General features: G+C 43.1%; 5 protein-coding genes and 1 long non-coding RNA gene across 26 annotated transcripts; 5 read left to right on the top strand and 1 right to left on the bottom strand.

Annotated features, from left to right (window-relative positions):
- The first annotated feature begins 14,240 nt into the window (after window positions 1-14,240).
- LOC100021077 (zinc finger protein OZF-like) lies at window positions 14,241-31,875 on the top strand. Its single transcript, XM_016432958.2, has 6 exons — window positions 14,241-15,419; window positions 16,653-16,884; window positions 17,683-17,788; window positions 24,315-24,441; window positions 28,312-28,407; window positions 29,258-31,875. Exons 3-6 carry the CDS (start codon window positions 17,756-17,758, stop codon window positions 30,499-30,501), a joined length of 1,500 nt encoding a protein of 499 aa, XP_016288444.1. The 5' UTR covers window positions 14,241-15,419; window positions 16,653-16,884; window positions 17,683-17,755; the 3' UTR covers window positions 30,502-31,875.
- A 19,550-nt stretch (window positions 31,876-51,425) lies between these two features.
- On the top strand, window positions 51,426-118,030 carry LOC107648884 (zinc finger protein 260-like). Of its 12 annotated transcripts, none has more exons than XM_056820350.1 (5): window positions 51,426-51,554; window positions 52,364-52,468; window positions 60,870-60,996; window positions 112,401-112,496; window positions 113,355-118,030. In XM_056820350.1, exons 2-5 carry the CDS (start codon window positions 52,436-52,438, stop codon window positions 115,517-115,519), a joined length of 2,421 nt encoding a protein of 806 aa, XP_056676328.1. In that variant the 5' UTR covers window positions 51,426-51,554; window positions 52,364-52,435; the 3' UTR covers window positions 115,520-118,030. The 12 variants fall into 12 exon arrangements, with proteins under 12 accessions (XP_056676328.1, XP_056676327.1, XP_056676331.1 ...); XM_056820349.1 differs by lacking the exon at window positions 51,426-51,554 and adding an exon at window positions 51,734-51,903; XM_056820353.1 differs by lacking the exon at window positions 51,426-51,554 and adding an exon at window positions 51,735-51,903 and having other exon boundaries at window positions 60,567-60,996.
- Window positions 118,031-140,017: 21,987 nt separating this feature from the next.
- On the top strand, window positions 140,018-164,123 carry LOC100020901 (zinc finger protein 883-like). 3 transcript variants are annotated; one of them, XM_056820345.1, is made up of 6 exons: window positions 140,018-140,180; window positions 140,906-141,034; window positions 151,123-151,315; window positions 151,427-151,553; window positions 156,685-156,780; window positions 157,642-164,123. In XM_056820345.1, exons 4-6 carry the CDS (start codon window positions 151,520-151,522, stop codon window positions 159,396-159,398), a joined length of 1,887 nt encoding a protein of 628 aa, XP_056676323.1. In that variant the 5' UTR covers window positions 140,018-140,180; window positions 140,906-141,034; window positions 151,123-151,315; window positions 151,427-151,519; the 3' UTR covers window positions 159,399-164,123. The 3 variants fall into 3 exon arrangements, with proteins under 3 accessions (XP_056676323.1, XP_056676321.1, XP_056676322.1); XM_056820343.1 differs by lacking the exon at window positions 151,123-151,315; XM_056820344.1 differs by lacking the exons at window positions 140,018-140,180; window positions 151,123-151,315 and having other exon boundaries at window positions 140,213-141,034.
- A 3,627-nt stretch (window positions 164,124-167,750) lies between these two features.
- On the bottom strand, window positions 167,751-256,384 carry LOC107652143 (zinc finger protein 260-like). Of its 5 annotated transcripts, none has more exons than XM_056820323.1 (5): window positions 256,250-256,382; window positions 181,901-182,025; window positions 177,435-177,561; window positions 173,450-173,545; window positions 167,751-172,619 (listed from the first exon to the last, which is right to left on the bottom strand). In XM_056820323.1, exons 2-5 carry the CDS (start codon window positions 181,931-181,933, stop codon window positions 170,869-170,871), a joined length of 2,007 nt encoding a protein of 668 aa, XP_056676301.1. In that variant the 5' UTR covers window positions 181,934-182,025; window positions 256,250-256,382; the 3' UTR covers window positions 167,751-170,868. The 5 variants fall into 5 exon arrangements, with proteins under 5 accessions (XP_056676301.1, XP_056676302.1, XP_056676298.1 ...); XM_056820324.1 differs by lacking the exon at window positions 256,250-256,382 and adding an exon at window positions 182,724-182,943; XM_056820320.1 differs by lacking the exons at window positions 167,751-172,619; window positions 173,450-173,545; window positions 177,435-177,561; window positions 181,901-182,025 and adding exons at window positions 225,901-234,957; window positions 236,560-236,655; window positions 239,861-239,987; window positions 255,581-255,686 and having other exon boundaries at window positions 256,250-256,384.
- LOC100619051 (zinc finger protein 420-like) lies at window positions 186,557-216,597 on the top strand. 4 transcript variants are annotated; one of them, XM_056820310.1, is made up of 5 exons: window positions 186,557-186,744; window positions 187,353-187,473; window positions 206,475-206,601; window positions 211,286-211,381; window positions 213,066-216,597. In XM_056820310.1, exons 2-5 carry the CDS (start codon window positions 187,441-187,443, stop codon window positions 215,747-215,749), a joined length of 2,940 nt encoding a protein of 979 aa, XP_056676288.1. In that variant the 5' UTR covers window positions 186,557-186,744; window positions 187,353-187,440; the 3' UTR covers window positions 215,750-216,597. The 4 variants fall into 4 exon arrangements, with proteins under 4 accessions (XP_056676288.1, XP_056676287.1, XP_056676289.1 ...); XM_056820309.1 differs by having other exon boundaries at window positions 186,557-186,800; XM_056820311.1 differs by lacking the exon at window positions 186,557-186,744 and adding an exon at window positions 186,782-186,800 and having other exon boundaries at window positions 187,353-205,343.
- On the top strand, window positions 256,012-257,157 carry LOC130457878 (uncharacterized). Its single transcript, XR_008917126.1, has 2 exons — window positions 256,012-256,488; window positions 256,823-257,157. It is a non-coding gene; the product is annotated as an uncharacterized LOC130457878 (long non-coding RNA).
- Window positions 257,158-275,726: the final 18,569 nt, after the last annotated feature.

Raw genomic sequence — 275,726 nt, 5'->3', positions numbered from 1 at the left:
TCAGGATGGGGCCTGGCACAGAGCAGGTGCCTAATAAGTGTCTATTGATTTGACTGACTGACTGAGCAGTCCATGGATCTCTGCTTCTCAGGACGTGTGGAGGAGGCAATAGGATGCCCCCTTCTGACACAAAATGAAACTGAGGCATGTTTAAATTAAAAATTACTAAAACTGTGGCCTGTAAAAATTAGTTACTCTGCTAGAAGTATTATATTTTTATGAGGTTTATTTAAGATTAGGAATAAAGAAAATACAAAATAAGAAATCACGTGTTTAGGTGGGCCGAGAGGACTATTGACAATAACTCCCATCTTGCCTGCTTGGTAGAGAGACCCGTGTGCTCCAAAGCGCAAGTAGAAAAAGAGAGGCCAGCCATAGGAGCAGACTCTTTTAATAATCTTTTGTTCAGGGCCCAGGTGAGAATTCAGGTGAGGTTACAATGCATCCTGGGAACCAGAGCAAGGATTTCTGGGTAATGGAGTCCGGGTTCAAATCTCCATTTTTACATTTCACCATGTGATCCATCATGAAAGCATAATCAATGTAAAGATTACAATAATTTGAGGATAAGAGGGGAAAAAAAACAAAACCAATAATTGCTGGACACACTGACAAAAAACCAGTTAAGTGGCTGTCCCCTTTACATGAAAGTATGCATACAAATAAATGTTCAATCAACCACACCCAAAGTTCATTCTTGATCTTCTTGGGCAGCTTGTGGTCTGGAGGCTTCTTCATGGTGTCTTCTCCAACAGTTCAGTTTCTGGATTCAGAGAGGTGGCATCTTTCTTTACCTAAAATTCTTCTCCAAAGGAATTTAAACTTTGAAATTTAAATAATAATATTTTTTACATTTCCCCATGTTGTGGGTGATTGAAAAATACAGGATCACGTAGAGATGCATAGCTGAGTTATGAGGTATATGAATCAATCGGTAAGAGAAATTAAAAAGACATCAGAAATATCCAAATAAAAAAGAAAAATGTCTGGATGAAAATATAGACTATCAAAGTCTTATGTGTAAAAATTCTAAGTAAAGGAAAAAAAATCCATAACAAGTCCTCGAATCAGGGCCCAATTAAAATGATCTAAACAATGATGCATTTAGCCAGTCAGTAGCCAGGACTACAGAAAGTTATGTAAAATTGGACTTGAACTCTGGACTTCAATCCCAACAATTCCTTGCTCCACTTCCCCAAAATGCTTTGTAAGCTCATGGAAATTCTCAGGTGGGCTGAGATCGAGAAGGTATTTAACCTGATTGCAAAAGCTTTTGTGGTCTCTTGGACTTCCGTTTTGGGGCAGACATGGCTCTTTTCATAATGTAGGTGAGGTTGTGTCTAGGCCTCACTGTGGTCTGGACACATGTTTTCTTATCCTGTATTTTCTTTAATCCTTAACTTTTAATAAACCTCTAAAAATATAATACTCCTTTTAGAGAGAAACTAATTTCTACCTGCCTCAGTCTCCCTTAAATTTTAATCTTTACAGTTACCACACTATGAAAGACAGAAAAAGGGACCAGATTATAGAAACCAAGGAGGAGCCAAGTTTGGGGATACTCATCCGTAAGTATCTTCAGAGTGAGTGTGGACACAAGGAAAGCCTATGTTGTAACAAATGTTAAACACAGTAACTTCGAAACTTCACACAGGTTCAAGACACTTGTATTGGCCTAGAAGTGCATCAATACATCCTAGATTGGCTTTTCTTTGGCCCTATGCAATGGCTTTTTTGTGTATATCTTGTCCTGGTGTCAGACAGAATTATTAAGCAAAGTCCCGTAATTTTTTTAAAACAATTAGTGGCATCATTTTTATAGTCTCAAGCTTTGTGGGGCATGCATTAGCAAATGTATCTTAAACTTATTTTACTGCAAAAAACTTATTTTATTGCAAAAAAGTTAAAGAAAATCTTAATGATGGTGACATGTACTTCAAATATAAAAAGGAGAGAAAAAATATAAAAAACATGAAATAATATATTGCACATGCAAGAAAAATAAAATAAAAGTGTTTTTAAAATTCAAAAATGTAGCTTAGAATCATTGACACACTGTGTCAGCTAAGAAAATATAAAATGCATGGCTTTCTCACCAAAAATGAGATCCCTTTCCTCTTCATATCTGGCCATGATCCACTGTGAATATGAGCAAATGAATTTTACAAGGTAACAGTATTTTTCATAAAGAACAGTAGTATAAATATGTGGTATCAATATCCCCAAAATTCTCAATAGCCCAATTAATTACAATAGCAAATAAACACACTATCATTTCACATAAGTTGCTGTATGGCATTTTTAAAAGCCTATGAACTGATGGATATTTGTCACAATTTTTACATATATAGCAAATCTTTCAACTTTGGCAATATATTTTTAAACAAAGTAAAACTCATTTTGGGTTTTGAACATCACCAAGAATATAGAGATCATTCTGGTGGAAGTTAAGTAGTGAGCTGAAGAGTTATAAATGAGAGGTTCTCCTTTTTTGGAGGCTTTTTAGGGGTACAAATGCCCTGAGATTAACTGCCCAATTTCCATGCACATGCAGGAAGGTTGGGGTTTAAATTGTATTTCACTCCAGCTACTAGAATGGGCCTTACACCTCATGTTAGGGGCAGACAAAAATAACCAGAGATTGTTAAAAAAGATTCTAAAAATTGTGTCTAAAAAACCCTTAAAATCAATTGAGATATTTAGCACAGTAATTTTTCCAAAGGTTGTTATAGCAATTTTTCTGATGAAGTCCATCTATTCTCTATGTGACAATTTACAAAGTCAAAAATACAAAAGCTGTTTTTATATGGGCTTACTCAATGTTTGTTCATTCAGTATGGTTATAGAGGAAAAGCAACAGAATTTAACAGTAGTTAAAAACTCAGTACATTAAAATGATTCAGTGTAACAGAATAATATGGAATGCAATAATATATGAACTTAAAATCACAAAGTTAAACCATAAACAAAGCAAACAGTAAAATGCAATAGAATACAGAGATTTTCATTGGAGTCTCAAATGCCTTAAAAATATAACTTCAAGTCTCTTTAAAGATCCTTGGTTTTTTTATCCTTTTAGATGCCTATTTGTAGGAAGGCAGAAGAGTGGAAAGGGGTAGGCAATGGGGGTTAAATGACCTGCCAGAGCCACACCGCCAGGAAGTGTCTGAGGCCAGATTTTAACCCAGGACCTCCTGTCTCTAGGCCTGGCTCTCAATACACTGAGCCCCTGAGCTGCTTCCCCATAGTGAGGGTGGGTTTTTGGAATCTCAAATTGGGCCAAAGAATTTCAGGGAGTTGAAATTCTCTCCTGACTCTCAGGTGAGCTAAGTAAAATAATCAATGCAGTCAAAAGATATCCTTTTAAAGCCATCCTTGTAAGTTCCTATTTGGAAAAACCTCTTCTCTCCCTTTCTACGATCCCTTGCCTCCCAGTCCACAGGCTAATTTTAGCCTAAGGGAAAATTACCTCCCCGTCTTTACCAGCTGGTAGAAATGAGTCCTGGGTGATGAGCAATCTGCTCTGAGGCTAGAGTTTGTTGGGCAGGCAGGTCACCAGGTGATCGAGATCTGGGTCAAACAGGGACCAGGTGATCGAGAGAAAGGCCAGGAGCAGCAGCCAGAGCAGGAGCAGGCAGCCAGGGTGGGCAGGTGAGCTGCAATCTGGGTCAAACAGCAAACTGGTCTGGAGCGGATGGCTGCAGGCAGGAATACATGCTGGTAGGCAGGGAGAAGCGGTCAACTGGGCCAAGCTGGGTGGGAGGGAAAGGCTCAAGAAAGTCCAAAGCAGAGTTTTCTAAGAAAGCATCATGGAGAAACGTGGCTTAAAAAAACAAACTAGGCACTTGCTATTAAAGGCTGATCAGAAGATTGCAGGTATGGTTATCCCTTTGTGGTTGCCAAACTGTAAATTTAAAATTACTAAAACTGTGGCTGGTAAAAATTAGTTACTCTGCTTGAAGTGTTATATTTTTATGAGATTTATTTAAGATTAGGAATAAAGAAAATATAAAATAAGAAAGCACATGTCTAGGTGGGCTGAGAGGCCCATTCACAATGGCTCACATCTTGCCTGCTAGGTAAAGAGCCGCATGTGCTCCGAAGCAGAAATAGGAAAAGAAAGGCCAGCTGTAGGCGGAGACTCTTTAAATAATCATTTGCTCAGGACCCAGGTGAGAATTCAGGTGAGGTTACAAAGCATCCTGGGAACCAGAGCAAGGACTTCTGGGGAATGGAGTCTGGGGTTCAAGTCTCCATTTTTACAGGCAGAGGGCACCAGCTGACAGACCAGGCACAGGCCTCACCTCCCAGGTTTCCCTCCTCCAGGGATCTCTCTGAACATTCTGTGGCTCCGTCTTCTTTGGGGGATGCTGGAGGGCTCCCCAAAGGAGGGGCCAACCCCTTCCCCAGGTAGAGGAATCTGGTGACTGGGGGGCTGCTGTCCTGGACTGGAACCCTCAAGATCTGGGCTCAAACATAGCCTCAGACACTGCCCAGTGTGGGGAGACTGGCCAAGGCCCTTCCCCAGCCTTTGCCTCAGTTTCCCCACTGTCGAATCCAGAGAATAAGAGTGTGAGCCTGGGGCTGTTGGGAAGATGGTCCAGAAAGGATCTGAGGGAAATAGAGCTGCTTCCTCTGGGTCTCCTGGCCCTCAGCCCCTCTCCCAGCCCACAAGGCCCAAAGATCCTTAAGAGGCTTTAGGGAGGCCCAGGAACCCCTTCGTGCCCTTTTTGGAAGCCACAGAAGGCAGAAGCAGCCACTGAGCCCAGGCTCGGAGACCTAATGGACAGTGGAGAGTCTGGGGATGTCTGTGTTTCTGTCTGCAGGGCTTCTGGGATCAGGCCTTTCAGGCCTGGCTGTCTCTTCTCAACCCCTTTGGGGCTTTCTGGGCAGAGATTGAGTGGCTTTGCCCTCTCCTCCTGCAGCTTATTGGACAGGGGAAGAAACTGAGGCAAGCAGGCTAAAGTGACTTCTGCAGGGTTCTGAAGGGGGAGATATCAGACCTCCCTGACTCCAGACCTTGAGCTCTAGCAGGCACTGAGGGGCTAAAGGCCATGGAAGGGCTTCTGTCCCTGGACAATTCTTCCTTTGCTGGCCTCAGGCCCTGGGGCTGCTGCTCTGAATTCCTCTCTGCTGTCTCTGGAGCTCAGGAAGAGAGAATACACAGGCCTGGACTGTGCATAGCCTACCCTCCCCTGGGATGGTTATATCTGGGATCCCCCAGGCCCTTCCTCCAGTCTCTCCTTTTTCCAGGCTTTGGTCCTGTCCACGCTGAGCTGGGAGGCAGCCCTAAAGGTAGGCCCAGAGGGCACTAATGGTGTATGTTGTTCTGTCTTTAACCCAGAACTGATGAGGATAAGATTCTAGTACTACCATCCTCCACCCTTTCCTCCCCTTCTCTCTGATACTTCTCCCATTCATGTCTCTTTTATATGTGATGATTGTTCAATGTACCTCTTCTTCCCCTATTTTACTGTTATTTTTAGCTCCATTTCATTATATTCAACTTGACCTTGAAGGTTTTCCCTAAAGAAGCTCTTTCAAACTCCCCAATGTAACTGCGAAAATGTGGGGTTTCAACACTGTGAATTGCCAAAACTGTAAAGATAATTTTTAGTGTCTTGATTTATGTTAAAAATTAAGTGGTCTCTATGGGAAAAATTCCCAAATATGCCAAATGGCCTGGGTCTGAGCCTTAAGAGAGACTAGTCAGTCTTTAATCACTCACCATAAAGTTGTCCCAAGCAAAACTCCACTCCTTCACTAAAATCCTCAACTCCTGAACTGAGTTCAGAGACCCAGTTCCTCCAACTAACTCCAAACTCCGACTAAGTTCAGAGAGACAGCTCCTCCAAACTAACTCCAAAACTCCCAGGTGAACTCCCTGAACTGAGTTCAGACAGCTCCCTTTAAAGAGAAATTTCTCTTATGTCACCTCCCCTAAATTTTCACATCTACCAATCACAGTAGACGTTATCCCCAGGACTGTCCATTCTTAGTTTACATATTCTTTTATCACCTTCTCTAATTAGATTATATCTTCTGAGTATTTCACATCTCTTTGCTAAGCTTAGCCTTTGTAAGTTGCTTGACCTTTTTACTGATTAATTTAACCTTTATAGGTACTTAGTACCCTTTTGTATTAGATCTAAAAATAGATCTAGCTTAAGGTTTTAGCTTCACTATAAGTATGAGTTGGGGACTTTTCATTGTTCATTAAGGAGTTTACAACTTTATCTTCCCCTAAGGCACTGTCTGAGCAGGGTGGAGTAATTTTAAAAGTTCTCACATTGTTACATTAGGGAAATTTGCTTAACCAAATCTTTTAAGGTACAGTTTGAGCAGTTTTAAGATTCACACCAAGTAATGATGTTATTTTAAGGGCTTATACATAAAGATTTCCTGTATTAGAAGAAAACAATTTGTCCTGTTGAATCCCTTTGAATTGCAATTTCATGTTCTTCTAGATCAAATTTTCTTCTGAGCTCTGAATTCTCCCCTATAATAATTGACCCTCATTTACTTCCTTAAATAAATATTTTCCCCTTGTGTAATTAACCTCAGCTTTTCTAGGTAAGTTATTTTTTGTTACAAACCTAGCTCCATTGTTCTTGAAAGTATTGTGTTCCAATACCTATCATTCTTTTAATGTTGAAATTGTTGTCTTATGTTTTCTTTCACTCCACAGTATTTAAACTGTTGTTTTCTTGTTCTTTGTAGTATTTTCTCCTTAACCTGGGGACTATGAAACTTAGCCATGATATCCCTGTCCATTTATTTTCTTCCTGGGGTTCTTTTTTTATTTTATTATTTTATTTTATTTTATTTTTTTATTTTTATTTAATTTTATTTTTTTGTTCACCAGTATTAAATTTAAAACTATATAAACAGAATACTTTATAATTATTTCTCAAAAAACAAATCTACCCACCCTAACTTGATCACTTTTAAGTTTAAAAAAATAGTCCTTATTTTTTTCCTGTAGGATAAGGAAAGATTACTATATCAGAGCCTATCTTCAAGTAATAAAGGGACACTGAAACAAGATCCTAAATCATCAAGGTCATTACCATATGGAAAACAAAATGTTGCCTTTAAAACAGAAAACTGTTAATGAAAATTAGCTCTCTCTCACTTTTACCTTTCCCAACCAAGAAAAAAACAAAATGTGTGTAACATGCAAACTGAAGCAAAACTCTGATTAGCCATGTACCAAAAATAAGGGGGAAGGGGGCCTAAATCTATATTCTGAGCTTACTGACCACTGCAGAACACTTAGTTTTGTTTTGTTTTTAAGGAAAAATATGCCCTTTAACCCTATTAGTATACTCTGATACACCCTTTTTATTTGACCAGTTTTGCTGCTTCTCCATTTTGCTGTTTTTACATTGTTGAGATCACTAAAAATAAGTGGGTTGTCGATTTCTTTTTATTATTGACTTCCTTGGGAATTTCTAGTATAAACAATTTGACAGTTTTACTGGACTGGTTCTAAATTTATTTTCAAGTTAGTTAGACCAATCCACAGTTTTTGTGTCTTTTGAAGTTGTTTTTCTTTAAAATGACCTTGTATAATGAACTTCTGGTCAAGATGGTGGCGTAGAAGCAGCGAAAGTTCAGACCTCGGAAACCCTTCCTTACCAATCGCAAACTGAGTGCTCCTAAGACACCGAAATTCAAGCTGAACAACAGGATAGACCTGGGGAACCCTCCTCCTGGACCTGGATCAAAAGGTACCGCACCCCAAAAGCCATAACCCTAGATCACTCGGATCTAAGGGGTAGGCAGAAGGAAGATCCCAGGACCCATCCCCCCCAACCCAGAGTGCTGAGCCCATGGCAGCAGCGGGAACCTCAGGGCTCTGAGGACTCACCTTGAAAGCAACCTGAGCAAGTCTCTGGGGCACCCAACACAGACGGCAGGGAAACATAGAGAGAAGGGGGAAGCCTGTAGCCCCCTGGATGGGTCCTTCCATCTGAGTCTCAAGGGAGGTCCCAGCTTTAGGGCACCAGCTGAACCCAATCCCATCAGGAGCCCTCAAAGCTACTGAAAGGACAGAAAACTCAGAGCCAGCAAAGGGGTTGCTCCAAAGAGCGTACCTTGAAAATAACCTGGGCCAGTCTCCAGGCATTCAACACAGATTGTGGAGGAGGTTTTTTTTGCTTCAGGGCTCATTCAGCCCAAAACAGGTGAACCTAATCCCATCAGGATCCCTCAGAGCCCAGGGAAGCCACGACCCCTCCCGCCTTAGAGAGCAGGATCTTCTGAAAAAACAGAAACCTAGAGGCCGAGTCAAGATGGCAGCCTAAAAGGAGAATAGACCTGGCAGCCTGGCCAGAGCTTTGGAGATCCTCCATATTTGCTCCAGCAGTCCAGGAAGTTTAAAACTCAGAGTAAACCCAGCCCAACTAAGCTGAACTCAATCCCATCAAAAGTCTCCAGAACACAGGGAAGCCCAGGCTCCCCACCCATCCTCATTGACTGCTGGACTTTAAGCCAATCAAAAGCCTCCAGAGGACAGGAAAGCTCAAACCCCCAACAACCCTCCCCCAGAGATTACACCAAGAGATCTTCTGTTAAAGCTCCAAGAGGGGAGACCGATAGAAGTCCCCAAAAAACAAAAAAATGAGAGGAACAAGAGCACAGACAAATACGGGGAGTAAAGAAGGGGTGAATTTGAACAAACAACAGAAAAAGAAGAAAGAAACTACAATAGACAGCTACTACTCAGCAAAGGGAACAGAGGGGGAGAGATCAGCAAACAATAAAGCAGAAATCCCAGAAAATTGGATACAGGCTGTGGAAGAACTCAAAACACAACTAAGAGAGGCTGAAGACAATTGGGAAAAAAACTTAAAAATTAAGATAAGTCATCTGGAAGCAGAGGCACTTGAACTAAAACAAGAAAATAATGTCCTGAAAGCCAAAATCATCCAGCTGGAAAATGAGGCAAAGGAGATGAAAGATGAGGCAAAGGAGATGAAAAACGAGATAAAGAGGATGAAAGATGATCTTCAAAGAAAATCAGACCAGAAGGAAAAAGACGACCAAAAAGCCAGAGATGAAATCCAATCTTTAAGAACCAGAATAAAACAACTAGAATCAAGTGACCTCACAAGGCAGCAGGACACTATAAAACAAAACCAAAAGAATGAAAAAATTGAGGAAAATGTGAAGCATCTCATTCACAAAACAGACGATTTAGAAAATCGTTCAAGAAGAGACAATTTAAGAATAATTGGACTACCAGAAGACCACGACAAAAGAAAAAGCCTGGACATAATATTTGAGGAAATTATCCAGGAAAACTCTCCCGAGATCCTAGAACAAGAGGGGGAAGTGGAGATTGAAAGAATCCACAGATCACCCCCTGTATTTAATCCCCAACTGACAACACCAAGAAATGTTATAGCCAAATTAAAAAACAATCAGATGAAAGAACAGATATTACAAGCTGCCAAGAAGAAGCTATTCAGATACAATGGAAACACGGTGAGGATAACACAGGATCTGTCTACATCCACACTGAAGGACCAAAAGGCATGGAATACGATATTCCGGAAAGCAAGGGAACTAGGTTTACAGCCAAGAATAAAATACCCATCAAAACTGACTATATTCTTACAGGGGAAAGTATGGTCATTTAATACAACAGAAGAGTTCCAAGCATTCATAAATAAAAGACCAGACCTGAACAGAAATTTTGAAGTCCAACCACAGAACTCAAGAGAATCATCAAAAGGTAATTAAAAAAGAGGGGAAAAACAACAACAACAAAAAAATTTTTAAGAGACTCAATAAGTTAAAATGATATGTATCCCTATAAGAAAAGAGGTCAATGGCAACTCTTAAAAACTGTTGCTATCACCTGAGCAACAAGAAGAACTACTCAGAGAGAACAGTGACAAACTGTATAGGATGAAAGGACAATAAATAGGTATATAGATATATGCATGCATAAATACATATACATGTGAATGTATATATATATACATGACTAAAGCTAAAAAAGAAAAGAGGTTATGACTAAAAAAATGGGAAAAGAAACAAATGGGGGTAAATTTATATGTCACAAAGAAGCTCATGGTGGGAGGGGGGAGAACATCGATACACTGGAAGGGTAAAGAGGTTGGAGATAGGAAATACTTAACTCTTACGTACTTTGAAACTGACCCAAAGAGGGAAGAACAATCCAACCCATTGGGGAAGAGAATAGACTTGCGCACTATAGGGGAGTAGAAGGGTAAAAAACAGTCTGGTGGGGAGGGAAGCAGTACAAGGGAGGGAGAGGGTGGGGGGGAATTTTCAAAAAGACTAGAGGGGAAAATAAGGGAGGGAATAAGAAGGGAGGGGGTAGAAAGGGAAGTACAAGGGGGACTGATTTAAAGTAAATCACTGGACTAAAAGGTAGAGCTGAAGAAGAAAGGTTAGAATTAGGGAAGGATATCAAAATGCCAGGGAGTCCACAAGTGACAGTCATATCTTTGAACGTGAATGGGATGAACTCACCCATAAAACGTAGACGAATAGCAGAATGGATTAGAATCCAAAACCCTACCATATGTTGTCTTGAAGAAACACACATGAGGTATAATCGAATGTAATGGGTTTCTCCATTAGTGGCTGTGTAATGTCCCTGAACAATCTGCAGGGATCTAGGAGAAAAACACTATCCATAAGCAGAGGAAAAACTGTGGGAGTAGAAACACCAAGGAAAAGCAACTGCCTGACTACAGCGGTTGAGGGGACATGAGAGAGGAGAGACTCTAAACGAACATTCTAATGCAAATATTAACAACATGGCAATGGGTTCGAATCAAGAACACATGCGATACCCAGTGGAATCACGCGTCGGCTGGGGGGTGTGGGGGGAAGAAAAGAAAATGATCTTTGTCTTTAATGAATAATGCTTGGAAATGATCAAATAAAATATTATAAATAAAAAAAAGAAAAAAGAAACACACATGAGGCGGGTAGACACCCACAAGGTCAAAATTAAAGGATGGAGTAAGACCTTCTGGGCCTCAACTGACAGAAAGAAGGCAGGAGTGGCAATCATGATATCTGATAAAGACAAAGCAAAAATAGACCTGATCAAAAGGGATAGGGAAGGTAATTGTATTTTGTTAAAAGGGACTTTAGATAATGAGGAAATATCACTAATCAACATGTATGCACCAAATAATATAGCACCCATATTTCTAATGGAGAAACTAAGAGAATTGAAGGAAGAAATAGACAGCAAAACCATACTAGTGGGAGACTTGAACCAACCATTATCAAATTTAGATAAATCAAATAAAAAAATAAGTAAGAAAGAGGTAAAAGAAGTGAATGAAATCTTAGAAAAATTAGAATTAATAGACATATGGAGAAAAATAAATAGGGATAAAAAGGAATACACCTTCTTCTCAGCACCACATGGCACATTCACAAAGATTGACCATACATTAGGTCACAGAAACATGGCACACAAATGCAGAAAAGCAGAAATAATAAATGCAGCCTTTTCAGATCACAAGGGAATAAAAATAATGATCAGTAATGGTACATGGAAAACCGAATCAAAAACGAATTGGAAATTAAACAATATGATACTCCAAAATCGTTTAGTTAGAGAAGAAATCATAGAAACAATTAATAATTTCATCAAGGAAAATGACAATGGCGAGACATCCTTTCAAACCTTTTGGGATGCAGCCAAAGCGGTAATCAGAGGTAAATTCATATCCCTGAGTGCATATATTAACAAACTAGGGAGAGCAGAGATTAATCAATTGGAAATACAAATAAAAAAACTCAAAAGCAATCAAATTAACCCCCCCCCCGGCAGAAAACCAAACTAGAAATCCCAAAAATTAAGGGAGAAATTAATAAAATCGAAAGTGATAGAACTATTGATTTAATAAATAAGACAAGAAGCTGGTACTTTGAAAAAAACAAACAAAAGAAACAAATTACTGGTCAATCTAATTAAAAAAAGGAAGAAAGAAAAGCAAATTAACAGCATCAAAGATGAAAAGGGGGACATCACCTCTGATGAAGAGGAAATTAAGGCAATCATTAAAAATTACTTTGCCCAATTATATGGCAATAAATACACCAATTTAGGTGATATGGATGAATATATACAAAAATACAAACTGCCTAGACTAACAGAAGAAGAAATAGAATTCTTAAATAATCCATTATCAGAAAATGAAATCCAACAGGCCATCAAAGAACTTCCTAAGAAAAAATCCCCAGGGCCTGATGGATTCACCAACGAATTCTATCAAACATTCAGAGAAGAGTTAATCCCAATACTATACAAACTATTTGACATAATTAGCAAAGAGGGAGTTCTACCAAACTCCTTTTATGACACAAACATGGTACTGATTCCAAAACCAGGCAGGTCAAAAACAGAGAAAGAAAACTATAGACCAATCTCCCTAATGAATATAGATGCAAAAATCTTAAATAGGATACTAGCAAAAAGACTCCAGCAAGTGATCAGAAGGGTCATCCACCATGATCAAGTAGGATTTATACCAGGGATGCAGGACTGATTCAATATTAGGAAAACCATCCACATAATTGACCACATCAACAAGCAAACCAACAAGAACCACATGATTATCTCAATAGATGCAGAAAAAGCCTTTGATAAAATATAACACCGATTCCTATTAAAAACACTAGAAAGCATAGGAATAGAAGGGTCGTTCCTAAAAATAATAAACAGTATATATCTAAAACCATCAGCTAATATCATCTGCAATGGGGATAAACTAGACGCATTCCCAATAAGATCAGGAGTGAAACAAGGATGCCCATTATCACCTCTACTATTTGACATTGTACTAGAAACACTAGCAGTAGCAATTAGAGAAGATAAAGGAATTGAAGGCATCAAAATAGGCAAGGAGGAGACCAAGTTATCATTCTTTGCAGATGACAGGATGGTCTACTTAAAGAATCCTAGAGATTCAAACAAAAAGCTAATTGAAATAATCAACAACTTTAGAAAAGTTGCAGGATACAAAATAAACCCACATAAATCATCAGCTTTTCTATATATCTCCAACACAGCTCAGCAGCAAGAACTAGAAAGAGAAATCCCATTCAAAATCACCTTAGACAAAATAAAATACCTAGGAATCTACCTCCCGAGACAAACACAGGAAACATCAAAACAATTTGGTACTGGCTAAGAGAAAGAAAGGAGGATCAGTGGAATAGCCTGGGGGCAAGTGACCTCAGCAAGACAGTATACGATAAACCCAAAGATCCCAGCTTTTGGGACAAAAATCCACTATTCGATAAAAACTGCTGGGGAAATTGGAAGACAGTGTGGGAGAGACTAGGAATTGATCAACACCTGACACCCTACACCAAAATAAATTCAAAATGGGTGAAAGACTTAAACATAAAGAAGGAAACTATAAGCAAATTGAGTAAACACAGAATAGTATACATGTCAGACCTTTGGGAGGGGAAAGACTTTAAGACCAAGCAAGACATAGAAAGAGTCACAAAATGTAAAATAAATAATTTCGACTACATCAAATTAAAAAGCTTTTGTACAAACAAAACCAATGTAACTAAAATCAGAAGGGAAACAACAAATTGGGGAAAAAATCTTCATAGAAACCTCTGACAAAGGTTTAATTACTCAAATTTATAAAGAGCTAAATCAATTGTACAAAAAATCAAGCCATTCTCTAATTGATAAATAGGCAAGGGACATGGATAGGCAGTTCTCAGATAAAGAAATCAAAACTATTAATAAGCACATGAAACATGTTCTAAATCTCTTATAATCAGAGAGATGGAAATCAAAACAACTCAGGTCTCACCTCACACCTAGCAGATTGGCTAACATAACAGCTATGGAAAGTAATGAATGCTGGTGGGGATGTGGCAAAGTAGGGACACTAATTCATTGCTGGTGGAGTTGTGAACTGATCCAACCATTCTGGAGGGCAATTTGGAACTATGCCCAAAGGGCGACAAAAGAATGTCTACCCTTTGATCCAGCCATAGCACTGCTGGGTTTGGACCCCAAAGAGATAATAAGGAAAAAGACTTGTACAAGAATATTCATAGCTGCGCTCTTTGTGGTGGCCAAAAACTGGAAAACGAGGGGATGCCCATCAATTGGGGAATGGCTGAACAAATTGTGGTATATGTTGGTGATGGAATACTATGATGGAATAATAAAGTGGAGGAGTTCCATGGAGACTGGAACAACCTCCAGGAAGTGATGCAGAGCGAGAGGAGCAGAACCAGGAGAACATTGTACACAGAGACAAACACACTGTGGTATAATCGAACGTAATGGACTTCTCCATTAGTGGTGGTGTAATGTCCCTGAACAATCTGCAGAGATCTAGGAGAAAAAACACTATCCATAAGCACAGGACAAACTGTGGGAGTAGAAACACCGAGGAAAAGCAATTGCCTGACTACAGCGGTTGAGGGGACATGACAGAAGAGAGACTCTAAATGAACACTCTAATGCAAATATTAACAACATGGCAATGGGTTCGAATCAAGAACACATGTGATACCCAGCAGCCATTGCCCAGGGAGCCACCCCCCAGACCAGGCTCCCCTACAACTGGAGATTGAGTCTACTGGAAAAGAAGCCTGTACCCTGATGCTCTGCAGCCAGATGAGAAGGACTTCACCAAGACTCAGAAGGCTCCAAACATGGCCAAGTGCCCTCTTTCCCCCTCTCACATTGTCCATCCAATGTCCCTCAGCACATGTCCACAGGCCAACTAGAGAACTTGGCCTTGCTCAGTTTTCTTTGGGCACCGTCTCCTCCTCCAGTGTTTCTTTGGCGCCCCTGGACGCGAGGTCCCTTCTGTAGAATTTAAAAATTAATATTCAATACTCCAAGTATTACATTTCATACTATTTATGTGTATTTAACTGAAAGCAAAAGGAAACTAAAAGGCTAGAAGAAAAGGGAGAGATCACCCAGCTTCTTGGGTAAGTCATCTGCCCTCAGTGTGCCTCAGTTTCCCCAGATGAAAAGACAGCAGACTTGAAGCTTCTGGGGCCCTTCTAGCTCTGAATCTATGATGGCAATGATGGAATGTTTATGTTTGATCATTTGCTCTTTCCATTTGACTGACCTCTTGCTCATCCTCCAAGCCACCTTCCTCCATCTCTAGGTCTCTGCACAGCCTGAGGTGATTCCTGAACACCTCCCTCCCCTCCATCTTCTTCTTCCCCAGCTACAGGAAGATTTCCCTGACGCCTCTCCTCCCCAGATTGTCCCCCTCTAAACCTACTCTGTATCCCCTGACTGCAGCATCCACAGCAATGAAGCATCTTGTCTCTGCCATAGGGTGGAAGCTCCTTGAGGACAGGCTCTTTCTTTCCCTTGTGTGACAGTCTTTCTGGCAAGGCTGGGGCTGAGGCGGGTAAGTAGGGACCCCTGGCAGGGGTTTTCTCCCCAGGCTGGGAGGAGGGAGCATTCATGTGGGCTCAGGAGCAGAGGCAGGATCCTTGGTAGGGATTCCATTGATCTCTTGGGGGAGGAGATGGTGTGTGTCAGTCTCCTGAGACAGGGACCTGTCTGTGTGTCTGTCTGGAACCCGTGCTTCTCTGGCAAGGCACAGAGGCAGGTGGGGGGCTGAGGGGCCCCAGGGAGCACCACTGTTGTCCTAAACTCCCCTACAATGGGAGGTAGGACATAGGAGGGCTCCAAGAGGGCTTCGATAGGACACTATGGTGGGGTCAGGCTCTCTGAACTCCTCCCCTCCTTCTATCATTCCCAACTTCCTGGTCCTTTCCTTAACCTAGAGATTAGCTTGGAGGATCCCAGGGGAAGCCGCTCTCCAATGTCCTGAAGATGTTCATCAGACTGAATTCTCCCCCTGCAGGTCCCTGGACAAGTCACTTTAGTCTGCTTGCCTCAGTTTCCTCCCCTGTCCAATGGGCTGCAGGAGGAGAGGGCAAAGCCGCCCTGCCTCTGCCCAGAAAGCTCCAAAAGGGGGGGAGAAGCAGCCAGGCCTGAGCAGTCTGAGCCTGCAGACAGACACACAGACACCCCCAGACTGTCCTCTGTCCATCAGGGCTCAGCGGCTGCTGCTGCCTTCTGTGGCCTCACAAAGGGCAGGAAGGAGTTCCTGGGGCTCCCCCAGGCCTCTGAAGGGTCTTTTGGGCCTTGTGGGCTGGGGGAGGTGCTGAAGGAGACCCTCTTCAGCTGGCCCAGAGTCCCAGGAGACCCCGAGGAAGCAGCTCTGTTTCCTCCCAGATCATCTCTAGGCCAGCTTCCTCACCGCCTCAGGCTCTTATTCTCTGCATGCCACAGTGGGGAAACTGAGGCAAAGGATGGGGAAGGGCCTTGGACAGGCTCCCCCATCTAGGCAGTGTCTGAGGCCATATTTGAGCCCAGATCTTGGAGGGTTTCAAGCAAGAGGGCCACCCCCAGTCACCTGATTTCTCCACCTGGGGAGAGGGTTGGCCTCTCCTTTGGGCAGCCTCTGGGGTCCCCCCAAACCACCTGCTCTATGCCAGGCCCCATGCTGAGGCAGCTTCTAGTGTAAGGAAGAAGCAGCTGGCAGAAGGAAGGAGACATGGGGGGAGGGGGAGCAGGCTGCAGCCCCCCACAGTGGGGAACAATTCCTTTATACCCCTCCCCCACCACCCAGGTGCGCAGGCAAGAGGACTCCATTTCCCAGAAGACCGCGGTAATATCATCATGAAAGTTTTGGTCTCCCCTGTAGAGGACTCCATTTCCCAGAATGCCGGTTCCCTGGCTTCTCCCTAGCCTTGGCTCCTCCCCACTGTGGCAGCCGCAGGGCATGCTGGGAACCTCACGTGGGCGTGCGCGGTCTCAGCTCTTGGAAAAGTCTCTGGTGATCTTCTTGGACCTTTGCCTAGGTAAGAGGGGGAGCGGAGGGAGTCATTGGCCGGGGCGGGCCGGGGCTCGCCCTCGCCCTGCTCTGGCAGCTGAGACTTTCTGCTCCGAACTCTTGGGGGGGGAGGGGCGGGGCGCGTGCCACGTGACAGGAGAGGCTGGACCGGAGCCCTGACCCTGTATAAATGCTTGTGGTGGGGGAGGGGCTGCATCCGTGTCTGTCCGTCATTTTAAAGGACCCCAGAAAGGGGACAATCACAGAAGTGCCGAACTCAGGCCGGAGCCCGGGCGGGGCTTTGTCCCTCCCCCGGAGAAGAGAAGGGGTCGCCAGCCCAGAGCCACGAGGCAGCTGGGGGAGGGGTGATGGAGCAGGGACAGGATGGGGGAGAGGCTGGCCCGGGCCCCTCCCCCAGCGGTACGTCCTCCTCAGAACCCGCTAAGGGAAGAAGCTGCCAACATGAAGCTGGTCAGTGGCCAGCGGGGGTCGGTGGTTCCTGTGCCCACATGCCAGGAAAAGAGCCCGATCCTGGGCACTGAGGAAATGCCAGCACGCTCTCCCCATCCCCACGTGATGCTTGTCTCCCCTCCAGGCCCCCCCATTCCCCAGTAACCCCTCCCTCCAGCATGCTCTCCCAGTGCAGTTTTTGAGTAGAATGAAGCCAGAGATGGTGGCAGAGGAGGACGGGAGGCTTCTTCCTGGGCAGTCCAAGGCCCTTCCCAGCCTGAGGCTCCCTGTGCCCCCCTGTGGGGGAGAGGCTGCCGTGAGGCCCAGGAAGGCCTGGGAGCTCCTCTGAGGCCTCCCTCTCTCTCCTCCCCCCCAGGTGCACACAGAGGAATTCTGCCACCCCCTGAAGGACCCCAGGGTGGCCCCGCAGAGAGCCCGCAGCCAGAGGAATGGCCCCCGGGACCCCGAGGCGCCCCTCCCAGGTGAGTGCAGCCCCTCCCAGCCTGGCTGGGATACACCAGAACTCAGAGCTGGGTCCCTGCCAGGCCTCCAGGCATGCCCTCAGTGCTTGTGCCCAGGGGAACCTCCAGGGTCTGCCCTGGCTCACCCTTTGTAGGTATCAGTTTACAGGGTCAGGTCACAAATATCAGATAAATACAGCCCAGGATCGGCCTTACGGGAATGAATTGAACCCTGGCCAGCCCTCTTCCAGGGCACAGACAGTGTGGAGGATGTTGGGCTCCCGTCTGAAGTGGGACACTTCACAAATGAGTTCAAACACCTAGAATTTCAATTATTGGAACCATAATTCATTAATAAAAGAGGGAACTAAAGAATCTTCCAGCTGGGGCAGAATTCCCTAATGGAAACTGCATCAGACTGACATTACAGGATAGCTTATATACTTTACAGGTTCTGATCTGAGGACAAACAGACTTTAATACAGGAATTTGAGATTGGAGACAAGAAGCCCATCCTGGGGTTGTGGTCTAAGGAGTGTTTATCTTTACTTAGTCAGATGTTAGTTCGCTGACCCTTCGATATCCCTGAGATTCCCAAGCTAAGCAGAAACCAGTTTGTCTGCATAAACAGCTGGGTCTGTTCTCTAAAAATACTGACGGGCTGATCTCTTTTTAATTTTTCCATCTTTGGTCTTTCTGGGGCTACTTCATTCCCTCCTTTTTCTGTTGGCGGGGGAGTCAAATCCTTGACTCATCAGACAGGAGAATGATATGATCTTCGGATTCTCCCAATACCAGGCAGAGTCCTCCCTGCTTAAAGAAAAGGAGGTCGAGTCCCCGTCTATTTTGGAGAATCATTTCTGCCAGAGAGGGCAGTGACTTCTCCAGGAAATTAATAGAAGTTTCTAATCCACCAAGGTCTGACTCAGGTTAGAGAGAGACTGGAAATTCTGGTTTCCCTGAATCAGGGTGGCAGTACTTAAGGCTGCAGGTCCCCCTATCTCTAGCCCTACTACGCTAGGGATGAGAATTGGCACTCTATGACTACGGCCCAATGTCTAACAAGGCCGGTCAGGTATTCACTGGTCTGCATTCCTTCAAAGTGCTCCCTACCTCCCTCCCCTGAATAATAGAAAACCTGGGGAATAATATGAACCAGGACGCAAATTACAGGGTTCCCTGAAGCATCCTTTGTTCTCGAGGTATGAGGAGCTAAATACAGCGTGAGACCTGAAGTACAGGAAAACCATGTTCCAGGCCAAATCCTATAATGACCTCTTGGCTCTGGCCGACTGGTGAGGGTTCCTTTTTGTCAGCTATTTGTTGTAATGTAAATTCTATTCCTGGGTCCTGGCCTCCCATGTCCAGCCTAGTAACCATCCTTTATCCTCTGGGTTTTTAATAGTCAAGGAAGGGGATTCCTGACACAATAGAATTCTCTCCCTGATTTGCATGAAGCATAGACAGGGGTTTCTGATAGAGAGTCCCCATTGGAGTTGCGCATGAAACTGTATGTGAGGGGTCTATCCACTTACTCCCAAGTAGGTTGCACAAATCAAAAAATTGGGGGGGCTAAAATTCACAATGTAATTTCCAATTTATGCCCAGGGTGTCAGCCAATTGCTGAGTCACCCTAGCTATAAAAGCAGGCCCATTATCTGACCCTATTCCCAGTGGGAGTCCAAACTTAGGAATGATCTCTGGATATATTTCTTATGGAATAATTTCTTAATTACCACTGAGGCAGTTTCATGTTTTGTTGGATACGCTTCTACCCAACCTGACCCATATTTCCCCGGGCTTGATTTCTGTACAGTCTACCTCCCACTGTTCTCCTGGCTCCAACCCTTTTCACCAGGTGCCCCTGGTTCCTTCGGTCCCCCCTTTTGATTAACCCACGCACATGTTTCACATCTTGAAGTGATGTCTTTGCAGATTCGGTGCATGATATGAAAGAAAAAGTCTCTGTTCAGCATAGTGTGGTGTCTGTCATGTATTCTCTTTGCTAGCTGTCTCCCTACTGCTTCTGGCAAGAGAGTCCTGCCATCTGGCAGGCCCAGCCATCCATAGGGGAGCCACACAGCCTCCAGGAGGGCCAGAATCTCGGCCCATTCTGGATATCTTTGCCACCAGCAGTGAGGAACCCCTCTTGGTATGGTGCCCCCTGCCGCTCTATTTCCTTTTTTCTCACTGTGGGAAGTTTGAGCTTGCAACTCTCCCCTTGTTACATAGAGACGAGACTATGACAAAGACAAAGATAAACAGTAACATACAATGCTGTGACAAACATACTTTGAAAGGAAAAAATAGGTGTTTTTAGGATCCATTCTTAAGAAAAAAATATTTACAGAGAGAAAATTCATTAAAACAGCATCTTAATCTGCATCTTAAACTCTTTTTGCCTCTTTCTTTGTTTCATTTAGCCACACAAAAACAACAAAGACTCAACAGAAGCCTATAGGACACAGTCTCACACACATTCATACACCTTTGAACCCGAAGGTTCCCCAGAAGTCACTGAAAGACGTCTCTTTAGTGACCTGACTTTGGGACTAAGCTGCGTCCAGCAACCCAACAGCCTCTACTGAATCTAGATTTACAGAACAGAACTCCATGGCCAACAGGACTCTAGGGCCCAAACAGAACTTCAAGACCAAACCTTCAAGCAGGCAGACTCCTAGAGTAAAACAGGCCATGGGGCAAAACAAAACAGAATTCTAGAGGAACAGAGCTAACTCACCAGAGGAGAACAGAACAGAACAGATGGTTCCAAAAACCAGCCTAAATTTTGGTCAAAATCTCAAATACCAGAACCAGGGGCGGGCTCTAGAGAGGACACCATTCACTTCCTCGGATTTCTGACCCAGTCCCTTGCGGGAGTTGGGGACTACATACTCTCCAAGTCCACACTCAGAAACACCCCCGAAGGGGATAAGGGTTCAAATCTCCTTCACAGGCCCTGGCTTACCAAAAGCTGAACCCCAGTGGCAGGCCTAGAGAACTCTTCCCCCAAGCAACCACACCCACACACTCTTACAGCAGCCCTCTCCAAAGTCCTTACCTCCTGGTCCCGGATCTCGCTTCGGGGCTCTAACTGAAGTGGGACACTTCACAAATGAGTTTAAACACCTAGAATTTCAATTATTGGAACCATTATTCATTAATAAAAGAGGGAAATAAAGAATCTACCAACTGGGGCAGAATTCCCTAATGGAAACTGCATCAGACTGACATTACAGGATAGCTTATATACTTTACAGGTTCTGATCTGACAACAAACAGACTTTAATACAGGAATTTGAGATTGGAGACAAGAAGCCCATCCTGGGGTTGTGGTCTAAGGAGTGTTTATCTTTACTTAGTCAGATGTTAGTTCGCTGACCCTTCGATATCCCTGAGATTCCCAAGCTAAGCAGAAACCAGTTTGTCTGCATAAACAGCGGGGTCTGTTCTCTAAAAATACTGACAGGGGCTGATCTCTTTTTAATTTTTCCATCTTTGGTCTTTTGGGGGCTACTTCACATCAATGGGCAGCAGATGCTCTGAGACACCAGCAGCCATGTAGGTTGGACTGAGCAGGGATGCTGTGGCTGTTGGTGGCCCAGAATAGCCTGCAGAGGTTCTGGCTCAGCACCCTTGATTAGCTTATTGATTAGGCATCAGAGTGATCCTTTGGGGGAGGGTAAAGGGAATGGTAGAGCTCAATAGAGAAATGATTCAGGTGCAGTTTAGGGAGGGATTTTAATCCAAGTTCCAAAGGGGGACTAAAGGGTTTAGACAGTCATTTAAGTATGTAGATAAGAGAGGAGTGAAGAAAGTTTTTTAGCAGTTTACTAGCCTATTTCTATTAATTGAGTAAAGAGTAGTTGGATGTAAAAGGTGTTGTTGTGATGAATTTATGGAACTTCAGTAAGAGCAGAGTTTAGATCAGAGAAAGGACTTTTCCACTGTTCTGCTGTCCCCTTTAAGAAAGAATAGATATCTGGCAGGGGTCACTGTAAGGGGCCTAGGATAGAAGATAGGCAGTTGGAATTTGTGGAGGAAGTCTCTCTTCACTTCAAGAGAGCTGGTGGCTGGGTCATTCTCTAACAGAAGGAAGATTTGTTTGTTCTTTGAGATAGTTGACTTTGAGATTTGAGATTCATACTGAGCTGAGAGAAAGTGTGTTTCCTGAGGATTTTCCCCTGTGAAGCACAGGGGGAAGGAAGAACAGTTGTTAATGGAGAGACAGTTTGACCATTGGAGTGAAGGGAGCAAAACCTGTGAGAGGCCTGCTGAAGGGAGAGAGAAACTGCTTTACCTTCTCTCTCAATATGATTCATGTTACTTTACAAATTTACCATCTCTTTACAGTTCATAATTTTAGCATAGTTTACTGAGAGGGAAGTTAAGTTTTAGTCAGTGAGTGTAGTTGAGTGGAGTGTCTACTTTGGTGGAGAAAGAAGAATCTCCTTGAGGAACCAGTTTTGGGGTTGTGTTATGACAAGGAAATCACTTTAAAAGACTGATATATATTAATTTAAGGTCGCCAAGGAATTCAGCTATGTAATTCCTAAATGAAAACTCAAGTTTGCAGTCAATCTTTTATGGAGTTTAATTACAATAGGAGGAAGAAAGGAATTAGAGATAGAGAGAGAGCAAAAAGGGAGAGAAAGGAATAGGGCTTAAATACCCCTTCTGTTTAGGCTGGGCCAAAAGGCCCAAGCCCTTAGATAGCTGGGGCAAAGAAAGGAGATCAGTCCCTATTACTCACGTGACCAAAATGGAGAAACAGTCTCAGGGGCCCCCACCTTCAGCTTCCTTCAGAGCAAGCTTCTCAGAGTACACTGCCACTCTCCGACCAACTCCTCAACCCACCTCGAGTCTTCAGACCCCCCTGATCTTTAAGGAAACCATCCAAGTTGCCTCCCCTCAGTTCTCACATCTACCAATCACTGTCCATCAATTTCCCTGTGCCAATGGAGGCTCTAGCTTAACCCAGGACTGCCCAGAGGCTTTGCACATGTCTGTTGAAGGTCATATTTTCAAATGATTAAATCTTTGCTCCTTTGCTACAGCCCTTTCTAAATCCTGTTAACCTGAGTAGGGTAGAGATTGGAATAATTAAATTTTGATCTAGGCTGCAGCCCTTACTCAATCCTGTTAGGACTGAATAGGGTGGAGATTGATTCCAAGTATCTCCATTGTATCAATTCTAAAATCAATCATGACTCAAAGAAATTCCTGTTCTATGCTTAAGCATAGGTCAAAGTCCTTTCCATTGTTCAGCAAAAGGTTTCTGTCCTAAAGTAATCTTAAGAAGGGAAGAGAAGGAACCTCCCATGCCAATAGGGTTCCCATTCCAATAGACTATCAGTAAGAAATTTTCCAAGTATGAAATATCCCAATGGTGAAATTTCCAACATTTATAAGTCTAAGGAATTTTGAGGTTTACAGTGTTATTTAGACAATTTTAGTTTTAGGGATTTATTGATTTCCTACCTTATTCCTTACTCCTGTTTCTACCTCCTGTTTTCCTTTTCTCCCTCTCCTCCATAATAAATTCTAGTTTTATTAGACTGCATCCGGCCTTCAATCTACCACCTGAAGCTAGCTTGGTCCTGACAGCTTTAGTTTAGTTATAACAGCTTTTAAATAATAGTTTAGTTATTAATACCACCAGCTATAATTTACCCATAACAGTGTGAATGTTTTAGTGCTCATAAGATAAAACAATTCCTGTGTTTTGAATCAATGAAGGATGTCAATATTTGATCTCTGAGGTCAGTATCAAATTAGGTAGGTCCAGTTATACCAGTGAATCCATAAGTTAAAATAATTTGTATCAAAAAATTTAGAAGTGGAACCCTTTAAAAGAATCATTTGACAAGTATAATTTTATTCTTAATAAATGAAACTATGATCATTACATGACATGACATTATTGAAACTTGTATAATAACAGCAATCCAGAGGGCATCTTATAAAATCTGATGGACAATTTGCAAATATAGGATCCTGATTTCATATTTAGAATCTGGAAATTGATTAAGTTCAACATAATTAAGATTTAAGATGTCACATTAAAACAACAAAAACACATTCTAATTTTCCTCATTGATCACTGGTAATATTTTCCTCCTAGAACACACAGTACATGCTACATTCTCAGAAAATCTTCAAAAAAATATTCTTACCAGATCAACTCTTGACTCTTGTGATGAGGAGGAGTTTCAGATCACCTTCTCTTTTTCTCCTCCACAGAATCTCATACTGCATTCATAGAGCACTTCCCATCTCTCTCATTCCAAGAGGGAAAAGCATTTCAGAGTAACAACACACTTCTCCAGGTTTTACTCTTCATGACATGATTCTCACTTCAGACACAAAATGCTTTTGTCAATATTCCATTGAGCTCTGAATGACAGGTCTGCATTGCTGACTGTCAGTCTTCAAGGTTAGGAGTTTAGGTAAATTCCCTTGTCTGCTTCAGTTTCCTTCAGTGCGTGGATGAGGGTTGTACCAGGCGAATTCTGAACTCTGAGTCTTGTGCCTTTTACTGGTTTAGGGGTCAATAACATTCAAAGATGTAGCTGTGGACTTCACCCAGGAAGAGTGGTGTCTACTGGACCATTTTCAGAAAGAACTGTACCTGGAGGTCATGCAGGAGAATGTGCAGAATCTACTCTCTGTGGGTAAGGACCATTTTCTTTGTTAACTCTGAATCTGGCATTAAGAGAATGTGTTTATTCTAAGCCAGATGTACAGGATTTTGAGCCTTTATCGATGATTAAAAAAGCAAAAGTGCTGATCTCTGCCCAGGGTTCTACTTGTGCCTGCTTTTCATTAAAAAAAAAAAAGTCTTTGAATTATGTGATTGGAAGCTGAGACATTCCTTTCTTATCCCTAAAATTGTTTCTCCTCTGTTTTGGATAGCTGCAGGTGAAAACGTAAACCAGTGTTACAGATTTCTATTCCTGAAACTAATCTCTGTGGTCATCTAGTCCAGCCCCTAATTCGACTTGAATACTGTGTGCAAATACTCTGTTTATAGCCAAGCAGCTTTTCCTCAAAGATGGAAATTGAAGGGAACACTCTACCTGCCAAGGCAACCTCTGCCCCTTTGGGCTGGGTCTGGTCTTTAAAAAAGATTTCTTGTTATTAAATATTAGAGAGGTGAAGCCAAGAAGGCAGCATAGCAGAAGCAAAAGCTGGACCTGCCCTGAGAATGGCAAAGCAACCTTAAAATGTGCTTTTTTAAATGACTAGAGTCACAGAACAAACCTGGGTAAGAGTGAGGTGACTCTCCTGAGGAAAACAACTTAATAGTCAGAAAGGGTGTGTTTTGAGGGATAAGGAGGGAACTGGAAATAAAACTGTACACAGAGGAGTGATATGAAGAGGGGGTTGGTCAGCAACACCCTGCCGTTTTCTTGGGTCCTAAAAGGGTCCCTCGAAGTTCTGCTGGGGTAAGCATGTGGAGAGGATCATAAGAAGAGCAGCTGAATTTATTAAATCTATTGTACAAAAAATCAAGCCATTCCCAAATCGATAAATGGGCAAGGAATAGGAATAGGCAATTTTTAGATAAAGAAATAAAAACTATTAATAACACATGAAAAGTGTTCTAAGTCTTTTATAATAAGTGAAATGCAAATCAAAACAATTCTGAAGTACCACTTCACGCCTAGGAGATTGGCTAACATGACAGCAATGGAAAGTAATGAATGCTGGAAGGGATGTGGCAAAACTGGGACATTAATCCATTGCTGGTGGAATTGTGAATTGAACCAGCCATTCTGGATGGCAATTTGGAACTCTGTCCAAAGGGTTTTAAAACACTACCTGCCCTTTCATCCAGCCATACCACTACTGGCTTTATACCTCAAACAGATAATAAGGAAAAAAGACCTGTACAAAAATACTTATAGCCATGCTTTTTGTACTGGTAAAAAATTAGAAAATTAGGGGGTGTCCTTCGATATGGAAATGACTAAACAAATTTTGGTATCTGTTGGTGATAGAATACTATTGTGCTGAAAGGAATAATGAACTGGAGGAATTCCATGGGAACTGGAATGACCTCCAGGAATTGATGCAGAGTGAAGGGAGTAGAACCAGGAGAACCTTATATGCAGAAACAGATACACTGTGGTCCAGTCAAATGTAATGGACTTCTCTACTAGCAGCAATGCAATAATCAGGACAATTCTGAGGGACTTATGAAAAAGAACACTATCCACATCCAGAGAAAGAACTGTGGGAGCAGAAACACAGAAGAAAAACAACTGCTTGACCACATGGATCCGATCGATGGGGATAAGATTGGGTTTGTAGAGTATAAAAGATCACCCTAGTGCAAATATCAATAATATGGAAGTAGGTATTGATCAAACACATGTGAAACCCAATGGAACTGCTTATTGGCTATGGGAGGGCGTGGGAGGAGGTTAGGGAAGGAACATGAATCATGGAACCATGGAAGATTTTTCTTAATCAATAAAAAATTAAAAAAAAAAAAAAGAGTGGCTGAATAAAAAGATCGCTGACACAGACAGTAACTCACAGCATCAATGGCAACTTTTTTGAGGGAGAGCATGATTCTTTTAGGAAACTGAGTTGTTACTATATTTAGCAACCAATCATACTGAGTGGTTACCCCAAACATACACATCCATATGGTTACAAGCAATGTTTACATGACAACAGATAACCAAGAGTATCCATGAGATACATGAACACAAACTCAAGGAGGTATCTCCTCTATTAGGGTCTCCAGGGATATGATAGACAAACCTAGAGGTTCCAGGGCAAGCTGTCCTAGGTTCATACCTAGGTCACTCAGGCTTATTCAGTGTATTCCTTTACCTAAGAGTCCAACAATTCAGGGGCATATCAGAGGAGTGCTGACAATCCATCTCCCAACCACTGCTCTAGGTTCTACACCTGTGCACAAGCTAAAATCCAGAGTCTGTTAACTTTCTTTAATCTGCATTATTAGACCCTCCTATGTCCAACCCTTGGAATACAAAGGCATAGAACAAGGCTATAGTAAGGCCCCAAAGTCACATGGCCAGTTCAAGCCTGTCATAAAGCCTGTAGCCCCAGGGCAAAGTAGGTCCCAGTTCTCTGAGCCCTGCAAGCCATCAGTAGTCTCTAGAGGTGAATAAATCAGCAGCTTTCAGAGTACCTAGCCTACAGGCCGTGGTACCACCTTGGAAGAAATGAAAGTGTCAGAAAGTGAGCTGAGAGGAGCAGCAAGGAAAAACTGAAATTTAAGAAAAAATGTTTTATTTGTAACTAATAAAATTGCTCTCCTTATCATAGTAGTTTGAAGAAGTTTCGGTAGACAAGAGGGTGTGATACTAAAGTGTTAAGGAAGATAGGCCAAAAAGAAAATCAAAGTATGAAAAAGAGGATACCATGTAGAGAAAAGAGAGAGAAGTAACATGGGGTAAATTATATGAAATAAAGAGGCCTAGGAAGAAAAATTTTTATAGTGGAGAGGACATTGAGAGGTGACAGGCAATCAACAAAACATTGTCATGGGGAATAACAGACTCATTTGTGTATAAAATCTTACTCTATAGAGCTGTAGAAGGAGTATAAGAAAGGTGGTGGAAGGAGGGGAATAGTATAAGGGAGGGGGAATAAGGGGAGTGATTAAAAGGCTCTATAGAGAAGTACGAGAAGAATCAAAAAGGTGGTTGTAGGGAGTTGAAATGGGGGAGGGATTAAAGGGGAGCTATGTGGACAGACAGTGAAAGGAGAAAGAATGGGATCAAAAGAGGAAAACAAAGGGGAATACAGAGATGGTCATCATAACTGCAGTCATAAAAGAGATGGACTCACGCATAAAACAGAAGTAGATAGCAGAGTATGGTAAAAATATGAATCCTATGAGATTTTTTTTTACAAGAAAAATATTGGGCATACACAAATAGATAAATATAGAGTAAGATAAGGGGCTTCTTGTTTCAAAAATGGCTCAGAGTCCATCATTCTGCCTAGTCTCACGAGTTTATTCTAATTCCTCTTTCATTCTTCCCTCAAATCTCAGACCAGATGATAGGAATGGAAAGGAAGGGAATAAGTATTTCAAAATACCTGCTCTTTTGTCCTCTACTTGGTAAATGAGTTCATAATTATCATTCATTTCACAACATCCCTGTGAGCTTGATAGTCTTCTTGTCTTGAATTTATAGTTGAGGCAAACTGAGGTAAAATTACTAGCCCAGGGGCACCCATGTACCATATCTTTGAGGCTGGATTAAATTTGCTTTTCTAACTCTCAAGTTCTGATCACTTACCCCTTCATTACCAGCTGCCTTTAATTTCTAGATAATGGAGTATGTGGACTGTGCCTTTCCTTCTTTTACCAGAGATAGAAGAGGTAAATTAAAGATGGAATTTTCTGATTACAGATGGTTTCCAAGATCTCTGCCCTCCTGCAGATGTCCTAACAGTGAATTAACAGAAACCATTCTGTAGGCCTTACCCTTTCCTTTAAGAGGACCATATTTTTATTTTTCTCTCCTGATCCCTTCCTTCTTTCTTATGCTCAGGGCTTCCAGTAACTAGAGAACATTTAATCTCCTGTTTTCAGCAAGGGAAAGCACCATGTCTCCTAGAGCAAAAGGGCCCAAGGAGCTCCTCTCCAGGTGAGTGAGTTGAAAGCAGGTGTATAAGGGCTGTTATCCCAAAAGACTTTTATCTGTTGTGGTGAAGAGAGTGCTACACTTTGGGGCCTACACACCAATGCTGAAGCATGGTGTTCATTTCCTGAGAAATGGATGTTAAACTCAGTATAGAGCATGAGACATAATTTATGTTAGATTTTAAAATAAGATGAATATTTAGTATGTTTGCACTTGAAGGCATACAATCTTTTTATCTGTAGAGGAAAGAAAACTTCTATTCCATTTTGAAAATGATTGCATATAAGTTAAAAAGTGAAGTTTTTCTTTTTAGCCTACAAAATTTTCCAAGAATAACCATGTGATAGTGTATCCAAAATGATGAGAAAAGAATATCTGGAATTCACAAAATTAAAAGAATAATGCATAAAAGACTTTTTAGAAAAGAAAACGCAATGGAGTAAGGTTGTCTAATACTTCAGTCCAATCATGCTCAGGCACAGGGTTTGAGTTATAGGCTAGCAGAAAGCAAGTTGGTCTGTCATTCCTCTATTCTTTACTCATTATATGAATTCCAATGTATGATGAGAATATTGGTCCTGCCAGTGTCATATATCCATTTTGAGATTTCATTGTTATTGTCTGTGAAGGTCTTTCTAAAATTATCCATCTTGCACAGATGACCAAATGGTGTATCCCTGGACTGGTACTACTTGTTTCACTTTAAAAACTCCTTTTTGCCTGGGGAAATAGAATAAAAATCAGTTTACTTTCTGCCATCAGAGGAAAGCACTTACATTTCTGAGTGTCTGTGTGTGTGTCTTCCTTCCTTCTGTGTTTATATTATTATTTGTTTTTTTTTTTCCATTGGTAGATTTTGAAGTGAAGGTGATGTGTACAAAGCTGAGCCTTTTTGTGGAAGGATCTGGCCCCCAAAGACCCATGAATGAGGGTCCTCCTGACTTCAGTTTGAGAGAAATCTATGATTCTACTATCAAAGTAAATAAAAATCCAAACAGTGACTGTGAAATTGAAACTGCAGCAAAATTCAGCCAATATTCAGTCCTAACTCAGTACATGAAATTGACCTTAGGAAATGACTTTTGTCAGGATAGCAAATATAGGAAATGGTTTCCCGAAGAAGTAGGATTTGTTCAGTCATCTGAAAAACCTGAAATGCCCATGTATCAAGGTTACGTAGGAGGAATGGCCTTTGGCTGGAGTTTAGACTCCATTAGACATCCAAAAAGTAAACCTGTGAAGATGGTTTCTGTGAATAATAAAGATGGGAAACATTTCAGTCAGAAATCTAAGCTTGCTACACATCAGAGGATCCACACTGGAGAGAAACCTCATGAATGTAAACATTGTGGAAGGGCTTTCGCAAAGAGGAGCAATCTTATTGCACATCACAGAATCCATACTGGAGAGAAACCTTATGAATGTCAACAGTGTGGAAAGGCTTTCACATGGAGGAGCAATCTTATTGCACATCATAGAATCCACACTGGAGAGAAACCTTTTGAATGTAAACAATGTGGAAAGGCTTTCACACAGAGGAGCACTCTAACTGAACATCAGGAGATCCACACTGGAGAGAAACATGAATGTAAACATTGTGGAAATGCTTTCGCAAAGAGGAGGTATCTTATTGCACATCAGAGGATCCACACTGGAGAGAAACCTTTTGAATGTCAACAATGTGGAAAGGCTTTTACACAGAGGAGCAGTCTTGCTACACATCAGAGAATCCACACTGGAGAGAAACCTTATGAATGTCAACACTGTGGAAAGGCTTTCAGACAGAAGGGTTTTCTTGTTCAACATGAGAGAATCCACACTGGAGAGAAACCTTATGAATGTCAACACTGTGGAAAGCATTTTGCATGTAGGGACCATCTTACTAAACATCATAGAATCCACACTGGAGAGAAACCTTATGTATGTAAACAATGTGGAAAGGCTTTCACACAGAGGAGCAACCTTATTGCGCATCAGAGCATCCACACTGGAGAGAAACATTATGAATGTCAATACTATGGAAAGGCTTTCTCACAGAGGCACAACCTTATTGCACATCAGAGCATCCACATTGGAGAGAAACCTTATGAATGTTAACACTGTGGAAAGGCTTTCTCACAGAGGTGCAACCTTATTGCACAACAGAGCATCCACACTGGAGAGAAACCTTATGAATGTTAACACTGTGGAAAGGCTTTCTCACAGAGGTGCAACCTTATTGCACATCTGAGCATCCACACTGGAGAGAAACCTTATAAACCTTATAAATGTAAACTGTGGAAAGGCTTTTACAGAGGTCTGTCTTGTTAAACATGAGAGAAACCACATTGGAGAGAAACTTTATGAATGTAAACACTGTGGAAAGGCTTTTTCATGTAGGGGATATCTTGCTAAGCATTAGAGCATCCATGCTGTAGAAAAAGGTTGTTAATGTAAAACAGTGTGTAAAGGCTTTCACTCTAAGGAGCAATATTGCCAAATATCCAACAGTCCATATTGGAGACAAACCTCATAAATGTAAACATGGAAAGACTTTTACATTGAAGGAATCTGTTTCCAGATATCAGACAATGCAGATGAGAGAGAAACCTTATTGTATAGAATAAAATCATTCTTTATTCCCCAGTATGTATTAATTAGCATTAGTAATCCTTGATTGGCAACTTCCTATAGAAAAGTTGTGAACGTCTGGTGACTGTCAGGAGGAAAATACTAACAGTATCCCCCTTCCCAGCATCTTTATATATATATACATATATTAATATCCACCTTCAATTCACTCTTATGTTGCTAAAATTTTCTCTTCTTAAAAATTCATATTCAGACTATGTAAAGGACATCATGGAATGGATTAGATCATGATGATAGAATGGAAGTAGGAAAAAAGCAATAGAGTGAAGAAGTCAGGAGACAGGGGTCAAGGGGCTCCCTGGGGTGCCCCTCTGGGAAGCCCAAATGAAATTAAAAGCCACACTTGGCTCCTGAGACTTGATGTGTAAGAGTTAGTGGGAGGGGAAAAGGTTGATAAACTGAGGCAAGAGCAGATTTTTCTCTTATGGTTTTGTTGCTTACTGGACTTTCCTGTGAGCATGCCTATGGGGCCCTAATGGCAGAGACAGAATAGCAAGCTAAATGGAGCAACCAGGAAAGTAACATATATTTCTCCTCTTTTCCCCTTTTTTCTGAGGCCCCAAGACATAAGGGGTGGCCATGAGACCACTGCATGCCAGCCACCCTGGCATCCCCAGTATAGGCTATACTCCCCAGTACTACCCCTGTCCCTGGGATACCCTGCTTCCTTCCTTAGGATCCCACAAGCCAGTGCACCACCACCTGCTGGCTTACAGTAAACATGTAGACAATTTAAAACAAAAATAAAATACTTAAATTTAACATAATTAAAATAAAAATAATGAAATTGGATAAAATCAAACAAGATAATAAATACAGAAAATTAATTTGGTACACCAATTCAGTAGTTCATTTCAGAATTTATTGCCTTGCATCGATTTTTTTTTCTTTTTTTAAAAACGCTTATCTTCCATATTGGAGTCAATACTGTGTATTGGCTCCAAGGCAGAAGAGTGGTAAGGGCTAGGCAATGGGTCAAGTGACTTGCCCAGGATCACACAGCTGGGAAGTTTCTGAGGCCAGATTTGAACCTAGGACCTCCCGTCTCTAGGCCTGGCTCTCAATCTACTGAGCTACCCAGCTGCCCCTGCATTGATTTCTTATTGAACCCTAATAACAATGCCTAGCTTTGTTCACATAAAATGAACTTGAAAATTGTGTCTATAACTTCTGGGCATAGGGAGGTGCTGAGGGAGACCCTCCCCAGCTGGCCCAGAGGCCCAGGAGACCTGGAGGAAGCACCTATGTTTCCCCACAGAACCTCTCTGGACCAGCTTCCTCACAGCCCTGGGGTCAGGCTCTTATTCTCTGGATTTCACAGTGGGGAAACTGAGGCAAGGGTTGGGGAAGAGCCTTGGCCAGGCTGTCACTGTTGAGCAGTGTCTGAGGCCACATTTGAGCCCAGATCTTGGGGTTCCAGACCAGGAGGACAGCCCCTGAGTCACCCCATTCCTCCACCTGGGGATGGGGTTGCCCCCTCCTTTGGGGAACCCCAGGGTCCTCCCAAAGCAGAAGGAGCAGCGGGATGATCAGTGAGATCTCTGGAGGAGGGGAACCTGGGAGGGGTGGGCCTTTGTCAGCACTGTCAGCTTCTGCCCTCTGCCTCAGTTTCCTTCTCTGTTAGAAGGGTGCATCCTAGAGCTACCTCCCCAGGCCCTGGAGAGCATAGATCCATGGATTGATCAATCAATCAATAGACACTTAATAGGCACCTGCTGTGTGCCAGGCTTCTGGTCTATAGAAGAAGCAGCAGGGCATGGGGGGAAGGGGAAATGGGGGTGGGGGTAGAAGGCTTCAGCTCCCCAGGGTGTGGAACAATTCCTATATACCCCTCCCCCACCAAACCTCTGAACCAAGGGGCCCAGGCAGCAGGACTCTATTTCCCAGAATGCTGGTTCCCTGACTCCTCCCTAGCTTTGGCTCTTCCCCATGAGGCAGCATCAGGGCATGCTGTGAAGCCTATGAGGACCATCTCAGCTCATGGAAGGTGTGCTACTGTGCTTTTTGGTTTGATTAGCCAAAACATAAGAATGAATGAGAAGAGTAAGAATGATATCTGCTGGCCACATTAAAAATGACTAGAAACAAGGAAAATATATAAAACTAAATTAAAATGAATGAGATAGCTAGTAAACAAATGTTTAATTTCTTAATGATATTTATTTAAAATTAGAATGTATATTTGTTGTTTTGAAATAACATTTAAATCTTAAAACATTTCCAGATTCGAAATTAGTAGTTTGGATTCTATATTTGCAAATTGTCCATGAGATTTCATAAGATGCCCTCTGACCATTGGAGTGAAGGGAGCAAAACCTGTGAGAGGCCTGCTGAAGGGAGAGAGAAACTGCTTTACCTTCTCTCTCAAGATGATTCATGTTACTTTACAAATTTACCATCTCTTTACAGTTCATAATTTTAGCATAGCTTACTGAGAGGGAAGTTAAGTTTTAGTCAGTGCGTGTAGTTGAGTGGAGTGTCTACTTTGGTAGTTTAGATGGTGGTAAGGTGGGGATTTTGAAAATGGCTAACCATCCATAGACACATGGTTTTTATTTTGTATCCTCTTTATTCCTTGATTTCTAATGATCAATTAATAAATCCCTTTAAAAATAATATTTTTATTAAAGATTAAATTTTAATTTTTATAGTAGGCAACCAGAAGGGATGAGAAAAAACTCAAAAAAAAATTTAAGGTAGCCTAATTTTTTTTTTAAACCCTTACTTTCCATCTTGGAGTCAATTGGCTCCAAGGCAGAAGAGTGGTAAGGGCTAGGCAATTGGGGTCAAGTGACTTGCCCAGGGTCACACAGCTGGGAAGTGTCTGAGGCCAGATTTGAACCTAGGACCTCCCATCTCTAGGCCTGGCTCTCAATCCACTGAGCTACCCAGCTGCCCCCTAGCCTAATTTTTTAAGACATGTTTCTCCTGCCAAGACTTTTTGCCCACCCCACCCACCGACCCAGAACTCAAACTGTTTGGAACTGCTGCCTTTTTCTTTTCCTACTTTTTGCCCAGCTGCTTTCTCTCTCTACTGGCTGGGTATTTTTAGCTGGGGGACTCTTGAGAGAAGAGATAAGCTGCTTCTCCTGATCAGAGGCTTGCTTTTACTCTTGCTCCTGCCTTCTGGGTTGTCCCAGCCATCCACTACTGACCTTCTCAACCCAGATCTCTTACTTGGCCCCCAGAACCCAGGCTGCTGGTAGCTGCCACTGTGTCTTCAGAATAACAAACCAACTGGTAAAAACTGGGATGTTCATTCGTAGGTAACAATTAGATTCCACATGGCAGGGGCCAGGGCCAGGGCCTGGAGGGGATGGGGTTGGGGGGCGGGGGGAGACTCTTCCAAACAGGAAGTTGATTATAAGCATGGCATATTCTATGAAAAAGTAGTGCATTATCTATTTCAAACAGCTTCCAGCTTTATGACGTTTTTTTATGAATGCATTGATCCTTTCACTTATCTTACCTGAGATTCAGGGAAGAAATGCATCTCTTTGCAACTCTGCCATTTGGGCCTGCCCAGTTTGAGATTCCTAAAGCCCATGTTCTCCCTTGCTATGGAAGATCCCACATTACTAACAAAAGGGATCTGAATGGATAGAAAAAATAACTTTAAAGAGTCTGGAGATGAACTTTTAAGCCTTTTCAGACTCCTTTTATTTTTTTTCTAATGAAAGTCTCTGTATTTTGTTGAATTTTGCTGATTGTTTTGTTTAAGATTTAATTTGGTTGGTTTTAAGTTCATATATTAATGTATTTAATACTATTCTGTTACACTGAATCATTTTAGTGTACTGGGTTTTAACTACTGTTATATTCTGTTACTTTTCCCCTATAACTATACTGAATAAATCTTATTGAATAAGCCCATATAAAAAACAGCTTTTTTTAAATTTTGGCTTTGTAAATTGTCACATAGAGGATGAATTGACTTCATCAAAGCTGGTTACAATTGTATAACAACCTTTGGAAAATTTAATGAGCTAAATACCTCACATTGATTTTAAGGGGTCTGTAGACATGTTTTTTAGATTTTTTTCTCAGCTCTGTTCATTTTGCCTGCCTCTTAGTTATCTGTAACAAGAGGTGAGGTCCATTTTAGTAGCTGAAGTGAAGTACAATTATAACCCCCACCTCCCAATGGAACATTACAGTCTCATACCAAAGGAGCTGGGAAGTTGATCCCAGGGCATGGTACACCTGGATGGCTCCCAAAAGAGGGGCATCTCTCATTTGTAACTTCTCAGCTCATTTTACCCTTTCACCAGAATTATCTCTACATTCATGATGATATTTTTAGACCCGATATAAACAGTTCAGAGGTTTCTAGACTCCTGTGCCACAGTTTTATAATGATGGCAGTAATTGATTTTTTTAAAAAATATCTCAGCCAATCTTGAAACATTGCTACATCTGAAAAACATGTGACAAGTATCCATTTTCTTTAAATATCATATAGGAGACTCATTTAAAATATGATAGTTGGTTTTGTTTGCTATTGTAATTAGATAGGCTATTATAACTTTGGGGATTTTGATTATTTATTTTTCCTTTTCTTAGAATTTTTACACATGAGATTTTGATAGTATATATTTCAACCAGAAATTATCTTTTAATTGGATTTTTGTTTGTTTTTTATTTCTCTTGCCAATTGATTCATACATCTCATAACTCAGCCATGCATTCCTAATTTATGCCTGTGTTTTTCAATACCCTCTTCAGGAGGGAATGTATAATTATTCTAAATTGCAGAATTTAAATTATTTTTAAGAGTAATTTTAGGTTAAGAAATATGCTACCTCTCCAAAGCCAGAAAGTGAACTGTTTGGAGAATGCATTATGAAGATACATCCACAGACCACAAGCTGCACCAGAAGATCCAGAGTGAGCTTTGGGATGTGGTGATTTGAACTCTGTGGGGTTGAATGCATTTGTCTTGTATTTATAGACTTATGCCAAAGGGGACTTCCCCCTAATTAGCTTTTTGTCAATGCATCTAGGAATCATTGGTTCCTCTTCTCTTATCCACAAATTATTGTAATTTCAAAGCTGGTACATTTACAAGACCCACTGGAGAGAGACTAGTCTTCCTCAGGTCTCACGGGGGTATGTATAAATGGAGATTTTGAACCTTTGACTTCATTCCCCAGAAGTCCTTAGTATTTCTCCAAATTCCCTATAATCTCTACTGTCTCCCATTGGCAAGATCACATTATTGGTATTTAACTGGCTGTAACTCCTACCACCCGCCTTTTGGCATGATGCAGCAATCATTGGTGATGGTGGTAAGGTGGGGATTCTGAAAATGGCTAATAATGCAGCAACCAATTCAGGGCCTTGTTAACTCTGTGGGTAGCATCCTGCTTCTTGGACTTGCAGGGTCATTTGTCTGTATACCATGGAGAGGGGGTCACACTGGAGGGTGAAGGTATGGCAGCTCAAGGGCTTGTCTGGCTGGAACCTCGGCTGATTCATTCAGGCAGGGACTACCAAGGCCAGGAAACCCCAGAACACAGTGGATGTGGGACAGCCAGGGCTGAACCTGGGGCTCCCACTGAGGACAACCAGTGATAGAACCCCTGGAGGCCTGTCAAAGACAGCTCTGAGTTCTGCTGGATTCCAGCCTGGGGGAGCTTGACCAGAGCTGGGGAGAGGCTGAACTCACCTGGGAGGGGGTCTTGGGGTAGGGATGGGGGCATTCCTCTGGATGCCCGCTGTCTGCTTGGGCAACACTGGTGTCCTTCAAGGGATCACAGCCCCAAGGAAGGGAAACTCACTCTTTAGAGCCTGTGGGGAAGGAAAGAGGGGAGGTCTCAGAGGGGCTCACAGGCCCTTCCCTGGCCTCAGGGGATACTCTCCCATCTAGGAGGAAACAAGGAACCTCAGGAAAGGGCTTTGGACTGGCCAGGCAGAAGCCTCCCCACCTCTGCCACCATCTTTGGCTTCATTCCATTAAAAAGCTGCACTGGGTGGATGGAGGGAAACTGCTGGGGGGAGGGATAGTTACTGGGGGATGGAGGGGGTTGGAGGGGGAGATGGACATCAGGTCCGAGTTGGGGTCAGGGAGAGTGCGCTGCATTTCTTCAGTGCCCAGGATCAGGGCCCTTCCCACAGCACGTGGATCCGGACAACCCCACCCCTGAGTAGGCTGCCCTTGGCTGCTTCTCCCCTTGGGTGGTTCTGATCCAGACAACTGTAAAAATGGAGACTTGAATCCAGGACTTCAATTCCCAGAAGTCCTTGCTCTACTTCCCCAGAATGCTTTGTAATCTCAATGAATTTTCACCTGGGCGGAGAGTGAGATGGAGTATTTAATCTGGTTGTAAAACGTTAGGCCTTTTTTCTTTTCTACTTCCATTTCGGAGCAGTCCCGTCTCTTTTCATAATGTAGGTGCAGTTGTCTAGGCCTCTCCAGCCTAGACACGTGCTTTCTTATTCTGTATTTCCTTTAATCCTGAATCTTTAATAAACCTCTAAAAATATAATACTCCTTGCAGAGAGAAACTAATTTCTACCCTGCCTCAGTTACCCAATTTTAAACTGTTACACGATCACCTGGGAGAAGAGCCTGGACCAGCCTCCCCACCCCCTCCCACATGCCCTGCCTCCTGGCTCCAGGGCTGAGGTCCCCCAGGGAGGGCAAAGCCCCGCCAAGGCTCCTGGTCCATGCTGAGCCTGGCTTTTCCATGTTTGTCCCTTTTCAAACAGGGAGCAGCCCCCTCCACCCCCCACCCCCAGCTCAGAGACTTCAGTCCATGTGGTCTTCCCACACTCCACCAGTTTTCATGCAGTCTCAGCTGCCAGAGCAGAGAGCCAGGGAGGCACCTGCGCACTGACTCCCTCCTCTCTCGCTCTTCCCCTCCAATGGTCCAGGAACCACAACTGTGAGCCTTCCAGGAGCTAAGACCACCTGGGTGGGATTCTCAGAATGCCTTTGGTGGTGCCATGACTGTGATCAGAACCCAGGAATTCTGGGAAATGGAGTCTTCCAGAGAGGAGGGCAAATCAGGACAGCGGCATTCTGGGAAATGGAGTCCTCTGGCCTGGGTCCCTGGGTTTAGAGGAGCTCCCCTGCAGCCCTACACAGCCTTGTCATTAGCCTGGGACACAGCAGGCAACTGATGGACGATCAATGCATCTATGCATCCCCTGGCCTGGGGAGGTGGCTGGAGGATCCCGGCACCCGCAGACACACACACTCTCCTCTCTGCCAACCACACTTTTACAGCCCAGCACACTGTTTTTAACTTTCTCCTGTTATTACTGTCTCTAAGTGCCTCTTTTTTAAAAATTAAGTTGATTCCTTTAGTTAATTTAGAATATTTTTCCATGGTTACATGATTCATGTTCTTTCCCTCCCCTCCTTCTACCCCCTTTCCAATAACCAATGAGCAATTCCGCTGTGTTTTACATGTCATTAATTAAGACCCATTTCCTTACCATTGATATTTGCGCTAGGGTGATGTAAACCTTAAAATTTCTTAGACTTATAAATGTTGGAAATTTCACCATTGGGAAATTTCATACTTGGAAAATTTCTTACTGATAGTCTATTGGAATGTGAACCCTATTGGGATGGGAGGTTCCTCCTCCTCCCTTCTTAAGATTACTTTAGGACAGAAACCTTTTTGCTGAACAATGGAAAGGGCTTTGACCTATGCTTAAGCATAGAACAGGAAGTTCTTTGAGTCATGATTGATTTTAGAATTGATACAATAGAGATACTTGGAATGACAGAACCAGGTCTTGGAATTTACATTCTCCACCCTACTCAGTCCTAACAGGATTTAGGAAGGGCTGCAGAAAAGGATCAAGATTTAATTATTTGAGAATATGACCTTCAACAGACATGTGCAAAGCCACAGACCTCTGGGCGGTCCTGGGTTAAGGTAGAGCCACCATTGGCACAGGGAAGACATGAACAGTGATTGGTAGATGTGAGAACTGAGGGGAGGGAACTTGGATGGTTTCCTTAAAGATAGCGGGGTCTGAGTACTAGAGGTGGTTGGTTGGAGAGGTTTTGCTCTGAGAGGTTGTGCTCTGAGAAGCTTGCTCTGAAGGAAGCTGGAGGTGGAGGCCCCTGAGACTGTTTCTCCATTTTGGTCACGTGAGTGATAGGGACTGATCCCTTTTCTTTGCCTCAGCTATCTAAGGGCTTGGGCCTTTTGGCCCAGCCTAAACAGAGGGGGTATTTAAGCCCTATTCCCTTCTCTCTCTCTCTCTCTCTCTCTAATACCTTTCTTCCTCCTGTTTGTAATTAAACTCCATAAAAGGTTGACTGCTGACTTGAGTTTTCATTTAGGAATTACATAGCTGAATTCCTTGGCGACCTTAAATTAATATATATCAGTCTTTTAAAGTGATTTCCTTGTCATAGTGATCATTGAGAGTCTACATCTCCAATCATGTCCCCCATTGACCCATGTGATCAGACAATTCTTTTTCTTCTGTTTCTACTCCCACAGTTCTTTCTCTGGATGTGGAGAATATCTTCTCATGATTCCCTCTGAATTGTTCTAGATCATTGCATTGCTATTAGTAGAGAAGTCCATAACTTTCTATTTTACCACAATGTATTCATCTTGTGAATAATGTTCTTCTGGTTCTGCTCCTTTCACTCTGTATCAATTCCTAGAGGTTGTTCCAGTTCACATGGAATTCCTCCAGCTCATTATTCCTTATTACAATAGTATTCCATCACCAATAGATACCACAATTTGTTCAGCCATTCCCCAATTGAAGGGCATCCTCTCATTTTCCAATTTTTTTGCCACCACAAAGAGAACAGCTATGAACATTTTGGTACAAGTCTTTTTCCTTATCTCTGTGGGATACAAACCCAGCAGTGGTATGGCTAGATCAAAGGGAAGACAGTTTTTTAGTGCCCTTCGGGCATAGTTAAAAATTACCAATCAGAATGGTTGGATCAATTCACAAATATACCAGCAAGGCATTAATGTCCCAATTTTGCTACATCCCCTCCAACATTCATCACTTTCCTTTGCTGTCATGTTAGCCAATCTGCTTGGTATGAGGTGGTACCTCAGAGGTGTTTTGATTTGTATTTCTCTGATTATAAGAGATTTAGGACACTTTTTCATGGGCTTCATTGATAGTTTTGATTTCCTTATCTGAAAATTGCCTATTCATGTCCCTTGCCCATTTATCAGTTGGGGAATGGCTTGGTTTTTTTTATACAACTGATTGAGCACTGAAAAAGAAATGTACCTCCAAAAGGAGATATGTTGGTAGGGAAGGACTCAGATGGATTGATGATGAAAAACCCAGCTAGGGCCCTTCCCAGAGCCAGTGAAGCAGAAAACCCTTGAGACTATTGGAAAACACAAGTTCATTTTGTTTATTAAGGTTAGGGAAATGATAGGTAATACCCAAAGGGTTCCTGTCTCTACAAAGCTCAATCTCCACCCATTTCCTATGCTCCTCTCATGAGGAAGCCCTTCTGATCTTCTTAAGCCCTTCTTATCAGCTCCCTTATCTTTCTAAACCCCCTAATCATCTGACTCTCTATACTAGGAATTCTAGACTTTTAATCAACTAAACTTAGTTGTCTCTAAAAGGGGCTAGTGAGAATGGACTCACAAGTCCAATGAATTCCTTCTCAAGCCTGGAGTTGGCTTCTTAGGTAAAAAACCCAAAAGTCCTAGATGTTAAAGCCTTTGGTTACCTTAGCCAAATTGTTCACAGCACTGCAGGGGAACCTCCTAGGTATCTTCCAAGCCCAAAGACCCTCCAAGTTTCTCCATGAAACTAGTCAAATTACAGGAGCTGATGGAGTAGATGTACTCCCTTCTAGCTCAGAGACAGGACAGTTGTGTAATGGCAGTTAACATCAGTTAACTCCAAAAACCCTCCTCTGCAATGCCTTCTTCTAGAATCTTTTCCAAGGGTTGGCTAAATTCTCCTTTCTCCCTTTTAGAGAGAACGCTAGCATTTTCCCTTATCCCTTATCTCTCTATCCTTACAGATCCTTATAAATTTGAGTAATTAGACCTACATCAGAGGTTTTTGTTAAAAACATTTTCCCCAATTTGTTCCTTCACTTCTAATTTTGGTTGCATTGGTTTTGTTTGTACAACCCCTTTTTAATGTAATGTAATGTAATCCAATCTGCTATTTGCCTACATTTTATGGGTGAGTTCATCCCATTTACGTTCAAAGTTATGATTGTCATTTGTGGATTCGCTGGCATTTTGATATCTTCCTCTAGTTCTGACCTTTCTTCTTTAGCTTTCTCCTTTTGAACCAGTGATTTACTTTAGGTCAGTCCCCCTAGTCCCCTCCCTTGAGATGCTTCCCTTTCTAGCCCCTCCCTTTTTATGCTCCCTTCCCCTCCCCCCTCTCCTTCCCTCCCTTTTTATACTCCCTCCCTCCTCCCCCTCCTTAATTTTCCTTTCTTTCTTGCCCTAATGGATAAGATAGAATTCAGGATCCCACTGGATCTAGATGTTCTTCCCTCTCAGATTTGATTTCACTGAGAGTAAGGTTTAAGTAATTCCACTTCATGCTCTCTTCCTCTCCTTCTCATATGAGAGTTCTTCCCCTCCCCTTCCCATGTGTATCTTTATATGGGAAAGATTATTCTATTGAGTTCCCCCCTATTTCTTGAAGTTAATCTTAGTATTATCGATGGTTCCCCTCTCCCTTTTCCTTTCTTTGCCCCCACTTTCCCCAAATCTTCTTAATGCCCCAATCTTTCCCTATGCATGTTTCTTCTAACTACTCTTATGATGCTACAATTTATGAGAGTTACACAAAACATTTTCCCCACATATTAATATATATAATTTGATGTAAATGTAGTCCTTATAGAAGAGATTTTGACTTAAAGAAAAAGATAAGATTTATCTCCTTTTCCCTTTCTTTCATATTTACCTTTTCATGTTTCTCTTGCTTTCTGTGCTTGGATATCGAACTTTCCACAGAGCTCTGGTCTTTTCTTAGCAAATGCTTGGAAATCTTCTATTTTGTTGAATGCCCATACTTTCCCCTGGAAGTATATAGTCAGTTTTGCTGGGTAGTTGATTCTTGGCTGGAGACCCAGATCTCTTGCCTTTCTAAATATCGTGTTCCATGCTTTGCGGTCTCTTAGTGTGTTAGCCGCTAAGTCGTGTGTGATCCTTATGGGAGCCCCCTTATATCTGAAGCTCCTCTTCTTGGCTTCTTGTAGGATTTTCTCCTTTTCTTGGAAGCTCCTGAATTTGGCAATTACATTCCTAGGGGTTGTCTTTTGGAGATTTAGTATAGAAGGTGTTCTATGAATCCTTTCTATTTCTATTTTGCCCCCTTGCTCCAGAACCTGGGGGCAATTTTCTTTTATAATCTCCTGTAGAATAATATCGAGTTTATTGTTTATCTCTGGTTTTTCTGGGAGACCGATAATTCGGAGGTTTTCTCTTCTCCCTCTGTTTTCGAGATCGGTGACCTCAGGAAGATATTTTATGTTTTCTTCTAATTCATTAATTTTTTGGGTTTGCTTTATTGATTCTTGCTGTTTTATCATCTCGCTTTCTTCGAGTTGCTTGATTCTGGTCGTTAGGGACTGGTTTTGCTTTTCAGCTTTGTCTGCCCTTCTATTGGATGCTTTGAGTTCTTTTTCCAATTGAGCAGTCTTATCTGTCAGATTTCTGATCTCTTTCTCCCATTTTTCTTTCCAGGTTTCCATCTTTTGGATAAGTTCCAGTTTGAGATCTTCCAGAGCTTTTTGATAGTTTCCATTTTGGGAGGCATGTTCTGATTTTTTTTTATTTCCTCCTCATTCTCCTCTTTTCCTTGGGTACTTCCACCATAAAAGTTTTCAATAGTCACTTTTTTTTCCTTTCTTCCTGGAGGCTTGATTTTGGGCCATGTGAGCCATCCCTTTGGTGGTTTTATTCCCCTTTCCTTTTTGGTCTGGGGTCTGGGTTATATGGGTGGTTTTTCTGTGAATTTAGGTTGCTTCAGACTAGTTCTTCCCAGCCTCCGAGGTTTCTTAGAGCTCTGGGTCCCTGATCACAGCCACACTGCCCAGGTGTTCAGCTCCGCCCAGATAATCAGCGCGTGGTCCGCCCCTGGTGTTTAGTTCCTCGGAGATGTTCAGCACAGCCACCCCAAGTACAGCTCCGCTGACCCCCGTGCTCAGCGTTCTCCAGTGAAACCACCCTGAGACATTTTTTCTTGGCAGTCCCCAGATCCCAAGGACCCTGGAGTGCCCCCCCCCAGACAGAGATGTTCCCCACTCACTCACTGTCCCGGTGAGTGCTCAGGTAGCTCACTCTGGTTTGGTGGGGGGAGGTGGGGTGGGGGAAGGGCAGATCAGTTCACTTTTCTGTGCAAGCTTTTCCTCCTTCTTATTATAGTGTGGAAATGTTCAAGCCCCATGTACCTCCGCCTCTGTGGGGTACTGGGAGTACTGGGAGTACTGGGGTGTCCTTCAGTTCCTCAAAAGGTGATTTTTATGCTCCTTTGATGTAGTCTATTTCGTTTGGTGCTGGGGAGAGGAAGCGTGTGGCGTCTAGATTGCAGCCATGATTACCTGGAAGTTAGTTTCCCTCTTTATATTTAAGTCATTCACCCATTCTGAATTTATCTTGGTGTAGGGTGTGAGATGTTGATCTAAACCTAATATCTCCCTTATTGTTTTCCAATTTTCCCAGTAGTTTTTGTCAAATAGTGGGTTTTTGTCCCCAAAGCTGGGATCTTTTTTGCACTATCTTGCTTAGATCATTTACCCCAAGCCTATTCCACTGATTCTCCCTACTGTCTCTTAACCAATACCATATTATTTGGATGACCACTGCTTTATAGTACAGTTTAAGAGGCTAGTACCTCCAGAAAATCCAGGAAAACAAGTCAGCCTTTTCACTCACCCATATGACAGTCCTAAGGGAAGATCCAAGAGCAGCCTGAGGTCCCAAGCCCGAGCTCCTCCAAGGCCAAGTTTAAAAGAAAAAAAACTGGTCACAGGAAGTTACCACCATTTTTATAGACATTTCTTTGAGTCACTTTCTGTGCCTTCCTTCCACATTTTCGTGGGCCAATTACAGCTTTTGCTTTGCTTCAGATTGCCTGGGGGAAGTCAGCCATTTTTGATTTGTCACTCACTAGAACATGTGGGTCATAGATCTGGTGGTTAAATCTAAAACATAGGCAGGAGAGAGTTAATCCCATCTTCCCAACTGGTCACATTATAAAGTTTAGCTATCACATGCCAGGGTGAGGTTGAGTACCAACAAGGAATACTGTCCAAAGGCTTCTAATTTCGTATAACATGAAATGTATAGCTCTTATACAGTCTAGAGTAACATAATTCATGACAGTACCTAGGAAATGTGCACATTTGGGTGTTCAGAAGACTAGGAATTTATTTCATTGGATCTGTTCTAGATTTCCTGTTCTGATAGATATGTTCCTTTTTACTATTTCCTTTTACTATCAGTTTTTCTCAATTTCAGTATCTAAAACACTTGAGTTTTCAATGTGTTCCTGATTCTTTATTGATAGTCTGTATCAATATAATTTTTTCTTTTTATAATTTTTCTATTTTTTTATTTTGATTGATAGGTATGGCAATGATTAAGTAAATTAATTGAGAATTATTATTTTTATTATATTAGCTCATCCTACCCATTTTTCTTTCTTTTAGATTTTGTAGAGTGTCAACTGACCACATTAAATGACCAGTTAATCAATTATTTTAAATGAAGAAATTATGCCTCTTGAGGATTCCAATCATTACACTGTCAGTTGTGACAAGGGAATCACTTTAAAAGACTGATATATATTAATTTAAGGTCGCCAAGGAATCAGCTATGTAATTCCTAAATGAAAACTCAGGTTTGCAGTCAATCTTTTATGGCGTTTAATTACAATAGGAGGAAGAAAGGAATTAGAGATAGAGAGAGAGAAAAAGGGAGAGAAAGGAATAGGGCTTAAATACCCCTTCTGTTTAGGCTGGGCCAAAAAGCCCAAGCCCTTAGATAGCTGGGGCAAAGAAAGGAGATCAGTCCCTATTACTCACGTGACCAAAATGGAGAAACAGTCTCAGAGGCCCCCACCTTCAGCTTCCTTCAGAGCAAGCTTCTCAGAGTACACTGCCACCACTCCGATCAACTCCTCAACCACCTCGAGTCTTCAGACCCCCCTGATCTTTAAGGAAAAACCCTCCAAGTTGCCTCCCCTCAGTTCTCACATCTACCAATCACTGTCCATCAATTTCCCTGTGCCAATGGAGGCTCTAGCTTAACCCAGGACCGCCCAGAGGCTTTGCACATGTCTGTTGAAGGTCATATTTTCAAATGATTAAATCTTTGCTCCTTTGCTACAGCCCTTTCTAAATCCTGTTAACCTGAGTAGGGTAGAGATTGGAATAATTAAATTTTGATCTAGGCTGCAGCCCTTACTCAATCCTGTTAGGACTGAATAGGGTGGAGATTGATTCCAAGTATCTCCATTGTATCAATTCTAAAATCAATCATGACTCAAAGAAATTCCTGTTCTATGCTTAAGCATAGGTCAAAGTCCTTTCCATTGTTCAGCAAAAGGTTTCTGTCCTAAAGTAATCTTAAGAAGGGAAGAGAAGGAACCTCCCATGCCAATGGGGTTCTCATTCCAATAGACTATCAGTAAGAAATTTTCCAAGTATGAAATATCCCAATGGTGAAATTTCCAACATTTATAAGTCTAAGGAATTTTGAGGTTTACAATCCCCCCTGATGATCATTGGGAGACTAGTCTCCCCATTGATCATTTAACATAATCATTTTGTAGTTCTACATTCACTTCTAACTAAAGATATACACAATATTCAATTTTCTAAGAGAAATTAGAATAGTGAGAGAGGAAATAGAAAAGAAAAGAAAGCAAAACCAATGTTTGCTAGGCGCATTGACAGAAAACCAAATTAGGGGCAGTCCCTTTTGGCATAAATGTGTATAGTTACAATAAATGTTCAATCAAAAGTTCAGTCCAATCAATCACATCCAACGTTCATTCTTGATCTTCTTGATGAAGTGTAGGTTTTCGGCATCTTTCTGCAACAGTTCATTCTCTGGATATAAAAGTTTCAAGCTTCTTTCTTGAAGATCTTTTCTCGAACAAAATCAAAATCTTTGAATTTTTTATAACAGTAAAATCTTAAACAAAAGTCTTGGATTTTTATAAAAATAAAATCTCAAACAAAAAAAAATCAAAAATTCTTAGATTTTAAATTAAAATACAATCCCCCCTGAAGTAAGTATTAAAAAAATATATCAAGTTTAGCTCAGAATGCAATGTTCAGTTATGGGGGTGTATGTGTCAATTATCAAAAGAATAGAAAAATAATCAAAAACATAAAAATTCAAAATAGGCCTTGTATAGGTCCAGTTTAAAGTAATTTCTATCCCACAAGTATGTAGGACAGAATGCAGTAATATTTCACTTAGCCATTTGTAGCCAAGACTACAGGAAGTTGCCATAATATAAGAAGAAAAGAATTAGAATTCTATTTTGATGGGGAAATGTCATTCCCTTGTCTGATTTTTTTTCCTTCAGAGATATAGGGAGCCAGCATGATAGTCAAGCTTTGTACTTGTTGAGTATTTCGAAAAGAGTGTAGATACAAGGAAGTCCTACGACTTAAACATAAGTTAAGCGTCGCAACCTCGAGTCTCACTTTAATATTTCTTGTGTGCTCTATTGGCACTATTCAGGTTTAGTCTGTGCTCCTTGTTTTTATCCCTTTTCCTGGAATCAGACACAAACATTAATCACAGTCCTATAATATTTTATCAATAAATGGCAGGTTCCCATAGTTTAAAGCTTTTAGGCATATATTGATATTATAGCAAGAGTATATATATTAACTTGTATTACTGCAGGGAAAAAATATTAATATTAATTATGTGTACCTTCAGTACAAAAAATGAGAAAAAAATCAAATATTCTGATAAAAAATAAAAGAAAAGAAATAAGAAAAAATAAGAAAAAATCAGTAAATCAATATATTCTTGAGAAAAAAAAACCAGCATCCATTTGTCTATGGATTATTATCTCCAATTCTGTGTCCAATTCCTAAAAAGGAATAAATGAAAGAAGGGCTACACCAGCCTAGGCCAGCATGAGCCTGCCTAGGCTGAAAACCCTAAGAGAGGGATCAGTCAGTCTTTTATCAACTTACCATAAGATCTCTGAGAGGGAGCCCCGAGAGAGACCCTTCAAGGCAGCTTTGGCCAGCTGCCTCCTCCAATTCAGCCTTTCCCAGCTGACTGTCCCCAGCTCTATCTGAGCTCCTATTTAAAGGGAATTTTCTCCTATGTCACCTCCCCTAAATTCTCATATCTACCAATCACAGTAGACGTTTTCCAAAGGACAGACCATTCTTAATTCACACCTAAGAAGGTTAAACTTTTGATTAAAAACCTCTGAGTAAGTTCTCTCCTCTTTGCTCCTTGTAAATTCACAAGTTGTCTGACCTTTATAGGTACTTAGCACCCTTTTGTATTAGATCTAAAAACAGGCACAGCTTAAGAACTTTTGCCTTACTATAAGCATGGATTTTAAGTACTTTTCATTGTTCAGCAAGGAGTTTACAATTTTATCTTCCCCTAAAGTATGCTTAAGTAGGGGTGGAGTAGAGGTCTCACATTCCTGATCTAAGTTCCTTCATTGTTTAAAATGGGGAATGGTCTTAACCCAACTTTATGAAGTAAGGTCTGAGAATTTTTTAAGGTTCACAGGATACAGTTCTAAGAATGTATAAAACAATCATTGTAAACTGATTAAAGCCACTGAATTAGTATCCTTAATAACTGCATATGTCATTTTGATGTTAGATGACTCATGAAAAATGTGAAGCACACTGAAAACTTTCACTTCCCATAGCAAAAAATAAAATGGAAATATGAAAAGCAAATAAAAGGTTGGTTCCTGCACAGGTGCTGGTCTTCTTGGGAAGGATCTCTGATAGAATGGAGGAAACCTCTAGGACTAAAAGGGTACTTATACTTAACATTTGCTTAGGTCTGCTGGCCCCACCTAAGCAGGGATCAGCAAGTACTTTAGGGACTATCTTAAATGAGTGAGGCTGGGACTTCCCTCAGGGTGAGCTCTCAGGGGAGTGGGGGGGGGGGCAAAACTGGGGTATTTAGATTTCAAGTTGACACCCTCCATCAGTCTCTGTAAAGAGGTGGTTCTAATTCATTGGCATGATTTCATGTGAAGAGAAATCAGACTCCTGGATTCTGTAGCCCTGTTAATTGTTTTTCTTCTAACTAATAGACCTGTGGGACAGACTGGATTAATTTGGGGGCAAAATAACTGGCTCTACTCTGTAGATGAGGTTTTTGGACCTTCCAGGGAGGTACTTTCTAATGGTCTAGCGGCTAGCCAATGAGTCACTTATAAGCAAATTGTTCCTCAGTTATGATCAGATCTTTCCATTACTGAAGGCTCCAAAGAGAGTTTCCCATCTGGGAGTCTGCATGGCCTCACGGATTAGCTTGTTGCAAATGAAGTCGGATGGGTGTCTGGTGGTCCTGTCCACCCTGCCCTTGTCATTGAAGTGCTCCAGCCTAGCTTAGAGAGAATCTTAAACTTTCCTTAATAATCTTGTAAAGTGTTGTGGGAATCCTCCAGGATTCTGCTCCTCTGAGAAGAAAAGAAAAAGCCACACCTTCTGGCCTACTTCCTGGTATCCTGTGATTTTCCAAAGAGCACCCATTGCCCTTTGATGGATTTTATTCAGCTCCCAGCTTGGGGCATTTTTGGATGGGTGGAGCCACTGAACAAGCTGTTGCAAGAACAGATGCTCTCACCTGGGAATTCCCTGGTAGCAGAGCTCCTGCACCTTCCTCCCATCCTCTTTCCCTCCCCTCAAACCACCCCCCCATCCTTGAGTTTGATAGAAGACATTAAAGATGATTATTAAGAATGAACTTGCTAAATTTCTGAGTGACCTTTTGTTGTTCCAGAGGACTCATTCTAAACCCCTGGAGCCCTAACAATCCCACCTCCCAGCCATTGCCCAGGGAGCCACCCCTCAGACCAGACTCCCCTACAATTGGAGATTGAGTCTACTGGAAAAGAAGCCTGTACCCCGACACTGCAGCCAGATGGGAAGGACTTCACCAAGTCTCAGAAGGCTCCAAACATGGCCAAGTGCCTTCTTTCCCTCTCTTACATTGTCCATCCAATGTTCCTCAACACATGTCCACAGGCCAGCTAGAGAACTTGGCCTTGCTCAGTTTTCTTTGGGCACCGTCTCCTCCTCCAGGGTTCCTTTGGCTCCCCTGGACGCGAGGTCCCTTCTGTAGAATTTAAAAATTAATATTCAATACTCCAAGTATTACATTTCATACTATTTATGTATATTTAACTAAAAGCAAAAGGAAACTAAAAGGCTAGAGGAAAAGGGAGAGATCACCCAGGCTCTTCGGCAAGTCATCTGCCCTCCGTGTGCCTCAGTTTCCCCAGATGAAAAAACAGCAGCTTGAAGCTTCTGGGGCCCTTCTAGCTCTGAATCTATGATGGTAATGATGGAATGTTTATGTTTGATCATTTGCTCTTTCCATTTGACTGACCTCTTGCTCATCCTCCAAGCCACCTTCCTCCATCTCTAGGTCTCTGCACAGCCTGAGGTGAATTCCTGAACACCTCCCCTCCATCTTTTTCTTCCCCGGCTACAGGAAGATTTCCCTGACGCCTCTCCTCCCCAGATTGTCCCCCTCTAAACCTACTCTGTATCCCCTGACTGCAGCATCCACAGCAATGAAGCATCTTGTCTCTGCCATAGGGTGGAAGCTCCTTGAGGACAGGCTCTTTCTTTCCCTTGTGTGACAGTCTTTCTGGCAAGGCTGGGGCTGAGGCGGGTAAGTAGGGACCCCTGGCAGGGGTTTTCTCCCCAGGCTGGGACGAGGGAGCGTTCATGTGGGCTCAGGAGCAGAGGCAGGATCCTTGGTAGGGATTCCATTGATCTCTTGGGGGAGGAGATGGTGTGTGTCAGTCTCCTGAGACAGGGACCTGTCTGTGTGTCTGTCTGGAACCCGTGCTTCTCTGGCAAGGCACAGAGGCAGGTGGGGGGCTGAGGGGGGCAGGGAGCAGCACTGTTGTCCTAAACTCCCCTACAATGGGAGGTAGGACATAGGAGGGCTCCAAGAGGGCTTCGATAGGACACTATGGTGGGGTCAGGCTCTCTGAACTCCTCCCCTCCTTCTATCATTCCCAACTTCCTGGTCCTTTGCTTAAATACTGAGTAGCTTAGAGGATCCCAGGGGAAGCCGCTCTCCAATGTCCTGAAGATGTTCATCAGACTGAGTTCTCCCCCTGCAGGTCCCTGGACAAGTCACTTTAGTCTGCTTGCCTCAGTTTCCTCCCCTGTCCAATGGGCTGCAGGAGGAGAGGGCAAAGCCGCCCTGCCTCTGCCCAGAAAGCCCCAAAAGGGGGGGAGAAGCAGCCAGGCCTGAGCAGTCTGAGCCTGCAGAAGACACACAGACACCCCCAGACTGTCCTCTGTCCATCAGGGCTCAGAACCTGCCTGAGCTCAGGTCTCAGGGGCTGCTGCTGCCTTCTGTGACCACAAAAAGGGCAGGAGGGGGTTCCTGGGCCTCCTCCAGGCCTCTGAAGGGTCTTTGGGCCTTGTGGCCAGGGTGAGGTGCTGAAGGAGACCCGCCTCAGCTGGCCCAGAGGCCCAGGAGACCCCGAGGAAGCTGCTGTTTCCCCCCAGATCCTCTCTGGACCAGCTTCCCCACAGCCACCGGCTCAGGCTCTTATTCTCTCGATGTCACAGTGGGGAAACTGAGGCAAAAGCTGGAGAAGGGCCTTGGCCAGGCTCCCCCATCTGGGCAGTGTCTGAGGCCATGTTTGAGCCCAGCTCTTACCGACTCTAAGCAAGAGGACAGCCTTCAAGTCACCTGATTCCTCCACCTAGGGATGGGGTTGGCCCCTCCTTTGGGGAGCATCTGGGGTCCCCCAAAGCAGGAGCAGCAGGATGTTCAGAGGGAACTTTGGAGAAGGGGAATCTGGGAGGTGGGGCCTGGGCCTGGGCTATCAGCTTCTGCCCTCTGCCTCAGTTTTCTTTTGTGTCAGAAGGGGGGATCCCAGTGCCACCTCCACAAGCCCTGAAGAGTGGAGATCCATGAACTGCTCAGTCAGTCAGTCAGTCAGTCAGGTCAGTAGACACTTATTAGGCACCTGCTCTGTGCCAAGCCCCATCCTGAGGCAGCTTCCAGTCTAAGGAAGAAGCAGCTGGCAGGACAGGAAGGGGAAATGGGGGGAGGGGGTAAAGGCTGCAGCCCCCAGGGTGGGGAACACCACACAGGTGCCGAGGCAGGAGGACTCCATTTCCCAGAAGGCCCCTGTCATGCCATCATGCAAGTTTTGGCCTCCCCTGTGGAGGACTCCATTTCCCAGAATGCCGGTTCCCTGACTTCTTCCTAGTCTTGGCTCCTCCCCACTGTGGCAGCCGCGGGGCATGTTGGGAACCTCGCGTGTGCTGTCTCAGCTCTAGAAAAAGTCTCCGGTGATCTTCGACCTTTGCCTAGGTGAGAGGGGGAGCGGAGGGAGTCATTGGTCGGGGGCGGGCCGGGGCTTCCTCCTCACCCTGCTCTGGCAGCTGAGACTTTCTGCTCCGAACTCCTTGGGGGGGCGGGGCGCGTGCGCACCTGTCAGGAGAGGCTGGACGGGAGCCCCAGCTCCGTGTAAATGCTTGCGTTGGGGGAGGGGCTGCCTCCGCGCCTGTCCATCATTTTAAAGGACCCCGGAAAAGGGACAAACGCAGAAGTGCCCGACTCAGGCCGGAGCCCGGGCGGGGCTTTGTCCCTCCCCGGGAGGAGAGAGAAGGGGTCGCCAGCCCAGACCCACGAGGCAACTGGGGGAGGGGTGGCGGTGCAGGTACAGGATGGGGGAGAGGCTGGCCCGGGCCCCTCCCCCAGGGGTACGTTCTCTTCAGAACCCACTAAGGGAAGAAGCTGCCAACATGAAGCTGGTCAGTGGCCAGCGGGGGTCGGTGGTTCCTGTGCCCACATGCCAGGAAAAGAGCCCGATCCTGGGCACTGAGGAAATGCCAGCACGCTCTCCCTCTCCCGCACCTGATGCCCGTCTCCTCTCCAGGCCCCCCCATTCCCCAGTAACCCCTCCCCCCAGCAGGCTCTCCCAGTGTACCCAGTGCAGTTTCTGAGTGGATTGAAGGCGGAGATGGTGGCAGAGGGGGAGGGGAGGCTTCTGCCTGGCCATTCCAAGGCCCTTCCCAGCCTGAGGCTCCCTGTTGCCCCCCTGTGGGGGAGAGTCTGCCCTGAGGCCGGGAAAGGCCTTTGGAGCCCCCTGAGCCCTTTCCCTTTCGCCTTCCCCCCAGGCTTTAAAGAGGAAGTCTGCCACCCCCTGAAGGACCCCAGGGTGGCCCCGCAGAGAACCTGCAGCCAGAGCAATGGCCCCCGGGACCCCGAGGCCCCCCTCCCAGGTGAGTACAGCCCCTCCCCGGGCTAGGCTGGGATCCAGCAGAACTCAACTGTCTTTGCCAGGCCTCCAGGGGCGCCGTCACTGCTTGTGCCCAGGGGAAGCTCCAGGGTCAGCCCTGGCTGCCCCCCATCCACTGTGCTCTGGGCTTTCCTGGCCTCCGGCGCCCCTGCCAGGATGAGCCGCCCAAGTTCCACCAGACAGGCCCAGGCGCTGCCATTCCTTCATCCTCCCCCCAGTGCGACATCTCTAGTTATCAGAATGCTCATAAGAGGAGCTTTTGGGTGCTTTCACTGACTTCAGGAGCCCTCACAGAAGCTGGTTGGGGAGGACAGAAAGCTGCCGGGACAGTGAAAACGTTCACAACAGGAGGCTCCTGGAGGGTGAGGAAGCTGCCCTGGGTCACAGTTTACAGGGTCGGGTCACAAATCTCAGATAAATACAGCCCAGAGGAGTGAAGAAAGTTTTTTAGCAGTTTACTAGCCTATTTCCAGTAATTGAGTAAACAGAGTAGTTGGATGTAAAAGGTGTTGTGATGAATTTATGGAGCTTCTGTAAGAGCAGAGTTTAGATCAGAGAGAGGATTTTCCCACTGTTCTGCTGTCCCCTTTAAGAAAGAGAACAAATATCTGGCAGGGGTCACTGTAAGGGGCCTTGGCTAGGAGATAGGCAGCTGGAAGTTGTGGAGGGAGTCTCTCTTACTTCACTTGAAGACAGCTGGTGGCTGGGTCATTCTCTAACAGAAGGAAGATTCCTTTGTTCTTTGAGATAGTTGACTTTGAGATTAGAGATTCATACTGAGCTGAGAGATAGTGTGTTTCCTGAGGATTTTTCCCTGTGAACCAGAGGATGAACGAGGAAGAACGGAGAGACACTTTGACCATTGGAGTGAAGGGAGCACAACCTGTGAGAGGCCTGCTGAAGGGAGAGAGAAACTGCTTCACCTTCTCTCTCAAGATGATTCATGTTACTTTAAGAGTTTATCATCTGTTTACGGTTCATCATTGTAGTATCACTTACTGAGAGGGAAGTTAAGTTTTAGTCAGTGTGTGTAGTTGAGTGGAGTGTCTACTTTGGTGGAGAAAGAAGAATCTCCTTGAGGAGCCAGTTTTGGGGTTGTGTTATTTAGACAATTTTAGTTTTAGGGATTTATTGATTTCCTTCCTTATTCCTTACTCCTGTTTCTACCTCTTGTTTTCCTTTTCTCTCTCTCCTCCATAATAAATTCTGGTTGTACTAGACTGCATCCGGCCTTCAATCTGCCACCTGAAACCAGCTTGACCCTGACAGCTTTAGTTTAGTTATAACAGCTTTTAAATAATAGTTTGGTTATTAATACCACCAGCTATTATTTACCCATGACAGTGTGAATGTTTTAGTGCTCATAAGATCAAACAATTCCTGTGTTTTGAAGCAATGAAGAGCATCAATATTTGATCTCTGAGGTCAGTATCAAATAAGGTAGGTCCAGTTGTACCAGTGAATCCTTAAGTTAAAATAATTTGTATCAAAAAATTTAGAAGCTGAACCCTTTAAAAGAATCATTTGACAAGTATAATTTTATACTTAATATTTACCCAAACTATGATCATTATGTGACTTGACATTATTGAAACTTGTCTAATAACAGCAATACAGAGGGCATCTTATAAAATCTGATGGACAATTTGCAAATATAGAATCCTGATTTCATATTTAGAATCTGGAAATTTGTTAAGTTTAACATAATTACGATTTGAAATGTTACTTCATTCTTTCCTTCTTTTAATTAGACTGACTAATACTTTGTCTATTTTATTTGTTTTTTCAAAGTACCAGCTTTTAGTCTTATTCATTAAGTCAATAGTTATTTGACATTCAATTTTTTTTTTAAACCCTTACCTTCCATCTTGGACTCAATACTGTGTATTGGCTCCAAGGCAGAAGAGTGGTAAGGGCTAGGCAATGGGGGTCAAGTGACTTGCCCAGGGTCACACAGCTGGGAAGTGTCTGAGGCCGGATTTGAACCTAGGACCTCCTGTCTCTAGGCCTGACTCTCAATCCACTGAGCTACCCAGCTGCCCCCTTGACATTCAATTTTATTAATTTCTCCTTTGATTTTTAGGATTTCTAATTTAGTCTTCATCTGAGTATTTTTAATTTGTTCTCTTTCTAAAAGTTTTTTAATTAGCATGCCCAATTCATTGACCTCTGCCCTTCTTAATTTGTTAATATATGAACTCAAGAATATAAATTTCCCTCTGAGTACTGCCTTAGCTGCATCCCATAGCTTTTGAAAGGATGTCTCATCATTGTCATTTTCTTCAGTGAAGTTATTGTTTCTATGATTTGTTCTTTAGCCAGTTTTTGGAGAATCATATTGTTTAATTTTCATTTAATTTTTGATTTATCTCTCCATGTGCTCTTACTAATTATTATTTTAATTGCATTGTGATCTGAGAAGTTTGCAATTATTATTTCTGCTCTTTTGCACTCGTTTGCAATGTTTTTATGCCCTAATACATGGTTTATTTTTCGCCACATGTCGACTAACTCTAATTTCTCTAAGATTTTATTCACTTCTCTTACCTCTATCTCATTTATTTTTTGGTTTGATTTATCTAGTTCAGATAGAGGAAGGTTCAGTTCTCCCGCTAGTATAATTTTTCTATCTATCTCATGCTTGAGATCCTCTAGTTTTTCCTTTAGAAATTTGGATGCTATGCCATTTGGCACATACCTGTTGAGTACAGATATTTCCTCATTGTCTATACTGCCTTTTATCAAGATATAATTACCTTCCCTATATCTTTTAACTAGATTTATTTTTGCTTTGGCTTTGTCAGATATCATGATTGCCACTCCTGCCTTCATTTTATCAGTTGATGCCCAATAGATTTGGCCCCACCCTCTTACTTTCACCCTATGCATATCTACTTTCCTCATGTGTGTTTCCTGTAGACAGCATATGGTAGGGTTTTGGTTTCTAATCCACTCTGCTATTCACTTGCATTTTATGGGTGAGTTTATTCCATTCACATTCAGAGTTATTATTACTAGCTGTGTTATTTCCCAGCATTTTGATTTCTACTCCTGGTCCTGCCTTTTCTTCTTTCACTATTTCCTTCTACAACATTGTTTGTTTTTAATGAGTCCCCCTAGTTCCCACCCTTATTTTACTTCCCTTTCTACCCCCCTCCCTTCTTATTCCCCCCTTTATTTTCCCCTGTGGTCTTTCTAAAATTACCCCCTCTTCCCCTCCCTCCCTTGTACTGCTTCCCTCCCTACCAGTCCGTTTGTTACCCTTCTACTCCCCTATAGGGAGTAAATCTATTCTCTGCCCCAATGGATTGGATTGTTTTTCCCTCTTTGGGTCAATTTCAAAGCAGGTAAGAGTTGAGTTTTTCCTATCTCAGACCTCTTTACCCTTTCAGTGTATTGATGTTCTCCCCCCTCCCACCATGTGCTGCTTTGTGATATATAAATTTACCCCCATTTGTTTCTTTTCCCATTTCTTTTAATATTAACCTATTTTTTAGTTCAAGTTATATATGTATGTATATACATACATATATATACATACACATGTGTATGTATTTCTGCATGCATATATCTATATATCTTGTCCTTTCATCCTATACAGTTTTTCACTGTTCCCTCTAAGTGTACTTCTTTTAGCTGCCCAGGTAATAACAGTTTAAAGAGTTACCAATGACCTCTTTTCTTATAGGGATACATATCATTTTAACTTTCTGAGTCTCTTAAAAAACAATTTGTCTGTGTTGTTTTGTTTTGGGTTTTTTCCCTCTTTTTTAAATAACCTTTTGATGATTCTCTTGAATTCTTTGCTTGGACATCAAATTTTCTGTTGAGGTCTGGTCTTTTCTTCACGAATTCTTGGAATTCTTCTAATTTGTTGAATGACCATAGTTTCTCCTGTAAGAATAGAGTCAGTTTTGCTGGGTAGTTGATTCTTGGTTGTAGACCTAGTTCCCTTACTTTCCAGAATATCATATTCCATGCCTTTTGGTTTTTCAGTGTGGATGCCACCAGATCCTGCATTATCCTCACTGTGGTTCCGTGGCATCTGAATGACTTCTTCTTGGCAGCTTGTAATATCTTTTCTTTGGTCTGATAGTTCTTGAATTTGGCTATAACATTCCTGGGTGTTGTCAGTTGGGTATTAAGTACAGGAGGTGATCTGTGGATTCTTTCAATCTCCACTTTTCCCTCTTGGTCTAGGATTTTGGGGCAGTTTTCTTTAATAATTTCCTGTAGTATGATGTCCAGGCTTTTTCTTTTGTCATGGTCCTCTGGTAGACCAATAATTCTTAAATTGTCTCTCCTGGAACGATTTTCTAAATCCTCTGTTTTGTGAATGAGATGCTTCATATTTTTCTCAAGTTTTTCATTCTTTTGGTTTTGTTTTATAGTGTCCTGCTGCCTTGTGAGGTCACTTAATTCTAGTTGTTGTATTCTGGTTCTTAAAGACTGGATTTAATCCTTGGCTTTTTGGTCATCCTTTTCGTTCTGGTCTGATTTTCTTTGGAGATCATCTTTCGTCCTCTTTACCTCGTATTTCATCTCCTTTGCCTCATTTTCCAGCTGGTTGATTTTGGCTTTCAAGACACTATTTTCTGTTTCCAGATGACTTATCTTGCTGTTAAAGTTGTCTTCGGCTTCTCAATTGTTTTGAATTGCATTTTGAGTTCTTCCAAAGCCTGTATCCAATTTGCTGGGATTTCCGATTTTTCTTTTGCTGCTCTCTCCCCTTCTGTTTCGTTCACTCTTTGCTCATTACCTGTACAGAAGCTGTCTATTGTATTTTCTTTCTTCTTTTTCTGTTGTTTCCTTGTATTTACCCCTTCTTTGCTCCCCATATTTGTCTGTGCTCTTGCTCCTCTCATTTTTTTTTTGTTTTGGGGCTTTCTGTCAGTCTCCCCTCTTGGAACTTTGTCAGATCTCTCAGTACAGTCTCTGGAGGAGGAATGTTGATTTCCTTGTCTTCTGGAGGCTTTTGATTGGATTAAGTTCAGATAGGTTGGGCTGTATGTGCTCTGAGGCCGAAAACTCCTGGAATGCTGGAGCCAAATGGAAGGGCTCAGCCGCCCGGTCTCTCTCCCTTTCTCTCCAGCTCTTCCCCACCTCCTGCATTCTATTCTCTGTAAAGATTAAAATTTGGAGGGAAACTGAGGCAGGTAGAAATTAGTTATCTCTGTAAGGAGTATTATATTTTTAGAGGTTTATTGAAGATTAAAATATAAAGAAAATACAAGTAAGAAAGGCATGTGTCTAGGCCCAGAGAGCCTATTCACGACCACTCACATCTTGCCTGTTAGGTGGAGAGCTGCGTGTGCTCTGAAGCAGAAGAAGGAAAAGAGGGCCTCAGTAGGCGGGGAACTCCTTTAAATAATAATTTGTGATCTCGCCCAGGTGGAAATTTCAGTGAGATTAGAGGGCATTCTGTGAGCTAGCAAGGACTCCTGGGGAATGGAGTCCAAAGTTCAAATCTCCATTCTTACATATCCTCCGTTTGAGCATTTGGGAAAAAGATTTTCCCCAAAGGGTCATGAAAACATAATGAAGTTAGGGATTACAATAATTTGAGGATAAGAGGGAAAAAAAAAACAGAATAAAACCAATAACTCTAGGACAAGATACACACAAAAGAGCCATTGCACAGGGCCAAAGAAAACCCAATCCAGGTCGGATTGATGCACTTCTAAGCCAATACTAAGGACTTGAACCTAGTATGAGACTTGGGGTTGTGACACTTGACATACATTAAGATGTAGGCCTTCCTTGTATCCACACTCTTCGTGAAAATGGCTACAGACAAGTACCAAAGGTTGGCTACCATCCTGGCTCCCTCCATCCTTGAGAATGAAGGTAAAATCAGACGAGGGAATGACACTTCGCTGTAAAAATAAGAATCTAGTCCTTTTTTCTCTCCTATAGTATGGCAACTTCCCGTAGCCTTGCCTGCAAATGGGGGTAAGTGAAATTTACTGCATTCTGTTCTACGGACTTGTGGGATTAGAAATAACTTAACTGGACCCTAATACAAGGGCCTGTGAAAAAATTTATTCTTGCCTTCTCAAAATTTTGTATACATAAATTTTTGATATTTTGATATTGATTTTGAATTCTCCTTTAATATAAATATATGTATATATAAAGAGTTCATGTTTTTTCCCTTAATTTTTTCCCTTTTTTCTTTTGTTTCTTGGTTTTTTAAATTTTGTTTTCATTTTTTATTTTGATTTCCTTTTGAATTAACTCGCACACCCCCACAACTAAACCTTGCATCCTCAGCAGGACTCGGTGTTTTTTCTTTTTTCAACACTTTCTTCAGGGGGGGGTTGTATTTTCATATAATCCAAGATTTAAATTTTGTTCGAGATAGATCTTCAGAGAAGAAGCTTGCTAACTGACTGAATCCAGAGAATGAACTGTTTGCAGAAAGATATCTAAACTCTTTCACTACAGGAAGATCCAGAATGAACCTTGGGGTGTTGTTGATTGAACATTTTTTTGAATGTACACTCTTATGCCAAAGGGGAATGCCCCCTAATTGGCTTTTGTCAATTAACCCAGCAAAACATTGGTTTACTGTCTTTCTCTCTCCTCTATTTCCCCTAATCTACAACTATTGTAGTTTTCCTCTTAGAGGATAAATTTTTATATACACTTTCAATTAGAATTTTTTGGGGTGTAGGATGCTTATGTTTAGTGATCAATTGGGGAGACTAGTCCTCCAATCATCATCGGGGGGGTTATGATTTTTAAATCTCCATCTTGCTTGGTCTAGCACCAAAATTTGTGCACACCCATGCTACACGGGCATGTGCTAGTCAATAACACATCAGAAATAACTTACTGCCCACCTGGGCTGTCCTAAGTCAATCTTGAGCCACCATTGGCACTTGTGAGGCACAGGAAATGAGGTAGGGAACAGCCTCTGGAATTCGCTCACTTCCTGGGGACAGGGCTAGGCGCCAGTTGGTGCTAGGAGCTTGAGTAGGGAGGAGGCCCGCAGACAGCTTTCCTTCAGATCACTCATGTGACCATCAGTCAAGGACTGATTCCCTTCTCTACCATGGCCTTCGGGCCTAAACTCACTCTGGCTCTGCCAGAAGGATGAGTAAACCTTTTTCCTCCTTTCTCCTTATCTCCCTCCCCTTTTTCCTACTCCCCTTGTGATTAAACCACCATAAACTCCATTCTGACTTGAGTATTTCATTTTAGGAATTTCATAGGTAAATTCCTTGGTGACCATAAATTAATATTATTACAACCTTTAAAGGTGATTTTCACTATAACAGCTCTGAGCCTGGCTGGAAGGTACATCCTCTAGACCTGTGCCTCTGCCTGGCCAGAGGTGCAGGAGGCCCTGCACTCTAGTGGACAGGGGTCCTGGCCTCCCTGAGTTCTGAGGACTCCGGATGGGATTAGGTTCAACTGGGTTGGTCTGGATGTGCCCTGAGGCAAAAACCTCCAGTGAGACTGGAGTCAAATAGAAGGACCCAGCCACTGGATCTTCTGGCTCTTCAATCTCTCTCTGGCTGCTTCCCTGCCACTTGTGTTGGTTGCTCTGAGCCTGATACAGCCCTGCTCACAAGATACACCGTCCAGACCAGCACTTTTGCCTGCCCAGAGGTTTCTGCTGAAACTGGAGTCTTAGGGCCCTAGGTGGGGGAGGGGCCCCGAGACCTTCCTTCTGCCTTCCCCTTAGACCTGAATGTTCTCGGATTCTGGCTTTTGGGGGGCATATCTTTTGAATTGAGTCCAGAAGGAGGGTTCCCCAGCTCTGTCCTGTGGTTAAGTTTGAATTTCAGTCCCCTAAGAGCATTCAGTTTGTGATCTGTAAGGAAGGGTTTTCAGAGGTCTGAACTTTTGCAGTTTCTAAGCTGCCATCTTGACTCCGCCCCCGAGATGTTACTTCAGAACAATAAAAACACATTGTAATTCTCCTCATTGATCACTGGTAATATTTTCTTCCTAGAATATACAGAAGGTGTTATCTTCTCAGAAACTCTTCAAGAATCTATTCTTACCAGATCAACTCTTGATTCCTTAATGAGGAGGAATTTCAGATCACTTTCTCTTTTTCTCCTCCACAGAATCTCATACTTCATCAGAGAGCACTTCCCATCTCTCTCATTCCAAGAGGGAAAAGTATTTCAGAGTAACAACACACTTCTCCAGGTTTTACTCTTCACAACATGATTCTCAGTTTAGACACAAAATGCTTTTGTCAATATTCCATTTGGCTCTGAATGACTGGTCTGCAGTTCTGACTGTCAGTCTTGAAGGTTAGAAGTTTAGGTGAATTCCCTTGTGTGCTTCAGTTTCCTTCATTGAGTGGATGAGGGTTGTACCAGATGAATTCTGAGCTCTAAATTTTGTGCCATTTACTGGTTTAGGGGTCAATAACATTCAAGGATGTGGCTTTAGACTTCACCCAGGAAGAGTGGTGTCTACTGGACCATTTTCAGAAAGAACTGTACCTGGAGGTCATGCTGGAGAACGTGCAGAATCTACTCTCTGTGGGTAAGGACCATTTTCTTTGTTAACTCTGAATCTGGCATTAAGAGAATGTCTTTATTCTAAGCCAGATGTGCAGGATTTTGAGCCTTTATCAATGATTAAAAAAGCAAAAGTGCTGATCTCTGCCCAGGGTTCTACTTGTGCCTGCTTTTCAATTAAAAAAAAAGAAAGAAAGAAAAAGTCTTTGAATTATGTGATGGGAAGCTGAGAGTTTCCTTTTTTACCCCTAAAATTGTTTCTCATCTGTTTTGGATAGCTTTAGGTGAAAACTGAAACTAGTGTTATAGATTTACATTTCTGAAACTAATCTCAGAAGTCATCTAGTCCAGCCCCTAAGTAGATTTGAATATTGTGTGCAAATGCTCTGTTTATACCCAAGCAGCTTTTCCTTAAAGATGGAAATTGAAGGGAACAATCTACTTGCCAAGGCAACCTCTTCCCCTTTGGGCTGGATCTGGTCTTTAGATAGAATTTCTTGTTATTAAATATTAGAGAGGTGAAGCCTAGAAGGCAGCATAGCAGAAGCAAAAGCTGGACCTGCCCTGAGAATGGCAAAGCAACCTTAAAATGTGCTTTTTTAAATGACTAGAGTCACAGAACAAACATGGGTAAGAGTGAGGTGACTCTCCTGAGGAAAACACCTTAAAAGTCAGAAAGGGTATGTTTTGAGAGATAAGGAGGAAACTGGAAGTAAACTGCACACAGAGGAGTGGTCTGAACAGGGGGTTGGTCAGCAACACCCTGCTGTTATCTGGCGTACTACAAGGTTCCTGCGAAGTCCCCTTGGGGTAAGGAGGTGGAGAGGATCATAAGAAAAACAGCCAAATTTCTAAGAAACTAAATCAATTGTACAAAATATCAAGCCATTCCCAAATCGATAAATGGACAAGGAACAGAAAATAGGCAATTTTCAGATAAAGAAATCAAAACAATTAATAGCCACATGAAAAGTGTTCTAAATCTCTTATAATTAGAGAAATGCAAATGAAAACAATTCTGAAGTACCACTTCCCGCCTAGCAGATTGGCTAACATGACAGCAATGGAAAGTAATGAATCCTGGAAGGGATGTGGTAAAATTGGGACATTAATCCAATGCTGGTGGAGTTGTGAATTGAACCAGCCATTCCAGATGGCAATTTGAAACTATGCCCAAAGGGCGATAAAAGACTGTCTGCCCTTTGATCTAGCCATACCACTGCTGAGTTTATACCTCAAAGAGATAATAAGAAAAAAAGACCTGTACAAAAATATTTATTACCACTTTTTGTGGTGGCAAAAAATTAGAAAATAAGAGGGTGTCCCTCCATTGGGGAATGGCTAAACAAATTTTGGTATCTGTTGGTGTTGAATACTATTGTGCTAAAAGCAATAATGAACTGGAGGAATTCCCTGGGAACTGGAATGACCTCCAGGCATTGATGCAGAATGAAAGGAGTAGAACCAGGAGAACCATATATACAGGTAATGGACTTCTCTACTAGCAGCAATGCAATGATCAGGACAATTCTGAGGGACTTATGAGAAAGAATGCTATCCACATCCAGAGAAAAAACTGTGGGAGAAGAAACACCGAAGAAAAACAACTGATTGACCACATGGATCGGATCGATGGGGATAAAATTGGGATTGTAGACTATAAATGATCACCCTAGTGCAGATATCAATAATATGGAAATAGGTCTTGATGAAACACATGTGAAACCCAATGGAACTGCTTCTGGCCTATGCAAGCCATCAGCAGTCTCTAGAGGTGAATAAATCAGCACCTTTCAGAGTACCTAGTCCATAGGCCATGGTACCACCTTGGAAGAAATGAAAGTAGCAGAAAACCAGAACTACAGCTGAGAGGGGCAGCAAGGAAAAGCTGAAGTTTGAAATAATGTTTATTTGTAACTATTAAAATTGTTCTCCTTATCATAGTAGATGGAAGAAGTATAGGTAGATTAGAGGGTGTGGTACTAAAGTCTTAAGGAAGATAGGCAAAAAAAAAAGTAAAGGATGAAAAAGAGAAGAAAAAAAAAAGAGAGAAGCAACATGGGGTAAAGTATATGAAATTAAGAGCCCTGGAAAGAAAAACATTCATAGTGGAGAGGACATTGAGAGTGGTGACCAGCAATCAGTCAAACATTCTCATGGGGAATAACAGATTCATTTGGGTATAGAATCTTATCTTCCTCTATAGAGCTGTAGAAGGAGAATAAGAAAGGAGGTGGAGGGAGGGGAATAATATAAGGGAGGGGGAATAGAGGGAGTGACTAAACGGCCCAATACAGAAGTAGGTGGAGAATAAAAAGGGTGTTGGTACAGAGGGGAAATGGGAGTGATTAAAGGGGTGCCATGTGGACAGATAGTGAAAGGAGAAAGTATAGGATCAAAATAGGAAAACAAAGGGGAATACAGAGATACTCATCATATCTGCAGTTATAAAAGAGATGGACTCACCTATGAAACAGAAGTAGGTAGCAGAGTATATAAAAATATAAATCCTATGAGATGTTTTTTACAAGAAACATTGGGCATACACAAGTAGATATATAGAGAGTAAGATAAGGGTATTCTTTGTTAATTTATTTTTAAATATAAAACTAGCTCAGAACCCCTCATTCTGCCTAGTCTCACGAGTTCATTCTTATTCCTCTTTCATTCTTCCCTCAAATCTCAGAACAGATGATAGGAATGGAAAGGAAAGTAATAAGCATTTCAAAATACCTACTCTTTGTCCTCTACTGGGGAGATGAATTCATAATTATCATTTATTTCACAACATTCATGTAAGTTTGATACTTTTCTTGTCTTGAATTTATAGTTGAGGCCAACTGAGGTAAAATTACTAGCCCAGGGGCACCCATGTACCATATCTTTGAGGCTGGATTAAATTTGCTTTTCTAACTTCCAAGTTCTAATCATTTACCCCTTCATTACCAGCTGCCTTTAATTTCTAGATAATGGAATATGTGGACTGTGCCTTTCCTTCTTTTACCAGAGGTAGAAGAGGTAAATTAAAGATGGAGTTTTCTGATTACAGATGGTTTCCAAGATCTCTGCCCTCCTGCAGATGTCCTAACAGTGAATTAACAGAAACCATTCTGTTGGCCTTACCCTTTCCTTTAAGAGGACCATATTTTTATTTTTCTCTCCTGATCCCTTCCTTCTTTCTTATGCCCAGGACTTCCAGTAACTAGAGAACATTTAATCTCCTGTTTTCAGCAAGGGAAAGCACCATGTCTGCTAGAGCAAAAGGGCCCAAGGAGCTCCTCTCCAGGTGAGTGAGTTGAAAGCAGGTGTATAAGGGCTGGTATCCAAAAAGACTTTTATCTGTTGTGGTGAAGGGAATACTACACTTTGGGGCCTACACACCAATGCTGAAGCATGGTGTTCATTTCCTGAGAAATAGATGTTAAACTCAGTATAGAGCATGTGACATAATTCATGTTAGATTTTAAAATAAGATAAATATTTAGTATGTTTGCACTTGAAGGTATACAATCTTTTTATCTGTAGAGAAAAGAAAACTTCTATTCCATTTTGAAAATGATTGCATGCGAGTTAAAAAGTGAAGTGTTTTTTTTAGCATACAAAATATACCAGGAATAACCATGTGATAGTGTATCCAAAATGATGAGAACAGAATATCTGGAAGCTTACCTGAGATTCACAAAATTATAAGAATAGTGTACAAATGACTTTTTAGAAAAGAAAAGGCAATGGAGAAAGACTGTGCAGTACTTCAGACCAAGCATGCTCAGGCACCCAGTTTGAGTTATAGGCTAGCTGCAAGAAAGTTGGTCAGGTCATTCCTCCATTCTTTCCTCATTTTATGAATTCCAAAGGATGTTGAGAATATAGGACCTGCCTGTGTCATGTATCCATTTTGAGATTTTATTGTTATTGTATGTGAAGGTCTTTCTAAAATTATCCATTTTGCACATATGGTATATAATATAATATAAATGGTCTATCCAAAGACTGGTGCTATTTGTTTCACTTTGAAAAAGCCTTTTTGCCTGGGGAAATAGAATAAAAATCAGTTTACTTTCTGCCGTCATAGGGAAGCACTTATATTTCTGTGTGTCTATGTGTGTGTGTCCTTCCTTCTGTGTTTATATCATTATTTGTTTTTTTCATTGGTAGATTTTGAAGTGAAGGTGATGTGTACAAATCTGAGCCTTTTTGTGGAAGGATCTGGCCCCCAAAGATGCATGAATAAGGGTCCTCATGACTTCATTTTGAGAGAAACCTGTGATTCTACTGTCAAAGAAAATAAAATTGAAAAGAGGCACTGTGAAATTGATGAAACTGCAGCGAAATTCAGCCAATATTCAGTCCTAACTCAGTACATGAAATTGAGTTCAGGAAATGATTGTTCTCAGGATAGCAAATATAGGAAATGGTTTCCTGAAGACGTAGGATTTATTCAGTCACCTGTGAAACATGAAATGCTTGTGTATCAAGGTAACACAGGAGGAATGGACTTTGGCTGCAGTTTAGACTCTATTAGACATCCAAAAATTAATCCTGTTGAGATGGTTTCTGTGAATAATAAAGGTGGGAGATGTTTCAGTCAGAAATTTAAGCTTGCTGCACATCAGAGAATCCACACTAGAGAGAAACCTCATGAATGTAAACATTGTGGAAGGGCTTTCACACAGAGGAGCAATCTTATTACACATCAGAAAATCCACACTGGAGAGAAACCTTTTAAATGTCAACAATGTGGAAAGGCTTTTACACAGAGAAGCAATCTCATTTCACATCAGAGCATCCACACTGGAGAGAAACCTTATGAATGTCAACAATGTGGAAAGGCTTTTACACAAAGGAGCAGTCTTGCTACACATCACAAAATCCACACTGGAGAGAAACCTTATGCATGTCTACACTGTGAAAAGGCTTTCACAAAGAGAAGCCATCTCATTAGACATCAGAGCATCCACACTGGAGAGAAACCTTATGAATGTCAACAATGTGGAAAGGCTTTTACACAGAGGAGCAGTCTTGCTACACATCAGAGAATCCACATTGGAGAGAAACCTTATGAATGTAAACACTGTGGAAAGGCTTTTATAGAAAAGGGATCTCTTGCTAAACATCAGAGCATCCACATTGGAGAGAAACCTTATAAATGTCAACAATGTGGAAAGGCTTTTACACAGAGGAGCAGTCTTGCTACACATCAGAGAAACCACACTGGAGAGAAACCTTATGTATGTCTATACTGTGAAAAGGCTTTCACAAAGAGAAGCCATCTCATTACACATCAGAGCATCCACACTGGAGAGAATCTTTATGAATGTCAACAATGTGGAAAGGCTTTTACACAGAGGAGCAGTCTTGCTACACATCAGAGAATCCACACTGGAGAGAAACCTTATGAATGTAAACACTGTGGAAAGGCTTTTATAGAAAAGGGATCTCTTGCTAAACATCAGAGCATCCATACTGGAGAGAAACCTTATGAATGTAAACACTGTGGAAAGGCTTTTACACACAGGAGCAATCTTGTTTCACATCAGAGAATTCACACTGGAGAGAAACCTTATGGGTGTCAACACTGTGGAAAGAATTTTACACAGAGGGGCCATCTTATTGCACATCAGAGAATCCACACTGGAGAGAAATCTTATGAATGTCAACACTGTGGAAAGACTTTCACACAGGAGACCTCTCTGACTACACATCAGTGTCCACACTTGAGAGAAACCTCCTAAACCTTATAAATGTAAACTGTGGAAAGGGTTTTACAGAGAGGGGCTATCTTGCTAAACATTAGAGAACCCACACTGGAGCAAAACTTTATGAATGTAAATACTGTGGAAAGACTTTTCCATGTAGGGGATCTCTTGCTAAGCATCATAGCATCCACGATGAAGAGAAACTTTATGAATGTAAAACCATAAAGACTTTCACACTAAGGAGCAATTTTGCCAGTCATCAGACAATCCACACTGGAGAGAAACTTTATAAATGTAAACGTGGAAAGACATGGAATCTCTTTCCAGATATCAGACAATCCAGATGGGAGAGAAACCTTATTGTATGGAATAAAAGCATGGTTTATTCTCCAACATGTATTAATTATTATTAGTAATCTTTGATTGGCAACTTCCTATAGAAAAGTTGTGAAAGTCTGGTGACTGTCAGAAAGGAGATACTAATCTCTCCTTATGAAGAGGAGAGAAATCCCCCTCCCCAGCGTCTTTTTATGTACATAAAAATACACCTTCAATTCACTCTTTATGTGGCTAAAACCTCTGTTTAAAAATTCAGATTCAGAATACGTGAAGGAAATCATGGAATGGATTGGGTCATGAGGATAGAATGGCAGGGGGAAAAAGGCAACAGAGTCAAGAAAACAGGAGACAGTGGTTAAGGTGGATATCCCTTGCACTGCACCCTGGAGTGCCCCTCTGGGAGGCCCAAATGAAATTGTGAAAGCCACACTTGGCTCCTGAGACTTGATGTGTTAGTGGGAGGAGAAAAAGTTTGATAAACCAAGGCAAGAGATTTTGCTTTTTTCTCTTATGGTTTTGTTGCTTACTGGACTTTCCTGTGAGCATTCCTATGGGGTCCTGATGGCAGAAACAGAAAGCCAGCTAAATGGAGCAACCAGGAAAATAACACATCTCTCCTCTTTTCCCCTTTTTTCTGAGGCCCCAAGACACAAGGGGCAGCCAGGAGACCACTGCTTGCCTGCTACCCTGGCATCCTCAGTATAGGCTATTCTCCCCAATATTGCCCCTGTTCCTGGGACAGCCTGCTTCCTTCCTTAGCACCCCACAAGCCAGTACACTACCACCTGCTGACTTAAAGTAAACATGCAGACAATTTAATAACAAATAAGGTAAAAATAAAATACTAAAACATAATTCAAATAAAAATTATAAAATTAGCTAAAATCAAACAAAATAAAGTAATAAATACACAAAATTAATTTGGCTCACCAATTTAGTAGTTCATCATTTCAGAATTTATTGCCTTACATTGATCTCCTATTGAACTGTAACACCAAAGTCTAGCTTTGTTGACTTTTAAAATAAATTGAAAGAAGTTGTGTCTACATTTTTTATTAGTTCTGTAAATGTTTTGGAATTCTTTAATTATTTGATTACATATATTTCACTGCTTGACCCTAGGCACAATACCACATACCTCCTATCGGGGCTATAGCCAACTTCCCTGTTCACCCTGCTACGTTAGGATTTCTCTTCCCCAGCCCCAGAAGCCATTGCCTGACCCCAAACAGAAGAAAGACTATGGATTTTTCGAAATTTGGGGCACAAAAATAGTAGCTTCTGAACTGATAATTAACTAATAATCCCCGATTATGATGAATATGACTGAAGAAATCCAGCTGAGTCTCCCAGAATTTGCCATTGTATAAACTACTATTTGATTTGGATGAACCAGGATTTCCCAGGGACCACTGGATGTCAGCAGGAAAACAGAGGCTGTATGAAGCCTGGACATGAAGTCTCCTACCTGGCCCCACTTTGGCTCTTTTCACATTAAAATTCTAAGAGAATTGAAACCAGCCATCTGCAGCAAGGATTCCAGAGAATATTCCAGCTTGTTGCTCTGATCGTCTCACCTTCGATGGTACAACCAAACTGATTACTACCAATAACCTCTCCATTAAATATGAAAAAATGAAGGGGGAAAAAAAAAGCCTGACCCACTTCACCTGCCATGATGCCACTCTTGATCCAGGCCAACCTGACTCCTTTGGCACCTCCCTCTAACATGCCCCTCTCATCTCCTAACCTGTCTTTGATACCATCTCTCTGTCTCCCATCACAGGCTAACTTGTGCCTTGCCTATCTTTCCCCTCCTCTTCTCCCTCAACACCTTCCTTCTCCTTTTCCCTCCACATGGTTTTTCTCCCTCTCCCTCCCCTGTCCAGCCCCTCCTCCCCCTGAAACTCACTACCTCTCCTCCCCCTTCCCCTGCCACACCCCAACATTGTGCTCAGTCTCCACCAAAACAATGAGCCATGCACTAGGAACCACAGACAAGTCCAATAGGGTCCTTTTCCCCCAGGGATGTTCTCATTTATTATAAATGAGATCATTAGTCAATATTAGATATCCTACACCTTATTCTCCACAAGATATTGAGAGATTCATTGAGAAAACTGCCTTTGTTGAGGCACCTATGGTGCTGTTTAAGAAGTTTGAAAATGTATTTAGCACATATAATACAAGTTGGGCAGATGTTACAAAATTGACTCATACTCTTTTTTAATGGAGGGGAAAGGAACATGGTCCTTTCCATTGTGAATAGATCCTAAGATCTTTCCCAATTCCATTAATTTTCCCATTTTTGTTTGACTAAAAAGTTGGCCAACTGAGTTAATTTGACATAACATCTTGATTTACCTGTTTGTTTTGTTTTCCATACCCTTACCTTCCATTTTAGAATCATTTCTAGGTAGTGGTTGCAAGAGAGAAGAATGATGATTAGACAATGGGATTTCAGTACTTTGCCCAGGATAACCGAACTAGGAAGTGTTTGAGGGCAGATTTGAACCCAGGACCTCCAACTTGTAAACCTGACTCAAACCCTGAGCCTCCTAACTGCCTTCCTAACACCCTGTTTCCATTCCAAAAATAAGGGGAACTAGTTGCCTCAGTACATTCTGAAACTTGTATTCGGAATTTCCAAGTAGTAAGAACTTTCTGTCTATCTCTCTGCCCCAACTCCTTAATCTCTCTATTTCTGTACTTTATCTCTCTTGTCTTTTTCTCTTTTTCTGCCTCTGATCTTCATCTTTCTCTGTCTCTTGACTTTATGTCTATCTTTCTCTCTCTCCCTCCTCCCTTCTCCAATGGGTTTTAGCCAGAGATCAAAATGTCTTAATTTAATCATAACTAGGCAGATAAGTACTCCAGAGAAGTCCTACCCACAGCCTTGGCTCCCTGAGACTGCAGTAGTCCCTAGTGTCCACATCTCTGAAGTCACTGGTGCAGGAAAGTCTCAGGAACCATCACTTCATTCACCACTTTCAGAACCTTTCTGCCACTCAACCTCCCCAGCCCAGTACTGGTTTGGGCTTCCTTTGCCCTCCTAGCCCTTTCTCTCTTTTCTCTATTTCAGCTCACAACTAAGAACAAACCACCTTCTTTCTGGTCCTGATGAGAGATGTCAGTCTCTGCCTTGAGCTCCCCCCTCCCCCAATCTCTTGACCAAAAACTTTTCCCACCCAAAGCTCCATGGATGCCACTCATCTCTGGAAGTTCAGCTGCTGAGCACAGGAAATGTCTTACTTTGGGATGGCTGTAACTGTGCTGTTTGTATTTTCCTTACCTCTGGCCTGGGTATGAGGAAAGATCTCCTCAATGATTTCTAGGCAGGAAAGGTCCAGACCCCTTCCCTATCCTCTCCTGTCTGCCCCCTCATTCCCTCCTCTCTCAGCCCTCCCAGACACAGTCACACAGGAAGTGGATGATCCTGGATCCCCTCTGATACCCTCTGCTGAGGGAGGAAAGGAGGTGGCTGGTGGTCCTGAAGGTCAGGCATTCCCCTCCCTGCTTTTTCCCATGTGGGATTCTTTCAGAGGCCCTGGGTTCAGATTCTGTCTCTGACACGGCTGTCTCTTCTGGGTCCTCAGTGTGTTCATCTATGAAACATAGGAGTCAGCCTGGGTGACATCCAGCATCCCTTCCAGGTGAAACTCCATGACCCCAGGTGATGGCTAGAGTCCCAACACACACGTCCCCATGTCCATGTGTGTTATATGTTTGGAAACCAGCATGATACAACAGGAATCAAGCCCACTGTGCTGGACCTCCTCTGTCCCTGGTTCAAATTCTGTCCCTGACACTAATTGCCCCAGTTGTGGTGGGCAGGATGCCCCTTCTGGGACCCTCACATGGGTCAAGCTAGTCTAGTTTAATAGTCTTTTATTCACATTTCATTTTTCTTATTCATCTAAAATGAGGTCTAAGCCCTGTTGCGCTATGAAGAGTGGGTGGGAAACCTTTGGGCTTTCATCTGAACCCCTGGAAGGGACACACAGATGGAATCAAGAAGATCTGAATTGGAATCGCCCGTGAGATGCTTGGTGGCTGTGTGACCCTTGTGAATTTCAAAAATTTCCATCTTGCTTGTTCTAGCACCAAAAATTGTGCATACCCACATTACACGGGCATGTGCTAGTCAATAACAAATCAGAAATAACTAACCGCCCACCTGGGCTGTCCTAAGCCAAACTTGAGCCACCATTGGCACTTGTGAGGCACAGGAAGTGATGGAGAGAGCAGCCTCTGGAATTCGCTCACTTCCTGTGGACAGGGCTAGACGGCAGTTCGTGCTAGAAGCTTGAGCAAGGTGGAGGCCCGCAGACAGCTTCCCTTCAGATCGGTCACGTGAGTCAAGGACTGTTTCCTTCTCTACCTTGGCCCTTTTGGGCCTAACTCCCTCTGGCTCCCTACCAGAGGTTGAGTAAACCCTTTCCCTTTTCTCCTCTCTACTTCTCTCCCTCTCCCTTTTCTTACTCCCATTATGATTAAACCACCATAAATTCCATTCTGACTTGAGTGTTTCATTTTAGGAATTTCATAAGTAAATTCCTTGGTGGCCACAGTTTTAATATAACAATCTTAAAGGGTGAAATTTTCACTACAATAATTGGCGACCATGAAGGGACCCGAACCTCAATAAATTTCCTGAATTTTCTTGCCTTTTCACCCCACTTCCTCCTCACTCAGTCAGTCCTTTTACCAGCTAACTCGGCTTAAAGATACAGCTGCCAGAACAGGTGAGTATAAAACACTTTTTCTCTCTTCTCTTTTCTCCTTAATTTAAATTGGAGTTAGCAGGTTTTTTTCATTTCCTCCTCCCTTTACTTTAAGGGGGTGGCTCAGTGGATTGAGAGCTAGGCCAGGCTTATCTAATCAACTGATTAGCATCGAGGAAACTCTGGAGAACGGAGCTCTTAGGAGCTCCTACCCCGCAACAAAAACAGCTGAGTACAGCTAGGGAACCAACTTAAAACCTATTTTCCTGTTTTCCTGGCCTTTCTAGTCTTAAAAATTTAAGTGGGCTATGCTCAAGGAAGATAGCACATGGTCTTAGCAGTTTTAGCCTGAGGGCTATAAATCTTGAAATCTCTCAGACTTGTGAATGTTAAAAATTTTCCCATCAGGGAATTCTTAATTGGAACAAATTCCCTATTGAGAAACATTCCCCATTTTGATGTGAGAACTCGCCAGGATCAGAAATGGGAGGACCTCTACTCCAACCGTACTTAAGACTGCTTTGGGGGGGGGGGGGGGAAACTCCTTGCTAAACAAAGAAAGTACTTGGATCCATGATTATGGTGGGGCAAGGAGTTCTTTGAGCCAGGCCTGTCAAGGCCAAGTCAGCTGAGATGGAGCTGGCCTGGTGTCACTAGAATCCTTGTTTAGGCAGACCTTGTGGTGAGTGTTAAAAGACTGACTGACTGATTCTCTCTCTTAAGACTCAGGTCTAGGCCATATTGGCTTGAGGCCCTTCATAATTATTCCTTTCCTACTCTTTCTCTCTTTCTCTAATTCCTCATTAATTAAAAATCTCTATAAAACCCAGTTGACTAGGGTATTTGAATAATTGGGAATATTTCCCTGGCGACCACCTTATATTTGATTTAAAAACCAAGACACTGTAGTGAAACATATTTTCTGTGGTCAAATTTACTCACCCTCCTTTATATCTATCACAATTTATATCTTCCACCATTTTAATCACTACAGTTTAAGACCTCAACCATTTTAAATCTCATAGGGCTAAAGAAGATTGCTAGGACCCTCCCATATATACACTTTGTAAAAGAAAGAATTTTAGCTCTACCCTTTTTTTACAGCCTATTCACTCCTAATCAGCCTTTTTTTTAAGGCTTTGTTTGGTTTTATCTACTTGTGACCCCTCCCAGAAGCTTAATAAGGAGAATTTGCAACAGAATAGGCCCTTGGGAGTAGACAGTAAAGGGAGCCACCTACTGACAAGAAGAAAAAAGTTACAGGCAACTTAGTAATTCACTTAACAAAAAATAATAAATAGAATAAAATAAAATAAATTTTAAAAATAATAATAAAATAAAAAAGAAGAAAAAAAATGTGGCTTCAACCAGTGCATGATTTGCTTCGAAAATGGCTTATAAATTCAATAACCAAGTCCACAGGATTCCTGGTAGGTGTTCCTGTAGCATGGTTTTTCTCAGAAACTATAAGCCTCTTGGTGACCCTTACATTCCTCTTCCTTGGGATCGTAATTGTTGTACTTGTAATATACCTAATCTCCTCTAAGAGAGAACACTCACTTGTTCCTTCTATTACTAAACAAATTAAGGAACATAATACTTTTATTAATCAACGATTGGTGGAACAGGATGAAAAATGGGGAGAGATAAAAATTTTCCTGCAAAACATTGAAAGGGAATTAAGAACATCTCGAAATAGGAGTGATTTATTTCTCCATTCCCCATCATTATCAGATTCCCTGACCCACCCTGCTCAAAACAATTTGGCTCAAATAGCAGCCCCCTTGGACCAACCAGCCCCTCCCCCTCTTGACCACCCAGCCCCTGCCCATGCCTCCATTCCTGTCCCTTTAGCCCTGCCCCCGTTCATGCTCCTCCCACCCTCATCCCACCTCCGACCCATGTTCCTTCCCCTCCCCCTGTCCCTTTAGCCCTGCCTTCGTTCATTCCCCTCCCACCCTGGTCCCACCCCTGACCCATGTTCCTGCCCCTCCCCATGTCCCTTCAACCCTGCCCCCATTCATGCCCCTCCCACCCTGGTCCCACCCCTAACCTATGCTCCCTGCCCTGCTCCTGTTGATCCCACTCCCTTAGTCCCACCCCATGCCTCTTACCCTGTCCCCTCAGCCCCACCCCCTGTTCCTGTCCGGGCCCTTCCCCCCCACCCATGCTCATGCTCCCATCCCCAACCTTCATGCCCTGACACCCAATAATCCTAACCTTTTCCCTTCTCTTACCTACCCCACTGAAAACAGAGCAAGTAGCCTAGAAACAGTAACAGCAGATAATTTAGACAGGAGTTTATTTCCATTGAGGGAAGTACCCACCTTTAATAAAGAAGGGAACTTGGTGTCTGTAAGACACTATACACCTTTTAAACCTGATGATTTGGAAAAATTCAAGCACAATGTTCTATCATTTGAGGCAGAACCAATGTTGGTTATAGAAAAATTAGAGAATATATTCAGAAACTTTGACCCTTCTTGGATGGATGTAGAAATTTTGTTAGATACATTTCTGACAAATAGAGAGAAAGATAAATAAACTAATTCAAATGAGAAAAAAAAGTTTATACAGGGATGAATGAGAAAGAATATTTCCTGATTTCCTGTGATGTGTTGCAGTATTTCCCATATTGCCTATATTATATAGACATATGTCTTATTTAAGCTAGTTTGAGTATTGCTAAATTAGCAGCTTAAACAATGAGCAGTCCCTAAAACAAACAAACAAAAAAAAATGGAGACAATTTTCTTCAGTGTTATTATGGAAGGCAATAAGAGGTATAAAGCAAAAAAACTAATGTAAGGAAATAGTAATTATAGCACAGCTATAGTATCAATAATTAATATGTATTCAGTATAAAAATTGCTGCTATTAATAATGATCAACAACATGCATTTATTATAACAATATGCACTTATTAATAATTAATAACTATAAACCACAAACAACAAATATCAATAATAACCATTAGTAATAAATAATGACTAATAATAGTTATTGAAAAATCAATATTGTTATTCATAGTATTAATAATATTGTTTTCTAAAATTATCCCTTAATATTGCATATAATTAATGTGATTTAATGTTGGCTTTGTCCAAATTTAGACATTTGGTTTTAATTTTAATTCTATATTATTAATATTTTTATTAATAATATTTTTATTTAAATGTATTCAATTTAATAGCATTATTTTAGATCACTAGTAACAGTAGCAAAGGAATTTTTCCTGCAGTTTTAATTCTCGACCGTGGGTGGCGCTATAAATGCGTGTAGAATAGAAGACTCCTGTGGGTAGATCTATCTAAGCAAGAAGTCAGCTAAAGAGAAGGCCAAAAAAAAAAAAATATATATATATATATATTGTCTTTTAATATGCTAAAGAACCAGCAGTTACCAGCTGTGTAACTTGAGTGCCTTTTCAAATGCTAATGAGGACGGGCACTCCCAAGTAAAATGTGGCTTTAGATATGCAAAATAAGCTAGGCAGTCTTCCAGCAAAGTTTGAGGTTGGGGGAGGGAGAGAGAAAAATGCCCTTTCAAGAAACCAATTTGAAAAGAACAAATCCTCTTAGCCCAGGACTAAGGACTGTTTGAGGGGGGACGGGAGAAGGGAAAGAAAAATGGAGTTAAATATCTTCCCCTGGAACAGCCTCACGTTTTCAAAGTTCGAGGGGGTGGTGGTGGCAGGGAGTTCCTTTGGGCTCTAATGCACAGCCTGGAAGCCCAGGATCGATTTAATATCCCAGCAGCAGCTTGTGGGATAAATCAGGCAGACCCTGGGCTGGTAAAGATCCCTTTGGTCCTAAGGCTCCTTGGTTTACAAAACAAAAAAACAAACTCAATCCCTTTTTGAATTGGGGGGGGAGGGGGGGTTGTCTTACAATAAGTCCTGTTCCCAAAGTCTGCCCAGACCTTTACCACCCCACTCTCCTCCAAAATGGGTCCGGTAAGATGGGGGAGGGGCACGTGGAGTGGCAGCTTCCTTGCCTGGGTCCCTGGTTCTGCGTTGGGGCACAGGTTTCTTTTCCAGTAGACTCAATCTCCAGTTGTAGGGGAGCCTGGTCTGGGGGGTGGCTCCCTGGGCAATGGCTGGGAGGTGGGATTGTTAGGGCTCCAGGGGTTTAGAATGAGTCCTTTGGAACAGAACAAAAGGTCACTCAGAAATTTAGCAAGTTCAATCTTAATAATCATCTTTAATGTCTTCTACCAAACTCAAGGATTGGGGGGGGGGGGGGGAGGGAAAAAGGATGGGAGGGAGGCGCAGGAGTTCTGCCATTAGGGAATTCCCAGGTGGGAAAATCTGTTCCAGCAACAGCCTGTGCAGTGGCTCCACCCATCCAAAAATGCCCCAAGCTGGGAGCTGAATAAAATCCATCAAAGGGCAATGGGTGCTCTTTGGGAAATGATAGGGTCCCGGGAAGTTGGCCAGAAGGTGAGGCTGTCAGGGTCCAAGTTGCAGACCACCCACGGAGCCCAGGAAGACGATGCAATTCAAGCTTTATCACTAGCATGCTCGGGGAAAGCCCGGCAAAGCAGTTCTGTCCTCCCAGAGTTGGGGCCCTACATATATACCTCACCAGATTACTTAACCTGCATGATTAGAGCACTTTATGGCTAGTTAATTCACTGAAATGTTGCAGCTGGTGTTGCAACAGTCCCGAAACACCCCGCGGTCAGCTCTCTGCCGAAATGTTTGACTGGGCAGCATAGCTGGGGGATGTGGTTCTCCGATGGGTTGGGGCTCCTGCGCCCTTCTTCCTTTTCTTTTCTTCTCAGAGGAGCAGGATCCTGGAGGATTCCCGAAGTAGGCAAAATCTGTGTTCCCAGAGAGTCTGTGGGATCCCCAGGAACAGGAAGTGGCCCAGACATACTTCAGGCCACAGTTAAACATTGGAAAGCTAAAAGCATGAACAGTCTGCTGGGAATTGTGGCCTGCTTGCTTTTGCTGACCCATATAGTGACGTATGCATGTATGATTGTGTCTGAATCTACCCATTCCCTCCTTTGGAATGTGCCAAAGGGAGATTCCCTCTTCCTCTGCTCCTAGAAAATCTGCAGCCACCCCTTGTTTGGAGAGACTCCCATTAAGAGGGACACCCACAGGCTGATAATGAACACGTTCCTAGAATTTGAACTCCTGGGTGTCTATGTGGTTGTATGAAGTGTGTCCTGCTTTCTTGGCTATGGAAAGGGGGGGGAGGGGAGGGAAAGAACATGATTCTTGTATCCAAGCTGTTATGGGCATGGAAGGATTCCTTTGGGGTTCAGGAAGGATGCCTTTTGCAAGCATGCAAGACTCCAAACTTAGCTAAAAAACAAAAAAGAGATTTATTAATTTAGAAAGTAATGTTGAGAGTGGCCAGGAGGATAGCAAGGTGGAACAGCAGGATGGGGAGCAGTTCCTGGGAGGACAGCATGGATGGAGAGGCTGTTCCTCCATGGGACAGCATGGATGGAGAGGCTGTCCCCCAGACGACATCAGTTCTGGGGCTTTTATACTTTGTTAAATGCTATGCCCTGGTGTGGAGGAGACCAGAGTGAGTGTTAGTCCCTCAGGCATTGGGTGGGGTGAGGTGGTCATCTGACTGGGGTCTGCCTGGAGGAATAAAGATTCATCTCTTTGTCCATCTTAAATCTAGAGGACAAAAGAGGGGAAACATCTCAGGAGAAGCCCAAGTGGGGTCATTGGGTGTTTCTAGGTTAAGAGTCACAAGGATGCAAAGCAAAGGAGTTTCCCTGATAATAGTTGGCCTGGGTTTCTGGGGAACAGTGCCCATGTCAAAGCAATAATGTTCTAAATTGACTAAATAAAATTTTCAACAACAAATAAATGAATAAAATAAAATAAAATTATTCCCTTTCCTGGAGAGCACGACCAGGTTCATGCGACTCACAGCTTCCAAATGGGTAGTGATTGTACTGACAGGATACCTTGCAATTTATCCCTCCCTCCTGTTAGGATAGGATTTTGAATAAGGGAAACACAAGAGGAAAAAACATACAAATCTACTTTATTGCTTGGAAGGGAAAGGAATAAGGGCTCAGCGACTTACTTATGCTTATTCTTATTTAAAACTAACTAACTCTGCTAACTGGGTTACTAAACTAAAACTGAACCAAGTTCCCAAGTTGCACTCAGCAGGGCCCAAAAACCAGAGCCAGGATCTGTTGTCAGATGTCTGAGCAAGTCCTGATGTCCACGGGAGACTGAATGCTGCCAGCAGCTCCATACAGGAACCTTCCTCAGTTCAACCCAGGGAAATCCTCTCCAAGCCTTCCTCTTGACTTCCTCAGGAGACCAGAAGAAAAGTCCATTGGGGCAAAATGGAGTCTTTCCGGATTCTGCTGCTCAGGCTCCCATGTGACCGTCCGTCACATGACACTGTCCTTCATACCTAGATTTGCACTTTTCAGTTCTTGAACAGTTTTGCAAAGTGCAAACCTTCCCATCCTTTATCAGTGGTCCAAAAATAAAAACAACAGGAGAGCTTTATTCATCTCGAGACTACCCCTGTTTAGCGTCTAAGCCTACCCAGTCGGCTTCCCCCCACATACTCTGCTGCAATCCAAACACAAACCCAGAATCAATAGTCAAAGACAATTTAATTAAAAGCCTATTAACACCCCATCATACAGGCAGGGAACAGCAGAGAGAAGCAGGTTAAATGACTGGTCCAGGGCCAGTGAGATGGTCTTTGGGAAGCCCTTAGCATGGTGCCTGGCACCCAGGAAGCCCTCTCTAAAAGTTTGCTCAGCTTGGAGATGGAGTCCAACCCCCTCTGAAGTAGCCCCCAAAAGACCAAAGATGGAAAAATTAAAAAAAGGCATAAAGCAGATAGGCCCCTGTCTAGGGACAGACCTGGTTTTCCTTCTTTCAGGAGAGCAAGGGGTTTATGCAGATAACAAACTGGTTTTTGCTTAGCATGGGTGGCAGGGGATAAAGAGGAATTTCAGAAATATCAAAGGGCCAGTGAACTAACAACTGGCTAAGTGAAGATAAACACTCCTTAGATAAAATCCCCTGTAAATCTAAGAATTGTCCCCCCATCTCGGACCCCACACTCCTGTGTTAAGGTTTGTTTGTTGTCAGATAAGAACTCTGTAATGTATATAATCTGTTCCTTAGTCAAACCAGTGCAGTTTTCTATTAGGGAATTCTGTCCCAGCTGGTAGATTCTTTATTTCTCACTTTTACTAATGAATTACAGTTCCAATAAATGAAATTCTAGGATTTTGAAGTCATTTGTGAGGTGTATCACCTCAGCTCCTTGGTCTGGAAGAGGAGTGACCCCCTCTGAAGGTGGGGGAGTAGAGGAAGAACCTGCCTGGGGAGGAGGGACAGTGCAGAAGGAGGGGGTAGCTCCCTGAGGATTAGGGGCAAAGGGAGCCTGGGGATCCACTCAGAGGAGCTCCAGGTTAGGGGATAGAGTGGGACACATGGCAGGGCACACCCCAGGCTGCTGGTCACTTCCTTGGAGTCTGGTCCTTCCTGGTCCTGAGCAGCCCTGCCCAGCTTGGTCCTCTGTCCACACCCTCCTTTTAGAATCCAACTTCATTCTGTCTCTCTTCTCCCCCCCCCCCCATTTCAAGCAGCATTTTTGTATCGGTTATTTCACAGGAAAGGAAATCATCATAGCCAGCATTTCTAGGGCCCTCAGGGATTTGTCACTATCACCTTGCTGGGTAGATTCCCCATTTTACAGATGAGGAAAGTGAGGCAGAGATGAAGTGACTTCTCCAGGGTCACACAGCCACCAAGTGTCTCAGAGTCGATTCCACCTCAGATCTTCTTGATTCCATCTGCGTGTCCCTTCCAGGGGTTCAGATGAAGGCCCCAAGGTCTCCTGCCCACTCTTCATAATGCAGCAAGGGTTAGCTCTCATTTTATGTGAATAAAACAATGAAATGTGAGTAAAAGACTATTAAACTAGACTAGCTTGGTCCATGTGTGGGTCCCAGAAGGGCTGTAAATGCCAAAACTGTAAAGGTTTTGGCCAAAACTATGAGGATAATTTTTAGTTTTTTGACTTAAAATCTAAAATAAGTGGTCGCCATGGAAAATCCCAAATATGAAAATACCCAAGTCAGTTGGGATTTATGGAGATTTTAATTAATAAAGAAAGAAGGAATTAAGGGAAGGAGAGAGAGAGAGAGAGAGAGAGGGAGAGAGAGAGAGAGAGAGAGAGAGAGAGAGAGAGAGAGAGAGAGAGAGAGAGAGAGAGAGAGAGAGAGAGAAGGAGAGAGAGAGAATTAATTTAAACTGCTCTGGCTCAGGCTGAGCCAAGCAGTAGAAAAGGCCTAGGCCAAAATGGCGTAGACCTGAGCCTAAGGGAGAGTGAGTCAATCTTTATCACTCACCACAAGACCATCCCCAAGCTGGGTTCTTCCACTCCAAACTGAAATTACTCTCCAAACTGAATTAAATTGTCTTTTTATCCCTTCCTTTTAAAGACATTTTCTGTCATCTCCCCTAAATTTTCATGTCTACCAATCACAATCGATGCCTTTTTCCAGGACTGCCCTCTTAGTTTTCACCTTCTTTTGTTTTCACCTTCTTTGGTTAGATTAAATCTGAGTACTTCACACCTCTTTGTTAAGCTTGCTTTTTGTAAGTTACTTGACCTTTTTATGATTAATTTAACCTTTACAGGTACTTTATACCTCTTTGTATTAGATCTAAAAATAGACCTAGCTTAAGGTTCTAGCTATACTATGAGGTATTGTTAGGGTCTGAGTGGAAGAGGACCCCAAGGAGCACATGAGGACAATGCAATTCAGGCAAGGGGAAGTTTATTACTAGTAGCTCTAGGGGAGCCCAATCAAGGGATTCCGAAGAGGCAGAGTCAGAGTGGAGTTTATATTGGTTAAAGCAGTCATAGTTGAATTACTTGATGGGGAATGACAATATTTTTAGAATATTCTGTTAATCAATGATTTTGACTAGGTTGGCAGATAGACATAATAGGTGGGCGATATTGGACAGACAAGATAGGACATGAAGGTGGGCATATCAAGTGGACACTTGGACAGGCATGAAAGGCAGGTGACTACTGGCATACTTCAGGGGTCCTGTAATTCCTGGGACCTTGCCCAGAACATTCCGTTGTGGGACATTCTGTCATCCCAGACATACTGAGTGAGGGTCAGTTGATTTTTACTAAATAACAGTATGAGTTAAGGACTTTCATTGTTCAATCAGGAGTTTACAACTTTATCTTCCTCTAAGGCACTCTCTGAGTAGGGTGGAGTAATTTTAAAAGTTCCCAATACATTCCTGATCAAGTATCTCCATTGTTACAATAGGGGAATAGCCTAACCAAGTCTTCTAAGGTACAGTCTGAGTAAATTTTAAGATCCACACTGTTCCAGCAGCTAAGAAGACACACCCTGTATTGTGAACACCTCAGCTAGTTGCAAATGCCAAATCATGACATTCTATTGTTCAACATTTCATGCTAGCCCCCTATACTATAAAAGGTGTTCCCCCAGTCAAGCCAGCGCTCCTCCTCTTTTGGGGAAGCCCTAGAACCTAGCTTGCTAGTAGATAGATGGTGATCCTTTCCTTACTTGCATTGTCTCCATGTTTCCATTCTTGGGGGATTTTCTCGAACCCAACATTTGGTGCAGTGGCCAGGAATCCTCCACGAGTGGACTACTGGAACACGGACACCAGGTTAGTGTGACTGTTGGTGATGGTGTTGTGTGTCTGTGACTGGTAGTGTTGTGTGACTGTGACTGATGGGGAACGAATCACGGAATTAGGACATATGGCTAAGTGGCCCAGCTAGTCTCACTGCCTTGGGGTTTAGACGAGGGGGCCTAAGCCAAGTTCAATTCCATTAAGTGGTCTTGTTCCACCTGTGTGTGAGTATCGACCAGCTTAATATGTGGTTCCTGAGTCTCGTGAGGGGCCAGGCCAGAAAGCCTGGGAAGCGATTTGGTGATGAATGTTTGAGTTTGTATTTACTGACAGGAATTTTTGTCCCCGAGGATTTCTGCCTGACATATCAGGGGGCCCAGAAAATCCTTGTTTGTTGTTGCCCAGAGGATTTCTGCCTGAAATATCAGAGGGGCTCGGAATTCTTGTTTGAAACTTTTTCCCCGAATACAGAGGGTTATAGTCCTTCTGCCTAGTTTGGAACTAGGGCACCAATCGGTTACAGGGGTTGGAGTCCCCTGGGGCTTGAAACCCGTCTGTGAGGGGTTAAAAAATCCCCTGGGGCTTGGAGCCCAGCTTCGAGATTTGATAGCATGCATGAACTATATTTCTGGGTTAACCCAGACCAGCAAACTGGGTCTCGTGGGTCACACCAATACAATTGGTGATCAGAAAATTAAGAGACCCTCATCTCTTCCTGTTTCTCCTGAGAACTTGCTGACTGTCTTTGTCTATGTTATTCTTTTTGTTATCTGTGTCTTTGAAGCCCTAAAAATGGGCCAGGTTCCCCCTACTCCCCAGCTCCTAGTTTTAGATCATTGGCTCGAATCCAAAGTCATGGCTCATAATCTCTCTGTGGAGATCAAAAGGGCTAAGTATTTAGGGCTGTGGCACCTCCACTGCCTTCACCACCTACCCCCTCCTCCTGTACATCAGATGAGGACATGAGGCAGGCTCATTTCCCCTGACCCTGAGAACAACCCCCCATCTTCCAAAACAGCCCTCCCTGCCCGAACGGTTGGGCGAACGGTTGGGCCGGTGATTCCAGGGTTTTTTTTTTTTGTTTATTTGTTTTACCTGTTTTCTCTCATGTTAAATAGCTGAGCACCATCAGAAAAAAAATGAGGAAATTGCCTTTTTGATACCCTAAATTCTAACACCAGGTGGCAATTGAACATACCTTACAAGAAAGAGGACATAATATGGATGGAAGCCCCTTACTCTTTCCTTGGATTTTAAGGCAAGGGCCTGCTGAGAAATCCAGACTCAGATGATAGGGAAAACAGGCTACCTGGAAGCTATCAGTTCACTGATCAGATCTGCCTCCCTCCTCTGTATTGTGGTAACTGTTTGTCAGTTAAATGTGAAATGTTAGCCATGTTTTCTTGAGCACAACAAAACTCATGGATAGAAGTATGTTTTGTTAGATCTTGCAACACATAATGGTTTCAGTGAATTTGAAAATTGTCTAAATGTGATTGATAGCCAGGCTGACACAGAGGGGGAATGTCTTATTCTATAAGGACAGAAATTGTACTGGCTACTTTGTAGATGTGAAAGTCATCCAGAAAATGTTGTTATGTTGTTGAAAAGAACTTATTCTAGAATTTAAACTTGGGACTTTTCAAATCATATTTATTTTAATGTATGTGCTCTCAGAACTAGCAGCAAGAAATCATATGACACACAAGAAGTTTTTAAAGTGGTTAATCTGTGCATGGGATTTAATAAGTACTAACAATTTGGTTTTTTTACAAAAGAGGGAATTTTTAAATGGTGTTGTCTTTCACTAAGGTTATATGAATTGTTTAAAATTGTGCACAATGTATAGGAAGGAATTTGTTATCTAGAGATGAACATGTATTCAGATATAAATTATGTGTGCATTTGTAGTATAGAAAGAATTAAGTTTTCCACCTAAAAGGTTAAGGGCATATGATATGCAAATTGTATGTCCTTAACAAGACAAATTTGACGAGCCCTGAAATCAAGAAGGACTTGTCATGAGGATTAAATACAATTCAATACAGTACCTTTCCTCTACTTACAATAATGGTAAAGAGGAGGAGCGAGAAGAAATAAGAGTAATGGATAGAGTTACTACTTGATGCTATGAATTCTACTGTGAAATAGATACAACAAATTATACATTAGAATAATGTTGATTAATGTTTTGAGCTAAAAGAAAACTAAACTGGAGGTCCTATTCTACTTTAGACAGGAGTTTGAGAGGAGTACAGGTAAATGCTTTGCACTTCAGTTTGGTTACACAGAGAGATAGCTAAAGGACTTAATCAGAGTTATTTGGAAGTGTGGAGTTCAAACTATAATCCACTGAGAGTAAAGTATCATGAAGGGTGTTTGACACATTCAAAATTTTAAATTGTGGTAAACTATAACAAGGTTAAGACCTAAATCAAACCAAACAGCCTTAGGATAATTGCTCACAAGCTATCAACCCATTCCTTGCACACAGGAAGGTGAAAAATGTGCTTATAATTTATCCACACTGCTAAAATGTGTGTTTAAGTATTGTTTGGATGTAAACATAAGCTTATTGTAAACCTGTACCATAGATTCTGATCAATACCCAGTAGTTACCTCATTATCAATTTACCAATTTGTATTATGATCAGAAATGTATAATTGATGAGCACGATGCTAAAGATGCTCAATGATGTAATCATTCTTTTGGGTTACCGATTAGCAATTGAAGTGATATCAACAGTATGTTTCTTTGACTTAAGTCAGGGAAGGTGGGAAGGTATGAAGAAGGGACTTTGATCTAAAGTCCATAAAGCTTGAGTGTGCATATTTGTAAAGGAAGAATGGAAGTCTTGTTCTGCTTTTTAAGCAGAGCGTTTGGAAGAGACAGAGAGAGATTTCCCTTTCAAGAGATTCTGCTTTTTCTTATATAGGGGGTTTTCTCCTATGTCACCTCCCCTAAGTTCTTCCATCTACCAATCACAGTAGACGTTTTCCAAAGGACAACCCATTCTAAAAACACTGCTGGGTCGACTAATCCCCTTAGTAAGTTTGTACCAGAAAAAACACTGCTGGGTCGATTAATCCCTTTAGTATGTTTGAACCAGAAAAACTTCTGAATAAGTTTTCACCTCTTTGCTCCTGGCAAGTTTACAAGTTGCCTGACCTTTAATAGGTACTTAGCATCCCTTTGTGTTACTTCTAAAAATAGGCATGGCTTAAAGAACTTTTTGCCTCACTATAAGTATGGGCCCAAGTACCCTCATTGTTTAGCAAGGAGTTTTTTCCCCTAAAGCAGTCCTAAGTATGGGTGAAGTAGAGGTCCTCCCATTTCTGATCCAAGTAGAGTTCTCACATCCAAATGTGGAATGTTCCCAGTAGGGAATTGTTCCAATTGAGAATTCCCCAACGTGGAAATTTTTAACATTCACAAGTCTGAGAAATTTCACGATTCACACTTTCTCCCACGTCATCCTGGCCACAGCACACACAGGGGAGGCCTTCAAAGATGTCTCACACCACCTGTTCACAGGCTTCTCTTATTTAGAAATGCCAAAAGCACTAAAAACAGACAATGGACCAGAATATACTTCTAAAGCCTTTGCAAAGCTCTGTGCCACCTTTCAGATCTCCCACAGCACAGCAGTCCCCCACAACCCACAGGGGCCAGCAATTATCCAGTGAGCCCAGCAGACCTTCAAAGCACAAATCAAAAAATGACAGGATGGCGATTTCTCCCACTCTTCCCCCATCACATCTTAACTCTAGCTATGTGTGTACTGAACCATGTGAATCTTAACAGCCATGACCATTCACTGATGGAAAGACCCTGGACCCTGGAGAATGCCTTCCGTAAACCCCGTAAGATGGAAAGACGTGTCATCCAGTGTCTGGAAAGGTCCCGACCCACGACTAGCATCAGGACCAGGTTTTTCTTGTATTTTCCCATAGGATTCGGACTCACCGATCTGGATCCCCGACTACCTCCTCCGTCCATATGTCCAGGCACCAGCAGAGGCCACTGTGCCCCCTCCCTGGTACCCCTCCCCAGTAGTGCTTCATCCTCCTCTCGATCCTGTGCACAATCTGATGGAATCAGTTTGACATCTCTCTCTCCGCACCCCAACTATGACCCCAACCCACCTGACGGCTTTGACTCCTACTGTGAGTCTACCCACCTGGGGTCAACTCAAGGATCTCTCACAACAGGCCTGTGATATAGTGAGATGTCAGGGCAAAGAAATAACCCCAGATCTACTTCTCGTTGCTATGCTTGCTGTACCCGCTTGTCAGGTAACATCCATCTCAGCTACTGCCCACTGGGCAGACTTCCCAGAGCCTCCCGTCCTTCATCCTGCTCCTTGGGTTAATGATTTTCAGGTTTATACCAATGATTCTGATTTTCTGGGAGGCCCAACAAACGCTTACATCTTACACAAGTCTGTTCCTAATTTTACTTATTTTGGCTTGTCCAACTTGCCCCCTTTATGTTTCACAGTAAACCCAGATCCCTCTCCAGGTTGCCTTCTGACAGGTTGCTCCTACCTTATTGACTCTCCAGGAAAAGGCAACATAAGAAATGTATGGTTACTTCAAATGATGTCACCTGCATATTCCTTAAACAAGTTTTCTGTTCAAAACACTCCCATCCTCCCACCAGAAGAGATTCCAGAATGTAAATATCTATCTGGTAAATTTTGGAATCAAATTGATGAAGATCATGGATTCCCTCCCTGGAGGGACTGTGGGTTCCCCAGAAGAGGAGTCCAATACCCCATTATTAATGGTTCATCCTATGTTTTTGATTGGTCCCTCTATAGCCCAGGTTATGATTGCAGAGAACTCCAAGAGTTCTAAATGGCCCTTCCAGACCTTCATTGGACCTTATCAACAACATTTTCCCAACTGACAACCAATTTATCGATGGTTCAACCCTGGCTGGCCATCACCCCTCTTAGTCTTTTTTTGAAAACCCTTCAGCCCCCACTACTGCCCCTGTTCCTGGGATACCCTGCTTCCTTCCTTAGGATCCCACAAGCCAGTGCACTACCACCTGCTGGCTTACAGTAAACATGTAGACAATTTAAAACAAATAAAAATAAAATAGTTAATTTAACATAATTAAAATAAAAATTATGAAATTGGATAAAATCAAACAAAATAATAAATACAGAAAATTAATTTGGTGTACCAATTCAGTAGTTCATCATTTCAGAATTTATTGCCTTGCATTGATTTCTTATTGAATCCTAACAACAAAGTCTAGCTTTGTTGACTTAAAATGAACTTGAAGTTGTGTCTATATCTTCTGTGAAGGGGGAGGTGCTGAGGGAGACCCTCCCCAGCTGGCCCAGAGGCCCAGGAGACCCAGAGGAAGCGCCTATGTTTCCCCCCAGATCCTCTCTGGAGCAGCTTCCTCACAGCCCTGGGGTCAGGCTCTGATTCTCTGGATTCCACAGTGGGGAAACTGAGGCAAGGGTTGGGGAAGAGCCTTAGTCAGGCTGCCACTATTGAGCAGTGTCTGAGGCCACGTTTGTTATATTTAAATAGTTTTGAGAGCAAGGGAAATATATAACAATTATGACTGCTGAAATATGTTTTCTACTGTGTCTTGGTTTTATATAAATATAAGATGGTCGCCAGGGAATATATTCCCAATTTATGAATATGCCCAAGCCAACTGGGTTTTATAGAGAAATTTAATTTATAATACACTGATTAATCAATAGAAAAAGACAGAAAGTAAGAAAGGAATAAGAATAAAGGGCCTCAAGCCAATAAGGCCTAGACCTCAGTCCTAAGAGATAAATCAGTCAGTTGGTTTTATCACTCACCCAAGATCTCTCTAGGTAAGCTTCTCATGCCCACCTCAGGCTCCACCTTCAAGAGAGCCTCCTTTCAAGAAATGTTCCAGAGAATTCTCCTCCTAACTCCTCCTGAGTTCTCCTTCCACAGCCTCCTTCAAGACCTCTCCAGGAGCTCTCCCTCCAGGACCTCTCTCCTCTCAGACCTCCTCCAGAGCATCCACCCTTTTCTCAGATCTCCTTCAGAGCCAAAACTCTCCTCTCAGACCTCCTTCAGAGCAAAACCTCCTCAGTCCTCCTTCAGAGCAACCTCTTCTCAGACCTCCTTCAGAGCAAGCCTCTTCAGTCCTCCTTCAGAGCAACCTCTTCAGAGCAACCTCTTCAGAGCCACCTCTCAGACCTCCTTCAGAGCCAGCCTACCTCAGTCCTAAGACCCTACTATCTTTAAGGACACCATCTAACTCCCTTCCCCTCAGTTCTCACATCTACCAATCACTGTCGATGTCTCCCCTGTGCCAATGGTGGATCTAGCTTAACCCAGGACTGCCCAGAGGTCTGCCCCCTTTGCACATGTCTGTTGAAGGTCATATTCTCAAATAATTAAATCTTGATCTTTGCTGCAGCCCTTCCTAAATCCTGTTACTCTGAGTAGGGTGGAGATTGTAGTTTCCAAGACCTGGTTCTGTCATTCCAAGTATCTCTATTGTATCAATTCTAAAATCAATCATGACTCAAAGAACTTCCTGTTCTATGCTTAAGCATAGGTCAAAGCCCTTTCCATTGTTTAGCAAAAGGTTTCTGTCCTTAAAACCTCCGGCACTCGAGAAGTTTTAAGGAAGGAAAATAGAAACAGGATAGAAGTTGTGGATCCCGTGAAGGGCGTGAACGAGCTGGCTTTAGAGATGTAAATAAACAAGTCAGTAATCAATTATTGATATTCGGGAGCCACAGCCTGCTCCGACCACTGGACATTACTATTCAGGCTATTCCGATCCAATGATCCCAATTTAACACTGCACTGGTCAGAGGATAATGCTAGCTCAGTAGGAAAGGAGGTTAGAAACTAAAGGAGGTAGATAACACTAGGTATTAGCATTGGAAAAGAGAGAGAGACAGGAAGGCCTGACCGAAAGGCCAGGCCTCAGGGAGAAAGATAGAGAGGAGAGAGAAAGGGGAGAAGTTGCTCCTTTGCAAACCTGTCAACATCCTCCAAGTGGCCGAGCTGGCTATGTCCCGTTCCTTTTATTCTCTTTGATATACAAATGAGCTCAATACATATTGATCAGTTACATGATGCCTCAATACATATGGATGAGTTACCTAGTGTATTGCCATTGGATAATTGCAAAGTATGACAAGGTGAAGGTGGGGTTTTTATCCTCAGGTGAGTGAGACAGGAGGAAGCAAGGTTTCGCACCTAACCTCAGCCACGCTGGGAATACAGCCCATTGCCATGCGCAGGATGGCCATGTGCTCACTCACAATCCTTGTCTCTCCATAATACCTATGGGCTGGACTGCTACAGTCCTAAAGTAGTCTTAAGTAGGGAGGAGAAGGATCCTCCCATGCCAAGGAGTTTCATATTCCAATAGAGTTCTTACTATCAGTAGGAAATTTTTTCAAGTATGAAATTTCCCAATGGGGAAATTTCCAATATTCATAAGTCTAAGAAATTTTAAGGTTTACCATCCCCCCTGATGATCATGGGAGACCAGTCTCCCCATTCATCAAACAACATAATCAATTTTGTAATTCTGAATTCAATTCTAACTATAGATATACACAATATTTAATTTTTAAAAAAGAGAATTAGAATAGTGAGAGAGAAAATAGAAAAGAAAGCAAAATCAATGGTTTGCTAGGCGCATTGACAGAAAGCCAAATTAGGGGCAGTCCCTTTTGGCATAAATATGCACAATTACAATAAATGTTCAATCAAAAGTTCAGTCCAATCAATCATATCCAAAGTTCATTCTTGATCTTCTTGATGAAGTGTAGGTTTTTGGCATCTTTCTGCAACAGTCATTCTCTGTATATAAAAGTTTCAAGCTCATTTCTTGAAGATCTTTTCTCAAACAAAATCAAATCTTGAATTTTTACAAAAGTACAATCTTAAACAAAATTAAAAATTCTTGGATTTTTATAAAAATACAATCTTAAACAAAAAAATTCAAAAATTCTTAGAATTTAAGTTAAAATACCATCCCCCCTGAAGTAAGTATTAAAAAATATCAAGTTTAGCTCAGAATGCAATGTTCAGTTAGGGGAATGTATGTGTCAATTATCAAAAGAATAGAAAAATAATCAAAAACATAAGAAAAATTCAAAATAGGCCTTGCATAGGTCCAGTTTAAAGTAATTTCTATCCCACAAGTATGTAGGACAGAATGCAGTAATATTTCACTTAGCCATTTGAGAAACTAATTTCTACCTGCCTCAGTCTCCCCTAAATTTTAACTGTTACACGTTTGAGCTCAGATCTTGGGGGTTCCAGACCAGGAGGGCAGCCCCTGAGTCACCCCATTCCTCTACCTGGGAATGGGGTTGGCCCCTCCTATAGGGTACCCCAGGGTCCTCCCAAAGCAGAAGGAGCAGTGGGATGATCAGAGAGATCCCTGGAGGAGGGGAACCTGGGAGGGGGGGTCTAGGTCTGGCCTGTCAGCTTCTGCCCTCTGCCTCAGTTTCCTACTCTGTTAGAAGGGTGCATCCTAGAGCCAACTCCCCAAGCCCTGGAGAGCAGAGATCCATGGATTGATCAGTCAATAGACACTTATTAGGCACCTGCTGTGTGCCAGGCTTCTGGTCTATAGAAGTAGCAGCAGGGCATGGGGGGTGGGGGGGAATGGGTTGGGGGGAGAAGGCTGCAGCTCTCCAGCGTGAGGAACAATTCCGATATACCCCTCCCCCACCAAGCCTCTCCATTTCCCAAAATGCCAGTTCCCTGACCCCTCCCTAGCTTTGGCTCCTCCCCGCTGAGGCCGCCTCGGGGGATGCTGGGAAGCCTATGAGGACAGTCTCGGCTCCAGGAAGGCGGCCTGCTATGCGGCTTGAACCTTTGCTGGGGGAGGGGAGGAAGTAATTTGCGGTGGGTGGTGGCGGGCCGCGACTCGCTGCTCTGAGTGCTGAGTCTTTGAGCTCCCCAACTCCTGGCGTAGGCGAAGAACCAGGTGGACCCGCTCCTGGTTAGTGAACCTGAGTATGCGCGAAAACGTGTGCGCATGTGCACGAAGAGCCGCAGGGCAGCGACAGTGTTCTGTGCTGTAAAAGTGTGGTTGGCGGAGAAGAGTGTGTGTGTCTGGGGGTGCCGGGATCCTCGTGCCACCTCCCCAGGCCCGGGGGCGCATAGACGCATTGATCCGTACATCAGTCGCCTGCAGTGTCCCGGGCTAATGACGAGGCTGCGTAGGCCTGCAGGTGAGCTCTACACCCAGGGGCCCAGGCCGGAGGAATGCCTGTGTTTTGACTTCCTCTCACCCGTGGAAGACTTCATTTCCCAGAATGCCTCTGTCCTGACCTGCCCTCCACCGTGGAAGACTCCATTTCCCAGAATGCCTGGGTTCTGACCACACAGTCATGGCACCGCCAAAGGCATTCTGGGAATCTCACCCAGGCTGCCTTAGTTCCTGGACCTTTGCTAGGGAAGAGCGAAAGCGGAGGGAGTCAGTGCGCAGGCGCCTCCCTGGCTCCCTACTCTGGCAGCTGAGACTGCAGGAAAACTGGTGGAGTGCGGGAAGAATGCGTGGACCTGTTGGAAGAGTCTGAGCTGGGGGGAGGGGGGATGTGAGCCCATGTAAAAGAAGAGAGGCGGGGCCGGAGCCCTGGGCTCTGTGTAGATGCTAGGGGGGGGGGGGGCGGGGCTGCTCCCTGTCTGACCCTCACCTTAAAGGACCCCAGAAAAGGGACAAACACGGAAGAGCCAGGTTCAGCATGGACCATGAGCCTTGGTGGGGCTTTACCCTCCCTGGGGGCCCTCAGCCCTGGGGCCAGGAGGCAGGGTGGGCGGGAGGGGGAGGGGAGGCTGGTCCAGGCTCTTCCCCCAGGAGGTCGTCTGAGTCAGAACCCCCCAAGGGGAGAAGCTGCCAAGGGCAGCCTACTCAGGGGTTGGGGGTTGTCCAGATCCACATGCCCTGGGGAGGGCCCTGATCCCGGGCACTGAAGAAATGCAGCGCACTCTCCCTGACCCCACCTCGGACCTGATGCCCTTCACCCCCTCCATCCCCCAGTAACTACCCCTCCCCCCCCCAGTAACTACCCCTCCCCCCAGCAGTTTCTCTCCATCCACCCAGTGCAGCTTCTGAATGGAATCAAGCCAAAGATGGCAGCAGAGGGGGTGGGGAGGCTTCTACCTGGCCAGTCCAAGGCCCTTTCCTGAGGCTCCCTGTTCCTCCCTGTGGGAGAGTCTCCCCAGAGGCCAGGGAAGGGCCTGGAAGCCCCTCTGAGCCCTCCCCCTCTCTCCTTCCCCACAGGCTCTAAAGAGTGAGTTTCCCTTCCTTGGGGCTGTGATCCCTTGAAGGACACCAGTGTTGCCCAAGCAGACAGCGGGCATCCAGAGGAATGCCCCCATCCCTACCCCAAGACCCCCTCCCAGGTGAGTTCAGCCTCTCTCCAGCTCTGGTCAAGCTCCCCCAGGCTGGAATCCAGCAGAACTCAGAGCTGTCTTTGACAGGCCTCCAGGGGCGCCATCACTGGTTGTCCTCAGTTGGAGCCCCAGGTTCAGCCCTGGCTGTCCCACATCCACTGTGTTCTGGGGTTTCCTGGCCTTGGTAGCCCCTGCCTGAATGAGTCCCCAGAGGTTCCAGCCAGACAAGCCCAGGAGCTTCACCCTCCAGTGTGACCCCCTCTCCATGGTATACAGACAAATGCCCCCCTCCCCCCCAAGTCCAAGAAGCAGGATGCTACCCACAGAGCTGACAAGGCCCGGAGGTTGCTGCATTATTAGCTATTTTCAGAATCCCCACCTTACCACTGTTAAGGTCCGGGAATTCATGCACCACCAAGGAAGACCCGTGGACAATGCAAACAGGCAAAGGGCCATTTTTTGAACTAGTACACACTAGTGGGAACTCAGCTAAAAGAGTTCCCAGTTGCTTCTGAGAGGCTGGGGCTTAAGTACTCTCCAGCATGTATGGCCCCCCTTCCAGCCTCTTATCTGCTATATACGATTCTTGGAACGTTGCTGGCATGTATGGCTCACCTCAGCCCTTATCTGCTACATACGATTCTTGGGACCTTGACAATTTTATGTTATTGGGGTCTTCTTGGCCTTTATCTGGTACCCACTGCAGCTGGGGGTCTTTGGCATATTTAAGTTTCTGACACTCCCAAGGTTAGGCAGCTCCCTGTTCAGGCCTTCCTGATCTTCCAAGGCTGGGCATTTCCTGCTCTGGCCTCCCTCATTTCCAACTTCTTTTTCTTTTAGGGGGCAGAGGGAAGGCCTGCCCACTGAGGCAGCTCATGGCTCTCAGTCCAGGGCTCGCTAGGGATCAGTACTGTTGTCAGAGAGGCAACATCTGGATGGCATACAGCCGATCTTTCATGAACCGAACAAGGCAGTTAAAAATGCAGGGGCCGAATGTTAAGAGTAGAGTTAAGATTATGAGGGGTCCTATGGGGGATATGCCTAGGGAGAAGAATTGAGAAGGTGTGCGTACCAGGGGCCAACAGTTTCCCTCTCCTTCCATCAGGGCTTCTAGACCTTCTCGTAGCTTGCTCAGGGAGTCCCTAATAATTCCTGAGTGGTTAACATAGAAGCAGCATTCCTCACCCAAGGCTGCACAGAGCCCCCCTCCTTAAGGAAGAGGAGGTCCTGCTTGGTATAGCAGGTCACTCGGGGTACTATTATGAGGGGGTGCAGCTGGCAGTGAGGGAGTTAGGGGAGACACAGGGCTGTAGGCCAGAAGGGAGCATAGCTAGTGTGCTCCTGTGGGTGGGATAAGGTAATTCCCCATTAAGGGATACTCTGTGTCAAGGGAGGGGGAAACCAAGAGGTTGGGGAGAAAGTGAAGTAATTGAAGTGAGTGGGTCATGCATTCCTTTTGCTAGCTGTCTCCCCACTGCTTCTGGTAAGTGAGTCCTGCCATCCAGCAGGCCCAGCCACCTATAGGGGAACCACACAGCCTCCTGGAGGGCTAGAATCTCAGGCCCCACCTGGTTCAGTGCCCCCTGCCATCCGATCCCCTCCCTTCTCCAAATATCTAAGGGGAAAAGGACGAAGGTCCAGATATTCTGTAGTTTCTTCAGTGCTGAGAATGGGTGAATGGCTGTCCCTGCCTATGTTTAGGAGAGAGAGTGAGGGGAATAAGAGGGGGAGGGCAAGGCTGCAGACACAGTGTCTTTAGGGGTGCGTCTTCAGTGGATTCCAGGGTCCCAGGTCGGTGGAGAACTGCTTGGAGATCTGAAGGGTGTCCAGCCACAGCGTCTCCCGATTGGCAGACCGGTCAAAAGGGGAATTCAGCCCATAAGATAGAAGTGTCCTGGGGCAAATAGCAGATAGGAACAGTACATTAATACAATAGCAATGAACAACACACATTTGCATTTAGGTATCTTAACCAACAGACTTCATCTTCAGAAATCATCTTCTGACAGGAACAGATCCCTTTAGGAAAAATCGGATTCCTGAGTTGTTTGCAGAGCTGGTATGTGATGGTTCTGTTAAAGAATATCACATTGCAAAATACACATTAACTATAACATCTATAGACACTGGAGTAACAATATCTTACAGATATATTTCCTTACCCCAGAGGCTGGGGAAATCAAGAAAGCTTTGAGCTATCTTTCCAAGCTCAAGAACCAAACCTCAACTGTGGTAAATTAAGGCTACAAATACATGCCATCTAGGAATAAACTCCACCTATTTCTCAAAGCATGTTCCTAACAATTTGAGAATTCCCAATTATTAGGGTTGTTTGAGGAAATGGAAACTTTAATATCACAATTTGCATTATGTGCTAATCATGGGAATTGTCACAAAGGAAGAAGGCCCTGAAAGGGAAAATATCTCCAAGTCACAAAAGACACACCAAGCAAGGCTGTCACTGCCATTGTTGTTTCACTCGAGGATGGTTAGGAAAATTCAGTCCAAAGTGAGCCTTGGGCTGCTTTCTCTATAACCATCCTAGGACTTTTTCCTCTCCTTAGAGCATTTGCCACTGGGTCCCAGAAGCCTTCTTTTTCCTTAAAAGACAAGTTTCCCCCATTTCAGCTGAGAGAAATTTTGATTATCAGCAGTCCGCAAACAAATCTCCATACCCCCAAACAAGCCTTTGATATCCCTACAAGGCTGATCACTCAATTATTTTCATGTATTTACACATCAGGTGTAGTCACATGAGTGCTGAATTAAGGAGTTCCCTATAAATCAGGGCTGTATCATCTCCTGGACCTGGGCCATCTGAAAGATTAAGACAAGGTCATGCAGGAATCACTTCAGGGTAACTGTCCAGAGAAATTAAAGAATCATGGGTGATTTTCCCACATCCATTGCTTTATATATTATCCCTAAGCTAAAAGATCCAATTATGAGAGCAGAACATTCATCTGTTCTCTTTCACCTTCTCTCTCCCTTTCTGTTCCTTCAAAACCCTCTGCTTAAAAGCAGAACACACCTTCCATTCTTCCTTTACAAACCGACATACTAAAGCCTTATGGACTTTAAACTAAAGTCCCTTTCTTCCAAATTCAAACTCAACATACCTTCCCACTTTCTCTAACATGCCTTTACTATCCTAAGTCAAACAACCAGCCCCCTGGTATCACTTCAATTGCTAATTGGTAAAAAGAAGTCTGATTTAAAAGGATTACATCATTGAACAATCTTTAGCATAGAGCTCAACCATTATAAATTTCAGTTCATAGTACAAATTGGTAAACTTCTGGGGAATGAAGTCAAAGGTTCAAAATCTCCATTTATACACACCCCTGTGAGACCTGAGGAAGACTAGTCTCTCTCCAGTGGGTCTTGTAAACATACCAGCTTTGAAATGACAATAATTTGTGGATAAGAAGAGAAGAGAACAAAACCAATGATTCCTAGATGCATTGACAAAAAGTTAATGAGGGGGAAGTCCCCTTTGGCATAAGCATATACATACAAAACAAATGCATTCAACCCCACACTGGTCACATCCCAAAGGTCCCTCTGGATCTTCTGGTGCAGCTTGTTGTCTGTGGACACATCTTTATGGTGCCTCCTCCAAACAGTTCACTTTCTGGCTTCAGAGAGGTAGCATGTTTCATAACCTAAAATTACTCTCAAAAAGAAATTAAACTTCGCAATTTAGAATCATTATACATTCCCTCCTGAAGAGGGTGTTGAAAAACGGGCATCACTTAGGAATGCATGGCTGAGTTATGAGGTGTATGAATCAATGGGCAAGAGAAATAAACAAAGAAAAATCCAAATAAAAGAATTTCTGGTTGAAATATAGACTATCAAAGTCTTAGGTGTAAAAATTCTAAGTAAAAGAAAAATAAATATAACAGGTCCTTGAATCAGGGCCCAGTCAAAATGATTTTAGCAATTATGCATTTACCCAGTCAGTAGCCAGACCCTACAGAAAGTTTGCCACAGCATGAAAGACAGAAAAGGGACTAGATTATAGGAGCCAAATTTGAGATACTTGGTAGAATATGGGACAAGGAAAATCTGCCTTTAACACATGTTAAAGAGCCGCAACCTCGAACCCCAAACAAGTTCAGGTCCTCTTGTCTTGGCTCAAAATGTCTTTCCCTTGTGTCTTTCTGGCAAGGCTGGGGCTGAGGCGGGTAAGTAGGGACCCCTGGCAGGGGTTTTCTCCCCAGGCTGGGACGAGGGAGCATTCATGTGGGCTCAGGAGCAGAGGCAGGATCCTTGGTAGGGATTCCATTGATCTCTTGGGGGAGGAGATGGTGTGTGTCAGTCTCCTGAGACAGGGACCTGTCTGTGTGTCTGTCTGGAACCCGTGCTTCTCTGGCAAGGCACAGAGGCAGGTGGGGGGCTGAGGGGCCCAGGGAGCAGCACTGTTGTCCTAAACTCCCCTACAATGGGAGGTAGGACATAGGAGGGCTCCAAGAGGGCTTCCATAGGACACTATGGTGGGGTCAGGCTCTCTGAACTCCTCCCCTCCTTCTATCATTCCCAACTTCCTGGTCCTTTGCTTAAATACTGAGTAGCTTAGAGGATCCCAGGGGAAGCCGCTCTCCAATGTCCTGAAGGTGTTTATTAGGCTGAGTTCTCCTCCTGCAGGACTCTGGACAAGTCACTTTAGTCTGCTTGCCTCAGTTTCCTCCCCTGTCCAATGGGCTGCAGGAGGAGAGGGCAAAGCCGCCCTGCCTCTGCCCAGAAAGCCCCAAAGGAGGGGAAGAAGCAGCCAGGCCTGAGCAGTCTGAGCCTGCAGAAGACACACAGACACCCCCAGACTGTCCTCTGTCCATCAGGGCTCAGAACCTGCCTGAGCTCAGGTCTCAGGGGCTGCTGCTGCCTTCTGTGACCACAAAAAGGGCAGGAGGGGGTTCCTGGGCCTCCTCCAGGCCTCTGAAGGGTCTTTGGGCCTTGTGGGCAGGGTGAGGGGCTGAAGGAGACCCGCCTCAGCTGGCCCAGAGGCCCAGGAGACCCCGAGGAAGCTGCTGTTTCCCCCCAGATCCTCTCTGGACCAGCTTCCCCACAGCCACCGGCTCAGGCTCTTATTCTCTCGATGTCACAGTGGGGAAACTGAGGCAAAAGCTGGAGAAGGGCCTTGGCCAGGCTCCCCCATCTGGGCAGTGTCTGAGGCCATGTTTGAGCCCAGCTCTTACCGACACTAAGCAAGAGGACAGCCTTCAAGTCACCTGATTCCTCCACCTAGGGATGGGGTTGGCCCCTCCTTTGGGGAGCATCTGGGGTCCCCCAAAGCAGGAGCAGCAGGGTGTTCAGAGGGAACTTTGGAGGAGGGGAATCTTGGAGGTGGGGCCTGGGCTGTCAGCTTCTGACCTCTGCCTCAGTTTCCTTTTGTGTCAGAAGGGGGGATCCCAGTGCCACCTCCACAAGCCCTGAAGAGTGGAGATCCATGGACTGCTCAGTCAGTCAGTCAGTCAAGTCAGTAGACACTTATTAGGCACCTGCTCTGTGCCAAGCCCCATCCTGAGGCAGCTTCCAGTCTAAGGAAGAAGCAGCTGGCAGGGCAGGAAGGGGAAATAGTGGGAGGGGGGAGAAGGCTGCAGCCCAGTTGCCCAGGCAGGAGGACTCCATTTCCCAGAAGGCGCCTGTCATGCCCTCATGCAAGTTTGGCCCTCCCCTGTGGAGGACTCCATTTCCCAGAATTCCGGTTCCCTGACTTCTTCCTAGTCTTGGCTCCTCCCCACTGTGGCAGCCGCGGGGCATGTTGGGAACCTCGCGTGTGCTGTCTCAGCTCTAGAAAAAGTCTCCGGTGATTTTCTTCGACCTTTGCCTGGCTGAGAGGGTGAGAGGGTGAGAGGGTGAGCGGAGCGAGCCATCGGCTGGAGACGGGCCGGGGCACCCTCCTTGCTCTGCTCTGGCAGCTGAGACTTTCTGCTCCGAACTCCTTGGGGGAGGGGGGGGCGCGTGCGCACGTGACAGGAGAGGCTGGAGGTGAGACCCGGCCGCGTGTAAATGCTTGTGGTGGGGGTGGGGCTGCCTCCACGTCTGTCCGTCATTTTAAAGGACCCCAGAAAGGGGGCAATCACAGAAGTGCCGAACTCAGGCCTGAGCCCGGGCGGGGCTTTGTCCCTCCCCCGGAGGAGAGAGAAGGGGTCGCCAGCCCAGAGCCACGAGGCAGCTGGGGGAGGGGTGGTGGTGCAGGTACAGGATGGGGGAGGGGCTGGCCCGGGGTCCTCCCCCAGGAGTACGTCCTCCTCCTCTGAACGCGCTAAGGGGAGAAGCTGCCAAAATGAAGCTGGTCAGTGGCCAGCGGAGGTCGGTGGTTTCTGTGCCCACATGCCAGGAAAAGAACCTCATCCTGGGCACTGAGGAAATGCCAGCACGCTCTCCCTTTCCCGCACCTGATCCCCGGTTCCCCTCCAGCCCCCCCCTTTTCCCAGTAACCCCTCCCCCCAGCAGGCTCCCCCAACGCACCCAGTGCAGTTCTGAATGGAATAAAGCCAGAGATGGCGGCAGAGGGGGAGGGGAAGCTTCTGCCTGGCCAGTCCAAGTCCCCAACTGGAGGCTCCCTGTTGCCCCCCTGTGGGGGAGAGGCTGCCCTGAGGCCAGAGAAGGGCCGTGGACCCCCCTGAGCCCTCCTCCTGTCTCCTTCCCCCCAGGCGCACATAGAGAAAGTCTCCCCCCTCCTCAGGGCTGCCACCCCTTGAAGGAACCCAGGGTGGCCCAGCAGAGAGCCCACAGCCAGAGGAATGACCCCCGGGACCCCGAGGTCCCCCTCCCAGGTGAGTGCAGCCCTTCTCAGTCCAGGGTGGAATCCAGCAGAACTCAGAGCTGTGTCTCTGCCAGGCCTCCAGTGGTGCCATCACTGCTTAAACACAGGGAAAGCTCCAGGGTCTGCCCTGGCTCACCCTTTGGAGGTATCAGTTTACAGGGTCGGGCCACAAATATCAGATAAATACAGGGGAGGATCAGTCTTAGGGGAATGAATTGAACCCTGGCCAGCCCTCTTCCAGGGCACAAACAGTGTGGAGGATGTTGGGCTCCCTTCAATGGGCAGCAGATGCTGTGGCCGCTGGTGGCCTGGAGTAGCCTGCAGAGGTTCTGGCTCAGCACCCTTGATTAGCTTATTGATTAGGCATCAGAGTGATCCTTTGGGGGAGGGTAAAGGGAATGGTAGAGCTCAATAGAGAAATGATTCCGGTGCAGTTTAGGGAGGGATCTTAATCCAAGTTCCAAAGGGGGACTAAAGAGTTTAGAGAGTCACTTAAGTATGTAGATATGAGAGGAGTGAAGAAAGTTTTTTAACAGTTTAATAGACTATTTCCAGTAATTGAGTAAACAGAGTAGTTGGATTTAAAAGGTGTTGTTGTGATGAGGAATTTATGGAGCTCCTGTAAGAGCAGAGTTTAGATCAGAGAAAGGATTTTCCCACTGTTCTGCTGTCCCCTTTAAGAAAGAGAACAGATATCTGGCAGGGGTCACTGTAAGGGGCCTTGGCTAGGAGACAGGCAGCTGGAAGTTGTGGAGGGAGTCTCTCTTACTTCACTTGAAGACAGCTGGTGGCTGGGTCATTCTCTAACAGAAGGAAGATTCCTTTGTTCTTTGAGATTAGAGATTCATACTGAGCTGAGAGAAAGTGTTTCCTGAGGATTTTTCCCTGTGAACCACATGGGGAAGGAAGAACAGTTGTTAATGGAGAGACAGTTTGACCATTGGAGTGAAGGGAGCAAAACCTGTGAGAGGCCTGCTTCTTCTCTGACTCTAAAGGGAGAGAGAAACTGTTTCAACTTCTCTCTCATGATGATACATGTTACTTTAGTAGTTTATCATCTATTTACAGTTCACAGTTTTTAGTATAGCTTAGTAAGAGGGAAGTTAAGTTTTAGTCAGTGCCTGTAGTTGAGTGGAATGTCTACTTTGGTAGACAAAGAAGACACTCCTTGAGGAGCCAGTTTGGGTGTTGTGTTATTTTGACAATTTTAATTTTAGGGATTTATAGATTTCCTACCTTATTCCTTACTCCTATTTCTACCTCCTATTTTCCTTTTCTACCTCTCCTCCATAATAAATTCTAGTTGTACTAGACTGCATCTGGGCTTCAATCTACCACCTGAAACCACCTTGGCCCTGACAGCTTTAGTTTAGTTATAACAGCTTTTAAATAATAGTTTGGTTATTAATACCACCAGCTATTATTTACCCATAACAGTGAGAATGTTTTAGTGCTCATATGATCAAACAATTCTTATATTTTGAAGCAATGAAGATCATCAATATTTGATCTCTGAGGTCAGTATTAAATTAGGTAGGTCCATTTATACGAGTGAATTCTTAAGTTAAAAAAATTTGTACCAAAAATTTAGAAGTAGAACCCTTTAAAAAATCATTTGACAAGTATAATTTTATACTTAATATTTACCCAAACTAATCCATTACATGACATGACATTATTGAAATTTGTATAATAACAGCAATACAGAGAGCATCTTATAAAGTCTGATGGACAATTTGCTAATATAGAATCTTGATTTCATATTTAGAATTTGAAAATTTTTAAGTGTAACATAATTAAGATTTGAGATGTTACTTCATTCTTCCTTTTTTAATTAGACTGACTGGTACTTTGTGCTCATTTTATTTGTTTTTTCAATGTACCAGCTTCTAGTCTTATTTATTAAGTCAATAGTTATTTGACTTTCAATTTTATTAATTTCTCCTTTGATTTTTAGGATCTCTAATTTAGTCGTCATCTGAGGATTTTTAATTTGTTCACATTCTAATTTTTTAATTTGCATACCCAATTCATTGACCTCTGCCCTTCTTGTTAATATATGAACTCAAGGATAGAAATTTCCCCCTCAGTACTTCTTTGGCTGGATCCCATAGGTTTTGAAAGGATGTCTCATCATTGTCATTTTCTCCAATGAAGTTAATTATTTCTATGATTTCTTCTTTAAATAACTGGTTTTGGAGAATCAAATTGTTTTATTTCCAATTAATTTTTTATTTATTCTCCGTGTTCCCTTACTAATTATTATTTTAATTGCATTGTGATCTAAGGAGGTTGCATTTATTATTTCTGCTCTTTTGCACTTGTTTACAATGTTTTTATGCCCTATTACATGGTCAATTTTTGTGAATGTACCATGTGCTGCTGGAAAGAAGGTATATTCCTTTTTGTCCCTATTTTTCTCCACATGTCTACTAACTCTAATTTTTCTAAGATTTCATTCACTTCTCTTACCTCTTTCTCATTTATTTTTTGGTTTGATTTATCTAGTTCGGATGGAGGAAGGTTCAGGTCTCCCACTAGTATAGTTTTTCTATCTATCTCATCCTTGAGCTCCTCTATTTCCATTTCTAAACTCCTCTATAATGGAGTTTCTCCTTTAGAAATTTGGATGCTATGCCATTGGGTGCATACTTATTGAGTACAGATATCTCCTCATTATCTATACTGCCTTTTATCAAGATGTAATTACCTTCCCTATCTATTTTAACTAGATTCATTTTTGCTTTGGCTTTGTCAGATATCAGGATTGCCACTCCTGCCTTCTTTTTATCAGTTGATGCCCAATAGATTTGGCCCCACCCTCTTACTTTCACCCTATTCGTATCTACCTTCCTCATGTGTTTCTTGTAGACAGCATATGTTAGGGTTTTGGATTCTAATCCACTCTGGTATTCGCTTGCATTTTATGGGCGAGGTCATTCCATTCACATTCAGAATTATCATTACTAGCCATGTATTTCTCAGCATTTTGATTTCTACTCCTTGTCCTGCCTTTTCTTCTTTCACTATTTCCTTCTACACCAATGTTTGTTTTTAATCAGTCCCCCTAGTTCCCACCCTTATTTTACTTCCCTTTCCCTTCTTATCCCCCCCCCCTTATTTTCCCCTGTAGTCTTTCTAAAATTACCCCCTCACCTCCTCCCTCCCTTCTACTGCTTCCCTGCCCACCAGTCCATTTGTTACTCTTCTACTCCCCTATAGGACGCAAATCTATTCTCTGCCCCAATGGATTGGATTGTTTTTCCCTCTTTGGGTCAATTTCAAAGCAGGTAAGAGTTGAGTTTTTCCTATCTCAGACCTCTTTACCCTTTCAGTGTATTGATGTTCTCCCCCCTCCCACCATGTGCTGCTTTGTGATATATAAATTTACCCCCATTTGTTTCTTTTCCCATTTCTTTTAATATTAACCTATTTTTTAGTTCAAGTTATATATGTATGTATATACATACATATATATACATACACATGTGTATGTATTTCTGCATGCATATATCTATATATCTTGTCCTTTCATCCTATACAGTTTTTCACTGTTCCCTCTAAGTGTACTTCTTTTAGCTGCCCAGGTAATAACAGTTTAAAGAGTTACCAATGACCTCTTTTCTTATAGGGATACATATCATTTTAACTTATTGAGTGTCTTAAAAATATTTTTGTGTCTGTTATTTTGTTTTGTTTTTGTTTTTTCCCCTCTTTTTTAAATTTCCTTTTGATGATTCTCTTGAGTTCTGTGCTTGGACATCAAATTTTCTGTTGAGGTCTGGTCTTTTCTTCACAAAGTCTTCGAATTCTTCTATTTTGTTGAATGACCATAGTTTCCCCTGTAAGAATATAGTCAGTTTTGCTGGGTAGTTGATTCTTGGTTGTAGACCTAGTTCCTTGCTTTCCGGAATATCATATTCCATGCCTTTTGGTCCTTCAGTGTTGATGCCGCCAGATCCTGCATTGTCCTCACTGGGGTTCTGTGGTATCTGAATGACTTCTTCTTGGCAGCTTGTAATATCTTTTCTTTGGTCTGATAGTTCTTGAATTTGGCTATAACATTCCTGGGTGTTGTTAGTTAGGTATTAAGTACAGGAGGTGATCTGTGGATTCTTTCAATCTCCACTTATCCCTCTTGTTCTAGGATATCAGGGCAGTTTTCTTGAATAATTTTCTGTAGTATGATGTCCAGGCTTTTTCTTTAGTCGTGGTCTTCTGGTAGACCAATGATTCTTAAATTATCTCTCCTGGAACGATTTTCTAAATCCTCTGTTTTGTGAATGAGATGCTTCATATTTTTCTCAATTTTTTCATTCTTTTGGTTTTGTTTTATAGTGTCCTGCTGCCTTGTGAGGTCACTTAATTCTAGTTGTTGTATTTTGGTTCTTAAAGACTGGATTTAATCCCTGTCTTTTTGGTCATCCTTTTCCTTTTTTTTTATTCTTAATGTTTTCTTTATTTTTCATCTTAATCATAATTTTATGAATACTAGCTTTGGATAAAACCCAGAAGTGTTCATTGATTCATATATGTACATATGTATGAACATACATCATTATTCTATTCAAAATTTGACTAATAAATGTTTATGTAAATTCACATATTATTGATCAACAGCTTAAAATATAAGTACATTTATATTTTAAAAAATCAATAGCTAACATTTATTTAGTGTTTAAGTTTTCAAAACACTATGCAAACATTAACTCATTTTATACTCACCAAAACTCTGGAACATCAGTATAATTATTATCCTTTTTTTTATAGTTGAGGAAAATGAGGCAAGCAATGGTTAAGAAATTTGCCCTGTGACCCAGAGTTAGTTTGAGGCTACCTTTGAATTCAGAATCTTCTTAGATCTTGAGTTTTAATTTTTGTGCCACCTAGCCACTTTTTTTTTTTAAATATTATTTTATTTGGTCGTTTTCATACATTATTCACTGGAAACAAAGATCGTTTTCTTTTCCTCCCCTCCCCCTCCCCACCCCCCCCCCCCCCCGCCTTTCCCTCTCCCATAGCCGACGCATGATTCCACTGGTTATCACATGTGTTCTTGACTCGAACCCATTTCCCTGTTGTTGGAGTTTGCATTATAGTGTTCATTTAGAGTCTCTCCTCAGTCTTATCTCCTCCAACCCTGTAGTCAAGCAGTTGCTTTTCAGCGGTGTTTTTACTCCCACAGTTTATCCTCTGCTTGTGGGAAGTATTTTTTTTTTAGATCCCTGCAGATTGTTCAGGGAAATTGCTTTGAAACTAATGGAGAAGTCCATCACCTTCGATTGTACCACAATGTATCAGTCTCTGTGTATAATGTTTTCCTGGTTCTGCTCCTTTCGCTCTGCATCACTTCCTGGAGGTTGTTCCAGTCTCCATGGAATTCCTCCACTTTATTATTCCTTTTAGCACAATAGTATTCCATCACCAACATATACCACAATTTGTTCAGCCATTCCCCAATTGAAGGGCATCCCCTCATTTTCCAATTTTTGGCCACCACAAAGAGCGCAGCTATGAATATTTTTGTACAAGTCTTTTTGTCCATTATCTCTTTGGGGTACAAGCCCAGCAGTGCTATGGCTGGATCAAAGGGCAGACAGTCTTTTATCGCCCTTTGGACATAGTTCCAAATTGTCCTCCAGAATGGTTGGATCAATTCACAACACCACCAGCAATGAATTAATGTCCCCACTTTGCCACATCCCCTCCAGCATTCATTACTTTGCATAGCTGTCATGTTAGCCAATCTGCTAGGTGTGAGATGATACCTCAGAGTTGTTTTGATTTGCATCTCTCTGATTATAAGAGATGTAGAGCACTTTTTCATGTGCTTATTAATAGTTTTGATTTCTTTAGCTGAGAATTGCCTGTTCATGTCCCTTGCCCATTTGTCAATTGGAGAATGGCTTGATTTTTTGCACAATTGATTTAATTCTTTATAAATTTGAGTAATTAAACCTTTGTCAGAGGTTTTTATGAAGATTGTTTCCCAATTTGTTGCTACCCTTCTGATTTTGGTTACATTGGTTTTGTATGTACAAAAACTTTTTAATTTGATGTAATCCAGATTATTTATTTTGCATTTTGTAATTCTTTCTAATTCTTGCTTGGTTTTGACGTATTTCCCTTCCCAAAGGTCTGACATGTATACTATTCTGTGTTCGCCTAATTTTCTTATAGTTTCCTTCTTTATGTTCAAGTCATTCATCCATTTTGAATTTATCTTGGTGTAGGGTGTGAGGTGTTGATCTAAGCCTAATCTTTCCCATACTGTCCTCCAATTTTCCCAACAGTTTTTATGAAATAGTGGATTTTTGTCCCAAAAGCTGGGATCTTTGGGTTTGTCATATACTGTCTTGCTGAGGTTGCTTGCTCCCAGTCTATTCCACTGATCCTCCTTTCTGTCTCTTAGCCAGTACCAAATTGTTTTGATGACCGCTGCTTTATAATATAGTCTGAGATCTGGGACTGCAAGACCCCCTTCCTTTGTATTTTTTTTTTTCATTAATTCCCTGGATATCCTTGATCTTTTGTTCTTCCAAATAATTTTTGGAAGTTCCATGGGTATGGCACTAAATAGATAGATGAGTTTGGGTAGGATGGTCATTTTTATTATATTGGCTCGTCCTACCCATGAGCAGTTAATGTTCTTCCAATTGTTCAAGTCTAGTTTTAGTTGTGTGGAAAGTGTTTTGTACTTGTGTTCATATAGATCCTGTGTTTGTCTCGGGAGATAGATTCCTAAGTATTTTATTTTGTCTTGGGTAATTTTGAATGGGATTTCTCTTTCTAGTTCTTGCTGCTGAGCTGTGTTGGAATTATATAGAAATGCTGATGACTTATGTGGGTTTATTTTGTATCCTGCAACTTTGCTAAAGTTGTTGATTATTTCAATTAGCTTTTTGGTTGAGTCTCTAGGATTCTTTAAGTAGACCATCATGTCATCTGCAAAGAGTGATAATTTGGTCTCCTCCTTGCCTATTTTGATGCCTTCAATTTCTTTTTCTTCTCTAATTGCTACTGCTAGTGTTTCTAATACAATGTCAAATAATAGAGGTGATAATGGGCATCCTTGTTTCACTCCTGATCTTAATGGGAATGGATTTAGTTTATCCCCATTGCAGATGATATTAGCTGATGGTTTTAGATATATACTGTTTATTATCTTTAGGAATGACCCTTCTATTCCTATGCTTTCTAGTGTTTTTAGTAGGAATGGGTGTTGTATTTTATCAAAGGCTTTTTCTGCATCTATTGAGATAATCATGTGGTTCTTGTTGGTTTGCTTGTTGATGTGGTCAATTATGTGGATAGTTTTCCTAATGTTGAACCAGCCCTGCATCCCTGGTATAAATCCTACTTGATCATGGTGGATGACCCTTCTAATCACTTGCTGGAGTCTTTTTGCTAGTATCCTATTTAAGATTTTTGCATCTATATTCATTAGGGAGATTGGCCTATAGTTTTCTTTCTCTGTTTTTGCCCTGCCTGGCTTTGGAATTAGTACCATGCTTGTGTCATAAAAGGAGTTTGGTAGGACTCCCTCTTTGCTTATTATGTCAAATAGTTTGTATAGTATTGGGGTTAACTGTTCTCTGAATGTTTGATAGAATTCGCTGGTGAATCCATCAGGCCCTGGGGATTTTTTCTTAGGAAGTTCTGTGATGGCCTGTTGGATTTCTTCTTCTGATATGGGATTATTTAAGAAAACTATTTCTTCTTCTGTTAGTCTAGGCAATTTATATTTTTGTAAATATTCATCCATATCACCTAGGTTGGTATATTTATTGCCATATAGTTGGGCAAAGTAGTTTTTAATGATTGCCTTAATTTCCTCTTCATTGGAGGTGAGATCCCCCTTTTCATCCTTGATGCTACTAATTTGCCTTTCTTCTTTCCTTTTTTTAATTAAATTAACCAGTACTTTGTCTATTTTGTCTGTTTTTTCAAAGTACCAGCTTCTAGTCTTGTTTATTAGCTCAATAGTTCTGTCACTTTCTATTTTATTAATTTCTCCCTTAATTTTTAGGATCTCTAGTATGGTTTTCTTCTGGGGGTTTTTAATTTGTTCATTCTCAAGTTTTTTGATTTGCATTTCCAATTCCTTGGTCTCTGTCCTCCCTAATTTGTTAATATATGCACTCAGGGATATGAATTTTCCTCTAAGTACTGCCTTGGCTGCATCCCATAGGGTTTGAAAGGATGTTTCGCCGTTGTCATTTTCTTCAACGAAATTGTTAATTGTTTCTATGATTTCTTCTCTAACTATCCGATTTTGGAGTATCATGTTATTTAATTTCCAATTAATTTTTGATTTGGGTCTCCATGTACCCTTGCCGATCAATATTTTAATTGCCTTGTGATCTGAAAAGGCTGCAGTTAATATTTCTGCTTTTCTGCATTTAAGTGCCATGTTTCTATGACCTAGTGTATGATCTATTTTTGTGAATGTGCCATGTGGTGCTGAAAAGAAGGTGTATTCTTTTTTGTCCCTATTTATTTTTCTCCATATGTCTATTAATTCTAATTTTTCTAAGATTTCATTCACCTCTTTTACCTCTTTCTTATTTATTTTTTGATTTGATTTATCTAAATTTGATAGTGGTTGGTTCAAGTCTCCCACTAATATGGTTTTACTGTCTATTTCCTCCTTCAATTCTCCTAGTTTCTCTATTAAAAATTTGGATGCTATACCATTTGGTGCATACATGTTGATTAGTGATATTTCCTCATTGTCTATACTTCCTTTTAGCAGAATATATTTACCTTCCCTGTCCCTTTTGATCAGGTCTGTTTGTACTTTGGCTTTGTCAGATATCATGATTGCAACTCCTGCCTTCTTTCTATCGGTTGAGGCCCAAAAGGTCTTACTCCAACCTTTAATTCTAACCTTGTGAGTGTCAACCCGTCTCATATGTGTTTCTTGAAGACAACATATGGTAGGGTTTTGGGTTCTAATCCAATCTGCTATTTGTCTGCGTTTTATGGGTGAGTTCATCCCATTCACGTTCAAAGTTATGATTGTTATTTGTGGATTCGCTGGCATTTTGATATCTTCCCCTAGTTCTGACCTTTCTTCTTTAGCTTTCTCCTTTTGAACCAGTGATTTACTTTAGGTCAGTCCCCCTAGTCCCCTCCCTTGAGATGCTTCCCTTTCTAGCCCCTCCCTTTTTATGCTCCCTTCCCCTCCCCCCTCTCCTTCCCTCCCTTTTTGTACTCCCTCCCCCCTCCCCCTCCTTAATTTTCCTTTCTTTCTTGCCCTAATGGATAAGATAGAATTCAGGATCCCACTGGATCTAGATGTTCTTCCGTCTCTGATTTGATTTCACTGAGAGTAAGGTTTAAGTAATTCCACTTCACGCTCTCTTCCTCTCCTTCTCATATGAGAGTTCTTCCCCTCCCCTTCCCATGTGTATCTTTATATGGGAAAGTTTATTCTATTGATTCCCCCCCTATTTCTTGAAGTTAATCTTAGTATTATCACGGTTCCCCCCTCCCTTTTCCTTTTTTTGCCCCAACTTTCCCCAAATCTTCTTGATTCCCCAATCTTTCCCTATGCATGTTTCTTCTAACTACTCTTATGATGATACAATTTATGAGAGTTACACAAAACATTTTCCCCACATATTAATATATATAATTTGATGTAAATGTAGTCCTTATAGAAGAGAGTTTGACTTAAGGAGAAAGATAAGATTTATCTCCTTTTCCCTTTCTTTCATATTTACCTTTTCATGTTTCTCTTGCTTTCTGTGCTTGGATATCGAACTTTCCACAGAGCTCTGGTCTTTTCTTAGCAAATGCTTGGAAATCTTCTATTTTGTTGAATGCCCATACTTTCCCCTGGAAGTATATAGTCAGTTTTGCTGGGTAGTTGATTCTTGGTTGGAGACCCAGCTCTCTTGCCTTTCTAAATATCGTGTTCCATGCTTTGCGGTCTCTTAGTGTATTAGCCGCTAAGTCGTGTGTGATCCTTATGGGAGCCCCCTTATATCTGAAGCTCTTCTTCTTGGCTTCTTGTAGGATTTTCTCCTTTACTTGGAAGCTCTTGAATTTGGCAATTACATTCCTAGGCGTTGTCTTTTGGGGATTTAGTATAGAAGGTGTTCTATGAATCCTTTCTATTTCTATTTTGCCCCCTTGCTCCAGAACGTGAGGGCAATTTTCTTTTATAATCTCCTGTAGAATAATATCCAATTTGTTGTTTACCTCTGGTTTTTCTGGGAGACCGATGATACGGAGATTTTCTCGTCTTCCTCTGTTCTCCAGGTCCGTGACCTTCTCAGTGAGATATTTTATGTTTTCTTCCAATTCATTAATTATTTGGGTTTGCTTTATTGATTCTTGCTGTTTTATCATCTCACTTTCTTCGAGGTGCTTAATTCTGGTCATTAGGGACTGGTTTTGCTTTTCAGCCTTGTCTGCCCTTCTATTGGATGCTTCGAGTTCTTTTTCCAATTGAGCAGTCTTATCTGTCAGACTTCTGATCTCTTTCTCCCATTTTTCTTTCCAGAAGGTTTCCATCTTTTGGATAAGTTCCAGTTTGAGATCTTCCAGAGCTTGTTGATAGTTTCCATTTTGGGAGGCGTGTTCTGAATTTTTTTGGATTTCCTCCTCATTCTCCTCTTTTCCTTGGGTACTTCCACCATAAAAGTTTTCAATAGTCACTTTTTTCCCTTTCTTCCTGGAGGCTTGATTTTGGGCCATGTGAGCCATCCCTTTGGTGGTTTTATTCCCCTTTCCTTTTTGGTCTGGGCTCTGGGTTATAAGAGCGGTTTTTCTGTGAATTTAGGTTGCTTCAGACTAGTTCTTCCCAGCCTCCAAGCCTAGGTATTCAGCTCCGCCCAGATAATCAGCGCCCGTTGTTCAGCGCAGCCCGCCCCAAGTACAGTTCCGCTGGATTCTCCAGTGAAAGTGCCCTGAGACGTTTTTTCCTGGCAGTCCCCAGATCCCAAGGACCCTGGAGTGCCCCCCCAGACAGAGACGCTCCCCACTCACTCGCTGTCCCGGTGAACGCTCAGGTAGCTCACTCTGGTTTAGTGGGGGAGGTGGGGTGGGGGAAGGGCGGCTCAGTTCACTTTTCTGTGCAAGCTTTTCCTTCTTGATTTAGTGTGGAAATGTTCAAGCCCCACATACCTTTGCCTCTGTGGGGTAATGGGGAGTCCTTCTGTTCCTCCAAAGGTGATTTTATGCTCCTTTGATGTAGTCTATTTCGTTCGGTGCCGGGGAGATGAAGCGTGTGGCGTCTAGATTGCAGCCATGATTACCCGGAAGTCCCTCATCCTTTTCCTTTTTGTCTGATTTTCTTTGGAGGTCATCTTTTGTCCTTTTTACCTCGTCTTTCATCTCCTTTGCCTCATTTACCAGCTGGTTGATTTTGGCTTTCAAGACACTATTTTCTGTTTCCAGATGACTTATCTTGCTGTTAAAGTTGTCTTCGGCCTCTCTTAATTATGTTTTGAATTACATTTTGAGTTCTTCCAAAGCCTGTATCCAATTTGCTGGGATTTATGATTTTTCCTTTGCTGCTCTCTCCCCTTCTGTTTCTTTCACTCTTTGCTCATTACCTGTACAGAAGCTGTCTATTGTAATTTCTTTCTTCTTTTTCTCTTGTTTCCTTGTATTTACCCCTTGTTTGCTCCCTGTATTTGTCTGAGCTCTTGCTCCTCTCATTTTTTTTTTTGTTTTGGGGCTTTCTGTCAGTTTCCCCTCTTGGAGCTTTGTCAGATCTCTCAATACATTCTCTGGAGGAGGAATGTTGGTTTCCTTGTCCTCTGGAGGCTTTTGAAAGGATTAATTTCAGCTAGGTTGAGCTGTATGTGCTCTGAGTCCAAAAACTCCTGGAATACTGGAGCCCAATGGAAGGTCTCAGACTCCCAGGCTCTCTCCCTTGCTCTCCAGCTCTTTCCCACTGCCTGCATACTACGCTCTGAACCTGACCGCAAAGTACACCCTCTAGTTCAGTGCCTTTGCCCGGCCAGAGGTTCCTGTCCTTGCAGGAGGCCCTGCACTCTAGTGGACATGGGTCCTGGCCTCCCTGAGTTCTGAGGACTCCGGATGGGATTAGGTTCAACTGGGTTGGTCTGGATGTGCCCTGAGGCAAAAACCTAGAGTGAGACTGGAGTCAAATAGAACGGCACAGCCACTGGGTCTTCTGGCTCTTTGATCCCTCTCAGCCTGCTTCCCTGCCACCTGTGTTGGTCTCTCTGAGCCTGGCACAGCCCTTCTCACAAGATACACCATCTAGATCAGCACATTTGCCTGCCCAGAGGTTCCCGCTGCCACTGGAGTCCTGGCGCTCTAGGAGGGCGAGGGGCCCGGAGACCCTCCTTCTGCCTTCCCCTTAGACCTGAGTATTCTCGGATTCCAGATTTTCGGGGATGTACCTTTTGAATTAAGTCCAGAAGGAGGGTTCCCCAGCTCTGTCCTGTGGTTAAGTTTGAATTTCAGTCCCCTAGGAGCATTCAGTTTGTCATCTGTAAGGAAGGGTTTTCAGAGGTCTGAACTTTTGCAGTTTCTAAGCCGCCATCTTGACTCCGCCCACAAGATGTTACTTCAAAACAACAAAAACACATTGTAATTCTCCTCATTGATCACTAGTAATATTTTCCTCCTAGAATACACAATACATTCTATCTTCTCAGAAACTCTTCAAGAATTTATTCTTACCAGATCAACTCTTGACTCCTTGATGAGGAGGAATTTCAGATCACTTTCTCTTTTTCTCCTCCACAGAATCTCATACTTCATTCAGAGGGCACTTCCCATCTCTCTCATTCCAAGAGGGAAAAGTATTTCAGAGTAACAACACACTTCTCCAGGTTTTACTCTTCACAACATGATTCTCAGTTCAGACACAAAATGCTTTTGTCAATATTCCATTGGGCTCTGAATGACTCGTCTGCAGTACTGACTCTGTCAGTCTTCAAGGTTAGAAGGTTAGGTAAATTCCCTTATCTGCTTCAGTTTCCTTCAGTGAATGGATGAGAGTTGTATCAGATGAATTCTGAGCTTTGAATCTTATGCCTTTTACTGGTTTAGGGGTTAATAACATTCAAGGATGTGGCTGTGGACTTCACCCAGGAAGAATGGTGCCTACTGGACCATTCTCAGAAAGAGCTGTACCTGGAGGTCATGCTGGAGAATGTGCAGAATCTACTTTCTGTGGGTAAGCACCATTTTCTTTGTTAACTCTGAATCTGTCATTAAGAGAATGTCTTTATTCTAAGCCAGATATACAGGATTTTGAGCCTTTATCTTTGTTATTTTTTAAAAAATATAAATCTAGCTCAGAACCTGTCATTCTGCATACTCTCATGGGTTTATTATTCCTCATTAATTCTTTCCTCAAATCTCAGAGCAGATAATAAGAATGGGCAGGAAGGGGAAAAGTTTTTTAAAATACCTACTCTTTCTCCTCTACTGCGTAGATGAGTTCATAATTATCATTTATTTCACAATATTCCCGTGAGTTTGATAGTCTTCTTGTGTTGAATTTATAGTTGAGGCAAACTGAGGTAAAATTACTAGGCCAGGGGCATTCATGTACCATATCTTTGAGGCTGGATTAAATTTGCTGTTCTAACTCTCAAGTTCTGATCACTTACCCCTTCATTACCAGCTGCCTTTAATCTCTAGGTAATGGAGGTTGTGAACTGTGCCTTTCCTTCTTTTACCAGAGGTAAAGGAGGTAAATTAAAGATGGAATTTTCTCATTACAGATGGTTTCCAAGATCTTTGCCCTCCTGCAGATGTCCTAATAGTGAATGTAACAGAAACCATTCTGTAGGCCTTTACCTTTCATTTAAGAGGACCATATTGTTATTTTTCTCTCCTGATCCGTTCCTTCCTTCTTATGCCCAGGGCTTCCAGTAACTAGAGAACATTTAATTTCCTGTTTTCAGCAAGGAAAAACACCATGGCTGCCAGAGCAAAAGGGGCCAAAGAGCTCCTCTCCAGGTGAGTGATTTGAAAGCAGGTGTATAAGGGCTATTATCCAAAAAGTCTTTTATCTATTGTGGTGAAGGGGGTGCTACACTTTGGGGCCTACACACCAATGCTGAAGCATGGTGTTCATTTCATGAGAAATGGATGTTAAACTCAGTATAGGGCATGAGACATAATTTATGTTAGATTGTAAAATAAGATGAATATTTAGTATGTTTGCACTTGAAGGCATATAATATTTTCATCTGTAGAGAAAAGCAAACTTCTATTCCACTTTGAAAATGATTACATGTGAGTTAAAAAGTGAAGTTTTTCTTTTTAGTATACAAAATATACCAAGTATGACCATGTGATAGTGTATCCAAAATGATGAGAACAGAATATCTGGAAGCTTACCAGAGATTCACAAAATTATAAGAATAATGTACAAATGACTTTTTAGAAAAGAAAAGGCAATGGAGAAAGGTTGTCCAACACTTCATATCAAGCATGCTCAGGCACAGGGTTTGAGTTATAGGCTAGCTGCAAGAAAGTTGGTCAAGACATTCCTCCATTCTTTCCTCATTATATGAATTTTGAAGGATGTTGAGAATATTGGACCTACCTGTGTCATGTATCCATTTTGAGCTCTTATTGTTATCATATGTGAAGGTCTTTCTAAAATTATCCATTTTGCACATATGACCAAATGGTGTATCCATGGACTGGTGCTACTTGTTTCACTTTGAAAACTCTTTTTTGCCTCGGCAAATAAAATAAAAATCAGTTTACTTTATGCCATCACAGGGAAGCACTTATATTTCTGTGTTTCTATGTGTGTGTCCTCCTTCCATCTTTGTTTATATCGTTATTTGTTTTTTTAATTGGTAGATTTTGAAATGAATGTGATGTGTACAAATCTGAGCCTTTTTGTGGAAGGATCTGGCCCCCAAAGATGCATGAAGGAGGTTCCTCATGACTTCATTTTGAGAGAAATCTGTGATTCTACTGTCAAAGTAAATAAAAATCCACAGAGTGACTGTGAAATTGATGAAACTGCAGAGAAATTCAGTCAATATTCAGTTCTAACTCAGTACATGAAATTGAGTTCAGGAAATGACTGTTATCAGGATAGCAAATATAGAAAATGGTTTCCTGAAGATGTAGGAATTATTCAGTCACCTGAGAAGCCTGAAATGCTCGTGTGTCAAGGTAAGGCAGGAGGAATGGCTTTTGGCTGCAGTTTAGACTTCATTAGACATCTAAACATTAATCCTGTCAAGATGATTTCTGTGAACAATAAAGGTGGGAGATGTTTCAGTCAGAAAACTAAGCTTGTTGCATATCAGAGAATCCACACTGGAGAGAAACCTTATGAATATAAACATTGTGGAAAGCCTTTCACAGAGAGGTGCTCTCTTTTTCAACATGAGAGAATCCACACTGGAGTGAAACTTCATGAATGTCAACACTGTGGAAAGTCTTTCAGACAAAGGAGCAATCTTATTTCACATCAGAACATCCACACTGGAGTGAAACCTCATGAATGTCAACACTGTGGAAAGTCTTTCACAGAAAGGAGCAATCTTATTACACATTACAGAATCCACACTGGAGAAAAACCTTATGAATGCAAACACTGTGGAAAGGCTTTTATAGAAAGGGGATCTCTTGTTAAACATCAGAGAATTCATACTGGAAGTAAACCTTATGAATGTAAACACTGTGGAAAGGCTTTTACACACAGGAGCAGTCTTGTTGCACATCAGAGAATCCACACTGGAGAGAAACCATATGAATGTGAACATTGTGGAAAGCCTTTCAGACAAAGGGGCCATCTTATTGCACATCAGAGCATCCACACTGGAGAGAAAGCTTATAAATGTTTACACTGTGGAAAGTCTTTCAGCCGGAAGAGCAATCTTATTGCACATCAGAGAATCCACACTGGAGAGAAACCTTATGAATGCAAAAACTGTGGAAAGGCTTTTAAAAGGAAGGAATCTTTTGCTAAGCATCAGAGCATCCATACTGGAGAGATATCTTATGAATGCAAAAACTGTGGAGAGTCTTTTAAAGAGAAGGGATCTCTTGCTAAGCATCAGAGCATCCACAATGGAGGGAAGCGTTATGAATGTAAACACTGTGGAAAGGCTTTTATACACAGGAGCAGCCTTATTTTTCATCAGAGAATCCACACAGGAGAGAAACCTTATGAATGTAAATATTGTGGAAAATATTTCAGAAATAGGAGCAATCTTACTTCACATCAGAGAATCCACACAGGAGAGAAACCTTATGAATGTCAACACTGTGGAAAATATTTCAGAAATAGGAGCAATCTTATTTCACATCAGAGTATCCACACTGGAGAGAAACCTTATGAATGTAAACAATGTGGAAGGGCTTTTACAAAGAAGGGATATCTTACTAAACATCAGAGAATCCACACTGGAAGGAAACCTTATGAATGTAAACAATGCGGAAAGGCTTTTACAGAGAGGAGCAGTCTTGCTACACATCAGAGAATCCACACTGGAGAGAAGCCTTACGAATGTGAAAAATGTGGAAAGGCTTTTACATGTAGGAGCCTTCTTGCTGCTCATCAGAGAATCCACACAGGAGAGAAACCTTATGAATGTTTACATTGTGGAAAGGCTTTCAGATTGAAGGGCCAACTTATTGCACATCACAATATCCACACTCGAGAGAAATCTTATGAATGTAAACAATGTGGAAGGGCTTTTACAAAGAAGGGATATCTTACTAAACATCAGAGAATCCACATTGAAAGGAAAATTTATGAATGTAAACAATGTGGAAAGGCTTTTACGTGTAGGAGCCATCTTGCTACACATCACAGGATCCACACAGGAGAGAAACCTTATGAATGTAAACAATGTGGAAATGCTTTCACACAGAGGGGCCATCTTATTGTACATCAGAGAATCCACACTGGAGAAAAACCTTATGAATGTCAACACTGTGGAAAGACTTTCACCCGGAAGAGCTATCTGACTACACATCAGTGTCCACACTTGAGAGAAACCTTATAAACCTTATAAATGTAAAGTGTGAAAAGGCTTTTACAGAGGGGCTATCTTGTTAAAGATAGAGAAACTTTATTAATGTAAATACCGTGAAAAACCTTTTACATGTAGGGGACCTCCTGCTAAGCATCAGAGCATCAATGCTGAAGAGAAGACTTATGAATGTAAAACTGTAAAGACTTTCACACTAAGGAGCAATATTGCTAAATGTCAGACAATCCACACTGGAGAGAAACTTTACAAATGTAAACATGGAAAGACATGGAATCTCTTTCCAGACATCAGACAATTCAGATGGGAAAGAAGCTTTATTGTATGGAATAAAAGCATGGCTTATTCTCAAACATGTATTAGTATTAGTAATCTTCGATTGGCAACTTCCTATAGAAATGTTGTGAAAGTCTGGTGACTGTCAGAAGGGAGATACTAATCTCTTTATGAAGAGGAGAGAAATTCCCCTCCTCAGCATCTTTTTATATACATAACACCTTCAATTCACTCTTTATGTGGCTATAACCTCTGTTTAAATTTTTAAGATTCAGATTCAGAATATGTGAAGGACATCATGTAATGTATTGGGTCATGAGGATAGAATGGCAGCAGGAAAAAAGGAACAGAGTCAAGAAATCAGGAGACAGTGTTCAAGGTGGATGTCCTTTGCACTGCCCCCTGGAGTGCCCCTCTGGGAGGCCCAAATGAAATTGAAAGCCACACTTGGCTCCTGAGACTTGATGTGTAAGTTAGTGGAAGGAGAAAAAATTTGATAAACCAAGGCAAGAGGTTATGCTCTTTTCTCTTATGGTTTTGTTACTTGGTGGCCTTTCCTGTGAGCATGCTTATTCGGCCCTAGTGGCAGAAACAGAAAGCAAGATAAATGGAGCATCCAGGAAAATAACACATCTCTCCTCTTTTCCCCTTTTTTTCTGAGGCCCCAAGACACAAGGGGCCGCCATGAGACCACTGCTTGCCTGCTACTCTGGCATCCTCAGTATAGGCTATTCTCCCCAGTATTGCCCCTGTTCCTGGGACAATCTGCTTCCTTCCTTAGCATCCCGTAACTAGTGTACCACCACCTGCTGACCTACAGTAAACATGGAGACAATTTAATAACATAAGGTAAAAATAAAATACTAAAATTAAACAATTCAAATAAAAATCATAAAATTATAGAAAGTCACAAAATTAAGTAATAAATACACAAAATTAAATTATTGGTAGCCTTTTATTCTCAGAGGAGCAGGATCCTGGAGGATTCCCGCAGTAGGCAAAATCTGTGTTCCCAGAGAGTCTGTGGGATCCCCAGGAACAGGAAAAGGCCTAGACATACTTCAGGACACAGTTAAATTTGTGGCAGGATGAGAAACATTGGAAATCTAAAAGCATGAACAGTCTGCTGGGAATTGTGGCCTGCTTGCTTTTGCTGACCCATATAGTGACGTATGCATGTATGATTGTGTCTGAATCTACCCATTCCCTCCTTTGGAATGTGCCAAAGGGAGATTCCCTCTTCCTCTGCTCCTATAAAATCTGCAGCCACCCCTTGTTTGGAGAGACTCCCATTAAGAGGGACACCCACAGGCTGATAATGAACAAGTTTCTAGAATTTGAACTCCTGGGTGTCTATGTGGTTGTATGAAGTGTGTCCTGCTTTCTTGGCTATGGAAAGGGGTGGGGGAGGGGAGGGAAAGAACATGATTCTTGTATCCAAGCTGTTATGGGTATGGAAGGATTCCTTTGGGGTTCAGGAAGGATATCTTTTGCAAGCATGCAAGACTCCAAAACTTAGCTAAAAAACAAAAAAGAGATTTATTAATTTAGAAAGTAATGTTGAGAGTGGCCAGGAGGATAGCAAGGTGGAACAGCAGGATGGGGAGCAGTTCCTTGGGAGGACCGCATGAAAGGAAAGGCTGTTCCTCCATGGGGACAGCATGGATGGAGAGGCTGTCCCCCAGACGACATCAGTTCTGGGGCTTTTATACTTTTTTAAATGCTATGCCCTGGTGTGGAGGAGACCAGAGTGAGTGTTAGTCCCTCAGGCATTTGGTGGGGTGAGGTGGTCATCTGACTGGGGTCTGCCTGGAGGAATAAAGATTCATCTCTTTGTCCATCTTAAATCTAGAGGACAAAAGAGGGGAAACATCTCAGGAGCAGCCCAGGTGGGGTCATTGGGTGTTTCTAGGTTAAGAGTCACAAGGATACAAAGCAAAGGAGTTTCCCTGATAATAGTTGGCCTGGGTTTCTGGGGAACAGTGCCCATGTCAAAGCAATAATATGTTCAAGCCACCTGTGATGAAATCATTTATCTTGTGTGCAACCTTTATTCTGTCTGTTATCACAATGCAAGAATATAGAATGTTAATCAAGTGATTTGTTAGAAGTTGATGCATCACTTTTCCAATTATCTCTCTGATTTTGTGTATATGCGTGCCAAGAGAATGGGTATAAAAATAAAGATCGGACATTGGGAAAGTGGAGCAGCTGTCAGATGCAAAGCAATCCCATGGCTGTTATGATTAAGCTGTGTTCCATTTGTTTGTTTTTTGACTGATCGTTCGCCACCATTTGAGGAGTCTCGGGCAAGGTTGGACTTTCCCCATGACAATGCTAGAGTTATGTGGGCTCAGAAAGAGCCCTAACAAAACCCGACTCCCAGGAGCAAGATACTCCCCCTTTAAAGGGCCAGAGACTATGGAAATTTGGATTATATCTGGTTTGAGGGTCAGTAAATCAGAACTTAATTCCCCAAACCTGGCTCTTGGAGGGTGGGGGGAGAGGAGAGAAAAGAAAAAAGAATGCTAAAAGCTAAACTCCTTGACCTCCCCTAATACTTAACCCCTTCTCACCAATCCAGAGTTCAGGGCTGTAAGCTACTCAGCCTGAGCTGGTTTAAGGGAAAATGGGGTTTGATGAACACAGCCCTCTACACAGGACTTTCAGGGAATTAGCAGTGATTGGGAAGTATTAACTTGGAAATAGTACAGAACTATTAAATAGTCAGAAAAAAACCCAAGTCTTTAATCAGGAGAGGGAGAAGTCAAATTTGGCCCTTTACTCACAGCTTGGCACCACAACCTTTTCAGGGTGCCAACCCTGGAGTCTGGGGATGTTATCCCTAGGGAGTGCCACATAGCTAGATGAAAACTCCAAGGAACAAAAGAATTTGGGGGTCCTCTACCATTTGGGGGATCCAGGGGCAGGGAAAGATGATTGACAGCACTATAGCTACAAAGTGTTCCAACAATACTGACAGAATACAATCAAGCTTGGGAAAGGACTCATAGCTAGAGGCTAGTGTAAGAGAAGGAGCTGCTTACTATGGATACTAAAGGATGGTTCCTGCTCAAGTGTGGGTCTTCTTGGGAAAGGTTCCAATACAATAGGGGAGACTACCTAAAACAAAGAGGGTCCTTAGTATATGATTATCTCACCCACCTGGGATTGTCATTTTCCTGAGGGTCCCCCCATTAAGTGTAAAACAACTAGCCTGGGATTCCCTTCAGGGTAGATTACCAGGGGAACAGGGAACAAGTACAAGCTTTGGGGTCTCCAATCTACAAGCTAGTCCTGAAAATTGGGGTTCATTAGATCTCACTGGGTAACAAGTTTGGGATTCCTAGATTCCATGTTGACAGAGGCAATAGCAGCACAGCTCATCTGCAAGAGGCAAGGGCTTCCCAACTGCTTTACACTAACAGACCAAAGCCTTGAACAGATTAAGTAAAAGGGCACTGTGCACTGCAGGCACAGGACAAGTAAAAGGGTCACTGGGTCTTTTTAGACACTAGGGACGGTGGGCTGGAGCCTTGAGCAAGCTCCAACCCCCAAAAGAGAATTCTTCGTTTGTCTTTTTGTCTCTTTGTCTGTCTTGTTCTCCTTGTTATTGAGCCACAGAAAAAATCCCGTTTGGCACTCTGCCTAACAATTATCTGTCTTGTTCTCTTCCTCTTCTTTTTTTGCTTTTGATCCTTTCCTCCATCCCAGTCATGGGCCAGGTGCAGTCAACTCCTCTGGACTTGGTTCTCAATCATTATCGGATTTCAAAGCTCGAGCTCATAGTTTAGGGGAAATTGTTAAGAAGGGAAAACTATAGATTCTCTGCAATTCAGAGTGGCCCACATTTGGGTGCGGGTAGCCCCGCAGCGGGACATGGCGGAAATCGACCGTCTCTGCCATCTGGAGCCAGGTCCTCCTTCCCAGACCAGAAGGCCACCCCAACCAAATGTCATACATCCTGACGTGGCAAAACCTTGCCTTGGATCCTCCCCCCTAGTTGAAACCCTTTATGGAAACAGCCCAAGTCCTTGTTTCCCAGGTCGACTGGGCTTTGCTTTTCCCGAAGGCTCAAGGCGCCCCCCCCCCCCCCCCGCCATCTTGCCCACACCGGATGAGCCACCCCTATATCCCCTTTTCCCTCCCCGCTTTATGCGCCAGGGTTCCCTCTGGCTCTCTACCCCCTGTGGCTCCCTCAAGGTAATGGCAACAAGACCCTGGCAGCAGCAGGACCTGCCCTTGTCCCCCTCCCCTCACCCCCTGCTCATCACACCAGGGGCCAAGACCAACGGGGCTGACCTTCCCCAGGAGCCGAAGTCCTGTCCTCTACAATGGCACTCCCAGTCCACACAGTTGGCCCCATGGTTCCTGATGGACCTTTAGTCCACCAATATTGGCCCTTCACTTCCAGTGATCTCTATAATTGGAAACACCAAAACCCACCTTTTTCCGAATAACTGCAGAAACTTCTTGATCTGGTAGAATCCATTCTCTTAACCCACAGTCCCACGTGGGATGATTGTCAGCAGCTCCTCTGCATCCTCTTTACCTCGGAGGAGAGAGACCGCATTTACACCGAGGGACGGAAACTGTTCCTTGGCGATGACGGGCGGCCCACAGCCAATACTCTTCGCCTTGCAGGAGTCGATCCTGCTGAGCTCCCCAACTGGGACTTCTCCACCGGTGAAGGTAGGGAGTGTCTTCGAACCTACCGCCAGACTCTCTTGGCCGCCTTATGGGCTGCCACCCATAAGCCCACAAATTTGGCTAAAATTGAATCTATACGTCCGGGCCCGGAAGAGACTCTGACAGCGTTTTTAGAGCACCTGCAGGAGGCATTTAGGATATATTCCCCTTTAGACCCATTGGCCCCCTCCAGACAAACCACGGTGCTGCTGGCCTTTGTTAATCAGGCAGCCCTGGATATTAGGCGGAAACTCCAAAAATTGAACGATTTCATCGGGCAGCTCCTTTAAGACCTTCTTAAGACCATGGAAAGGGTCTTCAATTCCCGGGAAACCCTGGAGGAGAGGGCTGAGAGGTTCTGGCATGAAGACTTAGAGCACCAGGCACAACACAGACAGGAGGAGGCAGAAAAGGACAGAAAAAGGCAGGAGGATCTCCAGGTTAAGAAGAAGTCCAGGAAGCAATTGTTGCGATGCCAGCAAAAAACCCACCACATTCTGGTGGCAGCCTTGGCCCAACCCAGTCTGGGTCCAGCACCCCCTCAATGGTTAGGGGCACCAGGCTGGTGTTTCCTTTTGTGGAGACCCAGATCATTGGCAGCGCCAGTGCCCCAAGCACTTCCAGGGAGGGAGATGTGGGTGCCACCCCCTAGGCACATTCACCCCACCTGGCAATCCCGACCTAAGCCGGCACTTGCCTTTGCAGATGAGGATTGATGGGACAGGTCTCAGGCTCCCTCTCTGAGTCCTGGGTAATGGCACACAACGAGGGGAAGCAGCTTCCTATGCTGGTTGACACGAGGGCCAAACATTCAGTCTTGACCGCCCCGCCTTGGGAAATTGTCCTCAAAAATATCTTGGGTCCAGGGTGTGACTGGGGTCAGCCGGTACCCATGGACCAGCTCCTGGACTGTCAACCTCGGTAACCGGTGGGTCACCCATTCCTTTCTCATCATCCCAGATAGCCTCGCACCACTTCTAGGAAGGGACCTGCTACATAAAATAGGGGCCCACATCCAATGCTCAGCAGGGAAAGTGACTGTCATGGATGACACAGGGACCCCCCTGCATGTTCTGACCCTTTCCCTTCAGGACGAACATAGACTCTTCTCTCAACCTTCACCTAAGGACATACCCCCGCTTGTCCTTCCCTGGGTGGAACAATTTCCCTTGGTCTGGGCTGAAAAGTCCGGGGTTGGACTGGCAGTTAATCAGACCCCCCATAATCATAACTCTTAAGAGTGGAGCTACGCCTGTTCAGGTTAAATAGTATCCGATGTTCCTAGAGGCGCGCCAGGGCATCCAGCCTCACATCTACCACCTCCTTGAAGCTGGGATTCTGACAGCCTGCCAGTCCCTGTGAAATACTCCTCTGTTGCTCGTAAAAATAACCAGTGGGGGCAGACTATCGCCATGTCCAGGACCTGCAGGAGGTCAATAAGTGCATTGAGGATATACATCCCACCATCCCCAACCCATACACACTCCTGAGCAACCTTCACCCCTCCTTGACCCGGTACACTGTCCTGGATCTCAGGGATGCCTTCTTCACCTTACCCCTGGCTAAAGTCAGCCAGCTCATCTTTGCCTTTGAGTGGTTCTCCCCCCATGTCCAATCCATGGTTAAGTTCATGTGGACCCGTCTGCCACAAGGCTTAAAACTCAGCCTATCCATCTTTAGCGAGGCATTGGCCTCCAGCCTCTGGCCATTCCAAGAGCAGAATCCCTAGGTAACCCTCCTACAATAAGTAGATGACTTCTTAATTGCTGCCTCCTCTAAGGACTCCTGCAAGAAAGAGACTGGCGCGTTGCTCAGTTGTCTAGACTCAGCAGGTTATGAGGTCAGTACTAAGAAGGCCAAGATGTGCCGTACAGAGGTCTCCTTTTTAGGATATCAACTGTGGGACGGGTTCCGGTGGCTCACCCCTGAAATGACCCAGACTATCCTCTCCATACCAATCCCATCGAATCCCAGGCAGGTTCAGGAATTTCTAGGTTCTGTTGGATATTGCCGGTTGTGGATACCAGGATTCGCTTCCATTGCCAAGCCCCTGTACGAGGCTATTTGTGAATCCTGGACCTGAACGTGGACACCTGCAATGGATGCTGCTTTTCAACACCTCTGCACTGCCATGCTTCAAACCCCAGCCTTGGCACTCCTGGACCCAGAAAAGCCATTTCAGCTCTTCTTTGCCGAAGCTAGTGGGATTGCCAAGGGGGTTCTGACTCAAAAGAAGGGACCCTGGGACCACCCGATCGTTTACCTGTCCAAATGCCTTGACCCTGTCACTGCTGGATGGCCGGTATGCCTCCAGATTATAGCAGGCATCGCCCTACTAGTCAAGGATGCGGATAAACTTACACATGGGCAGTCCCTGATTATTGCCACCTCACATGCCTTGGAAAGTGTCCTCCGCCAGCCCCCAACCCACTGGATCTCCCATGCCCTTCTGATGCATTACCAGTCCCTCCTCTTGGACAAGAGTCAACTATCTTTTCGAGTGGTGGCTGCATTGAACCCTGCCACCCTCTTGTCTACCACTTCTACCTCCACCCTGGAACACTCCTACCAAGAAATCTTTGTGGAATCCATCTCTGCCCAGCCCAACTTGAAAGATACGCCATTACCAAACTCGGACCTTTTCCTCTTCACTGATGGCAGCAGTTTCATGACCCCGGCTGGCCGACGAGCAGGGGCTGCCATTGTGGACAGTGCTGGTACCATCCTGTGGTGTGCCTCCGTCCCGGAGGGGTCCTCGGCCCAATGAGCAGAACTCATCACCCTGGCAGCAACACTCCGACTGGCTAAAGGGAAGTGGCTGACAGTCTACACTGACAGCCGGTACGCCTTCGCTACCTTACATGTTCATGCCCCCATCTACTGGGAATGCGGCTATGTCACTTCCACTGGCAAGCCCATGGCGCATCTTCAAGACATCCAAGAACTACTGGAAGCAGTGTGGGAACCTAGGGCCATCACTGTAGTTCACACCCCAGGACACCAATCCAGGACATCTCTGGAAGCCACGGGGAACCGCTGGGCCGATGAAGGGTCTAGAGAAGTGGCATCAGAGGCTCCAATGTATGAAGTAACTATTGCCATGATCCCAGCAACACCCACAGGCCCTGTCACTGACACTCCCACCTGCCTCCCCAACCCCCTTTCGGATACTCCTCAATACTCCCTGTCAGATGTAGATTGGGTCAAGACCAAGTCAGGACGGCTGACCGGCAACCTTTATTGGGATGCCGAGGGCAACTTGCTGCTTCCACAAACCATGGGTCAACTTCTATCTATTTACACCATCTCACTCACATGGGAGCCACCAAGTTGTGCACCCTACTTAGGAAAGGCCAGGTCAGGTTTCTGGGCTCTGGGGCCTTCCTGGATGAACTAGTCAGCAAGTGTAAAACTTGCCAACTCACCTGGGCAGCGGCTGCGGGTTCCCACACAGGGATCAGACTCCATGGCACCCGGCCCTGTGAACACTGGGAAGGTGACTTCACTGAAATTAAACCCGGGAAATATGGGTTTCGATATCTGTTGGTTTTTGTAGATACCTTCTCAGGATGGCCAGAGGCCTTTTACATTAGAAATGAGACTGCCCAGACAATAGCAAAAAAATTCCTTGAGGAAATCATCCCCAGGTTTGGAGTCCCTGCCTCCTTAGGATCAGATAATGGGCCGGCATTTGTTTCACAGGTTACTCAGTCTCTAGCTAAATCCCTGGGGGGTCAAGTGGAAACTCCACTGTGAATACAACCCCCAGAGCTCAGGGCAGGTGGAACTTATGAATCAGACCCTAAAACAAACCTTGACAAAAATGGTCCTTGAGTCTGGTGGAGATTGGGTGACGCTCCTTCCCTTAGCCCTCTTTAAGGTCCAAAACACACCAATCCCCTTTCTCTCTCTCCATATGAAATATTGTATGGTGCCCTTTCTCCCATTCTGTCCTTCCCCTCTCCCAAAGGAGGTCGATCTCCCCAAATACATGATTTTGTCCTTTCTCTTTCTCACCTACAGCAAGATCTCTGGCCCAGCTTGCAGGCGTGATTCCAGCCTCCCCCACATGAATCGCATCCTTATCGGCCAGGGGACTGGGTGTGGGTCAAGAGACACCAGAAACAGGCCTTGCAGCCTCATTGGAAGTGGCCATTCGTTGTCCTCTTTGTGACTCCCTCTGCCCTAAAAGTTGACAGTGTTGGGCCTTGGGTCCATTGCTCGCACATTTGTCCATCCCAACCATCAGCTGCAGAGCCTTAGCAAGCTTACCAATAGCCTACCAACCACTTGAGGGTTCAACTCACAAAGATGCAACTGGGATGTGAGGCTCACGCACATCCTGACATTCATCCTGAGGCTCTCTGGCTCACATCCCCTTCCGACCCCCATGATGCGGACCTTCCTCATCCTTCAAGCCCTCATCTTCCCTACTTGGGGCTACCAATATTTCCGGTTCTTCTTTCCCCACCAACCATGAAAATGGACCCTCAGTAGCTGGGAACAGGACAGAACCCTACACTCAATGGTCACCTCTCTGGCTCCGACTTTTCTCATCTACCCCTGTGACTTGGCCCCATCCAGAACATGTGCCCCAGACCAGGAACACCAACCCCCATCCCAGCTCCCTGGGAACCTTGCCCTGATATATCTTTGCCCCGCCTCCAACCCTGGGAAATCTTACTGCAACTCTCTGGGTTATTATTACTGTGCATATTGGGGATGTGAGACTTATGCTTCCTCATGGACCGCTCCCCACCCCGATGGATGGATCTTAGTCCGCAGAGTCTCCAGCCAGGATCGGACACAGTGCACAAAACCTCCATCGTACCCAGAATCCATCCATCCTCCAGTACGGCCCTCTTACTGTTCTAAACAAAACATCACAGTAATGTCCCCTGATCACGACGGATGTGTTGTAGGATGAATCTGGGGCATGTGGTTTTGGGAAGATGGGGCTGACAGAGGGGGGCATTTTCTCATCAAAAAGGAACTCTATAACCCTCCAGTTCCAGTGGGCCCCAACAAGGTTCTCACCAACCAGGTTCCCCCGCCTCCCCGGCACACTCCCCCTTGTAAAAAAAATATTATTTAAATTGCAAAGTTTGAATTCCTTTTGAGAAGAATTTTAGGTAAAGAAGATGCTACCTCTCTGAACCCAGAAACTGAACTGTTGGAGAAGCCACCATGAAGAAGCCTCCAGACCACAAGTTGCACAAAATTGAACTTTAGGTGTGCTTGATTGAACATTTATTTGTATGTATACTTTTATGCCAAAGGGGACTGCCCCCTGACTGGCTTTCTGTCAATGCGTCCAATAATTATTGTTTTTTTTTCTCTTATCCTCAAATTATTGTAATCTTTAAATTGATTATGTTTTTATGATCCTTTGGGGAAGGACTTCTTCCCAGAGGATCAAACGAGGGAATGTTAAAAATAGACTCAAATACAGGACTACAATCCCCACAAGCCTTTGCTCCACTTCCGCAGAATGCTTTGTAATCTCACGGGAATTCTGAGGTGGGCCAAGATCGAGGAAGGATTTAAGCTGGTGGCAAAGGCTTTTTTCACTTTTTTTGGACTTCCATTTTGGATCAGATGCGTCTCTTCTGTGATATGGCGCCCACGAAGGGATGAGAACTTCTCAAATTTTTTAGCCTTGAAATTTTTTTTTTGAGCCACATCTCTCTGGCCAAGGTTTTTCTTTTTTTTTTTTTTTACCCTTGCAAAGCTGCAGTCCCCGATCCAGACCTGTTGCGTTTGCCGCCCACCTGGCCCCTGGCTGCTAAGTTCTGCCTGCCTGCTTCTCCTGCTTCTGCTCTTGGCCTCTCACCTGGTGCCCGAGCTCCTGGACCTGTTTGTCTGTGCTCTGGCTCCTGGCCCTGCCCACACAGCAGTCTTTCTCTCGCTCACCTGGCCCACCTGATTCAACCAAGATTGTAATCACCTGATGACCCCCATGCCCAACAAACCCAGATCCTTGGCTGGTAAAAAAAAACTGGGGGGGGGAGGGGGTGTATTGGCTCCACGTGGGTGGCCTGGGCTCCATGTGGACTGGGGCAGGAGGAGGGATCATATCAGGGGAGAGAGAAAAAGGGAGAGGAGAAGAAACAGATTTTTTCAAACAGAAACTTAATAGCAATGGGCTGTTTAAAAGGATACCTTTTGACTCTTCTGGTAATAGTATTGACTTCACCTGCCTGTCAGGGAGAAGATTCAGCCCAAAGAATCAACTTTGGAGGGACAAATGGGTGGCTCAACGCACTGGTAGCCAGACCTGAGGACATGCGGTCCTGGGTTAAAATCTGGACTCAGATAATTCCCAGCTGTGGGTTCCTGAGCAGACCCCTTAGACCCCATTGCTTAGCCCTTACACTCTGCTTTCTGACAATAGACATTTAAATGGATAAGAACCCAAGGAACTTTGAAGAGACTAAAGGCTATATTCTAAGGCATTTCGGACTCCAATGGTTTATAAAAATCTCTATATTCTATTGCATTTTTTGTTATGGTTTAACTTTGTGATTTTAAGTTCATATATTACTGGATTCAGTATTATTCTGCTTGAACTGAAGGTTGATTGAATTTATTTTGAATGTACTTAGTTTTTAAAATTCTGTTGTTTTTCCCCTATAACTATTGAACAAATATTATTGTGAATAAGCCCATATATGAAAAGACAGCTTTTTTCTATTTTGCCGAGGATAAATGGACTTCAGAACTGGTTATAATTGTATTAACAACCTTGGAAAAATTTAATGTGCTAAATACCTCAAATGATTTGATTTTAAGGGTTTTTAAAATATGATTTTTGGAATCTTTTTAAACAATCTGGTTATTTTTGCCTGCCCCTACCACGAGGTAAAGCCCATTCTAGTAGCTGAAGTGAAATACATTTTATAAACCCCAACCTTCCCACATATGAATGGAAGTTGGGCAGCTAATCTCAGGGCATTTGTATCCCTATAAGCCTCCAAAAAAAAAGGAGCACCCCTTTATTTATACTCTTCAGCTCACTATTTTGCTTCCAGCAGAATGATCTCTAGATTTCTTGATTATGTTCTTAACCCAAGATGAGTTTTACTTTGTTTAAAAAATATGTTTAAATACCAAGGTTGAAAGATTGCTATGTTTGTAAAAATCGTGACAAATGTCCATCGATTCATAGGTTTTTTAAAATGCCATACAGCAACTTATGTGAAATGTGAAAGTGTGTTTGTTTGCTATTGTAATTAATTGGGCTATTGAGAATTTTGGGGATATTGATACTTACATATTTGTACAATTGTATTTTTATTTTTTTAAAAATGAAAAATGAAAAATTGTATTTTTTTAAAAATGAAAAAAATGTTACCTCTCTTAATTCATTTGCCTTCTACTCACAGTGGAGCATGGCCAGATATTAAGAGGAAATGGATCTCATTTTTGGTGAGAAAGCCTTGCATTTTATATTTTCTTAGCTGACACAGAGTGTCAATGATTATAAGCTACATTTTTGAATTATTTAAAGCTCTTTTATTATTATATTTTTCTTGCATGTGCAATATACTTTTTCAGTTTTTTTATTATTTTTCTCTCCTTTTTATATTTGAAGCACATGTCACCAGCATTAAGATTTTCTTTAACTTTTTGACTTTTCAGTGCTACAAGTTTGAAATACATTTGCTAATACATGCCCTAAAAAGCTTGTGACCATAAAAACGATGCCACTAATTATTTAAATAAATTATGGGACTTTGCTTAATGATTCTGTCTGATTGCAGGACAAGACATACACAAAAGAACCATTGCACAAAGCCAAAGAAAAGTCAGTCCAGGATGGATTGATGCACTTCTAGGCCAATACAAAGGTTTTGAACCTAGTGTGAAGACTCGAGGTTACTATGTTTAACATGTGTTAAGACATAGGCTTTCCTTGTGTCCACACTCACTCTGAAAATACTCACAGACGAGTATCCCCAAAATCTTGGCTCCTATAATCTGGTCCCCTTTTCTGCCTTCCATAATGTGGTACCTTTCTGTAGTCCTGGCTACTGACTGGGTAAATGGGTAAAAATTCCTAAATTTTAACTGTTACACCCTCCTTCCCTCACAACACCTTCCTCTTTTCTGTCCCGGTCCCCAAGACCCTCCTCTCTCCCCATTCCTAATTCAGATCCAATCGGGCAACACCCCCTTTGGAAGGTCCTTCACGCCTCCTATGACACCTTGAATCACACATTCCCTGGCTCTGCCTAGACGGTAGGCCCCCTTTTTATGAGGCCTTTGCTGCCAATAACTCTTTTACCACATCTGCCAAGGATGCCCCAGCTAACTGCACTTGGGGAGGTGGGAAGACTGGCCTTACCTTTCAAGCAGTCAGGGGATCTGGCCTTTGTGTGGGAAATCAGGCTCTCACCAAGGTTCCTCTGTGTGGTTTCTTTTCCACTCCTGGTGCCAAAGCAAGGTTCCTCATCCCTCCCTCTGGGTTTCACTGCCTCGGTACCACCACAGGCCTGACCCCTTGTGTGTCTGTTCTGGTCATGACTGCCAAAAAGGACACCTGCATCATGGTCACCATCCTCCCCCAGGTGATTTACCACTCTGTCCCTGACTTACTCTGCTTCTGGGATGCGCGCTCAATGAGCTGTGTCCAGAGGGAACCTATTACAGCAATCACCCTAGCCACCATTTTTGGATTGGTGGGCATAGGCACTGGTGTGGCTCCTTCATCACTCACACCAATAGCCTCTCAGATCTGCAAGCTGCCGTAGACGAGGATTTGACTCGAATCCTGCCTTCAATCTCCCATCTGGAAGAATCCCTTAACTCCCTGGCAGAAGAAGCTCTCCAAAACAGGCGAGGTCTTCACCTCCTCTTTTTACAACAGTGTAAAAAATGGACTGGAATCCAGGACTTCAATCCCCACAAGCCTTTGCTCCACTTCCCCAGAATGCTTTGTAATCTCACCTGGGCCGAGATCGAGAAGGTATTTAACCTGATTGCAAAAGCTTTTGGCTCTTTTGGACTGAGACCACCACCCCTTTTCCCTTAGATATTTGTAGAGAGGGGAGATGACATTGGCATTGTACCCCCAGAAACTCAGGCAGACTATTGTCAGGGAAAATCTGCTCCCTTACATCTTTGTGACTCCTAGGAACAATAAATACCTTCTCCCACCTGAAGGCGCCCAATGGTTGTACGCATCCTCAGGTTTGATCCCCTGTGTAGCTAAAGACTCCATAGACTCAAAGGTCTTAATTGGAGAGGGCCAGATCATCTATTCCTCCAACAGGGTGGTCTTTGTGCTGCCCTTTTGGGAGGAGTGTTGCTTCTACTCAAACCACATTGGCCTTGTCAGAGAGTCAGAAGCAGAGCCCCAAAATACCCTAGACTCCAGGGAGAGGGTTTGGGCAACAGGACAGCTGTGTAATCAGCAGTTATTTGAGTCTTCCCCTTGTCTCACAACTCTTATCTCTACCCTTGTCGGACCCTTAGTCCTTCTCTTCCTCCTTCTCACCTTCGGCCCCTGCATTTTGTACCGGTTAGTCCGGTTTGTTAAAGACTGTATTAAAACAGTTCAGCTCATGGTTCTCAGACAGCGATACCTACCCATGGCTACAGAAGAGGGTTCCTCACATGATGAGGCCTTTCCCATGAGGATGATTCCTCATGGTGGTCCCTGAAAAGAAGTGAGGAATGAAGTAAAAGAAAAAGGGCACAGGACCTCCAACCCATCTGAGAAACACATCCTCCAGCTATGCTGCCCAGTTGCAAACATTTCAGAGAAATAGCTGACTGCAGGGTGTTTCAGGACTTTGCAACACCAATTGCAACATTTTAGCAAAATAACTAACCATAAGGTGCTGCAGGGTTTAAAGAATCATCCAGGTTAAGTAATATTGTGAAATATATATGTAGGGTCCCAACTCTGGCAGAACGGAACTCCTTTGCTGAGCTTTCCCCTAGCATGCTAGTGATAGGGTGCTAGTAATAAAGGCTTTTGATTGCTTGAATTGCATTGTCTTCATGTGCTCCTTGGGTGGTCTGCAACTCGGACCCTAACACAGTAACTAAAGAACATTTGATCTCCTGTTATCAGCAAGGAAAAGCACCATGTCTGCTAGAGCAAAAGGACCCAAGGAGCTCCTCTCCAGGTGAGTGAGTTGAAAGCAGGTGTATAAAGGCTATTATCCCAAAAGACTTTTATCTGTTGTGGTGAAGAGAGTGCTACACTTTGGGGCCTACACACCAATGCTGAAGCATGCTGTGCATTTCCTGAGAAATGGATGTTAAATTCAGTATAGGGCATGAGACATAATTTATGTTAGATTGTAAAATAAGATGAATATGTAGTATGTTTGCACTTGAAGGCATACAATCGTTTTATCTGTTGAGAAAAGAAAACTTCTATTCCATTTTGAAAATGATTGCATATAAGTTAAAAAGTGAAGTTTTTCTTTTTAGCATACAAATTTTACCAAGAATGAGCATGTGATATTGTATCCAAAATGATAAGAACAGAATATCTGGAATTCACAAAATTAAAAGAATAATGCACAAATGACTTTTTAGAAAAGAAAAGGCAATAGAGAAAGGTTGTCCAATACTTCAGACCAAGCATGCTCAGGCACAGGGTTTGAGTAATAGGCTAGCTGCAAGAAAGTTGGTCAGTTATTCCTACATTCTTTACTCATTATATGAATATTGAACCTGCCTGTGTCATGTATCTATTTTGAGATTTCATTGTTATTATATGTGAAGGTTTTTCTAAAAATTTCCATCTTGCACATATGACCAAATGGTGTATCCATGGACTGGTGCTACTTGTTTCACTTTGAAAACTTCTTTTTGCCTGGGGAAATAGAATAAAAATCAGTTCACATTTGTAAAAAATAGACGCGAATACAGGACTACAATCCCCATGAGCCTTTGCTCCACTTCCCCAGAATGCCTTGTAATCTCACCTGGGCCGAGATCGAGAAGATATTTAAGCAAAGGCTTTTGAAGGGCTCGCCCTTTTTTTTGGACTTCCGTTTTTGGAGCAGAGAGGTCTCTTCCATGATGTGAGGTTATTTTGTCTAGGCCTCTGGCCTAGGCACATGTTTCATACTTGTATATTCTTAATCTTTAACCTTTAATAAACCTCTAAAAATATATATATTCCTTGCAGAGAGAAACTAATTTCTACCTGCCTCAGTCTCCCCCTCTCCCCTAAATTTTAATCTTTACACATTCTGCCATCAGAGGAAAGCACGTATATTTCTGAGTGTCTGTGTGTGTGTCATCCTTCTTTCTGTGTTTACATCATTATTCTTTTTTCCAGTGGTAGATTTTGAAGTGAAGGTGATGTGTACAAAGCTGAGCCTTTTAGTGGAAGAATCTGGCCCCCAAAGTTGCATGAATGAGGGTCCTTATGACTTCATTTTGAGAGAAATCTGTGATTCTACTATCAAAGTAAATAAAATTCCAAACAGTAACTGAAATAGAAACTGCAGCAAAATTCAGCCAATATTCAGTCCTAACTCAGTACATGAAATTGACCTCAGGAAATGACTGTTGTCAGGATAGCAAATATAGGAAATGCTTTTTTGAAGAAGTAGGATTTGTTCAGTCATCTGAGAAACATGAAATGCCCATGTATCAAGGTAATGTAAGTGGAATGACCTTTGGCTGGAGTTTAGATTACATTAGACATCCAAAAAGTAAACCTGTCAAGATGGTTTCTCTGAATAATAAAGATGGGAGACGTTTCAGTCAGAAATCTAAGCTTGCTACACATCAGAGAATCCACACTAGAGAGAAACCTAATGAATGTAAACATTGTGGAAAGGCTTTCACACAGTGGAGCAACCTTATTGCACATCAGAGCATCCACACTGGAGAGAAAATCTTATCAATCTTATAAATGTAAACTGTGGAAAGGCTTTTGCAGAGAGGGACTATCTTGTTAAACATCAGATAAACCACACTGGAGCGAAACTTTATGAATGTAAACACTGTGGAAAGGCTCTTTCATGTAGGGGCTCTCTTGCTAAGCATCAGAGCATCCACACTGGAGAGAAACCGTATGAATGTAAAACAGTGTATAAAGGCTTTCAGTCTAAGGAGCAATATTACCAGACATCAGACAGTCCACATTGGAGATGTAATGATTAAAATAGTTGGTTGTCATACACTGTAGTGATTAAATAGTGAAAGACTTAAATTGTAGTAGATATAATAGTGGATGAGTAAGTTGTGACCGCAGGAAATATGTTTTCACTACAGTGTTTTGATTTTAAATCAAATATAAGGTGGTCGCCAGGGAAATATTTCCAATTATTAAATATATACCCAAGTCAGCTGGATTTTATAAAGGTTTTAATTAATACAAATGAGGAATTAAAGAAAGAGAGAAAGAGAGAAAAAAGGAAATAATGAGAAAAGGATAGGCCAGCCCCAGGCAGCCCTGTCCAACCCAGGACTAAGCCTTAAGAGAAAGATCAGTCAGTCTTTTATCACTCACCATAAGATCTGTTCAAGCAAGGATTCAGAGGGACAGAGTCTCCTCAGAGGGAGTTCTGGACAGAGTCTCCTCAGAGGGATTTCCAACCAGAGTCAGCCTCCCTCAGACTGTCTTCAAGAGACTGTCCTCAAGAGCCTCTCCCAAGAACCTCCTTAGAGACTGTTTTTCCTCATGAGACTGTCATCTCCTCATAAAGGGAATTTTCTCCTATGTCACCTCCCCCAAGTTCTCCCATCTACCAATCACAGTAGACGTTTTTCAAAGGACAGACCATTCTTAGTTCACACCTGAGTAGACTAATCTTTTGAGTAATTCACACCTGAGTAGACTAGAATCTCTGAGTAAGTTTTCACCTCTTTGCTCCTTGTAAGTTCACAAGTTGCCTAACCTTTACAGGTACTTAGCACCCTTTTGTATTAGTCCTAAAATAGGCATAGCTTAAAACCTTTTTGTCTTACTGTAAGTATGGGTTTAAATACTTTTCATTGTTCAGCAAAGAGTTTACAACTTTATCTTCCCCTAAGGCATGCTTAAGTATGGTGAAGTAGAGTTCTCACATTTCCTGATCTAAGTAGAGTTCTCACATTCCTGATCTAAGTTACTTCATTGTTTAAAGTGGGGAATAACACAACCTTATGAAGTAGGATTTGAGAATTAAGGTTCACAGAGACAAACTTCATAAATGTAATCATGGAAAAATTTTTACATGGAAGGAATCTCTTTTCAGACATCAGACAATGTAGACGGGAGAGAAACCTTATTGTATGGAATAAAATCATTCTTTATTACCCAGTATGTATTAATTAGCATTAGTGATCCTTGATTGGCAACTTCCTATAGAAAAGTTGTGAATGTCTGGTGACTGTCAGGAGGGAGATACTAATCTCTCCTCATGAAGAGGAGAGAATCCCCCTTCCCAGCATCTTTTTATATGCATAAATATACACCTTCAATTCACTCTTTTCTTATATTGCTAAAACTTTCTCTTTTTAAAAATTCATATTCAGAATATGTGAAAGACATCATGGAATGGATTAGGTGATGAGGATAGAATGAAAGTAGGAAAAAAGCAACAGAGTCAAGAAAACAGGAGACAGTGGTTAAGGTGGGTGTCCCTTGCACTGCACCCTGGAGTGCCCCTCTGGGAGGCCCAAATGAAATTGTGAAAGCCACACTTGGCTCCTGAGACTTGATGTGTTAGTGGGAGGAGAAAAAGATTGATAAACCAAGGCAAGAGATTTTGCTTTTTTCTCTTATAGTTTTGTTGCTTACTGGACTTTCCTGTGAGCATGCCTATGGGGCCCTGATGGCAGTAACAGAAAGCCAGCTAAATGGAGCAACCAGGAAAGTAACATATATCTCTCCTCTTTTCCCCTTTTTTTCTGAGGCCCTAAGACACAAGGGACAGCCATGAGACCACTGCTTGCCAGCCATCCTGGCATCCCCAGTATAGGCAATTCTCCCCACTACTGCCCCTGTTCCTGGGACACCCTGCTTCCTTCCTTAGGATCTCACAAGCCAGTGCACTACCACCTGCTGGCTTACAGTAAACATGTAGACAATTTAAAACAAATAAAAATAAAATACTTAAATTTAACATAATTAAAATAAAAATTATGAAATTGGACAAAATCAAATAAAATAATACAGAAAATTAATTTGGTATACCAATTCAGTAGTTCATCATTTCAGAATTTATTGCCTTGCATTGATTTCTTATTGAACCCTAACAACAAAGTCTAGCTTTGTTGACTTAAAATGAACTAGAAGTTGTGTCTATAACTTCTGGGCATGGGGAGGTGCTGAGGGAGACCCTCCCCAGCTGGCCCAGAGGCCCAGGATACCCGGAGGAAGCACCTGTTTCCCCACAGATCCTCTCTGGACCAGCTTCCTCACAGCCCTGGGCTCAGGCTCTGATTCTCTGGATTCCACAGTGGGGAAACTGAGGCAAGGGTTAGGGAAGAGCCTAGGTCAGGCTGCCACTATTGAGCAGTGTCTGAGGCCACGTTTGAGCCCAGATCTTGGGGATTCCAGACCAGGAGGGCAGCCCCTGAATCACCCCATTCCTCTACCTGGGGATGGGGTTGGCCCCTCCTATAGGGTACCCCAGGGTCCTTCCAAAGTAGAAGGAGCAGCAGGATGATCAGAGAGATCCCTGGAGGAGGGGAACCTGGGAGGGGGGGCTGGGTCTGGCCTGTCAGCTTCTGCCCTCTGCCTCAGTTTCCTACTCTGTTAGAAGGGTGCATCCTAGAGCCATCTCCCCAAGCCCTGGAGAGCAGAGATCCATGGATTGATCAGTCAATAGACACTTATTAGGCACCTGCTGTGTGCCAGGCTTCTGGTCTATAGAAGTAGCAGCAGGGCTTGGGGGGGGAGGGGAATGGGTTGGGGGGAGAAGGCTGCAGCTCTCCAGGGTGAGGAACAATTCCGATATACCCCTCCCCCACCAAGCCTCTCCATTTCCCATAATGCCAGTTCCCTGACCCCTCCCTAGCTTTGGCTCCTCCCCGCTGAGGCCGCCTCGGGGGATGCTGGGAAGCCTATGAGGACAGTCTCAGCTCCAGGAAGGCGGCCTGCTATGCGGCTTGAACCTTTGCTGGGGGAGGGGAGGAAGTAATTTGCGGTGGGTGGTGAGTGCTGAGTCTTTGAGCTCCCCAACTCCTGGCGTAGGCGAAGAAACAGGTGGACCCGCTCCTGGTTAGTGAACCTGAGTATGCGCGAAAACGTGTGCGCATGTGCACGAAGAGCCGCAGGGCAGCGACAGTGTTCTGTGCTGTAAAAGTGTGGTTGGCGGAGAAGCGTGTGTGTGTCTGGGGGTGCCGGGATCCTCGTGCCACCTCCCCAGGCCCGGGGGCGCATAGACGCATTGATCCGTACATCAGTCGCCTGCAGTGTCCCGGGCTAATGACGAGGCTGCGTAGGCCTGCAGGTGAGCTCTACACCCAGGGGCCCAGGCCGGAGGAACGCCTGTGTTCTGACTTCCTCTCACCCGTGGAAGACTTCATTTCCCAGAATGCCTCTGTCCTGACCTGCCCTCCACCGTGGAAGACTCCATTTCCCAGAATGCCTGGGTTCTGACCACACAGTCATGGCACCGCCAAAGGCATTCTGGGAATCTCACCCAGGCTGCCTTAGTTCCTGGACCTTTGCTAGGGAAGAGCGAAAGCGGAGGGAGTCAGTGCGCAGGCGCCTCCCTGGCTCCCTACTCTGGCAGCTGAGACTGTAGGAAAACTGGTGGAGTGCGGGAAGAATGCGTGGACCTGTTGGAAGAGTCTGAGCTGGGGGGAGGGGGGAGTGAGCCCATGTAAAAGAAGAGAGGCGGGGCCGGAGCCCTGGGCTCTGTGTAGATGCTAGGGGGGGGGGCGGGGCTGCTCCCTGTCTGACCCTCACCTTAAAGGACCCCAGAAAAGGGACAAACACGGAAGAGCCAGGTTCAGCATGGACCATGAGCCTTGGTGGGGCTTTACCCTCCCTGGGGGCCCTCAGCCCTGGGGCCAGGAGGCAGGGTGGGCGGGAGGGGGAGGGGAGGCTGGTCCAGGCTCTTCCCCCAGGAGGTCGTCGGAGTCAGAACCCCCCAAGGGGAGAAGCTGCCAAGGGCAGCCTACTCAGGGGTTGGGGGTTGTCCAGATCCATATGCCCTGGGGAGGGCCCTGATCCCGGGCACTGAAGAAATGCAGCGCACTCTCCCTGACCCCACCTCGGACCTGATGCCCTTCACCCCCTCCATCCCCCAGTAACTACCCCTCCCCCCCCAGTAACTACCCCTCCCCCCAGCAGTTTCTCTCCATCCACCCAGTGCAGCTTCTGAATGGAACGAAGCCAAAGATGGCGGCAGAGGGGGTGGGGAGGCTTCTGCCTGGCCAGTCCAAAGCCCTTTCCTGAGGTTCCTTGTTTCCTCCTAGATGGGAGAGTATCCCCTGAGGCCAGGGAAGGGCCTGTGAGCCCCTCTGAGACCTCCCCTCTTTCCTTCCCCACAGGCTCTAAAGAGTGAGTTTCCCTTCCTTGGGGCTGTGATCCCTTGAAGGACACCAGTGTTGCCCAAGCAGACAGCGGGCATCCAGAGGAATGCCCCCATCCCTACCCCAAGACCCCCTCCCAGGTGAGTTCAGCCTCTCTCCAGCTCTGGTCAAGCTCCCCCAGGCTGGAATCCAGCAGAACTCAGAGCTGTCTTTGACAGGCCTCCAGGGGCGCCATCACTGGTTGTCCTCAGTTGGAGCCCCAGGTTCAGCCCTGGCTGTCCCACATCCACTGTGTTCTGGGGTTTCCTGGCCTTGGTAGCCCCTGCCTGAATGAGTCCCCAGAGGTTCCAGCCAGACAAGCCCAGGAGCTGCCATTCGTTCACCCTCCAGTGTGACCCCCTCTCCATGGTATACAGACAAATGCCCCCCTCCCCCCAAGTCCAAGAAGCAGGATGCTACCCACAGAGCTGACAAGGCCCGGAGGTTGCTGCATTATTAGCCATTTTCAAAATCCCCACCTTACCACCATCACCGATGATTGCTGCATCATGCCAAAAGGCGCATGGGGGGAGTTACAGCCAGTTAAATACCAATAATATGATCTTGCCAAAGGGAGATAGGAGAGATTATAGGGAATTTGGGGAAAAACTAAGGACTTCTGGGGAATGAAGTCAAAGGTTCGAAATCTCCATTTATACACACCCCTGTGAGACCTGAGGAAGACTAGTCTCTCTCCAGTGGGTCTTGTAAACATACCAGCTTTGAAATGACAATAATTTGTGGATAAGAAGAGAAGAGAACAAAACCAATGATTCCTAGAAGCATTGACAAAAAGTTAATGAGGGGGAAGTCCCCTTTGGCATAAGCATATACATACAAAACAAATGCATTCAACCCCACACTGGTCACATCCCAAAGGTCCCTCTGGATCTTCTGGTGCAGCTTGTTGTCTGTGGACACATCTTTATGGTGCCTCCTCCAAACAGTTCACTTTCTGGCTTCAGAGAGGTAGCATGTTTCATAACCTAAAATTACTCTCAAAAAGAAATTAAACTTCGCAATTTAGAATCATTATACATTCCCTCCTGAAGAGGGTGTTGAAAAACGGGCATCACTTAGGAATGCATGGCTGAGTTATGAGGTGTATGAATCAATGGGCAAGAGAAATAAACAAAGAAAAATCCAAATAAAAGAATTTCTGGTTGAAATATAGACTATCAAAGTCTTAGGTGTAAAAATTCTAAGTAAAAGAAAAATAAATATAACAGGTCCTTGAATCAGGGCCCAGTCAAAATGATTTTAGCAATTATGCATTTACCCAGTAGATAGCCAGGCCCTACAGAAAGTTTGCCACAGCATGAAAGACAGAAAAGGGACTAGATTATAGGAGCCAAATTTGAGATACTTGGTAGAATCTGGGACAAGGAAAATCTGCCTTTAACACATGTTAAAGAGCCGCAACCTCGAACCCCAAACAAGTTCAGGTCCTCTTGTCTTGGCTCAAAATTTCTTTCCCTTGTGTGACAGTCTTTCTGGCAAGGCTGGGGCTGAGGCGGGTAAGTAGGGACCCCTGGCAGGGGTTTTCTCCCCAGGCTGGGACGAGGGAGCGTTCATGTGGGCTCAGGAGCAGAGGCAGGATCCTTGGTAGGGATTCCATTGATCTCTTGGGGGAGGAGATGGTGTGTGTCAGTCTCCTGAGACAGGGACCTGTCTGTGTGTCTGTCTGGAACCCGTGCTTCTCTGGCAAGGCACAGAGGCAGGTGGGGGGCTGAGGGGCCCAGGGAGCAGCACTGTTGTCCTAAACTCCCCTACAATGGGAGGTAGGACATAGGAGGGCTCCAAGAGGGCTTCCATAGGACACTATGGTGGGGTCAGGCTCTCTGAACTCCTCCCCTCCTTCTATCATTCCCAACTTCCTGGTCCTTTGCTTAAATACTGAGTAGGTTAGAGGATCCCAGGGGAAGCCGCTCTCCAATGTCCTGAAGGTGTTTATTAGGCTGAGTTCTCCTCCTGCAGGACCCTGGACAGGTCACGTTAGCCTGCTTGCCTCAGTTTCCTCCCCTGTCCAATGGGCTGCAGGAGAAGAGGGCAAAGCCGCCCAGCCTCTGCCCAGAAAGCCCCAAAGGAGGGGAAGAAGCAGCCAGGCCTGAGCAGTCTGAGCCTGCAGAAGACACAAAGACACCCCCAGACTGTCCTCTGTCCATCAGGACTCAGAGCCTGCCTGAGCTCAGGTCTCAGGGGCTGCTGCTGCCTTCTGTGACCATAAAAAGGGCAGGAGGGGGTTCCTGGGCCTCCCCCAGGCCTCTGAAGGGTCTTTGGACCTTGTGGCCAGGGTGAGGTGCTGAAGGAGACCTGCCTCAGCTGGCCCAGAGGAAGCAGCTCTGTTTCCCCCCAGATCCTCTCTGGACCAGCTTCCCCACAGCCACTGGCTCAGGCTCTTATTCTCTCGATGCCACAGTGGGGAAACTGAGGCAAAAGCTAGGGAAAGACCTTGGCCAGGCTCCCACATCTGGGCAGTGTCTGAGGCCATGTTTGAGACCAGATCTTGGGGGTTCCAGGCAAGAGGACAGCCTTGGAGTCACCTGATTCCTCCACCTAGGGATGGGGTTGGCCCCTCCTTTGGGGAGCATCTGGGGTCCCCCAAAGCAGGAGCAGCAGCAGGATGTTCAGAGGGAACTTTGGAGGAAGGGAATGTGGGGGGGAGCTGGGCCTGGGCTGTCAGCTTCTGCCCTCTGCCTCAGTTTCCTTTTGTGTCAGAAGGTGGCATCCTAGTGCCACCTCCACAAGCCCTGAAGAGTGGAGATCCATGGACTGCTCAGTCAGTCAGTCACTCAAATCAATAGACACTTATTAGGCACCTGCTCTGTGCCAAGCCCCATCCTGAGGCAGCTTCCAGTCTAAGGAAGAAGCAGCTGGCAGGGCAGGAAGGGGAAATAGTGGGAGGGGGTGAAGGCTGCAGCCCAGTTGCCCAGGCAGGAGGTCTCCATTTCCCAGAAGGCGCCTGTCATGCCATCATGCAAGTTTGGCCCTCCCCTGTGGAGGACTCCATTTCCCAGAATGCTGGTTCCCTGGCCTCCCTAGGGTTGGCTCCTCCCCACAGTGGCAGCCGCGGGGCATGCTGGGAACCTCACGTGTGCTGTCTCAGCTCTTGGAAAAGTCTCTGGTGATCTTCTTGGACCTTTGCCTGGATGAGAGGGGGCGGGCCGGGGCTCCCTCCTCGCCCTGCTCCGGCAGCTGAGACTTTCTGCTCGGAAATCCTTTGGGGGTGAAGAGACCTGGGGGGGGCGGGGCGTGTCCGCACGTGACAGGAGAGGCTGGAAGTGAGCCCCGGCTGCCTGTAAATGCTTGTAGTGGGGGAGGAGCTGCTTCCGCGTCTGTCCGTCATTTTAAAGGACCCCAGAAAAGGGACAAACGCAGAAGTGCCCGACTCAGGCCGGAGCCCGGGCGGGGCTTTGTCCCTTTCCCGGAGGAGAGAGAAGGGGTCGCCAGCCCAGAGCCAAGAGGCAGCTGGGGGAGGAGTGGCGGTGCAGGGACAGGAGGGGGCGGGGCTGGCCTGGCTCCTCCCCCAGGGGTACATCCTCCTCTGAACCCGCTAAGGGGAGAACCTGCCTACCTGAAGCTGGCCAGGGGCCAGCGGGGCTGTGTGGTTCCTGTGCCCACAAGCCAGGAAAATAGCCCGATCCTGGGCACTGAGGAAATGCCAGCACGCTCTCCCCATCTCCACCTGATGCCCGTCTCCCCTTCAGCCCTCCCCCCCTTTTCCTAGTAACTTCGCCCCCCAGCAGGCTCCCCCAATGCACCCAGTGCAGTTTCTGAATGGAATTAAGCTAGAGATGATGGCAGAGGGGGAGGGAAGGCTTCTGCCTGGCCAGTTCAGGACCCTTCCCAGCCTGAGGCTCCCTATGCCCCCCTGGGGGGGGAGAATCTGTCCTGGGGCCAGGGAAGGGCCTGGGAGCCCCTCTGAGCCCTCCCCCTCTCTCCTCCCCCCAGGCATACACAGAGGAAGTCTCCCCCCCTCGGGCTGCCACCCCACCCCACCCCCCAAGGACCCCAGGGTGGCCTAGCAGAGAGCACGCAGCCAGAGGGATGCCACCCCGGACCCCGAGGCCCCCCTCCCAGGTGAGTGAATCCCCTTCCCGGGCCAGGCTTGGATCAAGCAGAACTCAGAGCTGTGTCTCTGCCAGGTCTCCAGGGGCGCCATCACTGCTTGTGCCCAGGGGAAGCTCCAGGGTCAGCCCTGGCTGCCCCCCAATCCACCCTGTTCTGGGCTTTCCTGTGCTCTGGAGCCCCCGCCTGCATGAGCTCAAAGGAACTGGGTAGGGAGGACAGAATCCTGCCGGGACAGTGAAGATATTCATAACAGGAGGCTCCCAGAGGATGAGGAAGCTGCCATGTCTCACCCTTTGGAGGTATCAGTTTACAGGGTCGGGTCACAAATCTCAAATAAATAGAGCTGAGGACCAGCTTTATGGCAATGACTTGAACCCTGGCCAGCCATCTTCCAGGGCACAGACATTGTGGAGGATGTTGGGCTCCCCTCATGGGCAGCAGATTCTGTGGAACTGCAGCAGCCACTTAGGCTGGGCTGAGCAGGGATGTTGTGGCTGTTGGTGGCCCAGAGTAGCCTGTAGAGGTTCTGGCTCAGCACCCTTGATTAGCTTATTGATTAGGCATCAGAGTGATCCTTTGGGGGAGGGTAAAGGGAATGGTAGAGCTCAATAGAGAAATGATTCCGGTGCAGTTTAGGGAGAGATTTTAATCCAAGTTCCAAAGGGGGACTAACGGGTTTAGAGAATCATTTAAGTGTGTAGATATGAGAGGAGTGAAGAAAGTTTTTTAGCAGTTTAATAGCCTATTTCTATTAATTGAGTAAACAGAGTAGTTGAATGTAAAAGGTGGTGTTGTGATGAGGAATTTATGAAGCTTCTGTAAGAGCAGAGTTTAGATCAGAGAAAGGATTTTCCCACTGTTCTGCTGTCCCCTTTAAGAAAGAGAACAGATATCTGGTAGGGGTCACTGTAAGGGGCCTTGGCTAGGAGATAGGCAGCTGGAAGTTGTGGAGGGAGTCTCTCTTACTTCACTTGAAGACAGCTGGTGGCTGGGTCATTCTCTAACAGAAGGAAGATTTGTTTGTTCTTTGAGATAGTTGACTTTGAGATTTGAGATTCATACTGAGCTGAGAGAAAGTGTGTTTCCTGAGGATTTTTCCCTGTGAACCACAGGGGAAAGGAAGAACAGTTGTTATCGGAGTTACAGTTTGACCATTGGAGTGAAGGGACCAGAACCTGTGAGAGGCCTGCTGAAGGGAGAGAGAAACTGCTTCACCTTCTCTCTCAAGATGATTCATGTAACTTTATGAGTTTATCATCTATTTACAGTTCATAATTGTAGCATCGCTTACTGAGAGGGAAGTTAAGTTTTAGTCAGTGTGTGTAGTTGAGTGGAGTGTCTACTTTGGTAGACAAAGAAGACACTCCTTGAGTTGCCAGTTTTGGGGTTGTGTTATTTTGACAATTTTAGTTTTAGGGATTTATAGGTTTCCTACCTTATTCCTTACTCCTGTTTCTACCTCTTTTCCTTTTCTCTCTCTCCTCCATAATAAATTCTAGTTTTATTAGACTGCATCCCTGCGTCAATCTGCCACCTGAAACCACCTTGGCCCTGACAGCTTTAGTTTAGTTATAACAGCTTTTAAATAATAGTTTGGTTATTAATACCACCAGCTATTATTTACCCATAACAGTGTGAATGTTTTAGTGCAAATATGATCAAACAGTTCTTATGTTTTGAAGCAATGAAGATCATCAATATTTGAACTCTGAGGTCAGTATTAAATTAGGTAGGTCCAGTTATACCAGTGAATCCATAGGTTAAAATAGTTTGTACCAAGAAATTTAGAAGCGGAACCCTTTAAAAGAATCATTTGACAAGTATAATTTTATACATAATATTTAATCAAACTATAATCATTACATGACATTATTGAAATTTGCATAATAAGAGCAATACAGAGAGCACCTTATAAAATCTGACGGACAATTTGCAAATATAGAATCCTGATTTCATATTTAGAATATGGAATTTTTTTTTAAATTAGATTGACCAGTACTTTGTCTATTTTGTTTGTTTTTCCAAAGTACCAGCTTCTAGTCTTATTTATTAAGTCAATAGTTATTTGACTTTCAATTTGATTAATTTCTCCCTTAATTTTTAGGATTTCTAGTTTGGTTTTCTGCTGGGGGTTTTTAATTTGATCGCTTTCGAGTTTTTGTATTTGCATTTCCAATTGATTGATCTCTGCTCTCCCTAGTTTGTTAATATATGCACTCAGGGATATGAATTTACTTCTGATTACCGCTTTGGCTGCATCCAAAAAGGTTTGAAAGGATGTCTCGCCATTGTCATTTTCCTCAATGAAATTATTAATTATTTCTATGATTTCTTCTCTAACTAAACTATTTTGGAGTATCATATTGTTTAATTTCCAGTTAGTTTTATATTTGATTTTCCATGTACCATTACTGATCATTATTTTTATTGCCTTGTGATCTGAGAAGGCTGCCTTTATTATTTCTGCTTTTCTGCATTTGTATGCTATGTTTCTGTGACCTAATGTATGATCAATTTTTGTGAATGTGCCATGTGGTGCTGAGAAGGAGGTGTATTCCTTTTTATCCATATTTATTTTTCGCCATATGTCTATTAATTCTAATTTTTCTAAGATTTCATTCCCTTCTTTTACCTCTTTCTTATTTATTTTTTTATTTGATTTATCTAAATTTGATAATGGTTGGTTTAAGTCTCCCACTAATATGGTTTTACTGTCTGTTTCTTCTTTCAATTCTCCTAGTTTCTCCATTAGAAATTTGGGTGCTATATTATTTGGTGCATATATGTTGATTAGTGATATTTCCTCATTATCTAAAGTCCCTTTTAACAAAATATAATTACCTTCCCTATCCCTTTTGATCAGGTCTATTTTTGCTTTGGCTTTATCAGATATCATGATTACTTCTCCTGCCTTCTTTCTGTCAGTTGAGGCTCAGAAGGTCTTACTCCATCCTTTAATTCTGACCTTGTGGGTGTCAACCCGCCTCATGTGTGTTTCTTGAAGACAACATATGGTAGGATTTTGGATTCTAATCCATTCTGCTATTCGTCTACGTTTTATGGGTGAGTTCATCCCATTCACTTTCAAAGTTATGACTGTCATTTGTGGACTCCCTGGCATTTTGATAACCTTCCCTAATTCTAACCTTTTTTCCTTCGGCTTTACCTTTTAGTCCAGTGATTTACTTTAAATCAGTCCCCCTTATCCCCTCCCTTGATGTTTCCCTTTTTAGTCCCTCCCCTTTTGTTCCCTTCCCCTCCCCCCTCTCTTTCCCACCCCTTTTGTTTTCCCTCCCCCCCTACCCCCCTTGGTTTTCCCTTCTCCCTACCCTTATTGGGTAAGATAGAATTCAAGATCCCAATGGATCTGGATGTTCTTCCCTCTCAGAGTTGATTTCCCTGAGAGTAAGGTTTAAGTAAAAACTCTCTTCCTCTCCTTCTTATAAGAGTTTTGTTCCCCTCCCCTTCCTGTGTGAATCTTTGTGTGAGAAAGAATATTCTATTTGGTCTTTCTTTTCCCCCTATTTACACATTACATTTTCCCCACATGTTAGTATACATAGTTTGATATAAATGTTGTCCTTCTAGAAGAGAGTTTGAGTAAAAGAAGAAGATAACATTTTTCTCCTTTTCCCTTTCCCTCATATTTACCTTTTCAGGTATTCCATGCTCTTTGATTTTTGGTATCGAACTTTCCACAGAGCTCTGGTCTTTGCAAAAACTTGGAAATCTTCTATTTTGTTGAATGCCCATACTTTCACTTGGAAGTTTATAGTCAGTTTTGCTGGATTGCTGATTGAAGACCCAGCTCTCTTGCCTTTCTAAAGATCATGTTCCATGCCTTACGATCTTTCAGAGTAGAACTTGCAAGGTCATGTGTGACCCTGATTGGCATTCCTTTATATCTAAATTGTCTTTTTCTGGATTCTTGTAGGATTTTTTCTTTTGTTTGAGAGCTTTGGAATTTGGCAATTACATTCCTGGGAGTTGTCTTTTGGGGGTTTAGTGTAGAGGGTGTTCTGTGAGCTCTGTTAGTGGCTGTATTGCCCCCTTATTCTAGAATCTATGGGCAATTTTCTTTAATTATATCTTGTATTACAATGTCGAGTTTGCTGTTTATTTCTGGCTTTTCTGGAAGTCCAATTATTTTTAAATTATCTCTTCTCCCTCTATTTTCCAAATCTGTCACCTTGTCAGTGAGATATTTTATGTTCTCTTCTAATTTCTTGATCTTTTGGTTTTGCTTAATTAGTTCTTCTTTTAAGGCCTGGTTTTCCTTTTCAGTTTGGTCAAACTGGTTTTGTAAATGCGTGAATTTCTTTTGCATTATTTCCCACTTTTCCTCCCAGAAGGCTTCCATCTTTTTCATCATTTCTGATTCAAATTCTTCATGGGTTTGTGGAGAGTTTCCATTTCCTTTGGAAGGTTTTGGAGCATTTGCTTGTGTTTCCTCTTCTGTCTCCTCTGTGTTTTGTAATTTTGCTCCATAAAAAAATGTCCAAAGTTGCCCCGTTCTTCTTGTTTTTTTTTGGGGGGGGGGAATTTGGGGGCTTTTGTGCTTCAGTGTAGTTTGCCATCTCTATCTGAGTGGGGAGGATTAGCTTTTCTTATCTGTCTGGTGTTCAGAGGTTTTATCCCCAGGCAGATTGTCCTTTCTATGAAGTTGTTGTTCTGTCTTCCCCAGGAAGCTAGGAATTGCTGGTGTGTCCCTGGGTTGAATTGAGTGTGCCCTGAGGCAGGGACCTGAACCTTGGATGGAGGGATCCAGCCAGGGGGTTATAAGCTTCCCCCTTCTCTCTGTTTCCCTGCTGTCTGGGTGCCCCCTCGACTGGGTCAGGTTGTTTTCAGGATGTGGCCTTCAGAATAGCCAGCTCCTGAGGCCCTTTTGCCAGACCTGAGGGTTGCTGTTGTTCCAGACGACCCTGCTCTCTGAGGGGGAGGGGCTGCGGCTTCCCGGAGCTCTGAGGGCTCCTCCTAGGGGGTTATGAGCTCCCCCGTCCCTCTCTGTTTCCCTGCTGTCTGGGTGCCCCCTCGACTGGGTTAGGTTGTTTTCAGGATGTGGCCTTCAGAATAGCAGGCCGTGGGGCTCTGAGGTTGCCTCTGCTGCCTCTGACTCAGACTCGTTGCTCTGGATTGGGGGGGATGGGTCCTAGGACCTTCCTTCTGCCTATCCCTTAGGTCCGAGTAGTCTCGGGTTCTGGCTTTTGGGGGGGCGCGTACCTTTTGATCCAGGTCCAGGTCCAGGAGGAGGACTCCCAGGGTCTATGCTGTTGATCTCTTTGAATTTCGGTGCCCTAGGAGCATTCGATTTGAGATCGGTAAGGAAGGGTTTCAGGAGATCTGAACTTTAGCTTTCTCTAAGCCGCCATCTTGACTGGAAGTCCTGGAAATTTTTTAAGTTTAACATAATTAAGATTTGCGATGTTACTTCATCCTTTCCTTTTTTTAAGATTTATTTGTTTTTTCAATGTACCTGTTTCTAGTCTTATTTATTAAATCAATACTTCTTTGAATTTCAATTTTATTAATTTCTCCTTTGATTTATAAGATCTCTAATTTAGTCGTCATCTGAGGATTTTTAATTTGTTCTTCCTAATTTTTTAAGTTTGCATGCCCGATTCATTGACCTCTGCCCTTCTTGTTAATATATGAACTCAAGGATATAAATTTTCCCGAGTACTTCTTTGGCTGCATCTCATAGGTTTTGAAAGGATGTCTCATCATTGTCATTTTCTCCAATGAAGTTATTAATTGTTTCTATGATTTCTTCTTTAACTAACCGTTTTTGGAGAATCAAATTGTTTTATTTCCAATTAATTTTTGACTTAGTTATCCATGTTCCCTTACTAATTATTATTTTCATTGAATTGTGATCTGAGAAGGTTGCATTTATTATTTCTGTTCTTTTGCACTTGTTTGCAATGTTTTTATGCTCTAATACATGGTCAGTTTTTGTGAATGTACCATGTGCTGCTGAAAAGAAGGTATATTCCTTTTTGTCCCTATTTATTTTTCTCCACATATCTGCTAACTCTAATTTTTCTAAGATTTCATTCACTTCTCTTACCTCTTTCTCATTTATTTTTTGGTTTGATTATCTAGTTCAGATGGAAGAAGGTTCAGGTCTCCCACTAATATAATTTTTCTATCTATCTCATCCTTGAGCTCCTCTTTCTATTTCTAAACTCTATAATGGAGTTTCTCCTTTAGAAATTTGGATGGTATGCTATTTGGTGCATACTTGTTGAGTACAGATATTTCCTCAGTATCTATATTGCCTTTTATTAGGATCTAATTACCTTCCCTATCTCTTCTAACTAGATTTATTTTTGCTTTGGCTTTTTATCAGTTGATGCCCAATAGATTTGGCCCCACCCTCTTAATTTCACCCTATGCTTATCTACCTTCCTCATGTGTGTTTCCTGTAGACAGCATATGGTAGGGTTTTGAATTCTAATCCACTCTGCTATTTGCTTGCGTTTTATGGGTGAGTTAATTCCATTCACATTCAGAGTTATTATTACTAGCTGTGTATTTCCCAGCATTTTTATTTCTACTCCTGGTCCTGCCTTTTCTTCTTTCACTATTTCCTTCTACACCAATGTTTTTAATCAGTTCCCCTAGTTCCCACCCTTATTTTACTTCCCGTTCTTCTCCCCTCCCTTCTTTTATCCCCCCCTTATTTTCCCCTGTAGTCTTTCTAAAATTACCCCCTCTTCCCCTCCCTCCCTTTGACTGCTTCCCTCCCCCCCAGTCCTTTTGTTACCCTTCTACTGCCCTATAGGGGGAAAATCTATTCTCTTCCCCAATGGATTGGATTGTTCTTCCCTCTTTGGGTCAATTTCAAAGCAGGTAAGAGTTGAGTATTTCCTATCTCAGACCTCTTTACCCTTTCAGTGTATTGATGTACTCCGCCCTCCCACCACAAGCTTCTTTGTGATATATAAATTTACCCCCATTTGCTTCTTTTCCCATTTCTATTAATATTAACTTATTTTTAGCTCAAGTTATAGATATGTATGTATACATATATATGCATACACATGTGTATGTATTTATGCATGCATATATCTATATATATCTTGTCCTTTCATCCTATACAGTTTTTCACTGTTCCCTCTAAGTGTACTTCTTTTAGCTGCCCAGGTAATAATAGCAGTTTTTAAGAGTTACCAATGACCTCTTTTCTTATAGGGATACATATCATTTTAACTTTCTGAGTCTCTTAAATTTTTTTTTGTGTTTGTTGTTTTGTTTTTGTTTTCTCCCTCTTTTTTAATTACCTTTTGATGATTCTCTTGAGTTCTGTGCTTGGACATCAAATTTTCTGTTGAGGTCTGGTCTTTTCTTTGCGAATTCATGGAATTCTTCTATTTTGTTGAATGACCATACTTACCCCTGTTACAATATAGTCAGTTTTGCTGGGTAGTTGATTCTTGGTTGTAGACCTAGTTCCTAGCTTTCCGGAATATCGTATTCCATGCCTTTTGGTTTTTCAGTGTGGATGCTGCCGGATCCTGTGTTGTCCTCACTGTGGTTCCGTGGTATCTGAATGACTTCTTCTTGGCAGCTTGTAATATCTTTTCTTTGATCTGATAGTTCTTTGAATTTGATTATAGCATTCCTTGGTGTTGTCAGTTGGGGATTAAGTACAGGAGGTGATCTGTTCATTCTTTCAATCTCAACTTTTTCCTCTTGTTCTAGGATGTTGGGGCAGTTTTCTTGAATAATTTCCTTTAGTATGATATCCAGGCCTTTTCTTTTGTCATGGTCTTCTGGTAGACCAATGATTCTTAAATTGTCTCTCCGGGAACGATTATCTAATTCCTTTGTTTTGTGAATGAGATGCTTCATATTTTTCCCAATTTTTTCATTCTTTTGGTTTTGTTTTATAGTGTCCTGCTGCCTTGTGAGGTCACTTAATTCTGGCTGTTGTATTCAGGTTCTTAAAGTCTGGATTTAATTCCTGGCTTTTTCATTATCCTTTTCCTTCTGGTCTGATTTTCTTTTGTAAAAAATATCATTATTTAAATTGCAAAGTTTAAATTCCTTTTGAGAAGAATTTTAGGTAAAGAAGATGCTACCTCTCTGAATCCAGAACTGAACTGTTGGAGAAGCCACCATGAAGAAGCCTCCAGACCACAAGTTGCACAAAGTTGAACTTTGGGTGTGGTTGATTGAACATTTATTTGTGTATCTACTTTCATGCCGAACGGGACTGCCCCCTAACTGGCTTTTTGTCAATGCGATCAGCAATTATTGGGTTTGTTTGTTTTTTTCTCTTATCAAATTATTGTAATCTTTAAGTTGATTATGTTTTCATGATCGTTTGGAAAAAAAATTGAATTTTTTGCAAACGATCAAACGAGCGAATGTAAAAAATAGACTTGAATACAGTACTACAATCCCCACAAGCCTTTGCTCCACTTCCCCAAAATACTTTGTAATCTCAAGGGAATTATGAGGTGGTCCGAGATCGAGGAAGGATTTAAGCTGGTGGCAAAGGTTTTTGGGGCTCTCTCTCTTTTGGACTTCCGTTTTGGAGCAGAGGCGTCTCTTGCATGATGTGAGGTTATTTTGTCTAGGCCTCTGGCCTAGGCACATGTTTCTTACTTGTATATTCTTTAAGCCTTAATCCTTAATAAACCTCTAAAAAATATAATACTCCTTGCAGAGAGAAACTAATTTCTACCTGCCTCAGTCTCCCCATATTCCTAAATTTAATTGTTACATTTTGGAAGTCATCTTTCGTCCTCTTTACCGCGTGCTTCATCTCCTTTGCCTCATTTTCCAGATGGTTGATTTTGGCTTTCAAGACAGTATTTTCTGTTTCCAGATGACATCTTGCTGTTAAAGTTATTTTCAGCCTCTCTTAATTGTGTTTTGAATTGGATTTTGAGTTCTTCCAAAGCCTGTATCCAATTTGCTGGGATTTATGATTTTTCCTTTGCTGCTCTCTCCCGTTCTGTTTCATTCACTCTTTGCTCATTATCTGTACAGAAGTTGTCTATTGTAATTTCTTCTTTTTCTGTTGTTTCCTTGTATTTACCCCTTGTTTGCTCCCCGTATTTGTCTGTGCTCTTGCTCCTCTTATTTTTTGGGGGGGGTTGGGGCTTTCTGTTAGTCTCCCCTCTTGGAACTTTGTCAGATCTCTCAATACAGTCTCTGGAGGAGGAATGTTGATTTACTTGTCCTCTTGAGGCTTTTGATTGGATTAAGTTCAGCTAGGTTGGGCTCTATGTGCTCTGAGGCTGAAAACTCCTGGAAAGCTGGAGCCAAATGGAAGGTCTCAGCTACCCAGGTTCTCTCCTGTTCTCTCCAGCTCTTCCCCCCTGCCTGCGTTCTACACTCTGAGCCCGGCCCCAAGGTACACCATCTAGACCAGTGCCTTTGCCCGGCCAGAGGTTTCTATACTTGCATGAGGCCCTGCACTCTAGGGGACAGGGGTCCTGGCCTCCCTGAGCTCTGAGGACTCCTGATGGGATTGGGTTCAACTGGGTTTGTCTGAATTTGCCCAGAGGCAAAAACCTCCAGTGAGACTGGAAGCAAATGGAATGGCCTAGCCACCGAGTGGTTTTGTTCTCACAAGATACACTGTCCAGACCAGTACCTTTCCCTGCCCAGAGGTTCCCGCTGCCACTGGAGTCTTAGGGCTCTAGGTGGGGAAGGGGGAGGGTCCCTGACACCTTCCTTCTGACTTCCCCTTAGACCCGATTGTTCTCATATTCCAGCTTTGGGGGGCTGTACCTTTTGAATTGAGTCCAGAAGGAGGGTTCCCCAGCTCTGTCCTGTTGTTAAGTTTGAATTTCAGTCCCCTAGGAGCATTCAGTTTGTGATCGGTAAGGAAGGGTTTTCAGAGGTCTGAACTTTTGCAGCTTCTAAGCTGCCATCTTGACTCTGCCCCTGAGATGTTACTTCAAAATATCAAAAACACATTGTAATTCTCCTCATTCATCACTGGTAATATTTTCCTCCTAGCATACACAGTTCATGCTATCTACTCAGAAACTCTTCAAGAATCTGTTCTTACCAGATCAACTCTTGACTCTTGTGATGAGGAGTAATTTCAGATCACCTTCTCTTTTTCTCCTCCACAGAATCTCATACTTCATTCAGAGGGCACTTCCCATCTCTCTCATTCCAAGAGGGAAAAGCATTTCAGAGTAACAACACATTTCTCCAGGTTTTACTCCTCACAACATGATTCTCAGTTCAGACACAAAATGCTTTTGTCAGTATTCCATTGGACTCTGAATGACTGGTCTGCATTGCTGACTGTCAGTCTTCAAGGTTAGGAGGTTCAGTAATTTCCCTTATCTACTTCACATTCCTTCAGTGAATGGATGACAGTTGTATCAGATGAATTCCGAGCTCTGAATCTTATGCCTCTTACTGGTTTAGGGGTCAATAACATTCAAGGATGTGACTGTGGACTTCACCCAGGAAGAATGGTGCCTACTGGACCATTCTCAGAAAGACCTGTACCTGGAGGTCATGCAGGAGAATGTGCAGAATCTGCTCTCTGTGGGTAAGGTCCATTTTCTTTGTTCACTCTGAATCTGTCATTAAGAGAATGTCTTTATTCTAAGCCAGATGTACAGGATTTTAAGCCTTTATCAATGATTAAAAAAGCAAAAGTGCTGACCCCTGCCCAGGTTTCTACTCATGTCTGCTTTTCATTAAAAAAAAAAAAAGATAAAGTCTTTGAATTATGTGATTGGAAGTTGAGAGTTTCCCTTTTTACCCCTAAAATTGTTTTTCCTCTGTTTTGGATACCTTCAGGTGAAAACTGCAACCAGTGTTATAGATTTACATTCCTGAAACTAATCTCAGAAGTCATCTAGTCCAGCCCCTAATTAGATTTGAATATTGTGTGCAAATGCCCTGTTTATACCCAAGCAGCTTTTCCTTAAAGATGGACATTGAAGGGAACACTCTACTTGCCAAGGCAACCTCTTCCCCTTTGTACTGGATCTGGTCTTTAAAAGGATTTCTTGTTATTAAATATTAGAGCCAAGAAGGCAGCATAGCAGAACCAAAAGCTGGACCTGCCCTGAGAATGGCAAAACAACCTTAAAATGTGATTTTTACATGACTATAGTCAGAGAACAAACATGGGTAAGAGTGAAGTGACTCTTCTTAGGAAAACAACTTAAAAGTCAGAAAGGCTGTGTTTTGAGAGATAAAGAGGAAACTGGAAGTAAAACTGCACACAGAGGAGTGATCTGAACAGGAGGTTGGTCAGCAACATTCTGCTGTTATCTGGGGTCCTACAAGGGTCTTGGGACGTCCCCTTGGGTTAAGGAGGTGGAGAGGATCATAAGAAGAGCAGCCAAATTAAAAAAAAAACTAAATCAATTGTAAAAAATATCAAGCTGTTCCCAAATTGATAAATGGACAAGGAACAGGAAATAAGCAATTTTGAACTATTAATAACAACATGAAAAGTGTTCTAAGTCTCTTATAATTCGAGAAATGCAAATCAAAACAATTCTGAAGTACCACTTCCCTCCTAGCAGATTGGCTAACATAACATCAATGGAAAGTAATGAATGCTGGAGATGATGTGGTAAAATTGGGACATTAATCCATTGCTAGTGGAATTGTGAATTGAACCTGCCATTCCATATGACAATTTGGAACTATGCCCAAAGGGCAATAAACGACTTTCTGCTGAGTTTATACCTCAAAGAGATAAAAAGGAAAAAAGACCTGTACAAAAATATTTATAACCACTCTTTTTGTGGTGGCAAAAAATTAGCAAATGAGGGGGGTGTACCGCCATTGGGGAATGGCTAAACAAATTTGGTATCTGTTGGTGATGGAATACTATTGTGCTAAAAGGAATAATGAACTGGAGGAATTCCATGGGAAATGGAATGACCTCTAGGAATTGATGCAGAGTGAAAGGAGCAGAACCAGGAGAACCTCATATACAGAGGCTGATACACTGTGGTCCAGTCAAATGTAATGGACTTCTCTACTCGCAGCAATGGAATGATCAGGATAATTCTGAGGGACTTATGAGAAAGAATGCTATCCACATCCAGAGATAGAACTGTGGGAGCAGAAACACAGAAGAAAAACAACTGCTTAACCACATGGATCGGGTCCATGGGGATGAGATTGGGGTTTGTGACAAGGAAATCACTTTTAAAAGACTGATATATATTAATTTAAGGTCGCCAAGGAATTCAGCTATGTAATTCCTTAATGAAAACTCAAGTCAGCCGTCAACCTTTTATGGAGTTTTAATTACAAACAGGAGGAAGAAAGGAATTAGAGATAGAGAGATAGAGGGAGAGAGAAAGGGGAGAGAAGGGAATAGGGCTTAAATACCCCTTCTGTTTAGGCTGGGCCAAAAGGCCCAAACCCTTAGATAGCTGGGGCAATGAAAGGAGATCAGTCCCTATTACTCACGTGACCAAAAATGGAGAAACAGTCTCCGGGGCCCCCACCTTCAGCTTCCTTCAGCGCAAGCTTCTCCGAGCACACCGCAACCACCCCGACAAACTCCTCAACCACCTCCCGAGTCTTCAGACCCCCCTATCCTTAAGGAAACCATCCAGGTTCACTCCCCTCAGTCCTCACATCTACCAATCACCTGTCCATCAATTTCCCTGTGCCAATGGAGGCTCTAGCTTAACCCAGGACCGCCCAGAGCTCTGTGGGTTTGCACATGTCTGTTGAAGGTCATATTTTCAAATAATTAAATCTTTGATCCTTTGCTACAGCCCTTTCTAAATCCTGTTAACCTGAGTAGGGTAGAGATTGGAATAATTAAATTTTGATCTAGGCTGCAGCCCTTACTCAATCCTGTTAGGACTGAATAGGGTGGAGATTGATTCCAAGTATCTCCATTGTATCAATTCTAAAAGCAATCATGACTCAAAGAAATTCCTGTTCTATGCTTAAGCATAGGTCAAAGTCCTTTCCATTGTTCAGCAAAAGGTTTCTGTCCTAAAGTAATCTTAAGAAGGGAGGAGGAGGAACCTCCCATGCCAATGGGGTTCACATTCCAATAGCCAAGACCCACTATCAATAGGGAATTTTTCAAGTATGAAATTTCCCAATGGTGAAATTTCCAACATTTATAAGTCTAAGAAATTTTGAGGTTTACAGGTTGCAGACTATAACATGATCACCCTAGTGCAGATATCAATAATATGGAAATAGGTCTTGATCAAACACATGTAAAACCCAATGGAACTGCTTCTTGCCTATGCAAACCATCAGCAGTCTCTAGTGGTAAATAAATCAGCAGCTTTCAGAGTACCTAGCCCACAGGCCATGGTACCACCTTGGAAGAAATGAAATTGGCAGAAAACTAGAAGAGGAGCCAAGAGGAGCAGCAAGGAAAAACTGAAGTTCAAGAAAATGTTTATTTGTACCTATTAAAATTGCTCTCCTTATCATAGTAGTTTGAAGAAGTATAGGTAGAAAAGAGGCTGTGATACTAAAACGTTAAGGAAGATAGGCAAAAAAAAAATAGAGGATGAAAAAGAGGATAGCATGTAGAGAAAAAAAGAAGAGAGAAGTAACATGGGGGTAAATTATATCAAGTAAAGAGGCCTGGGAAGGAAAACTTTTATAGTGGAGAGTACATTGAGAGTGGTGACAGGCACTCGGTAAAACATTCTCATGGGAAATAGCAGACTCATTTGGGTATAGAATCTTATCTTACTCTATATAGCTGTAGAAGAAGAATAAAAAAGGTGGTGGAGGGAGGGGAATAATATAAGGGAGGGGGAATAGAGGAAGTGACTAAAAGGCCTGACACAGAAGTAGGTAGAGAATAAAAAGGGTGGTGGTACGGAGGGGACTGGGGTGAGTGATTAAAGGGGTGCCATGTGAACAGACAGTGAAAGGAGAAAGCGTAGGATCAAAGGAGGAAAACAAAGGGGAATACAGAGATGCTCATCGTAACTGCAGTTATAAAAGAGATGGACTCGCCTATGAAACAGAAGTAGATAGCAGAGTACATAAAAATATGAATCCTATGAGATGTTTTTTACAAGAAACATATTGGACATACACAAGTAGATATGTAGAGAGTAAGATAAGGGGATTCTTTGTTTAATTTTTTTTAAATATAAAACTAGCTCAGAGCCTGTCATTCTGTCTACTCTCATGGTTTTATACTTATTCCTCTTTCATTCTTCCCTCAAATCTCAGACCAGAAGATAGTAATGTAAATGAAGGGAATGAGAATTTCAAAATACCTGCTCTTTGTCCTCTACTGGGTTGTGTAAGAATTAAAATTTGTGAAGCCAGGGAAAGGGAAAACAATTATGAATATGCCCAAGTCGACTGGGTTTTATAGAGATTTTAATTAATAATACAATGATTAATCAAAGAAAGAGAGAGAGTAAGAAAGGAATAAGTATGAAGGGCCTTAAGCCAATATGGCTTAGACATGAGTCTTAAGAGAGAAATCAGTCAGTTTTTTATTACTCACCACAAAATCTGTCTAAGCAAGGATTCTAATGACACCAGGCCAGTGTCCTTCCTCAAAGAGCCTTCCAGCCAGAGACTGTTTTAAAGGGCCTCTCTCAAGAGCCTCCAGAGGGACAGAGCCCCCTCAGAGGAGCTCCTCAAAGAACTCTCTTTCAGAATGAGATTTCCTCCAAGAGCATTTCTCCTGAAGCATCAGTCCTCAAGGGAATGAGTCCCTCAGAATGAGTCCCAGCTCTTCTCTGAGCTCTTATTTTTAAGGACAAAATCTCCTGTGTCACCTCCCCTAAGTCCTTACATCTACCAATCACTGTAGATGTTTCTAAACGACCGCCCATTTTAAATTCATAGCTGAGTAGATTTAATCTGTTTAGTAAGTCAGAAAAAAATCCTGCTGTGTCTACTAATTTCATTAAGAAAAAACCTGAATAAGTTATCACCCTTTTAGGTTTAAGTAGTTTACAAGTTTCCCCACCTTTATAGGTACCTAGCATCCCATTGTATCACTTCTAAAAACAGGCATGACTCAAAGAACTTCCTGTCCTTTCCATAAGCATGTGTCAAAGTACTTGCATTGTTTAGCAAGGAGTTTTCTGCCCTAAAGCAGTCTTAAGTAGGGGTGGAGTAGGGATACTCCCAAGGCAAGGAGTTTTCACATTCATGTAGAATTCTCACTATCTGGTAGGGAATTATTTCAAGTAGGGAATTGGAGGATTCCTCAATGTGGAGTAAAATTTTTAACATTCATAAATCTGTGAAATTTTAAGGTTTACAATAGATGAGTTCATAATTATCATTTATTTCACAATATTCCTGTGAGTTTGATAGTCTTCTTGTGTTGAATTTATAGTTGAGGCCAACTGAGGTAAAATTACTAGGCCAGGGGCACTCATGTACCATATCTTTGAGGCTGAATTAAATTTGCTTTTCTAACTCTCAAGTTCTGATCATTTACCCCTTCATTACCAGTTGCCTTTAATTTATAGATAATGGAGGTTGTGAACTGTGCCCTTACTTCTTTTACCAGAGGTAAAAGAGGTAAAAATGGAGTTTTCTGATTACAGATGGTTTCTAAGATCTCTGACCTCCTGCAGATGTCCTAACAGTGAAAGTAACAGAAACTATTCTGTAGGCCTTTACCTTTCATTTAAGAGGACTTATTTTTATTTTTCTCTCCTGATGTGTTTCTTCTTTCTTATGCCCAGGGCTTCCAGTAACTAGAGAACATTTAATCTCCTGTTTCCAGGAAGGGAAAGCACCATGGCTGCCAGAGCAAAAGGGGCCAAAGAGTTCCTCTCCCGGTGAGTGATTTTAAAGCAGGTGTATAAGGGCGGTTATCCAAAAAGACTTTTATCTGTTGTGGTGAAGAGAGTGCTACACTTTGGGGCCTACACACCAATGCTGAAGCATGCTATTCATTTCCTGAGGAATGGTTGTTAAACTCATTATAGAGCATGAGACATAATTCATGTTAGATTGTAAAATAAGATGAATATTTAGTATGTTTGCACTTGAAGGCATACAATCTTTTTATCCGTAGAGAAAGGAAAACTTCTATTCCATTTTGAAAATGATTGCATGTGAGTTAAAAAGTGAAGTTTTTCTTTTTAGCATACAAAATATACCAGGGTATGACCATGTGATAGTGTATCCAAAATGATGAGAACAGAATATCTGGAAGCTTACCTGAGATTCATAAAATTATAAGAATAATGTACAAATGACTTTTTAGAAAAGAAAAGGTAATGGAGAAAGGTTGTCTAATACTTCAGACCAAGCATGCTTAGGCACAGGATTTGAGTTATAGGCTAACTGCAAGAAAGTTGGTCAGGTCATTCCTCCATTCTTTCCTCGTTATATGAATTCCGAAAGATGTTGAGAATATTGGACCTGCCTGTGTCATGTATCCATTTTGAGATTTAATTGTTATTGTATGTGAAGGTCTTTCTAAAATTATCCATTTTGCACATATGACCAAATGGTGTATCTAAAGACTGGTGCTACTTGTTTCACTTTGAAAACCCCTTTTTGCCTGGGGAAATAGAATAAAAATCAATTTACTTTCTGCCATCAGAGAGGAGCACTTATATTTCTGTGTGTGTATATGTGTGTGTCATCCTTCCTTCTGTTTTTATATCATTATTTGTTTTTTTCATTGGTAGATTTTGAAGTGAATGTGATGTGTACAAATCTGAGCCTTTTTGTGGAAGGATCTGGCCCCCAAAGATGCATGAAGGAGGTTTCTCATGACTTCATTTTGAGAGAAATCTGTGATTCTACTGTCAAAGTAAATAAAAATCCACAGAGTGACTGTGAAATTGATGAAACTGCAGAGAAATTCAGCCAATATTCAGTCCTAACACAGTACATGAAATTGAGTTCAGGAAATGACTGTTATCAGGATAGCAAATATAGGAAATGGTTTCCTGAAGACGTAGGATTTATTCAGTCACCTGAGAAGCCTGAAATGCTCGTGTATCAAGGTAAGGCAGGAGGAATGGCTTTTGGCTGCAGTTTAGACTTTATTAGACACCCAAATATTAATCCTGTCAAGATGGTTTCTGTGAATAATAAAGTTGGGAGATGTTTCAGACAAAAATCTAAGCTTGCTGCACATCAGAAAATCCACACTGGAGAGAAACCTTATGAATGTAAACATTGTGGAAAGTCTTTCACACAGTGGGGCTCTCTTTTTCAACATGAGAGAATCCACACTGCACAGAAACCTCATGAATATCAACACTATGGAAAGGCTTTCAGACAGAGGAGCAAACTTATTGCACAACAGAGCATCCACTCTGTAGAGAAACCTTATGAATGCAAACACTGTGGAAAGGCTTTTATAGAGAAGGGATCTCTTGCTAAGCATCAGAGCATCCACACAGGATGGAAACCTTATGAATGTAAACACTGTGGAAAGGCTTTCACACAGAGTAGCAGTCTTGCTACACATCAGAGAATCCACACTGGAGAGAAACCTTTTGAATGTCAACACTGTGGAAAGGCTTTTATGAGGAGGAGCAGTCTTATTGCACATCACAGAATCCACACTGGAGAAAAACCTTATGAATGCAAACACTGTGGAAAGGCGTTTATAGAAAAGGGATCTCTTGCTAAACATCAGCGCATTCACTCTGGAAGGAAACCTTATGAATGTAAACAATGTGGAAAGGCTTTTACACACAGGAGCAGTCTTGTTGCACATCAGAGAATCCACACTGGAGAGAAACCGTATGAATGTAAACATTGTGGAAAGCCTTTCAGACAGAGGGGCCATCTTATTGCACATCAGAGAATCCACACTGGAGAGAAACCTTATAAATGTCAACACTGTGGAAAGACTTTCAGACGGAGGAGCAATCTTATTGCACATGAGAGCATCCACACTGGAGAGAAACCATATGAATGCAATAACTGTGGAAAGGCTTTTAAAGGGAAGGGATCTTTTATTAAGCATCAGAGCATCCACACTGGAGAGAAATCTTATGAATGCAAAAATTGTGGAAAGGCATTTAAAGAGAAGGGATCTCTTGCTATGCATCAGAGCATCCACACTGGAGGGAAACCTTATGAATGTAAACAATGTGGAAAGGCTTTTACACACAGGAGCAGTATTGTTACACATCAGAGAATCCACACTGGAGAGAAACCATATGAATGTAAATATTGTGGAAAGCCTTTCAGACATAGGGGCAATCTTATTGCACATCAGAGCATCCACACTGGAGAGAAAGCTTATAAATGTCAACACTGTGGAAAGACTTTTACAAAGAAGGGATCTCTTGCTAAGCATCAGAGTATCCACACTGGAGAGAAACCTCATGAATGTAAAAAATGTGGAAATGCTTTTACAGAGAGGAGCAGTCTTGCTACACATCAGAGAATCCACACTGGAGAGAAACCTTACGAATGTGAATAATGTGGAAAGGCTTTTATATGTACGGGCCATCTTGCTGCTCATTAGAGAATCCACACTGGAGAGAAATCTTATAAATGTCAACACTGTGGAAAGACTTTCAGACGGAGGAGCAATCTTATTGCACATCAGAGCATCCACACTGGAGAGAAACCATATGAATGCAACAACTGTGGAAAGGCTTTTAAAGGGAAGGGATCTCTTACTAAGCATCAGAGCATCCACACTGTAGAGAAACCATATGAATGTAAATATTGTGGAAAGCCTTTCAGACATAGGGGCAATTGTACTGCACATCAGAGCATCCACACTGGAGAGAAAGCTTATAAATGTCAACACTGTGGAAAGACTTTCAGCCAGAGGAGCAATCTTATTGCACATCAGAGAATCCACACTGGAGAGAAACCTTACGAATGTGAACAATGTGGAAAGGCTTTTATATGTACAAGCCATCTTGCTGTTCATTAGAGAATCCACACTGGAGATAAATCTTATGAATGTCAACACTGTGGAAAGTCTTTCACCCGGAGGAGCTCTCTGACTACACATCAGTGTCCACACTTGAGAGAAACCTTATAAACCTTATAAATGTAAACTGTGGAAAGGATTTTACAGAGAGGGGCTATCTTGTTAAAGTTAGAGAAACCATTCTGGAGAGAAACATTATGAATGTAAATACTGTGGAAAGCCTTTTACATGTAGGGGATCTCTTGCTAAGCATCAGAGCATCCACGCTGAAGAGAAACCTTATGAATGTAAAACCGTAAAGACTTTCACACTAATGAGCAATATTGCTAGACATCAGACAATCCACTCTGGAGAGAAGCTATAAATGGAAACATGGAAAGACATGCAATCTCTTTCCAGTCATCAGACAATCCAGATGGGAGTGAAGCCTTATTGTATGGAATAAAAGCATGGTTTATTCTCCAACATGTATTAGTGTTAGTAATCTTCAATTGGCAACTTCCTATAGAAAAGTTGTGAAAGTCTGGTGACTGTCAGAAGGGAGATACTAATCTCTCCTTATGAAGAGGAGAGATATCCCCCTCCCCAGCATCTTTTTATATACATAAATATACACCTTCAATTCACTCCTTCTGTGGCTAAAACCTCTGTTTAAAGATGCAGATTCAGAATATGTGAAGGAAATCATGGAATGGATTGGGTCATGAGGATAGAATGGCAGGGGGAAAAAGCAACAGAGTCAAGAAAACAGGAGACAATGGTTAAGGTGGATGTTCCTTGCACTGCACCCTGGAGTGCCCCTCTGGGAGGCCCAAATGAAATTGTGAAAGCCACTCTTGGCTCCTAAGACTTGATGTGTTAGTGGGAGGAGAAAAAGTTTGATAAACCAAGGCAAGAGATTTTGCTTTTTTCTCTTATGGTTTTGTTGCTTACTGGACTTTCCTGTGAGCATTCCTATGGGGTCCTGATGGCAGAAACAGAAAGCCAGCTAAATGGAGCATCCAGGAAAATAACACATCTCTCCTCTTTTCCCTTTTTTTCTGAGGCCCCAAGACACAAGGGGCAGTCATGAGACCACTGCTTGCCTACTAAATCATGCTCTATTCTCCAGTATATGTTAATTAGTATTAGTAATCTTTAATTGGCAATTTACTATAGAAAAATTGTGAAAGTCTGGTGACTGTCAGAAGGGCAATACTAATTTTTTCTGATGAAGAGGAGGGAAATCCCCCTCTTCAGCATCTTTTTTATATACATAAATATACACATTTAATTCACTCTTTTCTTATGTGGATAAAACCTTGTCTTTTTAAAAATTCAGATTCAGAATATGTGTAGAGCATCATGGAATTGATTGGGTCATGAGAATAGAATGGTAGCAGGAAAAAAGCAACAGAATCAAGAAATCAGGAGATGGGTCAAGGTTGATGTCCCTGTGCACTGCCCCCTGGAGTGTTCCTCTGTGAGGCCTAAATGAAATTGAAAGCCACACTTGGCTCCTGAGATTTGATGTGTGAGAATTAGTGGGAGGAGGAAAAGTTTAATTAACAGGCAAGAACAGATTTTGCTCTTTGTCTTATGGTTTTGTTGCTTGCTGAACTTTCTTGGGAGCATGCCTATGGGGCCCTAATGGCAGAGACAGAATAGCAAGCTAAGTGGAGCAACCAAGAAAGCAACATCTCCTCTTTTTCCCTTTTTTCTGAGACCCCAAGACACAAGGGGCAGCCATGAGACCACTGCTTGCCTGCCACCTTGGCATCCCCAGTACTGCCCCTGTTCCTGGGACACTGCTTCCTTCCTTATGATCCCACAAGCCAGTGCACCACCATTTGCTGTCTTACAGTAAACATGCAGACAATTTAAAACCAAATAAGGTAAAAATAAAATACTAAAATTAAAGTTATAAAATTAGATAAAATAAAGTAATAAACACAAAATTATTTAATTTGTTACACCAATTCAGTAGTTCATCATTTCCAAATTTATTGCCTTGCATTGATTTCTTATTGAACCCTAACACCAATGTTTAGTTTTGTTGACTTTTAAAATGAACTTAAAGGAGGCTCCTCCTTTGTACTAGACCACTTCTTTCTGGCTGCAAGAGAAATCCATAAACACATTCTTTAACAGGACTTTATCAACTCCCAATATACTTACTCACTACAAAGATTATCCGGGCTGCTAACCTTAAATCTGCTATCCCATCTCATTAATTTTAACAATGTCTTTTCCTCCATTATAAAATTATGTAATTTACATGATTAAGCAGAAAGATTGCCTCACTTTACCAAAATGTAAAAACCTGACAAACTATAGAAGTATAAAAGGAAAAATAAAATCCACATCACAAGTTATTCAGGACTTTGGAAATCTGGAAGTGGCCCTGCCTCCTGTTTGTGGCCCAAAATTAAAAGATCATCCAGTATTAAGTAAAATTCCAATTGAATATTCTAATACAAAAATCCTCAAATCTTATTTTTAAAAACTGCATGACAATTTCAGCTTCAGAACAATTTTAAAAGTCAAATTTGAGTTTAAATATTGAAATGAACTGCAAAAGTTTTCAAGATTAAAAATGCTTCTAATTTTCCTTGACTTTAAAACCTCTCCCACACCTCACATACCCCCCTTTGGGGAGGTGGAGATGCGAGGGATTTTGAAATTTTTCATTTGCCTTTAACTACTTAACAACCATAACTGTGCTTAAATAGCTTAGGCTTTTTACTTCTAATACCTAGTGTGAAAAAAATAATGTTGCAACTGAGTCAGCTAATGTAAAGGCTGTAGATAAAAATTTGTTCAGATAATTCTCCTGATTTCACTGAGTTCTGGCCTTAACTAAATTAATTTTGGGTACACATTTAATTTTCCTGTGTATTTATTCATTGGCAATGAGGGCTCATTTACCCTTGAACTTAGGCCTAGTCTATAGGTGATTTCATTAGTATTCCTGGGCACAAAGGCCTTCTCTAATCTCATTGTTTTCCACCTTGAAGCTCCAAAATGTATAAACTTTACTGGTACTGGGGAGCCATTCAGTGTTCTATCCAAACTTTGTATATTAAACATGCTGCTTAGAATCTACTATTTATGTGCAAGGCTTCCCCCTTTTGGTACTGATATTTTGCCAGGTTTTCCTTATGACCTAAACTCTTCCTTTTAAGAAAAGGAACCTCTTTAAATTTGCTTAGTCATTCATAATGGCTAAAAATGTCTATCTGCCTCCATAATTTCCATATTCTAGGCCTTGCCTTCCTGGGGCTTCCTTCATCATATGATTACAGAAAATTTGCTATAACAGGAGAAAAGTGGGAAGTAACTTAAAATGGGGAAGAAAACCACCCTGATTTGGAATATTGATGTCATGTGTAACTGTAAAGGGTGAATATTATGGTTGAGACTGAAAAAAATCTAAATTTAATTGGTTGCCAAGGGAAATCCCAAATAATAAAATACCTAAGTCAGCTACCAAATTTTTATGATGATTTAATTACAACAGGAGGAAGAAAATATTAGAGGGAGAGAGAGAAAGGGAGGGAGAGAAGGAAAGGAGTTTAACTCAAAACCACTCTGGCTCAAGCTGAGCCAAAGCAGGCATTAAGGCCTTGGAGAGCCAAGGCAGAGAAAGGGATCAGTCCTTATCACTCACGTGACCGGTCTAAAGGAAAGCTGTCTGCGAGGCTCCTCCAAGCTCAAGCTCCAGAATCAAACTGAACTCTAGCCCTCTCCACAGGAAGTCCCGGGAACTCCAGAGGCTGTTCTCTACCTCACTTCCTGCATCTCACATGTGCCAATGGTGGCTCAAGCTTGACTTAGGACCGCCCAGAGGTCTGTCCTTTTTTTGCACATGTCTGTTGAAGACCATCTCCTCAGATAATTAAATCTTGAGTTTAATGCAGACTTTTCAAAATCTTGTTACACTGAGTGGGGTGGAGAATGTGGGTTTCCAAGACTTGATTCTGTTATTCCAAGTATCTCCATTGTTATTATCAGGAAATAGCTAAATCAGATCTTCTAAAGAATGGTCTGATTAGGGTGGAATAGTTTTAAAATTCACATAAGTTGACCATGATTAGCAGTCAGCTGTAGAACTTGACAGAAACTTAGCCCTTCCATTCGCCCTTGGGACTGTATCCATGACCAAGTTTTCTCCATAGCATTTCTTTTCCCAATTATCTTCCCATACAATTTACCCTTAGATGGCGATTCTCTCTAACCAAGCTCAGGATTTAAAATAAATTTATCTTCTGTTACTAACAATTATTTTTAGTCTTCGTCATTCTTTTCTAACTTCTGATACCATTTTTGAGACAACCCAGCACTCTGGAATCTTTGCTGCAACTTCTCCAATGAATAGATGTTACTTTCAATCCTCTTAACCAGGTAAAATGCTCCTATTTAGACTTTCCTACTTCAACTAAATTTGGGGACTAGCTCTGTCCTTTCTAGGTTCTCTACTCAAAGGGACTTTGCTCCAGGGAAATAGAATTATCAGAGGAAATCAAATGGCTGGTTTTATGTCTGCTACAGAAATATTCTCAAGTCAATGAAAATGATGAGAAACAATACTTATCCGGAGTCTATCTTGGGGCTCCTTCAGATTACTCATAAATGTCTTCTTCAGGAATTCTTCAGATTCTGGGCTGCAGGAAAATCTGGTCCAGGCTTTTGGCTCCTAAGAAACGTCTTGAGGCAAAACTTAAATTCAATAGGCTTTAATCACTTCACACTCCAGAACTAGGGTGGCAAAATCCAGGGCATTCCTAGAAATTTCTTAAAGAGTTTCCCAGGTGAGAAATTCCTTCCTCTATTAGCACTCATGTGCCAATGATCATCAGAAATAATGCTCGCAAAACTTAGTTCTCTTCACCTAAAAAGGAAAATTAGTCATCAGTATTCTCTGGTCTTTTAAAACAAAAGCTTCTCTATTGTAATGGCTACACTCTGGAAATTTACCTGAAAATTTACCTTAAAAATTCAAAAAATCAGGTTATAGTTTATGATCTTTTTACTTTTTCAAAAATTCAAACCTGAAACATTTTTTCTCCAAACACAAAGCTTAGCGTTACTAAGGAAAAGCTTAAAAATGACCTTTAACTCTGAATACCTCCAGAATTCCTTTCCTTTTATTTATTTATTAGTTTATTTATTTACTTTGGGATCCAAGTTTGCCTTTCTCTTAGCCTTGCCTCAAATCACTTTGGCCTAAGGCTAAAGCCACTCCTAGAGAGGAAATTTGTTGGTCAGTTTAAAATGTTCAGTTTCCTCATGATTTAAAGCAAAGCCTTTCCCCCAATATTTCTCGTCATTTACAACAATTCAGTGACCAGTCAGGTCTATAGTTGACCATCCTAAAATGAACTTTCTTTACTGCAGAACTCACACCCATGCGTTGCTATTTGAAAACAATTAACAGCTGGAAAAAATGTGAAATTCTAGCACTCAAATAAGCAAGTTAACACCTAGAATAAAATGCATCTTGTTGCCAATATTAACTGCACTTGGTACAAAATATTTCACACATTAACCAGAAGAACTTTGGGAAGAAAAATAAGACCTTAAAGTTAAGAATTTCTGGACCTCCTTTTGCCTCCTGCTGAATGTTCCCATCTCCAGATCGCCAGCTCCAGCCTCCTCTCTTCAGCTTTTGGGAGGAATTCATGGTTAACACAATTTTTAGACATTATTTGCTGATGTTTAAATTTCCAGCATTTGGCATTATTAGTGAAGTCTCTGCCTAAGAAATCCATTAGACATAATATAAGCAAAAGCTCACAGAAAATGGAGAAGAAATCCAGAACTTCAGTTCTTAAGCTTCTATGAGAAGCTCTTTCATAAACATTCCAATTCATGGAGAAACTCTCTATTTTAATCAACTTAAAGCAGTTACTCAGACCCTCAATGGAACACTTGGGCTCTCCAACTCGAGCTTCCCATTCAAAACTTCCAGGTAACCTCTCAGGCCTCTGAACTGCTCTCCTGGCCCTCACCTCTAGCACAGAAACTGTAGCACTCAGACAGGCACCAACACACACACCCCAAATCTAGTTAAGCTCCAAGATTGTAGCCAGGTTGAACTAGACTCCATGTTGTCCAATATGTGTTGGGGCCAGACTCTGCCGTCTTCTCATCTTCTCGTCTTCCCTGCTTCAGGCCCAAACTCTGAAATCGTCCATATTATTAGGTGGTTGCTCAGGCTGCCATCCGTCCGCACCTCCATTTTTGGATCACAGACAGGCTGTTTCCCATGTCCAGTAGAACCCAGGTAGCTCTGGATGATGTGGCTCTCTGTGTACCCCACAGACTCCCACTGAACAATCCCTTAATTAAAGATATTAAAGAGCTAGTCCCTCCCAAATACAGGAGATGTGAGTCATTGACCTAGCCCTCTGCTAACTGGACTCCTGACTCAATCCCAAAAGGGCTGTGTGGGTAACTCAAGGCTGGCATTAGCAGGAGGGCTCAGGCAGCCAGGACTTTGGATCTCGGTGGGACATCCATTAATGTTAACTGGAATAAAACACAGAACTATTAAATAATCAAAATCATTCTTTAATCAAGAGCAAAAGGGGTTTAGTGCTAGGAGGCTTCGATACAGAGCTGCTCACCACACAAAACTCTGGTCGCTCTGGTCACTGAGCCCTTGGAGTGCCAGCATGCTACATAGACTCCAGGGATCAAAAGAATGTGGGGAACCTCTATACCATTTGGGGGATCCTGGGACAAGGAAAGATGATTTACGTTACTATAGCTACAAGGAAACGGGAGTGTTCAAACTAAGCTGACAGGATACAATCAAGCTTGGGAAAGGACTCATAGCTAGAGGTGAGGGTGTAAGAGAAGGGGCTGCTTACCATGGATACTAAAGGATGGCTCCTGCCCAGGTGTGGATCTTCTTGGGAATGGTTCTAATACAATAAGGGGGATTATCTAAGACAAAGAGGGTCCTTAGCATATGCTTATCTCACCCAATTAGGATTGTCATTCCCCTGAGGGTCTCCCACTCACCCTGAAACTGCCAGTCTGGGATTCCCTTCAGGGTACATTCCCATGGGAACAGGGAACAAGTACAAACTCTGGGGCCTCCAACCTATAAGCTAGTCCTGAAACTTGGGGTTCATCAGATCCCACTAGGTCACGTTTGAGATTCCTAGATTCCATGTTGACAGTATCAAAGGTGGGCTGAGAGGTAAGAGTTAGGGGGAGGTGCTAAAGGAGTCAGCATGGCCTGGATCAAGATAAGGAGTAGCTTCATGGCAGGCAAGCTAGGAAGAAGCCAGGGGATCAGTTCTTTTTTTTTTTTTTTTTTAGATTAAAACAACATGTTATTGGCAGTACTTGGCTTGGTTGAACTGTCAGCGTGATATGCCCAGAGTCACAAACTGGATTATTATTTGGAATCCATGCTGCCAATGATTGACTTCAATCCTTTTAGAATTTTAGAGTCAAAAGAGCCAAAGTGGGACCAGGTAAAAGACTTCAATGTCCAGGCTTCCCACAGCCTCTTTAGTCTCCTTGCTTGACATCCAGTGCTCCTTGGGAAATCCTGGTTCATCTGAATCACTTAGTAATTTATACAGTGGCAAACCTGGGTAACTCTATTTGACTTCTTTATAGTCATATTTGCTATAATGGAGGATTATTACTTGTTTATCTGGTCAGAACCTACTGTATTTGTTCCACAAATTCAGAAAAATCCCTAGTCTTTCTTACCTGTTTAGGGCTCCTGCTATGGTTGCTGCTGCTGTGGAAGAGAAACCCCAACTTGGGGGTGTGGAGTTAGAGTCACAGCCCCTGCAGCAGTTATGTGGTACTAAGCCTAGGGCCCAGCAGTAAGCTATAGAAAATAAAAAACTAAAGAACTCCAAAACATTTTCTTTCTTTCTTTTTTAAAATTAATTTATTTAGTAAATTTAGAGCATTATGCCTTGGTTACAATAATCACATTATTTTCCTCCCTCCCCTCCACACACCCCCTTCCCACAGCCAACTCGCGATTTCATTGAGTATTACTTGTGTCCTTGATCAGAACCTATTTCCATGTTCTTGGTGCATGCATTAGGATATTCAAGAGTCTACCTCCTCAGCCATTTCCCCTCGACCCATGTATTCAAGCAATTATTTTTCTTCTGTGTTTCTACTCCCAATTTTTAGTGTGAATGTGGATAGTGTTTTTTCTCGTAGATTCCTCCAAGTTGTTCAGGATCAATGCATTGCCACTAATGAAGAAGTCCATTACATTCAATTGTACCACAGTGTATCATTCTCTGTGTACAATGTTCTCCTGGTTCTGCTCCTCTCACTCTGTATCAATTCCTGGAGGCTGTTCCAGTTCCTATGGAATTCCTCCACTTCATTATTCCTTTGAGCACAATAGTATTCCATCACCAGCACATACCATAAATTGTTCAGCCATTCCCCAGTTGAAGGGCATCCCCTCATTTTCCAATTTTTTGCCACCACAAAGAGTGCAGCTATGAATATTCTTGTAATGTCTTTTTCTTTATTATCTCTTTGGGGTACAAACCCAGCAGTGCTATGGCTGGATCAAAGGGCAGACAGTCTTTAAGTGCCCTTTGGGCATAGTTCCAAATTGCCCTCCAGAGTGGTTGGATCAATTCACAACTCCACCAGCAATGCATTAATGTCCCGACTTTGCACATCCCCTCCAGCATTCATTACTTTCCTTTGCTGTCATGTTAGTCAATCTGATAGGTGTGAGGTGATACCTCAGAGTTGTTTTGATTTGCATCTATCTGATTATCAGAGATTTAGGACACTTTTTCATGTGCTTATTAATAGTTTTGATTTCTTTAACTGAAAATTGCCTATTCAAGTCCCTTGCCCATTTATCAATTGGAGAATGGCTTGATTTTTTGTACAATTGGTCTAGTTCTTTATAAATTTGAGTAGACTTTTGTCAGATTTTTGTTATGAAGATTATTTCCCATTATGTTGCTTCCCTTCTAATTTTGGATGCATTAGTTTTGTTTGTACAAAACCTTTTTAATTTGATGTAATCAAAATTATTGATTTTACATTTTGTGAATTTTTTCTAGCTCTTGCTTGATTTTACAGTTTTTCCTTCCGCAAAGATCAGATATGTATACTATTTTGTGTTCACCTAATTTGCTTATAGTTTCCTTCTTTATATTCAGGTCATTCACCAATTCTAAGTTTATCTTGGTGTGGGGTGTGAGATGTTGATCCAAACCTAATCTCTCCCACACTGTCTTCCAATTTTCCCAGCAGTTTTTGTCAAATAGTGGCTTTTGGTCCCAAAAGCTGGGATCTTTGGGCTTATCATAGATTGACTTGCTGAGGTCATTTACCCCAAGTCTATTCCACTGATCCTCTTTTCTGTCTCTTAGCCAGTACCAAATTGTTTGCTTTATAATATAGTTTGAAATCTGGGACTTAAAATCCTCCTTCCTTCACATCTTTTTTCATGATTTCCCTGGATATCCTTGATCTTTTGTTCTTCCAAATGAGCTTTGTTATAGTTTTTTTCTAATTTAGTAAAAAAGGTTTTTGGTAGTTCAATGGGTATGGCACTAAATAAGTAAATTGTCATTTTTATTATGTTAGCTCGTCCTACCCACGAGCAATGGTTTTCCAATTGTTTAGATCTAGTTTTAATTGTGTGGAGAGTATTATGTAGTTGTGTTCATATAGTTCCTGTGTTTGTCTCGGCAGATAGATTCCTAAGTATTTTATATTGTTGAGGGTGATTTCAAATGGAATTTCTTGTTCTAATTCTTGCTGCTATGTTGAAGATATACAGAAATGCTGATGAGTTATGTGGGTTTATTTTGTAACCTGCAACTTTGCTAAAGTTGTTGATTATTTTGACTTCCAAAACATTTTCAACATTTTCATAAAAAATGTAGACTCGCCTTCTTTTAAGTTTATTTTAAAAGGCAACAAAGCTGGACTTTGGTGTTCAGATTAAATAAGAAATCAATGCAAATCTTGAAATGATGGACTACTGAATTGGAATATAACATTACTTAATTTTGTGCATTAATTTATTATTTACTTTATTTTATTAATTTTCTTTAATTTGATAAATTTTTATTTTCTTTAATTATGTTTACTTTTATTATTTTGCCTTATTTATTTTTTAATTGCCTACATTTATACTGTTAGCCAATAGGTGGCGGTACACTGGCTTGGGGATCCTAGGCAAGGGAGCAGGGTCTCCCAGCACTAGAGGCAGTGCTATGGAGAAAAACCCATACTGGGGATGCCAGGGTGGTGAATGGAGTAGTGGCCTCAGAAAACAGGGGAAAAGAGGAGATATATGCTACTTTCCCGATTACTCCAATTAGCTTGCTATTCTGTCTTTTCCATTAGGGCCCCCTAGCCATGTTCACAGGAAAGTCCAGCCAGCAACAAAACCAGAAGAGAAGAGAGCAAAATCTGCTCTTGCCTCAATTTATCAAACTTTTTCACTTCCCACTTACTTTCACATATCACATCTCAGGAGTCAACTGTGGCTACTTATTTTGCCTGGGCCTCCCAGAGTGGCACTCCAGGGGGCAGTGAAAGATACATCTGCCCTGATCCCTGACTCCTGATTCCTTGAATCTATAGCTGCCTTTTTCCTGCTGCCATTCTATACTCATGGCCCAATTCACTCCATGTTTCCTTCACACAACCGAAGTCTAACCACTTAATCCATAATAAGTTTTTAAAAAAGGATGTGTTGGCTACATTAGAAAAGAGTGAATTGGAGGTGTATATTTATGTACATATAAAAGGCCACAGGGAAGGAGGATTTCTCTATTCTTCATAAGAAGAGATTAGTATCTTCATTCCGAAGCACATCAAACTTTCACTAATTTTCTATTGGACGTTACCAATTAAAGATTACTACTACTCATTAATGTATGCTGAATACAGCATGGTTTTATCCCATACAATAAAGTGTCTCCCCAGTGTGGTTTCTCTCAAGTTTAGCAAGAAATTCCTTCCATGTAAAAGGTTTCCACATTATTTACATTCATAAGGTTTTCTCTCCAGTGTGGATTTTCTGATGTTTAGCAAGAGAGTCCCTACGTGTAAAAGCCTTTCCACATTGTTTACATTCATAAGGTTTCTCTCCAGTGTGGATGCTCTGATGTGCAGCAAGAGACCCCTTCCATGTGAAAGCCTTTCCGCACTGTTTACATTCATAAGGTTTCTCTCCAGTGTGGATGCTCTGATGTGCAGCAAGAGACCCTTTCCATGTGAAAGCCTTTCCGCACTGTTTACATTCATAAGGTTTCTCTCCAGTGTGGATTCTCTGATGTGTAGTAAGATAGCTCATTCGTATGAAAACTTTTCCACACTGTTTACATTCATAAGGTTTCTCTCCAGTATGGATTCTCTGATGTTTAGCAAGAGAGTCCCTACGTGTAAAAGCCTTTCCACAGTGTTGACATACATAAGGTTTCTCTCCTGTGTGGATACTCTGATGTACAGCAAGAGAGACCTTCCAAGTGAAAGCCTTTCCACAGTGTTTACACTCATAAGGTTTCTCTCCAGTGTGAATTGTGTGATGTCTGGCAAGATTGCTCCTCACTGTGAAAGTTTTTCCACACTGTTTACATTCATAAGGTTTCTCTCCTGTATGGATTCTCTGATGTGCAGAAAGATGACCCCTCTGTGTGAAAGACTTTCCACAGTGTTTACATTCATAAGGTTTCTCTCTAGTGTGGATGTTCTGATGTGTAGTGAGATGGCTCCTCCGTATGAAAGCCTTTCCACACTGTTTACATTCATAAGGTTTCCCTCCATTGTGGATTCTCTGATGTTTAGCAAGATGACCCCTCTCTGAAAAAGCCTTTCCACAGTGTTTACATTCATAAGGTTTCTCTCCAGTGTGGATTCTCTGATGTTTAGCAAGAGAGACCTTCCAAGTGAAAGCCTTTCTACAGTGTTTACATTCATATGGTTTCTCTCCAGTGTGGATTCTTTGATGTCTGGCAAGATTGGTCCTCACTGTGAAAGCCTTTCCACACTGTTTACATTCATAAGGTTTCTCTCCAGTGTGGATTCTCTGATGTGCAACAAGATAACTCCTCCGTATGAAAGCCTTTCCACACTGTTTACATTCATAAGGTTTCTCTCCAGTGTGGATGCTCTGATGTGCAACAAGATAGCTCCTTCGTATGAAAGCCTTTCCACACTTTTTACATTCAAAAGGTTTCTCTCCAGTATGGATTGTCTGATGTTTAGCAAAAGAAACCTTCCATGTGAAAGCCTTTCCACAGTGTTTACATTCATAAAGTTTCTCTCTAGTGTGGATTCTCTGATATGCAGCAAGTTCAGAGTTTGTATTGAAAGGCCTCCCACCTTTATCATTCACAGAAGCCATCTTGACATGTTTACTTTTTGGATGTCTAATAAGGTCTGAAATGCAACCAAAGGCCATTCCTTCTATGTTACCTTGATACATGGGCATTTCTGGTTTCTCAGGTGACTGAACAAGTTCTACTTCTTCACGAAAGCATTTCCTATATTTGCTATCCTGACAACGCTCATTTTCTGAGGTCAATTTCATATACTGATTTAGGGCTGCATATTGGCTGAATTTCTCTGCAGTTTCATCAATTTCACAGTCACTCCTTGGATTTTTATTTCCTTTGATAGAGTCGCAGATTTCTCTCAAAATAAAGGCATGGGGACCCTCATTCATGCATCTTTGTGGGCCAGATCCTTCCACAAAAAGGCTCAGCTTTGTAGACATCTCATTTGCTTCAAAATCTAGTGCTAAAGAAAACACAGATATATAAAGATATAAACACAGAAGGAAGTAGGACACACAACAGACATATAAGTTCTTTCCTCTGATGGCAGAAAGTAAACTAATTTTTACTATATTTCCCCAGACAAAAAGGAGTTTTCAAACTGCAACAAGCAGAACTACATTTTGGATAGACCATTTGGCCATATCTGCATGATTTTAGAAAGACTTTCACATAAAATTACGACGAAATCTCACAATGGACATGTGAAACTGGCAGGCCCAATATTCTCATCCTACCTTGGAATTCATATCATTAATAAAGAATGGACTTTCTTAAAATTAGACTAGAACTCAAACCCTGTGCCTGAGCATGATTGCTCTGAAGTATTGGATAGTGTTATTTCATTACACTTTCTATCATTACCAAAAAGTCAATTGTCTATTATTCTTATCATTTTGTGAATCTCAGGTAAGCTTCCAGATACTCTGTTTTCATCATTTTGGATGCATATATCATATGATCATTCTTGATAAATTTTGTATTCTATAAAGAAAAACAACTTTACTCTTTTCTAACTCTCATAAATTTCAAAATGGAATAAAAGTTTTCTTTTCTCCAGAGATGCAGACTGTATGTCATTAAGTGCAGACATACTAAATATCCATCTTATTTTACATACTACCATAAATTATGTCTCATGCCCTATACTGAGTTTAACATCCATTTCTCAGGAAATGAATAGAATGCTTCAGCATTGGTGTGTAGCTCCCAAAGTGTAGTACTCCCTTCACCACAACAAATAAAAGCCTTTTGGGATAATAGCCCTTATACACCTGCTTTCAATTCACTCACCTGGACAGGAGCTCCTTGGGCCTTTTTGCTTTAGCAGCCATGATACTTTCACTTGCTGAAAACAGGAGATAAAATTTTCTCTAGGAACTGGAAGCCCTGGGCATAAGAAAGAGGAAGGAATCAGGAGAGAGAAGTAAAAAATATGGTCCTCTTAAAGGAAAAGGAGCAAGAAAGTAAGGCCTACAGAATGGCTTCTTTTGTATTCACTGCTGGGACATTTGCAGTAGGGTAGAGATCATGGAAATCATTTGCAGTTGGAAATCCCATTTTTATTTACCTCATGTAATAAGAGGCACAATTCATAACCTCCATTATCTAGAAATTAAAGGCAGTTGGTATTGAAAGGAAAAGAGATTAGAACTTGGGAAAAAAGCAAATTTAATTCAGCCACAGAGATGGTAAGTGGGTGCCCTGGACAAGTTATTTCACCTCAGTTGGTCTCAACTATGAGGACAATAAGACTATCAAACTCATAGGGATATTGTGAAATAAATGATAATTATGAACTTATTTACCCAGTAGAAGACAAAGACCAAGTATTTTGAAATGCTTATTCCCTTCCTTTTCATTCCTATCATATGGCCTTGGATTTGAGGGAAGAATGAAGAATAAGGATAAACTTGGGAGACTAAGCAGAATGAGGGACTTGACTTATAGTTTTATACTTTAAAAAAATTTTATTCCCATATTGTTATGGAAATAAGAATACCCTTATCTTACTCTCTACTCGTATATGTCAAATATGTTTCTTGTAAAAAAAATCTCATAGGAGTCATGCTTTTAATTCACTCTACTATCTACTTCTGTTCTATGGGTGAGTTCATCTCTTTTACAATTGCAGTTATGATGACCATCTCTGTATTCCCCTTTATCCGGTTTCCTTCTCTTAAACCTACACTTTCTCCTTTCATTGTCTGTCTACACAATTCTTTAATCACTCACCCCCCCCCCAATTCCCCTCTCTTATATTATTCCCCTCTATACCATCATTCTTCTTATTCCCCTCCTACTATATCATAGGGCCTTTTAAACACGTCCTCTATTCCACCTCCCTTATATTTTCCCCCTCCATCCACCACCTTTCTTTTTCTCCTTTTATAGCTCTATAGAGTAAGATAAGATTCTATACCCCAAAAGTCTGTTATTCCCCATAAGAATGTTTTACTGATTGTCTGTCACCACCCTCATCATCCCTTCCACTATAAGTTTTTCTTCCCATGCCCCTTTTTTGACATAATTTACTCCATGTTACTTTTCTCTTCTCATTTCTGTCAGTGCTATACTGTTTTTCACCTTATTTTTTTATATTTTCCTGAACAGTTTAGTATCACACCCTCTGTCTAGTATACTTCTAACTACTATGAAAAGGAGAGCAATTTTAAGAGTTAACAAATATCATCTTTCCACTAGGCATATAAACAATTTGACCTTCTTGAATCTTGTAAATTTTCTGTTTCTTATTTACCTTTTTATGCTTCTCTTGAATTTGGTATTGGGACATCAAGTTTTCTATTTTGCTCTACTTTTTTCATCAGGAATGCTTGAACATCCCCTTTGTTATTAAATCATGATTTTTCTCACTGAAAGAATATAGTCAGTCTATATCATATCATATCCCTGGAGAACCAAATGGAAGAGACACCATCTTAAGTTTGTGTTTATGTATCTTATGGATGCCCTTGGTTATCTGTTGTCACGTAAACATGCTCATAAAGATGTGGATGGGTATGTTTGTGGTAAAAACTCAGTATGATTGCTTGCTAAACATAGTAAAAACTCAGTTTTCTATAAGAATCATGCCTTCCCTCAATAAAATTGTCATGTGTTACTATGAGTTGTAAGAATTCAAATTGGGATTTTATGATTAAATAAGAGTTATAAAGTACTATGGCGGTGGCAGATTTAATATATTATATCTTAAGTCAAAAATGACTTTTAGCAGTTTTTATTTACAAAGAGGTGGAAAGAGTGAAAGTGGAAAATTTAGATGAAGATACAGATTCTTAACAAGCTTACCAGCCCTAAGAGCTTTTCCAATAAAGTGAAGTCTGGCCAGTAAGAGGCTTTCTCAGGTTTTGATCTATGGGTGGAGTCTTTAGCCAGATGTCCACTAGTGCAGCCACTTCTACTGCCCGAGCCAACAGTGGATCCAGGGAAAGTCTCCTCCAAATGCCAGGATAGGATTCTCAGCCACTCACTCCAAATGCCAGGAAAGGAATGGTGTCCCAGACTTGTTGTTCTCTTTTTATATCCCTTTTCCCACGTCATTTCCCGTCTCTTCACCTCTTCACAGAAACCAAGTGCAACCTTTCAACTTGCCTAGAACTGCCCTGGGGAGGGGGGTGAGGGTAGTGCTTGTGGCCTTTGGGGGTGTGAACTAGAAAGTGACTTGTGAGCTTACTTAGCTAATGGTTAAGTGGGGATACATTAAGTTCTTGATTTGATTAGATAAAAATAGACAAGGGGAGAGTTAATTCTATCTTCACACTGTGTTACTGATACTTTTCACTTTGCCGCCCTTCTTTTCCCACCTAATTTATTTATTTAATTATTTTTGACAATATCTCCATGGTTACATTATCATTATTCTTTTCCTCCCCTCTTCTCTCCCTGCTCACATAGCCAACAAACAATTTCAATAGGTTTTACATGTATCATTGATCAAGACCTATTTCTGTAATATTAATGTTTGCAGTACATTGTTTAATCTAAATCCCCAATCATATCCCCATTGAAACATGTGATTGATCTTAGGTTTTTCTTCTGTGTTTCTGCTCCCGAAGTTCTTTCTCTGGATGTGGATATGTTCTTTCTCATAAGTTCCTCAGAATTGTCCTGGATCATTGCATTGCTGCTAGTAGAGAATTCCATTACATTTGATTGTGCTATAATGTACCAGTCTCTGTGTACAACATTGTCATGGTTCTGTTCCTTTCCCACTGCATCAATTCTTGGAGGTCGTTCCAGTTCACATGGAATTCCTCCAGTTCATTATTCCTTTCAGCACAACAATATTCTATCACCAATTTGTTCAGCCATTCCCCAATCAATGAACGCCCCCCCCCCCATTTTCCAATTTTTTGCCACTATAAAGAGTGAGACTACAAATATTTTTGGACACATATATTTCTTTATTATTTCTTTGGGGTACAAAGCCAGCAATGGTATGTATGACTAGATTTTGGCTACCCTTATGATCCTCTCCACCTTCTTACCCCAACAAAGATTTCACATGACCCTCATGGAACCCCATATATGCAACACCCTGTTTGTATCACTATTCTGTGTGAAGTTTTACTTCCAGTTCCCCCCCTTATCCCTCAAAATACACCCTTTCTGCCTAAGTTTCAAGTTGTTTTCCTCAGCAGAGGCACCTCACTCTTACCCATGTTCCTTCTGTGACTCTAGTCATTTAAAAGCATATTTAAGGTTGCTTTGATGTTCTCAGGGCAGGCCCAGCTTTTGTTTCTGCTATGCTGCCTTCTTGAATTCACCTCTCCCATTAATATTTCATATTATTATTATGAATATCCTTTTTAAAGACCAGACCCAGCCCAACAGGGAAGGGGTTGCCTTGGGAGGTAGAGGGTTCCCCTTCAATGCCCATCTTCAAGGAAAAACTGCTTGGGTATAAACAGAGCATTTGCTCGCAAAATTCAGGTCTAATTAGGGGCTGGACTAGATCTGAGATTAGATTCAGGAATATAAATCTGTTACACTGGTTTAAGTTTTCACCTGAAGCTCTCCAAAACAGAGGAGAAACAATTTTAGGGGCAAGAAAGGAAAATCTCCACCTTTCTATAACATAATTCAAAGACTTTTTTTTTTTTAATATATGAAAAACAGGCTCAAGGACATTCCTGGGCAGAGACCAGAACTTTTTCTTTTTAAATTATTGACAAAGGCTCAAAATTCTGCACATCTGGATTAGAATAAAGACTCTGTTAATGGCAGATTTAGAGTTAACAGAGGAAATGGTCCTTACCCACAGAGAGTAGATTCTGCACATTCTCCAGCATGACCTCCAGGTACAGCTCTTTCTGAGAATGATCCAATTGGCACCATTCTTCCTGACTGAAATCCACAGCCACATCCTTGAATGTTATTGACCCCTAAACCAGCAAAAGTCACAAGATTAGAGCTAAGAATTCAACTGGTACAACCCTCATCAACTGTCCAGAGGAAACTGAAGCACACAAGGGAATTTACCCAAACTCCTAACCTTGATGGGTGTCAGAGCCAGCACTGCAGAGCAGTCATTCAGAACCCAATGGAATATTGACAAAAGCATTTTGTGTGTGAAGTGAGAATCATGTTGTGAAGAGTAAAACTGGAGAAGTGCGTTGTTACTCTGAAATGCTTTTCCCTGTACAATCAAGGAGATGGGAAGTGCTCACTGAGGGAAGTATGAGAGAAAGAGAGAAGGTAATCTGAAATTCCTTCTCATCACAAGTTTCAGAGTTGATCTAGTAAAAATACTTTTTTGAAGAGTTTCAGAGAAGGTAGCATGTACTGTGTATTCTTGGGGGGCGGGGTGGGGTGGGAGAGAGGGCAGCGGAATTACCAGTGATCAACTAGGAGAAAACAAAGAAAAAGGAATTCTGTACTTCATTTCCTAAAAGGATAAAATACTCTTATTTAGACAAAAGCATAAAGTGGATTCCAAATGGGTGTGAACTTCCTCCCTTCCTGGACCGTGTCAGGGCCCTACATCTTGATCCTGCTGTTTGAGCCAACCAAGGGCTCTGGAATTTATAAGAACCTGGCCCTGTGGACATTACTAACCCCACTGTATCTTCTACTAGTTTAGTTAGTTAAGGCTTATTTAGAAAGTCTAAGAATTAATACCTGGGTGGGTTAATAGTAGTAAGTAATCTCCTAATCCTCTTCCAATTCCCTTATCCCCGTTTAGTTAAATAAACTCTTTTTATATATTGTTAGTGTGATCTGTATTTCACAAAATCCAAGATTTAAATTTTGTTCGAGATAGATCTTCGGAGAAGAAGCCTGCTAACTAACTGAATCCAGAGAATGAACTGTTTGCAGAAAGATATCTAAACCTTTTCACTACAGGAAGATCGAGAATGAACCTTGGGGTGTAGTTGATTGAACATTTTTTTGAATGTACACTCTTATGCCAAAGGGGACTGCCCCCTAATTGGCTTTTGTCAATGCGCCCAGCAAAACATTGGTTTGCTGTCTTTCTTTCTCCTCTATTTCCCCATATCTACAACTATTATAGTTTTCCTCTTAGTGGGTAAAAATTTTGTATACACTTACAGTTAGAATTTTTGGGGGTGCAGTACGCTTATGTTTAGTGATCAATTGGGGAGACTAGTCCCCCAATCATCATCAGGGGGGATTGTGAATTTTAAAAATCTCCATCTTGGTCTAGCACCCAAAAATTGTGCACACCCACACTACACGGGCATGTGCTAGTCAAGGACAAATCAGAAATAACTAACTGCCCACCTGGGCTGTCCTAAGCCAAGCTTGAGCCACCATTGGCACTTGTGAGGCACAGGAAGTGATGGAGAAAGCAGCCTCTGGAATTTGCTCACTTCCTATGGACAGGGCTAGGTGGAGGCCCGCAGACAGCTTCCCTTCAGATCGGTCACATGAGTCACAAGGACTGTTTCCTTCTCTACCTTGGCCCCTTTGGGCCTAACTCCCTCTGGCTCCCTGCTAGAGGTTGAGTAAACCCTTTCCCTTTTCTCCTCTCTACTTCTCTCCCTCTCCTTTTTCTTACTCCCATTGTGATTAAACCACCATAAATTCCATCCTGACTTGAGTGTTTCATTTTAGGAATTTCATAAGTAAATTCCTTGGTGGCCACAGTTTTAATATAACAATCTTAAAGGTGAAATTTTCACTACAACAGATCCCATCTGTTAACCTTCCCTAAAACTTCCCTATTACATTACTAATCTTTTCTTCATAATTTCGAGGGAGTCAAGTGCACAGTCACAGAGGGAGGACCACAGGGGTGGTCTTTTGCTGCCAACAGAATTGGGTGGACTCTTGTCTATATCCAGATGCTTTCTACTCCTTCTCAGAGGAGAAATTTTCTATAGGAGGTCTGGTGGACCTCATCCAAATGTGTCAAGTGTTTTGTTTTTTATGAGCTTTAGAAATCATTTGCCTTTGAGGGAAATTTAAAGTTGTTCATTTGCTAAAATTGCCTCCGTGCCTCAAAAGAAGTCTGTAAATTTCACATTCTTCAGCTAACTAGCTATTCCAAAGGATTAGTCTTTCTTAAGAAGAAAATCTCAATTAAGGACTTAGATTTTGATAATATAGATCTGAACCACAGGTTACATATATATTTATACTTTCATATTTTTAAAAACGATAAGCTAGCTTTATGATCCAGTACTGTTAGAAATAGGTTGTATATAAATTTCTAAGTAAATATCTTAAGGAATAGGAAAGAAACCTTAAAGGAATCTCTGCTACTGAGCTATGAAGCTCATAATAAATTTCTGAGACATGAAACAACTGTTTTGGTCAAATACTTCACTTAAAGTGAATAAGCGTTAAAATCTGGGGCTGAATTCCTTGAAATGTCCTCCCACATGGGCTAAAACCACAAAAGCCCAGCATCTTTCTCAAGTTCTATATGCCAAAAGACAAAACCTATATTCAGTTTTTAAGTGTAAGTTAAAAAGAAATAATCCTCTAAATAGTTACCCCCCCCAATAAAGAATGGATAAAATGGCACCAGATGATCAACTTTAGTGATGTTGTCCAAACGTGTTTTTGTTCAAAGCTTCTCTCTTTGTTTTGTATATCCTGAAAGGGAACTTAAGAGAGTCCTAACAGGTGAAAGTAATAGCAGTGCTAGTGATAGCTTAGTAAATACTGCTTGGTACCAGCATGGTTTAGTACATCTGTCTTATTCATTAGTCTTCGCATCTTTTTGGTCTCATTAGCCAAACCGTAAGAATGAAGAAGAACAGTAAGAAGAATACCTAATGATTGGGGTTATAAACCCTAAATGATCACCCCAGTGCAATTATCAATAATACAGAAATAGGCCTTGACCAAAGACACATGTAAAACCCAGTGGAATATGGGAAGGGGTTGGGGGAGGGATGGAAAGAATATGATTTTTGACATTATTTTTTTATTTGGTCACTTTCAAACATTATTCCTTGGTTACAAAAATCATTTTCCAAACATGATTTTTTGTAATCCTGGAAAAATGCTCTAAATGAATCAAAATAAAATAAAAAAAATAATATCTACTGACCACATTAAAAAAGATTTGAAACATGGAAAATACATAAAATTAAATTGAAACGAATCGGATGGCTAGGACAGAAATGCTTAATTTCTCCATTTCTAAAGGGTGTTTATTTCAAAGCTAAAATGTGTGTTTGCTGTTTGGAAGTAACTTCTTCATTTTTAATTGCGCTAAAATTTAAAAATGTCCAGCTTCTAAAAATGAAATCTGGATGTTATAATTGCAAATTGTCCATCAGATTATTTATTTGTTACTTATTTTTTGATCCCTTCCATCTTTGGTTCCAAGGCAGATAAGGAGTATGGGCTAAGCAATGGGGGTTAAGTGCCTTGTCCAGGGTCACACTGAGAGCAGATTTGAGCCTAGGACCTCCTGCTCTAGGCCTGGTTCTCCATTCCTGAGTGTGGGCACGCCGTGTGTCGTGCTGTCATTATACAAGTTTCAATCGTGTCAGGTCACGTGGCAGCCTTGGTCCCCGTCTTGTCGCGAGCCTTCGGAAGGGTTCTGCTTCTACATGTTGCGGTACTAATCATTCCGGGTACGATTCACTGCCCGTAACCGGGGCTGCCTACTTGGCGCTGGCCTCAAAGGCCCCGCATCAGCGTTCTTCATAGCTCCAAACACAAGAAAGGGTCGATCTTCCGGCGGTAAAACATCCGCCTTTTACATCCGGCTCCTCTCGCGGCTCCCTCCGGGCTTAAAACGACTCTGCACAGTTTGGTCTCCCCTCGGAGCCCGGATGAAGATCCCTCCCCCACTGCGGTCCGATTTCCTTCCCGGTGTGGCCCGTCATTCCAAACAGTCACTCTAGGCCGGCCCTGCCCGCCGCGCCCAGCCCTTCCCTTGGCCTAAAAACGCTCCTTTTCCCGGCTGGGCCTCCCCTGATCTCCCCCAAACTCCTTCCGAAGCCCCCTGGCAGGCCTGACTGAGCCGCCCAAGCAGAGCCATCCCTGGAGCTGGGGGACCCCCGGCCACCCCGCTGAGGGAGGGGGTCAGGGGGGGGGGGAGGAGGAAGGAATGGCAGCGCCTGGGCCTGTCTGGTGGAAGCTGGGCGGCTCCGAGAACACGGCGGATGGGGGGCAGCCAGGGCGGCCCCTGGAGCTCCCCCTGAGCACAAGCAGTGACGGCGCCCCTGGAGGCCTGGCAGGGACCCAGCTCTGAGTTCTGCGGGATTCCAGCCTGGCCCGGGGAGGGGCTGCACTCACCTGGGAGGGGGGCCTCGGGGTCCCGGGGGCCATTCCTCTGGCTGTGGGCTCTCTGCGGGGCCACCCTGGGGTCCTTCAGGGGGTGGCAGCCCCGTGGGGGGGGGGGAGACTTCCTCTGTGTGTGCCTGGGGGAAGGAGAGAGGGGGAGGGTCAGAGGGGCTCCCAGGCCTTCCCTGGACTCAGGGGGGCACAGGGAGCCTCAGGCTGGGAAGGGCCTCGGACTGGCCAGGAAGAAGCCCCGCCCCCTCTGCCGCCATCTTTGGCTTCATTCCATGCAGAAGCTGCACTGGGTGGAGGGAGGGAGCCTGCTGGGGGGAGGGGTCACTGGGGAATGGGGGAGGAGGCGGGCATCAGGTGGGGGCTGGGAGAGCGAGCTAGCATTTCCTCAGTGCCCACGATCAGGCTCCTCTAATGGCATGTGGGCCCGGGCACTCCCCACCCTGCTGCCCCCCGACCGGGATCACGTGGGCTATTTCTTCCGTAGGCCTGTTTGGACTTGGACGTTCCTCTGGGGAAGGGCCCGGACCAGCCCCTCCCCCATCCTGTGACTGCACCCCTCCCCCAGCTACCTTCAGGCTCCGGGGCTGGCCGCCCCTTCTCTGTCCTAGGGGAGGAAAAAGCCCCGCCATGGCTCCGGGTCCAGACTGAGCCGCCCCGGCCTGAACTGGGCACCTCAGTTTACCCCTTTTCTGGGGGCCTTTAAAGTGAGGGACAGACCCTGGGGCAGCCCCTCCCCCACCACAAGCAAATGCTCGGGCCCCAGGGCTCCTGCCCCGCCTCCCTTTTGCACATGCGCACACGCTCCCCCTCACCCCCCACTCACAAGCTAAGAATTCTGGAAGCGGACTATTCAGGTTTCTTCATCCCCACAGGAGCTCGGGAGCAGAATGTCTTAGCTGACAGGTGGGGAGCTCGGGCCGCACCTGCGCACTGACTCCCTCCCCTCCCCCTGTTCCCCAGAAAAGATCCAAGAACCACAACTTTGAGCCTTCCAGGAGCTGAGATTGCCCAGGAGAGATTCCCAGAATGCCTTGGGGTACCACGAAAGAAGGGGCCGTGATTTGTGTGACGTTAGACTCTAGGCATTCTGGGAAGTGGAGTCCTGCAGGGGTGTAGAGGCTTGGTGGGGGGAGGGTTTATAAAGGAATTGTTCCCCACCTTGGGGGGCTGCCTCCTTCTTCCCCAACCCCCATTTCCCCTTCCTGCCGGGCCAACTGCTTCTTCCTTAGACCAGAAGGTGCCTCAGGATTCAGCCTGGCACACAGCAGGTGCCTAATAATTGTCTATTGACTGACTGACTGATCAATCCATGGATCTCTGCTCCCCAGGGCCCGGGGAGGGGATGTTGGTGTGGGCATTGTGCCCTCAAAACTGTAGAAATGTTTCAGGCAAACTGTAAGCAGGGAAATCCTTTGCTCCCTTCTGTCCTTGAGACTCCTAACCCAGAGCATCTGACAACAACGCTGAGGGGGTTCTCCTCCTTGGATTGTCTTTTGTCTTTTTTTACCTTCCGTCTTGGAGTCAATACTGTGTATTGGTTCCAAGGCAGAAGAGTGGTAAGGACTAGGCAATGAGGGTCAAGTGACTTGCCCAGGGTCACACAGCTGGGAAGTGTCTGAGAGCATATAGGCCTGGCTCTCCATCCACTGAGCTATCCAGCTGTCCCCTGGAATGTCCTTTAGATGGACAGAGAGACATGTCCCTCCCCAATGTCACCAAGCAGCATTCAGACATCTGTCTCTCCTCCTAGCCAGGAGGGTCACCCCATGCCTTCAGGCAGCCCTCCCCCCTGCCCCTGCCTCTGGGCACCCCGTTGGGGAGTCACATCCTCAGTGTTCTAAAGAGTATAAAGAGCCCAGAACTGATGTGATCTAGGACCAGCTTCCCACCTATACTGCCCTCCTGGCCACATTCAACATGACCTTCTGAATTAATAAATTTCTCTTTATTTTTAAGCTGAGATCCAGTCTTGCATTCTTGCAAAGGGTACCCTTCCCAAACCCCAGGGGTTCACCTCTAGAGTACCCCACAAAGGTGTTAGGATCCTCCCTTCTGACACAGAAGGAAACTGAGGTGTAACAGGTAAATTTAGGGGTTATTGACTGAATATATTATACTAGTGGTCACCAGGGATTAATTCAAATCCCAATAAAAATACTCAAGTCAGTTTGGGAATTTTATGGTGGTTTAATTTATATAGAGGGAAGGAAGTAAGAAGAGAGAGGGAAAGGGGTATAAGATTTCTCTGGCCTAGCTTAAGCCAAGGGAAGTTGAGAGAACTCAGCCATGAGGCCTCCTCAGAAGATTAGGGGCTTCCTAAGAGGATAGTGTTTGGAAGGTAAAGGAAAAAGGAATCAGCCTAAACTCACTCACCTAGCATGCTCATGCCAAGACACTAAGCCAAACGCCACCCAGCACTCTCCACGTTGCCGACAGAGATCAACGTCTCTAGGAGCCAGAGCCAGAGCAAGAGCCACATCTTTGTGAGAGGACCAGAAACACAAAAGGGCTGGGAGAGAGGAAGTGACGCAAAACATATAGACCAGTTTTTACATCACTTCGTATGTCTCACATGTACCAATGGTAGCTTAAGCTTGACTTAGGACAGCCCAGGGGGTCTGTCAGTAGTTTCCTATTTGTCACTTGCTAGCACATGTCTGTCATAGGCCATCCTCCTCAACACTTAATCCTTAAGTAGGGGTGTAGACATTCCTGGTTGCTAAACTAAACAGTGTGGAGTAAATCTAAAATTCATAGAGGCAGAGAGCAGTGGCTGACACTCTAGGCCCCCCTCCCAGGTTCTGGTCCTCTAGGGATCTCTGAACATCCTGCTGCTCCTTCTGCTTTGGGGGGACCCCAGGGCTCACCAAAGGTGGGGCCAATGCTCTTCCCCAAGTGGAGGAATTGGGTGACTCAGGGGCTGCCCTCCTGGGCCTGAAAACCCCAAGATTTTGACTCAAACATGGCCTTAGACACTGCCCAGCTGGGGGAGCCTGGCCAAGGTCCTTTCCCAGTCTTTACCTCAGTTTCCCCCACTGTGGAAACCAGAGAATAAGAGCCTGAGCCTGGGGGCTTTGGGGAAGGTGGTAGAGAGGATCTGGAGGGAAACAGACCAGCTTCCTCTGGGTCTCCTGGGCATCTGGGTCATCTGGGGGAGGCCCAGGAACCCCCTCCTGCCCTTTGGGAGACCACAGAAGGCAGCAGCAGCCACTGAGCCCAGACTCTGAACCCTGATGGACCGAGGACAGTCTGGGGGTGTCTCTGTGTCTATCTGCAGGGCTGCTGGGCTCAGGCTGCTCAGGTCTGGTTGCCTCTTCCCCCCCCACCCCCCCTCTTTGGGGCTTTCTGGGCAGAGGCTGGATGGCTTTGTCCTCGCCTCCTGCAGCCCATTGGACAGGGGAGGAAATTGAGACACACAGGCTAAAGTGACTTGTCCAGGGTCCTGCAGGGGGAGATCTCAGGCTTCCCTGACTCCAGGCCCTGAGCTCTAGCAGGCCCTGAGGTGCTAAAGGCCCTGGAAGGGCTTCTCTCCCTGGAGGATTCTTCCCTTGCTGGCCTCAGGCCCGGGGCTGCTGTCTCTGGGGCTCAGGAGGGGAGAACACACAGGCCTGGGCTGGGCATGGCCTGCCCTCCCCTGGGATGGGGGTGTTGGGGGGCCCCCCAGGCCCTTCCCTGGACTCCAGCCTCTCCTTCCAGAGCCCCAAGATGGGGTTTCCTACCTGCCCCTCCCCCCAGTCCCCACCCTGCTGTCTTCTGGCTCCCTGTTCTGGCCTACACCATTGCTTCCCCCCCCCCCCCCCCCCCCCCCCCCCCCCCGGGGAATCCTTGTGACCAGCCCAGGCCATGCAGGCCTTGCTTCCTCCCAGGGGAACTCGACTTCCGGAAGCCTCCACAGCACCCAGGAGGGAGCTGGGAGAGCCGGCTCCACCCAACAGACCCTCTCCAGATTTTGGGGCTTCTCTTCTGGGACCGAGGCCTCTCCCAGCCCCTTTGCCGGGCCCCTGCGGCGCCCGTCCCCGCTTTCTCTGCTCCTCCCTCAGGCGGCCCAAGCTCTTCCGTTCCAGGGACATCCCCAGGCACCGGCTCCCCCCAGCCCCACGGTGTTCCCAGGCTCCGAGGCTGCCTCTGTGGGGGCCTCCCTCGGCCTGTCCCGGGGCCTGCCTTGGTGGCTCTGTTCTTCTGGGGGCCGGGCCTGGGGGGCCTGCAGGAAAGAGCTCCTCCTGGGCTCCTGGGGGCTGGCAGGCCTCGGAGGGCCCTGGGGACAGGGTTGGCTCTTCCTTTGGGGAGCTCCTCAGGGCCCACCTAAACAGAAGAAGCAGCAGGACTTTCAGAGAGAGCCTTGGAGGAGGGGAACCAGGGAAGGGGCGGGGTCTGGGCCTGGGGCTGGACTGTCAGCTGCTGCCCTCTGCCTCGGTTTCTTTTTCTGTCAGAAGGGAGGATTCTAGAGCCACCTTCTCAGGCCCTGGGGAGCAGAGATCCATGGATTGATGAGTCAGTCAATCAATGGGCACTAATTAGGCACCTGCTGTGTGCCAGGTCTTAGCTTGAAGCAGCTTCTGGTCTAAGGAATAAGCAGCTGGCAGGGCCAGAACCGGAAATGGGGGTGGGGGCAGAAGGCTGCCGTAGGGTGGGGAACAATTCCTATATGCCCCTCCCCCACCAAGCCTCTCTACCCAGGAGCCCAGGCAGGAGGACTCCATTTCCCAGAATGCTTGCCATGACATCATGCAAGTCTTGGGTTCCTCCGTGGAGGACTCCATTTCCCAGAATGCCGGTTCCCTGACTCCAACCGAGCCTTCGCTCCTCCCCACTATGGAAGCCTCGGGGCATGCTGGGAATCGCTTGTGAGTGGTCTCAGCTGTTGGAAGGTTCACTGCTGTGCTTCTTGGAACTTTGCTGGGTGAGAGGGGGCGGGGCGGGGCGGGGCGGGGGCTCCCTGCTGTGGTAGCTGAGACGTTCTGCTTCTAAAGTCCCGGGTGGACCCGGGTGGACCCGGGCCTCATTTCTGAGCTTGTGCGCATGTGCTACGAGAGGCAGGATGGAATCCCCCGCCCCCCCATAAATACTTGTGATGGGGGAGGGGCTGCCTCCGTGTCTGTCCCTCACTTTAAAGGACCTCAGAAAGGGGACAAACGCAAAAGTGCCCAACTCAGGCCCGGGCGGCTAAGTCTGGAGTCGGAGCCATGGCGGGGCTTTGTCCCTCCCCGGAGAGAGAGAGTGTGTGTGTGTCCCTCTGCCCACAAAGGAGAGCGGATCGCAGGCACTGAGGAAATGCCAGCTCGCTCTTCCCAATCCCCACCTGTGGCAGGGCTCTCCTCCAGGCGGCAGACGGGGCGGGGCTTCTTCGTGGCCAGTCCGAGGCTCTCTCCCAGCCTGAGGCTCCCTGTGCCCCCCTGAGGCCGGGGAAGGGCCTGGGAGCCCCTCTGACCCTCCCCCTCTCTCCTTCCCCCAGGCACACACAGAGGAAGTCTCCCACCCACGGGGCTGCCACCCCCTGAAGGACCCCAGGGTGGCCCCGCAGAGAGCCCGCAGCCAGAGGAATGGCCCCCGGGACCCCGAGGCCCCCCTCCCAGGTGAGTGCAGCCCCTCCCCCGGCCAGGCTGGGATCCAGCAGAACTCAGAGCTGGGTCCCTGCCAGGCAAAGAGGTGGGGGCGGGCGCTGCTGAGCACTTCCAGCACCTTGTTCTGTCCTCACAGCAAAGGCAGCAGGCCCTGAGCTTCTCCCCCACATGCCCTGCTGACAGCCCTTCCCCCCTGGCCACAGGAGGGCCTCAGTGGGAGAAGCTGGGGAATGGGGGGTGTGTGTGACAGACAGCATTGGGCTTCCCCAGGAGGAAAGAGCCTGGCAGGGCTGGCACCAGGATGGGCAGAGGGGCGCCAGGGGAGAGGGCTCAGGCTTCCTTTTCTTTTTTTGAAACGTTTTAAAGTTTTGAAAGTGGCTTCAGGGCCCTGTTTATTACTAATGTGTCTCTCAGGCTCTCCAACCCAGAACATTCACAATTTAATACATTTCTTTTTTGTTTGTTTTTTTTTAATTCGTTTATTGAAAACTGAAAAGGGAAAAAATCAAACCTCTCCCCCATGTAACAAGTCTAATGTAAAAAGGACCGAGGTTCAGTTGATCCAGAAAGTTCCCCCTCACACACAATCCTTCCTTGGGGAGGACACAGAGAAATCCATGGCCAAATGTGAACACGTTTCTTAAGACAACTGAGCTGTCCATTTCCTGTTATTGGCGGTATTAGCCGAGGATCAGCCTTACTGGAACGAATTGAACCCTGGCCAGCCCTCTTCCAGGGCACAGACAGTGTGGAGGATGTTGGGCTCCCGTCAATGACAGCAGCAGCCACTCAGGCTGGGCTGAGCAGGGCTGCTGTGGCTGTTGGTGGCTGGGAGTACCCTGCAGAGGTTCTGGCTCAGCACCCTCCTGCTCATGACCTTTGCTGGAGTGACGCATCTGTCTGGGAGGGCAGGTGTGGAGGGCAAAGATCTCTCCTAAAATGTCCAGCATAGTATCAGAGCAGTTCCTTTACTGTGGGCAGGATAACGAAAGAGAGAGCATGAGTTAAATCCTTTCACCAGTGAAGAACTTACTCCCTCGGGGATGACAGGTTGGGATTTCTTTTTTTTGTTTTTAAACCCTTACCTTCTGTCTTAGAATCAATGCTGTGTGTTGTTTCCAAGGCAGAAGAGCACTAAGGGCTCTTAGCCTTGTAAGTAGGCATTGGGGGTGAAGTGACTTGCTCAGGGTCACACAGCTAGGAAGTGTCTGAGACTACAGATTTGAACCAGGAGCTCCCCTCTCTAGGCCTGGCTCTCCACTGAGCCACCTAGCTGCCCCCTGAGGTTTCTTTAACTGTGTCCTCAAGCGCCAACAAGGAGAAAGAAGAATATCACTTTGTATGGTATGAGAATTAAAATTAATATACAATAACTCAAATTATATTTTTAAGATTTATTAATAATAGCTAAAAAAACAAACAAACTAGAGTCACAAGAGAAGAGCCTTAGAAGGAAAAGTCACAGAAACTTATAAACAATAACACAACACAAATGTGAGGATGCCGGGGAAAGGATGCTGGGAGATACTAAAGGAATTTGGGAGAACGGAGTCCTGGGGTTCAAGATTTTCTCCTTAATACAATAGGCTCGGCCAAAATCTCCGTTCTCGATGAAGGAGTTTCAGAAGGTTCAGATGATACAGGTCATTCCAGTGAGAGTTGTCAGCAAGGTAAAAGGAGGAGAGAATTCCAAAAGTACCAACTGAAAGAGTGGAAAATGTTTTTTTAAAAATCATCAGAAAAAGAAAACCAGAAAGTTTCATCACCCAAATTCCTTTTCTTAGAGAAATTAAGACAAAATAGCTGGCCATTTGAGGTGGGTTTGGCCTAAGGTCTTATTATGATGATCTTAAATGTTCTGTTTCTCCTCTCAGCTTATAAACAAAGGAAATGAGTGTACCAAGAGAGTAATTCAAATAGCAAAGGTCATACATGAGCAATTGACAACATTAACTAACATCAGGCTTCTTTGCAATGTCGTTCGTTGTCCATCCTCAATGGCAAGAAACTCCATCTCAGATCTCAGCTGTCTCAGGTAGTTGTTTGAGGTTCAAAAACCATACTTTAGATCTTTCCATGTCCCATGAGAATCAATTCCATTGAACATAACAGGATCATCTAACCTGTTGCTTTCTCATATTTTTCATTTCGCTTCCTTGAGGAGGACAAGGTTTTTTGATTCAAGATTGAATTTTCATCTGTAGAATTTTGATTTTGCATCCTCAAGGATTTCTTAAGATCATATTTTTAATAAGTTCACTAATAATTACTTTATCAATAACTATCCCTAAGTATGATGATTATGTGCTTAAATTTTAGGCTTCTGATCTTTCTTGGGTCCTTACTGTGTTCGAATTTCCATTTTGATGTAATTTAGGAACAGATTTTTCTGTTAATTATCTTTGGATGTGGTATAAAATTACATTAACTATTAAACATTTTTGATATGCTTGACCATAGTTATATCATGCTCCTATTTATTCTTGTTTGAAATACAAATCTGATAATGGCAACAGTAGAGAAAAATATGTGAGTGATCTAAAAAAAACTAGATCGAAAGGATAGTTTCTTTATATGATAGAATTTGTACCATTAATGAGACACCTGTTAGAGAAGTGATTAAACCTATATCTTTGAAGATTGAACCAAAAGGTAGATGAAAGAAAAGTCTTTGAAGCTACTTCCTTTTTTTGTTAACTTTTTTAACTTGTCGACATAGTGTGTTATACCTATCCAGTGGAGTCTCTTGTTTAGTATTGTGAGGGATGCTTTTATCGTTGACATTTAATTGAATAAAATGGTTGTATGAATTAAAAGACAGAAATCCTTGGGCTTAATCTTCAAGGAATCATAGTGTTAACCCCAGCCTTTAAAAGGGTTTAAATTGTTAAACATGTCATGATTGGTCTCCATCCTGGTAAACTAAAATAAGACTTGACCTGTTTTTTGCCTTTGAAAATAATTTTCTCAATTGAATCATCCGTCAGTAAAATACCAAGTTTGCTGATAAGAGATGTGTTAGGGTACTCGATGTAGATAACAATCCAGCCCTGTTATCAACACAGGGAAGGGAAAGTTGTTTTGAGATCAACAAGCAATTAACTTTAGCTAGTAAATCAGAGAAGAGACAATCTTGAGTTACTAACTGCTGAATTAAATGCATTAATTCAACACTGTAGTCTTAGAAATTTATTACCATCTTTATAGAAGGAAAAGGCGATGAAGCACTAAGATTTTTCACAGTCAAGAAAACGTTTACAAGTTAATTTATTTAGAATACTGACAAAAAAGGAGAAAGTTTACATCTGTAAATGTAAGATGTAACATCAGTGAATTAGTTTGAAATACTATGAAAATATATACTTTTAGAATAAGAATAGTTTCATTGGTTTAATGTAAAAATCAGTGTAACTGATACAATCTGCATGTATCAGGGACTTTATAAGAACTAATCTCAATTTACCAGTTTTTACTATGGGCTAAGTAATGTCTGACATACATTGAATGAAGCAACATGCTAAGATATTGTGTTTTGCTGCGAGCTTAGAGCCTGCCTTGCTCACGGTTTCAAGGGTCACCAGCCAGTTGGGGCGGTGACGATGGAAGTGAGTGATGGAAGACAGCTTATGTGTGTTAGCCTAGGGCCAAGCTTTGCATGGAACTGCTTCCACTAGACCCAGGTTTGGTTGATTTTTATACCCCAGTGAATACATATTCAACATACATGTTCAAATGCAGATAATTGAGTGACACATTAACTTTTGACATCATTTGATTAACATTCTGTGATCATTCTATACACTTATATTGTTACTATTGATTCTGACAAGGAGCACAAAGGTTTTGCAAAGGATAAATGGTTTCATCACAGGTGGCATAACTAGAGGTCAGTTTTTTCATTAACCTGTGAGGTGCTTGGGCTTATGGGCAATCAGAGAAAATCATTTGTTACTTTTTTTTCCCATTTGAATAAGCGTATTTAGTCAATTTAGAACATTGTTCCTTGGTTACAATAATCACATTATTTCCCTCCCTCCCTCCCTCCCCTCCACCCCCTTCCAGCAGCCAATGCACAATTTCATTGGGTATTACTTATGTCCTTGATTAGAACCTATTTCCATGTTGTTGTTTACACTAGGATGTCCATTTAGAGTCTACATCCCCAACCATATCCCCTCGACCCCTGCAGTCATGCAGTTGTTTTTCTTTGGTGTTTTTACTCCCACGGTGTTTCCTCTGGATGTGGAGAGTGGTTTTTCTCACAGATTCCTCCAAGTTGTTCAGGATCACTGCATTGCCACTAATGGAGAAGTCCATTACGTTCGATTGTACCACAGTGTATCAGTCTCTGTGTACAATGTTCTCCTTGTTCTGGAGGCTGTTCCAGTGTCCATGGAATTCCTCCACTTTATTATTCCTTTTAGCACAATAGTATTCCATCACCAACATATACCACAATTTGTTCAGCCATTCCCCAATTGGAGGGCATTCCTTCATTTTCCAATTTTTGGCCACCACAAAGAGCGCAGCTATGAATATTTTTGCATATGTCTTTTTTCCTTATTATCTCTGGGGTACAAACCCAGCAGTGCTATGGCTGGATCAGTCTTTTATGCCCTTTGGGCATAGTTCCAAATTGCCCTCCAGAATGGTTGGATCAGTTCACACCTCCACCAGCAATGAATTAATGTCCCAACTTTGCCACATCCCCTCTAACATTCATTACTTTCCTTTGCTGTCATGTTAGCCAATCTACTAGGTGTGAGGTGATACCTTGGAGTTGTTTTGATTTGCATTTCTCTGATTAAAAGAGATTTAGAACACTTTTTCATGTGCTTAGTAATAGTTTTCATTTCTTTAACTGAAAATTGCCTATTCATGTCCCTTGCCCATTTTTCAATTGGAGAATGGTTTGATTTTTTTGTACAACTGGTTTAGCTCTTTATAAATTTGAGTAATTAGACCTTTTTCAGAGGTTTTTGTAATGAAGATTGTTTCCCAATTTGTTGCTTCCCTTCTAATTTTGGATGTATTAGTTTTGTTTGTACAAAAACTTTTTAATTTGATGTAATCAAAATTATTGATTTTACATTTTGTGATTTTTTTTCTAGCTCTTGCTTGATTTTAACGTCTTCCTTTTCCCAAAGATCTGACAAGTATACTATTCTGTGTTCACCTAATTTGCTTATAGTTTCTTTCTTTATATTTAGGTCATTCACCCATTCTGAGTTCATCTTGGTGTAGTCATTTGTTACTTTTAAAAATAGATAATCGAGTTATAGAGACAATCAGCAAACAGTACAGCCAAGTTGAAGGATCAAAGGGGTAATAGAAGCACAAGTAGTTTTAATATTAAACTAATCATTTTTCAGTTTCATTGGGGAGTTTCCAAGATAGGTTTTGGTTGGTAAACCAAGGCACTGAGGCATGATGTACTAAGGCATGGTATACAAGCCTCTCCCTATGATGATTTATGTACTGGCTTAGGAGAATTTGTTTCTGTGCATGGGAATAGGGGATTTCTGAGCACAGATTTATTAAGAGTTATAAACATAAGCAGAAGTTAACCCATGAGAGTCTTTTGGATTTGGTTATGTGAATATGGTCTTTTGGTGGTATTCTGGGGGCATAATGTACAAGTATTTGCTCTTATATTATTTTTCCTGAAGGTGGGGAGAGAACAATAATTGTAGCAATTTTAATAATAAGGGATGTTAGTGAGAGAAGTCACACAGAGGTGGGCTGAGTCGATGTCTCCATCCTGCCAAGGAGCCACTTTGTGACCTCCTGGCCTCCACGTGTGACTGTGTCAAGACATTGTGGCTTGACAGCCTCCAGCAGTGTTTAAATGGTAAAGTCTTTTTTAAAACCTAGAATCTTTTGAATTATTGATTAGAAATTAAAATGATACTTTGTGTGGCACACAGCCTATTGGTAATGATGGGGGAGGGGTACAAGGAATGTTGGATCTGAATAGGAAAGAATTAAGACAGGTGCAGTTTAGTAAGGGATTTTAATCAAAGATCCAAGGAGGGACTAAACTGTCTAGAGAATAATTTTAATTATATAGAAATGAGAGGAGTGAAGAACGTTTTGAAAAAGTCTATTTCCATTAATTGAGTAAACGGAGAAGTTGAATGTAAAAGGTAGGTATGTTTTACTGCTGATAAGATCAAACAATTGTTCTTGTGTTCTTGTGTTTTGAAACAATAAAGAGCATCAATCTTTTATCTTTGAGGTCAATAGGTCAATTAGGTAGTTCAAATTATATCCAATTAATCTATAAGTTAAAGTATTTTTTCCAAAAATTTTAGAAGCAAAACCCTTTAAAAGAACCATTTGAGGGGGCAGCTTGGTAGCTCAGTAGATTTGAGAGCCAGGCCTAGAGATGGGAGATCCTAGGTTCAAAACTGGCCTCTTCAAATCAGACACTTCCCAGCTGTGTGACCCTGGGCAAGTCACTTAACCCCCATTGCCTAGCCCTTACCACTCTTCTGCCTTCGAACCAATATACAGTATTAATTCCAAGACAGAAGGTAATGGTTAAAAAAATAAAAAAGAAGAATCATTTGACAAATATGATTATATACTTTAAATTTACCAAATCTATGATCATTACAAAACATGACATTTATTGAAACTTGTATAATAATAGCAATACACAGCATGTATATTCCAATTAAATCTGATGGATAGTTTTCTAAATATAGAATCTGGATTTCATTTATGTTCTTTCCCTCTCTACTCCCATAGCCAATGAGCAATTACACTGGGTTTTATTAATATTTGAATTTGGGTGATTATTTTAGTGTCTAAATCCCCAATCATATCCCCATCAAACCATGTGATCAAGCAAATGTTTTTCTACTCCTACAGTTATTTTTCTGGATGTGGATAGCATTCTTTCTCATAAGTCCCTCAGAATTGTCTGGGATCATTGCATTGCTGCTATTAGAGAAGTCAGTTACATTCGATTGTGCTATACTGTGTCATTCTCTGTACAGTGTTCTCCTGATTCTGCTCCTTTTGCTCGACACCAGTTCCTGGAGGTCGTTCCAGTTCATATGGAATTCTTCCAGTTCGTTATTCCTGTTAACACAATAGTACTCCATCTCCATCAGATACCACAATTTGTTCAGCTATTCCCCAGTTGAAGGACGCCCCCTCATTTTGCAGTTTTTTATCACCACAAAGAGGATGGCTATGAATATTTTTATACAACCTTTTTAAATTATCTCTTTGGTATACAAACCCAGCAGTGGTATGGCTGGATCAAAGGGCAATCAGTCATTTAAAGCCTTTTGGGCATAGTTCTGTAAATGTTAAAAAACTGTAAGGATAATTTTAGTGTTTTGACTCAAAATTTAAAATAAGCAGTTGCCATGGGAAATTCCCAAATATGAAAAATACCCAAGTCAGCTGGGATTTATAGAGATTTTAATTAATAAAGAAAGTAGGATTAAGGGAAGGATAAAGGGAGAGATAGGTAGAGAGAGAGAGAGAGAGAGAGAGAGAGAGAGAGAGAGAGAGAGAGAGAGAGAGAGAGAGAATTAATTTAAACTGCTCTTGCTCAGGCTGAGCCAAGCAGTAGTAAAAGGGCCTAGGCCAAAATGGCCTAGCCCTGAGCCTAAGGGAGAGCGAGTCAGTCTTCATCACTCACCACAAGATCGTCTCCAAGCTGGGTTCTTCCACTCCAAACTGAAATTACTCTCCAAACTGAATTCAATTGTCCCTTAACTGTTCCTTTGCCTCCTTTTAAAGAGATTTTTCTCTTATTTCACCTCCCCTAAATTTTCACGTCTACCAATCACAGTAGACGCCTTTTCCCAGGACTATCCATTCTTAATTTTCACCTTCTTTGGTTTTCACCTTCTCTGGTTAGATGAAATCCTCTGAGTACTTCACACCTCTTTGTTAAGCTTGCCTTTTGTAAGTTACTTGACCTTTTTAGGTACTAATTTAACCTTTACAGGTACTTAACAACTTTTTGTATTAGATCTAAAAATAGACCTAGCTTAAGGTTCTAGCTTTACTATAAGGTATGAGTTGGGGACTTTCATTGTTCAATCAGGAGTTTACAACTTTATCTTCCCCTAAGGCACTGTATGAGTAGGGTGAAGTAATTTTAAAAGTTCCCAATACATTCTTAATTCTTGTTAGAACAAGTATCTCCATTGTTACAATAGGGGAATAGCTTAACCAAATCTTCTAAGGTACAGTCTGAGTAAATTTTAAGATTCACAGTTTCAAATTGCATTCAAGAATGATTGGATCTATTCCCAACTCCACCAGCAATGTATTAGTGTCCCAATTTTGCCACATTTCCTCCAACATTTATCACTTTCTTGTACTGTCATATTAGCCAATCTGCTAGGTGTGAGGTTGTACCTTAGTTGTTTTGATTTCCATTTCTGATTATGAGAGATTTAGAACACTTTTTCATGTGCTTATTGATAGTTTTGATTTCTTTATCTGACAATTGCCTATTCATGTCCCTTACCCATTTCTAAACTGGGGAATGGCTTGATTTTTTTTTTTGTACAATTGATTTAGCTCCTTATAAAGATTTTTTTCCCCAATTTGTTGCTTCCCTTCTAATTTTGGTTGTATTGGTTTTGTTTGTACAAAACCTTTTTAATTTAATATAATCAAAATTATTCATTTTACATTTTGCAATATTTTCTTTCTCTTGCTTTGTCTTAAATTCTTTCTTTTCCCATATATATGATAGATATACTATTCTATGTTCACCTAATTTACTTATAGTTTCATTCTTTAAATTTAAGGCATTTACCCATTTGAAATTTATCTTGATATGGGATGTGAGATGTTGATCCAAACCTATTCTGTCCCATACTTTTTTCCAATTTCCCTAGCAGTTTTTGTCATACAGTGTGTTCTTGTCCTAAAAGCTGGTATCTTTGAGTTTATTGTATACTATCTTGCCGAGGATATTTATCCCAAGTCTATGCCATTGATCCTTCTGTCTCTTAGCCAGTACCATATTGTTTTCATGACCACTGCTTTATAGTACAGTTTAAGATCTGATACTGCTAGGCCACATTCCTTTACATTTTTTTATTAGTTCCCTTGATATTTTTGATCTTTTGTTCTTCCAAATGAACTTTGTTATTTTTTCTGATTCAATAAAAAAAGTTTCTTGATAATTTAATAGGTATGGCATTTCTTTTTCTTCTCTAATTGCTGCCTTAATATTTCTAGTACAATGTTAAATAATAGAAGTGATAATGGGCATGCTTGCTTCACTCCTGATTTTATTGGGAAGGCTTTTAACTTATCCCCATTGCGGATGGTGCTTGCTGATGGTTTTAGATATATACTGTTTATTATTTTTAGGAAAGGTTCATCTATTCCTATACTTGCTAGTATTTTCAGTAGGAATGAGTGTTGTATTTTGTCAAAGGCTTTTTCTGAATGTGTTGAGATAATCATGTGATTTCTGTTGGTTTGGTGGTTGATATGGTCAGTTATATGGATGGTTTTCCTAATGTTAAACCATCTGCATTCCTGATATAAATCCCACCTGATCATAATGAATAATCCTCATGATCACTTGCTGGAGTCTTTTTACTAGTATTCTGTTTAAGAGTTTTGCATTTCTTATGGTAGAACTTTTCATTCAGAACACCTCATAGGTTCTTTAAAGTTCACAGAAGGAACAGAGAATGCAAATCGAGGGCAATCATCAGGAAATAAAGGAATGTGGGGAAAACAATCCTTCAGATTCACAAGTATTATTACTTGTAGTAATACTTCTCTCAGGAGAGAGAAATTTTAGCCAGGACCCAGAGGCATTTCTTAATACAAAAAGGTATGAAAATAGCCCAGCTACTTTTGTTACCCATTAAAGAATCGAGAGAAGAGAGAGACAGTGAAACAGTGAATCTAAGTCCAGACACTTCAGGACTGTACTGGTGACAGCAAATTACACATGGCAAACCTATATTCTCTATATTTATAGGCAGAAAAGTCGTTAGAGGTTTATTAGACATTGGAGCCGATGTCTTTGCCATTTCACTCAGTTAGTGGTCCTCTACCAGTTAATGGCTGATCCAGTTAATCAGTTAGAAGGTATTGGGAAACCTGAAAACATTAAGCAAGCAGCTAGGGAACTGGCTTGGTCAGATGACGAGGGGCACAAGGGTACTTGCACACTACAGATTTTAGATATCCCACATTCCCTATGGGGAAGGAACATCTTATCTGAAATTAAATTAACATTATCTATATGTCCTAGTGTGCAACAGGATTTTTACTTGAGGCCCCTGAATAATTCTCCCCCTCAATTTGCTGCTCCACCCATATGGCTAACATCTAAGGCTGTTTGGATCTATCAGCCTACAAAAGGGGAGAAACTTCAACATATTAATAGATTGGTCCAAGAACAGTGGGACTTAGTTCATATCAGGGAATCCACTTGCCCTTGGAACACTCCAATTTTTACTATTCCAGAGAAATCAGGAAAATGGAGGCTAGTTCACAATTTAAGAAAAGTAAATGAACAAATGGCAGCCATGGGTACCTTGTAATCAGGAATTCCATCCCCTATAGCTATACCAAATGATACAAAAGAGTAGTGTTTGAGGGTGATTTGATCCCTGTACCCATTCGACTAGCCTGTAGCAGGTCAGGAATCCTGTCGATGTTATTATCCCTGGCAGATAGGGCATTGTGGTCTTGTATATTTAATGGGTTTGAGACAAGCCCTAATTCAAGTGTCCCCAATGCTGTTGTGTGTTAATCAGGGCCCCATTAATTTTTAATTTAGAAAAACACTGGTTAGCCCAATGCCTACCCTTTTAGCAGCAAGAACAGATCCCAAGCAGTAGAGGCTGCTGTCACAAGGTGGGGTGTGTGCTTTGAAAATGAGTTATGGTGCTCACATCTTGGCATGCTCAGATATGTTCTGATATGGTGCCTGAGGTCTTTGTGGGGGCCAGGGCTCATTTACAAATCTCCTTTTGCATTTTCATAAGATAATTGTTTGATAATGTTTTAATAGTTACAGTACGTAATTAGGTGAGGGGAAGGATAGTAATACTGAGGGAAACATACAAATTATTGATTTTATTATCAGGAAAAGGGATGAAGGGTTTGGGAATAGAAGGAAGGAAATGGGTAACTGCTAACACTTATCCCAGATATCAAACCCTCTAATAACTATCCTAAATCTAAATGAGATCCCTAAAATTAGTCTAACAGAGTAACAGAGTCTCTCACACACACAAGAGTCCTTGATGAACCAGAAGTCTCAATAGATGTTCACAGATGCTCCCAGCAGGGTAGAAGTCTTTCTCCCGACAGGCTTTCCAGCAGTCTTACCAATTATACTCTCTCACCCCAGCTGAAATCCTCAAAGGCCAGTTGTTGATGGATGATCAGGATCTCTTCAGACTAACACCTTATTCCCTTTTTCCCCCTACTCCTCCAGAGAGAGAATGGCAGTAGTTGGGAAAAAACCCTCCTCAACTGTTTGGAACTTTCACCCAATAGGCTCATGAGATTCGAAGTCCTGTCAATCATTTGCAATTGCTACCTTTCCTTGATACAGTCCCCCCTTGGCACAAAGCCTTGGTATTTGTGCACAATCTAAAGTACTTAGAAATTACCTAAACTAAATTATCTACCCAAAATAACAAGCAACTTACCCTCAACTATCTTAATCTAAATAATACTAACCTATTCTAGCGGTTTTAACAAGGAAAGGGAAAAAAGAATTAAATAATGAACAAGTAAAATTTCAAACATAAGCAAACCACAAGCAAATAACATCAAAAGCAAAAAATGAACACAACTACCATGCAAACATTAAATGCATAAATACTACTCTTCTCAACTAATACAGAACATTCTAATACTATTATAATATATTAACATCAAACTTAGAGAAAAATTTTGAACATTATAATAAGCACAACATTGCATAAGTTTTTACAAAGAAATTAAACCAAAACATTAAACTCTCTTATGCAAACTCTGTGTAATAATAAATATAAGCAAGCTATGGACATAATTTATACACATACATATACATATATACATATAGTATGTATGTAGTAGTCTCTCGGTAACTGAGGATGACGATTGTCTTTGTGCGTTTTTGTGCACAAAGACACCTGTGCATGAAGATTTAAGTGGAAAAGTTGATGCACAGAGACAGTCCCACTCTCTCGGCGTTGGAAGCCTGGGTCCAGTGGCATGAAAAGTCGTTACACCTGGAGACTTCCTCAGCTGCATTGGATGGCCGTGTTGTCCTTTGTGCTCCAACACGCCCTGAGCACTCCACAGTGCCTTGCTGCGTCGCCATCTCAGCCGTGGAACCTTCTTGTTGGTTTCTTCCACCTCTTCCACCAAAACAGGCTTCACATGCTGGGTGAGCAAAGCCCTGGTACACCAGGGGTCGACGACCCGATGGCTTCCCTCACAAGGTTTAGCTGGCCTGTCGAACCCATAGTACACACATACAAATATATAGGTGTGCTATACATATACACTTATATATACTTCATATTTACACATGATACCCATCTTACATATATACTTACACTGCAGTACAATTAATTTACAATCCTATTATACACACTATTTACATATATTTAGATATGTATTTACAGTTTTGTGTGATATGTGAAGTTATGTTACTTGTATTATGTAATGTATTTTATGCAAGTCAGTATCTAATCTTACCTACTTAATCCTACCTAACTAAATCTCTATCTTCATAATTCTTCTGTGTACCTAAATTTCTATACTAAAACTAAGTATCTAAGTAGCTAGCTAAGTTTTGTTAGTAACTAACTACTCTACAGCTAATTATAACAGTATTAGTATCCTAACTATACATTGTTTCACTCATTCAAATAGTGATTCAATGTAACCTTACCATGTATATGTTTTTGTGTATTTATGTTTTGTTGTTTTGTGTTATAATACCCACAATTTTAATTCATTAGTCCTTCATTAGTCCATTAGTTCTGTGATCCTCTTCATTGCAAATTTCTCAAAGTCTTTAAATTTATGTTACAGTCTTTTAACAATGTCCATTAATTTCTAGAATTTTCTCTTGATTTGTATTGTCCTCTTCTATCCTCTTCCACTGGAATGGTCCTCTCCTTACTGATCTTTTTGACTGCAGGCTCAATTTGCCTGATGATTCTAACTTTCTACAATTTCTTCAATGATTTGTGCATTCTCATTATTTATACCATGTGCTAATTTTATATGTGAACAATGATACCATGAATGTCTACCCAAAATTTTTACTGAAGATGGAGAAATTAACACGGTGGTGTAAGGACCTACCCAACACTCTTGTGTTGCTTATGTTTTAACAAAGTTTTTAATATACCATATCTCCTGGTTTGAAATCATGGAGAGAATAATCCAATGGACCAGATTGAGTTAATACTCCCATATCATGTAATTCTTTGAGTCGTTGTTGTAAAGTACCTAAGTATGAAGGAAGTTGATAGTCTCCTAAGAGTGATGTATAGACTATCTTATAAGTTTTTGCTTTTAGTGGAGCATGTCCAAAAAGCATTCCATATGATGATACATGCAGATCTGCAGGGGTTCATCCTGACTGCTGGTGCTCACTATATTTCTCCAAAACGAATTGAGAATATTCAAAATTTAAGTGCTCCTACTACTAAGAAACAGTTGAGAGCAATTTTAGGAACAACAGGGTTTTGCAGACAATGGATTCCTTGCTGTGGGGAAATTACTAAACCCCTTGTAGCACTAACAAAAGATTCGGTTCCTGAACCCCTCAAATTAGAGCCTGAATACTTGTCAGCTCTATCAGATCTAAAAAAGGCTATCATGTCTGCCCCTGCTCTAGGCATCCTAGATTACAACAAGCCATTTACTTTGTTATGTGCATGAGTGAAGAGGAGTAGCTTCAGGTATTTTAACTCAGACTTTGGGACCTTCTCAGCACCCAATTGCTTATTATTCTGCCCAACTGGACCCAGTAGCATCAGGAGCACCACCATGTCTTAGAGGAGTAGCTGCTACAGCTTTACTACTGACAAAAATGTTGATCTAGTATTGGGATGCCCATTAACAATTATGTGCCTACATGAGGTGGAAGCATTGTTGCTAAAGCATAGAACACAGGCATTCTCGGATCAGAGAATTACAAGGTATGAAATAACCTTGTTAAATAGCGAAAACATTACCTTGAAACATTGTACTACTCTTAACCCTGCCACCTTGCCTCCAGATTTACCAACTTCAGGAGAACCATTACACAATTGTGAAACATTAGTGTCCATGGCAGAAAAGCCTTAAGATAATCTCTTGGACACTCCCTTAGACAATCCAGATCTGATCTTATTTACCGATGGTTCCTCTTTTATGAGGGATGGCATATGCTACACTGGAGCTGCTGTAGTCTCAGAATTTGTCACTAAGTGGTCAGCTTCACTCCCCTCTAACATTAGCGCTCAAGGAGCAGAACTCATAGCTCTGAAACATGCCTGTATAATTGCCAAGGATAAAAAGGCAACAATTTATGCAGATTCTAGATATGCTTTTGGCATTTGTCACTCAGCTGAAACACTATGGCTCCAGAGAGGAGTTTTAACCTCAGCCAGAAAAATCTATAGCTAATGCAGAAATTATTAATGAAGTCCTTTCTGCTCTTCAGCTGCCTGAAGCCCTAGCTGTAATTCATTGCTCTGCTCATACAGGTGGCACTGACCCTGTCTTTAGAGGAAATGATTGAGCAGATGCCACTGCAAAGCTAGCAGCCATAGAAGGACCTGATTAATTTTAACACTAGCAACCACTGATGACTTAAATTTATCACTTTCATATAATGAAAAGGAAGTGAAAAAATGGAAGCAAAAATTCAAAGCAAAACAAATCAATGGAGTATGGGTGTCATCCAAAGTAAAACCCCTGCTCCCTAGAAGTTTCTATCACCAAATTTGCCAATCTATTCATAAAAATGGTCACTTTGGTACCCAGGGCATTGTGGACTCTTTTAAGAGAGTATGGATAGCCCCTGGTATAACTACTATAGCCTCTAAAGTATGTTCAGCCTGCTCTACCTGCAAGGCATATAACTAACATGCATTTCGTGGCAAAGCCTTTGGTTGGCGTCCTCTGGCTTACACACCTTTTGAGCATCTACAGATTGATTTCATAAGAATGCCAAAGGCTGGACGTTATAAATTTTGTCTAGTCATAGTAGATCGACTAACCAGATGGCCGGAAGCATTTCCTGTGACCCGAGCCACAGCGACTTTTGTTGCTAAGGTACTTTTAAAAGAAATTATTCCTTGTTTTGGCCTACCAGCACGTATTGATTCAGGTAGAGGAAGTCATTTTACTGATTCTGTCCTAAACCAGATATATTCTTGCTTGGGCATAACTCCCAAATTCCATGTTCCATATCATCCCCAGAGCTCAGGCCAAGTTGAGAGGATGGACAAAGAACTTAAAAGTATGATTGTCAAATTATGCACTGAGACCCATTTAAAATAGCCTGAAATTCTCCCTCTGGCCCTATTTTATCTTAGAAGCAGGCCTAGAGGAGACCTACACATCTCACCATTTGAGATGCTTTTTGGACATCTGCCTATACAGGCTAAGCCTTTTCCCCCTGTATATACATCACTGTTAGGGGGAGATACTATTATTGCTTCCTATATACAGGAATTACAGCACAAACTGCGTGAACTTCATGAATCTGGAGCTGCAGTACAAGCCGGACCACTAGACTTTTCACTTCATGACCTGAACCCAGGAGAAAAAGTATATATTAAGAATTTCAAGCATACTGGGTCAACTCAGCCTTCCTGGGAAGGACCATTTCAAATATTGTTAACTACTCCAACATCTATAAAGGTTGGAGAAAAGGACTCTTGGATTCATTGCTCACATGTGAAAAAAACATCTTTGTTGAGACTGATTGACTGTACTCTATCATATGCACTGGAGATAATAATCCATTAAAAAATGGATGCTGTTTTTCGAAAACACATTGAATTCCTGATTTTTCCTTATTTTTATTATTGCTTTTCTTTTTTTTATTAGAATATTTGATTTTTTTCCTTTTTCCTCATTTCTTGTACTAAAGGTACATACAATTAATATTATTTTTCTACAGTAATATGTTATATATATTTGCTAAAATATCAATGCATACCCAAAAGCTTTAAACTGTGGGAACCTGCCATTTATTGATAAAATATTATGGGACTGTGATTAATGTTTGTATCTGATTCCAGGAAATGGGATAAAAACAAGGAGCACAGACTTAACCTGAATAGTGCCAAAAAGAGCACACAGGAAATGCTAATGTGGACTTGAGTTTGTGACACTTGACATATGTTAAGTCGTAGGACTTCCTTGTATCCACACTCTTTGTGAAGTACTCATACAAGAACCAAAGTTTGACTATCATACTGGCTCCCAGTATCTCTGAGAATGTCAAACATCAGATGAGGGAATGATACTTCGCTACCAAAATAGAATTCTAGTTCCTTTTCTTCATATATTATGGTAACTTCCTGTAGTCTTGGCTGCAAATGGGTAAGTGAAATATTACTGCATTTTGTCCTACAGACTTATGGGATAGAAATTACTTTAAATTTGACCTATACAAGGGCCTATTTTGAATTTTTTTCCTTATGTTTTTGGTTATTTTTCTCTTCTTTTGATAATTGACTCATACCCCCATAACTCAACATTGCATCCTGAGCTGAACTGGATGTTTTTTAACACCTACTTCAGGGGGGATTGTATTTTAATTTAAAATCCAAGAATTTTGATTTTTTGTTTGAGATTGTATTTTTATAAAAATCCAAGATTTTGATTTTGTTCAAGGAAAGAACTTCAAGGTAGAAGCTCGTTAACTCCTAAATCCAGAGAATGAACTGTTGTAGAAAGATGCCAGAAAAACCTACACTACATCAAGAAGATCAAGAATGAACTTTGGATATGGTTGATTGAACTGAAGTTTGATTGAACATTTATTGTAAATGTACACTTTTATGCCAAAGGGACTGCCCCTAATTTGGCTTTCTGTCAATGCACCTATCAAAACATTGGTTTTGCTTTCTTTCTTTTCTATTCCTTCCTAACTACTGTAATTTCCTCTTAAGAAAATTGAATATTATATACATCTGTAGTTAGAAGTGCGTTTAGGACTACAAGATGATTATGTTAAATTATCAATGGGGAGACTAGTCTCCCAATGATCATCAGGGGGGTTTGTGAATCTTAAAATTTCTCAGACACTACCTTGGAACATTTGGTTAAGGTTATTCCCCATTTTAAACAATGAAGGTACTTGGTCAGGAATGTATTGGGAACTCTAACATTACTCCACCCATATTTAGGCATACTTCAGGGTTAGATAAAATTGTAAACTCCTGATGGAATGATGAGAAAAAGTCCTCAACTCATACTTATAGTGAGGCAAAAGCCCTTAAGCTAGGTCTATTTTTAGATCTAATACAAAAGGGTGCTAAGTACCTATGAAGGTCAAATTAATCACTAAAAGGTCAAGCAACTTACAAAGGGCAAGCTTAGCAAAGAGGTATGAAGTACTCAGAAGATATAATCTACCCAGAGAAGGTGAGAACTAAAGAGTGGTAAAAACTAAGAATGGGCAGTCCTAGGAAAAGTGTCTACTGTGATTGGTAGACGTGAAAATTTAGGGGAGGTGACACAAGAGAAACTTTTCTTTAAAAGGAAGGAGCTTGAAGCCTCTGTGTGAATTCCGCTTTAGAAGCTGAATTGGAGGTCAGGAGTCAGAGGAGGCTCTCTGAAGGAGTTGGATCTCGGACTAGTTGGAGTAACTGGGCCTCTGAACTTAGTTGAAGTTTTGCTTGGGACAAAATCTTGGGGTGAGTGATTTAAAGACTGACTTAGTTTCTCTCTTAAAGACAAAGGCCTAGGTCTAGTCTTTTCCTACTATTTCCTCTTCCTCTCTCTCTCCCTTTCTTTAATTTCCTTCATTTGTATTAATTAAAATCTCATTTTCCCATGGCAACCACTTATTTTTGATATAAAATCAAGACACTAAAAATTATCTTTACAGTTTTTGACAATTCCGTCTTGAAACCATATTTTCGCAGTCACAGCGTTTACCCAGTATTCTTATGATCTTAGAAATAATGGCATAATGCATACAGATGATTCTTAAAAACTGGAATATTATATGAGCCTCACTGAGCTTCATATAAAATGTCTTATCTCTAGTGTCCCTTCCCTGCTGTAAAAGCTGTGTGATGTGTTGATTAGGAGGCTGCTTGCAATGTTGATTAGGAGAGCTGGGAGTGGGCCCCTTTTGAGAAAGCCAAATTAAGTGCTTCTGCCTCACAAATTTAGCATAAATCTCCAAATCATTCCTTTTATTGAAGGTTTCAGTACTTATTAATCCTGTGAATTCCTAATATGGCCACAACAAGAAAATTGCCTTTGCAATGATATCTTGCTTTAACTGTCCCTTGACCATTGCCATCAGGATCAGTTTAGACCATATTTTTCCATCACAGGATTTGTCAGTGTTGATCTCATCAAATTAGATAGAGAATTCCTTTTTCTTCCTTTTATCGTCATTAATCACTGGCATTTTCCCCCCATAGAATACACAGTACTGCTACATTCTCAGAAACTGTTCAAAAAAATGTTCTTACCAGATCCACTCTGACTTGTGATGATGAGGAATTTCAGATCACCTTCTCTTTTCCTCATCCACAGAATCTCTGATTCCACAGGGAAAAGCATTTCAGAGTAACACATTTCTCCAGGTTTTACTCTTCATAACATGATTCTTACTTCAGTCACAAAATGCCTTTGTCAATATTCCATGGGCTCTGAATGACTGGTCTATAATACTGGCTCTGACACCCTTCAAGGTTAGGAGTTTCGGTAAATCCCTTGTGTGCTTTACTTTCCTCCAGTCAGTTGATGAGGGTTGTACTAGATGAAATTTGAAGGTTTAGCTCTAAATCCTGTGACCTTTGCTGTTTTAGGGGCCAATAACATTCAAGGATGTGGCTGTGGACTTCAGTCAGGAAGAGTGGTGCCTATTGGACCATTCTCAAAAAGAGCTATACCTGGAGGTCATGCTGGAGAATGTGCAGAATCTACTCTCTGTGGGTAAGGATGATTATCTCTGTTAACCTGAATCTGCCATTAAAAAAAGTCTTCATTCCAAGCCAGATTATAGGATTTTGAACCTTTGTCAATGATTAAAAAAGAAAAAGTGCTCACCTCTGCCTAGGGGTCCCCTCCTTCCTGCTTTTCATTAAAAAATGTCTTTGAATTATGTGACAGGAAGCTAGGACTTTCCTTTCTTGTCCCACAAATTGTTTCTCCTCTGTTATAGGTAGCTTCAGGTGAACACTTAAATGAGTGTTATAGATTTACATTCCTGAAGCTAATTTCAGAAGGCATCTAGTCCAGCCTCTAATTTGACCTGAAATTTGTGTGCAAATTCACTGTTTATACCCAGGCAGCTTTTCCTTGAAAATGGGCATTGAAGGGAACAGGCAGGTTCTTCCCCTTTGGACTGAGTCTGGTCTTTAGAATGGATTTATTATTACGTATTAGTGGGAGAGGTGAAGCCAAGAAGGTGGCACAGCAGAAGCAAAAGCTGGAACCACCATGAGTATCTCAAAGCAACCTTAAAATGTGCTTTTAAATTACTAGTCACAGAACAAACATGGGTAAGAATGAAGTGGATCTTCTGAGGAAAACAACTTGAAAGTTAGACAGAAAGAGTGTATTGGGACATAAACGGGGAATGGGAAGTAAAACTGCGCATAGAGGAGTGCAGACAGCCCACCCCTCACCTAGTGCTACAGGTTCCGAACTTGGGCACAGGCCAACTTCAAGACCCTGGGACCCTTCATCACTATACATTATTAGCACATCCCATGCCCACCCCTTGGAATACAAAGGCCTGGCATTAGGCTATAGTGAGGTCCCAAAGTCTCTTGGCCAGTTGAATCATGTGGTGAATCCCTTAACCCCAGGGCAAAGTAATTCCCAGTTCTCTGAGCCCTGTAAGTCATCAGGAGTCTCTAGAGGAGACCAAATCAATAGCTTTCAGAGAACCCAGCCCATAGGGCATGGTACCAACTTGGAAGAAATGAAAGCCAGAAATACAGCTGAGGGGAGCAGCAAAGAAAAACTGAAGTTTTTTTTTACAGAATGTCCCCTCAACCCTGAAAACAGAGCTATAAGTCAAAGTGGGCGGAAAAAGTCTGGGAAAATGAGTAAATATAAAAAAATATATATCTAACCATAGAAAATGTCTAGGGAGGCAAAGAAGAGCAAGGCATAGACTTAGGCAGGGATTAGGATACAAACAACTCCACATGAAAAACTTAAATAATAATGAGAATTGGTTTCAGGTGCTGAAAGAGTTAAAAAAGGAATTAAAAAATCAAATGAGAGAAATAGAAGAAAAATGGGGAGAAGACATGAAAGTAATAGAAAAAGAAAATAAGACCTGAAAAAGCCAAATTAGTCAAGTGACAAAAGAAGCACAAAGATCCAATGAAGAAAAGTTTTTTAAAAAGTAGAGTTGACCAAGTTGAAAAAGAGGGTAAAAAAATCCAGTGTAGAAAAGAGTTCTAGGAAAAGTAAAATGGACCAAATGGAAATGGAGGATCAGAAGGTCATGTAAAACAATCATTTTTTAAAATTAGAATTGGGCACATAGAAGCTAATGACTTCATGAGACATCAAGAAACAATAAAACAAAATAAAAAGAAGTTAGGAATGTGACTTAAAAAAAACCACTGACGTAGAAAATAGATCCAGGAAAGACAATCTAAGATTTATTAGACTACAAAAAATAAAAAAGGCTAGATGTCATGTTACAAGAAATTATCAAAGAAAACTGCCTTGTTATCCTTGAATCATAACCTAAAAGGGCAACTGAAAGATTCTGCAGATCACCTCCTGCAATAAATCCCCGAATGACAACTCCCAGGAATATTATAGACAAATTGAAGAAATTCCATACTAAGGAGAAATTAGTCAATTAAGCTAGTAAGAAACAAATCAGATATCACGAAGCCCCTCTCCACCCCCACCCCTCACCCCCCGGCCCCTGCCAATATTGATTACACAGGATCTGGGAGCTTCTACATTAAAGGATTAAAATGTGTTGAATATGATATTCTGGAAGGCAAGGAAACTGGGTTTATAACCATGAATCACCCACCCATCAAGACTGACTATATTCTTTCAGGGAGAAAAATTGTTATTTAATAAAAAAAGGGAATTCCAAGCATTCCTGATGAAAAGAACTGAGCAAAACAGAAAAGTTGATGTCCCAATAGAAAAGTCAAGAGAAACAAAAGGTGAATAAGAAAATTTACAGGACTCAAATAAGGTCCAATTGTATATATGCTTAGTGGAAAGATGACATTTTTTAATTCTTAAAATTGTTCTCCTTATCATAGTAGTTATTTGAAGAATACTTAGAATGAAGGAAGATATGCAAAAAAAATTAAGGGATGAAAAAGAGGATTGCACTGAGAGAAAAAGAAGTAACATGGAGCAAATTACTTCAAATAAAGAGGCATAGAAAGAAAAACTATTATAGTGGAGGGGTCAATGAGAATGGTGACTGGCAGTCAGTAATATTGTCATCAGAAATGACAGCCAGACTCTGGGGTATAAAATTTTATCTTCTATAGAGGAATCGAAGGAGAATAAGAAAGGTAGTGGATGGAGGGAAATAATATAAGGAAGGTGGAATAGAGGGAGTGATTAAGAGGCCCTATAGGGAAGTAGTAGGAGAATAAGAAGGGTGCTGGTAGGGAAAGGAATAATATAAGGGAGGAGAAATGGTGGAAGTGATTAAAAGAGAATTTTGTAGAGACACAGTGAAGGAGAAAGTATTGGATTAAAAGAGGGAAATGAGATGAAGGGGAATACATATATCTTAATCATAACTCTGATTGTAAATGAGATAAACTCCCCATAAAATAGAAGCAGATAACAGAGTGGATTAAAAACTTGAATCCTATGATGATCATAAGAAACACATTTAACATGCACAAGTAGACATACAGAAAGTGAATGTGAGAGGATTGTTATATTCATAACAATAAGGGAATTAAAAAAAGAAGTATAAAACTGTTGCTCACAGCTCCTAATTCTGCCTAGTCTAGCCAGTTTATCTTTATTCCTCCTTCATTCTTCCCTCAAATACCAGGCCAGATGTTAGGAATGGAAAGGAAGGGAATAAGCATTTCAAAATTCCTGCTCTATGACCTGTCCTGGGTAAAGTTCATAACTATAATTTCTTTTACAACATCCCTGTGAGTTTGATAGTCTTATTGCCTTATTGCCATAGTTGAGGCAACTAAGACAAACTGAGATTAAATTAAGTAGCTTACTCGGGGCACCCACTTCCACTTACCATCTCTCAGAGGCTGTATTAAATTTGCTTTTCTGACTTCCAAGTTCTTATCTCATCCCTTTGCTACCAGCTGCCTTTAAGTTCTAGATGATCAAGGCTGTGGAATGTGCCTATCCTTCTATTTCAAGAGGTAAATGTGAGATTTAAAATAGTGAAGCCCATAAACTGTAGTGAGTTAAAATGGTGGAAGATATAAGAGAGGGTGAGTAAATTTGACTGCAGAAAATATGTTTCACTATAGTGTCTTGGTTTTTAAATCAAATGTATGGTGGTCGCCAGGGAAATATTCCCAATTATTCAAATACCCAAGTCAACTGGGTTTTATAGAGATTTTAATTAATACAAATGTGGAATTAAAGAAAAGAGAGAAAAAGGAAATAAGTATGAAGGGCCTTAAGCCAACATGGCCTAGACCTGAGTCTTAAGAGAGAGAGATCAGTCAGTCAGTCTTTTAACACTCACCACAAGGTCTGCCTAAGCAGGGATTCTAGTGACACCAGGCCAGCATCATCTCAGCTGCTTTCACCAGCTCCCTCCTCCATCTGAATGTTTCAGAATCAGTCCTTCCTCAATCTGAATGTTTCAGAATGAGTCCTCCTCAATCTGAATGTTTCAGAATGACTTCCAGCTCTTCTCTGAGCTCTTCTTTTTAAGGGCAAAATCTCCTATGTCACCTCCCCTAAGTTCTTCCATCTACCAATCACTGTAGATGTTTTCCAAAAGACAGCCCATTTTGAATTCACAGCTGAGTAGATTAATCTCTTTAGTAAGTCAGAAAAAAAATGCTGCTGTGTCGACTAATTTCATTAAGAGAAAACTTCTGAGTAAGTTTTCACCTTTTAGGTCTAAGTAGTTTACAAGTTGCCCCACCTTTATAGGCACTTAGCATCCCATTGTATCAATTCCAAAAATAGGCATGGCTCAAAGAACTCCTTTCCTTTATAAGTATTGTTTTCAAGTACTTTCATTGTTTAGCAAGGAATTTTCTGCCCTAAAGCATTCTTAAGTATGGATGGAATAGAGGTCCTCCCATAGCAAGGTGTTTTCTCCCCTAAAGCAGTCCCAAGTAGGGATAGGGTAGAGATCCTCCCATAGCAAGGAGTTTTCACATTCAAGTAGAATTCTCACTATCTGGTAGGGAATTATTTCAAGTAGGGAATTGGAGGATTCCTCAATGTGGAGTAAAATTTTTAACATTCATAAGTCTGTGAAATTTTAAGGTTTACATAAATAAAGATGGGCTTTTCTGATTAGAAATGATTTCAATGATCTCTGCCATCCTGCAAATGTCTCAACAATGAATACAACAAAAGCTTATCTGTAGGCCTTAATTACATGCCTCCTTTCTTTTAAGATTATATTTTCTTCTCTCCTAATCCCTTCCTTCTTTCTTATGCCCAGGGCTTCCAGTTCCTAGAGAAAATTTTATCTCCTGTTTTCAACAAGGGAAAGCATCATGGCTGCTAGAGCAAAAAGACCCAAGAAACTCCTGCCCAGGTGAGTGAGGTGAAAGCAGGTGTAATAGGAATATTATCCCAAAAGGCTTTCATCTCCTGTAGTGAAGGGAGTGTTAGACTTGGTGAGGGCTGTCATTCCAATGCTGAATCATGTTGTTCATTTCCTGAGAGATGGACAATAGACTCGGTATAGGATATGAGACGTAATATAAGGTAGATCGTAAAATAAGGTGAATATATAGTATGTCTACACTAAATGGCATAATATCTGTGCATCTACTTTGAGAATTCTTGCATGAGAGCTAAAAAGAGTGAACTTGTTTTTCTGTTTAGCATACAAAATTTTCCAAGAATGACCATGTAATAGTTGTAAAAATAATAGGCAAACTATAAAACTGATGGGCAAGGAATTGATTATGGGTTATAAACCATTTTTGATACTCTGCTTGCTATGCTCACAAAGTATCCTCAGCTTATATAAGTGAAGTGAAATTAATAAGTGAACTTCTCTTCAGGACCAGGCACAAGGATGCTAAGGAGATTCTTGTTATAGAAAAATAATCTATTTGTTGAAAATATAAGGATAAAAAAAGATTTCTAACTCTTAAGGGATTCTAACTCCACTCAAATAAACTCCCTGGTTCCTCAAGGAACCACTTCTCCTGTGTCCACAGGCTACACATCCTTCCTAATCTGACTAACCCAAAATTTTCCTATTCTTCAATAAACTAACATTATTATTCTTATGCTTCTTAACTTTGACTCTGAGTTATAAAAATAACAAAGGACAACTGACTGAGCCTTAGCAAGAACCAAGTTAGGACTCTGAACTTTAACAGACTCAGAGTCCAAACCAAAGACCAGGTCTTTCCTTGGGTCTTCTCCAAGATAAAACAATAAATGAAAACAGCAATATATAGTCACTAGTGTTTCCCAAGTTGGAAAAGGAAAACACTTGGCCCCCTCAGGTCTTTCCCTCCTTTCTTTCTATGAGAGAGAGAGACAGAGAGAGAGAGACAGAGAGAGAGAGAGAGAGAGGTTACTTCCCCAATCCCTCAGAGAGAGTCTGACTGCCAACTGCTAGAGACCAAGTGCCACACAGAGGAAACCATTAGACTTTAAACAGACACTCTGTCTCAGCTGTTTGAAATTCTAATTCTTTCTCAAGCCAGCTACTTCTTAGCTCTAAACTAATGTAACAAGACCTAATGTCTAATATCATCCTTACATAGTGCATCCAAAATGATGAGAACAGAATGGAAGCTTACCTGAGATTAACAAAATTATACGATTAATGGACTAGTGACTTTTTTAGGAAAGATAGGGCAATGAAGAAAGACTGTCCAATACTGTAAACAAAGCATGTTCGTGCACAGGGTTTGAGTTGTAGTCTAGCTGCTAGGAATTCAGTCAGATCTTTCCTCCATTCTTTACTCATAACATGAGTTGCTAAGTATGATGAGAATCTTAGGCCTCCCTATGTCACAAGTTCCTTGTGAGTTTTCTTTGTTATTGTATGTGAAAGTCTTCTATAATCATCCATCTTGCAAGTATGACCAAATAGTGTATCCAGAGACTGGTTCTGCTGGTTTAAGTTTGAAAACTACTTTTTGCTTTGGGAAATACAATAAAAATCACTTTACTTTCTGCTATCAAACTTATATGGCTCTGTGTGTGTGTGTCCACCTTCCTTCTGTTTTCATATCATTATTTGTTTTCTTCAGAGGCAGAGGCTAATTTTGAAGTGAAGGAAATGTCTATGAATTTGAGCTTTTTTGTGGAAGTATCTTGCCCTCAAAGATGCATGAATGAGGGTCCCCATGACTTCATTTTGAGAGAAAACTGTGACTCTACTATCAACTTAAATAAAAATCCAAAAAGTGACAGTGAATTTGGTAAAACTTCAGAGAAATTCAGCCAATATTCAGTCCTAAATCAGTATATGAAATTGATCTCAGAAAATGACTGCTGTCGGGATAGTGAATATAACAAATGCTTTCCTGATGAAGAAGGAAATGTTCTGTTTCCTGAGAAACATCCTGAAATGTCCATGTACCAAGGAAACCTAGAGGGATTGGCCTGTGGCTGGAGTTTAGACCTTAATAGACATAACAAAAGTAAATGTGTATTGATGGTTTCTGTGAGTGATAAAGGTAGGAAACCTTTCAGTCAGAACTCTGAGTTTGCTGCACATGAGAGAATCCACACTGAAGAGAAACCTTATGAATGTCAACACTGTGGGAAGGCTTTCACAAAGAGGAGCAATCTTGCTAAACATCAGAAAATCCACACTGGAGAGAAACCTCATGAATGTCAACACTGTGGAAAGGCTTTCACACAGAGGAGATCTCTTGCTGCACATCAGAGCATCCACACTGGACAGAAACCTTATGAATGTAAACAGTGTGGAAAGGCTTTTACATGGAAGGTCTCTCTTGATACACATCAGAGAATCCACACTGGCGAGAAACTTTATGAATGTAAACAGTGTGGAAAAACTTTTACATGGAAGTTCTCTTTTGTTGCACATCAGAGAATCCACGCAGGAGAGAAACCTTATGAATGTACACAGTGTGGAAAGGTTTTCACACAGAGGAGATCTCTTGCTGCACATAAGACAGTCCACACTGGAGAGAAACCTTATGAATGTAAACATTGTGGAAAGGCTTTTACATGGAAGATCTCTCTTGATACACATCAAAGAATCCACACTGGAGAGAAACCTTATGAATGTAAACAGTGTGGAAAGGCTTTTACATGGAAGTTCTCTCTTGCTACACATCAGAGAATCCACACTGGAGAGAAACCTTATAAATGTAAACACTGTGGAAAGGCTTTCACAGACAGAGGCTCTCTTGTTAAACATCAGAGAATCCACACTGGAGAGAAACCTTATGAATGTACACACTGTAGAGTGGCTTTTAATGTGAAAAGCCATCTTGCTGCACATGAGAGAATCCACACTGGAGAGAAACCTTATGAATGTAAACAGTGTGGAAAGGCTTTTATAAGGAGGAGCTATCTTACTAAACATCAGAGAAACCACACTGGAGAGAAACCTTATGAATGTACACACTGTAGAGTAGCTTTTGCTATGAAGAGCCATCTTGCTGCACATGAGAGAATCCACACTGGAGAGAAATCTTATAAATGTAAACAATGTGGAAAGGCTTTTATAAGGAGGAACTATCTTGTTAAACATCAGAGAATCCACTCTGGAGAGAAACCTTATGAATGTAAACAATGTGGAAAGGCTTTCAGAGAGAGAGGCTCTCTTACTAAACATCAGAGAATCCACACTGGAGAGAAACCTTATGAATGTACACAGTGTGGAAAGGCTTTCACACAGAAAAGATCTCTTGCTGCACATAAGATAGTCCATACTGGAGATAAACCTTATGAATGTAAACATTGTGGAAAGGCTTTTCCATGGAAAGTCTCTCTCTCCAGACATCAGAGAATCCACTCTCAAGAGAAATCTTATAAATGTAAACAATGTGGAAAGATTTTCACAGAGAGGGACTCTCTTGATAAACATCAGAGCATCCATACTAGAGAGAAACCTTATAAATGTAAACAATGTGGAAAAGCTTTCATAGAGAGAGGCTCTCTTGCTAAACATCAGAGAATCCACACTGGAGAGAAACCTTATGAATGTACACAGTGTGGAAAGGCTTTTCCATGGAAGGTCTCTCTCTGCAAACACCAGAGAGTCCACTCTCAAGAAAAATCTTATAAATGTAAACAATGTGGAAAGATTTTCACAGAGAGGGACTCTCTTGATAAACATCAGAGCGTCCATACTAGAGTGAAACCTTATGAATGTAAACAATGTGGGAATGCTTTCACAGACAGAGGCTGTCTTGTTAAACATCAGAGAATCCACACTGGAGAGAAACTTTATGAATGTAAATGGTGTGGAAAGACTTTCAAAGATAGGGGCCATCTTTCTGTACACCAGAGAATTCACACTGGAGAGACACCTTATGAATGTAAACACTGTGGAAAGGCTTTCACTCAGAGAAGCCATCTCACTACACATGAGAGAATCCACACTGGAGAGAAACCTTATGAATGTAAACAATGTCAAAAGGCTTTCACACGGAGAAGATCTCTTGCTGCACATAAAATAGTCCATACTGGAGAGAAACCTTATGAATGTAAACAATGTGGAAAGGCTTTCACACAGTGGGGCTATCTTGCTGTACATCAGAGAATTCACACTGGAGAGACACCTTATGAATGTAAACATTGTGGAAAGGCTTTCACTCAGAGAAGTCATCTCACTACACATCAGAGAATCCACACTGGAGAAAAACCTTATGAATGTAAACAATGTGGAAAGGCTTTCACACAGTGGGGCTCTCTTAGTAAACATCAGAGAATCCACACTGGAGAGAAACCTTAGGAATGCAAACAGTGTGGTATGGCTTTCACAAAGAGGGACTATCTTGCTACACATCAGACAATTCACACTGGAGACAGGCCTTATTTTATGAGATAAAATCATGCATTATTCTCTAGCATATATTAATTAGTATTAATTTTTGATTGGTAACTTCTATACAAAATTAGTGGAAGTTAGGCACCCTTCAGAAGGAAGATATTAATCTCTCCGTATGAAGAGTAAAGAAATCTCCCTCCCTAAGAAGCTTTTTATATGTACATGAATATATACCTTTAATCCACTCTTTTCTAATGTGTCCAATATCCTCCTTTTTCTCTCACCTGATGTAGGGGAATTCTTTATTCTCTTTGTCTATTTTGAGTTAACACTTAAGTTAACACTTACTTGGAGAGCTCCCCCTTGTTACCAAGTAAGAGAATTCACAAGTCACTTAATTGGAAAGCTCAATTCTTTTAACCCAATCAATCAGAAATTTGTGAATCCTATGAGGGTTAACACCTTCAGAAGCTAAGAAGTGGATCCCCCAAGACAGTACCCACCTAAACAGTGCTAGGCAATTTGGAAGCTATGATTGGCCCCTGTGAAGAGGGGAAGGGACGAAAACGATTATAAAAGCCCTGAACTTCTGTGGCTGAAGGTCATGGTTGTCTTATTCGACTGGTTGATCTGTCTCTTGGATGTAACTTGGGACTTGAACTGGGTCTGGGTCGAGTGAATATCTGGCTTTCCTTTCCTGACTTCTGGAGAGGGTTTAACTGTGGTCTAGGGTTAAAAAGTCATTCTGGGATAAATATCTTCACTATCCTCTTTTTGTATTTTTCTTTGTAAATAAAAGCTATTGAAACTCATTTTGACTTGAACTATAATATTTTTAAATTGGTGATCACTATTATTTTATAATTCACATATTTTAGTCAAACCTTTAATTCCTTACACCATTTTTTTATTATTATGAATTAATAAAAGTCAATGGATTAAAGAAAGACTAGAGAACCTGCAGTCCACCTGTCAGACTTATGGAATGCAAGGCCTGGAGTTCAAGATCAGATAGCCCCATTCCCAGGATCCAAGGGTAATGAACTTATGACCTTTTTGTCAGGGCCTGCTAGGGCCTGGGTGCAAGGATACTGGGTGACCCCATGGCTTTCATCTTTCTACCCTGCTCACCATCTGGGGGAACATCAGCCTTGAGTTCTAGGACCTAAGCACAACTGCATATGTGGTGTGGTCTCAGGTTCATAATCAGAGTCAGGGTTTGGTGGATCACCCAACTTTGTCCACAAAGCCCAGGGCATGGCTGGAAGATGAGAGAATCTTTACTCCCTCCTAGCAAGTCCTACAGAATTCAGCCTTTGTGGCCCTTTTGCAGAGCTGACTGATCATTCCATGGATCTCTGCTCCCCAGGGCCTGGGGAAGTGGCACCAGGATCCCCCCTTCTTTTTATTTTATTTTTTATTTGGTCATTTCCAAACATTATTCATTGGAAACAAAAATCATTTTCTTTTCCTCCCTCCCTCCCCCACCTCTCCCATAGCCAGTGTGCGATTCCACTGTTGTGTTGTTGATTCGAACCCATTTCCATGATGTTGGTATTTGCATTAGAGTGTTCATTTAGAGTCTTCTCAGTCATATCCCCTCAACCCCTGAAGTCAAGCAGTTGCTTTTCATCGGTGTTTTTACTCCGTTTATCCTCTGCTTGTGGATAATGTTTTTTAGATCCCTGCAGATTGTTCAGGGACATTCATTGCCACTAATGGAGAAGTCCATTACAGGATCCCCCCTTCTGACAGAGAAGGAAACTGAGCCCGAGGGCAGCAGCTGACAGTCCAGGCTGAGGTCCATGCCACCCTCCCAGGTTTCCCCCCTCCAGGGCTCTCTCTAAACATCCTGCTGCTCCTGCTTTGGGGGGACTCCAGGGGCTCCCCAAAGGGGCAAACTGTCTCCCCAGGTGGAGGAATCTGGTGACTCAAGAGCTGCCCTCCTGCCTGGAACCCCCAAGATCTGGACTCAAACATGGCCTCAGACACTGCCCAGCAGGGGGATCAGGGCCAAGGCCCTCATCTTTGCCTCAGTTTACCCCACTGTGGAATCCAGAAAATAAGAGCCTGAGCCCGGGGCTGTGGGGAAGGTGGTCCAGAGAGGATCTGGGGGGAAACAGAGCTTCTTCCTCGGGGTATCCTGGGACTCTGGGCCAGCTGAAGAGGGTCTCCCTCAGCACCTGCCCCAACCCACAAGGCCCAAACACCAAAACACCTGGGGGAAGCACAGGAACCCTCTCCTGCCCTTTGTGAGGCCACAGAAGGCAGCAGCAGCCACTGAGTCCAAGCTCTGAGCCCTGGTGGACAGAGGACAGTCTGGGGGTGTCTGTATGTCTGCTGGGCTCAGGGTATTCAGGTCTGGCTGCCTCTTCCCCCCCTTTGGGGCTTTCTGGGTAGAGGCTGGGTGGCTTTGCCCACTCCTCCTGTAGCCCATTGGACAGGGGAGGAAAATGAGGCAAGCAGGATAGAGTGACTTGTCCAGGGTCCAGCAGGGGGGGATCTCAGGCCTCCCTGACTCCAGGTCTTGAGCTCCAGCAGGCACTGTGGGGCTAAAGCCCTGGAAGGGTTTCTCTCCCTGGACAATTCTTCCTTTGCTGGCCTCAGGCCCCGGAGCTGCTGCTCTGAATTCCTCTCTGCTGTCTCTGGGGCTCAGGAGGAGAGAATACACAGGTCTGGGCTGGGCATGGCCTGCCCTCCCCTGGGATGGGGGTGTTGGGGGTTTTAGGGTAAAATTTTCAATACTGTTAAGGGTAAATTTGGGGTTGGACTGTATATATATATATATACACACACACACACATATATGTATACTTTTTTGTTAAGTTGGTCTCCAAGGAATTAAATTATAAATCCCAATGAAATACTCAAGTCAGAATAGAATTTTATGGTGGTTTAATTTCAATAGAAGGAAGAAATTAAGAATGAGAACAAGAGAGGAAAGGGAATAAAAACTGTTCTGGCTGGGTCTGAGCCAGGCAGGAGTTCAGAGGCCTAGGCCAAGGGACCTCTCCAGAAAGCTAAGGGAAAGGGGAGTCAGCCTTATCACTCACCATGTGGCCATCTAAAAGGAAGCAGTCTGAGGAGCTCCTCAGGCTTAAGTTCCAGGGCCAACTCTGCCAAAGCTCTCCCTCACAGGAATTGAGGTGAAATATGAAGGCAGTTCTTTACATCACTTCCTGCTTCTCACATGTACCAATGGTAGGTTAAGCTTGGCTTAGGACGGCCCAGAGTGAGTCAGTTGTTTCTGATTTGTCACTTGCTAACACACGCTGGTCATAGGCCTTCTTCCCCAACACTTAATCCTTAAATGGGGGTGTATACATTTGTGGTTGCTAGAATTCTAAAGGTGGAGTAAAACTAAAATTCACAGGGGTCCCCCAAGCCCTTCCCTGGACTCCAGACTCTCCTTCCAGGTTTTGGCCCCGACCAGGCTGAGCTGGGAGGCAGACCTAAAGGGAGGCCCAGAGGGGGAGGCCTCCTGGGAGGTGGCTTGGCCTGCCCTCAGGGGAGGCAGCAGGGGGGTCCAGCACCCTCTGGGAGGTCATCCTAGGCCTGCCAGCCTCCAGTAGACCAGGAGGAGCTCTTTCCTATAAGCACCTCCAGGCCCGGCCCCCAGAAGCCTGGATCCTGCCCTCCCCCAGCAGGAAGGCCTTTCCCCCCTCGGGCCTTCAGACTCTGTAAAATGGAGATTTGAACCCTAGACTTCAATCCCCAGAAGTTCTTGGTACTTCCCAGAATTCTCTATAATCTCACCTGAGTCTCCACCTAGGCAAGATCACAAGGAGTATTTAACTGCCAGAAACGTCTACTTCGACCTCTTCCATTGCAATGATGTAGTGGGTAAGCTAAACGTGGGGGTTTTGAATGAGCTAATCAGCCCTAGGCACATGGTTTTTCTATTTTGTATTTTTGTTATTCTTAATTCTAATAATATTTAATAAACCTCATAAAATATACTATTACTAGAGAGTAATTTAATTTTTATAGTTATGGCAACCACAAGATTTGGATGAGAACTTCTCGATTTTTTTCCCCAAGGAGATAGCCTAGATAGTTTTTTAAGCCATGTTTCTCCAAGGCTTTTCAGCAAAGCCTCTGGACTCAGCTCGTTCCTGTTGCCTGCTTGCCTGCTATCTGCTCCTGCCTGCATTCATCTGCTCTGGACCTGCTTGACCCAGATCTCTCTCCTGATCCCACCCTGCCCCAGCCCATCCCCAGTCCATCTTCAGTCTACGAGCCACATCATCCCAGACCCCAGGCAGCTGGTAGTTGCCCCAGTTTCTTCAGGAATCACAAACCAGCTGGTAAAAACAGGGGTGTCCTTTCCTTGGGCTACAATTGGCCTCCACGTGGCAAGGGACCACAGTGGGGGGACAACGAGGAAAAAGAAGAGACTTTTCCAAACAGGAAGTTACAAGCTTGGTTTATTTCAAAGGATATCTTTTGAGTGCACTGATTTTGTTACTTATCTCACCTGAGATTCAGGAGAGAATTTCATCTCCCTACAACTCTTTGGCCCAATTTGAGATTCCTAAAACCCACCCTCACTATGGGGGGGGGCAGCTCAGTGGCTCAGTGAATTGAGAACCAGGTCTAGAGACAGGAGGTCCTAGGTTCTAATCTGGCCTTGGGCACTTCCTGACTGTGACCCTAGGCAAGTCACTTGAACCCCATTGCCTACCCCTTACCAATCTTGTACCTTCTGACAAAAGGCATCTAAATGGATAAAAACAAACAAAAATCCAATGAACTTTAAAGAGACTGGAGGTTATATATTTTAAGGCTTTTCAGACTCCAATATTTTATAAAAATCTGTATTTTATTGCATTTTGCTGATTGTTTTGTCTAATATTTAATTTTGTTGGTTTTAAGTTCATATATTAATGTATTCAATACTATTCTGTTGCACTGAATAATTTTAAGTACTGGATTTTAACTACTTTATATTCTGTTGCTTTCCCCCTAAAACTATAGTGAACAAATATTATTGAATAAGCCCATATAAAAACAGCCCTTTTTCTGTTTTGAATTTGTAAATTGTCACATAAAGGATAAATGGACTTCATCAGAACTGGTTACAATTTTATAACAACCTTTGGAAAATTTAATGAGTTTTAGCTAAATGTCTCAAATTGATTTTAAGGGTCTTTTAGACATGATTATTATATTTTTTCCAACAACTCTGATCATTTTGCCTGCTAACTCTTACAGGAGAGTAAGATTTTAATAGCTGAAGTTAAATGCAATTTTAATCCCCACTTTCCACATTTATAAAAATGTGAATGGACGGAACATCACAGTCTCATACCAAAGGAGCTTGGAAGTTAATCCCAGGGCCTAGTACCCCTGGATGACTCCCAAAAGAGGAGCATCTCTCAAGTATAACTCTTCAGCTCACTTTAATTCCACCAGAATATCTAGATTTCTTGATGATGTTCTAGACCCAAATAAGTTTTACTTTGTTAAAAAAGGTATTTGCCAAGGTTGAAATATTGCTACACCTGAAAAATTTGTGACAAGTATCTATTTTCTTTAAATGTCATACAGCAGATTCATGTAAAAAATGATAATGGGTTTGTTTGCTATTGTAATTAATTGGGCTATTGAGAATTTTGTGGATAGTGATACCTACATATTTATACTACTGTTCTTTATTAAATAAAACTGTCACCTTGTAAATTTCATTTGCTTGTTCTCACAGTGGATCATGGCCAGGTATGAAAAGGAAATGGATCTCATTTTTGGTGAGAAAGCTTTGTATTCTACATTTTCTTAGCTGACACAGTGTGTCAATGATTACATACTATATTTTTTAATTTTAAAACTTATTATTATATTGTTCTTGCATGTGCAACATATTATTTCAGTTTTTTATTTTCTCTCCTTTTTATATTTGAAGCACATGTCACCAATTTTAAGATTTTCTTTAACATTTTTGATTTAGCAGTAATATAAGTTTAAAATACATTTTCTATAATGTCAATGCATGCCCCAAAAGCTTGAGACTATAAAAATGATGCCATTGATTGTTTTAAAAAATTATGGGGGGGGGGCAGCTGGGTAGCTTAGTGGATTGAAAGCCAGGCCTAGAGATGGGAGGTTCAAATCTGGCCTCAGACACTTCCCAGCTGTGTGACCCTGGGCAATTCACTTGACCCCCATTGCCTAGCCCTTTCCACTCTTCTGCCTTGGAGCCAATACACAGTATTGACTCCAAGACGGAAAGTAAGGGTTTAAAAAAAATTATGGGACTTTCCTTAATGATTCTGTCTGATTCCAGGACAAGATATACAAAAGAGCCATTGCACAGGGCCAAAGAAGCACAAAGCTAAACCTGAATTGTGCCAAAAGAGTACACAGGTCAAAAAAGAAGAAACCAATCTAGGTAGGATTGATGCACTTCTAAGTCAATAACAAGGACTTGAACCTAGTGTGAAGACTCGAGGTTGCAATGCTTGACATACATTAAGATGTAGGCCTTCCTGTATCCACACTCTTTGTGAAAATACTTACAGATAGTACCAAAATTTGGCTCCTACCTGGCTCCTATAATCTAGTCCCTTTTCTGTCTTTCATAATGTGGCAACTTTCTGTAGTCCTGGCTACTAACTGGGTAAATGCTTAATTGCTCATATCATTTTAATTGGGCCCTGATTCAAGGACCTGTCATAGATTTATTTTTCTTTTACTTGGAATTTTTACACATAATGAAAATACAAAATAGAAAACCCACATGCCCAGGGCTGATTAGCCCATTCAAGCCCATAAGACTTTGATAGTCTATATTTCATCCAGAAATGATCTTTTTTTATTTGGATTTTTTTTGTTTTTGATTTCTCTTACCAATTGATTCATATACTTGATAATTCAGCCATGCATCCCTAAGTGATCCCTGTGTTTTTCAATCACCCTCTTCAGGGGGGTGGGGAATGTAAAATTATTATTATTCTAAATTTCAAAGTGTAAATTCCTTTTGAGAGGAATTTTAGGTTAAGAAACATGATACCTCTCCGAATTCAGAAACTGAACTGTTTGGAGAAGTCCTTGATGCCTCCACAGAACACAAGCTGCACGAGAAAGATTAAGAATGAACTTTGGGTGTTGCTGAATATTTATTTGTATGTATACTTTCATGCCAAAGGGCATGAAAAAAAAAGCCCCCTAACTGGCTTTTTGTCAGTGCGTCTAGCAATTATTGGCTTTGTTCTCTTTTCCTCTTATCCTCAAACTGTTGTAATTTCAAAGTTGGTGTTTACAAGACCCAGCGGAGAGACTAGTCTTCCTCAGGGGGAATGTAAAATGGAGATCTGAACCCTAGACTTAAATCCCCAGAAGTTCTTGGTACTTCCCAGAATTCTCTATAATCTCACCTGAGTCTCCACCTAGGCAAGATCACAAGGAGTATTTAACTGGCAGAAACGTCTACTTCACCCTCTTCCATTGCCATGATGTAGTGGGTAAGCTAAAGCATGGGGGTTTTGAATGGGCTAATCATCCCTAGGCACATGGTTTTTCTATTTTGTATTTTCATTATTTTTAATTCTAATAATCCTTAATAAACCTCATAAAATATAATATTTCTATTACTAGAGACTAATTTTTACAACTTCCTATTCGAGGCCAGGCCTCCTGTGGCAGGGGGCCATCCCCAAAAAGGGTCTCCTAGCCTCCTCTCCTCCTCCCTGTCTCTCTCCCTCCCCAGCACAAGCCCTGCCTTCTCCCAGGTCTCCCCCTGCCATTATAAGAATTTAGATTTAGGGTTTTGACTAATATGAGAGATTTAAAAATAATATTGTGGTCTCTGGTTTAAAATATCATAGCTCAAGGCAAAATAACTTTTAGTAGGTCTATTTACAAAAATGTGGACAGAGAGAGAATAGAGAAAATGTAAGAAGAGGATAGAAAAAAATGTCTAGCCTATCACACTAAATGTTGCTCCAGCGTCAGACTCAGCCCCATGCAGGGCTTGGTTACCCCCAGCCAGAGGACCCAGCAGTGTCTTCAATAAGGGGTCCACCAATTGAGCCTCCTCCAATCTCTGGAGAAGAGAGGAGAGGCAAGCCAGCTACTCACTCATCCAAGACTAAGTCCAAAGGAGAAAATCAGGAGCAGTACAACAGCCAAAGGACAGTCCAAGGTCAAGTCAAAATACTCCTCCAAATGGCAAGTCACCAGAAGATCCAAGCTGACGTCTGAAGGAGAAGCTCCAGAGGACAGGAAGTTCTGGACTTTTATAGTCCTTTTTCCATGTCACTTCCTGTCCCTTCCCCTCTTCTCAGGGGCTAATCACAGCTTCCAAATTACCTAGCACTGACCAGGGTGGGCAATGTCTGTAGGATCCACCTCCTGTCCTCTCAGACTGTAAACTCTAATTTAGGGATTCACAAGTTTCTGACTGACTAAGTTAAAGGGATGGAGCTCTCTAAGTGACTTGTGAATTCTCTGACTTAGGATTCAGTAGGGTGTTTAAGTTTTTTGATTTGTTTAGCTAAAGATAGATAAGAGGAGAGTTAATCCTATCTACACACCATGTTTGCCATCTTGTTTAAGCCTCCCCTTCTGTGTCACATTCAGGGCTGAGTCTGGGCTCCAGAAGACCCAGAAGGGCTCAGAAGTGTCCCAGGACATATTTGCACCCAGAACCTCTGTTCTCCAGGCCGAATTTTCTACGCAGGGAGCCATCTGGCTGCCCCTGGTCTCAGCTTCTTCCCAGAGCTTTTCCTCTACATCCTTCCTGGTGCTTCCAGGCATCCCCCACCTCTGCTGCCTTGCCAGCAGCGGTCCTGTACCCCCTGCAGGCCGGGCCCCCAACTTACCTCTCCTCCATCCAGAAATGTCTTCCCCCTGGACCTGCCTCCAGGTTTTTCACATCAAAGAGAAGAGGTTGGGGGATGAGGGACTCTTGGGCTTTCAGTTCATGTAAGTCATAGGAACTTCTGGATCACAGACAGCTCAGAACCCTTTTGACCCTGGCTTCTTACTCTGTCCCCCTGAGCCCTCAGAGGACCCACTAGCCCCCCATTATCTTGGGGGGATCTTCTGACCTCTACAGCCTCCTCTAGGAATGAGGGTGCAAGATAGAACAGTATAAATGGATTCACAGCCTTAGAAGTTTCTCCGGGAACAGGCTGAGACCAGGCTCTTCCCCTGGTTCATGCACAACCCCATGTTGGGGAATAGATTCCTCCTGTGAGGGGTAGCTTCATTAAATTTCTTTATGACCTTGATTTCTGTTCATATACACACGCACACACAGATGGACAGGGCTTGGGCGCAGATATCCTCTGTCTCTATTCCTGGGGTCAGCCCACTGTGCCTCCTTAGAGGCTTGTCCTCTCCAAGCACCCCAGGATGCTCTGTCCCCTCTCCTGGCTCCTGCCCTCCCCCACCTCTGCCCCGTGTCTCAGAGGCTGACTCCAGGCTGGAGCCCAGCCATCCCAGCTGGATTTTTCTCCCATCGCCAGCCCATACCTCCTGGAGGAGCCACGACTCCCCCGCCACAGCAGATGGGAAGAAAAAGGGCTCTTTTTGTGCGTGCCATGAAGGCCCTTTTGGGCAGTCATGAATGGATTCTACCTTTGTGGACAATAATCTGGAGGGATGATGCTCAAAGGGCTCTGAGAGCCTCCATAGCCTTCCAGGCATATCCTATTATACACACTATTTACATATGTATTTACAATTTTGTTTTGGTATGTGGCATAATGTCATTGTGTTATGTAATGTAGTTATGTATGTTGTAATGTAAGTCAGTATCACTTTATTTACTTTAATCCTAAGTAAATCCTCAGCTTCAAAATTTTCCTGTCTACCTATATTCCTATACGAAACTAAGTATTTAACTATTTTTGTTAGTAACTAATTAATAACTAATTGTAACATGTTGGGGACTAGATTCCTCCTGAGAACCTCCCAGCCACCCCGGATGCAACTAAAGGGGTTCTGGAGGGATGCCCATGACAGGCAGCTTCATTAAATGTCCTTTTGACCTTGATTTCTGTTCATATAAACAGGCACACACAGAGTTTGTGTACAGATCTCCACCCTCTTTAACGTTCCTCTCCTTTCACGCTTCCCCTCCTTTTTTGTAAATAAACTGCTCAAAAGTAATATTTTTGACTTGAGCTATATTCATTTTTATTATATCAGCAACCACATTCTCTTATAATTAGTACAACCTTAATTTTAACCCCTACACCTTGAACTCATACTTGAGTATCTACTGGGCAAATTATGCTGGCGATGTCTCCAATTCACTAGGAAAGGCATTTTGCTGTGCACAGACTTCATAGACTGTCCCCCAGAGGAGCCCTCATTAAACACCCCAAATTTCATATTATTGCAAAAAATGCTACCAGGAAAAGGCCTTTTTCCTGTAAAATTCTAATGCTTCTCAGTCTTCCTCAGCATTTGTTGGCATTCATCTATTACAGTTTTTTTAGCCTTTCCCTAGTTTGTCTTGCTGGAACATATAGATCTTACCAATGTGTAGACAGAATCTGCTCCCTTCCAACTCTTCCCGACGTAGCTGCATGGCTAGATGTCACGTGAATGATCCAAACATAGGTCACAGGTGAAGAGCCCTACATGGCTCAGAACTAAAGGTTTCAGGTCCAGAAACCAGACCCAAGAACAAGGATAAAGGTGTTGGGCAAGACACATGGAGTTCTCTCTATTCCCTTGGAGGTGGTGGGGAAGGACCATGGTTGAGAGAGGCAGCCTTGTGAAGAAACACGTGGTCAGAGTTAGGTTAGATTAGGATTAAATCTATAGATCTGCTTTTTCTATTTCAAGTGATGATTAATAAACTCTATGGAAAACAAGAACCTGGAGTAATTGATTGATTTAAATCTGACACTAAACAAACAAAATAAGTGTGTATGAGGAAGATGTGGAAGGAATAGGGGACCTAATCACTACCCTTCTGTCCAAGGACTCAGGCTTGTGACACAGGTGATTGATTGATGTGTTCTGAGAAGTCCAACCCCTCTGAGGAAATAATAGGGAGAATTTGAGGTCTCCAAGTCCATCTTATCTCCCAAAATATCAGCTAATGGGGACTCAGGAGATCTCCTAAGGCTGAACTGTCATGGTAAAGAGAAACAGGACACAACTCACTTCATAAGCAAGAGGCAAAGCTCCTGGTTCCTTGAGGCATCCCCCCTCTCCCCAAATTGTCTCAAAGCTTGCTTTGTTGGCTGTATCATTTTTGCCAAATCTCAGCTCCTCCAGAGAAGGAATGTTTCTTGTTTTTTTTAATTTGGGGGGTTTCCGTTTCTAGTACAGTCGGTGCTTTACACATAGCAGGTGCTTAAAAAATGTGGGCTCAGAGTGGGTTGATTAGGTGGGGTTCAGCTGTGTTGGAGAAATGTTAAGTTTCTAAGATTTAGACAAGCAAAACCTCCCATCAGAGCAGGAACTGCAGGCGGTGTACTTTGTCCCAATTCCTGGCGCTCCTTCCTCTCTTCTCTCTTCCCCTCTGGATCTAAACTAAATGGTCCTGGGCAGTGATGGCTCTCCAAAGAAATTCCTGAGTTTGTCATGTAAATCTTCAAGGAAGGAAGACCTCCACCTTCCTGGCTAGTTTACAAGCTCTGGAGAGCAGCCCTGGCTCCTCAGCTTAGGGCTGGCAACCCTGAAAGGTCACCTCCCAAATCCTCCATCCTCTAAGAAGCCATCACAGGCAGAGACTTCAGGAGTTCTTCAAGAATGAACATTGATCGACTATCATACCACACAGCTAGCCTAGACTTCTGGAGAGGGCTGACCCTGCCATATCAGAGCTGAAGGCCTGTCCTATCCTATGAGACACTGGATGGCTCCCATGTCATGAGCTGGTGGTTTTCCCATTGAGGCTCCTATGCAGAAGTGAAGGACAAATTCCATTCCATTCCAGAGTCAGCACAGTACAGTGGAAGGAAGCCTTGGACTTCAAAGATAGGATGGCCTGGGTTCAAATCCTGCCTCAAACACTTACCAGGTGTGTGACCCTAGGGAGGGAAGCTCTTGGAGCCTTAAAATGGGATGGAGGAGGGCTGATGGCTCACAGGGCATCTATAAAATGCTTGGGAAGCCTCAAAGCCCTCCACACATGGGCTCTTTGAACACAAGCCTCTGCTGTGTTGAACCCCCTGGGCTAAGCGAGGGGGCCATGAAGCTAAAGGAAAGGCAAGCTTTGTTCCTGTTGGGCAGTATTCTGGGGGCAGAGATCTGAAGGAGAGAGCCTGCTAGACACTGCAGGACTCCCAAAATGCCAGAATAGAGGCAGCCTCTGAACTGAGAAGAAAACTACGGATCTATTGAGGTTGATGGTGAGGGTAAGACATGAGGAGCCCCCCCTCCCCCTGAGCAAAGGCACGATAAGGGGAGATGACACATCAAACTCAGGGAAAGGCCTGGAAGGAGGGTGCATGAAGGGAGTAACATGGACAAGAAGATGGGCATCAAGACCATGGAGGCTCTTTAATGCTTGGCTGAGAGCAAGATTCTGCTGAGAGTTGTAGCCAAGCAGCGGGCTTTGGCCCAGGGGATGGTGTCCTTCCAGAGCCCTGCCAATGAGCCCAAACCATGCACCCCATCTCCATCCTGAGCTGGTGCCTCTTGGCTCTGGCAGACCTTCCACTTCTGCCACCACTGGGTGATGGAAGGCTGCATGGAACCTGCCCTTCCTGCTCCGGCTCCATCCGGGGTAGGGGTGGGGGTTCAAGCTGGCCAACCCCGAGTCTTCTTGGGGAGCCAGAGGAAGGACAAGGCTTTCTCAGGCTGAGGGCTTGATGAGTGACTTGATCTCCTCCAAAGGGGGTTCAAGGGAGGAAAATGGAACCAGGGCATCACCAGCACCTCACCCTGTCCACGACCAATCCGGCACTGACCCTGGGGGCCAGAAAGCTCGGGGAGCTTGTGCTTAGCTCCCATGCCTGCAGTGCCATTCCACCCTGCTTCCATGCTGGGCTGGGCCTCACTGGGTCTGGGACATGAGCCCAAGAACACTCAGGAACCTCCAAGCCTTGTCGTCCCTCAATCCCTCTAGACCTGCTGGAGGCACGTCCACTGTCCAAAAACATTAGAAGCACAGGTAGCCCAACAAAGGGCCTGGATTCAGCCAGGCTGTGTCTATCCCACCACAGGTCTGGAAGAGCACTCAGTCAACAAACATTTATTAAGCGCTCCCTGTGTGCCAGGCACTGTGCTAGGCACTGGGGACACGTGCAGCCCTCAGGGAACTCACATTCTAGAGGAGGAGACAACACATAAGTAACTGGGCCCACGTGGCACCTCTGGAGCAGCCGGGAGGTCATGTTGGAGTCAGGATCTCCCACCCTGACTCTCAGATTCCTATATCTGTGGCCTCCTTGGCCTGACAGCTGGGTAAGGATGAAGGATGATGCCCTGCCTGGGGCTGGGCCTTCCCCGAACTCTCTGATGGCTCAGCCCTGACCTGAGGCCCCATCATCCACCCCCAAGGTCCCTGGGACCTGACCATGAGAAGGTGGGGGCCCTGGGCCGCCGAGCCCGAGAGCAGGGTGTGTGGCCCCCCTGACCCTCATTCCCCCAGCCCCCCACACTGTGTCACCATCATCATACTGCCACCAGACGACGACTTGGTGTTGAGGAAGGCCCTGAGGGTGAGACTTCATGGGGGTGCTATCCCCCTGGCAGGCCCTGGCTGTCCCCACCCCATTGGGGAGGTCAGGCCAAAGCTGGGCTCCAGCCCTCCCACAGCTACAAACTGCAGCTTCACTCAGTCCCTGACCTCAGGACCAAGACAACGACCAAAAAGGAGAAACCGTTTTGGTCCCAAATCGCAGGGCCAAAGAGGTATTTCACCCAAAGCGATGAGCCCAAGGCTCTGGCAGACCTCAGCCATTCGGCCACAACTTCACTCTCCTTGGATCCTGACAAGACTGTGTCTGCCCTGAGCAAGCCTCCCCAAGTCACCATAGAGCTTCAGGCAGAGCCCAGGACACCCTCACCTTATAGCAGCCCATTTGGCAGCAAAGCTCACAAAGAACCTGACTCCCTGGACCCTGGCAGCCCAGGCAACCCCACAGCCAAAAGCCAAAGGTCATTGCCGGGCAGAAACTGGACTAGAAGACTGTCAAACCCACTTCAAAATCAGGAATTGGGATGAGTCAGTGGCCTAATCCTGGCTGGTCCCAACACTGTGGACTGTCTAGAGGGGCCTGGGATAATGAAACTGGCATGACATGGACACACGGCCCCTGGAGGGCCTGGACCCAAAAGAGAGAAGCCCTCGGGGGCACGAAGGATCCACAGGCTCCTAAGGAGGGCACCAAGGCACCCAGCACCTGGATGTTGCCTGGTAAGAGGGTCACACGAGCCTGACCTGAACCACTGGCCCATCTAGCCAAGTCTGGGCTCTGAGAACAACCAGGACACAGGGTTGCCCTGATAAGGAGACTCTAAGAATTGGGCCACACCACATCCAGGGCTTAAATGGAGGCACAAGAGGCATGTTCAGTCACTGCCAGACCCTGATTCCAGGTAAACAGTCTATCCTGGCTTAATCCTACTCTACCCTCACTAGACCCTGCCCTGGGGCTATCTGAGGCCTCCTTCCCCAAATTCCCCAAACATTTAGCTCTTGGGCAGAGGGCCAAGGATGGCTCAATTGGCCTCCCAGTGGCCCAGCTGGAAGCCTCCCTTCTCTGATGAACAGATCAAGGCCGTATCTGTTGCACCAGCCCCTGCTACAAGCAGACCATGTGTATACCTGCCCCAGAATAGCGTCACAAACTAAATCCTGAGATACCAGCTTCTGCAAGGAAACCTCCCCCAAGACTGAGGCTCAGCAAGTCTAGAGAATGGCCTCCTCCATCGACCCCCAGATTCACTGGCATTATTCTGGTCTAGTCCTCAGAAGAAGGTTCCTCCCCCACTTCCTTGGCCCATGGCCAGACCCAGATGCTAGGGGCCGTTGACTGGCCACATCTGTGTCTCCATCGATTTGGGCTACCAGACAATGGCTCCAGAAGGTCCTGAGCCCAAAGGTGGGACCCCAAACCCCCAATTCAGGCACTTCACTCACTAGTTGGCAGACAGACCTGTGCCACCCTAAACCATGTACCGATGCCTGGGCACCAAGCTTTGTCTCCTTGGATAAGGCCTGAGCTACTCCATAGAGGGCCTAAGAACTCTACTGTGCAAGCAGGCAGAGGATCCAATGCCCGCTGTGCCCTCTAGAGCCTGCTCTGGGCCTTCCAGTTCCACCCCAAATAGCCTGCATTCCTGCACTGGGGTGGGCCTAAGAGATTCAGACTGGAGAGAAGCAGTTCACTGCCTAGTGGCTCTGTTTCCCCCAGCTGGAAGAGGAGAAGAGAGACCCCCAACTCCTCCTCTGAGGACCACCAGCCCACATTTGCCATGCTCTAATCATCACAGTTGAGGTGCCATTGGGCCCCTGCCCCCAGAACTGAGCCGGTGCTAGGGATGCTGCAGGGTCTGGTTAATGGGAAAGACCCCATCCAGAATGCCATCAACCTACTGTCAACAGGCTCTGGCCCTGAGGCCTCAGCAAGGTGCAAGTTCCATGAAGTCTTAGGAGATAGAGCCCAAGTTAGGCATGAAGGACTAAGCTACACCCCTCCATGCTTTGTCTCCTTGTTAAGAGTCCCAGCTGGGATGCCAGGAGAGAATGCTACCAACTGTAGGAGCCCCTTTGGCCACTTAAAGTGTTCTCAGTTTCCCACCTCAAGACCATGGTTGATCTGCCCTCCAACCCCCATTATGAACAAAGCCTTCTTACATGTACAAGGCTAACAATCCCAAAAACTTAACTTCTGTGGAGCAAAGTGGTTTTAGTCACTGGCATGGAATGCCCATGGGGTACATTCTAAAAGTGGAAAAGCTACACCTGTTTATGCGAACCAGGCCAAAATAGAGGAAAAAGTCTGGGGTCACCTTACCCTGGGCACCACAAGCTCAATAAGCAGGATGGCATTCAGAGACTCCTAAGATCCTGTAACTCCTACCATGAGCCCTCACACCATAGCCACCCCAATGTAAGGGAATTGGGCTCAGGTTACGAGTCAATTAGTCCTAGGGCTCAGCCCAGCCCAAGATAGTAGCAAGCAGACCAAGTTGGTCTTAGGCCCCCCCAACATGGGTTCCTTCAGCCTCTGGCTGGCTTGCCTGATATGCCCCAAGAATTTCTCCAGTGGGATCACTATGGCCTGATCATCAGATTGAGGTGACCCATTGCCCTCACAATACCAAGGATGTGCCCTGGTCAACTGTGCTCTGATTAATGAGCTGGGGTCACCATCATCCTACTGTCATTAGATTGCACTTTGTCAGACACCCAGCCCTGTGACAGGGCCACAAATACTCAATTCTGGAAGACTTGCTGGGAAGGAGCCAAGATTTCTTCATCTTCCAATAATGATCTGGACCCTGTGGACAAAGCTGGGTGACTCACCATACTTGATCTTTGATCATGAATATGAGACCACACCACAGATGCAGTTGTGCTTGTGGCCTAGAACTCAAGACTGATGCTCCCCTAAATGGTGTGCAGGGTAGAAAGATGAAAGCCACAGTGTCACCCAGTATCCTTACACCCCAAACAATGTGCCTATGAATTTATAGACCCTGCCAATCAGGCCACAAATTCACTGCCCTTCAATCCAGGGAATGGGGCTATCTGGCCTTGAACCCCAGGCCTTGTGTCCCATAAATCTGACTAGTGGAATCCAAATTTGCTAAGCTTTCATTAATCTATTGATTTTATTAATCTATAATAATTTAAAAAGCGGGGGGGGGGGGAGAGAGTGAATTGAAGGTATATATTTATGTATATGTAAACTGCTGCTTTGGGATGGGGATTTCTCCACTCTTCATAAGAAGAGATTAGTATCTCCCTTCTGAAGGGCACTGAACATTCACTAACTTTCTATAGGAAGTTGACAATAAAAAATTACTAATATTAAATAATGTATGCTGAAGAATAATGCAAGATTTTAACCCATACAATAAAGTTTCTCTCCAGTATGATTTCTCTCATGTTTAGCAAGAGAGACCTTCCATGTAAAAGTCTTTCCATAGTGTTAACATTCATAAGGTCTCTCTCCTGCGTGGACTGTCTGATGTGCAGCAAGATTGCCCATTTGTGTGAAAATCTTTCCAGTGTTTACATTCATAAAGTTTCTCTCCAGAGTGGATTCTCTGATGTGTAGTAAGATGGGTCCTCCCTCTGAAAGTCTCTCCACATTGTTTACATTCATAAAGTTTCTCTCTTGTGTCGACTACCTGATGTCTGGCAAGAGAGCCCCTCCATGGAAAAGTCTTCCCACATTGTTTACATTCATCAGCTTTCTCTCCAGTGTGGATTCTCTCATGTGCAGCAAAATCATCCCTCTGTGTGAAAGCCTTTCCACACTGTTTACATTCATAAGGTTTCTCTCCAGAGTGGATTCTCTCATGTTTAGCAAGAGAGATCTTCCATATAAAAGCCTTTCCACAATGTTTACATTCATAAGGTGTCTCTCCAGAGTGGATTCTCTGATGTGCAACAAAAGAGTCCCTCCAAGTAAAAGTCTTTCCACAGTGTTTACATTCATAAGGTTTCTCTCCAGAGTGGATTCTCTGATGTGCAGCAAGATTTCCCCTCTGTGTGAAAGCCTTTCCACAGTGTTTACATTCATAAGGTTTCTCTCCGGAGTGGACTGTCTGATGTGCAGCAAGATTTCCCCTCCCTGTAAAAGCCTTTCCACACTGTTTACATTCATATGGTTTCTCACCAGTGTGGATTCTCTGATGTGAAGCAAGATAGCCCCTCTGTGTGAAAGTCTTTCCACAGTGTTTGCATTCATAAGGTTTATCTCCAGAGTGGATTCTCTGATGTGACACAAGGGAGTCCCTCCATGTAAAAGCCTTTCCACAGTGTTTACATTTATAAGGTTTCTCTCCAGAATGGATTCTCTGATGTGCAGCAAGATAGCCTCTCTGTGTAAAAGCCTTTCCACAATGTTTACATTTATAAGGTTTCTCTCCAGAGTGGACTGTCTGATGTGCAACAAGAGAGTCCCTCCATGTAAAAACCTTTCCACAGTGTTTACATTTATAAGGTTTCTCTCCAGAATGAATTCTCTGATGTGCAGCAAGATAGCCCTTCTGTGTGAAAGCCTTTCCACAGTGTTTACATTCATAAGGTTTCTCTCCAGAGTGTATTCTCTGATGTGAAGCAAGATAGCCCTTCTGTGTGAAAGCCTTTCCACAGTGTTTACATTCATAAGGTTTCTCTCCTGTGTGGATTCTCTGATGTGTAGTAAGATGGTCCCTCTGTGTGAAAGCCTTTCCACAGTGTTTACATTCATAAGGTTTCTCTCCGGAGTGGATTGTCTGATGTCTGGTAAGAGAGCCCCTCCATGTGAAGGCCTTTCCACATTGCTTACATTCATAAGGTTTCTCTCCAGTGTGGACTGTCTGATGTGCAGCAAGATGGCCCCTTTGTGTGAAAACCTTTCCACAGTGTTTACATTCATAAGGTTTCTCTCCAGAGTGGATTCTCTGATGTGCAGCAAGATTGCCCCTCTCTGTAAAAGCCTTTCCACAGTGTTTGCATTCATAAGGTTTCTCTCCAGTGTGGATAGTCTGATGTGCAACAAGATGGCCCCTCCGTTTAAAAGCCTTTCCACAGTGTTTACATTCATAAGGTTTCTCTCTAGTGTGGTTTCTCTGATGTGCAGCAAACTCAGAGTTCTGACTGAAAGGTCTCCCTCCTTTATCACTAACAGAAACCATTGTGACATGTTTACTTTTTGGATGTCTAATGTGGTCTAAACTCCAGCCAAAGGCCATTCTCCCTAGGTTACCTTTACATATGGGCTTTTCAGGAGGTTTCTCATTCAACTGAACAAGTCCTAATTCTTCAGGAAAGCATTTCCTATATTCGCTATCCTGACAACAGTCATTTTCTGAGGTCAATTTCATATACTGTTTCAGGACTGAATATTGGTTGAATTTCTCAGTAGTTTCATCAAATTTACAGTCAATCTTTAGATTTTTATTTGCCTTGATAGTAGAGTCACTGATTTCTCTCACAATGAAGTCATAGAGACCCTCACTCATGCATTTTTGTGGGCCAGATCCTTCCACAATAAGGCTCAGCTTTGTAGTCATCTCCTTCACTTCAAAATTAGTCTCTGCCTCTGAAGAAAACAAATAATGATATAAACACAGAAGGAAGGATACACTCACACACACAAACAGAACAAAATATGTTCTTTCCTCTGATGGTAGAAAGTAAACTGATTTTTATTCTATTTCCACCGCCAAAGAGTAGTTTTCAAACTTAAACAAACAAAACCAGTCTTTGGATACACCATTTGGTCATATCTGCAAGATGGATGATTTTAGAAATACTTTTCTCATACAATAAAATAAAACCTCACAAGATACCTGTGACAGAGGTGGACCCAAGATGTTCATCATACTTCACAACTCATGTCATAATTAAAGAATGGAGGAATGACTTGACCAATGTGAATTTTAAAACTACTCCACCATAATCAGACTGTACTTTAGAAGATCTGATTTAACTATTTCCTGATCAGTAACAATGGAGATACTTGGAATAACAGAATCAGGTCTAGGAAACTCTACATTTCTCCCTCTCCTTAGAACAACAAGATTAAAAAGGTCTACACCAAATTCAAAGATTTAATTATCTGAGGAGATGGCCTTCAACAGACATGTGCAGAAACAGCGGGCAGACTCCTAGGCTGTCCTAAGTCAAGCTAAGCTACCATTGGTAAAAATGAGACGCAGGAAAGTGATGTAAAACTGTCTATATAAGGCATGTCACTTCCTCTCTCCTCTTCTTTCCCTATGAGAGGCGACTCTGGCTGGCAGCATGCTAGGTGTTCTAACATCTTGGAAGTGGTGGCAGTTATTTGTCTGGGTTTTTGGTGGTGAGTTTTGTCCTTGACCTGATTCAGGTTCAGGCATCTCAGCTGAGCCCCTTTTGGAGTTCAAGTTGATTCCTTCCTCCTTCACACTCCAAACCCTTACTTTCTAGATCTTCTAATCTTCTCGCCTGGTACCAGCCAGGTGGGGGGAGAAATCCTTCACCCTTTCCTTCTCCCTTCTTCTTAATCTTCTCCACTCTATCAATTAAATCACCATAAAATTTCCAGCTGACTTGGGTATTTTATTTTTGGGGATTTCCCCTGGTGACCATTAAAATTTAGATTTTAAGTCAGAACGCTTAAATTATCCTCACACCAAATTCCTGGAAGTGAGACTACAACTCAGACCCTGTGCTTGAGCATACTTTGCCCACAGTATTGCACAATCTTTCTCCATTGCCCGTTTTATATTTCCTCAAAAGTCACTCCATTGTTATTCTTATAATTTTGTGAATATTATGTAACATTCCAGATATTCTCTTCTCATCACTTTGTATACACTATCATGGGATCATTCTTGGTAAATTCTGTATGCTAAACAGAAAAACAACTTCACTCTTTTTAAATTTCATGCAATAATTCTCAAAGTAGAATAGACATTTTCTTCTGTTTTCCATAGATGCTATGCCATTTAGTGTAGACATACTATATATTTATCTTATTTTATGATCTACCATATATTATATCTCATGCCCTATACTGAGTCTATCATCCATCTGTCAAGAAAGAACAGCACAGTTCAGCATTAGTTGGCCATCCCCCAAGTCTAGCATTCCCTTCACCACAACAGATAAAAGTTTTTTTGGATAACAGCCCTTATATACCTCCTTTCACCTCACTCACCTGGGCAGGAATGCCTTAGACCCTTTTGCTCTAGAAGCCATGATGATTCCCCTTGCTGAAAACAAGAGATAAAATTTTCTCTTGGAACTGGAAGTCCTGGGTATAAGAAAGAAGGAAGGAATCAGGAAAGAAAAACTAAAAATATGGTCTTCTTAAAGGAAAGGGGGCATGCAAGTAAGGCCTATAGAATGGCTTCTTTTGTATTTGCTGTTGTATTTACTGTATTTGCAGGAGGACATTTGCAATCAGAAAAACCTATCTTTATTTACCTCTTGTAATAGGAGAGGCACATTCCACAATCTCTATTATCAAGAAATTAAGGACAGCTAGTAGTGAAGGGATAAGAAATCAGAAGGTAGAGACAGAAAAGCAAATTTAATCCAGCCTCAGAGAGATGGTAGGTAGATTCCCCTGGCCAAGTTATTTAATCTGTTTGCCTCAGTTGTCATGCCATGAAATGAGGACAAGAAGACTATTGTAAACCTCAAAATTTTTCCAACATTTATAAGTCTAAGGAATTTTGAGGTTTACACTATCAAACTCAAAGGGATGTTGTGAAATTAATGTCAATTATGAACTCCTTTTCCCAGTAGAGGACATAGAGCAGGTATTGTGAAATGCTTATTACCTTCCTTTCCATTCCTATCATCTCGCCTAGGATTTGAGGGAAGAATGAAGGAGGAATAAGAATAAACTTGAGAGACTAGGCAGAATAAGGGGCTATGAACTATAGTTTTGTGCTTTTAATTTATTCCCATATCGTTATGGAAAGAATACCCTTACCTTACTCTCTATATGTCTACTTGTGTATGTCAAATATATTTCTTGTAAACAACATACCATAGGATTCAGGTTTTTAATCCACTCTGCTATCTGCTTCCATTTTATGGTGAGTTTATCTCATTTACAGTTGCAGTTATAATTACCATCTCTATTCCTCTCCATCTTGTTTTCCTCTTTTGATCTAACACCTTCTCCTTTCATGCTCTGTCCACATGTTTCCCTTTTAGTCACTCCCCCTATTTCCCTTCCCTGTCACCACCCTTCTTATTCTCCTCCTTCTTCTATATAGAACCTTTTAATCACTCCCCCTATTTCACCTCCCATATATGATTCCCCTCCCTTCACCACCTTTCTCATTCTCCTTCTATTCCTCTACAGAATAAGATAAGATTCTATACCCCAATAAGTCTGGCTGACATTCCCAATGAGAATAAGTTATGCTGATTTCCTGTCACCACCCACATTGTCCCCTCCATCGTAATAGTTTTTCTTTCTGTGCCTTTTTATTTGATATAATTTAAGCCATGTTATATCTCTCTTCTTTTTCTTAGTGCTATCTCATTTTTTCACCCCTTAATTTTTTTTGCATATCTTCCTAAACACTTATACCATACATAAGTATACTTCAAATAACTATTATGATAAGGAAAAGAATTTTAAGAGTTAAAAATATCTTTACATTAGGCATACAACAATTTGACTTTATTGAGTCTTGTAAATGTTCTCTTTCTTTTTATGCTTCTCTTGAATTTTGTATTGGAACATCAACTTTTCTGTTTTGGTCTGTTCTTTTCATCAAGAATGTTTAGATGTCCTCTTTTATTATTAAATAATTACTTTTCTCCAGGAAAGTATACAGTCTTGATGGCTAGGCAATTCATGGTTATAAACCCACTTTTCTTGCCTTCCAGAATATCATACTCCAAACTTTTCATCCTTTTATGTAAAAATTCCCAGATTCTGTGTAATCAACACTGGGACCCAAGATATTTGAATTGTTTCTTTGCTGGCTTAGTGTAATACTTTCTCCTTAGCATGGAATTTTTTTTCAACTTAGCTATAAAATTCATGGGAGTTGTCATTTGAGGATTTATTGCAGGAAGTGATCTGTGGACTCTTTAAATTTGTTTTACTCTATGGCTCAAGAATATGAAGGTAGTTTTCTTTGATAATTTTTTATGATATTACAACTAGGTTTTTTTTTAGTCTAATAAATCTTAGATTTTTTTAATTCTTCCAGCACCTGAGACCAATTCCCATTATTATTTCAAGTTTTGTAATGTGGAGGCTTTTATATCCAAGTCCCACCTAAGTTTGAGCCTTATTCTTCTTTGCCTCCTTAGACATTTTCTGTGGAGAGATGTTTCTTTTGCTGTTTCCTTATTTTCCCAGACACTTTCTTTGCACTTTGCCTTTTATTTCTGTTTTCATGTAGAGGGGGCATTCTCTTAAACTTCAGTTTTTCCTTGTTGTTCTCCTTAGTTGCAGTTCTGCTTTTGTGCAATTTTCATTTCTTCCAAGGTGGTACCATGGCCTGTGGGATGAGCACTCTGAAAGCTGCTGATTTAGTCTCCTCTAGAGTCTGCTGATGGTTTGTAGGGCTCAGAGAAGTGGGAACTACTTTGCCCTGAGGCTAGGGGCTTCACCACAGGCTTGAATTAGCGAAGTGACTTTGAGGCCTCACTACAGCCTTGTGCTAAGCGTTTGAATTCCAAAGGTTGGGAATGAGATGAGTTAATAATGTAGGCTGAAAAAGGGTCCCTGGGTTTCTAAGTTGGCTTGTGCCCAGGACTGGAACCTGGAGCAATAGGAAGGGGGTGGATTATTTGCACTCTTCTGTGCTCAATTTTACTTTCAGTTCCCCCCTTATCCACCAAAATACACCCTTTCTCCCTAACTTCCAAGCCATTTTCCTCAGGAGAGCTACGTCACTATTACCCATGTCTGTTCTGTGACTCTAGTCATTTAAAAGCACATTTTAGGATTGTTTTGAGATTCTCAGGGTAGTTCCAGCTTTTGCTTCTGCTATGTCACCATCTTGGCTTTCCCTATACCATTATTACTTAATGACAAGAAATCCTTTCTAAAAACTGGACCACTAGTCCAAAGGGGAAGGAGCTGCCTTGGCAGGTAGAGGGTCTCCCTGAATGCCCATCTTCAAGGAAAAGCTTCCTGGGTATAAACAAGAGAATTTGCTCACAAATTTCAGGTTTAATTAGAGAGTAGACTATATTACTTCTGTGATTACCTTTAGGAATGTAAATCTGTAATAATGGTTTACGTGTTCACCTGAAGCTATCCAAAACAGGGGAGAAACAATTTCTAGAGCAAGAAAGAAGTCCCAGCTTCCCATTACATAATTCAGTGACTTTTTTTTGTGAAAAGCAAAGAGGAGAACTCTGGGTAAAGGCGAGACTTTTTTTTTTTATCATTGACAAAGGCTCAAAATCCTGTTTGCTTGGAATGAATTCATTCCCTTAATGGCAGATTCAGAGTTAACACAGGAAATGGTCCTTACCCACAGAAAGTAGATTCTGCACATTCTCCAGCATGACCTCCAGGTACAGCTCTTTCTGAGAATGGTCCAGTAGACACCACTCTTCCTGGGTGAAATCCACAGCCACATCCTTGAATGTTATTGACCCCTAAACCAGCAAAAGTCATAAGATTTAGAGCTGAATTTTCAAATTTCATTTAGTACAAACTTCATCAACTGACTGGTAGAAACTGTAACACTGGAAAAAATATATTATATCTAATGTAATAATACTAAATTTGATATTTAGACATTTGTTTGGAAATATATTATTAGTTAAAAAAAGATTATTGTGGCCACTGTTTTATAAAAATAAATAATTCTTAAGTCACAAGGATGATAGTAGTTTTTAACAATTTAATTCTAATATAAATATAGTCTAAGAAAGAAATAAGGAGGCAAGAAAGTAGAAAAAATATTTCCTAGCTTGATACCCTAATCTTACTAGCCCATGAGAGTGTCTTCCACCCCAACCACCAATGCCAAATCATAGAAAGATACCTCCCACCCCCACCAAAGACCTCCAGAGAAGAAACCAGCCTCCTCCAAGGTCTCATTTTTATAGTCCCCCTTCTCCACGTCATGTCCTTTCCCTCTGCACTGGACTATCACATCTCAGGAACCAATCGAAGTCTCTCTAACCCAGACCTGTAACCCCTCATTCCGGATTGCTAATGAGCTGGCTCAGACAAGCAGAAAGTTCATAATCCTGGGAGGAAAGGATTCCCTTTACTCAAAACTGAAGCACACAAGAGATTTAGCCAAACTCATAATCTTGTTGTTGTTTTTTTTTAACTCTTACCTTCTGTCTTAGAATGAACACTGTGTATTGGTTCTAAGGCAGAAGAGTGGTAAGGGCTAGGCCATGGAGGTCAAGTGACTTGCCAGGGTCACACAGCTAGGAAGCCAGATCTGAATCCAGGACCTCCCCTCTCTGGACCTATTTCTCAATCCACTGAACCACCCAGCTGAGCCCCCCCCCCCCCCCCCATCTTGAAGGGTATCAGAGCCAGCACTATAGAACAGTCATTCTGAACCCAATTAAATATTGAGGTAAGCATTTTGTATCTGAAGTAAGAATATGATTTGAAGAGTAAAACATGGATTAGTGTCTTACTCTGAAATGCTTTCCCCTGTGGAATCAGGAAGATGGGAAGTGCTCTCTGAGATTTTGTGGAGGAGAAAGAGAGGTTATCTGAAATTCTTTCTCATCACAAGAGTCAGAGTTGAATTTGATAAGGATATATTTTGAAGTTTCTGAGAAGTTGGCATAAACTGTGTATTCTAGGGGGGGAAATATTACCAGTGATCAATGAGGAGAAAACAAAGAAAAAGGAATTCTCTACTTAATTTCCTAAAAGGTCGAAATACTCTTAATTAGATGAACACATAAAAAGGATTCCATAGTTATATGAGATCAAACTCTTACTCTAGCTAAGTGAAGAAGCACAGTCTGATGTTAAATTGAGTTTGGGGAATCATTGGATATGATGTGCCATAGCCAAAACACACTGGTTTTTTTCTTTATGCTGAATGTCATGTGTTACTAGAATATATTCAATCATTTTATATTTAGTTACACAGAAAGAAGAATAAGTATGATGAGGAAAAGAATGGATGTTCCATTTTTAAAAAAATATATTTTGGTGACTGAACTAATTTAAAGGAAAGATACTGACAGTGTAATGATTAGGATTCTCAAGTGGCAGAATTTCTTCAATTGAAATAATTTATTAATTGGCTGGTCATTTGACACTCTTCAAAATCTCAAAGAAAGAAAACCAGGTAGAACAAACTAATAGAATAAAAATTACAATCCTACCTAAATTAATTTACTTCTTCAGTGTCATACCTATCAAACTACCAAAAACCTTTTTTTCTAGAATTAGAAAAAATCATACTAGAGTTCCCATGGAATATGGAACTCTGTCAGGGAGCAAGCTTCATTTCACCAGATTAGCCTTTAGATTAGGCTAGGCAGTCTCCTTATCTCTTTCCCTTCTACATTTCCCTCTTTTTACTAGTATTTCAATTAAACAAAATTGTTAAAAGTTAGTAGTTTTCCTGACTTAAGGGATAATAATCAGCGACTACTTTTTATAACTCTCTTATTTAGTCAAAATCTCAATTTAACCATTATACATCAAAACAATATGGCTAAGAGGTGGAAGGGTAGACCAATGAAATAGACTAGGGGTAAATGACCTAAAAGAAAAAAAAAAGTAGTGTTTTCTCTCTCTGTCTCTTTCTCTTAACTCTGAAAACATATTCTCAGAATGTGTCAAGGTTCATCATGGTTTCCTAGTCCTTTTATCTTAACAAAAGAAGGGAGGGTACTCCCCGTTACTTTCATAACCTAGGAGTAAAGGGACAGCAAGTGTGGAGCTTTGACCTTAGACAGGCTAAAGGAAAATTTATTCCACAAGAATATCACAATTCAACCATAATTTTCAGAAAGTTTATACTGAAAAACAAAGGATCTAGGCCAAGCCTTGTAACTATGGAAACCTTGGGATCAAGGGTCAAAAGAATAGTTAAGAAGCAGACTGAGGAATAAGTAACAAAGCACTGGCCAGATCTGACAGTATCATGCTACTTGGCAGGGCTCTTCTACTTTTCCCAACTGCACCATGGAAAACACAGGTTAGACTTGATATTGGATACTCTTTCATTTCAACCATTCCTGACCCATTCTCTATTTTTCAGTCTGGAATGGCTCTGGAACATCCAGGGAAGGAATACTCTGAGCAAAGGCTGAGGAAAGTGAGTTTCAAAGCACAGAAAGACACAATCTAGAAACCTGAAACCCTATAGAGGCCATTCCACTGTCCTCTTTACCCATCCAGGGGCTTTTCTACCCCCTGTATTGGCTTTGTCCATCCCTATGGGGACACTACATATAATATCTTTCAGTAGAAATCTTCATGTCTTCAGAGGAACATGTCTGAACTGAAAATCTTTGGGCCAGAACCAGCATTCCTTCTCATACAACAAAACTCACTTTCCCATGTGTTAATTTAGACTCTTGAACCCTAGAGACTACATTTCCCACAATTCCCTTTTCCTGTTTGTGCATCTCCTTATGGAGGGATTTTTGAGTTTCTGTTTCTGCCCAGGTGGTCTCTCTGGTTCCATTGTGGAAGAGGGAGGAACAGCTTTTGGTTTTTGCTAGCCTTACTTCCTTATACTTCAAGATAAGCATTTAATAAATATTATTAAATATAATACTTGGAGTACTGGATATTAATTTTAATCTTTACATTTTTGGCAGACTACGAAGGGATTCTAGAACTCAGCTTTTCTTTAAAACCAGCAGCCTGGTTACAGCCGCGCAACCACAGTAGTTTAAAACTGTTACTGGTTTGCAACCAAAGCTGCTTTTCTACTGGTAGTTTTCAAATCACCTCTCCAACTGCCCAGGTGTGGCTCATTCCTCTACCTAGTCTTCTGTCTTCCAAGCCTCTGGCAGCTGCTAGTATTTGAGTATTTTTACACCCTAGCTGCCTTAATTTAGGGGACTTGATGGAAAAGCCACTCCCTGCAGCCCAATCAGTCTGATTAACTATTCCTGCCTGCAGCTTGGCCAAACCCTGGATAAGCAGCAGGCTCCCCCACTGCCTCAAACTACTACTTCAGCTGTGGCACCCCGGGCTTACCCTGAACTGCTATTGCATCCTCCAGCTGCTGAAGCCAAGTCACACCTGGCTTGGCATCTCCTACCCGAGGCCCAAAGTCACTGGTTGTTTTTTTTTTTTTAAGCTAGAGCTAGTTCCAGCCTGGTCCCCACCCCCTCGTTGCTGCTGCTTCTGCTGCTCTGATCCATTCCACCTGGGGAGTATAAGCTTCCTTTTCCCCAGCCAGCAGAAAGGGGAGCCCCTTGCTCCACTGGATAGCTGATTGCCCCCCTAGACTCCACCAGGCTCTTTGCCTTGGTTGGGTGAGTCCTAGCCCTCTTTTTTTTTTATCCACCCTTAACAATGCCCCTAACTCCTCCCAGTTGTAGTGCTGCCTCTTGGCCACTAGAGATCAATATTGAGCACTGATTTTTTCTTTTTTCTTCTTCCTTTACTTTCTCCCTTTTCCTGCTTAACTACAGTGCTTGTTTGCTGCCACTAGATGGCAGCAATAAATAAATAAATAAAAATTTTTCCCTTTAAAAAAATAAAAATCCAATAAAATCATTTTAAAATGAATAAGCTGAATACCCTCACCTTCTACCCCACCCCTTTATAATAATAATTTAAAAATAAATCAATAAAAATACATTTTTTCTCCATTTTTGATCAAAATACTAAGCAGCATAAATGCTACCATGCATGAAAGCCTTTTGCTTTTTTCCAAATTAGAAGCATGTAAAATTCCAAATTCCCCCCTCCTCCTTGTACTCCTAGGACATTTTATTTCTCTGATCTTCATTCTTAAGACAAAAGATGCCGCTGTACAAGAGATTAAACCAGAAATGCAGGTGACAGGAAAGTTCAATCAAAAAATTTCAAACACTTACATGACCTAATGAAAAATACTGATCCCACCCAAAACAAGTCTGAATTTTGCGAGCCTGCTCCTGAACCACAAATAGAGGATGAACCTTTTTCTCCCGAGATGGAGATAGGAGACTCCTCTCATATACATAAGGTGCAGACCCTTATCTCTTGTACTCTGCAACATCTCACTCATGCTCTGCAACTCCTGGCTGATCTCACCTCCCTCTGATCCTTCTTTTAACCCTCAATCCTCTCCTGCCCTTTCTCTCACCCCACAACCAGCCCCAATTCCAAAGAAATATCATACTGCTACCATACCTGTTCCTACTCATGCATCTCCACAGTCAATTTCTAAGGAATCACAGACATCAGATGACTACTATGAAGGACTTTTCCCATTAAGGGAAATGCCCAAAATAGGACTCAATAGGGATGTGGTGACCATAAGACACCATATTCCTTTTACTCCCCCCAAAATTAGAGAACTAAAACATAATATACCTTCATTTGAATCTGAACCTTTGGTTGTGACCAAGAAGATGGCTGATATTTTTTATTAATATGACCCATCCTATAAGGATGTTGAGAATTGGCTCAATACTTTTCTAATGGAATGTAAGAAAAATAAAATCATCTCTCATGTTAACAAGTTCCAGGGGTGTAGTGCACCACTCTGGCCAGCTCAGGATCCTGCATGGGATTATAACAGTACCATGGACTAATTGCAATTACGTCATTGCAGGGACGCCATTATAACAGCTATGTGAGAATGCTCCAAGGATATGGAAGCATGGTCAAAATTTGAAAGGTTTAAACAATCAGATAATGAGATATCCTCACAATTCATGGATAAGCTCATTGAGCTTGGAGGTTGATATATAGACCTTGATATTTCTAAAGACTATCTCTATGCCAAAAGCTGGACAATATAAATTTTGTCTGGTCATAGTCAATCAACTGACCAGGTGGCCTGAAGCATTTCCTACTGCTCATGCCTGTAAGATTTTAAATGGTTGAGGTTGTAAACTGTAGTGAGTAAATAGTTGAAGATATAAATTGTAGTAGATATAAGAGTGGGTGAGTAAATTGTGACTGCAGAAATTATGTTTCCACTATAGTGTCTTGTTTTTAAATTAATATATAAGGTGGTCGCCAGGGAAATATTCCTAATTATTCAATATACCCAAGTCAACTGGGTTTTATAGAGATTTTAATTAATAATACAATGAGGAATTAAAGAAAGAGAGAAAGAGTAAAAAAGGAATAATTATGAAGGGCCTTAAGCCAACATGGCCTAGACCTGAGTCTTAAGAGAGAGATCAGTCAGTCAGTCTTTTATCACTCACCACAAGGTCTGTCTAAGCAAGGATTCTAGTGACACCAGGCCAGCTCCATCTCAGCTGACTTCATCAGAGAGAGTTCCAGCCAGAGTCCTCCTCAAAGAGCCTTCCAGCCAGAGACTGTTTCAAAGGGCCTCTCTCCAGAGCCTCCAGAGGGACAGAGTCCCCTCAGAGGAGCTCCAGCGAGACCTCCTTAGAGATTGTCCTCCAAGAGCTTCCCTTCTCCAGAGCCTCTCTCAAGAGATTCTTCCCAAGTGATCCTTATCTGAGCTTCAAAAGGATTGTCTTCTCAAGAGATTCTGCTTTTTCTTATATAGGGGTTTTTCTCCTATGTCACCTCCCCTAAGTCCTTACATCTACCAATCACTGTAGACGTTTTCCAAAGGACAACCCATTCTAAAAACACTGCTGGGTCGACTTAATCCCTTTAGTAAGTTTGAATCAGAAAAAAACACTGCTGAGTCGACTAATCCCCTCAAGAAAAAACCTCTAAGTAAGTTTTCACCTCTTTGCTCCTGGCAAGTTTACAAGTTGCCTGACCCTTATAGGTACCTAGCATCCCATTGTATCAATTCTAAAAACAGCATGGCTCAAAGAACTCCCTGCCTCATCATAAGCATGGGTCCAAGTACTTTCATTGTTTAGCAAGGAGTTTTCTCCCCTAAAGCAGTCTGAAGTACGGGTGGAGTAGAGGTCCTCCCATTTCTGATCCTGGCGAGTTCTCACGGTCAAAATGGGGAATGTTCCCAGTAGGGAATTGTTCCAATTGAGAATTCCCTGATGGGGAAATTTTAAACATTCACAAGTCTGAGAAATTTCAAGATTTACATGCCACAGCGGCTTTTGTTGATAAAATCCTTTTGAAAAAATTATTCCTCATTTTAGCCTACCAGCACATATTGATTTGGATAAAGGAACTCATTTTACCAATTTGGTGTTATTTCAAATTTATTCATGTCTGGGGATAACTCCTAAATTTTATACACCATATCATCCCCAGAGCTCCAGCCAAGGTGAACAAATGAATAAAGAACTTAAAACCATGATTGGCAAATTATGCCAGAGACACATTTATAAGTGGCCTGAAATTCTACCTCTGGCCCTATTTTATCTCAGCAGACCCAGGGGTGATTTACATATCTCACCATTTGAGATGCTTTTTGGACATCCACCTATTCAGGCACAACCATTTGCCCCTACCTATACCTCACTGTTAGGAGAGGATACAACTGTAGCTACATATATCATACAATTACAAACAAAATTAAAAGAACTCCACAACTCTGGGACAACTGTTCAAGCAGGCCCCACTGATTTCTCACTTCACAATTAAACCCCAGGTGATAGTGTGTACATAAAGAATTTCAAACGTACTGGGTTGACTGAACCTGCTTATGACGGATCATTCCAGGTCCTATTACTACACCAACAGCTATAAAAATTGGAGAGAGGGACTCATGGATCCATTGTAGCCATGTAAAAGGAGTACCTTCTGTTGATGGTGAATAATTACTTGCACTGATTGCATTTGACCATTGATTACAATTGGACTTCTTTATTACTGGATTTGTACTATTTTATTTGATTGATCCTTGTATTTGCACAAATTGCCTTGTAGGGCAATACATTTACTACCTCATAGAAGAAAATCTGTATTAGTGATCTATATTGACCCGATGTGCCTTTTGTAACATTTTGTGCCTTTACTAATTGTTTTTGTATTTTCTTGAATGTATTATTGCTTTGTCTACCTCATTTGCACTCATATTGTTTAATCTGCCTTATTTACACTCACACTTAGGATCACGGTAAGTCAAAGAGGAAATGAATCTTACATTTTTTAAAAAACTAGTCCCTATATTTAACCTCTGTAATTGTAAAATTTACACAATTTTAACATCTTGTTTTCTTCCTACATGTGTCATATAGTATTTGATTTTCCCCCCTTCTGTTCTCATTTTTTGCTTTTGAAACACAGGCCACTAGTATTGAAAGAAAAAATTTTTTAACTATTTTTATTTGTTGCAATAGCATTAGCTAAGATATCCATTTATCTAGCATATTAAAAAATACCCAAGAAGCTTTGGACTATGACAACCTGCCACTAGTTATTTAACTATTAGGAGACTTTTGCTCGATGACTATGTCTAATCCAAGGACAAATGGACCACAAAGGAGCACAGAACTTGACTTACAAAGTGCCAAACAAGCACAAAATGGTGAAAGAAACCAAACCATTCCTATGAGGATTGATGACATTCTGCACAAAAAGCATGACTTGATCATGTGTGAGACTCGAGGTTACAGCTGTTAAATGTGTTAAAACATGTGTTAAATGCAGGACTTCCTTATACCACACTCTATATCAAGCACGACATCGTTTGCTGTCTCCATTATCAAAAAACAAAACAAAACAAAGAAAAGGATTGAACCAGAAAATTCTATTTCCCATTTGTCTAGAGATTAGTCTCTTTTTCTATTTTCTCTCATGTGACAATTTACTGTAGTCCAGATTGCTAAACTGGGTTAGTGACTAATGATTTTTTTTCTTTCCTTCTTCCCAGAATTTTTTCAAGTTTTCTTTTTATATTTTTATCTGACTCAGAAGTTATTTTTTTATTTTAACTTCTTTGATTGCTTGATGCTTTTTGATACTTGATTCATATGCCTTATGACTCAACCATGTATCCCTGTGTAATTCCTATATGCATCCCTGTATCCTGGGGGGGGGGAGGGGAGGTATGTATTATTTTCCTGGGGGGGGGGTTGTTATGTTATTGTTGTGAACTTTGACTTGAATTTGAGCCAAATTTAGAGCAAGAGACTACCTCCCAGAATCTAAAAGACACCGTGAAGATGCCTGCAGAGACCACACGATGTATCAGAAGATCCAGAGTGAACTTTCAGATATGGAGAATTTGAATTTTGTGTGTGTGTGTGGGGAGTTGAATGCTTTTGTTTTTTAATGTACTCTTATGCCAAAGGGGACAGCCCCCTAATTGGCTTTTTGTCAATGCACCTATTATTGGTTTTGTTCCTTTTCCCTAAATTATTGTAATTTCCCTTTAAAAACTGCAACATTTGTATATACCTCTAGTTCAAGTTATAAACTAGTTATGTTTTCATGATCTATTGGGGAGACTGGTTTCCTAAAGGATAAGGGGGAGGAATGTATTTATTGTATTTAGAATCTTGAATCCTAGAGACATTTCTCACAATTCCTTTTCCTTTTCCTGTTTGTGCATCTCCTTATGTAGAGGGAGTTTTGAGTTTGTTTCCGCCCATGTGGTCTCTCTGGTTTCACGGTGTAAGAGGGAGGAACAGCTTTTTTTGCTAGCCTACTTCCTTATACTTCAAGATAAATATTTAATAAATAATATTAAATATAATAGTTGGAGTACTAGATATTAATTTTAATCCTTACACCCACAACAGTAGCAGGGGCAGAGAGCAGTCCCTGGAGCCAGGTCTGGGAGGGAGAATTGCTCCTGATCTATCTGAAAGACATTCAAAGGGTTCAGAAAGTAAAGATAAGGCCCAGTGGAAAGGGCAGCCACCACCACTAGCAAGAGTAGAAAAGTCCTCATTCAAAAATACTTAGAACCAGAGGGCAGAAAGATTTCAGTCTCAAAGGAATGAAGAGAAATCTGGGAACAAAGGGAAGAATGCAAAGAGAGCTCAGTTCCAAAGAAAACAGACAGCTTCTTGTTTGGAATTCACCTACTCTGGATCATTCCTCTAAGTCCCCACTGCCATACCTTCCCTGCCTCTGAAGTCCCGAGATGATGGCTGTCCTCCAGTGGCACCCAAGGCCAGAACCTCAGGACCCTGCCTGCCTCTTCACCCCAAATTCCTGCCCTCTATTATCTGAAATGCCACTGCCACCAGAATAAGTCCTCTTCAGCCTAGACTCTTCCCAGGCATCTAAACCACCCCAAGGTTTGATATTCCACCAGGACAGCCACCTACAAGGCTGGTCACCCTGAAAACTTCCCCCTTACTCTCCTTCGATCTTCCCTTTTTCCCTTCCATACTAGATTTAATTTTTACGTCTAAGATAAGTCCTGTAAATAGTCCCCCCACCCAAAGAAAGAATGGAGATAAAGTTGTACCAGATTATAAAGTTTAGTGATTTCGTTGAAAAGAACAAGCTTTTGTTAAAAGCTGCCACCTTTGTTCTGTATGCCCTGAAGAGGAACTTAAGAGATAGTAACGACAACAGAAAGTAATAGCAGTGATAGTGACAGCTTAACAAATGAGAGGAAACAAAGGACATGCTCTCATTTACTCTATTTTTTATGTTTGGTACCAGCATGGTTTATTATATCTGCATTATTCATTACTCTTAGCATCTTTCTGGAGTGATTAGCCAAAACATAAGAATTTAAAAATAAGAGTAAAAATAATCTTTTGGCCACATTAAAACAGACTAGAAACAAGGGATATTTATAAAATTAAATTGAAACAAATCAGATAGCTAGGAGACAAATGCTTAATTTCTCAATTTCTAAATGGTGTTTATTTCAAAATTAGAATGTGTAGATGTTGTTTTGAAGTAACATCTTAATTCTTAATTGTGGTAAACTTAAGAAATTGCCAGGTTAAAATATGAAATCGGGATTCTATATTTGCGAACTGTCCATCGGATTTCATAGGAATATAGGTGCTGTGTGTATTGCTTTTAATTATACAAATTTGCATAATTTCATGTTATTTAATGATCATAGATTTGATAAATATCAAGTATATAATTATACTTACCAAATTATTCTTTTAAAGGATTCTGCATCTACATTTTTTGTAGAAATTATTTTAACTTATGGATTAATTAGATATAATTTGACCTACCTAATTTGATATTGACCTCAAAGATAAGAGATTGATGCTCTCTGATGCTTCAAAACACAAGAGTTGTTCAATCTTATTAGCAATAAAATATGCATATCTTACATTCAACTACTCTGTTTACTCAATTAATGGAAATGGGCTATATAACTTTTTCAAAACTTTCTTCACTCCTCTCATTTCTATATACTTAAAATTATTCTCTAAACAGTTTAGTCTGCACCTGTCTTATTCCTTTCCTATTCAAATCCAACATTCTTTGTACCTCTATCATTCTAGTCTATATGCCACCTGAAGTATCACTTTAATTGTTAATCAATAAACCAAAAGATTCCAGGTTTAAAAAGACTGCCCTATTTAAACACAGAATCTTCACATTGCTTTATCCAATGTATGTCAGACATTACTTTAACCCGTGATACAAATCGGTAAACTGAGATATGTTCTTATGGTTAAATAAAATTCCTGATTTATGCAGTGTGTATCAGTTACACTGATTTTTACATTCAACCAATTCAGTCACATTCTTATTCTAAAAATATAATTTTAGTAGTATTCCAAATAAATTCATAGGCATTACATCTTACATTTACAGATTTAAACTTTCTCCTTTTTAAATATCAGTATTCTAAATAAGTAAATGAGCTTGTACACTTTTCCTTGACTATGAAAAAGCTTAAGTGCTTGTATGGGATGGAATTGTGCATTACCCCCCAGCACACATTAATTAGTATTAGTAATCATAGATTGGCAATTTCCTATCAAAAATTGGTTAGATGCACTTCACAAGGGAGATACCAATCTCTCCTTATGAAGAGTACGGCAATCCCTCTCCCCAAGCACCTATATACATAATTATTATTATACAACAGTTTTCTAATGTGGCCAAACCCCACTTCCTCTTTCCCTATTGAAAGTGTCCCACTTCCCATGGGAAACATCTTAAAACTTACAAGTTATAATCCTGACTATGTGTCCCAAGTGTTTCAGCCTAAAAGACCTTGAACATGTTGACATTCTGACTCAACTTAGAAATTGAAAACTTAAAGAATTCTCCCATCAGTTTGAAAGATCTGGGAAAAACTTAAGGAGGATAGAACAAGATAAAGAAATAGAACATACTCCCTTTGTTTGAACTTAATTAATCTATCAAGGACTAGGAATTCTCCTCCCTTTTAATGTAATGACTGCAAGGAAGTTTACATCCTCAGAGACAGAAAGATGATCCCACAGGCACTGCCCTGGAGGGCAGTGCCAGACAAATTAAGCAACTATGATTGGTTCCTGAGGTGTGACATGGGAGAGCTAATGGGCAAAGAAGCCTGCATATAAGACCCAGCGACTGATCAGTCTCCCTTGTCCTACTGGCCCTTGCTGAAGGAACTCTCAGACTCAGATTCGGATTTATGCACTGCTGACTTGGACTGAAGGGAGATGCTTACTCTGGGGACTCTTGAAGAGCTCATGTTCTTCTGACTGGAGATTGTAACTTTGGTGGGGGTGAGCTGGATTTCACTGGACCAGACTCTAAAGTGGTAGGCCAGGCAATTCTCTACCTCCTTCCTACATTTCCCTCTTTTTACTACCTCTGTTTTAATTAAACTATATTGTTAAAGCTACTAACAGCCTCATACTTTAATTTTTAATTATTACAATTGGCAAATACCTTCTTTAACTTTTACAATACAGAAATATTGTTACACACAGGTGGTGGGTGACAAGAAGAGAAGAATGATGTTAAATCCCTTTAAATTCTGAATTCATGTGAACATCTTTGGACACTGCCTGAGAGACCACTCAAGGCAGTGCTCCGGACCTGTCCCCTTTCTTCAATAAATGCAAGTCTACTGTCAGCTCATTAGGATGATTTCTGGGGGATACAAGCTCCCCCCCACTAATTCCACTCCACACAAGCTTAACCTAACTGCCTCTTCCTTCTATAAAGATGGTAATAAGTTTCTAATATTATCTAATAATTATCGAATTAATGCATTTAATTGAGTCCTTAGTAATTTAAGATTGTCTCATCTGGTTTACTAGCTAAAGTTAGTTGCTTGTTGATCTCAAAAGAACTTTTACCTCCCTGTGTTGATAACAGGGCTGGATTCTTGTCTAAATTGAGGACCCTGACACATCTCTTATCAGCAGACTGGGTATTTTATTAATGGATAATTCCATTTAGAAAATTATTTTCAAAGATAAAAACATAGGTCAGTTTTATTTTAATTTACCAGGATGGAGACCAATCATATGTTTAATAACTGAAAACCCTTTTAAAGGCTGGAGTTAACACTATGATTCCTTAAAGATATTAAATCCAAGAATTTAAGTCTTTTAATTCATTCAAACATTTTATTCAATTAAATGTCAATGATAAAAGCATCCCGCACAATACTAAACAAGAGACTTCTTTGGGTAGGTATAACACACTGCATCATAAAGTTAAATGCTTTATCTGGGAAGAAGTTTCAATGACTTTACCTTTCTTCTACCTTTTTCTATTCATTTCTTCAAAGATACAGATTTAATCTCTTCTCTATTAAGTGTCTGATTCATGTTACAAATTCTATCATATGAAGAAAGTATCATTTGAATCTCTTTTTGGATAAGACTCACATATAGTTTTCTCTACTTCTGCAATTATCAAGTTGATGTTTACCATCAAAGAGTAAATAGGAGCATGATGTAACAATGGTCAAAAGAAAATGTACAATATTGAAAGTGACCTTATAACACATTCAAAGACTAAAAAAATAAATAAATAAACCCTTGCCTTCTGTCTTGGAGCGAATACTGTGTATTAGTTCCAAGGCAGAAGAGTGATATGGGCTAGGCAATGGGGGTCAAGGGATTTGCCCAGGGTCACACAGCTGGGAAGTGGCTGAGGCCAGATTTGAACCTAGGACCTCCCATCTCTAGGCCTGGTTCTCTAGCCACTGAGCTACCCAGCTGCCCCCCCCCCAAATAATTAACAAAAAAACTTAGTCCTGAACTGCATGAAGACAGAAATTCAAACATAGTATTCACCCAAGAAAGATGGTCAGAACTCTAAAAATTTAACCACAGAGATCATCATCCTTAGGGATAGTTATTGATAAAATAATTATTAGTAAACTTATTAAAAAACGTGAGCTTAAGAAACCCCTGAGAATGCAAAACCAAAATTCCACAGAGAAAATTCAATCTTAAATCATGACACATCTTTTGTAATGTCTAGGAAGGCTCAAGTTTATACACTGCCTGGCCTCAGAATGTCACAATTTGCAAGCAGGAGCTGACAAGGTCTTCCAATCCAGCATTTTAAAGAAGTTCTTAAGGATGTATTAAGGGTACACATGGCTTTTTCAGTGAAAGACCAACAAGGAAACCATGAGGAGTGTTCAGAGCAATGATTTCTAATAACTGATCCTGCTGCCAGGATGAATTCTAACTAAAAGAAAATCAAATAAAACTTGTGGGATAAAATATATTCTCTGCATGTGAATCCTGGAAATGTTTCTGCTCCAAATTAAGAGCTTTCGGGTTACATGATTTTGAGTCTTGAGTGCAGTGATGGTTGCCTGATGGCTCCTTGATCATGAAGTCGGTAATCCACCATTCCAGAGAAAAGCCACAAGTTACACACAAGGAATGTGATCCGGAACAGTCACAGGTGGGCAGCTTTGTCTGGCTACTCTTTTTCCTACTCTTTCAATGGGTACTTTTGGAATTTTCTCCTGCTTTTGTCTTGCTCACAAATCTCCCTTGAGTGACCTGAACAATCTGAACCGTCTGAAACTTCCTCATTAAGAACTGAGGGGTTTTCTCCAAGTCTGCAGAGTCATATTCTTCTTTCTGCTTTGATGGCTTAAAGACACAGAAAAAGAAACCCCAGAGGACAGCTCAGTGGCTAGTGGATGGAGGGCCAGGCCTAGAGAGGGGAGTTTCTGGGTTCAAATCTGGCCTCAGACACTTCCTAGCTGTGTGGCAAGTCACTTCACATCCATTGCTTAGCCCTTACCCCTCTTCTGCCTTGGAGCCAATCCACAGTATTGATTATAAGACAGAAGGTAAAGGTTTAAAAAAAGGAAAAGAAAGCCCAGCCCATGTGCCTCAAGATTTAAGTCCTGTCTTCTCTTTTACCGTCTGGCCCACAGTAAAAGACGCTGCTCTAAAAACTTGGATGTTTTCAGAAGAAACATCTGCTCTCCACACATGCCCTCCCAGAGAGATGAGTCCCTCCATCTAAGGATGTAAGCAGGAGGGTGCAAGGCCTGAATGTCTGCCGCCTGCTCTGGGCCACCACAGCAAGAGCATCCCTGCTCAGGCCTGAGTGGCTGCTGGTGTCTCAGAGCAGCTGCTGCCATTGACAGGAGCCCAACATCGTCCACACTGTCTGTGTCCTGGAAGAAAGCTGGCCAGGGTTCAATTCATTTATATAAAACATAACCAGGCAGGGCAGAGCCAGGGGTCCCCCGGGTCAGATGGCCGCCCTGGCCCTGACTGGCCTTCAGGAACCAGAAGTGCTCTTTGATCCACCTTCCTGCCAGGCTCCTGCCTCACTGGCTCCCCAGCTCCCACCAGGGCCTGCTCTCCTCCCTGGGGCAGCTCTCCTCAGCCAGCCCAGCCTTCTCCCCTGGCGCCCCTCTGCCCATCCTGATGCCAGCCCTGCCAGGCTCTTTCCTCCTGGGGCTGGGGAAGCCCAATGCTCTCTGTCACTGCCCAATTTTCCTGCTCCTCCCACTGAGGCCCTTCTGTGGCCAGGGGGGACGGGCTGTCAGCAGGGCATGTGGGGGAGAAGCTCAGGGCCTGCCCTGGAGGCTGCCTTTGCTGTGAGGACAGAACAAGGTGCTGGATGTGCTCAGCAGTGCCCTCCCCTCCCCCACTTCTTCTTACTGTCTAATAAGGCCCAAAGGCCTGGTGGAGGCTGACCCACTGCCTGGCCCAGGAAGCAGCCCATGGCGGGTCCTCTGGCCTGGAGGAAGGAGCCTGGCAGGGACCCAGCTCTGAGTTCTGCTGGATCCCAGCCTGGCCCGGGGAGGGGCTGCACTCACCTGGGAGGGGGGCCTCGGGGTCCCGGGGGCCATTCCTCTGGCTGCAGGTTCTCTGCGGGGCCACCCTGGGGTCCTTCAGGGGGTGGCAGACTTCCTGTGTGTGTGCCTGGGGGGAAGGAGAGAGGGGAGGGTCAGAGGGGCTCCCAGGCCTTCCCTGGGCTCAGGGCACTCTCCCCGACAGGGGGCAACAGGGAGCCTCAGGCTGGGAAGGGTCCTGAACTGGCCAGGCAGAAGCCTCCCCTCCCCCTCTGCTGCCATCTTTGGCTTCATTCCATTCAGAAACTGCACTGGGTGGATGGAGCGAGGGGGGAGGGGAGACGGGCACCAGGTGGGGGAGGGGGAGAGCGAGCTGGCATTTCTTCAGAGCCCGACATCAAGGCTCCTCCCAGAGGGCACAAGAACCGCCCCCTGACTGAGCTCACGTGCGCTGCGCTCCCCTGGACGGTTCTGACCAGGTTGTCCTTTTTACCGAAGCCTCCCCCAGCTGCCTCCGGAGTCCGGGGCTGGCGGCTCCTTCTCTCTCCTCTGGGGGAGGGCAAAGCCCCGCCACGGATCCAGGTCCAGGCTGAGCGGCCCCGGTCGGCCCCGGCACTTCCGCGTTTGTCCCTTTTCTAGGGGCCTCTAAAGTGAGAGACAGACAGGGAGACAGCCCCTCCCCCAACCACTTACAGGGGCTGCCCCGGGCTCCGGCCCCGCCTCTCTTGTCCCACAGGCACAAGTTCAGAGACCCGGAACCGGTGAACTGGGGTCTTCCCGCCTCCCAGGAGTTCCAGAGCAGAAAGTCTCAGCAGTCAAAGGAGGGAGTCGGGGCTGCGCCTGCGCACTGCGGCCGCATTCCACCCCCTTCCTTACCAGGAAAAGTCCAAGAACCACAACTGTGAGCCGCCCAGGAGCACGAAAGTGCCCAGGTGAGATTCCCAGAATGCCCCGGGGTGACACAAGGGGATGTGCCAAGAGTTGTCTAAACCAGGCATTCTGGGAAGTTTTCTACAGGGAAGCATACTGAAGTCTTGACAGAGGCATTCTGGGCAATGGAGTCCTGTTGCTTTGGCGGCTGGGTTTAGAGGATTGGTGGGGGAGGGGTCATAAAGAAATTGTTCCCCACTGCGGGGGGGGGGGGGGGGGGGCTGCAGCCTTCTCCCCCCATGGCCAGCTGCTGCTTCTATAGGCCAAAGCCTGGCACACAGCAGGTGCCTAATAAGTGTCTATTGACTGATCAGTCCATGGATCTCTGCTCCCTAGGGCCTGGGGAGGTGGCTCTTGCACCCCCCCTTCTGACAGAGAAGGAAACTGAGGCAGAGGGCAGCAGCTGACAGCCCAGGCCCCCCTCCCACATTCCCCTTCTCCAGGGATCTCTCGAGTATCCTGTTGCTCCTTCTGTTTGGGCAACCCCATCCCCACTAATGGCACATCTGGCAAGTGTAAGGTAAGGCCTGCTGGCCCTGGTCAGAGGCCACGTTTCACTGTCCACACTGAGCTCACTTTCCCTACAACACTGTCTGTAACTTCACTTTGGGGCCACTGAGGCACATTTATTGATGCATAGATTAATAAATAAGTGTTGGCTCCATTTCACTGAACTTCTGGTGTCTGGACACCCTTTGTGAAGTGCCCCAAGTCACAGAGAGGCTGGGCGGCTTGGTCCTCGCCTCCTGCAGCCCATTGGACAGGGGAGGAAACTGAGGCAAGCAGGCTAGAGTGACGTGTCCAGGGTCCTGCAGGGGGAAATCTCAGGACTCCAGGCCCTGAGCTCTAGCAGACACTGAGGGGCTACCAGCCCTGAAAGGGTTTCTCTCCCTATGTGATTCTTCCTTTGCTTGCTGGCCTCGGGGTCTGGAGCTGCTGCTCTGAATTCCTCTCTGCTGTCTCTGGGGCTCAGGAGGGGAGAATACACAGACCTGGGCTGGGCATGGTCTGTCCTCCCCTGGGATGGGGGCGTTGGGGGCCCCCCAGGCCCTTCCCTGGACTCCAGACTCTCCTTCTTCCAGACTTTGGGTCTGCCCAGGCTGAGCTGGGAGGCAGCCCTAAAGGGAGGCCCAGGCGGGGAAGCTCCTGGGAGGTGACTGGGCCTGCCCTCAGGGGAGGCAGCAGGGGTGTCCAGCACCCTCTGGGGGGCCCTCCGAGGCCTGCCAGCCCCCAGGAGCCCAGGAGGAGCTCTTTCTGTCAGGCACCCCAGGCCCGGCCCCCAGAAGCCTGGCTCCTGCCCTTCCGTAGCAGGAAGGCCTTTCCCCCTGGGTCCTCCTCTCAGGCCTTCAGACTCCCCATTCCAGGCCAGGACTCCCAGGGCAGGGGGCTGCCCCCAGCAGGGGCTTCCTGGCCTCCCCTCTTCCTCCCTGTCCCTCCCCAGCACAAGCCCTGCCTTCTCCCAGCTCTCCCCTGTGTTGTTCCCCTTCTTAAGCGCCCCCCCTTCTGTGTCACAGTCAGGGCTGAGTCTGGGCTCCAGAAGACCCAGAAGGGCTCCCAAGTGTCCCAGGACACATTCGCACCCAGAACCTCTGCTCTCCAGGCAGGCTCTATCCTTGGGGCCATCTGGCTGCCCTGGACTCAGCTTCTTCCCAGAGCTTTTCCCCCACATCCCTCCTGGTGCTTCCAGGCATTCCCCGCCCTACTGCCCCCCCCCAGGCGGGGTCCTGTCCTCCCTGCAGGCCCCCAACTTAGTTCTCCTCCGGCCAGATCCCCCCACCCCCCTCCTGCCTCCTCGCTGGCCTCCCTGTGCCTGTCAGAGCCGGTCCCGCCTCCAGGTCTGGATGAAAGCCAGAGCAGGTGGGGAGAGACCCGGAGAAGCTTTTCCGCAAACATTCACAAGCGCCTTCCATTGGTCCCAGGCAGGGGCCAGACTTGGGCTCCCGGCTTGGCCCCCAGCGGCTCTCTCGCTGCCGGCTGGACTGTCCTCTGAACCTCCCCAGGGAGAGGCTGCCGAGACACAGACACGCGAGCACACACGGAGGGGGCCCAGCCAGGTGGAACCGAACTCAGGGTGAACCCCATTGGGGATGGGCCGGGGCGGGCCGGGCCCCTTGCCGGAATGCCAGACTCCACAGCTTGGCTTAGAAAGGAATTCCCGCGGACACTCCCTCCCCAGGAGACCCTCCTGGCTGCTGGACAGCTCCTCGCCCATGTGGGCCACGTGACCTAAGGAAGGCGGGGACGCTGTCACCTGACTAGAGCGCCCCACCCACTCTGCATCAGCCAATGGGCACGTGCCTGGCCAAAGGCTCTGAGGGTGAGACTGCTCAGGGGGGAAAGTTTCGCTGCTGCCTCAGGGTTCTCGAGTACAGCTGATGGGCTCCTCCGTTGTAGCCCCATGAAGTTCCGGAGGAGATGAGGGACATGGGGGTCCCCTTGCCCCGCCCCGCTTCCAGTCTGGAAATTGGGGCGGTTCACGACAGCCTCGGCACTGGGGCTGCCATATTGCTTTAAAGAGAGGGCACCAGTGGGGGAGGCAGTGTGGGGGAGTGCTTAGAGGCTGGAGATGGGGTCAAGAAAACCCTGATTCATCTGCATTTATCATTATCACCAAATAAGATTGATGGGGGCTCAGCTGTGGAGCGGGAGACCCGGCAATGCCAGGACCCTTTAGGGCAGCCTGGCCATAGGGAAGTTGGGAATGCTGGATCTGGAGTCAGAGACACGAGTTCTAATCCTCTATAACTGGAAGAGTCCCTTGGCTCCTGTCTGCCACGGTTTCCAAACCACAGAATGGGGATGAGAGCCGCCATGATGGCGGGTTCCTTCCAGGATTCTAGGCAGGATTCAATGACATCCTCTAGGTTTGATTCCGCCCCTTTCTCAGTATTTCTTGTTAAACGTCCAGCCTGTCACCCCAACATCAGTTTGTTATTTTACCTCCTTCTATAACGTCACCTCGTGATCACTTGCTTGGTAACAGACAAGAATCAGGCCTTACCTGGGGAGGCGCATCATTTAGATGCACTTGCAAAGCCCGCCCAGGTCTTCCTTAGCTCTCTTCTAAGTCTCATTTCTCAATCGCCCACAGTCCTCCCGGTCTCTTCCCCCCTCACTCCCGATCCCTTGTCTTAGAGGAAAAACAAAGAACCCTCAAGTTCCACACAAGCGATGAACTGACCAGAAGAGGCTGTTGTGTGAATTCAATTTAAACGGGGCCCCCTTCTTCCTCTCCCAAACCCATTCCTGGCTGCCATCAGTCACACCCTTTGCCTGGCCATGCCTGCTTCTTATGGGTTGACTCCAGAGGCCTCCTGGCTCTCTGGCTCCAGGTCAAGCCTGGCCCCAAGTGTGCAGTGACTCCTGGATGTCCTGAAGACTTGGCTCATCCCAGCCCCAGGTCAGGGTTGTCCAAACAGAGATCCAGAAGGCGTGAAGTCATTGGACTTATAATAAAGGCAGTGCTCTCTTTAGGGCCAGAGAGTCTCTTGGGAGACGCCAGCCACTCTCCCTCCCTTCTCTGGAGAGCTGAAGTCTTGGCAGGCAGTGGCTTCTCTGGAAACTGTAAAAGTTCAACTGAAAAGACTCGGTGTGTTAGGATTACTTGGATAGATCAAGATGTAGAAGAGATTTAAGCTTCATCCAAGTCCCACCATGGGCTTCTCCTGCTGCCACCTTCTTGCATGGTCACCAAAAACTGCCCCTGAGCACTTCCTGGGTTGTTGCTTTTATTCCTTCTTTTTACATCTGGATCAAGTTCAGAATCTTGTCCAAATCAAGCAGGTGGCCCATGCTAGGTGACATCAGTGACATCTCTCTAGGAGCGCAGGGATGCAGGTAGGGTTAGGTAGGCATGATCCTGGGAGAGGGTTCCCTCCACACAATCCCCCCTTTGATTCTTTGGCAGACCAGCATGTCTGGACTCCCCAGTGAATCATTCCCCATAGGTAGCTTATAGCTCTAAAGCTTCTCTTACTAGAGGTATGTAAAACATTGCACTTTGCATAGAAGGAATTCCAACAATTTAGGGATGAGAGGGAAAGAAAGAAAATTAAAAATTGATTGATAGACTTGTTGCCAAAAGGCAATTAGAGGGCACTCCCCTTAGGTATAAGAGTTTACATCCAAAATAAATGATAGGTGTGGGGGACCAAGGTGTTAAATCTTTCCAAAGTCTCCCTCCTCTGTCCCGGAAGTTCACAAAGAAGACACAGTACAGAGAAAAGAGCCACATAACATTGAGTCTCATGATGTGAAAGCAGAGAGAAAACTCCCTCCCTGGCTCCAGAGGCCAGGCGCTACTCGAAATGATTTTTGTTGCTCCCTTATTAGAGAGTAGATGAATATGCCCACTGCTTCTGGCTGAGAGGCTGGAACAGCAGAAGCCTGAGAGAGCAAACTGTAGCATAAAGGCTGTCGATAGGGTAACATGGTGGATTAAACCTAGATTGCTAGAAGCATGCTGGTGACAAGTGTCGTCCTTTTAACTCTTTGGTAACCCTCACCCCGTCTCGTCCAGGACCCCGTGTGACACTCTGGTCCACAAGACTTCATACTAAATCATTACAGACGGGTTCAACTGTGACCTAATGCAACCATTCTGGAGGGCAATCTGGGATTATGCCCAGAGAGTTATGAATCCGGGTGCACCTTTTAACGCAGAAATGCCATGATTGGGTTGATTTCCGAAGGCAATCAGAGAAAAGGAAGAGGACCTGTGTGGTTCTCAAATAGTTCTAGCAGCTCTCTTTGTGATGGCAAAGACCTGGAAATGGAGGGGATGTCCATGGCCAACCCAGTCCCTTCCCCAGAGGCCAGAGTCCACGGGGGAGAGAGGGACACCAAGAACCAGAGGGAGAGGCATGGCCATTCTGTTTACTGTGTTCTCAGCATAACAACTTGCATTTGGGAGCTTCTCTCCCAAGGAAACGGAGCTCACCAGATACAGGGTGAGCTGACTTTTTATTGCCTCAAGACCTCCATAGTTCAGGGGGAAGACTGGGACCGGGAATCCCTGGCATGAGCCTGGATGCAGTTGCTGTATCTGGAAAGTCTCAGGTTGCTTCTAGTGGAGGCACCAACTGCTTAGTCTGGAAGTCACTGGGGCTGCTTCCTTGGAACAGTTGTTTAGGGTTAGTTGGAATAGTTGGGACACGACTCAGGCAGGGTCCCTTTCCTCAAGCTTATCTTACGGTCACAAAGTATTATTGTTCGAGATCAGAAAGCATAGAAAAAATGGAGGCTGGTGCAGTTCCAACTATGATTCCTTTCGCTTTCCCACCCTCCATTGGGGAATGGCTAAACAAGTTGGGGCATGTGGTTCTGATGGATCAGTCCCGGCCCAGAAGAAATGATGAGAAGCTGAAGTTTTAAAACCATGGGAAGACCTCCATGAAGTTGTGCCCCCTCCTCCTCTGTGCCAAGGTGCCCGCCTGAGGGGTCTCAGAGGAAGGGGGCACCCAGGGCCAGGGGGGCATTTCCTCTCTCCCTGCTGTGTGAGAGGGGCACAGAGGGTCTCCGGCCCCTGACTCACCCCCCCAGCAGGGTTGGGCCCAAGCTGGGCTGACAAAGCCAGGTCGGTGTCAGGATCTCTGGGTCAGTCAGTCCCAATGTCCTACACTAGGAGCAGTGACCATGTGCAGGGGTTCCAGCAACCCCAGGTCCAGGCCCCCAAGTGTAGCCACCTCTCAGGGATCCCCGAGAGACTCTGGCTCCAAGGATGCCTGCCCCAAGTCTGCCTCCCTGACCGTCTCTGCGCTGACAGTCATTGTCTGCCCCATGATGGCAGCATCAGTCACACAGTGGCCCAGGGCTCCGGGGAAGGGAGATCAAAGCTCCGAGCTACCCTGCCCTGCTCCATCACTGACCCAGTCAGCAGCAGGGGCAGAGAGCTGCTGCCTGGGGGTAGAGCCATGGCCTGACCCCAAAGAGAGGGAGAGGAAACTATAGCCAAAAGTCTAGGTTCCTCTATGAATGGGGAACATTCTCCAAGGAATCCAGTGAGAAAAGCACTGATTCGAGAATCACAGGACATGGGTTCAAATTCTCCCTCAAATGGTTCCAAAAAATGTGACTTTAGTCAAGCAATTTAATCTTCCAAGACCTCAGTTTTCTCTTTTATAAAAAGAAGGGTTTGGCCTAGATGGCTTCTAACGTTCCTTCATGCTCTCCACCGAGGCTCCTGGGAAATTTTCTACAAGCAGCACCAGTCTTTCATCATTTCATTTCTACTTTGCATTATTCCTCTTCTTCCTTTTTCCTCTTCCTCCTCCTCCTCCTTCCTTCTTCTTTCTCCTCCTCCTTTCTCCTTTTTCCCAGTAATCAATACTCCCTTCTCCCCTCTGTGGTCTCCCAGTCATTCCAGGTCATGACTCAATCCTCTTCTGACTTCTCTTCCTTCCCTCCCGATCACCCTAAGTTTCCCAGTTTCCCCTGACCTTGTGCTTTTCTCTCAAAGCCCTCGACCCTACTCTGTGATCATGGATGACCGTCACCATCTCCTCCCTCAGTCTTACTCACGTGATGCTCTTGATCACTACTGGGGAAGTCACCCAGCTGAGCTGATGGGCTCCGCTCTAAAATGATGCCATTGAACCCAAAGCTGGCCATCAAAGCGGCAGAATCATCCTTCATGAAGTCTTCTTTATTGACCATGTTTTGCAGTCCTGACAATAGTTACCCAAAGATTTCCCTTTTCGGCTTTCTGATAGATATTGCCCCCTCTGTGTTCCTTCAAAGCTCAATCCATTACTCATGTCCCTTCGAAAACAGGCCATTCATCCAGGGCTTCCTCTTGAATCTCGATACCTGCAACCCCTTGCTTCCTTTGGGGTCTCTCAAGGAGTTGAGCCAAGCCCAATGTGAACCACAAGCTCTGGGGCTACTCTGCCAACCCCCACTGGCCCTGGCAGGTGATTCTGATATCAGGAAATCCAGTGACCAATGGTTCTCTCCCCTCATCCATGTCAGCAGCACTTGGGCAGATTGCAGAATGCCACGCTAGACCCAGACAGGCATGAGACTGTGAGGAGCTGATGAAACTCCACCCCTTCCACGGCCCTCTGGGCTCTGCAGGCACCCGTCCTGCCTTCCTGGGCTGTGTGGGGAGGGTCCGAGCCCTCTACCCTGGAATCCATCCTCTCCTCCACTCAGAGATCTTGTTTAGACCCAGAGTCTGGGCCCTGACATGGCCGAGAGACAATGGAGCAGATGCAAATGCAGCCCTGGGGAGGGATGAGAATCTAGGTCCACTGTGGGATATCTGGGAGTCGAGCTCTGGGTGAATGGCGGCTAGAACCTGGACTTCTCTGCCAGCCTGAAGGGAGGGCTCAGAGAAAGAGCTCTCGCTGCTAGGGGGCTCTCATCCCTTCAGCCTCTTACATGAGGGGAACAGGGAGAAAGGTTCCCCTGCTCCTTGTTCATAACTTGGCATCGCTCTGTCTAGCTATATGCTTGAATAGGCCTGGAATGGCGACTGCGGCCACCTGAGCTTGTGGATGATTGTTGGACTGTTCACAGCCAGATTCTCTGCCGGGGGATCAAATATGGGGATTGTAGATGGCCCTGAATGGTGATGTTAGTCTGAGATCAGTGTCCTAGAAGCTTCTTCAGTGGAAGTATTAGGTGGGAAAGCAATGATCTCTGGGTTCTACCAGATGGGGCCAATAAACTCTTTGTCATTCCTTTATTTCCCCCCTTGATGTATATATTCAGACCTATAGGATCATAGAAGAAGAACAGGAGGGGTCATCAGAGGATTCTACTCCGACCCTTTCATTTTGGAGATGAGGAAACTAAGGCGCACAGAGATTAAATGATTTGTACATTGTTAAACAGCCAGAAAGCATCAACATGGGGATTAGATCTCAGGTCTCCTAATCACAAAACTTTTCTTCTGCCAACTATTCCATCCTTAATCTATCACCATGTAGGGTTTTTATGGTCAGGAAAAATGCCTGGGGCAGTACCACCGGCTTCCCAGTGCCATGGATGGTGCCAGGACTAGTCAGAGTCTGATTCAGCATAGTCCGTTTACTTCCTCCCTTGTCTCAGCATAAGGTGCCCTCTTGAAAAGGAAATTTGGGAATAGTCTGACAGTGTGGGGGCAGCTGGGTGGAGGGTTCAAATATGACCTCAGACACTTCCTAGCTGTGTGACCCTGGACAAGTCACTTAACCTCCACTGCCTAGTCCTCACTTCTCTTCTGCCTTGCAACCAACCAATACACAGTACTGATTCTAAGAAGGTGAGTGTTTTAATAAAAAAATAATAATAATAAAAGAGTCTGAGTGCAAACCTGATTCTTTACCTGTGCTCTAGCATAGCTCTACCAAGCAGAGGAAGGCATGGGGCATTTACAGGCTTCTGCAATAAGTCCTCTTGCAAAGACCGAATTTCAATACGCAGTCTTTTCTCCCAGCTCCATTCTACACTCCGGTCTGGGGTCAGCTCTTACTCAAGGCCTTTCTCAGTCCTCCAAAACTATCCTCTTCTGGGTTCTCTTTGGGGCGGTTCAGGATCTCAGAGGGTCAGCATACGGACCAAACTTAAGTGACGTTGGTCTGGGGAAAATGAAGTAAACTGAGACGTCACAGGTAACTTTGGAGAGAGCAGCTTGGGTGGAAGCCAGCTCGTTAGTGGGGGAGAGGAGAAAATGTGGAACCCAGTCCAGAACCTTAGAACACAGTAGGTGGGTCAAGTTGGCGGAAGCTTCTGTGGGCTTTTCCCATTCTCCTCTCTCTGTTTTGACTCAATTGTTCTTCAAGTAGACCAAAGGTCTGAGTTTGCGATGGTTGTTTCCTGGTGGAGGAGTTTCTAAAATGTGTTTTTAAATCAATAAGTCTTTCCTCAGGTACTCAGCTCTCTGGGAAGATTCAAGTAGAAAGGACCGGTGTCATGTTTCTGTCTCTGCCTCAGCATCAAGCATCAAGCCAGCGTGTTGTTGTCTCTTCTGCGTCCTCTAATCACCAACACTAAAGCACACACCGGGGACAGATGAAACAGGCCCCTTGCCCTAAGCTGGCTTTAATGCTATTTACAACTTCAGGACTTCAGTGGTCCGTTAGGGACCCCCTTTCCTCACCACACAATGAATCTCCCATCTCATGTCTTCTTCGGGGGGTGATTCACACACCATCTCGCCAAAAACTCCTTTTCCAATAGACTGTAAGCCCCTTGAGGACAGGGGCTTGCTTTTGCCTCTTTTTGTATTCAAAGCCCTTAGCACAGTGCCTGGCACAGAGGAGGCACATGAGAAATGGTGGATGGTTGATTTCCCCAGTAGGAATTCATCTCCCAGCATGCATTTCTCCACATCAGAGAAGTCCTTGTTCTCTTCTTCTGTCAAGCTAAGAAATGGAGAGGTGATCCTTCTACTTGGGAATGCCAGCTCTGGTCCTGGTCCACTTGATCCCAACTCCTTCCTGTCCCCTTGGGCTTATTTACCAGGAGTGTTGAGTAAAATTCTGACAAAGGCAGACTGGGGAATATTTTCTTTTTCAGGACGAGATAAGCGTTTCTAGAAGTGATGTGTACATCAAAAAATGGGCACTCTGGCCACCTCCGTCCAAAGGTCAAAGTCCAGAGTATGATCATTTTATTAGCTCGACGACCATGGTCAACAAATTGAATCAGTGGCCTCTCTCCATGGCCAAAGACCCCAGTAGAGAAAAACCTAGGTGTGTCTTCCTTTGATTGGCCAGAGAGTACTGCATTTGGACATTCCCTGGTAAAGGTAAGACAATCCCTGCTGGTAGACATTTTACTAAAGCCATGAGCTGAGTTACCTCAGCTCCTCCCTGTTACTTCTCCATTGGGGACAGGAATAATCTTGAGGCGAGAGGATAAGTTTGCAGGTGAGGAAAAAGGGTTAGCCTTCAGGTGTGGGAGATGACTCTCCTCTGCCAATGACAGAATGGGAATTGATTGATGGACATCCAAAGCTGTTGGCTAGACTATCAGAACCATATGTCCAATCCCCCACTGGGTTTCCCATTGGTGACCAGATCAGTCCTAGCCTTAACAAACAAAAAACCCAAGAGAGCTGTCCCAAGGAGGTGCCCCCTCCAAGATGAGTCGTGGAAAATGTGAAAAAGTTTCACCTCGTTCAGCAAAAAAGCAAAGGTAAATATGAAAAGCAAACGAAAGCCTGTGTGGCCTCATAATGTTTGTGATACCCTTCGATGCCGCCCCTGAGAAAGGAGCTTCAGAAGCCACCAACTGTCTTGTGAGTAGGTGGTTCTAATTCATCGGCATCTTTTCATCTGAAGAGAAATTAGACTCCTGGATTCCGTAGCCCCGTTAATTGTTTTTGTTCTAACTAATAGACCTGTGGGATGGCCTGTATTAATTTGGGGGCATAATAACTGGCTCTACTCTGTAGATGAGGTTTTTGGACCTACCAGATGTGGGGCTCCAGGTTTCCCTAGCACCCCCAAATTAGAGAAGTGCTTCAGGTCAAAGTGTAAGCTGGGAAATTCCTTTGCTTCCTTGCATCCCTGTGACTCCTAACCCTAAAACATCCCAGACTTCTGATAAGACCCTGAACACCAAAGGGAAGGACCCCTGAGAGAATTATCCCCTAGGTTTCGAGATTGACATAGAGATACCTATTTCGGTTATGTCCCCAAACCATTGATAGTAATCTAAGATGTCCATTTGCCTCCTAAACTATGCCCAGCCACCCCTATGTCTTCAGGACATAAGACACAATCAACAAAGTCCTGTTTCACCTGCTGTAAAGAGTTTAAAACCCCCAGAGTTAGGCCCTTCTAGGAGACAGCTTTCCATCTGTGTTGTTGTAGGTTCTCTCTGAGGTGAGAGAAGCCACAAGGTAGGAAGATAGAGACAGGATAGAAGTTTTGATACCACGAGGGAAGTGACGGAGTCCTATTAGAGATATGAGGTGTTCAGGATGAGTCTTTATTAATTATCAATGAGCCACAGCTAAGCTCTGATCAAAGGACCAATTCTGTAGGCTTTTCCAGTCCTGAGATCCATACCACGCAGGTCAGAGAGGTGAATAGAGAAAGGCTGCAAGGACAGCCATCAGGTAGCCTGAAAGAGAAGGAAGAGCAGAGGGAGCAGAGGGCAGAGGGCAGAGAGAGGGAAGGCGGAGCCTGCTGGGCTAGATATAGTTTTTGATATGCAAATATACACAGTACATAGGGATGATTCTCATTGGTTAATGACAAGGCATAGGTGTGGTTTCTCTTAACCAGGTGAGAACAAAGAAACCTGTTTTCCCGCCTAACCTGGGAGAAGCTGGGGTCAAGGGTCATAGGCCTTCCCAGCCATGAGCACTACTGAGCATGCCCAAGACTGACTGTTCCCCTTGCCCCTAGTTAGGAGTGGGCTGCTACATCTGTCCTTCCAGCCAAGTACAACAGGAATTACAAATGAATAAATTTCTCTTTTTACTTCTAAGCTAAGTTATGGAGTCTTGTCTTTTTGCAAGGGTACCCTTCCCAAACCCAGGGGATTCACCTCTATCCCTGCACAACATACTGATTGGTACTTTCTAGTTGTCTAGCCAGAGTCACTTATAAGCAAATTGTTCCTCAGTTATTACCAGATCATTCCATTACAGGACTGAGGGTTCCAAAGAGAGATTCCCATCTGGAAGTCTGCATGGCCTCCTGATTAGCTTGTTGCAAATGAAGTTGGATGGGTGTCTGGTGGTCCTGCCCACCCTCTTTTGCTACATGACTTTGCCCTTGTCATTGAAGTGCTCTAGCCTAGGTTAGAGAGAATCTTAAACTTTTTCCTCAATAATCCTGTTAAGTTTTGTGGGAATCCTCCAGGATTCTGCTCCTCTGAGAAGAAAAGAAAAGGCCTCACCTTATGGTCTACCTCTATGGGAGCCTGTCATTTGTAAATGCCAAAACTGTAATGATAATTTTAGTGTTTTGACTTAAAATCTAAATAAGTGGTCGCCATGGGAAATACCCAAATATGAAAATACCCAAGTCAGCTGGGGATTTATGGAGATTTTAATTAATAAAGAGAGAAGGAATTAAGGGAAGGAGAGAGAGGGGGGGAAGAGGGGGAGAGAGAGAGAGAGAGAGAGAGAGAGAGAGAGAGAGAGAGAGAGAGAGAATGAATTAATTTAAACTGCTCTGGCTCAGGCTGAGCCAAGCAGTAGTTAAAGGCCTTGGCCAAAGTGGCCTCCCTGAGCCTAAGGGAGAGGGAGTCAGTCTTGTTACTCACCACAAGACCATCTCCAAGCAAGCACCAGTCCTCCACTGAATCTCCTGAACTCAGTTCGGAATCTAACTTAATTCCAAACTGAACTCAATAGCCTCCTGACTTTTTACCCCTTCCTTTTAAAGAAATTTTCTCTTATGTCACCTCCCCTAAATTTTCACGTTTACCAATCACAGTAGATGCTTTTTTCCAGGACTGCCCATTCTTAGTTTTCACCTTACTTGATTAGATTAAATCTTCTGAGTACTTCACACCTCTTTGTTAAGCTTGCCTTTTGTAAGTTACTTGACCTTTTTGTGATTAATTTAACCTTCACAGGTACTTAACACCTTTTTGTATTAGATCTAAAAATAGACCTAGCTTAAGGTTCTAGCTTTACTATTAGGTATGAGTTAGGGACTTTCATTGTTAATCAGGAGTTGACAACTTTATCTTCTCCTAAGGCACTGTCTGAGTAGGGTGGAATAATTTTAAAAGTTCCCAATACATTCCTGATTCTTGTTAGACCAAGTATTTCCATTGTTACAATAAGGGAATAGCTAAATCAAATCTTCTAAGGTACAGTCTGAGTAGTTTTTAAGATTCACACATTTTCCAAAGTGCACCCATTGCCCTTTGATGGATTTTATTCAGCTCCCAGCTTGGGACATTTTTGGATGGGTGGAGCCACTTCACAGGCTGTTGCTAGAACAGATTTTCCCACCTGGGAATTCCCTGGTAGGAGAGCTCCTGCACCTTCCTCCCATCCTCTTTCCCTCCCCTCATCACACCCCCCCCCTCAATACTTGAGTTTGGTAGAAGACATTAAAGATGATTATTAAGATTAAACTTGCTAAATTTCTGAGCGATATTTTGTTCTGTTCCAGAGGACTGATTCAAAACCTCTGGAGCCCTAACAATCCCACCTCTCAGTCATTGCCCAGGGAGCCATCCCCCAGACCAGGCTCCCCTACAACTGGAGATTGAATCTACTGGAAAAGAAGCCTGTACCCCAATGCTCTACAGCCAGATGGTAAGGACTTCACCAAGTCTTAGAAGCCTCCAAACATGGCCAAATGCCCTCTTTCCCTCTTGTGGTAGAGACATGGAGAGAGGTTTTGAAGGATAAGCCAAGCATGCAAGAGACCAAGCTGGGGACCTGTCTGTCAATCAAGATGAAGGTTCTAAATGGAATGTTCCCAGGAGTAGGCAGTTGAGCCTGGCTGAAGCTGGCTGAAGGACCTTTGTGGGGCTAACTTGGTTTTGGGCTCTCTGACCATAGGTGACTTTGGCTCTCGGGGTATTTGACTGATTCAAGGAGTCACGCCTGAGTGAAGGGAGAAGAAGCTGAATTGATCCTTTAGCTTCTGTCCCAGGCTGAAGGACCCTTGAGGGGGGACTTCTGAAATTAGGCTGAGAGACCTTGGTGGTTTTGTGAAGAAAGAAGATTTTAATTGTTTTCTTCCATCTCTCTAACTAACTGTCCCTCTGTCACATTGTGACTAAAATGATTTCCCAAACCCTCATAATCTTCATTATAAATCATCCCTCTTTCCTCAGTTTCCCATCCTGTTGTTTCCCAATAAACCCCTTACCTGAGAAAGGAAAAAGAGTATCTATAGTCCACATAGGGAGGGAGGGAGGAAGCCAAAGGCTTCAAGAAGAAACTGGGAAGGAGAGGGTTGGAGAAGGGAGGGAGTGAAGGGAGGAGGAGGTGAGGAAATAGATTGATCTATCAGCTATCAATAGAGATTATAAGCGAATCACAGTGCATTCCCCTGTAGCAGTATCTCTCTCCCTATCTTGGTAGTACCTTTATCTCTACCATTGTAACTAGGTACCCTCAGGTGTGTCCCCATATTAGGAGCCCCTAGTCAAGCCAGAGTACATTCCAGTCACCACAACCAGAAATATATTTCCAACAGATTTACATCTTCTATTACACTCTCTTACATTCTCCATCCAATGTCCCTCAGCACATTATTATATTTAAAATTAATATATCTACTAGTTATTATTTTTATAAAGTTTATTAATAGAAATGATAGATAAGATTTAAAATCTGTTCCTTATTCTAAGTCTTAACCACGTGTCCTAACCTGCAATAATCTTTCTCTCTCCCCCACCTGTCTGCTCCAGCCCCAAGTCCCAAAGACTCAAGTTGGCTCTGCCCGCTTTCTTTTACTGGCATTCATGGACTTTCATGTTACTCTGGTTTGTGAAGAATGTGGATCAACCAGTTGGCCCTCCAGGAGCGGGAGGGAATGAACTTCCCTCAACACAACATGTCCTGAGGCCACCTAGAAAACTTAGCCTTGCACATTTTTCTTTGGGGATGGTCTCCCTCAGGGTTTCTTTTGGCACCCCTGGAAGCGAGGTCCCTTCATAAGGTGGGCAAACACGTCAATGATAATCTACAACTGAAAGCCAATCCTGCTTCCTAGCTGTAGCCAGCTGTGACATTCCTGACCACCCAGAACTCCCCCTTTGCCACCTCTCAGGAAAGAGGGCTCTTCCTGGCCCTTCACAGATAAGCCAGCTTAGCTGAGGAGGCCAGTGTGGTCCTCTGGGCTAACAGCTCTCCCAGAAACTGATAATAAATTGTCTTGCTCAGAGAATATGCCTCAGTTTGTCTCATTTTCATTTTATTCCCCACACTTCTCTTCCCTCCTCAAATATCCACATCACCTCCTGTCATCTCTCTTCTATCCAAGAACCTCACTTTCCTTTCCTCAGGACATTCACCCTGAACTCTGAGACTCCCCAGGGCCCCTCGTAGTGTATCTCATTTCCTTCTTTAGTCTCTCCAAAAGATGTGGGCCAAGCTCTATTCCAGGGGATGTGAGGACTTAGTCTCCCATCTACCGTATGATTTTCTATCAGGCCCTTCAGTATAGTGTACACAATGGAAATGTGCTATGTATGAGTTTGCCAGCTGAGATTATACACTATTGGCTGATGGAATGAAAGACGACCAGCTACAGCGCTCTGTTCTGTATTCTGGATGCTGATTGGCTCAGTGTTTATAAGCTTGTGGGAAAGGTTAATAAGAGTGTGGAGAAGGTTTATAGGAGGGTGGGAAGGGTTTAGAAAGCCTTAAAATATATATAAATAATAAAATAAATACAATGCCTCTACTTCAGGGATTTTCACTCAGTATTGATACCAAAGCAAAAGAGAAGAGTTTAAAAACAATTCAGGAATACACCTCTCAATAAACAGATTGATGATAATGTATTATGTGTTTATAACAAGTCACATGCACGATATTGTTATGGTTCACATTCTATTATGTTCCATATTTTAAAACTAAAAAGAAATGGTAACAAAAAGAAGGAAGAAACACCACGTCGGGGGAATTTCAGTTGTGTCAGAGATCACAAGCAGGGCCAACTCTCCCAGCCCGTCATCACTCATCCAGGTGTCCTGACATGAAGAAATGCCCCGAAAACCTGGCATCTGTCCAACAGCAGACTAAAGAGACAGAATGCTGGGAGATGCCCAGAACTCGGGTCTGCAGGAACCAAAGTCCCTGGGGGAGAATCTCTCCAGTGCATCGTCCCCAAAACCAATGTTCCTATGCTCATTCCCAAGGAGCCACCACCCCATGTAGCTATTGGGTCTGGGGCTTTGTATGCCAGCTCTCCTGAACCTGGCAGGTCCTGCCCCTAAAGTGGCTCTCTATGACCTAGAACAATGGTGCCCAAAGGATGGTCCCTGAGATCCTTGCACAGACAAGGAGGCTAAAGCCACTTTCTCACTAAGACAATGGCATCTGCCTTGTGTAAGAAAAACCTCTACTTCCAGATATTCAATAGGGGTGAAAAGGAGGAAAGGCACTGATGGGTGCCTCAAGGTTTAGGGTTAGGGTTATTACTTCAAGATATTGTCATCGTGGAAGTATTACTGATGTAGAGAAGTTGTAACCCAAGTGCTCCTATGTGTAAAATTGAGATTTGAACTCTGGACTTCAATACCCACAAGTCCTTGCTCCACTTCCCCAAAATGCTTTGTAATCTCATGGAATTCTGAGGTGGGCGAGATCGAGAAGGTACTTAAGCTGATTGCAAAGGCTTTTGAGCTCTCTCTCTCTTTTTGGACTTCCATTTGGAGCAGACGTGGCTCTTTCCATAATGTAGGGGAGGTCTTGTCTAGGCCTCCCTGGCCTAGGCACGTTTTCCTTATCCTGTATTTTCTTTAATCCTTAACTTTAATAAACCTCATAAAATATAATACTCCTTGCAGAAAGAAACTAATTTCTACCTGCCTCAGTCTCCCCTAAATTTTAATCTTTACATATACCAGACACAGGGTCACCTTACTTCTTGATCATCGTACGTCCAAATCTTCAGGCCAAAGGTCAAAAGAATTCCTGGGCAGGACATTAGCTGCCACAGAGTCCAACTACGTCCTTTCAGACCACATCCCATACCGAGTCCCATGTTTGATTAATCTCCTCCTCTAGGATCACATGGTTGTTAATGGAGCCAGTGTTCAATGCTACGCCATGTCGTATGTTCATCAGCCACATCCCACTCGACATTCCTGGACTCTTCAATGAAAGTGTGGGAACATGTGCAGCTCCCTCTCTCTGGAACACCATCAAGAGGAATGCGCAAAGAGGGAGGCCGGTGTTTAACTCCTTCTCTCTGAGTCTTTCTTCCTTTGTCTGTCTGTCCCCTTTACCCATTTTCCTTCTCAGCTGTCCACCCACGAAAATATTAATGTGTAGCTGCGGGCAGCTACAGGCTCAGTGGATGGAGAGCCAGGTCTAGAGATGGGAATTCCTGGGTTCAAATCTGGCCTCAAACATTTCCAAGCTATGTGACCCTGGGCAAGTCACTTCGCTCCTGTTGTCTACCCCCATTGCCTAGCCTTCACTGCTCTTCTGCCTTGGAACCAATACACAGTATTGATCCTAAGAAGAGTTAAAATAAATGAACCCCAATCTGTGCACCCCAAGAGAGTAAGTTCTTCCTGGCTTTCTCGTGTTTTCTCTCACATCCTGCTCATGGTAAAGGCACTGCTCTAAGCACTCTGGACATTTTAGGAGAGATCTTTGCCCTCCACACCTGCCCTCCCAGACAGATCACTCCAGCAAAGGTCATGAGCAGGAGGGTGCTGAGCCAGAACCTCTGCAGGCACTCCGGGCCACCAACAGCCACAGCATCCCTGCTCAGCCCAGCCTGAGTGGCTGCTGCTGTCCCACAGCATCTGCTGCCCATTGAGGGGAGCCCAACATCCTCCACACTGTCTGTGCCCTGGAAGAGGGCTGGCCAGGGTTCAATTCATTCCCATAAAGCTGATCCTTGGCTGTATTTATCTGAGATTTGTGACCCGACCCTGTAAACTGTGAGCCAGGGCTGACCCTGGAGCTCCCCCTGAGCACAAGCAGTGACGGCGCCCCTGGAGGCCTGGCAAAGACCCAGCTCTGAGTTCTGCTGGATCCCAGCCAGGCCAGGAGGGGCTGCACTCACCTGAGAGGGGCCCCTCGGGGTATGGGGGGGCATCCCTTTGGCTGTGGGCTCTCTGCTGGGCCACCCTGGGGTCCTTCTGGTGGGTGGCAGCCTGAGGCAGAGAGACTTTTTCTGTGTGTGCCTGGGGGGAGGGGATAGGGGAAGGGCTCAGAGGGGCTCCCAGGCCTTCCCTGGGCTCAGGGGGGAATAGGGAGCCTCAGGCTGGGAGAAGGCCTTGGACTGGCCAGGGAGAAGCCTCCCCTCCCCCTCTGCCGCCATCTTTGGCTCCATTCAGAAGCTGTACTGGGTGGACAGAGGGAGGTTGTTGGGGGGGAGGGGTTACTGGGTGTCAACATGGAAATCTAGGAGTCCCCAGTTTACTTAGTTTAAAGGTAGAAACCCCATGTTTTGACTTGTCACAGGAGAGGTTTCCCCCTGAGGGAGGGTCCCACTTCCACAGACAATAGACATCCACTTCAGGTGGGGAGGTAAATCCCATTGGAAGTCAAGTAGCCTTTCCCAGTGTATCACACCCTCCTTCAGAGGATAGAACTCGGGACCTTCTGCTTGCGAGACTGTGCCAAAGCTGAAGTGGATGCTTATTGTCTGGGGAAGTGGGACCCTTCCTCAGGGGGAAACCTCTCCTGTGACAAGGTCAAAACCTGGGGTTTCTACCTTTAAACTAAATAAACTGGGGACTCCTAGATTTCCATGTTGACACAGGGAAAAGGGGGGGCTGGAGGGGAGATGGGCATCAGGTGGGGGACGGGGAGAGCGAGCTGGCATTTCTTCAGTGCCCGAGATCAGGCTCCCTCCAAGGCACGTGGGCACGAGCACCTCCAACCCGGCTGCCCCCTGACCAGGCTCCCACCTTGGCTGCTTCTGCCCTTCGCCTCTTCTGACCTGCTCATCCCCCGTCGGAAGGACCTGGACCCGGCACTTCCGGACTCGTCCCTTTTCTGGGGGCCTTTTAAGTGAGGGACAGACACAGAGACAGCCCCGACCCCCAGCAAAGCCATTTATTACACTGGGCCTGCCCCGGGCTGAGCATTCTGGAAGTGATCTATAAAGGTCTCTTCCCACCTGAATTAGGGAGTAGAAAGTCTCAGCTGCCAGGACAGGGAACTAGGTCTGGGCCTGCGCACCGATTCCCTCCCCTCCCCCTTTCCCCCCAAAAAGGTTCAAGAAGCACAACTGTGAGTCTTCCAGGAGCTGAGACTGCATACAAGAGATTCCCAGAATGCCTTGGGGAGCCACAAGAGGAGGGGGGGGCAAAGTTTGTGACGTCAGACACTAGGCATTCTGGGAAATGAAATCTCCCTTCCTGAGTCCCTGGGTTTAGAAGCTTGCAGCCTTCTCCCCTGCTACCCCAACCCCCACCCCCACCCCCCAGTCCTGCCTCACTTCTTTTTTACTCTTGAAACTGCCTCTGGCCAGAGTCCGGCACTCAGCAGGCGTCTAATAAGTGTATTTTCTCCCTGACTGATCTGCATTTTCCCAGGTGAAAAAGAAAAAAACAAACTTGCAAGAAATACACAATTGAGGGGGCAGCTGGGTAGCTCAGTGGATTGAGAGCTAGGCCTACAGAGGGGAGGTCTTAG

This window comes from Monodelphis domestica, chromosome 3 (assembly GCF_027887165.1).
Source record: "Monodelphis domestica isolate mMonDom1 chromosome 3, mMonDom1.pri, whole genome shotgun sequence".
NCBI lineage: Eukaryota > Metazoa > Chordata > Mammalia > Didelphimorphia > Didelphidae > Monodelphis > Monodelphis domestica.
The sequence above is the reverse complement of the archived record's forward strand: the minus strand, read 5'-3'. Positions and strand labels throughout refer to the sequence as shown.

What these genes read in the sequence shown, in the direction of transcription:
- LOC107648884 (XM_056820346.1), top strand. Translation starts at nt 97,974, where the DNA reads ATGGGGGAGGGGCTGGCCCGGGGTCCTCCCCCAGGAGTACGTCCTCCT. An exon ending in TTGGGTCAATTTCAAAGCAG is followed by an intron (nt 101,828 to 111,578) that starts GTAAGAGTTGAG and finishes TTACTGGTTTAG; the next exon opens with GGGTTAATAACATTCAAGGA. An exon ending in GCAGAATCTACTTTCTGTGG is followed by an intron (nt 111,706 to 112,400) that starts GTAAGCACCATT and finishes TCTTATGCCCAG; the next exon opens with GGCTTCCAGTAACTAGAGAA.
- LOC100619051 (XM_056820310.1), top strand. Translation starts at nt 187,441, where the DNA reads ATGGCCCCCGGGACCCCGAGGCCCCCCTCCCAG. An exon ending in GCAGAATCTACTCTCTGTGG is followed by an intron (nt 206,602 to 211,285) that starts GTAAGGATGATT and finishes TCTTATGCCCAG; the next exon opens with GGCTTCCAGTTCCTAGAGAA. An exon ending in CCCAAGAAACTCCTGCCCAG is followed by an intron (nt 211,382 to 213,065) that starts GTGAGTGAGGTG and finishes TGTTTTCTTCAG; the next exon opens with AGGCAGAGGCTAATTTTGAA.
- LOC100021077 (XM_016432958.2), top strand. Translation starts at nt 17,756, where the DNA reads ATGGCCCCCGGGACCCCGAGGCGCCCCTCCCAG. An exon ending in CCCCGAGGCGCCCCTCCCAG is followed by an intron (nt 17,789 to 24,314) that starts GTGAGTGCAGCC and finishes TTACTGGTTTAG; the next exon opens with GGGTCAATAACATTCAAAGA. An exon ending in GCAGAATCTACTCTCTGTGG is followed by an intron (nt 24,442 to 28,311) that starts GTAAGGACCATT and finishes TCTTATGCTCAG; the next exon opens with GGCTTCCAGTAACTAGAGAA.
- LOC100020901 (XM_056820343.1), top strand. Translation starts at nt 141,002, where the DNA reads ATGCCACCCCGGACCCCGAGGCCCCCCTCCCAG. An exon ending in CCCCGAGGCCCCCCTCCCAG is followed by an intron (nt 141,035 to 151,426) that starts GTGAGTGAATCC and finishes TTACTGGTTTAG; the next exon opens with GGGTCAATAACATTCAAGGA. An exon ending in GCCAAAGAGTTCCTCTCCCG is followed by an intron (nt 156,781 to 157,641) that starts GTGAGTGATTTT and finishes TTTCATTGGTAG; the next exon opens with ATTTTGAAGTGAATGTGATG.
- LOC107652143 (XM_056820320.1), bottom strand. Translation starts at nt 255,613, where the DNA reads ATGGCCCCCGGGACCCCGAGGCCCCCCTCCCAG. An exon ending in GCAGAATCTACTTTCTGTGG is followed by an intron (nt 236,656 to 239,860) that starts GTAAGGACCATT and finishes TCTTATACCCAG; the next exon opens with GACTTCCAGTTCCAAGAGAA. An exon ending in TCTAAGGCATTCCTGCCCAG is followed by an intron (nt 234,958 to 236,559) that starts GTGAGTGAGGTG and finishes TGTTTTCTTCAG; the next exon opens with AGGCAGAGACTAATTTTGAA.